This window comes from Pteronotus mesoamericanus, unplaced genomic scaffold (assembly GCF_021234165.1).
Source record: "Pteronotus mesoamericanus isolate MK-2021 breed Mesoamerican mustached bat unplaced genomic scaffold, CSHL_Meso_final scaffold_507, whole genome shotgun sequence".
NCBI lineage: Eukaryota > Metazoa > Chordata > Mammalia > Chiroptera > Mormoopidae > Pteronotus > Pteronotus mesoamericanus.
Window position 1 is genome coordinate 1 of NW_026555319.1, and position 222,428 is coordinate 222,428.

Here is a 222,428-nt window from a genome sequence, read left to right on the forward strand (position 1 = left end):
GACCGCGAGGGGGACGACGCTCGGGCCCTTCGGCTCCACCAAAAGCCTCCTCGGCTCTCGCCCCTCCCAGGCAACGAAGAGCTGGCCTCTCTCCAGCAAAACTGTTGCCGTTGGGCGCCAAGGCAAGTACTCGGACCAGAGCCATACGGAGGGAGGGCGCTTGGCGGGGCGCGTGGGGGACGGGACCGAACGTGTGGGTCCACGGGCTAGTGCGGCCGGGAGCGCGAACACACTTTCTGGCCAACCCCGCGAGGCGGTAGGGTGACTGAACGGACTTCTTGGCCACCCTCGTACGCCGGAGGACTGGGTCAGACTGTTGGGCCGGTCCAGGATGACGGCGGGGGTGACCGAATGTGGTTTCCGGCCCACCGCGCATGCCGCTCCGCAGACAGAACGGCCTCTCTGGCCAACACCCTACGAGGGCCGCGGCGGCCGAACGGACTTTTTGGCCAGCCGTGGTGGCATGGGGAGGGTGGCCAAACAGGTTTTAAGACAACCCAGCACTGCGGCGGGAGGGCCCTAACGGACTTTGTGTCCAAACCGCGAGGCCGCAAGCGTCGCCAGGCACAGCCGCGATCAAGCCCGTTGCGCATGCGCTCGGTTCCCATGACCGCCCCGACGCTGCGATTCACGGAAGAGCCGTGCCTGGCGCGCTCTCCGCTCCGGCACCGGCGACACAGGCCTCGAAGCGGCCTCCAACACGAACCACTCTTCCAGCCGCACGATAGACTGGACCCAGCCATCCCAAGGGTCCTACGTCCCGAACCGGGAGAAGAAAATCCTCACCACCCCGCCCCCCACGCCGGCCCCGGGCGCGTCAGTTCGGCACGATGTTCGAAACGGATGAGAGAGGCGCATCCCTCCCAGGAGCCGAAAGGCGTGAGGGAACTCCGGACAAAGCCGCGGACACCGTCCGCACACCCGTCCGGAAGGGCGCGCCCACAAACGAGGACAGCGCGTCAGCGTCCTTTCGTTTCTTTCTTTCCCCTCTCCTTAGGGGACTGGGACTGCGATCTGCTTTCCCCCTCCGTCCAGGGAGGCTGCTGCACACGCACCAACTCTCGCACGGTTCCCAGGCTCGCTCGGCGCGCCTCAGCGCCTGCCTCTGGGACGCCGCCGCCCAGCGCCGACAAAAACCGCCCCGCACACGCTCGGTGGCCCCTTGGCCCGGAGCCCGCGACCCAGTCGCAAGGTAACCGGGCCGTCCCGACGCCGGGCCGCCTCAAACGCGCTCCTCAATGACCCCGCCATCCAAAGTCGCTCATTGCCCACTACTGTCGGCGGCTCTGCCCGCGGACCGGCGCCTGGGTGTCATTCCGCGGAACGGCCACGAGACGGCAGCAGAGACCGCGAGGGGGACGACGCTCGGGCCCTTCGGCTCCACCAAAAGCCTCCTCGGCTCTCGCCCCTCCCAGGCAACGAAGAGCTGGCCTCTCTCCAGCAAAACTGTTGCCGTTGGGCGCCAAGGCAAGTACTCGGACCAGAGCCATACGGAGGGAGGGCGCTTGGCGGGGCGCGTGGGGGACGGGACCGAACGTGTGGGTCCACGGGCTAGTGCGGCCGGGAGCGCGAACACACTTTCTGGCCAACCCCGCGAGGCGGTAGGGTGACTGAACGGACTTCTTGGCCACCCTCGTACGCCGGAGGACTGGGTCAGACTGTTGGGCCGGTCCAGGATGACGGCGGGGGTGACCGAATGTGGTTTCCGGCCCACCGCGCATGCCGCTCCGCAGACAGAACGGCCTCTCTGGCCAACACCCTACGAGGGCCGCGGCGGCCGAACGGACTTTTGGCCCACCGGGCCGAACGGACTTTTGGCCAGCCGTGGTGGCATGGGGAGGGTGGCCAAACAGGTTTTAAGACAACCCAGCACTGCGGCGGGAGGGCCCTAACGGACTTTGTGTCCAAACCGGGAGGCCGCAAGCGTCGCCAGGCACAGCCGCGATCAAGCCCGTTGCGCATGCGCTCGGTTCCCATGACCGCCCCGACGCTGCGATTCACGGAAGAGCCGTGCCTGGCGCGCTCTCCGCTCCGGCACCGGCGACACAGGCCTCGAAGCGGCCTCCAACACGAACCACTCTTCCAGCCGCACGATAGACTGGACCCAGCCATCCCAAGGGTCCTACGTCCCGAACCGGGAGAAGAAAATCCTCACCACCCCGCCCCCCACGCCGGCCCCGGGCGCGTCAGTTCGGCAACGATGTTCGAAACGGATGAGAGAGGCGCATCCCTCCCAGGAGCCGAAAGGCGTGAGGGAACTCCGGACAAAGCCGCGGACACCGTCCGCACACCCGTCCGGAAGGGCGCGCCCACAAACGAGGACAGCGCGTCAGCGTCCTTTCGTTTCTTTTTTCCCCTCTCCTTAGGGGACTGGGACTGCGATCTGCTTTCCCCCTCCGTCCAGGGAGGCTGCTGCACACGCACCAACTCTCGCACGGTTCCCAGGCTCGCTCGGCGCGCCTCAGCGCCTGCCTCTGGGACGCCGCCGCCCAGCGCCGACAAAAACCGCCCCGCACACGCTCGGTGGCCCCTTGGCCCGGAGCCCGCGACCCAGTCGCAAGGTAACCGGGCCGTCCCGACGCCGGGCCGCCTCAAACGCGCTCCTCAATGACCCCGCCATCCAAAGTCGCTCATTGCCCACTACTGTCGGCGGCTCTGCCCGCGGACCGGCGCCTGGGTGTCATTCCGCGGAACGGCCACGAGACGGCAGCAGAGACCGCGAGGGGGACGACGCTCGGGCCCTTCGGCTCCACCAAAAGCCTCCTCGGCTCTCGCCCCTCCCAGGCAACGAAGAGCTGGCCTCTCTCCAGCAAAACTGTTGCCGTTGGGCGCCAAGGCAAGTACTCGGACCAGAGCCATACGGAGGGAGGGCGCTTGGCGGGGCGCGTGGGGGACGGGACCGAACGTGTGGGTCCACGGGCTAGTGCGGCCGGGAGCGCGAACACACTTTCTGGCCAACCCCGCGAGGCGGTAGGGTGACTGAACGGACTTCTTGGCCACCCTCGTACGCCGGAGGACTGGGTCAGACTGTTGGGCCGGTCCAGGATGACGGCGGGGGTGACCGAATGTGGTTTCCGGCCCACCGCGCATGCCGCTCCGCAGACAGAACGGCCTCTCTGGCCAACACCCTACGAGGGCCGCGGCGGCCGAACGGACTTTTTGGCCAGCCGTGGTGGCATGGGGAGGGTGGCCAAACAGGTTTTAAGACAACCCAGCACTGCGGCGGGAGGGCCCTAACGGACTTTGTGTCCAAACCGCGAGGCCGCAAGCGTCGCCAGGCACAGCCGCGATCAAGCCCGTTGCGCATGCGCTCGGTTCCCATGACCGCCCCGACGCTGCGATTCACGGAAGAGCCGTGCCTGGCGCGCTCTCCGCTCCGGCACCGGCGACACAGGCCTCGAAGCGGCCTCCAACACGAACCACTCTTCCAGCCGCACGATAGACTGGACCCAGCCATCCCAAGGGTCCTACGTCCCGAACCGGGAGAAGAAAATCCTCACCACCCCGCCCCCCACGCCGGCCCCGGGCGCGTCAGTTCGGCAACGATGTTCGAAACGGATGAGAGAGGCGCATCCCTCCCAGGAGCCGAAAGGCGTGAGGGAACTCCGGACAAAGCCGCGGACACCGTCCGCACACCCGTCCGGAAGGGCGCGCCCACAAACGAGGACAGCGCGTCAGCGTCCTTTCGTTTCTTTTTTTCCCCTCTCCTTAGGGGACTGGGACTGCGATCTGCTTTCCCCCTCCGTCCAGGGAGGCTGCTGCACACGCACCAACTCTCGCACGGTTCCCAGGCTCGCTCGGCGCGCCTCAGCGCCTGCCTCTGGGACGCCGCCGCCCAGCGCCGACAAAAACCGCCCCGCACACGCTCGGTGGCCCCTTGGCCCGGAGCCCGCGACCCAGTCGCAAGGTAACCGGGCCGTCCCGACGCCGGGCCGCCTCAAACGCGCTCCTCAATGACCCCGCCATCCAAAGTCGCTCATTGCCCACTACTGTCGGCGGCTCTGCCCGCGGACCGGCGCCTGGGTGTCATTCCGCGGAACGGCCACGAGACGGCAGCAGAGACCGCGAGGGGGACGACGCTCGGGCCCTTCGGCTCCACCAAAAGCCTCCTCGGCTCTCGCCCCTCCCAGGCAACGAAGAGCTGGCCTCTCTCCAGCAAAACTGTTGCCGTTGGGCGCCAAGGCAAGTACTCGGACCAGAGCCATACGGAGGGAGGGCGCTTGGCGGGGCGCGTGGGGGACGGGACCGAACGTGTGGGTCCACGGGCTAGTGCGGCCGGGAGCGCGAACACACTTTCTGGCCAACCCCGCGAGGCGGTAGGGTGACTGAACGGACTTCTTGGCCACCCTCGTACGCCGGAGGACTGGGTCAGACTGTTGGGCCGGTCCAGGATGACGGCGGGGGTGACCGAATGTGGTTTCCGGCCCACCGCGCATGCCGCTCCGCAGACAGAACGGCCTCTCTGGCCAACACCCTACGAGGGCCGCGGCGGCCGAACGGACTTTTGGCCCGCCCGAACGGACTTTTGGCCAGCCGTGGTGGCATGGGGAGGGTGGCCAAACAGGTTTTAAGACAACCCAGCACTGCGGCGGGAGGGCCCTAACGGACTTTGTGTCCAAACCGCGAGGCCGCAAGCGTCGCCAGGCACAGCCGCGATCAAGCCCGTTGCGCATGCGCTCGGTTCCCATGACCGCCCCGACGCTGCGATTCACGGAAGAGCCGTGCCTGGCGCGCTCTCCGCTCCGGCACCGGCGACACAGGCCTCGAAGCGGCCTCCAACACGAACCACTCTTCCAGCCGCACGATAGACTGGACCCAGCCATCCCAAGGGTCCTACGTCCCGAACCGGGAGAAGAAAATCCTCACCACCCCGCCCCCCACGCCGGCCCCGGGCGCGTCAGTTCGGCAACGATGTTCGAAACGGATGAGAGAGGCGCATCCCTCCCAGGAGCCGAAAGGCGTGAGGGAACTCCGGACAAAGCCGCGGACACCGTCCGCACACCCGTCCGGAAGGGCGCGCCCACAAACGAGGACAGCGCGTCAGCGTCCTTTCGTTTCTTTCTTTCCCCTCTCCTTAGGGGACTGGGACTGCGATCTGCTTTCCCCCTCCGTCCAGGGAGGCTGCTGCACACGCACCAACTCTCGCACGGTTCCCAGGCTCGCTCGGCGCGCCTCAGCGCCTGCCTCTGGGACGCCGCCGCCCAGCGCCGACAAAAACCGCCCCGCACACGCTCGGTGGCCCCTTGGCCCGGAGCCCGCGACCCAGTCGCAAGGTAACCGGGCCGTCCCGACGCCGGGCCGCCTCAAACGCGCTCCTCAATGACCCCGCCATCCAAAGTCGCTCATTGCCCACTACTGTCGGCGGCTCTGCCCGCGGACCGGCGCCTGGCTGTCATTCCGCGGAACGGCCACGAGACGGCAGCAGAGACCGCGAGGGGGACGACGCTCGGGCCCTTCGGCTCCACCAAAAGCCTCCTCGGCTCTCGCCCCTCCCAGGCAACGAAGAGCTGGCCTCTCTCCAGCAAAACTGTTGCCGTTGGGCGCCAAGGCAAGTACTCGGACCAGAGCCATACGGAGGGAGGGCGCTTGGCGGGGCGCGTGGGGGACGGGACCGAACGTGTGGGTCCACGGGCTAGTGCGGCCGGGAGCGCGAACACACTTTCTGGCCAACCCCGCGAGGCGGTAGGGTGACTGAACGGACTTCTTGGCCACCCTCGTACGCCGGAGGACTGGGTCAGACTGTTGGGCCGGTCCAGGATGACGGCGGGGGTGACCGAATGTGGTTTCCGGCCCACCGCGCATGCCGCTCCGCAGACAGAACGGCCTCTCTGGCCAACACCCTACGAGGGCCGCGGCGGCCGAACGGACTTTTTGGCCAGCCGTGGTGGCATGGGGAGGGTGGCCAAACAGGTTTTAAGACAACCCAGCACTGCGGCGGGAGGGCCCTAACGGACTTTGTGTCCAAACCGCGAGGCCGCAAGCGTCGCCAGGCACAGCCGCGATCAAGCCCGTTGCGCATGCGCTCGGTTCCCATGACCGCCCCGACGCTGCGATTCACGGAAGAGCCGTGCCTGGCGCGCTCTCCGCTCCGGCACCGGCGACACAGGCCTCGAAGCGGCCTCCAACACGAACCACTCTTCCAGCCGCACGATAGACTGGACCCAGCCATCCCAAGGGTCCTACGTCCCGAACCGGGAGAAGAAAATCCTCACCACCCCGCCCCCCACGCCGGCCCCGGGCGCGTCAGTTCGGCAACGATGTTCGAAACGGATGAGAGAGGCGCATCCCTCCCAGGAGCCGAAAGGCGTGAGGGAACTCCGGACAAAGCCGCGGACACCGTCCGCACACCCGTCCGGAAGGGCGCGCCCACAAACGAGGACAGCGCGTCAGCGTCCTTTCGTTTCTTTCTTTCCCCTCTCCTTAGGGGACTGGGACTGCGATCTGCTTTCCCCCTCCGTCCAGGGAGGCTGCTGCACACGCACCAACTCTCGCACGGTTCCCAGGCTCGCTCGGCGCGCCTCAGCGCCTGCCTCTGGGACGCCGCCGCCCAGCGCCGACAAAAACCGCCCCGCACACGCTCGGTGGCCCCTTGGCCCGGAGCCCGCGACCCAGTCGCAAGGTAACCGGGCCGTCCCGACGCCGGGCCGCCTCAAACGCGCTCCTCAATGACCCCGCCATCCAAAGTCGCTCATTGCCCACTACTGTCGGCGGCTCTGCCCGCGGACCGGCGCCTGGCTGTCATTCCGCGGAACGGCCACGAGACGGCAGCAGAGACCGCGAGGGGGACGACGCTCGGGCCCTTCGGCTCCACCAAAAGCCTCCTCGGCTCTCGCCCCTCCCAGGCAACGAAGAGCTGGCCTCTCTCCAGCAAAACTGTTGCCGTTGGGCGCCAAGGCAAGTACTCGGACCAGAGCCATACGGAGGGAGGGCGCTTGGCGGGGCGCGTGGGGGACGGGACCGAACGTGTGGGTCCACGGGCTAGTGCGGCCGGGAGCGCGAACACACTTTCTGGCCAACCCCGCGAGGCGGTAGGGTGACTGAACGGACTTCTTGGCCACCCTCGTACGCCGGAGGACTGGGTCAGACTGTTGGGCCGGTCCAGGATGACGGCGGGGGTGACCGAATGTGGTTTCCGGCCCACCGCGCATGCCGCTCCGCAGACAGAACGGCCTCTCTGGCCAACACCCTACGAGGGCCGCGGCGGCCGAACGGACTTTTGGCCAGCCGTGGTGGCATGGGGAGGGTGGCCAAACAGGTTTTAAGACAACCCAGCACTGCGGCGGGAGGGCCCTAACGGACTTTGTGTCCAAACCGCGAGGCCGCAAGCGTCGCCAGGCACAGCCGCGATCAAGCCCGTTGCGCATGCGCTCGGTTCCCATGACCGCCCCGACGCTGCGATTCACGGAAGAGCCGTGCCTGGCGCGCTCTCCGCTCCGGCACCGGCGACACAGGCCTCGAAGCGGCCTCCAACACGAACCACTCTTCCAGCCGCACGATAGACTGGACCCAGCCATCCCAAGGGTCCTACGTCCCGAACCGGGAGAAGAAAATCCTCACCACCCCGCCCCCCACGCCGGCCCCGGGCGCGTCAGTTCGGCAACGATGTTCGAAACGGATGAGAGAGGCGCATCCCTCCCAGGAGCCGAAAGGCGTGAGGGAACTCCGGACAAAGCCGCGGACACCGTCCGCACACCCGTCCGGAAGGGCGCGCCCACAAACGAGGACAGCGCGTCAGCGTCCTTTCGTTTCTTTCTTTCCCCTCTCCTTAGGGGACTGGGACTGCGATCTGCTTTCCCCCTCCGTCCAGGGAGGCTGCTGCACACGCACCAACTCTCGCACGGTTCCCAGGCTCGCTCGGCGCGCCTCAGCGCCTGCCTCTGGGACGCCGCCGCCCAGCGCCGACAAAAACCGCCCCGCACACGCTCGGTGGCCCCTTGGCCCGGAGCCCGCGACCCAGTCGCAAGGTAACCGGGCCGTCCCGACGCCGGGCCGCCTCAAACGCGCTCCTCAATGACCCCGCCATCCAAAGTCGCTCATTGCCCACTACTGTCGGCGGCTCTGCCCGCGGACCGGCGCCTGGCTGTCATTCCGCGGAACGGCCACGAGACGGCAGCAGAGACCGCGAGGGGGACGACGCTCGGGCCCTTCGGCTCCACCAAAAGCCTCCTCGGCTCTCGCCCCTCCCAGGCAACGAAGAGCTGGCCTCTCTCCAGCAAAACTGTTGCCGTTGGGCGCCAAGGCAAGTACTCGGACCAGAGCCATACGGAGGGAGGGCGCTTGGCGGGGCGCGTGGGGGACGGGACCGAACGTGTGGGTCCACGGGCTAGTGCGGCCGGGAGCGCGAACACACTTTCTGGCCAACCCCGCGAGGCGGTAGGGCGCCTGAACGGACTTCTTGGCCACCCTCGTACGCCGGAGGACTGGGTCAGACTGTTGGGCCGGTCCAGGATGACGGCGGGGGTGACCGAATGTGGTTTCCGGCCCACCGCGCATGCCGCTCCGCAGACAGAACGGCCTCTCTGGCCAACACCCTACGAGGGCCGCGGCGGCCGAACGGACTTTTTGGCCAGCCGTGGTGGCATGGGGAGGGTGGCCAAACAGGTTTTAAGACAACCCAGCACTGCGGCGGGAGGGCCCTAACGGACTTTGTGTCCAAACCGCGAGGCCGCAAGCGTCGCCAGGCACAGCCGCGATCAAGCCCGTTGCGCATGCGCTCGGTTCCCATGACCGCCCCGACGCTGCGATTCACGGAAGAGCCGTGCCTGGCGCGCTCTCCGCTCCGGCACCGGCGACACAGGCCTCGAAGCGGCCTCCAACACGAACCACTCTTCCAGCCGCACGATAGACTGGACCCAGCCATCCCAAGGGTCCTACGTCCCGAACCGGGAGAAGAAAATCCTCACCACCCCGCCCCCCACGCCGGCCCCGGGCGCGTCAGTTCGGCAACGATGTTCGAAACGGATGAGAGAGGCGCATCCCTCCCAGGAGCCGAAAGGCGTGAGGGAACTCCGGACAAAGCCGCGGACACCGTCCGCACACCCGTCCGGAAGGGCGCGCCCACAAACGAGGACAGCGCGTCAGCGTCCTTTCGTTTCTTTCTTTCCCCTCTCCTTAGGGGACTGGGACTGCGATCTGCTTTCCCCCTCCGTCCAGGGAGGCTGCTGCACACGCACCAACTCTCGCACGGTTCCCAGGCTCGCTCGGCGCGCCTCAGCGCCTGCCTCTGGGACGCCGCCGCCCAGCGCCGACAAAAACCGCCCCGCACACGCTCGGTGGCCCCTTGGCCCGGAGCCCGCGACCCAGTCGCAAGGTAACCGGGCCGTCCCGACGCCGGGCCGCCTCAAACGCGCTCCTCAATGACCCCGCCATCCAAAGTCGCTCATTGCCCACTACTGTCGGCGGCTCTGCCCGCGGACCGGCGCCTGGGTGTCATTCCGCGGAACGGCCACGAGACGGCAGCAGAGACCGCGAGGGGGACGACGCTCGGGCCCTTCGGCTCCACCAAAAGCCTCCTCGGCTCTCGCCCCTCCCAGGCAACGAAGAGCTGGCCTCTCTCCAGCAAAACTGTTGCCGTTGGGCGCCAAGGCAAGTACTCGGACCAGAGCCATACGGAGGGAGGGCGCTTGGCGGGGCGCGTGGGGGACGGGACCGAACGTGTGGGTCCACGGGCTAGTGCGGCCGGGAGCGCGAACACACTTTCTGGCCAACCCCGCGAGGCGGTAGGGTGACTGAACGGACTTCTTGGCCACCCTCGTACGCCGGAGGACTGGGTCAGACTGTTGGGCCGGTCCAGGATGACGGCGGGGGGGACCGAATGTGGTTTCCGGCCCACCGCGCATGCCGCTCCGCAGACAGAACGGCCTCTCTGGCCAACACCCTACGAGGGCCGCGGCGGCCGAACGGACTTTTTGGCCAGCCGTGGTGGCATGGGGAGGGTGGCCAAACAGGTTTTAAGACAACCCAGCACTGCGGCGGGAGGGCCCTAACGGACTTTGTGTCCAAACCGGGAGGCCGCAAGCGTCGCCAGGCACAGCCGCGATCAAGCCCGTTGCGCATGCGCTCGGTTCCCATGACCGCCCCGACGCTGCGATTCACGGAAGAGCCGTGCCTGGCGCGCTCTCCGCTCCGGCACCGGCGACACAGGCCTCGAAGCGGCCTCCAACACGAACCACTCTTCCAGCCGCACGATAGACTGGACCCAGCCATCCCAAGGGTCCTACGTCCCGAACCGGGAGAAGAAAATCCTCACCACCCCGCCCCCCACGCCGGCCCCGGGCGCGTCAGTTCGGCACGATGTTCGAAACGGATGAGAGAGGCGCATCCCTCCCAGGAGCCGAAAGGCGTGAGGGAACTCCGGACAAAGCCGCGGACACCGTCCGCACACCCGTCCGGAAGGGCGCGCCCACAAACGAGGACAGCGCGTCAGCGTCCTTTCGTTTCTTTCTTTCCCCTCTCCTTAGGGGACTGGGACTGCGATCTGCTTTCCCCCTCCGTCCAGGGAGGCTGCTGCACACGCACCAACTCTCGCACGGTTCCCAGGCTCGCTCGGCGCGCCTCAGCGCCTGCCTCTGGGACGCCGCCGCCCAGCGCCGACAAAAACCGCCCCGCACACGCTCGGTGGCCCCTTGGCCCGGAGCCCGCGACCCAGTCGCAAGGTAACCGGGCCGTCCCGACGCCGGGCCGCCTCAAACGCGCTCCTCAATGACCCCGCCATCCAAAGTCGCTCATTGCCCACTACTGTCGGCGGCTCTGCCCGCGGACCGGCGCCTGGCTGTCATTCCGCGGAACGGCCACGAGACGGCAGCAGAGACCGCGAGGGGGACGACGCTCGGGCCCTTCGGCTCCACCAAAAGCCTCCTCGGCTCTCGCCCCTCCCAGGCAACGAAGAGCTGGCCTCTCTCCAGCAAAACTGTTGCCGTTGGGCGCCAAGGCAAGTACTCGGACCAGAGCCATACGGAGGGAGGGCGCTTGGCGGGGCGCGTGGGGGACGGGACCGAACGTGTGGGTCCACGGGCTAGTGCGGCCGGGAGCGCGAACACACTTTCTGGCCAACCCCGCGAGGCGGTAGGGTGACTGAACGGACTTCTTGGCCACCCTCGTACGCCGGAGGACTGGGTCAGACTGTTGGGCCGGTCCAGGATGACGGCGGGGGTGACCGAATGTGGTTTCCGGCCCACCGCGCATGCCGCTCCGCAGACAGAACGGCCTCTCTGGCCAACACCCTACGAGGGCCGCGGCGGCCGAACGGACTTTTTGGCCAGCCGTGGTGGCATGGGGAGGGTGGCCAAACAGGTTTTAAGACAACCCAGCACTGCGGCGGGAGGGCCCTAACGGACTTTGTGTCCAAACCGGGAGGCCGCAAGCGTCGCCAGGCACAGCCGCGATCAAGCCCGTTGCGCATGCGCTCGGTTCCCATGACCGCCCCGACGCTGCGATTCACGGAAGAGCCGTGCCTGGCGCGCTCTCCGCTCCGGCACCGGCGACACAGGCCTCGAAGCGGCCTCCAACACGAACCACTCTTCCAGCCGCACGATAGACTGGACCCAGCCATCCCAAGGGTCCTACGTCCCGAACCGGGAGAAGAAAATCCTCACCACCCCGCCCCCCACGCCGGCCCCGGGCGCGTCAGTTCGGCACGATGTTCGAAACGGATGAGAGAGGCGCATCCCTCCCAGGAGCCGAAAGGCGTGAGGGAACTCCGGACAAAGCCGCGGACACCGTCCGCACACCCGTCCGGAAGGGCGCGCCCACAAACGAGGACAGCGCGTCAGCGTCCTTTCGTTTCTTTCTTTCCCCTCTCCTTAGGGGACTGGGACTGCGATCTGCTTTCCCCCTCCGTCCAGGGAGGCTGCTGCACACGCACCAACTCTCGCACGGTTCCCAGGCTCGCTCGGCGCGCCTCAGCGCCTGCCTCTGGGACGCCGCCGCCCAGCGCCGACAAAAACCGCCCCGCACACGCTCGGTGGCCCCTTGGCCCGGAGCCCGCGACCCAGTCGCAAGGTAACCGGGCCGTCCCGACGCCGGGCCGCCTCAAACGCGCTCCTCAATGACCCCGCCATCCAAAGTCGCTCATTGCCCACTACTGTCGGCGGCTCTGCCCGCGGACCGGCGCCTGGCTGTCATTCCGCGGAACGGCCACGAGACGGCAGCAGAGACCGCGAGGGGGACGACGCTCGGGCCCTTCGGCTCCACCAAAAGCCTCCTCGGCTCTCGCCCCTCCCAGGCAACGAAGAGCTGGCCTCTCTCCAGCAAAACTGTTGCCGTTGGGCGCCAAGGCAAGTACTCGGACCAGAGCCATACGGAGGGAGGGCGCTTGGCGGGGCGCGTGGGGGACGGGACCGAACGTGTGGGTCCACGGGCTAGTGCGGCCGGGAGCGCGAACACACTTTCTGGCCAACCCCGCGAGGCGGTAGGGCGCCTGAACGGACTTCTTGGCCACCCTCGTACGCCGGAGGACTGGGTCAGACTGTTGGGCCGGTCCAGGATGACGGCGGGGGTGACCGAATGTGGTTTCCGGCCCACCGCGCATGCCGCTCCGCAGACAGAACGGCCTCTCTGGCCAACACCCTACGAGGGCCGCGGCGGCCGAACGGACTTTTTGGCCAGCCGTGGTGGCATGGGGAGGGTGGCCAAACAGGTTTTAAGACAACCCAGCACTGCGGCGGGAGGGCCCTAACGGACTTTGTGTCCAAACCGGGAGGCCGCAAGCGTCGCCAGGCACAGCCGCGATCAAGCCCGTTGCGCATGCGCTCGGTTCCCATGACCGCCCCGACGCTGCGATTCACGGAAGAGCCGTGCCTGGCGCGCTCTCCGCTCCGGCACCGGCGACACAGGCCTCGAAGCGGCCTCCAACACGAACCACTCTTCCAGCCGCACGATAGACTGGACCCAGCCATCCCAAGGGTCCTACGTCCCGAACCGGGAGAAGAAAATCCTCACCACCCCGCCCCCACGCCGGCCCCGGGCGCGTCAGTTCGGCACGATGTTCGAAACGGATGAGAGAGGCGCATCCCTCCCAGGAGCCGAAAGGCGTGAGGGAACTCCGGACAAAGCCGCGGACACCGTCCGCACACCCGTCCGGAAGGGCGCGCCCACAAACGAGGACAGCGCGTCAGCGTCCTTTCGTTTCTTTCTTTCCCCTCTCCTTAGGGGACTGGGACTGCGATCTGCTTTCCCCCTCCGTCCAGGGAGGCTGCTGCACACGCACCAACTCTCGCACGGTTCCCAGGCTCGCTCGGCGCGCCTCAGCGCCTGCCTCTGGGACGCCGCCGCCCAGCGCCGACAAAAACCGCCCCGCACACGCTCGGTGGCCCCTTGGCCCGGAGCCCGCGACCCAGTCGCAAGGTAACCGGGCCGTCCCGACGCCGGGCCGCCTCAAACGCGCTCCTCAATGACCCCGCCATCCAAAGTCGCTCATTGCCCACTACTGTCGGCGGCTCTGCCCGCGGACCGGCGCCTGGCTGTCATTCCGCGGAACGGCCACGAGACGGCAGCAGAGACCGCGAGGGGGACGACGCTCGGGCCCTTCGGCTCCACCAAAAGCCTCCTCGGCTCTCGCCCCTCCCAGGCAACGAAGAGCTGGCCTCTCTCCAGCAAAACTGTTGCCGTTGGGCGCCAAGGCAAGTACTCGGACCAGAGCCATACGGAGGGAGGGCGCTTGGCGGGGCGCGTGGGGGACGGGACCGAACGTGTGGGTCCACGGGCTAGTGCGGCCGGGAGCGCGAACGCACTTTCTGGCCAACCCCGCGAGGCGGTAGGGCGACTGAACGGACTTCTTGGCCACCCTCGTACGCCGGAGGACTGGGTCAGACTGTTGGGCCGGTCCAGGATGACGGCGGGGGGGACCGAATGTGGTTTCCGGCCCACCGCGCATGCCGCTCCGCAGACAGAACGGCCTCTCTGGCCAACACCCTACGAGGGCCGCGGCGGCCGAACGGACTTTTGGCCAGCCGTGGTGGCATGGGGAGGGTGGCCAAACAGGTTTTAAGACAACCCAGCACTGCGGCGGGAGGGCCCTAACGGACTTTGTGTCCAAACCGGGAGGCCGCAAGCGTCGCCAGGCACAGCCGCGATCAAGCCCGTTGCGCATGCGCTCGGTTCCCATGACCGCCCCGACGCTGCGATTCACGGAAGAGCCGTGCCTGGCGCGCTCTCCGCTCCGGCACCGGCGACACAGGCCTCGAAGCGGCCTCCAACACGAACCACTCTTCCAGCCGCACGATAGACTGGACCCAGCCATCCCAAGGGTCCTACGTCCCGAACCGGGAGAAGAAAATCCTCACCACCCCGCCCCCCACGCCGGCCCCGGGCGCGTCAGTTCGGCACGATGTTCGAAACGGATGAGAGAGGCGCATCCCTCCCAGGAGCCGAAAGGCGTGAGGGAACTCCGGACAAAGCCGCGGACACCGTCCGCACACCCGTCCGGAAGGGCGCGCCCACAAACGAGGACAGCGCGTCAGCGTCCTTTCGTTTCTTTCTTTCCCCTCTCCTTAGGGGACTGGGACTGCGATCTGCTTTCCCCCTCCGTCCAGGGAGGCTGCTGCACACGCACCAACTCTCGCACGGTTCCCAGGCTCGCTCGGCGCGCCTCAGCGCCTGCCTCTGGGACGCCGCCGCCCAGCGCCGACAAAAACCGCCCCGCACACGCTCGGTGGCCCCTTGGCCCGGAGCCCGCGACCCAGTCGCAAGGTAACCGGGCCGTCCCGACGCCGGGCCGCCTCAAACGCGCTCCTCAATGACCCCGCCATCCAAAGTCGCTCATTGCCCACTACTGTCGGCGGCTCTGCCCGCGGACCGGCGCCTGGGTGTCATTCCGCGGAACGGCCACGAGACGGCAGCAGAGACCGCGAGGGGGACGACGCTCGGGCCCTTCGGCTCCACCAAAAGCCTCCTCGGCTCTCGCCCCTCCCAGGCAACGAAGAGCTGGCCTCTCTCCAGCAAAACTGTTGCCGTTGGGCGCCAAGGCAAGTACTCGGACCAGAGCCATACGGAGGGAGGGCGCTTGGCGGGGCGCGTGGGGGACGGGACCGAACGTGTGGGTCCACGGGCTAGTGCGGCCGGGAGCGCGAACACACTTTCTGGCCAACCCCGCGAGGCGGTAGGGTGACTGAACGGACTTCTTGGCCACCCTCGTACGCCGGAGGACTGGGTCAGACTGTTGGGCCGGTCCAGGATGACGGCGGGGGGGACCGAATGTGGTTTCCGGCCCACCGCGCATGCCGCTCCGCAGACAGAACGGCCTCTCTGGCCAACACCCTACGAGGGCCGCGGCGGCCGAACGGACTTTTTGGCCAGCCGTGGTGGCATGGGGAGGGTGGCCAAACAGGTTTTAAGACAACCCAGCACTGCGGCGGGAGGGCCCTAACGGACTTTGTGTCCAAACCGGGAGGCCGCAAGCGTCGCCAGGCACAGCCGCGATCAAGCCCGTTGCGCATGCGCTCGGTTCCCATGACCGCCCCGACGCTGCGATTCACGGAAGAGCCGTGCCTGGCGCGCTCTCCGCTCCGGCACCGGCGACACAGGCCTCGAAGCGGCCTCCAACACGAACCACTCTTCCAGCCGCACGATAGACTGGACCCAGCCATCCCAAGGGTCCTACGTCCCGAACCGGGAGAAGAAAATCCTCACCACCCCGCCCCCCACGCCGGCCCCGGGCGCGTCAGTTCGGCACGATGTTCGAAACGGATGAGAGAGGCGCATCCCTCCCAGGAGCCGAAAGGCGTGAGGGAACTCCGGACAAAGCCGCGGACACCGTCCGCACACCCGTCCGGAAGGGCGCGCCCACAAACGAGGACAGCGCGTCAGCGTCCTTTCGTTTCTTTCTTTCCCCTCTCCTTAGGGGACTGGGACTGCGATCTGCTTTCCCCCTCCGTCCAGGGAGGCTGCTGCACACGCACCAACTCTCGCACGGTTCCCAGGCTCGCTCGGCGCGCCTCAGCGCCTGCCTCTGGGACGCCGCCGCCCAGCGCCGACAAAAACCGCCCCGCACACGCTCGGTGGCCCCTTGGCCCGGAGCCCGCGACCCAGTCGCAAGGTAACCGGGCCGTCCCGACGCCGGGCCGCCTCAAACGCGCTCCTCAATGACCCCGCCATCCAAAGTCGCTCATTGCCCACTACTGTCGGCGGCTCTGCCCGCGGACCGGCGCCTGGGTGTCATTCCGCGGAACGGCCACGAGACGGCAGCAGAGACCGCGAGGGGGACGACGCTCGGGCCCTTCGGCTCCACCAAAAGCCTCCTCGGCTCTCGCCCCTCCCAGGCAACGAAGAGCTGGCCTCTCTCCAGCAAAACTGTTGCCGTTGGGCGCCAAGGCAAGTACTCGGACCAGAGCCATACGGAGGGAGGGCGCTTGGCGGGGCGCGTGGGGGACGGGACCGAACGTGTGGGTCCACGGGCTAGTGCGGCCGGGAGCGCGAACACACTTTCTGGCCAACCCCGCGAGGCGGTAGGGTGACTGAACGGACTTCTTGGCCACCCTCGTACGCCGGAGGACTGGGTCAGACTGTTGGGCCGGTCCAGGATGACGGCGGGGGGGACCGAATGTGGTTTCCGGCCCACCGCGCATGCCGCTCCGCAGACAGAACGGCCTCTCTGGCCAACACCCTACGAGGGCCGCGGCGGCCGAACGGACTTTTGGCCAGCCGTGGTGGCATGGGGAGGGTGGCCAAACAGGTTTTAAGACAACCCAGCACTGCGGCGGGAGGGCCCTAACGGACTTTGTGTCCAAACCGGGAGGCCGCAAGCGTCGCCAGGCACAGCCGCGATCAAGCCCGTTGCGCATGCGCTCGGTTCCCATGACCGCCCCGACGCTGCGATTCACGGAAGAGCCGTGCCTGGCGCGCTCTCCGCTCCGGCACCGGCGACACAGGCCTCGAAGCGGCCTCCAACACGAACCACTCTTCCAGCCGCACGATAGACTGGACCCAGCCATCCCAAGGGTCCTACGTCCCGAACCGGGAGAAGAAAATCCTCACCACCCCGCCCCCCACGCCGGCCCCGGGCGCGTCAGTTCGGCAACGATGTTCGAAACGGATGAGAGAGGCGCATCCCTCCCAGGAGCCGAAAGGCGTGAGGGAACTCCGGACAAAGCCGCGGACACCGTCCGCACACCCGTCCGGAAGGGCGCGCCCACAAACGAGGACAGCGCGTCAGCGTCCTTTCGTTTCTTTCTTTCCCCTCTCCTTAGGGGACTGGGACTGCGATCTGCTTTCCCCCTCCGTCCAGGGAGGCTGCTGCACACGCACCAACTCTCGCACGGTTCCCAGGCTCGCTCGGCGCGCCTCAGCGCCTGCCTCTGGGACGCCGCCGCCCAGCGCCGACAAAAACCGCCCCGCACACGCTCGGTGGCCCCTTGGCCCGGAGCCCGCGACCCAGTCGCAAGGTAACCGGGCCGTCCCGACGCCGGGCCGCCTCAAACGCGCTCCTCAATGACCCCGCCATCCAAAGTCGCTCATTGCCCACTACTGTCGGCGGCTCTGCCCGCGGACCGGCGCCTGGGTGTCATTCCGCGGAACGGCCACGAGACGGCAGCAGAGACCGCGAGGGGGACGACGCTCGGGCCCTTCGGCTCCACCAAAAGCCTCCTCGGCTCTCGCCCCTCCCAGGCAACGAAGAGCTGGCCTCTCTCCAGCAAAACTGTTGCCGTTGGGCGCCAAGGCAAGTACTCGGACCAGAGCCATACGGAGGGAGGGCGCTTGGCGGGGCGCGTGGGGGACGGGACCGAACGTGTGGGTCCACGGGCTAGTGCGGCCGGGAGCGCGAACACACTTTCTGGCCAACCCCGCGAGGCGGTAGGGTGACTGAACGGACTTCTTGGCCACCCTCGTACGCCGGAGGACTGGGTCAGACTGTTGGGCCGGTCCAGGATGACGGCGGGGGGGACCGAATGTGGTTTCCGGCCCACCGCGCATGCCGCTCCGCAGACAGAACGGCCTCTCTGGCCAACACCCTACGAGGGCCGCGGCGGCCGAACGGACTTTTTGGCCAGCCGTGGTGGCATGGGGAGGGTGGCCAAACAGGTTTTAAGACAACCCAGCACTGCGGCGGGAGGGCCCTAACGGACTTTGTGTCCAAACCGGGAGGCCGCAAGCGTCGCCAGGCACAGCCGCGATCAAGCCCGTTGCGCATGCGCTCGGTTCCCATGACCGCCCCGACGCTGCGATTCACGGAAGAGCCGTGCCTGGCGCGCTCTCCGCTCCGGCACCGGCGACACAGGCCTCGAAGCGGCCTCCAACACGAACCACTCTTCCAGCCGCACGATAGACTGGACCCAGCCATCCCAAGGGTCCTACGTCCCGAACCGGGAGAAGAAAATCCTCACCACCCCGCCCCCCACGCCGGCCCCGGGCGCGTCAGTTCGGCACGATGTTCGAAACGGATGAGAGAGGCGCATCCCTCCCAGGAGCCGAAAGGCGTGAGGGAACTCCGGACAAAGCCGCGGACACCGTCCGCACACCCGTCCGGAAGGGCGCGCCCACAAACGAGGACAGCGCGTCAGCGTCCTTTCGTTTCTTTCTTTCCCCTCTCCTTAGGGGACTGGGACTGCGATCTGCTTTCCCCCTCCGTCCAGGGAGGCTGCTGCACACGCACCAACTCTCGCACGGTTCCCAGGCTCGCTCGGCGCGCCTCAGCGCCTGCCTCTGGGACGCCGCCGCCCAGCGCCGACAAAAACCGCCCCGCACACGCTCGGTGGCCCCTTGGCCCGGAGCCCGCGACCCAGTCGCAAGGTAACCGGGCCGTCCCGACGCCGGGCCGCCTCAAACGCGCTCCTCAATGACCCCGCCATCCAAAGTCGCTCATTGCCCACTACTGTCGGCGGCTCTGCCCGCGGACCGGCGCCTGGCTGTCATTCCGCGGAACGGCCACGAGACGGCAGCAGAGACCGCGAGGGGGACGACGCTCGGGCCCTTCGGCTCCACCAAAAGCCTCCTCGGCTCTCGCCCCTCCCAGGCAACGAAGAGCTGGCCTCTCTCCAGCAAAACTGTTGCCGTTGGGCGCCAAGGCAAGTACTCGGACCAGAGCCATACGGAGGGAGGGCGCTTGGCGGGGCGCGTGGGGGACGGGACCGAACGTGTGGGTCCACGGGCTAGTGCGGCCGGGAGCGCGAACACACTTTCTGGCCAACCCCGCGAGGCGGTAGGGTGACTGAACGGACTTCTTGGCCACCCTCGTACGCCGGAGGACTGGGTCAGACTGTTGGGCCGGTCCAGGATGACGGCGGGGGGGACCGAATGTGGTTTCCGGCCCACCGCGCATGCCGCTCCGCAGACAGAACGGCCTCTCTGGCCAACACCCTACGAGGGCCGCGGCGGCCGAACGGACTTTTTGGCCAGCCGTGGTGGCATGGGGAGGGTGGCCAAACAGGTTTTAAGACAACCCAGCACTGCGGCGGGAGGGCCCTAACGGACTTTGTGTCCAAACCGGGAGGCCGCAAGCGTCGCCAGGCACAGCCGCGATCAAGCCCGTTGCGCATGCGCTCGGTTCCCATGACCGCCCCGACGCTGCGATTCACGGAAGAGCCGTGCCTGGCGCGCTCTCCGCTCCGGCACCGGCGACACAGGCCTCGAAGCGGCCTCCAACACGAACCACTCTTCCAGCCGCACGATAGACTGGACCCAGCCATCCCAAGGGTCCTACGTCCCGAACCGGGAGAAGAAAATCCTCACCACCCCGCCCCCCACGCCGGCCCCGGGCGCGTCAGTTCGGCACGATGTTCGAAACGGATGAGAGAGGCGCATCCCTCCCAGGAGCCGAAAGGCGTGAGGGAACTCCGGACAAAGCCGCGGACACCGTCCGCACACCCGTCCGGAAGGGCGCGCCCACAAACGAGGACAGCGCGTCAGCGTCCTTTCGTTTCTTTCTTTCCCCTCTCCTTAGGGGACTGGGACTGCGATCTGCTTTCCCCCTCCGTCCAGGGAGGCTGCTGCACACGCACCAACTCTCGCACGGTTCCCAGGCTCGCTCGGCGCGCCTCAGCGCCTGCCTCTGGGACGCCGCCGCCCAGCGCCGACAAAAACCGCCCCGCACACGCTCGGTGGCCCCTTGGCCCGGAGCCCGCGACCCAGTCGCAAGGTAACCGGGCCGTCCCGACGCCGGGCCGCCTCAAACGCGCTCCTCAATGACCCCGCCATCCAAAGTCGCTCATTGCCCACTACTGTCGGCGGCTCTGCCCGCGGACCGGCGCCTGGGTGTCATTCCGCGGAACGGCCACGAGACGGCAGCAGAGACCGCGAGGGGGACGACGCTCGGGCCCTTCGGCTCCACCAAAAGCCTCCTCGGCTCTCGCCCCTCCCAGGCAACGAAGAGCTGGCCTCTCTCCAGCAAAACTGTTGCCGTTGGGCGCCAAGGCAAGTACTCGGACCAGAGCCATACGGAGGGAGGGCGCTTGGCGGGGCGCGTGGGGGACGGGACCGAACGTGTGGGTCCACGGGCTAGTGCGGCCGGGAGCGCGAACGCACTTTCTGGCCAACCCCGCGAGGCGGTAGGGCGACTGAACGGACTTCTTGGCCACCCTCGTACGCCGGAGGACTGGGTCAGACTGTTGGGCCGGTCCAGGATGACGGCGGGGGGGACCGAATGTGGTTTCCGGCCCACCGCGCATGCCGCTCCGCAGACAGAACGGCCTCTCTGGCCAACACCCTACGAGGGCCGCGGCGGCCGAACGGACTTTTTGGCCAGCCGTGGTGGCATGGGGAGGGTGGCCAAACAGGTTTTAAGACAACCCAGCACTGCGGCGGGAGGGCCCTAACGGACTTTGTGTCCAAACCGGGAGGCCGCAAGCGTCGCCAGGCACAGCCGCGATCAAGCCCGTTGCGCATGCGCTCGGTTCCCATGACCGCCCCGACGCTGCGATTCACGGAAGAGCCGTGCCTGGCGCGCTCTCCGCTCCGGCACCGGCGACACAGGCCTCGAAGCGGCCTCCAACACGAACCACTCTTCCAGCCGCACGATAGACTGGACCCAGCCATCCCAAGGGTCCTACGTCCCGAACCGGGAGAAGAAAATCCTCACCACCCCGCCCCCCACGCCGGCCCCGGGCGCGTCAGTTCGGCACGATGTTCGAAACGGATGAGAGAGGCGCATCCCTCCCAGGAGCCGAAAGGCGTGAGGGAACTCCGGACAAAGCCGCGGACACCGTCCGCACACCCGTCCGGAAGGGCGCGCCCACAAACGAGGACAGCGCGTCAGCGTCCTTTCGTTTCTTTCTTTCCCCTCTCCTTAGGGGACTGGGACTGCGATCTGCTTTCCCCCTCCGTCCAGGGAGGCTGCTGCACACGCACCAACTCTCGCACGGTTCCCAGGCTCGCTCGGCGCGCCTCAGCGCCTGCCTCTGGGACGCCGCCGCCCAGCGCCGACAAAAACCGCCCCGCACACGCTCGGTGGCCCCTTGGCCCGGAGCCCGCGACCCAGTCGCAAGGTAACCGGGCCGTCCCGACGCCGGGCCGCCTCAAACGCGCTCCTCAATGACCCCGCCATCCAAAGTCGCTCATTGCCCACTACTGTCGGCGGCTCTGCCCGCGGACCGGCGCCTGGGTGTCATTCCGCGGAACGGCCACGAGACGGCAGCAGAGACCGCGAGGGGGACGACGCTCGGGCCCTTCGGCTCCACCAAAAGCCTCCTCGGCTCTCGCCCCTCCCAGGCAACGAAGAGCTGGCCTCTCTCCAGCAAAACTGTTGCCGTTGGGCGCCAAGGCAAGTACTCGGACCAGAGCCATACGGAGGGAGGGCGCTTGGCGGGGCGCGTGGGGGACGGGACCGAACGTGTGGGTCCACGGGCTAGTGCGGCCGGGAGCGCGAACACACTTTCTGGCCAACCCCGCGAGGCGGTAGGGTGACTGAACGGACTTCTTGGCCACCCTCGTACGCCGGAGGACTGGGTCAGACTGTTGGGCCGGTCCAGGATGACGGCGGGGGGGACCGAATGTGGTTTCCGGCCCACCGCGCATGCCGCTCCGCAGACAGAACGGCCTCTCTGGCCAACACCCTACGAGGGCCGCGGCGGCCGAACGGACTTTTTGGCCAGCCGTGGTGGCATGGGGAGGGTGGCCAAACAGGTTTTAAGACAACCCAGCACTGCGGCGGGAGGGCCCTAACGGACTTTGTGTCCAAACCGGGAGGCCGCAAGCGTCGCCAGGCACAGCCGCGATCAAGCCCGTTGCGCATGCGCTCGGTTCCCATGACCGCCCCGACGCTGCGATTCACGGAAGAGCCGTGCCTGGCGCGCTCTCCGCTCCGGCACCGGCGACACAGGCCTCGAAGCGGCCTCCAACACGAACCACTCTTCCAGCCGCACGATAGACTGGACCCAGCCATCCCAAGGGTCCTACGTCCCGAACCGGGAGAAGAAAATCCTCACCACCCCGCCCCCCACGCCGGCCCCGGGCGCGTCAGTTCGGCACGATGTTCGAAACGGATGAGAGAGGCGCATCCCTCCCAGGAGCCGAAAGGCGTGAGGGAACTCCGGACAAAGCCGCGGACACCGTCCGCACACCCGTCCGGAAGGGCGCGCCCACAAACGAGGACAGCGCGTCAGCGTCCTTTCGTTTCTTTCTTTCCCCTCTCCTTAGGGGACTGGGACTGCGATCTGCTTTCCCCCTCCGTCCAGGGAGGCTGCTGCACACGCACCAACTCTCGCACGGTTCCCAGGCTCGCTCGGCGCGCCTCAGCGCCTGCCTCTGGGACGCCGCCGCCCAGCGCCGACAAAAACCGCCCCGCACACGCTCGGTGGCCCCTTGGCCCGGAGCCCGCGACCCAGTCGCAAGGTAACCGGGCCGTCCCGACGCCGGGCCGCCTCAAACGCGCTCCTCAATGACCCCGCCATCCAAAGTCGCTCATTGCCCACTACTGTCGGCGGCTCTGCCCGCGGACCGGCGCCTGGGTGTCATTCCGCGGAACGGCCACGAGACGGCAGCAGAGACCGCGAGGGGGACGACGCTCGGGCCCTTCGGCTCCACCAAAAGCCTCCTCGGCTCTCGCCCCTCCCAGGCAACGAAGAGCTGGCCTCTCTCCAGCAAAACTGTTGCCGTTGGGCGCCAAGGCAAGTACTCGGACCAGAGCCATACGGAGGGAGGGCGCTTGGCGGGGCGCGTGGGGGACGGGACCGAACGTGTGGGTCCACGGGCTAGTGCGGCCGGGAGCGCGAACGCACTTTCTGGCCAACCCCGCGAGGCGGTAGGGCGACTGAACGGACTTCTTGGCCACCCTCGTACGCCGGAGGACTGGGTCAGACTGTTGGGCCGGTCCAGGATGACGGCGGGGGGGACCGAATGTGGTTTCCGGCCCACCGCGCATGCCGCTCCGCAGACAGAACGGCCTTTCTGCCCAACACCCTACGAGGGCCGCGGCGGCCGAACGGACTTTTTGGCCCGCCACTACCCGCGGCCGAACGGACTTTTGGCCAGCCGTGGTGGCATGGGGAGGGTGGCCAAACAGGTTTTAAGACAACCCAGCACTGCGGCGGGAGGGCCCTAACGGACTTTGTGTCCAAACCGGGAGGCCGCAAGCGTCGCCAGGCACAGCCGCGATCAAGCCCGTTGCGCATGCGCTCGGTTCCCATGACCGCCCCGACGCTGCGATTCACGGAAGAGCCGTGCCTGGCGCGCTCTCCGCTCCGGCACCGGCGACACAGGCCTCGAAGCGGCCTCCAACACGAACCACTCTTCCAGCCGCACGATAGACTGGACCCAGCCATCCCAAGGGTCCTACGTCCCGAACCGGGAGAAGAAAATCCTCACCACCCCGCCCCCCACGCCGGCCCCGGGCGCGTCAGTTCGGCACGATGTTCGAAACGGATGAGAGAGGCGCATCCCTCCCAGGAGCCGAAAGGCGTGAGGGAACTCCGGACAAAGCCGCGGACACCGTCCGCACACCCGTCCGGAAGGGCGCGCCCACAAACGAGGACAGCGCGTCAGCGTCCTTTCGTTTCTTTCTTTCCCCTCTCCTTAGGGGACTGGGACTGCGATCTGCTTTCCCCCTCCGTCCAGGGAGGCTGCTGCACACGCACCAACTCTCGCACGGTTCCCAGGCTCGCTCGGCGCGCCTCAGCGCCTGCCTCTGGGACGCCGCCGCCCAGCGCCGACAAAAACCGCCCCGCACACGCTCGGTGGCCCCTTGGCCCGGAGCCCGCGACCCAGTCGCAAGGTAACCGGGCCGTCCCGACGCCGGGCCGCCTCAAACGCGCTCCTCAATGACCCCGCCATCCAAAGTCGCTCATTGCCCACTACTGTCGGCGGCTCTGCCCGCGGACCGGCGCCTGGCTGTCATTCCGCGGAACGGCCACGAGACGGCAGCAGAGACCGCGAGGGGGACGACGCTCGGGCCCTTCGGCTCCACCAAAAGCCTCCTCGGCTCTCGCCCCTCCCAGGCAACGAAGAGCTGGCCTCTCTCCAGCAAAACTGTTGCCGTTGGGCGCCAAGGCAAGTACTCGGACCAGAGCCATACGGAGGGAGGGCGCTTGGCGGGGCGCGTGGGGGACGGGACCGAACGTGTGGGTCCACGGGCTAGTGCGGCCGGGAGCGCGAACACACTTTCTGGCCAACCCCGCGAGGCGGTAGGGTGACTGAACGGACTTCTTGGCCACCCTCGTACGCCGGAGGACTGGGTCAGACTGTTGGGCCGGTCCAGGATGACGGCGGGGGTGACCGAATGTGGTTTCCGGCCCACCGCGCATGCCGCTCCGCAGACAGAACGGCCTCTCTGGCCAACACCCTACGAGGGCCGCGGCGGCCGAACGGACTTTTTGGCCAGCCGTGGTGGCATGGGGAGGGTGGCCAAACAGGTTTTAAGACAACCCAGCACTGCGGCGGGAGGGCCCTAACGGACTTTGTGTCCAAACCGGGAGGCCGCAAGCGTCGCCAGGCACAGCCGCGATCAAGCCCGTTGCGCATGCGCTCGGTTCCCATGACCGCCCCGACGCTGCGATTCACGGAAGAGCCGTGCCTGGCGCGCTCTCCGCTCCGGCACCGGCGACACAGGCCTCGAAGCGGCCTCCAACACGAACCACTCTTCCAGCCGCACGATAGACTGGACCCAGCCATCCCAAGGGTCCTACGTCCCGAACCGGGAGAAGAAAATCCTCACCACCCCGCCCCCCACGCCGGCCCCGGGCGCGTCAGTTCGGCACGATGTTCGAAACGGATGAGAGAGGCGCATCCCTCCCAGGAGCCGAAAGGCGTGAGGGAACTCCGGACAAAGCCGCGGACACCGTCCGCACACCCGTCCGGAAGGGCGCGCCCACAAACGAGGACAGCGCGTCAGCGTCCTTTCGTTTCTTTCTTTCCCCTCTCCTTAGGGGACTGGGACTGCGATCTGCTTTCCCCCTCCGTCCAGGGAGGCTGCTGCACACGCACCAACTCTCGCACGGTTCCCAGGCTCGCTCGGCGCGCCTCAGCGCCTGCCTCTGGGACGCCGCCGCCCAGCGCCGACAAAAACCGCCCCGCACACGCTCGGTGGCCCCTTGGCCCGGAGCCCGCGACCCAGTCGCAAGGTAACCGGGCCGTCCCGACGCCGGGCCGCCTCAAACGCGCTCCTCAATGACCCCGCCATCCAAAGTCGCTCATTGCCCACTACTGTCGGCGGCTCTGCCCGCGGACCGGCGCCTGGGTGTCATTCCGCGGAACGGCCACGAGACGGCAGCAGAGACCGCGAGGGGGACGACGCTCGGGCCCTTCGGCTCCACCAAAAGCCTCCTCGGCTCTCGCCCCTCCCAGGCAACGAAGAGCTGGCCTCTCTCCAGCAAAACTGTTGCCGTTGGGCGCCAAGGCAAGTACTCGGACCAGAGCCATACGGAGGGAGGGCGCTTGGCGGGGCGCGTGGGGGACGGGACCGAACGTGTGGGTCCACGGGCTAGTGCGGCCGGGAGCGCGAACACACTTTCTGGCCAACCCCGCGAGGCGGTAGGGTGACTGAACGGACTTCTTGGCCACCCTCGTACGCCGGAGGACTGGGTCAGACTGTTGGGCCGGTCCAGGATGACGGCGGGGGGGACCGAATGTGGTTTCCGGCCCACCGCGCATGCCGCTCCGCAGACAGAACGGCCTCTCTGCCCAACACCCTACGAGGGCCGCGGCGGCCGAACGGACTTTTTGCCCGCCACAGCCCCGCGCGGCCGAACGGACTTTTTGGCCAGCCGTGGTGGCATGGGGAGGGTGGCCAAACAGGTTTTAAGACAACCCAGCACTGCGGCGGGAGGGCCCTAACGGACTTTGTGTCCAAACCGGGAGGCCGCAAGCGTCGCCAGGCACAGCCGCGATCAAGCCCGTTGCGCATGCGCTCGGTTCCCATGACCGCCCCGACGCTGCGATTCACGGAAGAGCCGTGCCTGGCGCGCTCTCCGCTCCGGCACCGGCGACACAGGCCTCGAAGCGGCCTCCAACACGAACCACTCTTCCAGCCGCACGATAGACTGGACCCAGCCATCCCAAGGGTCCTACGTCCCGAACCGGGAGAAGAAAATCCTCACCACCCCGCCCCCCACGCCGGCCCCGGGCGCGTCAGTTCGGCACGATGTTCGAAACGGATGAGAGAGGCGCATCCCTCCCAGGAGCCGAAAGGCGTGAGGGAACTCCGGACAAAGCCGCGGACACCGTCCGCACACCCGTCCGGAAGGGCGCGCCCACAAACGAGGACAGCGCGTCAGCGTCCTTTCGTTTCTTTCTTTCCCCTCTCCTTAGGGGACTGGGACTGCGATCTGCTTTCCCCCTCCGTCCAGGGAGGCTGCTGCACACGCACCAACTCTCGCACGGTTCCCAGGCTCGCTCGGCGCGCCTCAGCGCCTGCCTCTGGGACGCCGCCGCCCAGCGCCGACAAAAACCGCCCCGCACACGCTCGGTGGCCCCTTGGCCCGGAGCCCGCGACCCAGTCGCAAGGTAACCGGGCCGTCCCGACGCCGGGCCGCCTCAAACGCGCTCCTCAATGACCCCGCCATCCAAAGTCGCTCATTGCCCACTACTGTCGGCGGCTCTGCCCGCGGACCGGCGCCTGGCTGTCATTCCGCGGAACGGCCACGAGACGGCAGCAGAGACCGCGAGGGGGACGACGCTCGGGCCCTTCGGCTCCACCAAAAGCCTCCTCGGCTCTCGCCCCTCCCAGGCAACGAAGAGCTGGCCTCTCTCCAGCAAAACTGTTGCCGTTGGGCGCCAAGGCAAGTACTCGGACCAGAGCCATACGGAGGGAGGGCGCTTGGCGGGGCGCGTGGGGGACGGGACCGAACGTGTGGGTCCACGGGCTAGTGCGGCCGGGAGCGCGAACACACTTTCTGGCCAACCCCGCGAGGCGGTAGGGTGACTGAACGGACTTCTTGGCCACCCTCGTACGCCGGAGGACTGGGTCAGACTGTTGGGCCGGTCCAGGATGACGGCGGGGGGGACCGAATGTGGTTTCCGGCCCACCGCGCATGCCGCTCCGCAGACAGAACGGCCTCTCTGGCCAACACCCTACGAGGGCCGCGGCGGCCGAACGGACTTTTTGGCCAGCCGTGGTGGCATGGGGAGGGTGGCCAAACAGGTTTTAAGACAACCCAGCACTGCGGCGGGAGGGCCCTAACGGACTTTGTGTCCAAACCGGGAGGCCGCAAGCGTCGCCAGGCACAGCCGCGATCAAGCCCGTTGCGCATGCGCTCGGTTCCCATGACCGCCCCGACGCTGCGATTCACGGAAGAGCCGTGCCTGGCGCGCTCTCCGCTCCGGCACCGGCGACACAGGCCTCGAAGCGGCCTCCAACACGAACCACTCTTCCAGCCGCACGATAGACTGGACCCAGCCATCCCAAGGGTCCTACGTCCCGAACCGGGAGAAGAAAATCCTCACCACCCCGCCCCCCACGCCGGCCCCGGGCGCGTCAGTTCGGCACGATGTTCGAAACGGATGAGAGAGGCGCATCCCTCCCAGGAGCCGAAAGGCGTGAGGGAACTCCGGACAAAGCCGCGGACACCGTCCGCACACCCGTCCGGAAGGGCGCGCCCACAAACGAGGACAGCGCGTCAGCGTCCTTTCGTTTCTTTCTTTCCCCTCTCCTTAGGGGACTGGGACTGCGATCTGCTTTCCCCCTCCGTCCAGGGAGGCTGCTGCACACGCACCAACTCTCGCACGGTTCCCAGGCTCGCTCGGCGCGCCTCAGCGCCTGCCTCTGGGACGCCGCCGCCCAGCGCCGACAAAAACCGCCCCGCACACGCTCGGTGGCCCCTTGGCCCGGAGCCCGCGACCCAGTCGCAAGGTAACCGGGCCGTCCCGACGCCGGGCCGCCTCAAACGCGCTCCTCAATGACCCCGCCATCCAAAGTCGCTCATTGCCCACTACTGTCGGCGGCTCTGCCCGCGGACCGGCGCCTGGCTGTCATTCCGCGGAACGGCCACGAGACGGCAGCAGAGACCGCGAGGGGGACGACGCTCGGGCCCTTCGGCTCCACCAAAAGCCTCCTCGGCTCTCGCCCCTCCCAGGCAACGAAGAGCTGGCCTCTCTCCAGCAAAACTGTTGCCGTTGGGCGCCAAGGCAAGTACTCGGACCAGAGCCATACGGAGGGAGGGCGCTTGGCGGGGCGCGTGGGGGACGGGACCGAACGTGTGGGTCCACGGGCTAGTGCGGCCGGGAGCGCGAACACACTTTCTGGCCAACCCCGCGAGGCGGTAGGGTGACTGAACGGACTTCTTGGCCACCCTCGTACGCCGGAGGACTGGGTCAGACTGTTGGGCCGGTCCAGGATGACGGCGGGGGTGACCGAATGTGGTTTCCGGCCCACCGCGCATGCCGCTCCGCAGACAGAACGGCCTCTCTGGCCAACACCCTACGAGGGCCGCGGCGGCCGAACGGACTTTTGGCCAGCCGTGGTGGCATGGGGAGGGTGGCCAAACAGGTTTTAAGACAACCCAGCACTGCGGCGGGAGGGCCCTAACGGACTTTGTGTCCAAACCGGGAGGCCGCAAGCGTCGCCAGGCACAGCCGCGATCAAGCCCGTTGCGCATGCGCTCGGTTCCCATGACCGCCCCGACGCTGCGATTCACGGAAGAGCCGTGCCTGGCGCGCTCTCCGCTCCGGCACCGGCGACACAGGCCTCGAAGCGGCCTCCAACACGAACCACTCTTCCAGCCGCACGATAGACTGGACCCAGCCATCCCAAGGGTCCTACGTCCCGAACCGGGAGAAGAAAATCCTCACCACCCCGCCCCCCACGCCGGCCCCGGGCGCGTCAGTTCGGCACGATGTTCGAAACGGATGAGAGAGGCGCATCCCTCCCAGGAGCCGAAAGGCGTGAGGGAACTCCGGACAAAGCCGCGGACACCGTCCGCACACCCGTCCGGAAGGGCGCGCCCACAAACGAGGACAGCGCGTCAGCGTCCTTTCGTTTCTTTCTTTCCCCTCTCCTTAGGGGACTGGGACTGCGATCTGCTTTCCCCCTCCGTCCAGGGAGGCTGCTGCACACGCACCAACTCTCGCACGGTTCCCAGGCTCGCTCGGCGCGCCTCAGCGCCTGCCTCTGGGACGCCGCCGCCCAGCGCCGACAAAAACCGCCCCGCACACGCTCGGTGGCCCCTTGGCCCGGAGCCCGCGACCCAGTCGCAAGGTAACCGGGCCGTCCCGACGCCGGGCCGCCTCAAACGCGCTCCTCAATGACCCCGCCATCCAAAGTCGCTCATTGCCCACTACTGTCGGCGGCTCTGCCCGCGGACCGGCGCCTGGCTGTCATTCCGCGGAACGGCCACGAGACGGCAGCAGAGACCGCGAGGGGGACGACGCTCGGGCCCTTCGGCTCCACCAAAAGCCTCCTCGGCTCTCGCCCCTCCCAGGCAACGAAGAGCTGGCCTCTCTCCAGCAAAACTGTTGCCGTTGGGCGCCAAGGCAAGTACTCGGACCAGAGCCATACGGAGGGAGGGCGCTTGGCGGGGCGCGTGGGGGACGGGACCGAACGTGTGGGTCCACGGGCTAGTGCGGCCGGGAGCGCGAACACACTTTCTGGCCAACCCCGCGAGGCGGTAGGGCGACTGAACGGACTTCTTGGCCACCCTCGTACGCCGGAGGACTGGGTCAGACTGTTGGGCCGGTCCAGGATGACGGCGGGGGGGACCGAATGTGGTTTCCGGCCCACCGCGCATGCCGCTCCGCAGACAGAACGGCCTCTCTGCCAACACCCTACGAGGGCCGCGGCGGCCGAACGGACTTTTTGGCCCGCCACTAGCGCGCTCGCGCGGCCGAACGGACTTTTTGGCCAGCCGTGGTGGCATGGGGAGGGTGGCCAAACAGGTTTTAAGACAACCCAGCACTGCGGCGGGAGGGCCCTAACGGACTTTGTGTCCAAACCGGGAGGCCGCAAGCGTCGCCAGGCACAGCCGCGATCAAGCCCGTTGCGCATGCGCTCGGTTCCCATGACCGCCCCGACGCTGCGATTCACGGAAGAGCCGTGCCTGGCGCGCTCTCCGCTCCGGCACCGGCGACACAGGCCTCGAAGCGGCCTCCAACACGAACCACTCTTCCAGCCGCACGATAGACTGGACCCAGCCATCCCAAGGGTCCTACGTCCCGAACCGGGAGAAGAAAATCCTCACCACCCCGCCCCCCACGCCGGCCCCGGGCGCGTCAGTTCGGCACGATGTTCGAAACGGATGAGAGAGGCGCATCCCTCCCAGGAGCCGAAAGGCGTGAGGGAACTCCGGACAAAGCCGCGGACACCGTCCGCACACCCGTCCGGAAGGGCGCGCCCACAAACGAGGACAGCGCGTCAGCGTCCTTTCGTTTCTTTCTTTCCCCTCTCCTTAGGGGACTGGGACTGCGATCTGCTTTCCCCCTCCGTCCAGGGAGGCTGCTGCACACGCACCAACTCTCGCACGGTTCCCAGGCTCGCTCGGCGCGCCTCAGCGCCTGCCTCTGGGACGCCGCCGCCCAGCGCCGACAAAAACCGCCCCGCACACGCTCGGTGGCCCCTTGGCCCGGAGCCCGCGACCCAGTCGCAAGGTAACCGGGCCGTCCCGACGCCGGGCCGCCTCAAACGCGCTCCTCAATGACCCCGCCATCCAAAGTCGCTCATTGCCCACTACTGTCGGCGGCTCTGCCCGCGGACCGGCGCCTGGCTGTCATTCCGCGGAACGGCCACGAGACGGCAGCAGAGACCGCGAGGGGGACGACGCTCGGGCCCTTCGGCTCCACCAAAAGCCTCCTCGGCTCTCGCCCCTCCCAGGCAACGAAGAGCTGGCCTCTCTCCAGCAAAACTGTTGCCGTTGGGCGCCAAGGCAAGTACTCGGACCAGAGCCATACGGAGGGAGGGCGCTTGGCGGGGCGCGTGGGGGACGGGACCGAACGTGTGGGTCCACGGGCTAGTGCGGCCGGGAGCGCGAACACACTTTCTGGCCAACCCCGCGAGGCGGTAGGGTGACTGAACGGACTTCTTGGCCACCCTCGTACGCCGGAGGACTGGGTCAGACTGTTGGGCCGGTCCAGGATGACGGCGGGGGGGACCGAATGTGGTTTCCGGCCCACCGCGCATGCCGCTCCGCAGACAGAACGGCCTCTCTGGCCAACACCCTACGAGGGCCGCGGCGGCCGAACGGACTTTTGGCCAGCCGTGGTGGCATGGGGAGGGTGGCCAAACAGGTTTTAAGACAACCCAGCACTGCGGCGGGAGGGCCCTAACGGACTTTGTGTCCAAACCGGGAGGCCGCAAGCGTCGCCAGGCACAGCCGCGATCAAGCCCGTTGCGCATGCGCTCGGTTCCCATGACCGCCCCGACGCTGCGATTCACGGAAGAGCCGTGCCTGGCGCGCTCTCCGCTCCGGCACCGGCGACACAGGCCTCGAAGCGGCCTCCAACACGAACCACTCTTCCAGCCGCACGATAGACTGGACCCAGCCATCCCAAGGGTCCTACGTCCCGAACCGGGAGAAGAAAATCCTCACCACCCCGCCCCCCACGCCGGCCCCGGGCGCGTCAGTTCGGCACGGTGTTCGAAACGGATGAGAGAGGCGCATCCCTCCCAGGAGCCGAAAGGCGTGAGGGAACTCCGGACAAAGCCGCGGACACCGTCCGCACACCCGTCCGGAAGGGCGCGCCCACAAACGAGGACAGCGCGTCAGCGTCCTTTCGTTTCTTTCTTTCCCCTCTCCTTAGGGGACTGGGACTGCGATCTGCTTTCCCCCTCCGTCCAGGGAGGCTGCTGCACACGCACCAACTCTCGCACGGTTCCCAGGCTCGCTCGGCGCGCCTCAGCGCCTGCCTCTGGGACGCCGCCGCCCAGCGCCGACAAAAACCGCCCCGCACACGCTCGGTGGCCCCTTGGCCCGGAGCCCGCGACCCAGTCGCAAGGTAACCGGGCCGTCCCGACGCCGGGCCGCCTCAAACGCGCTCCTCAATGACCCCGCCATCCAAAGTCGCTCATTGCCCACTACTGTCGGCGGCTCTGCCCGCGGACCGGCGCCTGGGTGTCATTCCGCGGAACGGCCACGAGACGGCAGCAGAGACCGCGAGGGGGACGACGCTCGGGCCCTTCGGCTCCACCAAAAGCCTCCTCGGCTCTCGCCCCTCCCAGGCAACGAAGAGCTGGCCTCTCTCCAGCAAAACTGTTGCCGTTGGGCGCCAAGGCAAGTACTCGGACCAGAGCCATACGGAGGGAGGGCGCTTGGCGGGGCGCGTGGGGGACGGGACCGAACGTGTGGGTCCACGGGCTAGTGCGGCCGGGAGCGCGAACACACTTTCTGGCCAACCCCGCGAGGCGGTAGGGTGACTGAACGGACTTCTTGGCCACCCTCGTACGCCGGAGGACTGGGTCAGACTGTTGGGCCGGTCCAGGATGACGGCGGGGGGGACCGAATGTGGTTTCCGGCCCACCGCGCATGCCGCTCCGCAGACAGAACGGCCTCTCTGCCCAACACCCTACGAGGGCCGCGGCGGCCGAACGGACTTTTTGGCCAGCCGTGGTGGCATGGGGAGGGTGGCCAAACAGGTTTTAAGACAACCCAGCACTGCGGCGGGAGGGCCCTAACGGACTTTGTGTCCAAACCGGGAGGCCGCAAGCGTCGCCAGGCACAGCCGCGATCAAGCCCGTTGCGCATGCGCTCGGTTCCCATGACCGCCCCGACGCTGCGATTCACGGAAGAGCCGTGCCTGGCGCGCTCTCCGCTCCGGCACCGGCGACACAGGCCTCGAAGCGGCCTCCAACACGAACCACTCTTCCAGCCGCACGATAGACTGGACCCAGCCATCCCAAGGGTCCTACGTCCCGAACCGGGAGAAGAAAATCCTCACCACCCCGCCCCCCACGCCGGCCCCGGGCGCGTCAGTTCGGCACGGTGTTCGAAACGGATGAGAGAGGCGCATCCCTCCCAGGAGCCGAAAGGCGTGAGGGAACTCCGGACAAAGCCGCGGACACCGTCCGCACACCCGTCCGGAAGGGCGCGCCCACAAACGAGGACAGCGCGTCAGCGTCCTTTCGTTTCTTTCTTTCCCCTCTCCTTAGGGGACTGGGACTGCGATCTGCTTTCCCCCTCCGTCCAGGGAGGCTGCTGCACACGCACCAACTCTCGCACGGTTCCCAGGCTCGCTCGGCGCGCCTCAGCGCCTGCCTCTGGGACGCCGCCGCCCAGCGCCGACAAAAACCGCCCCGCACACGCTCGGTGGCCCCTTGGCCCGGAGCCCGCGACCCAGTCGCAAGGTAACCGGGCCGTCCCGACGCCGGGCCGCCTCAAACGCGCTCCTCAATGACCCCGCCATCCAAAGTCGCTCATTGCCCACTACTGTCGGCGGCTCTGCCCGCGGACCGGCGCCTGGCTGTCATTCCGCGGAACGGCCACGAGACGGCAGCAGAGACCGCGAGGGGGACGACGCTCGGGCCCTTCGGCTCCACCAAAAGCCTCCTCGGCTCTCGCCCCTCCCAGGCAACGAAGAGCTGGCCTCTCTCCAGCAAAACTGTTGCCGTTGGGCGCCAAGGCAAGTACTCGGACCAGAGCCATACGGAGGGAGGGCGCTTGGCGGGGCGCGTGGGGGACGGGACCGAACGTGTGGGTCCACGGGCTAGTGCGGCCGGGAGCGCGAACACACTTTCTGGCCAACCCCGCGAGGCGGTAGGGTGACTGAACGGACTTCTTGGCCACCCTCGTACGCCGGAGGACTGGGTCAGACTGTTGGGCCGGTCCAGGATGACGGCGGGGGGGACCGAATGTGGTTTCCGGCCCACCGCGCATGCCGCTCCGCAGACAGAACGGCCTCTCTGCCCAACACCCTACGAGGGCCGCGGCGGCCGAACGGACTTTTTGGCCAGCCGTGGTGGCATGGGGAGGGTGGCCAAACAGGTTTTAAGACAACCCAGCACTGCGGCGGGAGGGCCCTAACGGACTTTGTGTCCAAACCGGGAGGCCGCAAGCGTCGCCAGGCACAGCCGCGATCAAGCCCGTTGCGCATGCGCTCGGTTCCCATGACCGCCCCGACGCTGCGATTCACGGAAGAGCCGTGCCTGGCGCGCTCTCCGCTCCGGCACCGGCGACACAGGCCTCGAAGCGGCCTCCAACACGAACCACTCTTCCAGCCGCACGATAGACTGGACCCAGCCATCCCAAGGGTCCTACGTCCCGAACCGGGAGAAGAAAATCCTCACCACCCCGCCCCCCACGCCGGCCCCGGGCGCGTCAGTTCGGCACGGTGTTCGAAACGGATGAGAGAGGCGCATCCCTCCCAGGAGCCGAAAGGCGTGAGGGAACTCCGGACAAAGCCGCGGACACCGTCCGCACACCCGTCCGGAAGGGCGCGCCCACAAACGAGGACAGCGCGTCAGCGTCCTTTCGTTTCTTTCTTTCCCCTCTCCTTAGGGGACTGGGACTGCGATCTGCTTTCCCCCTCCGTCCAGGGAGGCTGCTGCACACGCACCAACTCTCGCACGGTTCCCAGGCTCGCTCGGCGCGCCTCAGCGCCTGCCTCTGGGACGCCGCCGCCCAGCGCCGACAAAAACCGCCCCGCACACGCTCGGTGGCCCCTTGGCCCGGAGCCCGCGACCCAGTCGCAAGGTAACCGGGCCGTCCCGACGCCGGGCCGCCTCAAACGCGCTCCTCAATGACCCCGCCATCCAAAGTCGCTCATTGCCCACTACTGTCGGCGGCTCTGCCCGCGGACCGGCGCCTGGGTGTCATTCCGCGGAACGGCCACGAGACGGCAGCAGAGACCGCGAGGGGGACGACGCTCGGGCCCTTCGGCTCCACCAAAAGCCTCCTCGGCTCTCGCCCCTCCCAGGCAACGAAGAGCTGGCCTCTCTCCAGCAAAACTGTTGCCGTTGGGCGCCAAGGCAAGTACTCGGACCAGAGCCATACGGAGGGAGGGCGCTTGGCGGGGCGCGTGGGGGACGGGACCGAACGTGTGGGTCCACGGGCTAGTGCGGCCGGGAGCGCGAACACACTTTCTGGCCAACCCCGCGAGGCGGTAGGGTGACTGAACGGACTTCTTGGCCACCCTCGTACGCCGGAGGACTGGGTCAGACTGTTGGGCCGGTCCAGGATGACGGCGGGGGTGACCGAATGTGGTTTCCGGCCCACCGCGCATGCCGCTCCGCAGACAGAACGGCCTCTCTGCCCAACACCCTACGAGGGCCACGGCGGCCGAACGGACTTTTTGGCCAGCCGTGGTGGCATGGGGAGGGTGGCCAAACAGGTTTTAAGACAACCCAGCACTGCGGCGGGAGGGCCCTAACGGACTTTGTGTCCAAACCGGGAGGCCGCAAGCGTCGCCAGGCACAGCCGCGATCAAGCCCGTTGCGCATGCGCTCGGTTCCCATGACCGCCCCGACGCTGCGATTCACGGAAGAGCCGTGCCTGGCGCGCTCTCCGCTCCGGCACCGGCGACACAGGCCTCGAAGCGGCCTCCAACACGAACCACTCTTCCAGCCGCACGATAGACTGGACCCAGCCATCCCAAGGGTCCTACGTCCCGAACCGGGAGAAGAAAATCCTCACCACCCCGCCCCCCACGCCGGCCCCGGGCGCGTCAGTTCGGCACGATGTTCGAAACGGATGAGAGAGGCGCATCCCTCCCAGGAGCCGAAAGGCGTGAGGGAACTCCGGACAAAGCCGCGGACACCGTCCGCACACCCGTCCGGAAGGGCGCGCCCACAAACGAGGACAGCGCGTCAGCGTCCTTTCGTTTCTTTCTTTCCCCTCTCCTTAGGGGACTGGGACTGCGATCTGCTTTCCCCCTCCGTCCAGGGAGGCTGCTGCACACGCACCAACTCTCGCACGGTTCCCAGGCTCGCTCGGCGCGCCTCAGCGCCTGCCTCTGGGACGCCGCCGCCCAGCGCCGACAAAAACCGCCCCGCACACGCTCGGTGGCCCCTTGGCCCGGAGCCCGCGACCCAGTCGCAAGGTAACCGGGCCGTCCCGACGCCGGGCCGCCTCAAACGCGCTCCTCAATGACCCCGCCATCCAAAGTCGCTCATTGCCCACTACTGTCGGCGGCTCTGCCCGCGGACCGGCGCCTGGGTGTCATTCCGCGGAACGGCCACGAGACGGCAGCAGAGACCGCGAGGGGGACGACGCTCGGGCCCTTCGGCTCCACCAAAAGCCTCCTCGGCTCTCGCCCCTCCCAGGCAACGAAGAGCTGGCCTCTCTCCAGCAAAACTGTTGCCGTTGGGCGCCAAGGCAAGTACTCGGACCAGAGCCATACGGAGGGAGGGCGCTTGGCGGGGCGCGTGGGGGACGGGACCGAACGTGTGGGTCCACGGGCTAGTGCGGCCGGGAGCGCGAACACACTTTCTGGCCAACCCCGCGAGGCGGTAGGGTGACTGAACGGACTTCTTGGCCACCCTCGTACGCCGGAGGACTGGGTCAGACTGTTGGGCCGGTCCAGGATGACGGCGGGGGTGACCGAATGTGGTTTCCGGCCCACCGCGCATGCCGCTCCGCAGACAGAACGGCCTTTCTGCCCAACATTCTACGAGGGCCGCGGCGGCCGAACGGACTTTTTGGCCAGCCGTGGTGGCATGGGGAGGGTGGCCAAACAGGTTTCAAGACAACCCAGCACTGCGGCGGGAGGGCCCTCACGGTCTTTGTGTCCAAAGCGGGAGGGCGCACGCTTCGCCCGGCACAGCCGCGATCAAGCCCGTTGCGCATGCGCTCGGTTCTCACGCCCGCCCCTATGCGGCGACTCACTGAAGAGCGGGGACTGGAGCGGTCTCTGGTCTCGTATTGATGACACAGGCTCCTAAGCCGCCTTCAAAACGAAACCACCAAGCAATTGACCCGACTCATCCTAAAGGCGTTATGTACCGAAAATGGAGAATATAATCTCCACCCTCAGACACGTGTGTTTGGAACAGAAGCTCTAAATGTAGAAGTGTGGCACCCACATTCGGAACCTGAACGTGTGCGGGCGGTCCAGGCAAAGTCAGGAAATCATCTGCTGACATGTCCTGAAGGGCACATACACAACAATAGCACTTTTACTTTATTTAGTTTATTTTCTACCTCTAAGTGGAGAATTCTGGGTAAGTTTTCCTTTCCCCTTGTTCAGGGAAGCTGCAAGGAACACGGCAACTTACTAACGATTTTCAAGCCCGCAGGGCACTTTTAAAAACCTCCTGTCTGGAGCCACAACGCCACTGCCAACAAAAGTGACATAAAACACGCTTACTGCTCCCTTGGCCCTTAATATGGAAACCAGGCAGAAGGTAACAGGACAGTCCTGACACTGGGGCGCGTTAAATCGCGCTCCTGAGTAACCCGCCATCAAAACTCACTGATGTTCCACTACCATCGACCTGCTGACCTGCACCAAGGTGTCATTCTGGGAAAAGGCCACGAGATGGCAGCAGAGACCGCGACTTGGAGCGCCCTTGGTAAGAGCGGCTCAAGCTTCCTGCGGCTTTTCCTGTAACAGGCAAAGGTGGGCGGGCGTTTTCATTTTCCACAACAAAGTGACTGGACAGCGGTTTCGTCGTTTCGTGCCACTGCCCTGAGCCTTCTTCTGGGCAACCTCGCAGCTCCGTCTCCCCACAGCATTTTTGCCTTTTGCAGCAGACAACTCCTCCAGCTGCTTTGGCGGTCCTCCGCGGGTGGGACATTTTTCTCAAGAGGAGACTTTGGAAAAGACCGAAATGAATGGCGATCCGAGGGTGCGAAGTCCGCCGAGGACAGCGCGTGAATCGCAACTGCCCGGACAGGCGGTGACTGCATTTCCCTGGTCACCGAACAAATACGTGCGCTCCCGCCTTATCCTCCGGGATGATGGTGCGTCTTCTGCCCGCACCTTCAGGAGCCTTTCCCTGGGGCGGTGCTTTCCGCTGGTCTGATGCGGGGCAGTGCTTGTTGCAAGTAACCGTCTGGTTTTCCACAAGGATCTCCTCCCTCAGACCTCCCGCCTGAATACACAGTACACAGACACCACTCTCTTTGGATGGACACCGCCCTATGGAGGGGCTGCTGGTGGTTCCCTTCATGTGCCCACAATCTCTCCCTTTCCACGTTAACGCAAAATATCAATGGTTCGTCCTCCCCCTCACAATTTGTCTTTAAAACAAAACACTTTCCTTACATCTCAGTAGCAAGTCACATGTGGAAAAGCGGTCAAGAAGGGCCCCCACACACCCCGCTTAGCTTATGTGGAACCCAAACATCAAAACGATTAACGTCACCATGTTGGTGCAAAGAAATACCAACGCTTGAGTTTGATACTTTGAGTATGTCGCCTGTCTCACACGTGGCATAAAGTGATCTTTCCATGATTTATATCTGGACTCGATGGCTCTCAACTGCAACTGGTCAGCCAGACCCGTGACACAATGGTGAGCAAGAAATCTCCAGCATGAAACTTCGCCAAACACTCCTGACACATTCAATCACTCACAGCTCCTTCTCCATACACACCGCAAATCTGTTTTTGCATTCCAGTTGCGTTTTCACCTTTCTGGAAATCATAATGCCTATTGTGCCAAAAATGTTGTTTATGTTCATCCATCTTCAATATGAAACTAGCCACACAAACATTCACCAGATCTAATGAATTTTTGAATGCCCTTGATATGACATCTATCATGATACAGTCTAACAAAGCAGTTTCAGATGAAGTTAAAGACAAGTCATGCTCCCAGGCACAGCCCCAACCTCAACCCCTAACCCTGACCCCCAACCATGCCGCACACCAGACACTGGGCAGGGCGTCTGAAGCCTGTCCCTGACTCTGGACGACTGACTCTGGACATCATACTCCAGAGAACAGTCTATCCTCCTACTTTGAACCTGTAAACCCTTGCAACCTAAATATGTAATGTCTGAAAACATATTTCATGTTAGTGCTAAAAAGTTAGATTAAATCAAATAAATTGCCCTGGCTGGTGTGGCTCACTGGTTTGAGAGCAAGCCTGCGAACCAAAGACTCACCAGTTCAGCTCCCAGTCAGGGCACGGGCCTGGGTTGAGAGCCAGATCCCCAGTAGGGGGTATGGAAGAGGCACCCACACATTGATGTTTCTTCCCCTCTTTCTCCCTCCCTTCCCCTCTCTAAAAATAATAAAACTTTTAATAAATAAAACAATATAAATGACACAATGACGACACACGTCAGACATGAGAAGCGTGAGGACGCTGCTGCAGTGGATCAAGGCGCGCTCTTCCAAAGCAGAAGCGATGCAAATAAATGAGAAAATGCGATGTCCCCCAGCTTAAAAAATTCTGGGCAGCAGAAGATACTCAGAGTAAGAAGAACACCCATGGAATTAAATAGTTGCACATTATACTTTCAATAACTCTTTTACCCATAACAAAGAACTTTATAAGTCATCAATAAAGGGACAACTGTATTTTTAAAGAATTTGAATAGTCCCTTCTAGAGAGAAGACATACAAATGGTAAACATACACTAGGAAAGATGTTAAAGGCTACATCATGGCGCGAGACCCCTTCCCGGACACTACAAAGGCTGTAATTCAGGAAACCAAACTGAGAAATGTTTACAACCACAAACATTAGAAAAATTGACCATTTCTTTTCTAAGTGTTAAATAATACAGATTTTGTATATAATGGTTTGGCATGTCCTCAACAAATTTCCCCTACTGTGGTCAAGAACTCCACTTCAAAATATATACCTGAGAAGTTGAAAACGGGTGCTATAACAAACTTATATATGATTATTCATAACAGCACTGCGAACAACCACCAAAAGGTAGAAAGTATTCAAATGTCCACCCACAAGTAAATGAATAAACAAAATTTGGCCATTCTGTCACCAAAAAGGTATCAGGCCCAAGACGGGTCTTCACTGGCAAGGTCTCAGATCTGTGGATTCTTGACTTGGTGCAGTAAAAATTTCACAACACAAAGCCAGGGGATATCGAGAATTTGTATATTAAATGTAGGGACAACGAAACAAAAAAAAGGCTTAAGATAGAAGAGGCAAACTCACAGCAACAAGAGTGAGAATAGGCGGAGCTGCTTCATGGAAAACAGAAAAATTAAGACACAAAGGTCCCAGGAGACAGGGTCACGGGGTTGGCCCGGGACGAGCTTCCGCTGCCCACTGCTCCCCTGGTTGCAAATCTCGTCGGGACCTTTGGAGCTGAGACACAGAGAGGGTCCCAGGAGACAGGGTCAGGGGGTTAGCCCAGGACAAGCTGCCGCTGCCCACTGCTCCCCTGGTTGCAAGTCTCGTAGGGACCTTTGGAGATCAGGAGAAACAAAGCAAAGATATGCACTTAAGGGAAGAAGAGAAGGAAGGCGCCTTGTACTCAACTAACAGTGCATGCTGGGTCCTTTGTCTTAAGGGTTTTACCTGTTTTCTAACATTGAGGACTTTAGGCTGCTTCAACTCGACTTGGGGACTTATGCTGGCATTGAATTTGACAGAATGACAATCAGTTTTTAGACACGAGATGCCAGAACCAAACTCAGGACCCTGGACACAGACCCTTGACTCAATCCTGGACCCTGGAATGCACCCCAAACCAAAACCTGGACCCCAGGTCCAAAGCCCCAAACCCAGAGTCATGTGCCCCAACCTCAGCCTGACTACGTGGTCTGAAGGCCAAACACCAGATGCCAGGGACTGACATCGGACCCTTAATGCCAGACTCCATACACCAGAACCTAAAGCTTTAGCTGCACGTGGACCTCACAGGCGAACCCAGGACACAAAGCCACATCCTAAAGGTGCGAGACTGCAGACACACAACTGAATGCAGTTTTGACTCTAAAGCACAGACCCTGGACACAGAACCCAGATCTACAACCAGGGTGCTATGGCCAGAATCTGGAGTTGGAGCCAGGACTGGACCCCAGTTGCCAGATGCAGGAGCTGAACCAGATGCTCACACAGTAAACAAACCTAGGGTTCGATAAAATACAACTCCTGTTTCTCCCAGTGCAAACTTCAAGTTTTACCAAACCCAGCAGCAATAGGCCAAAAGACAGAGTGGACAAAAATAACGCTTAGCTTTGATGGCAGACGTCCGTGATCTCTCAGTTGCAGGGGGTTCAGGAGTTAGCGCCACATCAGCCGTTCATTCCACACAGCCGGCTCTTCAGACCTGGGGGGATGGGAAAGCAGCATTTTCCACAAACCTTGTCGGTTCTAACACCTGTGGGATAACAACCAATATAACATGATGAGATTAATACAAGGTGTTCAGCATTTAATACGTGCGTGAGTACGAATGAATACCAGACGAGGAGGTAATATTAGGTACAGAGGGCACTGAGGAGTGTGGGGAACCAGGGCCTCACAGAGGTGACACGGGTGCTGTGCAGGTGACTTACGGGAAGTGCGGCAGGCGGGGCAGGTTAGTTTCCGTTAGTCGGTCCCAAAACCACGGGACACGGGGCATAAGGTACAGGGTTCAACAGAGTCCTGGCTGGAACCTCAGTGTCTAAACCTAAGGTGATTATTCTAATTTCCTCTTCTTGAATCATGTTTTTCCAAGTAAATTTCTTAGGGGAAAAATTGGAGACAATCATGGCTGTGTTTTCTTCCCTCAGTTTTCGATTCTAAAAACATCAGCTTAAAATCAACATACCACACGTCAAACTTTGGTCCCCTCATTCCCAACTTGGAAACGAAAGTTTTACATGCACCAGCTAAATTAAAAAACTCTCCCAAGTTTCATTAACGTAATCATTCAGTTGAGAATAGGTTTCTTTCCTTAAATTTTCAATTTTGTGGCAGCAGCGGGAGACCCAGCCTGAGGGACCGGCCGGCTGCCTGCAGCGCCCACGGGGCCCAGGACTGAGCGCCGTGTCCAGTGCAGAGCAGACCGTCCGCCCCCGCCCTGCCTCCAGCCAAGGGCCGCGGGGCTGCAACCAGGAGAGGAGGGCGGCGGCACAGCCGGGCCGGCGACGCGGTGGGGGCTTCAGTGCCGCAGGGACATCGGGCAGCCTGGACACACCGACGGCGTTCCCCCTCCGTTCTCCGTCCGGGGACCCTGGCCCCGCGCACCCCGCCGACGCCCCGACGCCCACGCGGGCTCCTCCGTGGACGCGCACCTGCCCTGCGGCCTCTGGGAGGGAGGAGAAGGAACAGGCGGGCCGCGGGGGCACAGGCCGGAGCGGAGAGGGGCTCCGGGACCAGGGCCGCGGGGCGCGGGGGCGCGGAGCGGAGGGCGCTCACTCGGTCAACACGCCGGAAGCATCTGCGGATGTCGGGCCCAGGGACGGGCATCGAGTGCGTAAGGGACACGCACGTTGGTGACAGAGCAAACGCGCCTTCGTGGAGCTCACTGTTCTCGGCGGTGGGAGACAAAGGTTTTAGTTCACATGGGGATACGCGCTGTGAAGGAAAAGACCTGAATGTTCAGAGAGGAAAATGAACGACCATGAAAAACCCTCTCTTTGCAGAAGCAGCGTGGACGCTGAGACCTAACGAGCAGCGCAGGCCCGGGCGTCGGGCCGAGACGTGGCGGGGCCCCCAGGCCGAGAGGACATGCGCCAAGCGCCGCGAGTGGGAGACCCGCCGCCTGGGGAGACCGGGTCCCGGTGACGACGCGCTGCGGGCGCCTGAGGACGGGACGGCCGCTTCCTTCGTCATTGTTCACACGTCAGTCCTTAATCCCTGTTCCCTCGTGTCACTAAAATACTCTTTCTTAGATTCCAAAATTCACCATCTAAAATCTTCCTTATTGAAAACGTGGGCATGTGCCATGTCGCGAGTTCCTCAGAAAACCCAGAAGGGGCACCATTTCACTTACAAAATACCTCTCATTCTAGAAAACCAGGGGTCCAAGCCCTGAACTCATTTAAAAATAGCCTGGTCCTATTTATTTAATCAGTAATGAACTTATCACCAAAAAAAATTTCTAACTGCTCACATTACCTCACTTCTTCATGTTTTCTTCCAAGCTTTATCTATTTTTATGTTTTTACAACACAATTTTCTTACTGTACAATAGCTTACCTTGACAATCGTGAAAAGCAACGTAATTATTACAAATAATAGAATGTATTACAGGAGGGGAAATAACATGCGGAAATAAATATCCTTTAGATGTATGTAGAGATAGTAACAGATATGATCAAAGAAACAAACCAATAGCAACAGATAAAATACCTAAGATAAACCTTAACAAGAATGTGCATTATCTGTAGGAATAGAATTTTAAAATAATACCCAATGGGAGACACTTGAACTGGGAAGTGACATCGTGTTCTTGAATAAACAAAAACATTAGGATGTCAATTCAGTTATTTATAAGTTTAATGTGATATAGATTAAAATATCATAATCTTTAAAACTAAAACAAACTTCTTTTCAGTTCATCATTTAAAATAAAAACTTGAAAAGAAACTTCTGAAACAGCAAAGTAATGAATAAAAGCTACCCCAACCAGACATATAAATGTGTTGTATTATAAACCTACAGTAAACAGTGGAGTACTGCCCGCTGAATAGACAAACTGATGGGACAGAATTGATAATCCAATAATAAATGCAAAATCAGATGGAAATTTTATATAATAAAGAGGAGCTTTATCAAGTGGAAAATATTCATTATACTATCAATAGTGCTGGAACAGCTGAGTGGGAAAAATACTGGACCCCTACATTGTATCCTCCACCAAAATCAATTCCTTACTGATTTCAGTAGCCACTTATAACTAATATAAAACACTGAGAGCCATCTAAAACATACAGAGACCTAAAAAGTTAAAGAATGGGAAAAATATACTATACAAACATTAACCCAATGAAAATTACATAACAACATACAGTAGACCTGAAGACAAAAAAAAAAAGCACTACTACAAATAAAGAGTACTTCATACCAGTAAGTTCAATTACCAGTTAATTCAAAATTTACATTCATTTAAGAACATTCAAAATTATTAGAACGGAGCTACACTGAAAAATACACAAATTTATAATCCCAATAGGAGAGTGAACAAACCTCTCATTCAGGTTCTGTTTCAGAACCAACTAAGCCCGCAAAAAATAGTAAAAATATTTTTAAAAAATGAGAAGCAACTGGATTCAACATCAACACTTAACTGTAGCCCAAAACTGCAAATTACAGATGATTTCCAAGCACCCTGGGAACTTTAAAAACTGACATTATTGTGCTATAAAGCAAGTTCCAACAAATTTCAAAGGACTGAAATGTACATACATAAAATGTGTCTTCCTTTCCTTGCCATTACTTCAGAAATCAGTAACAAAAGACAACTATATTTACATTTATAAGTTATGACATACAATTCTAAATCATTCCCAAAATAAATTACAGTCAGCATTAGAAAATAATTTGCACAAAATGATAATAAAAATATTGCATACCAAGGTCAGAACATTATGGTTCCAAAAAAAAATGATCAAGTGGTTTTTAACCAAGGGCTGACTTTGCCCTCAAGGGGACATTGTATGGAGACCTTTCAGATTGTCGTTAAAGTGGAGTTAGGAAGGGCGTTACTGGCCTGAAGTAAATAGAGGTGATGAATGCTAATGAGCACTCACAAAGAAAAGAATAATTCCCCAGGAGCAAGAATTATCCAGAGCAATGAGAAACCCTGTTCTCTATGGAGCAGGATGTAGAGTCAATCAGAATAGAAAAAGCATGTGACTTTGGACCCTAGATCTGAAATAAGACCTCTCTTTGGACAGGGAGCAAGAAAGCTGAGAGCTACAGAAAACAACAACAAATGCCAGCGTCTTGCAGAGATTGGGAGGAGTGCCCTTGACTAAGAAGACACCTGCAAAAGCTCAGATGCCGAGGAAGACCTGACACCTTCGGCGACTCAACCACACGGTGATAAGCCACAGCCTGAGGGTCACGCTTCTTTTCACTGCCCGTGAATCACTCTCCGATAACTGTTTCCTAAAGTTACTTAGAATCTATCATCTTACCCTTTTAGATTCCAGAATTCACCATCTAATGTTCTCCTCTTGGAAAATGTGGACATTTGCAATATTGTGAGTTCCTCAAATGACCTGCAAGAGGCGTGCTTTTCCTTACAAAATACTTCTGATTTCTTGAACACCACTGCTCCGGGTCCTGAACTCATTTAAAATGCTAATAATCATGCTATTTTATTTAATTAATAATGACCTTAAGACTAACACATATTTAACTCTTTATTTCTTCATGTTTTATTCCAAGTTTTAACCATTTTTCATATTTTATATAGTTAAAATAAATGCAATGTTATTATTTAATATCTTACTTAACCTTGGCTACTCATGAATATCAAGTTAAGAATTATCATAAATAATACAAGTCAGTAAATTATATGGTAAGTTTAAATAAGTACCTTCTATATATACAAAGAGTAATTTAAAGATACAATTAAAGAACAAACAGAGCACTCCCAAATCCAGTGCCCGGTCTGGATGCTGTGCTCATAAAATATGGTCCCCCAAGGTATTGGTCACTAAACTGGGACCTGAGACTTGTAGCCCACAGTCTTTAAAAATAAAATCTAGTCACTGATATTCCACTAGAATCAACCACTTTTCCTGCTGACCGGCACTAAGATGTTATTCCCCAAAATGCCCACGAGATGGCAGCAGATACGCACGCTTGAAACACATTGTAGCAGTGGCTTTGCCAAACGGTTCATTCTATTTTTACGTATAGAATGATAGCGGTTTTTTTTTTTTTTTTTTTTATGTATTTAACCCCTTGGGTTAGAATTTTAAATAGATTTTACTTTCTTCATTGTTTAAGGAAGCTGCAAGAGACGAAGCAAATTAGAAATGATTTTCAAACACACTTGACACCTCTAAAAACCTGACTCTACTGCACTATAAAGCAAGTTTCAACAAATGTCTCATAAAACACGTTTATTTCTCGATTTACCATTAATCTGGAAACTAGTCACAAGGTGACTAGACAGTCCTTACATTTAGAGGTTTGGAATCACACTTACAAATAGCATTGCAATATTCCACTAAAATCAACCACTTTTTCTGCTGACCTGCACTAAGATGTTATTCCTCAAAATACCCACGAGATAGCAGCAGAGAGGCGCACTTGGAACACATTGTATTAGTGGTTTGGCCAAAGGATTTGTTTGATTTTTTTGTATAAAATGATAGTGGTTTTCTTTTTTCCTTTTTTTTTTTTTTTTTTACCTCTTGGGTTATAATCTTAGATATATTTTACTTCCCTCCTTGTTTAGAGAAGCTGCAACAGACTAAGCAAATTGCGAAGGATTTTCAATGCACACTTGAAACTTTTCAAAACCTGACATCTACACTATAAAACCGATTCCAAACAATGTCACATAAACTACATTTATTGCTCCCTTGGCCACTAATCTGGAAACCAGTCCAAGGTAACTGGACAGTCCTCACATTTAAACATTTTGAAATACACTTCTAAATAACATCGCCATCGACAGTCTTTGATATCCCGCTAGAATCAACCACTTTTCCTGCTGACCAGCACTAAGATGTTATTCCCAAAAATGACCACAAGATGGCAGCAGAGATGCGCACTTGGAAGACACGTGGCACTACTGGCTTAGCCAAAAGGTTCATTTGGTTTTTATGTAAAAACACAATAAAGACACCTTTTTCATTTTCACCAATAACATTACTGAACAACGTATCATCATTTTTGTTCCACTGCTTTCTGCAATCTTTCAGGCATCTTCATAATTCCATCTTCCCAAAACTTTTATCTTTTGACCAAGCCAATAAATATAAAGCTGGTTTCAACAAGCATCGTGGCACTGAAATTATACACAATGTTTCTTAAGTGTTCTCACTGCAATTAAGCTAGAATTCACTAAAAATGGATAACTAGAAAGTCCTTATATTTGGTAGTTATGTAATACATTTCTAAATAACTTCCAAAATAAAACAATTTGAATTACAAAATAATTTAAACTGAATGGTGATAAAGATACTACATACCAAAGCTTATGATAAAATCTTCAGCCTTAAATGCACATATCAGAAATAAAAGCTGGAAGTATACAAGTTTTGTATCCATATTAGGAACCTAAAATAGTAAATTAAATCCAAAGAAAGTAGACACAAACCATGCATGTTGGCATTTCCACAAGTGTAGCTACATAAAATGATAGTTTTTTTGTAACTATTGGGGTAGAATTTTGGAAAAATTTTTTTTCATTAAGTAAGCAACAACAAACAAAGCAAATTACAAATGCTTTTCAAGCACACTTGGAACTTCTTAAAAACTGACTATATTAAACTATGAAGCAAGTTCCAACAAATGTCACATGAAGTATGTTTATTGCTCTTTGCCATTATTCTGGAAACCAGTCACAAGGTAACTAGAAAGTCCCTACTATTTAGATGTTTTAAAATACACTTCTAAATATCTTTCCAAAATAAATCACTGTTGGAGTTTGAAAATAATTTTCATGGAAAAATAATAAAAATACTGCATAACAGGCAGATCATTCTGGTTTCAAAAATGATAAAAGCTTCCTATTCAGAGGTTCTCAACCAAAGGTGTTTTGTGCCCCCCAGGGGACGTTAGGCAATGTGTGGAGCCATTTCAGGCTGTCCTGAGGGCAGGGGAAGGGAGGGTGTCCCATGCATGCAGTGAATGGGGGCATTGGATGCTAATAAGCACCCACAATGCAGAGGACGATGCCCCAGGAGAATGAATCCTCGGGCCCAGAAGGTCAATGGTGCTGAGAATGAGAAACCCTGCTCTGTACCAAGGAGAGCCCATTAGAATAGAAATAGCAGGTCCCTCTGCATCTTAGATCTGAAAGCAAGGAAGCTGCCATCTTGCAAACACTGGGGAGAAGTGCCCCAGGCAAACGGTCAGGGGGCAGGGGAAGGTCTGACTTCGGAGACTCGATCACCCTGCGATCCAACAGGGCAGGCGTCTGGGGACCTCGGCTTCTTGCCATCGCCCACAAGCCGCCTTAATAACTGTTTCATAGTGTGACTCAGAACAAAGAATCTGGCTCTTTGAGATTCCAGAATCACCACCTGAAGTTTTCCTCTTTGAAAATGTGGACTTTGTCATACTGTGTGCTCCTCAGATCACCAGCCCAGGGCACATTTCCACTAGCAAAATCCTTGGATTTCTGGAACACGGTGCATCCAGGGCCTAAACTCATTTAAGATACTAACAATAATGTTACCCTTTTCTTTAGACATTAATATATTTATCACTAACAAAAATAATTTTCCTAACTCCTCACATCACCTCACTTCTCTTTTTTTCCAGCTTTAGCTATTTCTACCTCATATGCAGCTACAGAAATGCAGTGATCACTCTTGCATGACAGCGTATTTACCCTGATAACTCATGAGAATCAACTGAAAAGTATTATAAACAGAATTTAGTACAGCAATGGGGAAATAACATGCAGAAATAAATATGTAGAAATAGTAAATTAAACACATAATTTTTAAAAAAAAAACTTAATAGCAGCAAAACAGATTTTTAAAAACCTAAACATAACAAGGTACAGGATCTGCATGAATGAAACTGGAAAATGCTACTCAACAACAGAAAGTATAACAAATGAAAAATATCATCTTCTTCTTGGATTTAAAAAAAAAGGAATGATACCCATTTATCAAAGTTGTCTACAAATGTAATGTAATCTACATTAATATAGAAAAGTGGTCCCACAGGAAGAGGTCACTTAATTGGGACCTGAGACGTGCACCCCAGAACAGCCTGGCCACCCTTTTCTGCTCCCCACAGGGCGGCTGTATCGGCCCCCCACCCCCTCACCTCACACCCCACCCAGCTCACCCGCTGTCCCCAGATCCCACTGCTGGCTTCACGTTTGGCCCCGAGAGTCACCTCAAGGCCCACGGAGAACAGCCGGCAGCAGCGACCAAACTCCAGTCTCTCGCCCAGAACGGCTCTCCCCCCAGGCCTGCGGCTCAATCTGCCTCCCGCCCAGCCCCGCCCACACCAGCGACCCCTCTCACCTCCGGCCCAGCCGCCCTCTGGCCTCAGACGGCCCCGCCCCTCATCTTTAAGTTGGACGTTAGGTGGTCCATTTAACAACCAGAAATCAAGTGCAGTTGTGGACATCTAATGAGGAAATACATTAATAATGTGTACTTTATAAAATTAGAGAATACAAACCAGGCGACACATGAATTACTAAAGCACAGAGCTCAAAAAGCCTGAAAGTGAAAGAATGGGAAAAGATACACAGGCTGGCACAGAAGTCCCTTTACAGTTGTTCTTATGGAAACTAACATAATTATTAAGTAATAAGACGATAAACTCTGTTTCTCATACTCGCCACTCTGGACCTACTCCTGCCCCACCCTGTGCTATGCAAACGTAAACCCAGTGAAAACTGCACAGTAACCCGCAGTGGACTTCGAGGCAAAAAGCACGACTAGAGGGGAAAAGCGCTTCGTATCAAGAAGTTTTATTTACCAGGAAGATCCAAATTCACAATGTACTTATATCACAAACTTAAATTATATAGAACAGAAATGCACAGAGTAATTAGCAATCATAACAGATTCAGCCCCTCTCAGCAGGGATAGAGCGGGCCTCCTTCAGAAACAAGAGAGCTTCTCGGAAAATCCAGCAGGGATACCAGGAACACCGTGAGCAGCGAATCGGATTCATTCTCCACAAATAAACAACCGTATGTGACTCTACCTGGTGACCTGCCCTAAGATGTTACTCCCACAATGAACAAAATGAACTGAGATGCACGCTTGGAACATTTTTTACACTGACCGTACTGTAATGAAGCAAGGTTCAAAAAAATTCAACAGATTTAAATTATGTAAACTATTTTTCTTGCTCTCATTGTAATTAATCTAGAAGTCAGTCATAAAAGGTAACTAGAAAGTTCTTACATTTAAATGATATGAAATACACTCCTAAATAAACCTCAAAATAAGTCACAATTGGAGTTAAAAAATAACTCGAACTAAATAATAATAAAAAAATACATTAAAAACATATGGGGAAATGCAGTGCTAAATATGCACGTTAGAGGGAAACAGCTGAAAATTCACAAGTTTTGCATCCATATTACAAACCCAGGATAATAATTTAAATCCAGAGAAAGTAGAAGAATAAAAACACTCAGGTAGAGATGTCTGGAAGGGTATACACTTAAAACAATAGCAGTAGTTCCCTGTTTGGGTAGGGTTTTCAACTAATTTTTATTTTTCTGTATAATTTCAGTAGGCTGCAGCAAAAAAAAAAAGACATTCTCAGTTTGTGTTTAAAAAAAATACTAGAGGAAAACGTGGCTCAATTTCAGAATAACAGTAACCTAGACTGCGCGGTGACAACACGGGGCCTTTCCTCTGCTCCCCAAGAGGGGCCCCTTTTCCTATTTGCGCTTCTTTGTGTGCAAACGCACCAGAGGAAACGGCAGGGCCCGGCCAGAGAGCAGGGCAGCCTGGGGGGACTCGCCCCGGGGCTGTCAGGGCCCCCTCACAGCCCTGAGCCTCGCAGCCGAGAAGCAGCCCCTCCGGGCTGACCCACGATTCACCTGTGACGACTGGGAGCCTCTTCGCAGCCGCGCTGCCCTCCCGGCTGCTCCGCATCGGGACGAGCTACTTGCACTGAACAGAGTTCCCTTCTTCCCCGCACCCCGACGCTGGGACTCCTGTTGGCACTGAACTGGAGCCAACGACCTATCAGTTCACAGACGCCAGATGCCAAAGACAGACTTGGGACCCCGGACACAGACCCTGGGGCCCAGAACGGGGCCCCCAGAGCAGACCCAGGACCAAAAGCTGAGCCCCCGAGCCCTGCCCCAATCCCAAACTGTCTCTGAGATCCAAGCCAGACCATGGACCCTGAAAGCCAGACACCGGACACCAGAGACCGACGGCCAATGCTGGACACGGGGCTCCACACACCAGACCCTAGAGCCAGAGCTGCACGTGGACCCCACACACCAGCCCAGGGCAGGAAGCCGCACCCAGAGACCCCAGATCCCGGACACCCAGCCACAGACAGATTCAAGCCCAGGCCACGGACCCTGGAGACAGGGCCCAGACCTGTGACCAAGGCCCCACGGCCAGACTCCGGAGCTGGAGCCGGACAGTGGAGCCCAGCGGCCGATGCAGGAGGGGACCAGGTGCTCACATGCAGACAGAGCCAGGAGCCCACGGAGACGCTCCTGACTCCCCAAGTCCGAGCGGCTGCCTCGCAAATGTTTTTTCATGTCTGTGTGGGTGTATGAGAGAGGAAAACAACTCCCAGCACCATTAAATTACACCAAACCCTGCAGAAATAGACCAAAAAGGCTGCCAGAGCAAAAATAACAATTATAATTATATTAATAACGCTCACTCCTGCTGGGAGCCGTCCACGGTCCCTTGGCGGCGGCACTTTCCGGGGGCCAGCATCCCGGCCGTGATTGTCACGGGGCCGGGTCACCAAACCTGTGGGGGAGTAAAAGGTTACTGTCGTCACACCTTCTAACAGCTGGGATAATAATCAAATTAACACGATCAGATTAACAGGAGATACTCAACGTTTAATACACGCACAAGGGGAATCCTGTTCAGATGAAAACCAGACACAATGCTGGAATATTGAGTATATAGGTCATTTCAGCAAATGGAAAAACAGAGTCTCAGATTTTAAAGGTAAAATGAGTGACATGCAGGTAATTTAGAAAAAAAAAACAGCACACCTGCCAGGTTAATATTTTTGGGCAACCCCAAAACTTTAAGGTTCAAGGAGTAAGGTAAGAGGGTCAGCAAGCTCCTGCTGGGACTATTACTGGCTAAGGCTCAGGTGACGGTGCCAAAGCTCTTCCCAAACCAAATTTTGGCAACTCAATCTCGTAGGAAGAAACGAGAAGATAATCATAAGTGATTATGTCCTTCCTCTATTAACAGCCAGTGTAAAACCCACATGCCACGTGCAGATGCGGGCCCTCCTGGTCACCACCTGTGAAACTCTAAACAGAAGTTTTACACCCACAGGCTGATTTGTACATTGTTCCATATTTCGTTGACATAACCATTCAGTCTTGAGAATAAGTTACTTTAAATTGTTAAATCTTATTAAGTAAACGGTGACGCACACGTACTCCCCAAATTCACCTGCCGTCACACACCTGGCTGCCCGCCTCCGCGGGGGGGACACCGCCTTGCCTGTCCCCCAAGAACCTTCGGGCTGATCTAATGATCCCACAGCTACGCCCCGGACCAGCAAATGACAGTAACCAAATTCCAGGCGCGCACGGCACGGGAACCTCACTTACAGGGGGAGCCAGACGACCCACGTGCCGAGGAGCATCGGACACAGAACGGGGACGTGGGCACAGGAAACGAACCGAGGCTGCATCCTGGCAAAACGGTCAGAGCCGCGGCCGAGCAGCGGGTGCCGTTCCCAGGACGCGCGCCAGGTGGCGGCAGAGGAGAGCAGGTCGGGGCCGCGGCGTCTGAGCCGCGGGGTCCCCTCCGCCGGCGCCGAGGGTCCCCGCCCATCAGCTCTGGACTCTCTGAGCTTTGGGTTCTGGATTCGCGCGGAGGGGTCTCGCCCGAGAGAGCACCGGGCCCTGACGTGTCAGACCTGGGCCCTGTGACTGGGGGGGGGGCCCCCCTGAGAGCAGGGGGTTCTGTCCTGTGACCTCGGCCTGCGGGGACAGGCCCCCTCGTGTTGGAGTTGGGGGTCCTCTCCCATCGCTCCTGGGTCCATTTGGGGTGCAATGTGCGCCCACCTGAAAGAGTGCGGGGTCCTCTGACCTCGCCTCTGGGTCATGGGGGTACATGGGTGGAGGAGCCGAGCCTGAGTGATCGGAGGTGAGGGGCTGGGACCTTGGCGCCCAGGCCTGTGGGCGTCCGGGGTCCCACCGAAAGCGCAGCGCCCTGCGCGTCGGCTGCGGGTGCACGCGCGGCTGTCGCGTCTGTGGATCCCGGGACCGAGAAGCCTGTGCTCCTGCGCCAGCGGAGGCCTGGTTAGAAGGATCGGAAGCGGGAGCCCGCGAGAAGGAAACATTGTATCCCCGCCGCCCCGGCAGGAAGCGCCTCGCACGCCCGTCGGCGCCGCACGAACGCCGGGCGCCCCGTCCTGCCGACCGAGGGACACGGGCCGAGCTCCAACCCCGCAGCTCGCTGGCCGCGGTCCCGCTCGGTCACTCAGTATCACGCGCGCCCCGTCTCGCTCTGGGCACCGGCCCCTCTCGGGACAGAATCGTCCCCTTTCCCTGAAAACCGCGCGCCCCGCCTCGCGCCTTTTCATTCGGTCACAGCGCATCTTGTTCTTCTCTTAGACGCCGTCCTTTTCTCTATTGCTCTTTTCTGTACTTTCATTAGAATTCTTAACCTTTAAAAAAACCTTAATTTCAGGTGAAAACTAAGCGTAAGGAATCGTGGACCGTCTGTTACGCCGGTTTTCCTTAGATTGATACTTAGATTCAATCACTTCCAGAGATACATTTATTTATAGCACAATTTTTAAATATTCCACAAGACGTGTTTACTAATCTTCTCAAATATCCTTAGTTTCTCTATAATTTGCAGCAAAACACAAATAAACCTGCGTCCCATCGGCCGAGCCCTCACGCGAACTCTACCGTGCGCCCCACAGAAACCTAAACCCCCGGGACGTCTCGCACGCCCCTGGCGCCCCCGCCGCGCCCGCGCCCCCGGGCCCGGGAGACCCGCCCTCCCGGGGCGGCTGAAGCCCCTCAAACCGCCTCCGCGAAACGGCGCTGCACGAAGACGCGACGCGCCCCACGACGGGACCGTGCCGTCCTGGGCGTCCCCAAACGCCACCACCGCGGACACGCGCCCCAGCGCCGAGCGGGACAAGAGGCGGCGCGGCGCCCCCCGCTGGCGGGGCAGCGCAGCCTGTACCTCGTAGTTCGGGGCGGCCCGGGGCCCCTTCCAGCAGCCCCGCTTAAATCCACTACTTTCGGGGAAATTTCAGCAGCAATGGAGCCACACATCCCACGCCTCCTCCTAAAACAGTCACAACGCGGCTGGAAACCGCAGCTCCGGGAAACGAAGCGCGGCCGCTGTCGCGGACGCCTGACTCGCCGCGGAAAACACCGACGGGGCCGCCGACGGCGCGGCCGCGGTCACTCAGCCGCGCAGGTCACTCAGCAAACGGGGCGCCGCCGGCCGAGACCTTGCAGACGCGGCGACGCCCCGCAAGGAAGGCCCAGCATTAACCAGCCGGGGGAGGGGGCGGGGGGAGAGATTCCCCTGCGACACCTTTCGCCCGATCCCTCCAGACCACGCGGGCCCCGCCTAATGTCATTACAACATCCACGCTCACGTTCGTCTTTCGGGAGAACGGGTCACAGTGGCTGCGGCAAAGAAGGCCCTTCCCGACGGTCACTTCACTTGTGGGACCAGAACTGTCCCCAAACTCGATCTCCGCTCCGCCCCCCCCTCTCGCCGCCGAGCGCACAAGGAGCACGAGGCGTCCGCCGGGGCGGCGTCCGCTCGGACGGGAGCGTTTGTTCCACCGGGGACACCTCGGACGCGCAAACGCCGACCCCTCCCCACGGGCCCCTGAGCAGCCGAGGAAAGGCCTGGAGGGAAAAGAGCTCCCGCAACGAGCCCGCTGCCCGGGGCCGCGCGTGTGCGCCGGGCCCTTCTCGGGCGTCCGGAGCCGCCGCTCCGGCTTGCGGGGTCCAGCCCCGCGCGGCCCTCCCTGTCCTCGCACCGCGGAAAACGGGAGAAGCCAGCCCTTCGCTCCCAGACGCCGGTTTTCCCGTGTTTTCGTCTCTTTTCTCGTCTTTTCTTCTTCATAACCAGGAAAGAGGGGGCTGAGCCTTGGCGAGCGCGTCCGCGGGTACCCCCAGCCCGCTCCGCTGCGCTCTCCCTTCCCGCCGGGGAGAGGCCCCCAAACCTGTGCGAGCGCGCGGCCCCGGGTCCCGTCCCCGCCCCATCGCCCTTGCCCCGATCCCTCACGGAGTCTCTCACGGTCTCCTCCACCTCCGCCTGCCCGCAGGTCCCCGGCCCCGAACCTCAGTTCTTTCGGTTCCACCCAAATGCTGACCCGGGCCTTTTCCCCTCCGGCCCCCAAAGTAACCCTTTCAAACGCTTCCCCCAGGCGTCTCCGGTCCAACCCTCTCCGATGCACCCCGCTTCCCAGCACAGCGCACCAGCGGCCTGTCCTCCTTCCAGACGCTTCCCGCCCTCCCCTCTCCACTTGGGCTTCGCCCCCGGACCGCGAACCCCGACCCGGCCCCCGCGATCGCACCCCGCCTGTGCCTCCGGCCCCTCGGCCCCGCACTGGGTAGCGGCCCGGTCGCTCCTCCTCCCCAAGTTCTCGAAGTCCCCGGACCGACGTCGCGGCCCCCCCTCCGCTCTCGTCCCGGGACCCTCGCCCCCCGCGCGACTCGCGGACGCCCTTCCGCCCACGCGGGCTCATCGTCCAGCGCGTCCCGGTCCCGAGGCCGCGGGGAGGGAGGAGGCGACCGGCGGGACCGAGAAGCGCTGCGGGGCCGCGGGAGGCCGAGCCGAGCGCCGCGCGGGTGCGGGAAGGTCAGAGTGTAAACGAGACTGAACGTGGAAAAGTGGGAGGAGAGATATTATGCAAACGTAAACCGAAACCAGCCTGTGTGATCAGATGCAGGCACCTTGTCAAATAGCGTCCGCGGGAAGAGAAAGCACTTCGCACCGAGAGGTTCGCCGTTTGCACGCGCGCACTAGCAGGAGACAGCGATGCAAGGAGTCGTCGAATTTATCATCGTAATGGATTTAACACACTTCTCTGATTCAGGGATAGAACGTGCCTCTTTCAGAACAAATGCACCCACACCAGAAATCAGTAAGGATTAAAAAACCTAACGGGAACAGCCAACTGGATCCGACTTTCACAGGCGTCCCCGGCGCCCCGCCGCCGCCCGCGGACCCTCGCTGCGTGTTGTTCCGGGGGCGACCACGAGGTGGCAGCAGAGACGCGCGCCCGGGGCGCTTCACACCCGACCCCGCGCAGCCACGCAGCGCGTTTCAATAAACGGGCACCGCTGGCAGCTGTATAAAGCGTGCTTCTTGCTCTCATTGCAGTTCAGCTAGAAACCAGTAACAAAAGGGAACTAGAAAGTCCTTGTATATAAAAGTCATGAAGTATACTTCTAAATAATCCGCAAAATAAATTACAGCTGGAGTTAGAAAACAATTTGAAATGAATGATAGTAAAAATCACTACATACCTAAACCGACAGCAAATTATAGTCTTAAACAGTGCATATATCAGGAAAAGAGAAAAAACTGAAAATTTACAAGTTTTGTATCCACCTGAAGGACCTACTGTAGTAAAATCCTGAGAAACTACAATAGAATAAAGGAAATGTTCACTTACCGATGTCTGAAGGGCAATATACTAATACTAAAGCAGTTTTCACCTCTTAGGGTAGGATTTTTAAATCAATTTTATTTTTCTTTATTGTTTATGTAAACTGAAACAAAGCCCTTTTTATTTTAGAAAAAAAGTACTAGAGAAAAACACGGGGTAGCTACAATTATAATAATGTGAATTGTTGTAGTGACAAAACAAGCCTTTTCTTAAATTCTTTTCATTGACTGAATTGGGTGAAACCCAGTTAAACCCGAGTTTGGGATGCTGTGTCACAGCACATCGTCTGCGCGCTGCCCTGCGTGCTCCGCGCACCAAGGGGAGCCACCGTCCATCACCATGTGTCCCCCGCACCCTCCTGCACCACCCCAACCCCCTTTTCTTTGCTCACCCAGCCTGGTCTCTTATCAGTCAGAGAGGAGAAACATTCCAATTTCTTAGCCCAAAGTGCCTTCTATTATAATTGGCACTTCTTCGTATGCAATTGCTGCAGTTCTGACAGAGGGAACTCCTGGCTTTCCATCTAAAACTGATCTGAGCCTGGGTCTGTCATTTACAAGCTGTGTTCTTTTGGACACAGTGCAAACCTATCAGAGTCTTTGTTTTGTCACTTGTGGAATTTCTCATTTTTATGTCTTAGAATATTCATCGATGGAAGGCCTAGGCTTAAGACTCAGCTCTCCGTCCTGAGAGGCTGCAAGGTTGGACCTCGCAGAGCCAGGCTCCCGTGGGCACGCGCTCTGGCACCGTCTGGCTGCGCCCCCAGGGCAGCAGTGACCGCAGCCTCTCCCTGGGCCTCATACTCCTGCTCCCCGGCAAACTCACGTCCACCCTCAGCTCAGGCCAGAGCCTCCTGGCACCGGTCCTCCCGCTGCTTCCTGCTTCCCATCCCCATCTCATCCAACCCAGTCTCCACACTGTGACCAGCTGATCTTTCAAAAATGGGGATCTAATCCTGTGACTCCCCAGGCATGAGAACTACCAACAGCTTCCCCCGCCCCAGCCTGGAGAATCAGGCCTCCACCGTCGGCACAGGCGGAGACTCCGGATCAGGCCCCGCTCTCTTCTCCTGGTCTCGTTTCCTGTCACGCCACCCCATTCAGTCACCAGGGGCCCCAGAGGTAACGTCGGCTTCCCAGGTTGGAAGGTCGGCTGAGGGCTTTAACAGATGGAGGTGCCGGCACCGAGACTGAGCCTTGAATGTTTTATGACTCACACTATCAACATTGGGATGATCAAAATTGTGTGCTGCTGTATGTAACGTGCCACAAGGACCCCGTGTCTCTTCTGGGACATACCTCCCAAAAATGTATGTCCTTAATTACAAGGGGACATCAGGCATAGCCACTTCGGGGGACCTTCTGCAGAATAACTGGCTTATAATCTTCGAAGTGTTAAAGTCATGGAAGTCCAAGAAAAACTAGGACTGTTCCAGGATCAAGAGCACTGAGTCACAGGTCACATCAGCTCAGCATGTGATTATGGGGTGGGACTTTTTCATAATTTAAGGCGGTTGGGAGAATTCATTGAACTTTAATGGGGTGTGGCAATTAGAAGGTAGTCAAGTGTCAGTGCCGATCTGATTTTGAACATGAGTAGAATTCTGTATCGGAAACACACAGGATGAGAGGAGTGATTGGGGGGCACGTAACTTACTCTCCAGTGATCTTTATATCACATCCATGTATTTCTATATATTTCAGGCTTTTTCTAATCTTGCTATTTTTAAGTAAATATTGTGATCAATTTACTTATTTACATTTAGAGAGTGGAAAGGAGAAAGGTAAACACGGATGAGTTGCCTCCAAGCTGACAGTCCGGGAATGTGCCCCAACTGGGAACCAAACCCACCACCCCTGGCTCGGACGCCGGACCCGCCCCAGAGCCACAGCGCCCGGGCCGAGTATTTTGATACTGAAAGACGGGCGGTTTGGGGGAACAATGGATGTGGGAGGTGCCTCTGGTAGAAGTACCTGTGGCCCCTTCAGACACATGGTTCGGTGACGAGGGCGGGACACGATGGCGCGCGGGTTCTCAGGGTGAAGGTGGAGGACACAGCTGAGGCCCTGCAGCCTCAGCGGCGTCAGCAGACAGGCCTCCGCTGCAGGACCCGCAGCGTCTCATCGCTCAAGCGCTGGCTGCCTCACGCCCCGGGCTCTCACCGGGCCCTCGTTCACGGGGCCCTATGGGCAGCTGCCCACTGCTGCCTGCTGGCCCCTCCCTGTCTCATGAGCACAGAGGGCACGAGCGTGACGCTGTCCCCTCTGAATCACACAAGATGCCTGGAGGTAACAGTCCAGTGTCCAAGTCACCTGTGGAAAAGGGGGTCACGTGTGCCGGGAAATGCACTGGGCTCGCCACTGGCACCGTGTGCGCCCGGGCACGGCCGCCTCCACCCGGGAGAGTCCCTTGCTACTACATCGTAATTAGGAAAAGGGCAGATGTCAAAGATGCGCACTGTGACGCTGCTTATGAAAAGGGACATCAGGACCGATGCGGCCGTCCCTTAACGAGCCGTGACTCACAGGCGACATGCTCACGCTGTGAAGCACTGGCCAGGGACCGACAGCCAGAGTGATCGGACAGTGTGCAGAACACGGGCGAGCGAGACGAGACACTCAGAACACCGAACTTTAATTTTATTGAATAAAATGCTTGTTTTGCAAACAGAATGAAGTACAACCTGAGAGTGAAGTGCAAGCGCCCCGCCGGCTGGACCACCATGTGGCCTCCAGGTGGGAGCCCCACAGACCCCGAGGCCCCAGGTGCTGCCACCCGCCACTCGCCCAGTCCACTGGGTGGGAGGCTGGCCCGTCGCAACCAGCTCAGCAGCCGGGAGCTACAACCCGCCGCTGCCTCCGTGGGGCACACCCACCTCATGAACGCTTCTCAAATGCTTGCCCCCAACATCGGGAACTGCCAACCAAACTACCCAAACAAGGCGTGAGCCAAGGAGCCCACAACGCCTCTCAGTGGAAACCCCCCCCCCGCCGCCCCAAGAACTTGGGGAACCTCCTTTTTCCATCCAGAAGAAGCTCTGCAACTTGCGCTGAACGGCTGTATGTCCACACCCGCTCCCCTGGGGCAATGGCCTGGCTCGGAAGGGCGGCTCAGCCCAGGCTACTGCCTGAGAGCTCAAGGAGCATCCTGGCCCCCCAGAAGGCATCGCTGGAGGCCGGGCTGTCAAGCCACTGCACCTGGAAAGCCAACTGAGCGTTACACACGCAGGCGCCCTCTGCCTGGCTCCCCACTCCCCTGGGACAGCCCTGCCCCACAGCGCCCCCCCCCCACCTCCCCTTCCCCTGCCATCCGGCCTCGAGGCCTCTGCGCCCATGTTCATTGCTGGCCTTCTGGTTCAGGAGCGAGGGAGGAAGCGTGCGTCACCTGCTGGAACGCCTCACCTGGCTGGGTGGCGGGGGCTCGCTCAGCTCCACAGCAGGCACAGGCACAGGGAAGGCAGATGTCAGCTCCGGGAGGCTGGAAAAAGGGCGTGTCAGAAAAGGGCTTGTCCCAAGGGGCACCCCGCCACCCCCGCCAGGAGCCCTTCCACGTGCCAGATGCTCAGAACCAGCCTCCTCCCTCGGGCCCTCAGGCGTGCAGGGTGCCGGAGGGGCCTGTGTGGCACCGAGCACAGGGCCCGGGCAGCTGACAGTGCAGCAGGGCAGGGTCCCAGGGACACTGGAAGAGAAGATCTCGCCGAAGGGACGGGACTGTGGTGTGAAGGAGACAAGAGGACCCCAGGGCCAAAACAGGGAGCAGCAGAGACGACAGGAAAGGTGACCAGAGCAGCTCCTACTGGCTGGCAACTGGCCGGCAACTGGCCGGCAGTTCCTCGGAACGGCGATCGCACCCACAGGCTGTGACCCAGGCACTGCACTCCCAGGTGCGTGCTGCCAGCAGACACGGAATGGGCAGACATGCACACAGGACACGTGCACGGGAACGCTTACCACTGCCCCAAACCTGGGGCTCCAAAGGCCCTTCGGGTGGTGGGCCCGCAAACCCGGACCCACCCGCACCCGGGGTGGGGCCCAGCAATGGGGAGACACGGCTGCTGGTCCGGGGAGCAGCAGGGCAAAGCTGGCCGCCAGGCCGGGCAGGATAAGCCAGGCCGTGCGTTACTCTACGATCTGACCTATGTGACACTCTGGAAAATGCAGCTGAAAAAAGCAGGTATTCGGTCCTAGGGGTGGTGGGGTGAGGTGAGGGCCCAACCTGCAAGGCTTGCAGCCTGAGCGCGTCAGAGCTTTGTGGGGGGGGTAAGTCGCCCTCAGAAAACTACCGCTTGGGTCGTCTATACACGTTGGTTTACTCATCAGTCACCCCCAGGGAAGCTGCTTTGAAAGTAAGAATCCAGGACGTCAGACGAGAACACGGATGGGCCGCGGCTGCGGTCCACGGGCGAGGCCCGCGGAGCCCCCGGGAAGGCACCTGCCCCAACGCGGCCTGGTCACCAGGGAAGAGCGTGCCCATCCACAGTCATAGTTTTCCCATCTGGCTGCTTCATAAGGAGCAGAGCCTGAGACTTGGGGGACTGTCCCCCCACCCCATGCCCTGTGTAATTCTGCCCTCGCTGGGGACCTGGCCTTCAGCTGCTCAGGGAGGCCCGGACCCTGGAGACCAGACCCTGGGGCAGTTCGCGGCTCCCTCCCCGGCAGAGGCCCCGACACCACTGTCCCGGCCCCACGGCCGAAGCGCACGGCGCCCAGGCTGCCCACAGCCCTCCCAAGCCCCTCGGAAACTACAATGTGGATATAAAATCAGGATCTTTTTCCTGCTCAGAAACTCTTGATGGCCTTTATCTGGGACGAACACGATGCCAAAACGAGGGTGCTGGGGCCCAGGGCCATCTCAGGGCAGACGCGCGTGCCCACTCCCAGATCTCCAGGTGCCCTTGCGCCCGGGATGAAACGCCCCCGTTCCGTCTGGCGGACCGGGGGTCCGTGGCCGTTCCCAGGAACCGGCAGCGAAGGACGCCACTGGCGCCGCTGCACGGGGCCTGCAGACTCACCTCTGGGGAAGGATGAGCTCCGCAGACTGCAGCAGGGGCTGTGCCAGCAGGAAGCTGCCTGCCTGCCCTTCTGCCGGGCCAGCGCTGCTGCCCGGACCCTCCTCCAGGTACGGCCGCTGGGGGTCTGCGCTGGGTGCGACGGCAAACCCTGCGCGGGAGCAAAGCCCACGACCTGATCAGGGAAGGAAGGGGCTGGGCTCCCGGGCAGCGCAGCCGGGACCTGCAGGACAGGGCCTCCAGTTAAGTGCTAATTTGAACATTTTTGGTTCAAACATAATAGATCAATGGGCTATTTCTCCTCCCTCCAAGAGAAGTAAAAAAGCCACAATCTCAGGACAAGGGGAAGGTCGTGGAGAGGCCACGGCAGGCGGTAACCTCCAGTTCTGCCAGCCTGGGCCACGCCACCATCCACGCGGCCCCTCATCTGAAAGGACGCCGGAGCACAGGTCAGGGCCACGTTCCCTGAGGAGCTTAAAGCGGGGAGGGGACCGTGAGGGACAGTGGGGCGACATTCTGGGGCTCAGGGGCTGGCAGGGAATTTGGCAACTTCCCAGTCCACACTGCCCATCCCAGGTGCTGGACGCAGAGTAGAGACCGGTTCCCCTCAATCCAGAAGGAGGTGGCTCAGCGACTGTTCCTCCACCCCTCGGCCTGGCTGGTGAACACTAACCAGGCTAACGTGAGTGTCGGGCGGCAGAAACAGAAGGACAGCAAGGGCGGAAAGGCCCATCTGATCAAACTGAAGAGCTGCAGGCCCTTCCTCCCTCTCTGCCCCTCAACCTTCTCTGTTCCGGGGCGAGCCAGGCCCTCAGCCCGACATTCTGCCCTCAGGTAACAAAGCACAGTTTTTGAAACTCCTAATTAGACACTCAGAGAAACAGAAAATACTGCATCTACAAAAAGCAACATAACCTATGAAAAAAGGAAAATTGAGATAAGGAAAGAAAGCTTGGCGTTCTCTTACAGTATCTATCAAAATAAAATATCAGAAGACAGAGTTTAAGAAACACACTCAAAAGCATATACAATAACAAAGAAAAGATGATACAAGAAACAAGGTAATAAAATAAGCATTTTAAGACTGATCCAGGATTCCAACAACCAAATAACATTTGCGCTCAAAAGAGAGAACTGAGAACACAGAGGGAAGAAATTATCAATCAAATAATATTACCAAAAATGTCCAGAGCTTAAAGGAGACCTTGTTTTCTTGTTTTAAATTCAAACACTGAACAGCAAAGTGAATAAAAAATACCTAGAACCATCACTGTGAAATTCAGCAACACAAAGATTTGGAGGACTTGTCTTGATGTTCTTAAAAACAAACAAACAAACAATCCTCCTTTTGCAGCTTTATCCATTCATAGTGGAGAGAATTTTAAACAAAAGGTAATAAATAAACTAAGGAAAAACCTCAAACTCACAGATACCGACCACAGAATGGCAGTTACCAGGGGAAGGGCGTGGGGGCGGGCAAACTGGGTAAAGGGATCAAACATGTGGTAGCAGGAGGCCGAGCGACAACTGCGTATACAGATGTGAAATTACGACAAAGTGCACCTGCAAATTATATAACTGTTACTAACAACGTTACCTCCATGAATTTAATCTTTTAGAAAACTCCAATAAAGGGATCACACGTGTCCTGCAAAGAAGTAACATCACAGCGACACGCGACTCATCAACAACACCGGCAGAGCGTCGGCTGCCTTCAGGTTTCTAACGGAAAAAGTATTTTAAACTCGGAGTTCTTTCCCTGCCAGGTTGTCAGTCAGACCTCAGGGGAGACTAAAGACAACTTGAGAACACTCATCAGAAAATTTATTTTGCAGTGATACTGCAGTTAATTGAAGACATTCTTGAACACAACCAATGAGACCTGTCATTCAGGACACGCTGGGGCAAACCCAGAGAAGCAATTCGGGGGGTTCTCGGTGCAGTGGCCGCCCCCCAGGCCCAGGGAGAAGACGCCACTGGGAGGGGCCCAGGGAGAAGGGGGTCCCGGCGGCAAGGTGTCCGAGGGGGCCCTGCAGGCACTGGGAAGACCGAAGGGTGTGGAAAAAGCAGGCAGTGTAAGAGTAACAGAAAGGCAATTAGAAACTCCAAAACACCAGGTAAGCAAACACAGAAGGCTCAGAAATTTGGGTGAAAGGCTGAGTTCACAGTGTCAGCATCTTCCTTACAAGGAGGGATGTCACAAGATGCTACTGTACCAATGGACAAAACACGAAGACGTGTCTAAGTGTATATTCGGAAGGTGTTTGTAACTACAATGATAATTAGGAGGAAACTAAGATAATGATATCTCTATCGCAGGGTGAAAGTGGGGAGGGGAAGGGTCTGGGAAGCTTCACCCTCCATCCGGCAGGTGCGGCAAGTGGTTGGGTGCACCTGAGTGGAGAGCCCAGAGCTGGCCGCCGCCTCATTTCATTTTTCCCTCTTTCCTCACTGTCTTTTTTTGTTTTGTGTGCATGTTTTGCTTTGACTAATAACATAAATGAGAAGTGTTAACTGAGATGCTGTGGGAAGAGCCTGTTTCAGGTGCATTGGTTCTGGGTCTTATAAATACGGGATTCGGCGTTTGTAAGTGGATCAAGTGGAAAGCCTGCCCCACCCCCCTACCGTCAGAGGGACCCCAACAGTTGCAGCCTCCGGTGCGGAAACTCCTCGTCCGTGTGGAGCAGACTCACCTGCGGGGCTGGGCTCCGCGAGGGGGGCGATGGGCACAGCCAGGGAAGCGTCTGCAGGGAGCATCACGAGGTCCAGCCTGGCGCTGTGGCCCAGCTGTCCGGTCTCAAAGGACACGTCCCTGGAGGACGCCAGTGCAAGGGACGTCAGCCACGACTTGGGGGCGGCCGAAGAGGGGTCCAGCATGTCGCCGCAGGCAGCCAGTGCATCGAGGCCAGCGTCAGGGCAGGCGGGGGGCAGAGTGGCAGGGTCGTGGCCAGGCCCCTCCTGGTACATCTCACCACCCTGCAGAGACCTGGGAAACACCGCGAACACCGTCCCTGGGTGGACGGAGGCCGGCTCAGGCCAGGGCTGCCGCTGACGGCGTGGGGCCCACCGCTCCCTAATCCCGCCGCCTTCACTGTTCTCCTTGCGGCTGCAAACTTTCTAGAAACACTAAAAAATATGATTATTGGAGACCTAACGTACGTGGGCAGTACATTTACAAGGACCTTCAACGAAGCGTTCTTCCACAATACTGAAAGCTGGACGTGATTAGCCAGGAGCCGAAGAGCTGGTTGATGCCCTGACGGTTGATGTTAAGGGGCTACAGGTGACAACAGCGCAAAGGGTTGACGTTCCGCAGATGCCCCGTGTCCTAGATGACGCTCCCGGGCTTATGTGCACAGCCCCCACCCCAGCAACCTTCGTAAGAACCCGCGTGGCAGGTCCTACACTCCCCACGTCCCCACGGGGGAGGGAGGTGGGGCAGGGGCGTCACAGGAGAGCGGTCTCGGCCTGCGCGGCAGGCGCCAGGCCCGGCCGCTGTCCCTGGTGCGCAGCAGCAGCTCAGCAGTGCTGGCTGTCACGAACTCAAGGAAACACAAGCCAAACAAAATACCAGAAACAGACCAACGACGACAGCTGGGTCTGCCTTCAGGCCATGTTTGCGTATTTTTCTCCCTACGTCTGTTTTCCCATCCTCCACTGTGTACGGGAAGCCAGGCTGAGTCAGTCACCCGTGAACTGTGCGGACCTGGGTCCCTTGCCAGCGGCTCCCCACCCCTGGGGTCGCAGCTGCCACTGACCTGGTCCCAGTCTTGGCCCCCCATTCCCATGCCCACTCCGGGCCGGGTCTCCTGCTGAGGGTAGGGGAGCTGAGGAGGGACTTCCCCAGCCTGTGGGGACGGCAGTACCTGGGAGTCAGTGGTTTTGGCATTGTCTCGTCTCCGGAAAAGTCAGAGGCCAGGGCCAGAGGCTCCCACAGGCCGTGGGTGGCCGCCAGGGACCGCGCATGCTCGCTTTCCTCACCTGTCGAAAGCCGATCAGATAGGATGGGAGGCTGGTTGAAGTTCAAGTTCCAGCCTCCTTCCCAGCAGGTCAACATCAGCCTGGCTGGCTGGAAAGGCTGTAACCCCCGAGTCACCCGATATTCCCTGTCCCCTGATTCATCTTTGGTCTGAACGACAATCCGAAATTAAGACGCCCTGCATCCTGGTGCGTGGCTCACTTCCCGAGGGACTCGACCCTGGGCCTGGCAAAACGGCGGCAGCCCCTCCTGACCCTCAGCCTCAACGTCCTCGCTCCTAAGGGTGAAGTCCGGCCGCGCAGGTCGGGGCACGGCGTCCCCGGAGACCGTACCCGGGCCGGGCCCTGACAGCGGGTGCAGTGACCAGGCGTCCGCCCCAACCACCACTCACCTGACCACTGAGGCCAGTGCACACACCCGAAGCCGGGGTGGCAGTGGCGTGAGGGCTGCAAGGGGTCCTCGGCCGTGTCCCCCGCCGGCTCCGTGCACTGCAGACCGGCCCTCTGGCGCCGCCGGTAATTGGCGAACCAGTTGTAGACCTGCTCTACCGTCAGGCTGGTCTCCGCGGCCAGGATCTCCTGCCGGAAACGAGCCTCAAGCCCTGCTTCCGCCCGCGCCGTCACGGTGCGCGGCAGGGGGTGCGGGGGCAGCCCGGGTTCCGTCCTCGCTCACGCCGCGGCCCCCCGACGGCCATCCAGAGCCGGGAAGACTCGGGAAGGACCCGGAGACCTCGAACCCCCGCGTCCGGAACCAACCACGGCCCCTTGGGAAGCACGACCACCCCCGACCCGCACCCTTTGCTTCTTCAGGGGCCGGCTCGAAATTCAGCCGAGGTAGGCGGGGTAATCAATGGGGCGCCCCTTCCAATTGGACGTGGAAAGAAACAGCGGACCAATCACAGGAGAGCCCTGCCGGTGGACCGCTGAAAGCAGCGGAAAGAGCAACCACTGGAAGAGCCCTGACGACTGGATCGGGGGACGCGAGCGCACAGCTAAAGCCCTGCTAATTGGACAAGAAACAGGGTGGGCGGGGCAAGCATCAGCAGAACCCTCTTGATTGGACAAGCTCCGGAAGTGGGCAGAGCGACCGCGTGGAAGACGTTTGCTGATTTAAGGAGGGAAATTAGACCAACACAGCAGATCCTTGACTGTGGACGGAGAAGCCAAGCGGCGGAGGACGCAGGGCCCCATTCTGAGCAGCGGGCAGCTACCCCCCCGCCGCGCCCCCGCTGGAAGCTCCATGAAGGCAGAGATTCAACACCCTCACTCGGTACCTCGTGTCTGGCCAAAGCAGGTGTGGCTCAGGGAGCATCTGTTGGAGCCACAGGCGACCTCACAGGAGAAAACTAAACCCTCCACGAGTGCAGGCTGGGCCGTCAGGGGCTACCAGACAATGCGCTCCGGTCCCCAGGACAGGTCAAGGAGAACCGGAGACCACCAGCGCCCTGGGAAGACGGGTCCCCTAAGGGCGGGGTGTCACCTAAGGTGAAGATCGGCTAAGGGGAGGGTAGTCTGGCCTAACTCTCATGGGCTCTTACCCGCTCATCCTTGCTGGGGCTGCTGCTCACAGCCAAGGCGAAGTCATGCAACTTCTGGCGAACCTCTCTAGGGAAGTTCCTGCTCTTCAGGCCCTCAGGGCAGAGGGAGGGTGGTGGTGGGTTCCTGGGTGAGGACAGTGAGGAGGTGGTTACAGACATCCCTGCTGGATACACCTCAAGTGCTGCAGAACCCTGGGCACCCCTGCAATTCGTCTCCTCTCCCCGGCCATGCCTTGCCCGTCGCTGCTGCAAAGTCCCAGGGGCTAATACCCTGGAGGAGGAAGGGGCTCGCCTGGCTGGCACCCTGCTCCACACGTTCCCAGAGGCCTCCCCACTCAGTGGAATGCCAGTGCTGACAGATGGCCAGTGAACTGAAGCTGGATAATGAGGATACTGAGCTTGGTTATGCTTCGCTGTTGTGTAAATTTGAATTTTTGGAAAAGAAAATAGTGACATATAAACAAACAGTACCTGTCTGTGCAAGACTTCATATCCAAACACCAATTGAACAAATCCCCACAGATGTCAAAAAAAATCCCTCGCGTTCACCCCAGAGCAGAAGAGGAGCTGGATCTGCCGCTCCCCGAGTCTTCCCTTCCCCCATTCTGTGCGTGCTGGTGAGAAACCACCCTTTTCCAGACACTCAAGCCGAGAGCACTGCAGTCCCGCTTTATTCTTTCTTTTCCTCCTCCAATACACCCAAGCCATCAGCAAATCCTCCAAAATCTATCTTCACACAACCCTTTCTTCAGCCACTGCCAGAGAATCCAAGAACAGCCTGCCTCTGCTCCTGCACTGACCACCTGCTGCACCTCCAGTGCCGCCCCCTCCTTCTGCCCGACGTCCACGTGCTCAGGTCCCTCCTCCAAGGACTGGACCGGCCTGCACTGCAGCCCCTCCCCACGGTGAAGAACAGCGTGTCCCAGTCCTCCTCTGAAGGCCTTCTGTCCAGCATTCCTCCCTCGCTCTGAGTTTTAGGGTGCACTTGGTTTTGGTTTCCTTGCCTGCTGTCCGCCGCCCACACCCAAGGTCAGCTCTGGGAGAGCAAAGCCCAGTCTCCATCCCCGGCACCTCCAATCTCCCGGCCATGAGGAGCCTCTTCACAAACACCACCCAGTGGTCCCAAATCATTCACTCTACCGAGCTGCACCCTGGCAGGCCACTGACATCAAAATGGAGGGACACAACCGCACCCCTGAAGACCTCGGGGCTCATGAACTCCCGGGTTTGAGGACGTATTTCTCCCTACTTGGTGGGAAGCAAGAAAACATTCTCTCTGGTACAAGAGGAATCCACCTCTCCTGGTAACCAGGCCACATGGCTCAGGAGTCCCGGCGCTTGGGCTGCCAGGAGCACAGTGGCCCACAGACCAGCAGGGAGCCACTCCTTCTCCCCTGCTGGCAGAGCTGGGGATGTACCCCCGTGGCCAACTGAGCAGATGGAGGCTGGGGCTACGTAGGGCACATCGGCCGGTAATGAACCTGATTGAACCTTTTTACCGGGTGCTTCATCTGACCCTCCCTGCCCTCATCACCCTGCCTGTTTCACCCAACCCCTCCTGCGGCTTTGGGCGGCACATCCCGCAGGAGCCCCGGGGAAGGAGCACAGGCAAGGCCCGCTGGCGTACCTCTTCCTGCAGCGGAACTTCTGCACTGGGCTCAGTGTGGCCACGCCCAGCCTCTTCATGGCCAGACGGTAGTGGATGTCATTCCAAAGCTGCACCAGCTCCTGGCTGCCTCCTGGCACACGGCACCCCTGCCAAGAAGAGCCTGGTGAGACCTGGCCACCCTCGCCCACCTGGAGCACTGCCATTGACCTGGCCTGACCCCTGGGAAAGAGCTCCTCACTGATGCGTGGCCAGATGGCCAGGGCTCTGCTCGCGACTAGGTGCAGTGCTGTGTCCCCGGTGGCCCATCTGGTCACCCATTCACATCAGCACCTCAACCCTCCCACAAAGCACAAAGGTGAGCACAGCGCTCAGTCACTCCTCGCAGGTGAGGAGCACGAGGCAAAGGGCAGGCAGGTGAGTGGCCGACGGCCACATGAGAGGCAGAGAGCTGTGGTAGGACCACACTGTCAGAGTTGAGGTTCCAAAGCTTGACCCGCATCTTATGTGAAAGGCTTTCTCCCTCCAGCAGGCTGGCTCCTCAGTCCTCAGCGAGTGTACTCTGAGCTGAGTGGGAGCAAGAGGTCCTAGCCTCTTCACGCAACCAGACTCTGCAGGTGGCCAAGGACGTATGGCATTGGCCTGCCCAGACACCTTGGTTAGGGTGTGTCTCGCGCCTTTAACTTCGGTGTTCTCAGGACCGTTTTGGCGAGGGAGGTGTGGAGAGCTGGAAACTGAGCCCCTCCTATGTCCCAGGTGTGATGCTGGGTGTCATCGACCCTGTAACAAGAAAGGAGCAGCCCCTCCCTCATGGGGCCCACTGTGCAGCGAGGGGAGGCAGAAGAGGCACAAACTGACCAGGAATTCTAATTAAGACCCAGGGAAGGCATCAGCGGGTAGAACGGGGGGGGGGGGCGCACTGGGGGGTAAAGGGGTTATTCCCTAGACAAGGTGACATTTATTTTTCTTTTTTGTAATTTTTTTTTTTGCATGGCTTTTAGAGAGGACAGGAGAGAGAGGAATACCGATTCAAGAGAGCAGCGTCCACCAGTTACCTCCTGTACACACTGGCTGGGTGACTGTACCCACCTAGACTGGGCGTCAGACCCACAGCCTAGGGGTACACCCTGACTGGCAAGAGAACCCACAACCTTTCTGTTACTGGAGGACACTCCAACCAACTGAGCCACACTGGCCAGGGCCAGACGGGGTGACATTTAAGGCAGAAACCAGGAAGGGGGGAAGGCACCAGCCTCTGGCGGACGGCACGTCATGTGCACAGGTTCTGGGACAAAGAAATATCTTGGGAATTCTAGGACCAGCGAGGAAGGCAGCATGGCCGCTGTGGAGGAGGCCGGGACAGAGTGGAGACAAGGTGGAGAGCAGGCAGGTGCAGCCCCCAGGCCCCCTGGGGCCGCTGCCCTGGACACACATGGTCCCACCTGCAGTCTTACAACTTCTTCCGGCCGCTGCGTGAAGACAGTTCAAGGGGCCGGGGGACGCCCTGTGGCTGGGAGGGCAGGGAGAGGAAATACAAAGAACTGGGGAAAAGTCAATATCTTTAAAGTAAACCCAGCATGAATTATGCATGGACTGTAATGTGGGGTCAAACAGGGAAAGACAGGCCCTCACGTCCCTCGCTAAACCCTGCGAGCAGTTTGTATTTTGGAATTCAGAATTCCTCAGGTTTTACCAAGTAACACAGGCATGCGCTGTACAATGTGGACCCACATAGTCTGGGGCAGGCAGCGTCCTGCAATCAAGTATGTCAATATTTAGACAGCAAAATGCACCACTGTCCTAGTAAGTGGATAAATGAAGGCCATAGCCCCAACCCGCATAGCTCGGTTGGGCAGCGTTCCGCAGAGCAAAAGGTCACCGGTTCCATTTCTGGTCAGGGCACAGGTCTGGACTGAGGGCTGGGTCCCTGGTCGGGATGCATATGAGAGTCAACCAGTTGATGTTTCCCTCTCGTTCTCTCTACCTTCCCCTCTCTCTAAATGTGATAAAACCTTTTTCTTAAGACCATAAATTCCTTCAGATCAATGCAGATTAGTTTTCGAGGCCAAACGACTTGAGGTTCCCAGTATCACTGGATGAATGACAAAAAGATTTTTGGTTTCAGAGGTCTCGACTGCAGACCTTCAGCTACCAGACTGAGATCCTGGGTCTGCCTGACTGCCGGGCTCAGTAACTGGCAGGCCGGCCCTCCAAGCCAGGACCACCACTCAATAAGGACTCGATAAATGGACCGTTTTTCCTCTGGCCCCCACACTATTTAGAACTTAGCGCAGTGGGAGTGGACACAGCACCTCTCCCCAGGTCCTTGCTGACCTCCGGGCACACCGCCCTGCGCCCCTCTCTGCACCGTCCCCCCGGCCCAAACCAGTCCTACCTCCAGCAGCCGGCAGGCAGCCTGGTGCTGCTCCTGCTGGGCCAGCATGCGGGCGCACGCCAGGGCCACATCCTCGTTGTCCAGCAGGTACAGGCGGAGCTGGCTGTCCAACACAGCTGTGACCAAGGGCTGCATCTGGGCAGGATCGTCCTGGAGGTCCCGGAATAGCCTGCCGGCGAGGGTCATCAGCTCCTCCAGAGGTGGGCTGGTGTCCCCACACCCCCTCAGCATCTTCAAGAAACTCTGCATCCTGTGTTCGGCTGTGCCCCTCTGTAAACAAGGAGACAGTCAGGACAATGGCTAGTGCTGACGACAGGCTGATTGTGCATCAGTCCTCAGACTGACTCGGAGAGGCCCCTCCTGCCACAGGTACTTGCAAGGTGGCAATGAGAGCTTACCTGACAAAAGGCAGAAGGGACCCGACTGTGGCAGTTCCTCTCAGTCCCCCGGCTGTGCACCCCTCCTGAGCCCGGTGCTGTCACTCACTCCTCTGCACCCTCCGTCTGTCCCCCAGTGGCCCGCACACAGGCCCCGCCCTGGTCCTCGGACCACCCTGTTTCTACCTGTCCTTAGCCACACAGTAATGGTGTTTGGTTTCATTCCTCCTCTGGACTCAGTGGGGCGGGGGCCCTGAGCATGGAGGTCATCAGACTTGCCCAGCATCTGCCAGACGGACGCCAAGTCCTCTGCCAGACCTTAGAGGCTTCCTGGGCCAGGGGCTGGGTAGAGGCCATTTACATTCTGCAAAGAGGAGCCGCGGGCCCGCAGGGTTTAACTCTTTTGAATTTTTTTTTTAAACTCCAACTTACTATTTGAAAAGCACAAAGATTTAAAGGTTGCCCTCATCACACAAATTTTAAACACTTAAAAAAAAAAAACACTCTACACAATGGAATACACCTTGCTAGGCCTCCTTGTGCCGGCTAAGGCCGGAACTGGCTCCCTCGCCCTCCCAGCTGCATTCAGTGGAGGCACCGAGGACAAGGGGCTGAGACCTGAGTAACCCTGGTCCCAGGAGGCTGACGTCAGCGCCCGAGCGAAGAGAACTGACCCATTACATCCCAAACCCCACTCTGCAGCCCCCACCCACTCTGCAGCCCCCACCCTGTAAACTAGACCAGGTGGATTTGAAGGCTTTGTTTCTTTTCGTACAAAAACATGTCTATTACACCTATTTAAAAAAAATATTTTGTTTATTTTTAGATAGAGGGGAAGGGAGGAAGAGAAACATCAACATGTGAGAGAAACATCGATTGGTTGCCCTTTGCACCACCTGGCCCTTAACCCAGGCAGGCGCCCTCGCCGGGAATGGAACTAGCAACCGTTCAGTGCGCAAGCTGGCGCCCAATCCACTGAACACCACCGGCCGGGGCCACACGCCTGTTTCTAACAGCACAGAGGGACTGCTTATCCGGCGAGTACCACAGACATTTCCTGGCGCATACGCCTGGTCCTGCAAAGTATCCCACGAAAGGAGGGGCTCCAACTTGTTCAAGGCTTTTGCAGCCTTGCACGTTTAGGCAACTTGCCAGTGACTGCTTTCCACAGGTAAGACCTTATTTCTGCGGACCAGACTCCTGGGGACCAAGTTAACAGGAGGTGCTGTGGGACATATAAACTTTTAACAAATGCTCTCGACCTTTCCACTGAGGTCGTGAAAAATCTGCGCGCCCTGCCGCCCCGTCCTCCGGGCTCCACGGCCGCCTGCCCACCCGCGGATGCGCTCTCACCTACGCCGCCACTTTCCCCGGTCCTGATTCGGGGCCGTGCGATTCACCCCGCCTGGATGGGCAGGAGGCCCAGGTCCCATGTCCCTGAGGGAGCCAAGGGTGCAGGGGTTCGACGGGGACAGGAAGGTTCAAGACCCGGGCTTCTTCCAGCGCTGACCCAACGGGCTCCAGGAGGGGCGGGAAGGAGGCGAAAGGGCGGGCTCCTGAGGACGGGACCCGGACCCTGAAGGTACCCGGCCCTGAGAGGGGATGGAGCGGAGGGGAGGAGGGGAGGAGGGGAGGCGGCTGTGCCCGGAGGCCTGACCCCTACATCCCTCTGGGTAGGACCCGACGCCACGTACCTTTCACCGCGCGCTGCTCGTCGCGGAAGCCGAGTCTTGCCCTGCTGCATCCGCCCCGGGACGCGGGCCCCCTCGGTCCACCCCCGGCCCACTTCCGCGCTCTCCCGGCGCGCACGTGCTCCTCCCGCAGCTGCGGAGAGGCGCCGCGGCGGCGCCCGGGTGGTGCAGGAGGTGCAGTCGCTACAAAGTATCGAGCCTGCGGCCAATCCGAACGAGGGCCCCGCCTGACTCCCCCTGTTACCGGGGTCCGCGCAGTCCAGGGGGCGCCAAGAGATTCTGGTGTTCGGAGGCGCCATCGAACCTGGCCCTCCAAGTCCTCAGCTCTTGGGCGGAGCAGACGGCTCCTGGGGGCTGCGGCGGAGGCGAGGGCGCCACCGCTCCCACTCACCAGAGGCGGGGGCAGGAGGAAGCGGTGACCCTTGGCTGACCCCAGGCCACCTGTTTAGGTGGACCGAGGAGCCAAGCCCTGCAGGGATCGCTCCCTGGACCCGTGGGACCCAAGGACTCAGGGCGGGAGCAGAGACCTGCGGGCCGCGGGGCTCGCGGTTCAGGAGGGGGCTCCATGAGCCGGGCCCGAGGGGCACCGGGAAGAGCCCCGAGCGAACCTGATGCCGCGCCCGGGCTGACCTCCGCGTGATCCCGAGCGTCGGGCAGCGCGCCTTGGGGACATCTCCACGAGGGCGGAGGGCGGGGTCCGGGCGCTCGCTGACCCTGGCCGAGTCGGTGGGAATCCCTGAGCTGCTGACGTCCTGGTCAGACTCGGCCTTCGGCGCAGTTCACACTTTGCGAGCTGCCCTCCCCAGCGTGTTCCAGAAACGAGAGAGGAAGGCTGCGAGTTGGCCCTTAAAGGGTGGTCAAGGTCTGACTGGAAAGAAAAAAAAATATCTGGCTGCAAAGCTTATGCAAAAGACTTCGGCAAAAAGACATTTCAGCGTTTGCTGAAGAAAGTCTGGGGCCAATCTAAGCGGCTGGCGGAAGATTTGCTAACTAATCACACTTACTGCTGACGGCCGGTGGGGACCGCGACGCGTCGTACAATAAAAATGGCGCTTACGAGACAGTGTGAGTGATGGGAGCCCATTTGAAAAGTACAGACATAAAATGTTGAATCCTGATTGACCCTGGGAGATAGAATTATGTTTATTAGGCATTTTGATTTTTTTCTTATTCATGTTTTCTAACTTTTATAAAAAGATACTTTGTTTTTCTGTTTCGAGTCTCTCCAAGGCGTGGAAAAAGAAAACAGCAAACGGGGTTGGGGGAGGCGAACCCGAGGGACCCAGTACGAGGAGGGGCGCGGAGAGACGTTGCCTGCAGCAACACCCTCCTCCCCGGCGTCTGCGGGAAACGCCTTCCGGCCACGGAAGCAGAGCCCCTTCTCGGAGCCACGCCACGTCTCCAAGGGGGCCAGTCCGGGTCGCTCTCTGAACTCTTTGAACCTCAGTCCAGTCAATGGACCCTGGAATATCCAAGTACCGAAGAAACAGCAGGTAAGTTTGCTTTCGAATGCGCTCTGTGCTAATGACCCGTTAGACAGCATAGTACGAGAGCAAAGGCAGCTTGTTATTTACAGCTCGCCTGGGTTCATGACCTTTCCTTGCAAGATTAGGCCCCTATTAAAACGGAAGCTTAGGAAGACTTTGTCCTCATTGAGGACGCTTGCGAATATCAAGAGCTCTGTGCTGAAGCGAGGAATGCAGGCTTTCCGTCCGAGAGTGAGAGGAGGCCACCTAACGATGGGGGGCCTCTGAAGTGTTTCAGTATTCACTGGACTGTTTCTTCGTTAATAACAAGGGAAGGGGTCGCTAGCTCAGGGTGGGGTCGGAGGCTCACATAAGACAATGTTTGTAAACATCTTATCTGGGACATTCAGTGTTCAGCAAATGCCAAACAAAAAAATGGCTAACAACAATGAATTAGGGTCATAAAATACATTGACTTACAGTTAATAACGTCAAATTATCATATGAGGTATGGGATTTATCTTTAGTTTTAGGATGTTTTGCTTTGAATAAATTCAAGTTTAATTTCAGTAACTTTTTTCTATGTCTCTGGACTAGGTTTTTCTCCTTTATTTTGGTGTTGTGGTGGAATAGTGGTTTTTTTAGTTAAATCATATTTGCATGGATGGAATAAGCCACATGATCATCATATAATTTTTACACATCACTAGATTCAGTCTGCCTTTTTGTTTAGGATTTTTGCATCTATGTTTATGAAAGAGATACATCTACATTTTTGTTTTTTCAATGTGTTTGTCTCATTTTGTCACCAGTTATGCTGGTCTAAGTAAAACTATCGGGAAGGATTGTTTTACTTTTCCTAATCTCTGGAAATTTTTATAGGATTGGAATTATTTCTTCTTTAACTGTCAGGAAGGATTCACTAAGGAAGGCATCCAGGCTTCACGCTTTCATTGTGGAAATTTTCAATTTTGTATTCAACTTTTCTTTTTCTCGCTCTTAGGTTTTTTCCCCAAGAAATTTGTCCATATCATCTAAATTGTTGAAAGTTTTTGCCTACTATGTAACTCTTTTACCTTTTAAAAAACTTTTCATTTTTAGAGTGGGAGAGAAACATCAACATGATGCATAATGAAAACTAGTGTATGATCTGCGTTTGATTATTATGGAATTGCCTTGGCTCTACTTTGTGGATGGCATTACTCAGTTCATCTATATAACCTTCCTGAAATTTGGTGTCCCAGTTACTGAGAAATAAATGTGCCCAACTAAAATGACAGAGTATATTCCTTTCAGCTCAGTTTTTGTATGGCTTTGAAGTGTCACGGTTCAGTGCATGCACATTTAGGATTTCTTCGGTGAAATGATGCCTTCATAATTATGGATAATCTCTTTACTCCTGATTTGTTGCCCTGGGTATATACTTCTGTTGAAGGGTGCTTATTTTCTAACGGCAGCTGTTAAGATTGGGTGAGGCGGATTCAGTCTCTCCTGTGTTTAAGCTCGCCTGAGCTTCATTGCAGCTCTGGGTTGGATTTACATCACAACTTCTTTCAACCATTTTGATGGCAGGATCAGGATGTTTCCCTCAGTAGACCCTGGGATCTGAACGTGGAAATGTTTGAGATCAGCTTGTGCTCACAGCAGAACTGCCAGCTTTCAGAGAGTGTGAAATAACCTCCTTGCCTCACACTGCGTGCTTTCTGGGATGCAGAGGTCCCCTTGCTTTCCAGTTTTCTGGCCGCTAACCCCCCGCCCTGTGAAGGCCTAGGATGCCTTGGAGGAGAGTCAGCTCTCCTCGCCCCTCTCCCATGTCTTCAAGTTCCAAGTCCCGAGTGCCTTGGTGTGGTTTCCGTTCACAGGGGAGGGCGCCAGGGAAGGGCGTTCTTTCCCCATCCTTCAGCCTCAAAGTGGGCTTCTCACGGGTGTCTTCCAGTTGTTGCACTGTCCGCTCTCCTGCCTCCGCATAGCCTCTGCCTTGCACTTAGGAGAGGACCTCAGCACAGTCCTTTCTTTGCTTTCTCTGCCAGCAGCACATTGTCACACTGTCTCCAGGGGTTTCATGATGTGCCATGGGAAAGAGCTGCCTGGAAACGCCCCTGTGGTGGGGTTCCCGGGGAGTCTGGGCTGTCAGGCCAGTCCACAGGCCACTGTGCCCAGTGTGGTGTCCCCTCCCCTCTGCAGGACCCCTCCTCTTGCTGCAGCCGCACCAAGGATGAGAGCAGCAACACTTTCATTTTTCTGACAGCGTAATTTGTTTTTTTTTACGACTTCAGTGCCCTACTGTATTTTTTCCGTTACCACTCGGCCCCCTTATACTCCGCCTCCTCCCCAGGCCCCGCCCCGTTGTCCATGTGTGTGAGCCCTTCGTCCTCAGTCCCTCCAGCCCCTAACCTCTGCCTGCCCTTGGCTGTCATCCTCCTCCCTTTCTGTCTCTATTTTGCTTTAGTTCAGTTTATTAAATTCCTCATATGAGTGAAATCATACGGTATTTGTCTTTCTCTGCCTTATTTCCATTAGTACAATCTTCTCCAGGTCCATCCATACTGTTGCAAAGAGTCCAACTTTTTCTTATATAGAATGTTCCTGACTTTGTACTGTTTTGTTCACTTGCGGTTCTGTTGTTTCTTGACTTTGTGGCTTACCCAGTTTATTGAACCAGAACACAACTGCTTGGGATAAAATTAGAAATTTAGAAATATTTTTGTTTCTGCCCTAATCCCTAATTCTTTTATAACTTTTTGTTTTCACACCTTGGCTAGAACTTCCATTACAATGTTCAATAAAAGTAATAAGCATCCTTGTAATTTTCTTAAGGGTACGCCTGTAGTTTTACCATCACACATGGCATGAAGTCATTTTTGCGCACACACTCCTTGAAGGAATTAAAGGGGTTCATTTCCCGTCCTAATTTTAAAATATCTGTAGGTATTAAATTACATAAAATGATATATCTATACATATTGAGATAATAGTAGGGCTTTTCTTTATCTGGCAGTGTGGTTGTTTTTTATCAAATGATTTTCTACTATTGTCTTCCAGACACCCTAGTGTAGGATCAGATTCAGCTGCATGTAACAGAACCAACTCTTCCCGATCCCTGAAAGGTGGCTGAAACAAGGCAGTCTAGTTCTCTTTTGTGTAGAACATACCCAGATGTTCGTAGCATACGGTGGCTATGGCAGCTCCATCGTAACCAGAGAGCCCGGTCACTCTTGCCATTGCATTCTGCAGTTGGCTTCTTCCTCCACAGGGTTTCTGAATCTAGGGCGGCTCCTGAAACCCAACCGTGACCTGCTGCATATTGGAGATTAAAGTACAGTAGGGGCATCTCCCAGGAGTCTCTCTTCCTTCTGAAGAACCTTCCCATTAGACACTCTCAACAACTTATTTCCCGTTCACGCATGGTTTAGTAGTGTAATTATACTTAACTGCAAAGAAAGTAGAGAACTGTAGCTTTTTGGCAGTTCACATTGCCATTAGGAAAAATACTGCAATTCTGTTGTTAATGAAAGAACACCAGGCTCATTATTAATTAGTTGTCTGCTACACTTAACACTGTCAAGACTTTTAAAAATATACATGATTACATGGAATTTTGCTAAAATTCCACTTAGGATGTTATAATCAATGTTCATAAATGTCTTAAAAGCCCCCCCCCCCATGTCTGTTTCCTGAGAGATATTGTAAAATGTTGGAATTATCTTCCCTTGAACTTTTCTGAAATTATCAACTGTTACAGAAAAGTCTCTGGAACCCCTTTGTCTTCTGGGGCTAGGGCAGGGTTGGAGGGACTATATAGATTTCCACAACAGAGATTCAAAGTTCTCTTTTGTTTACTGGTTGTTCATCTACTAATTTCTGCTAAGTGTCAAATATCTGGTAAGTTTTCCATTGCATTTACGATTAACATTGAAGCCAGCACGATCCTTTCCCACATTATTTGATTACTGTTTCAAGATTTCATGTGGATTTGCATCACACAGTATGGCTACTTTAAAAATTGAATTGACATCCGCAGCAGTAAACTGAATGCAGATCTTCCCTTATGTGCTCACTCTTACTGTGTGTGCATCTTCATCGGAACATCAGTGACAAAATACATATTCATGAGATTTTCCAGATTTAGGGGCTATCCTTTAGCAAATATCTGAAATTATTTCTTTATCTGAGCTTTCTCTTCCCTTCTGTGAATCATCATTCTTCATTCCAGGTATCTTGAGATTATATCCTGTATAATGAGCTGAAAACAATAAGGATTAGTCACTCAGAAATTATTACATACCTCCTTCAAGGAAGAAACAGGAGACAGATTCCCTCCTGAAGTAAAGAATACAAAGTGGAGGGTGCTCCAGAAATGTTTGCAGTTTTGAATCCTCATATTCTTCAAAATAGTGCTAATCTAATTGCCAGGGACCCAGTTCTTTCCACATTAATGCTCATTCACATAAGGAAATTGGTGAGACTGTGAAGCAAAGACTTCATAAGCAGCTGACGAAGTGGTTTCTCACCACCCTGACACTAGAGGTGTGTGTACATACTTCAGCATCACTTAAATGTATTACAAAAATACCGCATAGCTGAAGTAAAGACAAGTGCACAAGGATTAAACATGACACTTGTGCCCTGTCCAGATGGTTCAGTTGGAGTGTCATCCTATGTACTAAAAGGTTGCACTTCATCTCCTGGTCAGGGCACATACTTAAGTTGTGGGTTCAATTCCCAGTCAGGGCACATACGGGAGGAAACTGATCAACATTTCTCTCCCTCTCGCTAAAATCAATAAATATATTCTCAGCTGATGATTTAAAAAAATGACAATAGCTAAAGCTATTCTGGGTAATCAGTACAGAAGGAAGTACTTAATAATTGAAAGATGATAAAGAACAAGAGCTCTGTTTGCTTTACTGTACTTAAGGAGTCCATTACAATTTTAAAGCCTAGCATCTCCATACGTTGGTGAGAAACCCAACCTGTCGGCAGAGCATGTTCACTCTGTGCATATACTGTGACCGATCCTGAACCTTACAAGACATCAAGGTATCCTGACCACTTAGAAATGTGCACCATATTGATGTGTGTCACTAAAGAGGCAGCGGACAGGCCCACTTACAAATAATAGAAATGGTTTCTATTTATTTTAGTAAGTCATTTTGTTCTAATAAAAAGTTGCATTTGTTAAGAATATTGTATGCAAAGTAGAAATTTTCTGTCATTAAAATCCCAGTGGTTTTTGTTTTAATTTTACTTACTTTTTAAAGGGAGGGTAAGGGAGGGCGAAACAGAGGGAGACAAACACTGAGGTCCTCTCCTGCACCACCCAGTGGGGACCTGTGCCCCAGACGGGGACTCGAACCAGCGACTCCGGGGTTCACAGGCTTCAGCACCTCTGGTGCTCAGTGCACTGAGCCGCACCAGCCAGGGCTGAAACCCCAGTGTTTAATAAACCATTGATTTAAAAAACACCTTTCTGGGGCCCCGCCCAAGTAGCTCAGTTGTCACAGTGCCATCCTGATACACCACGTTTGAGGGTTTGACTCTGGTCAGGGCGCATACAGTAATTACCCAATGAAGGCATCAATATGTGGAACAACAAGTCGCTGTTTCTCTCTCCCCACTTTCTTCTAAAAATAAATACAAATTAAAAACAGCTTTCTGTGGATGCCCTTCCACATGCTGTACATTCACAATGTCTGTATTCAGTATGAGTTTTCTCCTGTGATTGACTTTTGAGAGAAAGTTTCTTACAGGTTTCTCATATGCATGAGTTCTTTGATGCATAATGAGCTGTGACTTCCAGCAAAAGGCTTTCCCACATTCATTGCATTGACAGGGTTTCTCTCCTGTGTGAGTTCTCTGATGTACACAGAGAACTGACTTCTGAGAGGTTTTTCCACATTCTTTACATGCATAGGGTTTCTCCCCTGAATGAGTTCTGTGATGTACAATGAGCTGAGATTTCCGAATGAAGGCCTTGTCACATTCACTGCATTGATAGGGTTTCTCTTTTGTGTGCATTCTCTGATGTACAATGAGCCGTAATTTTCCACTGAAGGACTTCTCACATTGACTGCATTTATAAGGGTTTTCCCCTGCATGAGAACGTTCGTGTACACTGAGTAGTGACTTCCAAATGAAGGCTTTCCCACATTTGTTACACTCATGGTTTCTCTCCTGAGTGAGTTCTCGTGTGTACAATGAGGTATGACTGGCTACTAAAGGCTTTCCCACATTTGCTGCACCTGTAAGATTTTCCCCCTGCATGAGTTCTGATGTGAAACGAGATGATCTTTCCTAGTGAAGGCTTTCCCACAGTCACTGCATTCATAAGGATTCTCTCCTGTGTGAATCCTCTGGTGTACAGAATTGAAACTGAAGATTTCCCACATTCATTGTATTCATGTGGTTTCTTGCCTATGTGGGCCCTCATGTGTATAACGCGGTATGACTTGCTCCTGAAGGCTTTCCCACATTCAGTGCACCCGTAGGGTTTTACAGCTGTGTGACTCCTGTGGTGCACAATGAGCTGTGACTTCACACTGAAGGCTTTCCCACACTGGTTACATCCCTAGGGCCTTCCCCCAGTGTGTGTTCCGTTATGTACAATGAGCTGTGACTTGAAAGTAAAGGCCTTCCCACTCTCACTACAACGGTAAGGTTCTTCCCTGTGTGGGTTCTCTGATGAACCAGAAGGTGTGACTTTGTATTAAAGGATTTCTGACACTGACTGCATTCAAAGGGTTTCTCTCCTGTATGAATTCTCTGATGTATAGTGAGCTGTGAGTTCAAACCAAAAGCTTTCCCACGTTCATTACAATCATAGAGTTTCTGTCCTGAATGAGTTCTCTGGTGCGAAACAGGCTGGTGTTTCCTACTCAAAGTTTTTCCATGTTCACAGCATTTATAAGGATTTTCACCTGTGTGAATTCCCTGATGTATAGCGAGTTGTGAACTGCAATGAAAATTCTTCCAACATTCACTGCATTCATATAATTTCTCCCCTGCGTGACTTCTGTGGTGTTCACTGAGGTGAGACTGGAGGCAGAAGTCTCTCTCACAGCCACCACATTTGTAGGGCTTCATCTCTGCAGGAGTTCGCCGATGCACTACGAGGTAGGACTTGCTGCTGAAGACATTTGTGCAGTAACGGCATTCAAAGGGCTTTCCTCCAGTATAGATTAGTGGGCACAGGAGTTGTGACTTGTTGACAATTTTTCCAGATCCATTACTTTGACAGTATTTTATTCCAAAAAGAGTTTGTTCATGTTTAGAATGGAGGAATGATTCCCTTTGTGCATAAAACCCATTAGGATTCTTTCCAGCATAATTACTGTTGAAGTCTATGCTATATTTCAAACTCTTTCCACATGTGCCACATTTATAAGGCGTCTGTCTTGAAGAAATATAATTTGTAGTAAGAAGACATAGTTTTCCAAATGTAGTACACTCAAAGCAATTTGCCATGCTTCCCAACTTGTCTTGATTTTCCTGATAACATTCCATGTGATTATAAATTTTACAGATTTTGTTTACAAATAGAAACACGTTACAAATAAAAATATGCTTCTGGTAGAGCATAAAATTGCCTTAAAAATGCCATGTCACGAGGTTATTGTTTTACATTCAGATATCAGACCTGAATATACATCAAATCTGAAGTATAAATGTCCCCAAGCTCCTGGGCACTGGAGAAAGCAAAGCAAAACCAAAACTGAAGATAGGCAGGGGCAAGTGATGATAATAAAGACTGTTTTGTGTTTAGAAGGTTTGCATCATGGGTAAAGGAGGCAAAAGTAGGCAACATGAAAAATGAGCAAAATACAAAGAGAATGGATGAAATCTCTAATGATTAGTATCATTTAATAAATAATTGTTGAACACTTTGTATATTCCAAACAGTGCAAAGCTCACGAGAAACAGCAGAAAACATTGCAGATTAGTACACAGTCCTCTTGGAATACCAGGCAAAGAGATGATCATAAATGCGCCAGAAACACCGTCATACCGTTTCAGAACACTAAGGACAGAAAAAAGAGCAAAAGCTTCCGGATGGCCCTGCCCAGGGAAGCTCAGTTGGTTAGAGTGCAGCCCAGAGAGGCCAAGGTTGCAGCTCTGATCATCACTAGAGAAGGGGGAGACAAAGGGAAGGAGAATAAGCTGGTTACTTAGACACATGGAGGTAAATACCATTAGACCTGAAAGAGATGAAAAGTGGTTTTCTCTGGGGGTTGGGGGGAAGAGCAAACAAAGAGGGGGCTGGGTAGACAGAAAGCTGTTTAAAATTTTTTAAAATCACAAAGCCAAAATACAAATTAGATAGGGAAGAAGACCTCAGGCACAATGACAAAGACTTGGAGGCTGACAGCAGGGAGACAGGGCAGAGTTGATCTAGATGCCCTAAAGGGATATGCCAACCATGACAGCAAACAGAAAAACGTATTAACAGAAAAAAGGAAGAACTAGAAATGTGCAAGAATGAACAAGCAACAGTCACAAAGGTGAGCAGGTAGGATGTGGCCGTGCAGCAGAGGGAGAGATGATGCCAGCTTCTGAAACTGAGATATGGGAGTGGCTCAGGCAGGCAAGATGCAGTGCGGACAAGTCACACCCAGCACCACAGAGCAGATGCCAGAGGGATGGCCTGTCAATCACCGATCGAGAAAAAAGAGCTTAACTCTTCAGAATGGAAGTCTTTTAAAAGGTACACTGTACGAGGCAAGTGGTAAATAGAAAAAAAGACTCCTTTGCACATAGAACGGCAGGAGCAGCCAATGGAGTACGAGCAGATGTAGGAGCAGATCCATGTGCAGTACGAGAAGGGGTGCAGCGGGCTCCGCCCGAGGAAAGGGGGGAATTCTGGCTACAGGTGGGAAAACCGACACTCTCAACTGATGCAGGAGTTGTTTGGCAAGGACAGTGAGGACATTACAGTGATCAGCACGGAGAAACATGGAAGGGGTGGTCTGAGGGAGAAGGAGGGAGGGTGGGGCTGCCGTCATGGAATGTAAGTGTAAGGGATATAAAAATGTATTTAAAAACCGGGAAGGAAGTTGAAGGGATGGGGAAATCACATCAAGATGCGTGGGAAAGTAAAAGACTAAAGTCAGGGAGGAGAGTAAGAATGTTTACAGGTGAGACAAGAAGTACAAGCACAAGGTGCACGTCACTTCAGAATTCACACCAATTCTACATAAAAAGGAGAAAAATCTACGTCACCTGAATGGCCTTGACTTGGAACTTGGGCCTGCATCATCCACAGCTCCCGTGTCCCAACCAGAAGGTGACACTGGCCAGGCTTGGTGGGCTGACCCCTGTGCACGGAAAACCACAGACAACCTCGACCACAGCTGCCTGGGGTTCAGGGACACCTCAGAAATGGGGCGATTCGGTTAAGGGGCAGCATGAAGAAGCTGCCCTTTCGTACTCTGGCTAAATAAGCACCATCCAAATAGAATAACCTGATGACAAAGGGAGACTAAGAGAACCTGGCGTCTACAGGGAAGTCTAAAATCACTCGGTATTTTACAAAAGCCACCCCCCAGCTTAAAGCTGCAGGAAAGCAGCCAGGCGAGCACACGCCCCCGCCCCCCCGCCCCCCGGGCAGCAGCGCTCACCCAGGGACGGCAGGTGACTGTAGTTCTCCAGCATCACGCTCCTGTGCAGGTGCCTCTGAGCTGGGTCCAGCAGCCGCCACACTTCCCAGGTAAAGTGCACAAACACACCCGTGCACGGCAGCGACCCCTGAAACCATATATTCCCATGCAGTTTCGGATTCTCTCATTGAGTTTGTGGGCAACAGCAGACTGCTTACTGAGAGTTTCCATCAGTAACATTTTACTTTGTGATAAAACCAGAAATTTGTTGAAAACCTTCCCATCAATATGTGTGGTATTAGTCAGCCTTTCATGCAACATGAGAATATCAGGTACCAGGTGTTCAGGTAGTACAGGGGGTGAAACGAAGTCCTGCCCAAAGGGGTTCGACAATGCACAGGAAAGCAAAGTTAAACACGTGTAAGTGCACCTGGGAGGCAAAGAAGCCAGGACCGAAGAACGTGCAGAGTGCAACGTGGGCACAGAGGAGGCAGCAAAAAGGCTGCTCGTTACACACACATGGGCATAGCCCACGGCACTGCAGGCTGATTCCAGACGGCTGCCATGGCGCGAGTATCGCAATGAAGAGCCACATAAATGTGGTTTCCTAGTGCATATAAAAGTTACGTTTACACCACACTAAAGTCTGTGTAACAGCGTTATGTCAAAGCCAAAAAACAATGTATAAACCTTAATTAAAAAAATGCTTTATTGCTAAAAAATAATAACCAGTATCTGAACTTTCAGCAAGCCATAATCTTTTTACTCGTAGGGGGTCTGGTAAAAAATGTAGTATCTTCAAAGAACAAAACATGAACTGCAATAAAGCCAAGTACGCCGGTATCTCCCAGTGTTTAATCTATCCTGGGAGCCACAGGCACAGGGCAACCAGCTGCCTCAGTCTGTGCAGGATGAAGAGATTTTCCTAGACACAGACAGGTGCAGGCAAACGTGGATGGTTGGTCACCCGACTTCTGCAACAGCTATTGATCTCTAGCTGCTATGTATGCAACTAGGCGCAGAGGATATAAAAACGGATGGAACACAGTCCTGCTCCCAGGAAGCATCACAGAGAGTAAAGCAAAGAGTGAAAACACACAAATGCAAGGATGAGATAACAGTGCACAAGGGGCCCGGAGGGGGAGGGGAGCAATGCTGCTTGATGGCGCAGGCGGAGTCTGCGAAAGGCACCACAGAAGTGGCCGCTGCAAGAGAGGATGTGTTAGTTCTGGGGCTGGGCGGGGGGTGTGGGAATAGGCCCTGGCCGGCTACCTCGCTTGCAGCATCGTTCCAGAGCACCAAGGTTGCAGGCTCGGTCTCCAGTCAGGGCATATATAAGAATCAATGACTGAATGCATAAAGCAGTGGAACAATACGTCGATGTTTCTCTCTCAGCTACATGCTGTCTACAAGAGACTCACTTTAGATCCAAAGATGCATACACAAAACATTCTACCCAACAACGGCACACCTGCTCTTCTCAAGTGCACATGGGGCATTTTCTAGGATAAACAATGTTAGGCCACAAATTGTCTCAACAGATTTTGAGATACAAATGTTATCCAACGTATTGGCCCTGGTTGGGCAGCTCTGCTGGTTAAAGCACTGTCCAGATATACCAAGGTTGTGGGTTCAATCCCCAGTCAAGGCACGTATGAGAACTCCAGTGAGCCATGGTTCAGTGGAGTGAGTGCTGGCCTGCAAACGAAAGGGTTGCTGGTTCAATTCCCAGTCAGGGCACAGGCCTGGGTTGTGGGTCAGGTCCCCAGTAGGGAACGCTTGAAAGGCAACCACACGTTGATGTTTCTTTTCTTTCTCTCTCCCTTCCCCCTCTCTAAAAATAATAAATAAATAAAATCTTTTTAAAATAAAGTATTTTTAAAAGTCAACCAATGACTGCATCAATAAGTGGAACAATAAATGATGTTTCTCGCAAAGCAATTTAAAAAAATTATCTGTTAAAAAAAATTTGTTTTTAATCTTTGCTTTTAAAAAATATCCTAACCCTGGCTGGTGTGGCTCAGCGGATTGAGCATGAGGCTGCAAAGCACAGGGGAACATCAATTGGTTGCCTCTCACGCCCGCAGCTGGGTAGCTGGCCCGCCACCTAGGCACGTGCCCTGACTAGGAATCAAACTGGCAACCTTTCAGTTCGAAGGCCGGTGCTCAGTCCACTGCGCCACACCAGCCAAGGCAGTTGTATTTCTATACACGAACAATTACCAATCTGAAAAGCAAATTATGAAAAAAATTCCATTTATAATAGTATCAAAAGAATAAAATACTTACGAATAAATAAACCTTGGTAGGTAGGTAAATGACATGTAGAATGAAAACTAGAAAACCTTGCCGGTAGAAATTAAAGACGACATACATAACTAGAAACATACTGGTGGGAACATCGAATGCTGTAGCTGCTATGACAAGTAGTATGGGGGTGGGCAGTCCTCAAACAGCGAAGCTGATGGATCAGATAAGTGAAAAGAGAAATCAGTAAATAGTTAGACTTGAAAGAAAACCAGACACAACACACCAAATACATGGGACGTGACAAAAGCAGTGTTAAGAGAAAAGTCTGGGGATACACCCAGAAGGACTGAAAGCAGGGTCTTGAAGAGACACTCACATCCATGTTCACAGCAGCAGCACTGCTCACAATGGCCAAAATGTGGGCGCAGCCCACCCGTTCATCAGCGGGGTAAGCGTCGTCTGCACATAAGACGAAGTGTGACTCAGCCTTCAGAAAGTGGAAGCAATGCATCACGCTCCATCCCGGACAAACCGCAGACATCACGTCCCACGGAGCAAGGCGGACGCACCGAGACACCGGCTACACGCGTGCACGGACAGGGGCTCCCGGGGCGCTGAAATCACAGGGAGAACACGGAGAGCGGTGGCTGCCAGGGGCTGTGGGGGGCGGGGGTGGGAACTCAAAATATAAACACAGCAACAACAATGCAAATGTTATAAATGCATAAACAAAAGAATATCCGTAAGAAACAACGTAATTTTGGGGGAGGTGAAAAGAGATGGAAACAGTATGGGGACATCGGGGAATGTGGGAAGGCAGGCAGAGACTTCACAGGAGCCACAGTGCTCAGCAGGCCACAGACCGGGGAGTGATGGACTTGACCCTTCAAGCTAAGAATCACCTCCCTCTCCCCACCAAAAAAATTAAGCTAATGAATAAAAGCAATAAAGAAGTGGGTATCAATAAACAATCAACTCACCTGGGACTTGGTGGATTTCGGCTGCTCCTGGGAAGTAAACAGCCAGCCTGGGGCCTGCTCTGTCCGGTAACTCTTGTGCCTCTGCTGGGGTCCTCTTGGGAAAGGCCTCTGGTCAGGGGTCCCTTGACCCATGGTGGGTTCCTGGCCTTGGAGCTTTCTGATCCTATTGCTTGAACTGTCTCGTTCCTGAAGGGGTGGGACCTGTAGACTCGAGAGCAAACCACTTTATCGAGCATCTGTCCTCTGGGCTCCAGCCTTGGTCTCCTTTGCCAGAGACCATGTTTGCAGGAGGCCAGGACGGGTGGTTCTGCTGACTGTGGTCAGTGCCACTGCGGGGCAGAAGCGAGACACACGAACACAGGAAACCTAGCGCACTGAGGACAGTCTCCCCACCCCCAACTCTGCAAGGGCCCCAGAACCCCACAAGCACAATGACCACCCTGAGAGTCAAACCACCTTGGGCAGCCACTTAAATAAGAACCAGATGCCAGATGGTCAAAAGTAAACACTGTTTTAGGTGGGGTGTACACAAGCAATGGATTTTGAATGAAACAGTCTGTTTCAGTTAGAGTTCCTCCTCTCACCATTCAGATGTTCATGAATAAATTCACTTCAGCCCTGGCTGGTATGACTGCGCTGAGCACTCGCCTGAGAACCAAAGGGATGCTGGTTCGATTCCCAGTCGGGCCACAGGCCTGGGCTGTGGGCCAGGTCCCTGGTGGGGAATGCACAAGAGTCAGCCACACACTGGTGTTTCTCTCCCTCTCTTTTTACCTCCCTTTCCATCTGTCTAAAAAGAAATAAATAAAATCTTAAAAAAGAATAAATAAATTCACTTCACCTCTCTCACTGACTGTTACTTCTTCTTAAAACATTGAGAATAGGATGAGATCAGGGCAGCAGTGTCATCATTTAATCTCCCAAAAACTCCCAATAAAAACAAGAGACCAGAAAAACCCCAGACACCTACAATGAACAAGACCCAGATGACAGGTCTCCTCGGAAACGGAACAGTTCCCAGCAGAGGAAGTGTGGGAAATGACGGAAGATTCTGCTGGCCCACAAGCTGCAGGTCTCCAAAGTCACCAATGAGTGTGCATCCCCAACGGGAGAGCACCTCCCTGGAGTGGACTCTGAGCAATGTTCCTCAAGTTGAGTTGCAGGCAACTGAAAAATACATTCCCATGGCGTCACTAAGTGACCTCACAGTGCTGTGGGCATGTAAGAACAGGTGGCTCAGTTGGGTGAAGCACTGTCCCCCTGACCCAAAAGGCTGGGGGCTCCATCCCTGGTCTGGGCTCCTATGGGAGACAACTGATGGGAGTTTCTCTCTCATGTCAATGTCTCTCTCTAAAATCAATAAACATATCCTCATGCAAGGATTAAAAAAAAAAACACAAGAAGATCTAAAAAATGAATCAAGAGGAAGAGAGGGACAGGAGGATAAAAAGAGGGAAGTGTCCAGAGAAGTCTTATTCCAGAAAATTTCTCAACAAAATACAACATGAACATGTGAGACAAGGGAGGCCCAACGCTAGGAAACGGCCTGTCAGGTCAGGGGGTGGGTGTGCGAGTGCACGCGCCTGCTTAGATCTCCAAAGGAATCACTGCGAAGATGAACTAGAAACTGTAAAAATGGTCACCTCTGGAGGAGAGAAACAGAGCAGAAAGAGAGTGAAGCACCATTAATCAACAGCAATAAACAGGTAACACCTGAAGAGCGTTTAGTGTACTGTAACAACGGCCGTATTTCATTTCCACCCTATTTTAAACTCACCAACAGAGTGAACCTGTGATGCGAACACTCGTCCACACCAAAAAAGGCAGAACCCCAGGCCTGTGTGTGCACCCCCTCTACCCTGACCTTACTGTGTGGCCCTCAGGGGTGCCCTGTGCCCTCCAGGACCTGAGTAGCACACCTTGTTTTCTCAAAGTTCCCTGATGGCTGTTGCTGACGTGTTTCTTACAATCACAATAAGAACCACAAGGGCCGGTCCAGCCACAGCAGTAGATCCAGTCAAGGAAATGGTCCCGGGTGCAGCCCGGGTGAGTGCGCCACACACCCGGCCAAGAGCATCATCACTGAGAGCAGCAGTCCGAGAGCAACACAGAGCAACCGTGAAACGCGCTAAAGGAAAGGAGCCCCATACAGAAGGCCACACACGGAATGATTCAGTTGACATAGAAATGTCTAAAATAGGTAAATGCTTGAAAACACGGAGTAGATTAACGGTACCCAGGGGACAGCGGCAGGGAACGGAGAGTCACCGTGGGTTGCGACAGGGCTGCCCTCAGCAGTGAGCATGTTCTGGGACGCGGGCGCGGTGACCCTTGCGCTGCCCTGGGGAGCCAGCCGTCTCCCGCATCTGCTGTTTCACTTTCCAGGGTCAACTAGGGTCCAAAAGCATTAAATATGAAATTCCGCAACATAAGCAATTTATGAGTTTTAGGTTGCAAAGTGGTCTAAGCAGCATGTTAAAATCCCGCGCTGTTCCACCCTCTTCCACCCAGGACACGGATGACCCCCTTTGCCCTATGTGCACCCTGAGGGCTGCAGTGGCACCACACTCACTGTGTTCAATTAACCCTTCTTTTTACTTAATGGCCCCAAAGCACAGCAGGAGCAATGCCGGTGGTTCGAATATGTCACAGAGAAGCCGTACAGTGGTTCCTTTAAGTGGAAGGAGGTGTGTGTATCAGTGAACACTCGTCATATACAGGGTTCAGTACCGCCCAAGGCTTCAGGCAACCAGTGGGCGTCCTGGAAGCCTCCCGACAAAGGCGGGGGGGGGGGGGGGGAAGGCTACTGTACCAATGATTGGGTGATACATTAAAGATCTTATTTATTTTTGGAGAGAGAAGGGAAGGAGAAAGAGGGAGAGATACTCTTTTGTGTGAGAGCTACATTAATCGGTGGCCTCGCGCGCCCCCCCAGCTGGGGACCTGGCCCGCAACCCAGGCAGGTGCCCAGATTGGGATCAAACCGGCGACCATTCTGTTCTCCGGCTGGTGATCAATCCACGGAGCCACACCAGCCAGGGCAACATGATATACTTTAAACGGATGGATTCTATGGTATATAATTTACACCTCATGAAAAGAGTTTTTAACTTCAGTGACCTTTAGTAAGGTAGTTTTGCAACAATGTCATCAGGAAACGACATTTCCATCGCCCTGGAAGAGCTGGCGGGTACACACGTCCGCTTCGGGGACGGCTCTGCACAAAGGAGAGAAAGCCCGACTCACCCACAGGGCAGCCGTCCGGACCCTGGCGCCCATCCCCGCACCGTCCCTGCCCCGCGGGACGCGGCGGACCGAGGCAGCCGCTGGCTCCCCGCCTCCGCCCCAGCCGCGCACACGGCGGACAGCAGGAAGGCCGCGCTAGTCGGTACCGTCCACCGCCTGGAAAAGAGGGGTTCGGCGCGTCGGCTCCTCGGATCCCTGAATGGGCGGCGGGGAACGGGAAGACTGGCCGCCTCCACCCACGGACCTGAGGCCAGAGCGACTTCGTCCTCGCTCTTGACTTTCAGACGCCCAGCGCGGGCGCTGCCGCGACGCTCCTCGCGGGGAAACGAGAACTGCCCACTGCCGTTTGGATGGCCGCCACGACGGGCAACGAGTGACGGCCGCAGGCCGCGGCCCGGGCTCCGCGGCCCAGCGGAGGCCACGGCGCCTGGGAGGGGCGCCCAGGAAATGCGTCAGGGAGACCGAGGGCAGAACGAACTGCAACTCCCAGAAGCCTCTGCGGCAGCTCCCGCCGCTGGCACGTGCGGCGGCCGGAGGCCCCGGCTCGCCAGCCCGGTGCTAGGGCGCGGGCGCGGCGCGCTTCAATTAACTTAAAGAATTAAAGAAATGGGCAGTAAGAGCACTAAGACGGCAATGGTACAAATTAAGTGTACTAGGGTCTCTGGTTTTTTACAAAAGTCCTAATTTACACTAGAAATAATTAAAAAATGTGTATCATATCAACGTTTTTATAAAGCTCAAGTTTTCTACTTTTATAAAGCTCAGATTAGGGGCGGCATTTTAAAACTACTTTTTGGAGGGGGGGGAAAGAATCTTTGAAATGTGTCAGCCAAAGGTCAGGTGTATTACTGTTTTATATAATGCTTAATTTTTAAAGTCCGTCTGCTATCTGCCACACGGGCGAGTTCTCAAATGAAGCTCCATTTACCAGCTACGTGAACTTGGGCAGGTTACTCAAAGTTCCAACTGTAGCAGCCTTAACTATAGGGAGTATCACATGTTCCTCACGGGGCTCTAATCCAATGCATTAAAAGGCTTAGCAGATTGGTTACCCCGCGTTAAACCGTCTGCAGTTTTAAATATCAGCCACTATTACTATTGTCATGAGCATTCGCTTGGAGCTGCAGCTGTTGTTTCCCCAAAGTCCCTGGTTTTCTAGGTATTTTCAATCAGATTTATTGAGGTATAATTACATACAACCACCTGGGTCCATAAGAAGGGAGTTTAGCAAATGAGCGGCCAAGAAACTTCCACGAAGATAGATCACGCGTGGTCCTGTCCACAGTCCGTTACTCCCCCACGCACAGCCACAGGCAGCACGGATGCACCTGTTCTCCCAAGAGCCTGTTTTAGAACTTTGGAGATGGGGGTCGTACAGGGTCTGCTCATTTGTGTCTGACTTCTAGTACTTACAAGCGGCTTGGAGATTTCTCCATGCTATTGGGGTATCATTCGTTACGCTTTACTGCGGAGCACTCTCTCATCACAGGGCTCAACCACGATTTGCTTCTCCATTCAGATGTGGAGAATTAGTATACACATCCTGTTTACATGTTGTCAATTCAAGGAATGGAACTGATGGGTCATGTGGTAGTGGTGTGTTTAACATTTTAAAGACATGCCGAACTGTTCTCCATAGAGGCTGCTCTGTTTTATCATCCCACCAGCCATGTAGGGGCTTCTGACATCTCCCTTCCTTACTAGCAATGGTTATGCCCGCGTTTTACCGCAGTCATTCTACTGGGTGTGAAATGCTATCTCAACATGATTTTGACTTGCATTTTCCTGGTGACTAACGATGTTGAGTATCTTTACATGGGTTGACTGGACATCCGTATGTATTCTTATAGGCGAAGCACCTGGTAAAATATTTTTACTGGTTTGCCTTCCTGCTATATGCCTTACAAGGGTTCTTTGTCTTCTGGATACATGGATTTGTCAGGTACGTATATTGTGAATATATACTAGTCTCTGGCTTGCATTTTTATGTTCTTGATGGTGTTTTAAAGAGATCTGAGGTTTTTAATTTTAAACAAGTCCAATTACCAACTTTTATTTTATGATTCATGCTTTTCCTGCTATCAAAATCTTTCCCTAGACCAGGGCCATAAATATTTCCTCGACGTCTTCTGGATGTGTAAAGGTTTTAGCTTTAGCATTTAGGTTTGTGATGACTTTTGAAAATTTCTTTTTATGTAATGTGAGGTAAGAGGTTTTTTCTCCCCAATACAAATATTCAGTTTTTACACCATCATTGGTTTAAAAGAGTATCCTTTCCACATTGAATTATTTTGGCACTTGTATCAAACTGTAGTTGACAATGTATGTGTAGGTCCATTTCTGGACTCTTGTTTTATTGATCTATATCTATACTCATGCCAACACTTCATTAGTGTGGTTCTACAAAAACTTTGAAATTAGGCAGTGTAAGCCCTCCAACATTGCAACATTGTTCTTTTTTAAAATTGCTTTGATTATCCTGGATCCTTTAAATTTCCATATAAATTTTTTATTAGCTTGTCAAATTCCTCGCAAGTGCCTCTGAACTTAGTATTTGGGGAGAACTGCCATCTTAACAATATTTCGTTTCCCAACCCTTGTTCATGGCATACCACCCCATGTGTCACCTAGTATGTCTTGTTTATTATGTGTTCTTGAATTTCAGCAATGCTTTACACTTTTTACTGTATAGTAACTTGCTCGTTTCATTAATTTATTTCACATTTTTGTATCACTGTAAATCAGACTATTTTTTACTTCATTTCCAAATTGTTCAATGCTAATATGGAAATGAAATCAATTACTGTATGTTGATTCTGTCTCCTGTGACCTGGCCCAATCGCCTTACACTTATAGCTTATGTGTAGATAAGACCTCTGGAACAGAAAATATTCCATCACCTTCAAGATTGTTTTCCTGATCCTAAAAGTAATAGGTATTCTTTGAAGACACTTTGGAAAGAACAGAAAAGTTAAAAAAAAAAAAAAAAAAAGGAAATGCCAAATCTCCTAATATACAGATTAACTGCAATTAAGCTTCTAACAAAGTTCCTTAGAGTTTTAAGAAAGTTTCATTTCATTGTTTACCGTTCATTTATTTTTTTACATATCTGAGTTTATTCCACATTGACAATTATTTATCATGCTTTTTCCTAACACATGACAGCATCAACATTTTTCCTGTTATCAGACTTTCTCTTTGCATAATTTTGATGTCTGCATATTACATAGATATACTATAAATAACCATTTTGCTATTATACATTTTTATATTGCAAATTTTGCACTATCGTAAGTAATGATTCAGTGGTCATCCACAAACACATTTCTTCCCATATTCCAACACATACAGTACTTACTATGTGCCAGGCACTGCTTTGTACACATTGTACACATTATCACACTAATCCACACAACTCTCTGAGGTAGATACTAGTAGTACCTCCATTTTACAGTTGAGAGAAAAGTGAGCCATCGGCCATCAGAAAGCCTGCAGGGCTCAGTGAAGGGACTACCCTTCTACTCCCACAAAGAGCCACGGTTTACAATGAAAATTGGCTCTGACAGGAATATGTCACACATGTCAATGGTACATGAGCACTGAGAGAGCAGCAGTAATTGAGGGACCTGCGACATAGGACTGGGTCTGACTTCACTCAAAACGTTGCCCCTGACCCAACTCAGTGTCTCAACTATGCCATGAACAGCACGAGTTAAACAGTTCCATGTTCCACGTAGTTCTGAGGTCTCATGATTCTAACAATCATTTCTAGATTTTTCTCCTGGGAAAGATAAAAGATCTTGTTTGGTCTCAACAATATTTATCATTCAAAAACCAATCTCTGAGCATTTAACATATACTTCGTTTGCTATAAAATGGCAAATAATGGTCAGTCCCTGCACACAGGAGAGCCATTTATACAATAAAACAGAATTAAAACAGATTCTCTTCCTAAATCACAGACTTACCAGAGAATCTGTAGATTAAGATTCTCTCCCAAGAAGAGAAAAACCTTTGTATGAACACAATGATCACAATGATTTTGCATAAAATGTTAAAATTTGTTAACTGATTCTCAGAAATGAACCCATACACCCACTATGGGTGAGTGATATCCTCAGGTTGATAAGTTCTTATTATCTAAAAGGGAAAAACACACGTGACTGGAAGGGGATTGAGAACTCAAGTTCTTTTTAGCACTCAAGAAGTTTTAAATGACAGACACTAGGGTGAAGCAATGACAATATTAACAATCACAGTTAATAACTGTAAAGCACTTAATATTCCAGGCACTATTCTAAACTGTTTATATGTTTACTGATTTAATTCTCATCACAATCCCACAAGGTAAGTAATATTTCCCCTGATTTATGGAGGATATCCACCAGTTAGGCACAGAGGAGCTAGATAGCATGCCCAAGGTCACCCAGCAAGTTTAGGGCAGAGGTGGGATTTGAACGTAAGTCTAACTTAAGCTTAATCCTTTTAACCACCAAGTCTTTTTTTTCTAATCCTCATCCGAGGACATGCTTATTAATTTTAGAAAGAGGGGAAGAGAGGAAGAAAGTGAGGCATAGCAACATCAATGTGAGAGAGAAACATTGATCGTTTCCTTTTCATAGGCACCTCAACCAGGGACTGAACCTGCAAGCTAGCCATGTGCTCTGACAGGGGATTGAACATGTGACCACTTGGTTTGCAGTACGAGGCCCAACCAACTGAGCCACACTGGCCATGGCCCACGTGTTCATGATAAAACCAAAAGGTTATTTGGAAGGAAGGTGCTTTTGTGTAGTGCTGGGTTTATATCCTGAACATACTTGCTCCAAGTATTACCCAGTTACCTGCTCCCACTCAAATGGAGACCCTTCGTGGTGTGTTCGTAATACCCAAAATTCCTCTAGGTCCCAATTTCCAGAGAATCACTATTTTCAAATTCACAGGAGACTTTAGTTGTTTAGTACTGTTCAAAACAACTCTATGACATAAAATAACTTGGAATTAATGGCAAAGTTTGCTAAGATGCTTCACAAACTTCCTTCATGGTGGAATAGAGAAACTAGATATCCTTTTTTAATATTTAAAAATGCCTTCAAAAAAGTACTACAGTTAACACCAAATAAACTATAAAACTCACTCATTATCCCATTATCTAACAAATCAATTCTATTCATTTATCCCTACTTTTTCTTTTTTTTAATGTTCACAAACTATACCTCTAGACCAAATGCTCAAACTCCAAATCACTGCCAATGAGAAGACTATCCCTACTTTTTCAATTCTCTTTCACATGCTAATATATTTTTAAGTGGGTACTACTACTACTAACTGTTGCTTTTCCATTATAAGCATTTTCATTTTCCTAGCTAACCAAAATGTGGTTACATCAGACACATAGAACAGACTAAACAACATTAAGTGTCTGAGAAGAGAGTAAAAATGGCATATTAATTCACTGGAATATTATTTTCCATCTTTTGTTACAGTAACTATCAATTATTCTTCTCAGCAACAACTCTCATTTATCTTTTTGAAGCAGCATCATCATTATGTATTTACTTTTTTGAAGAAGGTAAGAAAGCTGAATCATCTCTCAAAAACTCACCTACTTAACGGTGCCTTCTCAGATTTTAGCATTCAAGAGCTTGATCAACAATGCTTCCAGGCCAATTACTTACATAGCAGTTTGTGGAAAGGAGAGACTCTAAATATGTATTTGTGTACTAAAGTGAAATCTGTGGGGTTCCCCCCCTTCCAAGACCAAGTGTCTAGCACACAAAAGAGTAACAACACGACTGAAAGCATTTCCACATGGATTACATCTGTACAGCTCCTCTCCAGTTCTCCAAAGCTAAATAAAGTTACTGTTCTTTATGCAAAATTTTACAATCATTATATTAATAAGTATTTACTCTAATATGTATTTGCCTGGTATCTAATAAGGTTTGGGTTGTTGACAAGCGCTGTCCCACACCGATTACACGTTAGGAACTGCTCTCCAGTGTGAGCAATTTGATGGACTATACGTGGAGAGGTCTGGCTGAAGAGGATTCCACAACGGTTACATTTATAGGTCTCTGCTCCAGTATGGATCCTCTGATGCTTAATAAGGTCATTCTTCCGAATGAAGGCTTTCCCACACTGACAACATTCATATGGTTTCTCTCCAGTATGAATTCTCTGATGCACAATGAGGGCAGAACTCTGGCTGAAGGATTTTCCACAATCATGGCATTCATATGGTTTCTCTCCAGTGTGGGTTCTCTGGTGTGAGAAAAGGTGAGAACTTCGACTGAAGCACTTTCCACAGTCTTTGCACTCAAAGGGTTTCAGTCCAGTGTGAGTTCTATGATGCACAACAAGGTGAGATCTCTGGCTGTAAGACTTCCCACATTCGTTGCACGCATAGGGCCGCACTCGAACGTGAGTTCGCTGATGCAGAATGAGATGTGTGCTCTGTCTGAAAGATTTCCCACATTCAGAACATTCATAAGGTTTCTCACCAGTATGAGTCCTCTGGTGCCTAATAAGCCTGGAGCTATGAACAAAAGATTTCCCACACTGATTACACGTGTACAGTTTGTCTCCCGTATGGGTTCTCTGATGGGTGACAAGGTGAGAGAACCAGCTGAAGGATTTTCCGCATTCTTTACATTCATAGGGTTCCTCACCAGTGTGAGTCTTCTGATGTCCAATGAGGTGGGAACTCCGGCTGAAAGATTTTCCACATTCTTTACATTCATAGGGTTTTTCTCCAGTATGAATAAGCCGGTGCCTAGTAAGATTAGAACGCCAGCTGAAAAATTTTCCACATTCCTTACATTCATAGGGTTTCTCTCTATGTATACCCTTCGATATACCATGGGATGTGCCATGACTATGAGAGTTACCACTATCAGGGCATTTGTAGGATTTCTCTCCTGTTTGAGTCCTTGCAAACTGAATAAGGTGAATGTTCCGACAGAAGGGTTGGCCACATTCACTATTGTTACTTACATAGCTTTCCTGATGACCACTAAAAACTAAATCATCTTTTAAACTTTTAGCATGTGAGTCATGTTTATGGAAATATTCTGTCAGTACTAGTTGAGCAGGAAGGAGACAGTTTGCCCCAAATTTACCATTTTCACTGACTCTCTCTGGAGTAAGTACTTTCTTTTGAGTGAATGCCACTTGCCTCAAATGTCTCTCCTGGTTTTCTTGATACTTGTCCAACGCGCCTTCACATTTCCACACTTCTTCTAATGAGAGATACCAGAGATCACTCTTTGCCATTCCTTCCATTTTAATGTCACAGGATTGCTTATTTTTAGAAATGCTCTTAGTGGGAATTGACTTAATTTCAACTGCAGTGTCCCAATCTGAAAGAAATGAAAAAGGCTTGCATAACTAAAAAAAGTATTAACATTAAAATGGTGGGGTATATGTGGAGACCAAGTATGAAAGCCAGGTAGAGGTGCTTTCAGACACGGTTCTACAACCCTGATAGAGAAGAACACAGCAGCAAACAGGAAATGCACTGGGCAACACAGCACAGAAGAGGAGCAAAGAGAGGAAGGAGAAGCCGCAGGGCTGGGTATGACAGAGGGTTGGGATATTTAGTGGAAAGGGGGTAATAAAAGAAATCCCACAGGAAAGGCTGCACTGCCTTTTTATAATACGACTATTAATGACATTAAAAACCTAAGTGACTTCGTGTTGCCAGGCACCCCCCGACATGCCTTTTTCACACTACAACCAGTTTAATATTCCTGAGCTACGAATGCAGCCATGTCAGGCAATGCCTCTTATCTACATAACAAGAGCACTACAGTGCAATGCCCAGACGACCAACACGGTGAGCCTCAGAGGGCCAGGTGGCTGGCTGGAGGAGCCACCGCACAGAAGCTACCCTGACATAGGTGCTAACCTCAGTTTTCTGCAACTAGTGCTGGATTTCAACAAGTGAATAAACTTTACAAAAATCATTTTGCTTATCTGTAACCTGAGAACAGTAGTATTTCCTGTGCAATATTATAGGTATTACATGTGTTTAAGCATGTGGAATTTTAGTTTTCCTTTTGACAACAATCTCTCAATAAAAATCTAAACTGCTGAATCTAGCCAATTATTTTGGGATACTTATCAACAGACCTTTAGTGTTGCAGACATGGCTGCAGCTGAGAACAGCGGACCAAGTTCTTACCAGTGTTTTGAAAGACCTGCCCTGAAGACAGAAATTTGGTACAATCACTTATAAGACCAAATGAAAAAAAGAAGTCAAAAAGCGTCTATGATATTTAAAAGCACAGTTAAGTCCTCAACATCATCATAGGTTCTGCAACTTTAGGCAAAATGACAAATAACAAAACCATTTTCACTGGAGGCTAACTGATATAAATAAGAGTTACATTCTGCGGCATCTCATCAACATTGTCATGAAACAATGTGGAACGAAATGATGTCAATCAAGCATCTGCTGTAGACTTAACCAAAGTGGGGGCTAGGAAAAAGCAGAGACCTGTACTTAATGAGAAGTTACAATGTTTCACAGAGAGAAGATTTGAGGTGAAACTTACAGGATAACTGAGACTGACAAACTTTATGTACATCACACTCAAAGCCTGAGATGAAGGGACACCCAGGTGTGTAGATGAGGTTTCATAAAGAAACACCTACAGGCTGCTCTGGGCTTGCAATGCTCCACAACTCTAGAAAGCTACAGGACTCACTGGAAAGTGTCCCAGCTGTCCTGTGCATGCAAAGTCAGCTAGTAGCAGCATGACTCAGACAAGCAACACTCAAGAGGTATGAGGAGAAAAATGATGAGTGTTGAACTCAGAAATAAAAAGCAGGGAAAAGATCATTTACAGAGAATAAAAGAGGAAAACAAAAGACTACTTTCTATTTGTTGAACTAAAAGGCTGACTTTCTATACACAGGGAAGCTGGGAAAAGAAGTGACGTTAAGAATCCAATAATGATTTGCATTTTACATGTTAAGACTAAAATAAGATAGTTATAAATTGAAAAAACATTAAATAAAGTACTAGCGTGGGGTGAGAACACAGGTGTGTGAGAGCAGTGGTTCTGGAGAAGGAGAGCGAAGCAGCGGGAACAGGAGAGCCCTGCCACAGTTTCCTAAGTGGCAGAGACAACTCAGGACAGGGGCCAGGGCTGGAGTCCCACTGCAGAGCCCACACAGAGGCTATGGGCAGGGAACACGTGAAAGGGAAAAGATAGGCAAAGAGAATAATGGATTCTGTGAAAATGAGAGAATGCGGGTGCTGGAGTTGGTGGTGCTGAGCAGAGATCAAAACCAAGCACATCAAGACAAAGGTAATTTTAATAAAGAAGTAAGACACCATCGTCTTTGAATGCAAACGCCAAGACTACAGAAAGGCTAGCAGAGGGGAAGGAGAGGGTAAATAAAGTGAGGCTTCTCAGAAATGAGACCAGTGATCACTACCTCCAGGGACGCTGGCCCAATGGATCATTGAGGCTACTGCCCACAAGGCCTCTTCTCTGGTCCTCACCTGGACGGGTGTCTTGGCGAATCCCTCTCTCCGCCAGCCATGGCTCTTCCCCCTTCTCCAACTGGAGGATCACATCTGGCTTGAGAAGCTGATGTCCTGCTCACAGTGAAAGATAAAGAACTGGGCAAGAGTTGGGGAGCTCTGAGGTGGACACAGAGAAGCATCCCAGATGTAACCTGAACCCCTATACCCTTCAAATCCCTGGGGAACTCTGAAGAACAGAGAAGGTGAGGCTACAGAGGCAGAAAAATGGGTCTTTTTACAAATTCAACAAATAAAAACTATTTTCCCCCCCACAAAAGCAGGAGTATAAAAACTCTGTTCTATGCCCCAAAGAAATTAGGTCCGTGAACCAAAGCTCACACTCTGATACATGCTTCAGGGTCTCCACACCTTTTCATCGATGAAGAACCAAAATCACCGCAGGGAGTGCATCTCTGAAAACAGAGGTTAGCCTTACCCAAGGACACCAGATTCTTGTAGTTCTCCAGCATCACGTCTTTGTACATGATCTGCTGAGCAGCGTCCAGGAGCTTCCATTCCTCCCTGGTGAAGTTCACAAGTATATCCTTGAAGGTCACCAGTGTCTGCAACACGAAAAAAGTTCGCAGTAGGCCTGGTGTGTATTGCTGCCCTCCCTTCCCTGAATACTGACAGAAAGACAGATGAGGCAGACAATGCTGGCGCAGGGAAAGAAGACGGGCCAGAATTTACCCGAGTCAGCAGTACGTATTGTGGATGTTGGCCAAGCCCTAGAGGAACAGCTATTAGGTATATTAGGTGACTACAGTCCTAAAGCCAGTTCTGTTATGCTTTAGGTTTAGAAACTGTCAGAAGCACTTTTATTTAAATCAAGTTTACTACAAACAGTTATAGCAAAGAGAACCAGAAACCGAAAGTTCATCTACATTTATATTATGTGAAATACAGAACATAATTCAAGGCAGGAAAAGGGGGGGAACAGCCTTGAGTTCAGAGTAACTTAATGCTAAGAGGCCAACCTAACCATGTTTTATGACCCAAAATAATTATCTAAAACATTTTCTCTAAACATTTATAGACGTAAAAATGGAGAAGATATTATATTTTTATAGCAGCAAAACAATTTGACCAAAAATAGACAAAGAAGCAAGGCCTTTATTATAATGCTACATCGAAAAGAACTGATGCTTGCATATGCGGGGGGAAAAGCCTACTTTAATGACTGAGGATTTCTTATCAAAGGCCAAGAAGGTCAGAAGTAAAATAACATTTTTTTTTAATGCTGAAAGAAAACTGTCAGGCCAGAATTTCTATGTCCAATGAAAATATCTATGAAGAATGATGCAAAATACATTCTCAAATGAAGTAAACCTAATAGCATTTGTCACCAGCAGACCTGCTCTAAAAGACATGCAACAGGTACTTCCTTCAGGCCGAAGGGAAATAATACCAGACAGAAACTTTAAATCTCAAGAGTAAAGGAGAACAAAAATGGTAAATATAGTAAGCTAGTTTTCTCTTAAATCCTTCAAACCATGCAGGACAGTTGAGACAGAGCCTGCATCACTTGCTGGTAGGGTTTTCCCTGTATGTTGAGGGGACAGGTGAGGAACCCTGAAGGGAAGAAGCTGACTGGGGTGCAGGGAGCCCTGCCCCTAATCCAGTCTCTCAGGCCAGAGGCTCCACCCTTCTTGGAGCTCTTTCTGCCTGGGTTGCAGTCGCCCCTTGATAATTATGTTACTTGTCCCCGAGTTCCTCCAGAACGCCTTCCCCCACACAGGGAGGAGTTCACACAGCCAGAACCACACCCAGGACAGCCAGGGGTTAGAGAAGCCCTGCAGGGACCAACACTCAGCTCTTTCACCCTCTTTGGAGCAGAAACCTGCTATGGGCTCAGTTCTTTAGTGTGGACACAAAGGGTTTCACTCCTCAATATCACCTCACTTGATTCCTGCCCACATTACTGATAAACTCGTTTCTTTGATATAAAAGGAAATAAAAACTACTTCTAACAATAAAACAAAATGGTGCTAGTTTCCTAGAGGAGAGAGTCTGAAACACAATTTATGAAGTTGTAGGCAACTTCAGAACCTAAGCAAAGAGATTTTCAGTTGGAAAACAAAGAAAGGCAGTGCTCGACGTACTGGGGACTGGGCAGTCAGGGCCTTGGCTTCCATGACCTCCGCGTTCTTGGCGATGCTTTCCCGAGCAATGACAGATCCGAGAAGGCAAAGCTGGGAAAAGAAAGAAACCTGAAGTAAGTTTGCTGTGGCTGGGATGTTTCACAAATCCTCAGCCTAGCCTCCCTCTTACCACACAGAGGAACCTTAGAGATTCCAAAGCTCCCATGAGGAGGAAGGGAGAGCTATGCAGATTGCCTTTTTCCCCTTCACCTCCAGAGTTCAAAGCCAAATTTCATCTGGAATGAAACTGTTCTACTGCTACAAATTCTCCTTTCTGAGGAAATCAAATAATACCCAAAACCTGACCTGATCAAACACCCTCACTTTACAGCTTAGACAAGTGCAGAAGTGATTTGAAGAACAAGAAACATGCGATGCGCATTGCTGGCCCAAAGGTGGAATGTGCCATGTGGCAAGAGGTGCGGCACCCAGCAGACAGCCAGCAAGGAAACAAGGACCTCAGTCCCATAGTCATGAAGAAACTCGAGCGAGCGTGGATGCTCCCCCACACCCTCCAGGTGAGAACTTAGACCAACTAACACCTGGTACCAGCTGTTGGGTATCTGAGCAGAAAACCCACACAGTGCTTCAGACTTCCACCTACAGAGCTGAGCGCTAGTAATTGGGTGCTGTTTGAAGCTGCTAAATTTGTCACACAGCGATAGTCAGCTAATACCTGGCCAATTCTTTTATGGGTACTTACCTACCTATTAAGAAATAAATATACATTTACTTAAGTACTTGGCACTGCCTGTCATTCTTTCTGGTAGATAATGATTTCTACTTGGTTTCATTTCCTTTCTCCCTAAATGACATCTTTTAACATATCTTGTAATATGTGTCTGCAGGTAATAAATTGTTTCAGCTTTTGTAAATCTGATAATGTCTTTATTTTGCCTTTGTATCTTTTTAAAACAGCTTTATTCAGACATGACTCACATATCATATGATTCAACCAAAGTGTACAAAATCATTGGTTTTTGGTATATTATATTAATCTAAAATTATGGTGAAATATATACAACCAAATATGCCATTTTAACCACTGCTGTGTATAATTCAGTGACATTACTTTCATAATGTTGTACAGCCATCACTGCTAATTACAAAGTTTTTTTCCTCACCCCAAACAGAAATTCCTAAACATTGAGCAATATTCCTCTCTCCCCTCAAACCCCGATAACTTCTTGTCTATTGTACTTTGTTTCTAAAAATTTGCCCATACTAAATATATCCTGTAAGTAGAGCATACAATATTTGTGCTTTTGTGTTTGGCTTATTTTACTTAACATGTCTCAAGGTTAATCGTTGATGTAGCATGTATAAGAAGTTCATTCCTTTTGACGGCTCAATTACATTCCATTGTACAGAACCACCACCTTTTGTTTATCCATTTATCTGGGTTGTTTCCATCTACTGGTTATTGTGATTAATGCTACAACGAATACTGGCACACAAGAATCTGCTGGAGTCTGGGCTTTCAATTCCTTTGGGCATATACCTAGGAACGGAATTCCTATGTCACATGGTAAATTTTTTTGTTTAGATTTTTAAGGACCCACCAAACTTTTCAATTATGGCTGCATCATTTTACAATCACACCAGCAATGTACAAGGATTCCAAGTTTTCCACAGCTTGCCTATGTGTTGTTATTCCATTTTTTAAATTATTACAGCCATCCTAGCAGTTGTTAAGTGATATCTCCTTGTGGTTTTAATTTGCATTACTTTCATGTGCTTTCTAGTTATTTGTATGATCTTTAGAGAAATGTCTGTTCAAGTTCTTTGCCTATTTTTAAATTGGGTCATATGTCTTTTTGTTGATAAGTACTAGTTCTTTCTACATGGTGGATGTGAAACCCTTATCAGATACATGTGATTTCTAAATATTTTCTCCCATTCTGTATACTGATTTACCTTTTTTGTTGAAATATATTTTTGCTGACTATAGGATTTGATGTAGACAGTTACTTTTCCTTTCAGTGCATTACAGATAAAGCTCATTCACAATGATACTCTGGGGATTAGAAGAGTTTTCCTGTCTGGCCAGTAGCGACAGGCAATATTACCCATGTGAATGCCGGGTACTATTTCCTCTCATCCTTCAGGGGATTGTTTCACTGTCCTCAGGTCGTTCCTTTACACATGTGTGGTGACTTGTGTTCTGATAACTTAAGATCTCCCCTCTCTGGTATCTGTCCTTTGAACTCTAGCTGCTTCGATCTCCCCAGATTCTCAGCTCCACATCCTTGACACAGGCAGACTGTTTGGCTCCATGCCAGTTTCTCTGTCCTCTGCTGTAACCTGAAAACCCTCTCAAGGCAACAAACTGGGGTGACCAGAGGGCTTACCTCATTGGTTTTCCATCTCACAGGAATTATTGTCCTGCATTGTCTGACACCCAGCGTCTTCAAACAATTGTTTCATGTACTTTGTCTTTTTGTTGTTGTTGGGTTGTTTGGGAAAGAAGGTAAATCCACTCCCTGTTATTCCATCTTGGCCAGAAGCAGAAGTCTATAAACATTATATTTTTAACTTGTTTTAAATTTAGACTATAAATTTCCATATTTTGATTAATGTGTTTGAATACTTTTGCTATGTCTACATTTGTAGTTTTTGTATTTTGTTTTCTTTATATGATTTGCCCCTTGGTCTTCTGAAGATGTGAATGCTTTCCACTTCAGTTACATGCACATTTACATAAATAGAAGCACTATGGTTTATGCCCCCATGCCGGTGAACAAGTCCCACCAATGGCCCCTGTTACAGAGGGTACTGGTGGCCTCTCAATTGTTCTTGAAGCTCTTTTTTTACTTTACTTCCTCCCTCACCTAGTTTTCCTCCTTGGCACTTCTTAGTCTTTCCTAATGATTTCAAAAATCATGATTTGCTTAAATCCTCAGTCGTTTAGTATTAGTTGCATCCTCAGTCTTTTCTGGTCTCGATTTTCAGCACGCCCCAGGACACTCTCAGGACACAGCACATCTTGCTTTGTCCCCACTGTCTATCCCACTGCAAGGTACACAGTGGAACCAAGTGTTTTGTCTGGAATGAAAAGACAACTCTGTCTTCTAACCCAACCTCATTCCCTAACCTCAAATGCACAGTTCTAACTATGGCTAACAGCATGGATTGTGAGGCGAGATGGCATGGTTTCAAAAACCTGCTCTATTACCTACAAGGTGGTTTCTTAACCTGTCTGTATCTCAGTGTTTTCATCTTCACAATGGGGATAAAATAGTGCCTACCTTATAAGAGTTATGATAATTGAGTAAGTCAATATGTACAAAACACACAGAACACTGCCACACACGTGGTGAGGATTATTTGTTAACTAAGAAACCACCTGGGAGCTTCCAGTTGGTGACGATGTGGAAATCAGGAGGGTGGTGCCCTAGAGAGGGCATGAAGGCTCTGTGCCCCTCCCATACACCTGGCCCTATGAATCGCTTCCATCTGGCTGTTTCTGGGTTATATCCTTGTATAATAAATCAGTGATCTAGAGAGAGATTATTGGTATTTCACTATTTTCCACATGAATGGAGGTAATAAAATGATTTTGCTATTTATGTCAACAGTTTTGAAAGACTTTAATCCCTTAAATAAATAAATGATGCCCCCCCACCCCCACCAAGCCCCAGCTGGTATGGTTCAGTTGGTTGCAGCATCGTCCTGTACACCGAAAGATCTCCAGTTTGATTTCCAATCAGGGCACATGCCTGGGTTGTGGGTTCAATCCCTGGTTGGGGTGCGTGCAGGAGGCAAACAATTTCTGTTTCTCTCTTACATCGATGTTTCTCTGTTGCTCCCCCTCTCTCTTGAGAATAAAAAATAAACCTTTAAAAAAACTGATGCTGCACAAGACATCAGCTAAACCAAGCAGACAATATGAAGCTGAGCAGTATGAGTTGTCAAAAAAAAAGGTAGCTTGTTCAGATCCCACTACGGCGGGAGCCAGCTTTACCATGGCACGGGCAGAAAGGCCTGTGGAGAGTATGCCTGCCAAAAGGATCAAAAGTGCTATCTGAAACTTTCTGCAAAAATAGTTCTAACAATGTGAAGGAGGATAAAGACTGACTCCAACTGGTCAGTTACGAACACTTCCAGTGACTTTGAAATCTGATTATTGCTAACCTTACCCCCTCCTGGAGTAATTCCTTTCCCATTCTAGAAGACCCTCCCTACAAAATGCATTCCTTCTGGAAAAAAAAATGTGACATCTAGTGACTCAGCAATGCTAGTGTCTTTCTGGACCTTGTCCTCTTTAACAACCAATCAGTATACTCTCCCATGTTACTTTGGATTACACTGCTATGGCCTTGGGTCAAGCCCTCAGAATTCTTGACTTAGACATGGAACTTGGCTCCTCTGCCTTCTGTCTCTCCCACTCCCATAATCTACATCAGCGTCATCTCTATGAAACGCAAGTTTCACTCCTTGATTAAAATTCTGCTGGTGTCCCAGGACTGACAGGAAAATTGACCAAGTCAGAGTTGTTGTCATTTTTTTAGATGACAATCTAAGGGAAAAGAGGTCAGTGCTCCTGACTCAATAGTCAGATATTGCATGTTATGAAAATTTTTGTGGCACACAGGTTGAAAATTGCAGTCAGCACAGAGTTTTCAGTGCTCCCAGCACTTTGACACTCTGCCTCAGGCCACCACTATTTACTTATCAGCCTCCCCTAAGAAAACTAGGATAATCTCATTTTAAATCTCAAAACAGGCTAGCATAGTGCTTTACACTTTGATTTGTTCACTCTGGCATTTGTCGAATACTCACTGAGCACCACAATGAAAATGTGTCTTTTCCCAAGATGTCTGCCTTCAGGTCTGTTTGAAGACCCAACACGTGAGGGCCAGGGCCCAGAGACAGTCAGGGCCCAGTTGTAGACAGTTTCTCACTCAAATATATGGAGTACATGCTTCTTTTTTAAGATTTTATTTATTTATTTATTTTTGGAGAGGGGAAGGGAGAAAGGAGATAAGCATCAATGTGTAGCTGTCTCTCGCACACCCCCTACTGGAGACCTGGCCCGCAACCCGGGCATTTGCCTTGACTGGGAATTGAACCTGTGACCTTTGGCTTTGCAGTTCAGCACTCAGTCCACTCAGCCACACCAGCCAGGGCTAGAGGACATGCTTCTTCTTTTTCTTCTTTAAATATTTTATTTATTTATTTTTAGAGAGAGGGGACAGGAAGGAGAGAGGGGAGAAACATCACTGTGTGCCAATTGCGAATAGACTGTGTGGTTGCCTCTCACATGCCCCCTATTAGGGACCTGGCCTGCAACCCAGGCATGTGCCCTGACTGGGAATCGAACCGGCAACCCTTTGGTTCACAGGCCAGCACTCAATCCACGGAGCCACACCAGCCAGGGCTGGAGTACATGATTCTTAATAAACAGAACAGGACCTGTTTATACTCTGAATAACTTCATGAGTATTTGGCATCTGCAAAAGACAAGAAATGATCAGCAAAGAACCCAGCAGCCACACAGTTAGGACTCGGGCCAGCAGAGATGGCAAAGACATATGTAAAAATACAAAAGGAAAGATGATGCATCTCTGAAAACTCAGCAAATGTACACTTTCATTTTCTATAATTCATTTTATGTGAATTTTACATAAAAAGAAAAAGCTAAACAAATATTAAATTCTAGTTAATAACATACATGCATCCTGAAGTACTTAGGGTAAGTACACTGATGTCTGCAATTTACTTTGAAATGCATTAGGAAAAAAGATGGACTGATTAATAAAGGGACAAATAAATATATGTTAATATATTTACAGTAAAATAGTAATAGAGTGTAGAAGAGGGGCTCAAGAATTATTCACTGTAAAATCCTTTTAATTTAACTATATGTTCAAAAGTTTTCATAATAAAATGTTGAACAGAAAAGGCAAGGATAACACAGCAGAGAGGTATTGTGTGGAGGAGGCAAAAATGATGCATGTGGTGTTGGTTCTAAGCCACAGGCACATATTGGGTTGGCCAAAAAGTCTGTTTAGTTTTTCCATAAAATAAAAGACACATTTTTCTTTTCACAAATAACTTTATTGATTTGGATATTTTGAGTATGTTGGCTATCTCCCGCTATTGGCTTCTAGTGGGCAGATGCCAAGAGTGATACTAAACATCTTCCAATGCATAAGACAGCCCCACAGTAAAGAATTATTTGGCCAAAATTTTAATAGTACCAAGTTATTTCGCAAACCACTTTTGACACATTAAATCAGTCACAGCATCTTCTCCATACGCTGCACAAATTTTTTTTGTTTCAGTTGTGTTTTTACCTTTCTTGAAATAATGAAACATAATATGCTGAAAATGTTATATGTCTTTTTCCATCTTCAATATTAAAATGGCTACACAAAAATCCACCAATCTTGTGAAGTTTATTTTAACACAGACTAATATGATAGCTATCACAATACAATCTAACAAAAATTGTTTTGAATGAAGTTAAAGACAACTAGGTGCTTTTTGGCCAACCCAATACAACATGACACTTCTTTCTCCTTAACATAAACATATTACTTAAAACCTAAAATGTTTTTTAAACGAATCTTTCAGTGCATGAATTATGTGAAGAAAACCAAGACAACCCATATTTTCTAGGAGTATTTCTCCTTTAACAAGAATGTTTTCTCACTAAATTACGAAGAAATGAGCCACTTCCAAAACATTTTAAGAAGTTGAAGATAAAAAGAAAAAAGCAAAGTGCATAGGGGTTCTCTTTAAAAATCCCAGTTACATTTTTTTCTTCTTCTTTTTTTTTAATCCTCACCCAAGGACATGCTCACTAATTTTAGAGAGAAAGGAAGGGAGGGAGATGGAAGAGAAACATCGATGTGAGAAATATTGATTGGTTGCCTCTCCTATGCACTCCCGCCAGGGACAGGACCCGCAACCTAGTCATGTGCCCTGACTCAGGACGGAACCGGGACCTTTCAGTTTACAGGAGGATACTCCAACCAACTGAGCCACGTCAGCCACTGTCCAGTTATATTTTCTTGATAATTGAATTTAATCTATAAACAGCAGTCATTATTTCTATTCATCCTTTATTTTTATTTTATATCTATTAAGGTTTTAAAGTTTTCTCATAGTTCAGGCATATTTCTAGTTAATACTCGGTTATTTCTGCCAATTGCGAATAGACTATCTTTTACAAAGGTATGTGCTAACTTGTTGAAGACAGTAAAGAATCTGATAACCTATACATTTCCTTTTCACTCACTTTACTGAAAACTCCTTGATGTTAACTGATCGTACACGTTAGAGATGCAGTTCATTAACTAATAAGGATAATTCTGTAATCTCTCTTTCAGACAGTCCTTGATTCTTTGTAAATACTGTGCTGTCCTAACCAGAATTTTGAGACACTTTTTATATGAAACACTGATAAACAGACACATTCTCATTTAATTTCGGGTATGTATCTCCAATTCTTGCCCTGTGGCTGGCACACACTAAAAGTTCAAAATATTTGTGTTGAGAGAAGAAATGAAAGAACCGGTGAACAGCTTTCAAGGAAAGGCAGAAAAGGCAATTAACCATCCCGGATGCTTCACAAGACAGGGGAAAATTTTACTGGGACAGAGGCGGGTCGATTAGGCGATACCTAGGTCACAGGGCAAGGTCAGTGCGGTGCTGAGGTGGCTTTACAGGAAGCGCGTGCCCTGGCCGGCGTGGCTGAGCGTCCGCCCGAAAGGTCACCGGGCCGCTCCTGGTCAGGGCGCCTGCCCGGGTTTCCGGCTGCGGCCCGTGAGGGGGCCCGTGAGGGGCAACCAGCTGGCGGTTCTCCCGCATTTCATTTCGGTGTTTCCCTCCCTCTCTTTCTGCCTCCCTTCCCCTCTCTCTAAAAAGCACGTAAGTCAAGTCTTCTTTAAAAAGTGTCTCTCGGGCAGACAGGTCTCTCGCCAACCTGACTGACGCGTGTCGGAAGGCACTCTGGTAACACCCTGCCTCCCCGTTTACTCCCCCCTTTTTTAAACAGTATATTCTGCTACTCAAGTACACACGGAATTGCAGTTCTTCATCTTCCCATGCACTCTGGGTGGGACCTATGGACTCCTGACAGTCCTACGAGATGCGCCTTCGACGTTCCTATTAGACGGTGGGTGGCACACGTCATCTCTAGTCAATAACTCCAGTATCGAAAGGAAATAAAGTTATAGTAAATTCAACTGTCTCTGAAAAATAAAACTGGGTGAGACACATACACACCACCGGCTAATCGACTTGAGTTAGAAAGCAAAACAAACAGCAAAGACCACGAAGAACAGGCAGCCGGGAGCTGCCGACGTTTAAGTTCTGCGTGAGGGCCACACACAAACGCGTCCGATCTTAAGCACAGCAAGCGCCGCTCAGACGGGCATTTTAGCGAGTAAGACGGACGTCGCAGCGAGCGAGACCGACCCAGCCCTCTGCTCCCCAGCACCCCGGGCGGAACCCAGCAGCACGCATCTGCGAAAACCAGCGTGAGCACGCGGGGGCCTCCCAGAAACGGACGGAGAAGAATCCCCCACCCCAGCAAACAGGAGGAGCGCGACCGGCCGCAGCACGACCCTTCACACCGCCGGTCCCGGCGGGGCGTGGGGCCGCGACCGCGGAACCGCCTCCCTTTGCACGGCCGAGAATACCGGGCTCAAGGTCACCACAGGGTACTGTCCTTATTCCTCACACGCGTTTCTATGAACACTACGAAAAACATCCAGAAGTACCGTCCGGGGAAGAAGTCACTCACGCGAGCGGTAAAAAAAATCCCCGTTAAGAAGAAAAACTGTTCGCCGATGAAATCACGTCTCCCCAGCACGACGAGGCTCAGAAACCGCGGTCTCACCACACGGGTCCATACGTGTCCGAATACGAGGCACACACGCACCCGGCACCTGCGCGTACCTGCGAGAAGACCTGGAAGGTCGACAGGGAGCAATCCTGTCACGACGGCGACAGCTACGGCTCTTCAATGAGAGCCCTGTCTCCGGGGGCGGCTCCGCAGAACAGGCGTGACGGCCGAGCCAGGAGGGCTCTCCGCGGCCCCCCGGCGCCTCGTCGCGTGTCCCCGTCCCTCGCGCACGCGCGCCCAGACTCCTCAAGCCCACGCCGGCCCGTCCACGCACGAACCATCCGAGCCTCTCGCGCACACTTCGCCTTCCTCACAGCGCTGGCCCCTCAGCCAAGAACCGAGGCCGTGACGCAAAGCCCAGAATCCCTCCGCGAGGAGGAGCGAGGGCTCCTGGGAAATGTAGTCTCGGCCCTCGCGAGACCTCCGAGCCCGGCCATTCCCCCGGGCGGCCTCAGGGTGCCGCCGCCCGCCCAGCGCTGCTCTCCAGGCCTTTCTCGCGGAGGCCCCGCAGTTCTGACGCTGAGAGGCAGGTCCTCAGGTGACAGGTGAGCGCGGTGGAGCCAGTGGACCCTGAGGAGACGCGGCGAGTGAGAGGGGCCATGGGGAGCCGTCACCCAAGTTCTGCTGTGAGCAGGAAAGGCCCTGCCCGGAAAGCAGCCGGGGAAACGGGGGCTGAAAAGGCCTGAAGCCAAGTGCCGGGGTGCGGGATGCGGTCCCAGGGCGGCCTTCTCCGGGGTAAGGCGCTTCCCCGGGGGGCGGGAACGCGTCCGGGGAGCCGCTGGGTCCCGGTTGCGGAGCAGGTTCGACTCTTTACTGACAGTGAAGGGAGCAGAGCCGGCGGGTCCTGGGGACCTTCTTTCTTTACCCAGGAGCTTCCCTGGAGGTCGTAGTCCCTCAGCCTGTTAACGGGATGCGTCACAGAATATAATTTCTGTAAAGCAAACCTTAAATTAAGAGACTTAAAATTGTATTAAAAAATTGTATGAACCTTAGGTGGACTGTGAGCCTAAGGAAATTTTTTTTTAAAACATGAGATAAAAAATTTAACACTGCCTATATCATTTGTATATTAAGGAATTATTACTAGTTTAGTAGGTGTGATAATATCCTGGTTATGATTCCTGAAGGGTTCTTATCATCCACAGGTGAATTCTGAAATACTTACAAACAATATGTCATTTCCAGGTCTGTTAAATAGTGATGGATACAAGAGTGTTCATTATACTATCACATTATAGTAGCAATAATAGTTCTGCTTTTCAACCATTGTTATATTCTTGGTCAGTCCCTGCCTCAGTGGGTTACAGCATTACTTTAATACTCTGCCATATTCATTAATACTTTACTTGGGGCTTTTTCAGTGTGCAGAATTAAAATTGCACTTTAATCTTTCTTTGTACTATTTGTACTGTAAAGATTTTACAAGTCTCAGTAATTTGGGAAGAACAGCTTTTTTCTTCTATTCTGTAAAATATTTTTCCTTAAAGCTTGGTTAAAAATCTGTAGGGGTAAATACTTTACTTCTGATTCCATTTTTTTTCCCCAGTAGTTGATTGCTTTAGGTTTTGTAGTTCTTACTGAGTCAATTTTGGACGCTGAAGTTTTTGCAGACCGTTATTCATATGATCTGAATTTTTAAGTTTGCATACAATTGTTTATGCTATTTTTATAGTAATTTTTTAAATGAGTGCTTTTTAGTGATACTTAAAAATCACTGCTATAATTTTAGCTTGAGTGTAATATTTATCTGGACCATCTTTTTTATTCTTGATTTGTCCTGCAATATATATAACTCTGTTAAATCTTTTCAAAGCGGCAGATTTGGGTTATTTTTTGTGATGTCTTCTGGTTTTGTCTTATATCTTTGTATTTCAGTTTTCTGTTCTCTAACTATTGTATATTTTTAAATTTTATTTTGTTGCTATTTTTCTAATTCTTGATGATTGCTTATTTTCTCTGTAATTTGCTTTCCAAAAAATGTGTATTTTCATTTTTTTAAGTCTAATATAAGTTTCATAATAAAAACAGGAGGCCCCTGTTTCTTTTCAGTGGCAGCCTATGTAAAATGCCTTTCAATTCCTTTTTTCTCAAGGTAAAAATCCATAATACAATCTTAGTCATTTTTCTCTTCTCCTGAATGCATGTTCTCCTACTATATGGACCAGCGATTTTTCAATCTTCTCATCACATGGTACACATACACTATTTATTAAGATTCTGTGCAACACCAAAAAATATATTTTTGGCCTCACAAAAAAATAGGTATAATTTTGATTCATTCACACCGGATGTCTATTGTGTTGGCTCTTAACACTTTTTTTTTTTTTTTTAAGGAAAAGAGGTCAGTGCCCCTGTTAAACAGTCAGGTGTTGCATGTTTTAAAAATTCTTGCAGCATAGTGGCTCCATTGCACAATGGACTTCTAAAAATTCTTGGAGCAGAGTGCGCCACACACTGGTTGAAAATGGCTGATCTAGACTGATGGGTTATTCTTTATGCATGCAGCTCACTAGCATATTGAGACTTCCCTTTACTCTCAGTGTTCCCTCATCTCTGTGTTGGAGCTCCTATTTCCTGGAAACTTCTTTTTTTCCAGGATTATAATCCTAGTTCAGACAAATCCATTTCTATATGATAGACACTGAAGACACAGTTATGTTTCTGGTTTAGGGACATACACCCTACCTGTCTAAATTAAAGTGCCAATTCTAGAATTTTGTCCATTAAAATTGAACTCTGTTGAAGTATAATACTGAGGTAGGAGGCTTGCATTTGAAGGTTACCATCTAATCTTCAAAAAGTGAGACCTGTATAAATACTAGTGTAACAAATTACTGAATGATTTGCTGTGACCCCTAAAGTCCCCAAGCAGTCATTCGTCTTTCGTATTCACGCGGTGTCGTTTTGTTTTTTAGGTTAAAGCTATTATAAAAATTATTCAGGAAAGTTCTATACAATCTAATATTGTTAAGGCCTCACTCCCAAAGCTTGGAACATAGTTCATGCTTCTTTGTTGATCCTCTTCGAGTTTTACATAGACTAATTTATCATAAGGAAATATGGATTTTGGAGAGATTAAATGGAGGTACATAATCAAATGAATGGTTGTTTCAAAGTCGTGTATCTACCTTTAACATCTCCAGTAAAATTCCTAAGTAAGGGGCAGCCATATCATCAGTGCTACTAATCATATGTGAGGCTATTCAGGTAAACCAAGTTATATGTAGAATAAATAAATGTACCTACAACAGTTTTAAGCAGGAAAATTATTTTTCCATTAAAAAATAGCAATGTATGCATGAAATTTAATTAAACAACCATGTCTTTTTTTGACAGGTTCTTTTTAGCTTTAATTTCTTTTTTAATACTGCATGCTCCTTCCACCCTGGACTGAGAAGTAGTCTGCAGGAGAAGCCAGTATAAACAACCAAGATGATGGTTTTGGAAGGTGGCCAAGGATTACCAGATTACATGTCATTACCATCCCAGTAAAGAAAGATTTAAGATGGTCAGACCTTACTGGGAAGTCGGGGGAGGGCATACTTTTTATTTTTTTGGCTTTTCCTCCAGTGGGGACCTGTTTCCATGTTTCTCTTTTAACTGAAACTGCCTCTTTACCTACAGGGAAGATGCTCAGTGAAATGCATCCTCACCTTGGCCAGATCAGAGAAACACGAAAAGAAATAATCCTAATTTCTCTACACTATGTTACTTTCAGACTCTCAAAGTGGCAGCTATTGACCTATGCCCCCTGTGGATTTTGACTGCACAGAACTCTTTCTTAATTTTTTTTATCCTCACATCAGGACTTTTTTTTTCATTGCTTTTAGAGAGAGAGAAAGAGAAGGGAGAGAGAGAAACATCAATGTGAGAGAGGAACATCTATCGGTTGCCTCCCATACACACCCGAATCAGAGATTGAACCTGCAATCCAGGTATGTGTCCTGACTGGGAATCGAACCTGCAACCCTTTGGTTATGGGAGGATGCTCCAACCAGCTGACTCATGCTGGTCAGGGCAGGACTGTGCCTGTTTCTATGTGAGAAATACTGAGGAGGAAAGGATGGTGGCTGGATTTCCAGCAACCTGGTTACAGGGACCTGTGACCTTTAAAGATGTGGCTGTGGAGTTCACGCGGGAGGAGTGGATGATGCTAGACTCCACTCAGAGAAGTATGTACAGAGATGTAATGTTGGAAAACTACGTAAATCTCACCTCAGTGGCATATCAATTATGTGAGCCTTCTGTGATCTCCCAGTTGGGTCAAGAAGAGATAGGAACTTTGAGAAGGAGAATTCTCAAAGGCACCTATCTAGATTGGGAGATTCAAATTAAAACCAAAGAGTCTACTCCAAAGCAGAATATTTTGGGGGAAAAAACATCCAATGGTAAAACAGTAAGATTCACAATGGATGATTGGTCTTCCACATTGATAGAAGATTGGGAATGCCCTAAGATCAAAAAACAGCACAAGATCACAGATGGTAATGTGAAGCAAAAGACATTTACCCAAAAGAAAACAGCATATCAAGAGAGATTCTATGGCTGTCATGAATTAGAAGAAAACTGTAAGCTTAGATCACAACTTGCTTTTTTAAAGAAAGTTTCCATCAGCAAACATTGCCATAAATGTTACTTAGCTATTGAGTGTTTGAAACGTAAGTCAATACTAAACAATTATGAGGAAAACTCTGTGAATGAGAAGATCTGTGAAAGTCATGAATATGACGGAGTTCCCAGGAATCTTGAAAGAACTGAAACAGTACAAAAAGAGTACATGTGCTCCAAACATGGTATGTGCTTCAAACATAATATGCTTCCTGTACATCATGATTTTCATATGGTGGAAAATTCCTATGAATGTAATAAAAACAAAACCTTTTGTCATCATTCACCCCTTAAGCAACAGGAGCAGTCTTCTACTGGAGAGAAACATGAATGTAATCACTGTGGAAAAGCCTTCAAAAGGACTTCTAATCTGATTTTGCACAAAAGAAGTCACATGGGCGAGAAGCAGTATGAATGTAAAGAATGTGGGAAATTCTTCACTGATTCCTCAACTCTAAAGAGACATGTAAGAACTCACACTGGTGAGAAACCCTATGAATGTCATCAGTGTGGGAAAGCTTTCAGTCAAAAAACATCTCTTAAGGCCCACGTGAGAACTCACACTGGAGAAAAACCTTATGAGTGTAATCATTGTGGAAAGTCTTTTGGAACAAGTTCATACCTTATAGTGCACAAGAGAATACACACTGGGGAGAGACTCTATGAATGCAGTGACTGTGGAAAAGCCTTTAATACAAGTTCTCATCTTAAAGTTCACAAGAAAATACACACTGGAGAAAATCTTTATGAGTGCAATGACTGTGGGAAAGTTTTTAGTGGTCTCTCTTCCCTTAGAATGCATGTGAGAACTCACACTGGAGAGAAACCCTATGAATGTAAGGAATGTAGGAAAACCTTCAGTGTTTCTTCTTCCCTTAGGAGACATGTGAGAACTCACACAGGAGAGAAACCCTATGAATGTATTCAGTGTGGAAAAGCCTTCAGTCAGAGTTCTTCACTTATTATACACAAGAAAATTCATACTGGGAGAGAATCCCTGTAAGTGTTTTGAATGTGGAGTCGCCTTTTTCATTGTCTTAGGGTGGACTGCAGTTTCACTATTTCAGTCTTTGTTCTTTAAAACAAGCATTTAAGGCAATCTATAGTTCTCTAAAAACTCCTTTATCTGTGTAACACTTACTGACCTGTGTTAGTTTATTTTGTTTTAGTTCTACTTGTCTAATATTTATTAGGACTTTTTGATCCATACCTGTTTAGAATTATGTGTTTGTAATATGTGAAGTAAGGTGTTCAGTTACCTTCTTACTCATTTCTAAATTGACTGCATTATATTTAAAGTAACTGGACTATAGTATTTTATTGGTATTTCCTTGAAAGTTGCTTTCTGGCCTGCTGTGGCAGATACTGCTGTAGCCAATGAAACAAGCTCATCCTTCCCTCCTGATGACATGTTGGCTCCTAGCACCAGTATGACCATTTACAAAACTTCGCAGCCTTCTTAGAGCCAAGTGTAGCCATATCCCTCATTCCTGATTAATCAAAAATAGAGAGTATCACTAGCTACAGACCTGTTTTTTCTTTTTACCTTTTGCACCATGCCTTTCTGCCTTCCCCATTTCTCTCCCTTTCAGTTTTCCATTCCTAGCGCTGAAGGAACCATCTTGTGACTATGAGAATGACAACTATGGCCTAAGGATGGAATAGAATAAAGATCCTGGTTCCTCAAAGACATCTTTAAATAGTTGTACCAGCACTGCACTGTTATATCTGGACATCTTTTTATGTGGGAAAAATAAGCTTATTGATTTTCTTAATAGCAGTATATGAGATACAGTAATGTCATTTAAAAAAATAAAAGACTGCAGATCCAAACGCATGTAGAGTTGAATATTTTATGTTCGATATACAAATGTAGTCTTTGTGTGAGATTATCTTAAATGATACTTGGAAAGGGGGGTCATGCTCTCTTTGGTTGGGGATTGGAATTTATGTGCAAGTTTTGGCCTACAAAATCTTGGCAGGCCAACAGCTGCAGACTCAGGCTGTCTCACCCAGCACACTGGATTTTATTGTAACAGCCTCATGACTGGGTTCTCAGACTTGAATCTTATTTTGTTCCAGTATATTTCCTATGCAACTTCTACAGTATCCTTTTATTATTTTTTATTCATTATTCTCAATGTTTCTTAATTATGAAACTAATACATGCATATGAAAAAAATGTAAAACGCCTCTGCTCTACACAAGAGAAGGGAAGTCCTAAGATTCTACTGCCTTTGAATTTTAATATTGTAGATGACTGTGTATTTTAAGACTGGATTCTATGTACATACAAGTATATCATTTTACAAAAATTGTTATAGATTGTATTCTTTGCACTTACAAATATATCATTTTATAAAAATTGTCACATCATTCCTTATCTTTTGAAAATGTATGTCAGGCACATGTATATATTTCATTCTTAATAACCACTTAGTGTTTAATTATATGGATATACCATACTTTAATTAATCCATTCCTCCTACAGAACTTTTCTAATGACAAGCAATACTGCAGTGATCAATATTATTTATATTTCTTGCTTTCCTTTCATCTGTTCTTCACACTGCTCCCAGAGTAATCCCAGGTACTAATCTGCTTACATTTCGCTTTTAAATCCTCCCCTGCCTTTTTCCTCCTTTAAGGTAAAATTTTGTAACAAGGCCTTTCATGCTCAAACTGTTACCTACCTATCTTTTCAGACCATATCCCTTGCTACTGCATCTTGTCAGTCTCTCTGGACCTTACCCAGGCCTAGTCATCCTTAACGATGATTTATAATTGTTTGAATAAAACTTTTCACACTTTCACAGTGTTGTCTAATTATGTATCTTCCCCTCACAAATACGAGCTTTAGTAATGTGGGAACTAGGTCGACATTGTTCATTGTTTTACTCCCAGTAGTTAGCCCATAGTAGGAATTCATGTACACATTTAACTTTTTTTTTATTATTATTTCAGTAGTGGCTTAACTTAAAATAAGGCAAAAATGGCACAGAATAAAAATTTTTTTCCTAAGCATTAGAATCACACTTGGCATAGAAAGACACTCTACCATGACAGGCACACGGAAACTAAGACTGACTAGAGAACTGCAGTTAAATGTTTATTATTCTCTCTCTCACTCCTCTTCCCTTCCCTGGTTACAAGCTCATATAGCTTCCTTTGTTACGTCAGTGTTCATATGCGGCTACACTGTATTATATTCAAAAGAGTGAAATGATCTGGTATTGGTGGCGGGGCAACGTTTTCCTTTAGGCTACTGATGGAAGCAGAAATGCAACCTTTCCAGGTGACAGGTAAGCAATATATGTCCAAAGCAGTTATTTTCTGAGCTTTTATAAAATTAAAAGAAAAACAAAACCTCTTTAATTCATGCATGTGTAAGTAACACCAGTCATCTCAATTTCATGCTCTAGTGAAAAACTGGAAAATTCCTAAATTCCCAACAGCAGCTAATCCTAAAGTGGAATATAATGCAGTCATTACAATGTAATTACATATTGTCCTGACCAGTGTAGCTCCGTTGCTTGGGTGTTGTCCCACAAACTGAAAGATCTCCAATTCAATTCCCAGTCAGGGCATGTGCTTATGTTGCGGGTTCTGGATGCATAAAAGAGGCAACCAATTGCTGTTTTTCTCTTACATGGATGTTTCTCTCCCTCTCATTCTCCCTCCCTGTGTCTCTAAAACTAAAGTTTTTTTAAAAAAATGTAATTATATTTACAGATATGTAGGATATAGTTAACATATACTTTTTAAGTAAAATTACAAAATATTAAAGTATGAACATGCTCTTATTAAAATATGTATTGTCAGCCGTGGCTGGTGTGGCTCAGTGGGTTGAGCACTGGCCTGCAAACCAAAGGGTCGCAGGTTCAATTCCTGGTCAGGGCAGATGCCTGAATTGCAGGCTGGGCCTCAGGTCAGGGGTACATGAGAAGCAACTGTTGATGTATCTCTCACACATTCATATTTCTCTCCCTCTCTTTCTCCTTCCCGTACTCTCCCTAAAATCTTTTAAAATAAAATATATTTTGTCAGTGTGTATGTGCATGAGTTGAAAATATCCTGGAAGTGTGTACACACACACACACACACACACACACATTGTTAGTGGTGGTTATCTTTTATAATTTTCTTTAAAACAATTCCATCATGACTTCTTAGCCTGGTTGCCCCTCACTTACCTGATCATAGTCCTCTTGCCACTTTTTTCTCCATCACTCTTTCCCTTGTTCCAATAAGGAGGTCACATAGGGTTAGAAATATTAAGTCCTGCTTATGAGAGAGAAAACAGATAGTTCAAAATATAGTTCTCCTCAGCTCCAGACCCAGTCTCTTAGTAAAGGGAGCAAAAGCTACTTTAAGAACAAAAGCAGGAAGAAAATGCACCCACTTCCTGCTTCTCCCCATTTGCAATCATTTCCTCAAGGGCATAGAATAGGAATTTAGCCTGGCACTTTAATACTTGACCCCCACCCAGTATTTCTTAGGGAGATACCAAAGATACTTAAATTCAGTCTGAATTTGGAGAAATGGCAACCCCCTCAGACAAGCTTCTGATTACCTTCCCCTATAAATTCTTTTGGGCAGGGTCCAGTCAGCCCCATTCCTCCTGAGAAGTCAATGGCCACATCCTTGAATGTTACAAACCTCTGAAATAACACGCTGCTGTCCACTGGAGACCCCACCCCCGGCCCAGCCCACGGTGCAGGGGAAAGCAACAATGCTGGCAGCACCCCAGGGAAAAGGGCGGTTTATACTACGGAATTGTTCCAGTAGTCTGATTCATAGGGTAATTCTAGAAAAGCAATTACTAAGCAGCAGCTATATGTTCTGTTGTCATGCAGAATAAGAAACAAAGCCAGCCTCTCATTTTGTGTAAGATTTACATACACATAGGGGGGAAAAAAAGAGGCACTTATTCAAGTACTAAATAACATTACAAACACTGGATGCAAGGCAAGTTCTTAGGGGAAATCAGTTGCTTCAAAGAAAAAAGTTTTACCTGGGACATTAAAAAAATGGGCAAGGTGTACATTGGAAGTGAACACAAGTTCTTTAGACAAGTATGGTGTTAGAAAATAAATGTTCTTACTATAAATGCTACAAAAGAGGAAAACTACCCTTGCCATTTTCCTGTAATATGCCTTATTTACATTTAGTTCTAAGACATATCTAGTCAGATTCAAGGATAAATGTGAGTTAGCATAACCTTAAATCCAAGCACTAACTTACTTAAAACCATGAGAACAAAAATGTTTCTATAAGTTTGTATAATGTTTCCATGAAAGTACACTACTCTTGTTCGTGTCAATACTGTGATAGTTGTGTTTTCAGAATCACATGTGCTGTGAGGAAAAAAACTCAGAAAATACCAGATTAACTTAAATGAAAATATTTATTTATAGCTCTTTTCTCAATATGCTTTTTAAGACCAAAAATTCCTCCTGTTAAAAAAGTTTTTCCCATATTAATTCCCTCCAGTATGACTTCTCAGAAATCTTTTAAGATTTTTCCACACCCATTATAATGGTATGTTCTCCCCCGTATAATTGTATGTTTAAAATATTGCAGAAAGTCAATCTATATTCAGTTCATTTATAGGGTTGCTTTTTCTCCTTAAAAGAGTATTTTAAAATTTCATAAATATTGCATGGTACATGAAGGCATTCCCCAATCACTGTGTATGAATGACTTTGCTTCACTATAAATTTTCTGATGTCCAGGAAAAAGAGCACCCGCACCCATGCATTCCTCTGTGCTTGAGCTGACAGATGCAGAATGAGAGCTAATCTCTAACTGCAAGCTTTCTCTCATGCATTGAATTTGCATCCCTTTCCTGGTAGGAATTACAATAATTGTAGAGTAAAGGAATCCTACCAGATGAGGAGTCCTCTCAATATGACTGCATTTTCTGGTATTACAAAAAGAAGAGCAGTTTCAAAGCCTTTCCCACATACTTGGGAAATATGTGGGGGTTTTCTTCAGGTAGAGACCACACATCTTCGATTTCAACACATTCACTTAAGGCTCTCAAGTCTAAGTAAGGCGTTAGCTCCTACGTTTTTAAATCCATACATTTTTAGGTTTTCTCAACAGTGTGAATTCCGTGGTGTTCAGTAAGGAATGAGTGGTAATTAAATGAATTTTCATATTCATAGGGGTTCTCTAGAGTGTGTGTTCTCTGATGTTTAGCAAGGTTTGAACTCCAGCTGAAGGATTTATTGCATATCTTACATACATAGGGCTTCTCCCCAGTATGAGTTATTTGATGTAGAATGAGGGAGAAGCTCCGACTAAAGGTTTTGTCACATTCAGTACATGCATAAGGTTTCTCTCCAGTATGAATTTTCATATGCTGTACAAGGGATGCATGCCATGTGAAAACTTTACCACATTCATGACACTCATAGAGCTTTTCTCCAGTGTGAATTCTCTGATGCTTAATAAGGAATGAGTGGCAACGGAAGGCTTTCCTACAGTCGTTACATTCATAGGGGGTTTTGGTAGTGTGAATGCTCTGATGCCGAGTAAGGTGTGAAGAACGGCGAAATGACTTCCCACATTCAATGCATTCGTAAGGTTTCTCTCCAGTGTGTGTGATCTGATGACGAATGAGTTCTGAGCCACTGCTAAAGGCTTTCCCACATTTCCTACACATATATTGTTTCTTTCCTATGTGAATTCTCTGATGTCGGGTGAGGTTTGAGGCACGGCTAAAGGCCTTCCCACATTCAGTACATTCATAGGGTTTCTCCCCAGTATGTGTCCTCTGGTGTTCAATGAGGAATGAAAGGTAACTGAATGTTTTACTACAGTCTTTACATTCATGGGGTTTCTTTCCAGTATGTATCATCTGATGTTTCACAAGATTTGAGATCTGACTAAAGGTTTTGCCACATTCCTTACATACATATGGTTTCTCTCCAGTGTGAGTTCTCTGATGTAACACCAGGGAAAAACGCCGATTGAAAGTTTTTCCACATTCGTGACACCCATAGGGCCTCTCCATAGCATTGATACTAGGTTGAGACAGAGCTTCTTGATGAGAGACTGTCACTTGCCTGATACATCCCTGATTTCTTTGCAGCATCTCAGTAACATCCTCGCATTTCCAGCTCCCTTTAAAACAGGAATGTTCAGGGTTGTGGCTCAGAATCCTCTCCTTTATCAAATACTGGGATGAGTCATCTTCATATATAACACTTTTTGGAGAAAACCCTGTGACCACACCATTTGACTCTGAAACCAAAAAAGCAGAGAAATCTTTCTTATTTTCTGTGTTGAGTGAAATAAAAGCTATCCTTCCATTTTAAAGAAAGAATTAAAATATGAAATGTTTTCATATGTCATATGTGACTTTGAAATGTAAGCATTCTGCTTAGTAATTCAGAAAACATCAAACAGAAGAGAGATTTAGTTGAATTGGGAGAAAGATTAAACTGAAGTAACTGAAAGTGAGGTAAGTGAAGTAACTAAAACTGATATGAAGAAGATAAGTAATTGGAAGAATAGGTTATTAGTTTTCCTCATCTCAGTTCATTTGCTGCCAGAACGACTTGAAAATTAAAATTTCATTATGTCAATAAACAGCAAGTGCTCATCGGGTCCCACAAAGATATCAAGACTGTTCACCTAGTGCTGTTGGAACACCTTGCAGTAACTTATTCTAAATAAAATAATAAAAGGGTCTCTACATATCACCTTCAATGCTGCTCACTTTACCACTACTTTCCAAACTGATACATGAAGCTCAACTTTGCTTTAACAGCCTTTCCACCAGATGCTTTTGATAGACAAGCAAAGGCCCTGATCATCTCCAGGCTAAATTTTAAAAAGACATTTTATCATTTTGGGGGAAGCGAATTTTATAATAATATGAAAGGCTCTAAAAGTATATATTCTCACATATTCTTAATCTTACAAAATATGTAGGGTTAAAAGTCCATGAAAATCCATGATGTATAAAACTTATGCTCAAAAGTTTCTGGAAAAAAATCATATACCAAATTATCTTTAAAAATGGTGTAAAATGTTAGCAAATATATATGGGTATTCTCTGTACTATTCTTGAAGCTTTTATGGAAGTTTAAAATTATTCCCAAATCACACATTAAAAACTCCATTTTTCTCTAAAACATGCTTTGACATTCATTTTGTTCAGAGGAAATGCTGTCTTTTCTTGTCACTAACTCTAAGCTTCTAGAGTGTAGTAAAAATACCTCATATTTCTTTAATATATGTTTAAGCAATGAACCAAGATATTAACCTATATAGCACAAAAAAAGGAAAAATTAGGAGAGGGAAGGTGGTAAATTAGCTGTTAAGGAAATGATCATAGCAATAAGGGAAACTCTTAAACTACTTTCATGATCCTTCTATAAATCAATTCTAAATACACTTAGTATCTCTCTAAGAGCTCTGTAGATATAAACTGAGTAATTCTCTTCAGGAGCTAAGACTATAAATAGGGCAAAGACAGAGAAGAAAACAATGACACAGAACCAAGTATTTAGAATTAAAAAAAGTATAAAAGATCAAAGATAAGGTATAAAAACCCATGTTACAACAGATAAAGAAAGGGCTTCATTGAGATCCTTTTTGAGTTGCATCCTATTTGTCATATGATTTACCAGGTCAATAAGAATAAAAGGCAAAACAAAGGTTATAAGAGTCAAAGAATGACCCAGCAATTCCACTTCTGAGTATTTATCCAAAGAAATCCAAAACACTAAATTGAGAAAATATATACATCTATATGTTCATTGCAGCATTATTTACAATAGTTGATATATGGAAACAACCTAAGTGTCCATCAATAAATGAGTGGATAAAGAAGTAGCACATACAAAATGAGGCTAAAGTAAATTTACAGTTTGTATAGAAAATAATACAATACTAATAATACAATAAACTTGTTTCATGTACTTGCAACTGTAAACCTACTTTTGTCCTACTCTGTATATACTATGAAATAGGACTCAAACATTAAAAAAGAAAAAGATATTTTGTCATTTGCAAGAGCATGGATGGACCTAGAGGGTATTTTGCTGAGTGAAATGAGTCAGAAAAAAGCAAATGCCACATGATTTCACTTCTATGTGGAAACTGAAAAACAAAATAAAACAAACAAAATCATTGACACAGAGAATATTTTGACAATTGTCAGATGGGAGAGGGGTTGGGAAGATGGGTAGATATAGTGAAAGGATTAAGAAGCACAGATAAGCCCTGGCTGGTGTGGCTCAGTAGATTGAGTGCCAGCCAGCAAACCAAAGGGTCACAGGTTCAACTCCCAGTCAGGGCATAGGCCTGGGTTGCAGGACGGGTCCCCCGTAGGGGGTATGCAAGGTGCAACCACACACTGATGTTTCTCTCCCTTTCTCTCTCTAAAAATAATAAGTAAATAAAATCTTAAAAAAAAAAAAAAAAGCACAGATCATTAGTTACAGAATAGTCACAAGGATGTAAAGTACAGCATAGAAAATGTAGGCAATAACATTGCAATAATTATGTATGGTGTCAGATGAAATGATTTATTGGGGTGATCATTTTGTAAGTTATATAAATGTCTAATCACTGAGTTATATACCTGAAACTAATAGCATTGAATGTCAATTGTAATTAAAAAACACAAAAAATTCTAAAAACACAAAACAAAACTGCTCAGTCATCAAATCAGTGAATTGTACCAGAAATCTTTGTAAGTCAGAAACTCAGTGAATTGTTGAAATACTACCTACCACTCACTGTTCCAAACTATCAAAACTAAAACGGGAACCCATTTAGTGTATTTGTGGAGTGTATAAGTCAGTGAAAAGCACTTTGGAAAACATTTTGGCATTATCTAATGATGTGGAGGAGGATCATTATCCTCTGACCCAGCAGCTCCAGTCCTAGATATACCACAGGAAACCTGTGGCAGTAGGTACCAGGATATAGGGACAATCACAACATTGTCTACAACAGCCGTAAATTGCAAACCACCCAAGAGGCCCTCAATAACAGAATGGACAAACTGGGGTATACTTATTTGTACAATGAAACAAACTATAAGAACAATAATTTTCAGAAGCAAATCACAATATATGCATTCTATGTATATGTAGACACTGCAAGTTCCTCTATATAAAGTACACAAAGAACCCAACCTGGTGGTGCGGCTCACCAGCCTGCAAACTGAGAAGTCGACAGTTGGATTTCCAGCCTGAGTTGCCAGCCAGGTCCCTAGTAGGGGGCATGTGAGAGACGAGTGATTGATGTTTCTCTCCCTCCTGTCCCCTCTCTCTAAAAATAAATAGTATCTTAAAAAAGATACAAAAGCCCAACTACACTATACTGATTACACAGTTAATAAACTTATAAAGAAAACCAAGAAAGCTACTGCCATTAAAGTAAGGAGAGGAGCACCTTTGGGTGGGGAAAGGGTGACTGGGATGGACACACACAGAAAGCTTTTAGGGACCCGCAGTGTTCTGTTTACTGACCTGATTGATGATTACATAAGTGTCTTATAAAATAAGCTTCACATTTATGTTTTATGCATTATTTCTGTGTAATATAGCACCTTCCAGAAAAGGTACTGAAAGGAATACACAAAAATATAAGAGCTATATTACAGCAGAGGCAATTTTTCATGTTTGCCTTTTACTTCACCTCCCTTGTACATAATTCTATTGATCTTACTATTTTAAAACATTTGCAAGAGGACACTTTTCTTCAGCTCACGCTTAAATGCAGAAGTCTCCTGCAGTTGCTCACCCTCGCGCCTCAGCCCACATCAGAACTTTCTTCGTACACCCTCCTCTATGTCCCCCAAGGCCTCTAGCATGGGGCACGACGACCACCACCACTGGCCTTCAGGCCAGACCTGTTTTCACGGCACCTTCTCCTGTTTCCTGACTTGTTCTTCCGCTGCCACTTCCCTGTAACGTGAGGACCCTCCTGTGTCAACAGAAGCGCTCTCGGAAGGGCAGCATCCCACCATCTGAGGCTGGCTTCAGAATCAACTCTAGAACTTACGGAACTTTTCACAAATACGTATAATTTAGGCGCCACAGATATTCTCCTCAGAATCTTCAAGGGTAGGGCATGACCATATTCATTTTTAAAGAGCTTCACCAGCACTTTTACTGTCAACATAAGATGAATAAGGCTTTCTGAGAACTTCTCAATCAATCTCACGGCTTCGATTTTTGTCCCTTAAAGTAAGTTTCCCACGTCTACACTCTAAACTAAATTTTTTACTAGGATATATTCCCACAGCCTGTTGCACATCTTCACTTTGAAATAACATCCTCTACTCGCACCAAGGATATTTCAAACCAAGTTATCACCTTTTCTCCAAAACCAATATGTCTTATGTTTCTATAACTACTATTCCTGTCCAGATTATCCAGGCCCAAGACACCAACTGGAAATTCCTTTTTTCTCATTGCTGAACTACCAATCTCAGGACCTCCAGCAAAGTTATGTACAGAACTACTTTATCTTCCTCAGTCACAACTTCCTTAATGGTTATTCCACTTTTGTATGCTTTCTACTCTCAGCAGTGTGTAAGAAAAAGTCTTAAGATTAACATTCATAAATAACTGTAAGAGAATATATGAATGAATAAACAAACCACCAATTAAGTTGAGTAATAAATTAATCTTTCAAGGATGATTAAGTAAAACAGAATTATATATAAAGAAAAAAATACATACTTTTCAATGTAGGCAATAGAAATAGGTCAATTTCAAGAAACAAAGGGAAGAGAAATAAAAATGAAATTAAATCCAGAGGCCCAAAGATCTGACAACAGAAGGAGAGGACCCATGTCTCCAAGGAAGTGAGGGAAAGGCTACGATGAGCTCGGAAGGCGGGCTGGTGAACGGTGCGATGAGCTCACGCTCGGGCTGAGAGCAAGACTTCATAATCTCTGTAGCTCTGGTATCTCTAAGGGAAAACTTTCCAACCAACATGTTAAAAAGTACTGGTTTCTCATTGACTAGTTGTGTTGTTATTTTTCAAAATTTCCCCACCAGCTTCTAACTCACCTGAAAATAAATCTGTTCTCACATCTTTCCCGAGCCAGGGCTCTTTCCCTTGCTCCAACAAGGACACCACGTCTGGCTTGGATATAGTAACACCTGCTTGAAGAAAATTAAATAAATGCAAAACCAGTTCTTGAATCCTCAGAAAACAGGGAGCATTAAAAGAACTGCCAGATGTAAGTATGAAAGGTGTCTAAAGATTAGGTGGCATTATGATCTCCATCTTAAAAACTAGTAAAAACAAAAAGGAACATAACTTCCGTGGGAATATTTAGGCAGATAATCAAGATTCACAACAGTCACACTAAAGGTCAAATTCTGTGAGGGGAGAGGAGGAACACCTACCCAGTGAGACCAGGTGGCTGTAGTTCTCCAGCATGACGTGTCTGTACAAGTCTCGTTGAGCAGGCTGAAGCCATTCCCACTCCTCCTGGGAGAAGTCTATAGCCACATCTCTGAATGTCACTGAGCCCTGAAATGACATACAGGTACCTGCAAAATGAGCACCCGTTCTCCCCAAGGTCCTGACCAAGTAGTGAAATGCGTCCTGCTGTGGAGGATGGACAGTGTATACAAGTAATGGCAACTGGAGTTTTCAGAATTCTGAGTGATTACTGACAGTAGAGCTGTTTTATTTTGCTGCATAATGGAAAAAACGAGAAAAAAATATGTGATTTGTCCTGAGATAACTTATAATTTTGTGAAAGGTAAAGGATTATACATGTGAACAACATGGATTTCTGGCTTCGGTTGTAAAAATTCTTAATACCTTACAGCACTTTATGAATAGTGAAAACAATTCCTTTGTGTTTAATACACAATGGAAACTCTCCTTAATACCAGGGTATTTTACCATGATTTGGCAAGAATTTCTTCTTGATAACTGGCTGTAGCAGATAGCAGCCGTACTCTTGAAACGATGCATGCATTCTCATGTTTATCACACTCGTCTCCATTCCTGAAGAAATAGCTGTGAAATTTAATTTTTTTAAATTGACTTTAGAGAGAGAGAGGAAAGGAGAGAGAAAGAAACATCGATCTGTTGTTCCACTTATCTATGTATTCATTGGTTGATTGTTGTGCGTACCCTTACAGGGGGATCAAACTTGCAACCTTGGTATAGGGATAATGCTATAACCAATTGAGCTACCCAGCCAGTAGCTGTAAAACACAGAGGCAATTTTAGCAGTGCCACAGAACAAGGAAGATAAGCAGGAGAGGTTAAGGACCTCCAGAGGAGAGAATGTAATACCTCCTGCAAGGGAACCTAATGCTTCTTCCCTCCAGGTTAGAGGGAATGATAAGCGCCTAGTTTGGCACCACTTGTGTGATCCACATAATTGTTAGGCATAAAAAGGAATTTTAGCCCTGGCTGGTGTGGCTTAGTGGATTGAGTGCCCGCCTGCGAACCGAAAGGTCGCTGGTTCGATTTCCAATCAGGGCAAATGCCTGGGTGGGGGCCAGGTCCCCAGATGGGGGCATACAAGACGCAGTCACACATGGATGTTTCTCTACCTTTCTCCGTCCTTTCCCCCTTCCTAAAAATAAATAAATAAAAATCTTTTCAAAAAATGCCTTTCTAATTAGTTCTCAGGCGATGCTGACACTGCTGGTCCAGGGATCACACTTTGAGACCAGGTACAGACGCTGAAAAGAGATGCTCACTATAAATATGATGAATAAACGAACGAAGGGCAGCTGGACCAAAAGACACAAACAAACTAAAGCTCTTCTCATTCGAATACAGAAGAAAGATAAGGCAAGAGAACAGCTGGCTCCCGACCTGCTAACCCTAAAACACACCTGCCAGGTAAGAAACCCCGCCCACACCGGAACAGCCTCCTGCCAGCCCCGCGAAGCCCCCTAAGATGCCCGACGGGGAGGGGCGAGGCTGGGGCCGGAGGTTCCGCGGGGCCGGAAGTCTCCAAGGACTGAGAACCACAGCCCCAGTTAGGAAGAGGGAAGGAAACGCCGGCTCACCTGAGACATGGCTCACTGCAGGGCCGAGAACAACGCAGCGTGGAGTGGGAGAGCTGGCGGGAGAGAAAGGGGCTCTGAGCGGCAGGCCCGCGCTGGGGATTCCCGTCGCTCCCCGACCCTCCGTCCTCGGCACACGGGGTCGCGGAACCCGGCAGGCCCGGGGCGCCCGCGAGAGTTCCCTTCCTGCCAAGAGTCCAGCCTGACCTGCACCCCCAGCGCCTCCTCGTTTAACGGGGTCACAAGACGGCGCGCTCCCTCTAAGATTCCGGTAGGGTGGGCGCAGGGTTCCGAGTTTCGGACCGCCATGGCCCGCGCCAGCCACCGGGAACGCTGGCGCGGGCGTGGGAGGACGCCCTTTTCCTACCTCCGGCCCAAGAATCCCAAACTCTCAGGTCTGCGTCGGGAGCGAAAACGGCGGCTTCCGGAGCCTCAGTGACCGAACCCGCGGACCAGGCCGCTGGCTCCAGACAACTGCACTCCCCAGGGTCCACCGCGGCCTCAGCGCGCGTGGGAGGAAGGCTCCTTTCGCACACTACAACTGTCAGAACACCCACCACCTCCGACCACGGCGCCAGAGACAATGTGCGGGTCCTAGACGACTGCTCGCACCGATTCACCACCTGGGCCCCAGAAAACTGCGGCGGGGGGGGCGGGGGGAAGGCTCCCCCTCAAACACTACAACTCCCAGGCAGCCTCACGCCAGCGGCGCGAGACGCTGACCCGGCGAGCCTCAGAGGACTACACTTCCCAGGATCCTTCGGGAACTCAGCGCGCTGTGGGAGGAAGCCTCCCATCACAAACTACAACTCCCAGAACTCCCACGCCCGCGGCCCGGGAGACTGCGGGCCTCAGACAACTGCGCTTCCGGGTCCACCGGCGCCTCAGCACGTGTGTGTCCGCGGGGGGGGGGGGGGGGAAGAGTCTCCGTCACACACACTAAAACACCCAGTACCCCCTAAGGCCGCAGCACCAGGGGCAGAGACCCTGGTCCTCAGCAGACTACATTTCCCGAAAAACACAGCGGCCTCAGCGTGCGTGTTGGGGGAAAGAATCGCCGACACACAAAATCTCCCAGAAAGCCATGCGGCGGAGCGTACGGCGCCTCCAGACAAAGGCCATTGTTCTCAGACAACCACAGCTCCCAGAACGCTCCGCGGCCTCAGCCTCCTGAGACCAAAAGCTCCACCCTCACACAACTACAATTCCCAGAACCGACTGCGGCTCCAGCACTTCCGTTAAAAACCGTCAGCTTCTGACAGCTATGGCAACCAGAATCCCCGCCGCGAGAGACTGCGATTCCCAGAGACCCTCGCGGCCGGCGGAGCGGCTCACGGAAGAGGCAGCCGGGCAGCGACGGGCTGCACCTCAGCAGAGCCTTGGTACTGTGCCCCTAAAAGACGAAGAATACTTGGTTCTCAGGGCCACTGTGGATTCGGGGATGGCCTACCACCATTAGCACGAATCTCCAGCGACTCAGTGTTCTTGGTTACCAAGGGTGACAGACTTCACTGACAAAGAACAAGTTTTCTACTTGATTGTAAGCTACAGGTGTGACGTGGGAAATGTGCTACTTGTGTCGAGACCATGAGGTCCGAAGAGGAGCCGCTGCCTTTTTAGGGGTGTTTGACACTTGCGGAGGAGGAAGGGCAGCCGTTACACTACAGAGCGGGGACGAATATTTGTGGATTCAGGTGCTCCACCCGCTGCTGCGTAGGGTCAAGTCGGGAATGGGAAGGACACGAGACCAGGACTCAGGAATGAGGGTCCGGGTCATGCCACCAAGCGAGCCGCCGATGCCGCCATGGGTAGCGACTGAGAAGAATATGGACTTCATGAGAGAAAACGACTTCAACAGTACGAAGTGCAGTTTGTTCCACTAGTTTTCCCCTTCAGCCCCTCCTCAGACACCTAAAATTGGGGAAACGTATCTAAATAGTGGAAGGGAGGGACTGTGTATTCACCAGATGCATCACCCAGATCCCTCGCCCAGGAAGACTGGTCTGCTGGCTGCCTCCAGCTGCCACTTTTTCAGAGTTGGCTGCCGCTGAAAGAGCTGACTCACCTGAGATTACACTCCTACTAAGACAGCCTGCTTCAGAGGACTGAGCAGCTCAAGACTGTGAAAGCCTAACTTTGGCCCAAGATGAGACACTCTTAGAGACACTTGTTTCGGAGCTCCCTCCTGCTTGGCAAATATTTCAACAACCTACAATGCAGCTGTACTTCTTGCTCTGATCAGTCCATTCCTATTTATTCTCCAATCCCTTCAGAGCCATTGATCCTCAATAAACATCCTGCTCCCAAAAACTCATCTCAGTATCTGCTTCCACAGAACTTATGACTTAATTAGTAATATTTGGGTTGTATGTAACAAACACAACCTGAACCAGCTGAAGCAAACATGGGGATTTATTAGAAGGATATTTCTGATAGCTCATAGAAGAATCCAATGATCAAGACATGAAAAGGACGGAGATGAATACACACATCAAGACAAGAATCAGATTTTGGGACTCAGGAATGTTCCTTGACTTTTCTTCTATAATGGCTTCATTCTTCTCTTATTGCAGATTATGCTTCTCCGTGTGGTAGAAAACATAGTTACTGATAAGCACTCGATTTTATATATTAAAGCTTCAGTTGCTAGAATTATATAGTCAAGATAGTTCCAACTTTCCAGAAGCTAATGGAAAAGATAAAACATGCAATGATTATATTATCCAGTGACAAATACACTACATTCTATACACTCCTTATGTACAGGTTCATATAGGTTGGATAGGCATTAATAAACAAGCACATTTCAGTGGCAATAGATTTGCAAAAAGCATCTGAAAGAGTGTAGAAATTTCAAGGAACTGCAATTAGTTCAAGATGGCCAAAAATTGTGTAGGAGAAAAAGTGAAGTATCCTGAAATGAGAGAGATGTATTTGTATGAAAGTCCTCACATTACCACAAGCATTACACATTCTTAAGTCCACAATAAGCTGAGCAATATTTCAATGTGTGTAATCAGAACTGCATCTTAAAATTACTACATAAAAGTGTGGAAATAGACTAAAAAAGGATGAAGGCAAGGCTGCAAAATAAAACATGCATATAGCTGTAAAGGGCCATGGTTAATTAGCAATTGGCTGAGAACTAGTTACCAGTAATGAACATATGAAATATTGGTACCATATTTGTTGTCTAACAAGCCCAGTGAAATGGAAAAATTGGGTATATATTTCTGGAATAAAGTAAATGACTGTGGTCTCAAATAAAGAAATCAAATGACTATTGATCTATATTCTTTGTGATACCTATTAAACCTGGTACTGTTGAGGTTCATCTTAGAGTTCTACAAGTGATGTTCTTGAAGCCAATATATATCAGGAACATATGGATCCATATAGAGATGTGTCAGAAAACATAAAAGCCCATAATGAAGGCCCACAGAAGGCATTCCTGGGACAGGCCTCAAAATTCACAGACTGGACTCAAAATACCCATTATTTACTAAAATGAATACAATAGAAATGGTCCTCAGGAGAACTGTCTCCAGGTCAGTGGAAGAACCTGGCTGGTAAAAGAGGAAAGATGCTTCCTATTTTGTCTCTTATTTTATCTTAATGTAAGTTTATTGTGCTTCACAAAACTGTAAGCAAATCAACTCTTATTTTAAAACTGCCTTTCTTCTAGAGTGGGCTTTGTGGTAGAAATCTATGGGGGGAAATGTAGAGACTTTTTTTTTTTCCCCATAATTTACCAAGGTAATTAAGAAAACTGAAAATCTCTTAATTTCAGCATCAGAGCCCTCTTGTGAAATTTCCAAATAGACAGCCATCAGGGAGTTCTGCATCAGATATTTTGATAAACCAGACCTCTGTTGCCCTCGCTGAGTAACACCTGATGATTACCAAAATAACATTGGTCCTGGGTATTAAACCAATAGGCCAGTTCCGTAACCTAGTGAGTGAAGTACTGATTGATATTAATACAATCTAGAATGGGAATACACAAAATTCAGAAATGTTTATAGACTACTGACTCCTGAGCTCAATTCAAGACATAATAAATCAATTTCTGGGACTAAGGAAGAGAGTCATGATAAATGGGGGGGTGGGGAATGGGGAAAATCACAAAGTAAAACATCACCCTGTAACCCTTTGTTCATTTACAACAGCCTGTTTCCCCCCTTCCCCCATTCAGGTACTAGGGAAAACGGTAAAAAGTCCACAAATGTTAGAATGAATAAAAATTTGGGAAATTTGACACTTTAAAAATTACCATATGGAAACACATGATTATCTGGCTACTAAAAATTCTGATACAAGAGTTTAGAAAATTCCTCACATTTAAAGTACCAATTTTTCAACAACGATGTAAAATTGGAGGTTAAATACAAAAAAAAAAAAAAACCTCATAGGGTTAAAGGTGCAGTACACTACACTGACAAAACAATTTGTGCATCAAAGAAGTCTTGATTTTTCCATGTTTGGGAACAAGGTCAGTATTAATAGACTTCTCTGAATTTCACCCCTACACAAAAAAATATTGTTGACTTTGTCAAACATTAGAGGTGTCACTAAAAAATTCCAACTAAACTTAGGAATGGTTCATACATTTTCAAAGGGTACCATATTTATATAATAGTAAATTCAAAATGTAAAGTTTCCAATGTGGGTGATGCAATAAAGGAAGGTTAAACAACACAAATATTTCAAGTAATGATGAAAACCTTGTTTCTTAAGAATTGTCTAGTAATCACAGAAATTTCCCAGAAGGCAAAATAGGCTTCCTTGAATACATCAAAAATATAATTCTCACCACGTAATTCTTTTTACTTTACATTTTCTGAAGTGTCTCTTAATTGGTTTCTCCACTAATTTTTTAAAGGTATTTTATGTGATACCAAAAACAGCAGCAGCACACAGAATCCATGACATTTCATCATAGTAAATTAAAAATGCAAGTTGTACTTGGGTTACAAGAGAACTCTATATATGATACACATGGAGTCATCTCAGTAAATGAGAATTAGATTTTTGCACAGCTCTACAGCCATTTTGTTTCAATCCTGAGTAATATAGTCACTCACCTCCTTCCTTGTGCTCACTCAGTGTGTATCATGAATACTACTGCAGTTCTGTGGTTCCTGCCTTTGAATACTTATTAACTGAGTTTTATATAAACTCTCAGACTCTGAAGATGCAGAAGGCTTTATATAAAATGTTGGCTTCTGTCAATCATGACACTTAAGTGACAGTAATAGACCCCTTTTATATGCCAATAAACTACAGGGAAAAGAAATGTGGTGTTATTACTTAAGCTCTTATTTAGCAGTAAGACATGCTACATTAGTTACCATTTGTGTAATATCAGTGGAATAGAAAACCAGTGGCATGTGATGTCTCGACAGACATCAGAGGCACTACAGGCCATGTCCATCTCATGCTCCCAACCATATGCAGCTTCAAAATATGACACACATTTTGTGAAAGAGAGCGATAAATACCACTAAGAAATTCCTTATTTCGATTTTTCCAGTGATTCAGTTTATTCATATATATGTAAAATTTCATAGTGAAAACCTGTCAAGCATTTAGAATTGGGTATTTCTGATACCCATGTGTACAAAAATTACATGGCTTCCCTTTATAGCATTATCTCTAGGACACATACTTCCAATATCTTTAAATTGTTAGGTTTTTCCACAACATGAATTGTCCAAAATACAGGGTGACTGGATTACTTGATAAAGGCTGTCCCATATTTAGTATTTTCACAGAATTTCATTCCTGAGGGCATTCTTATGTACAATGAGCCATTATTTCTTGATAAAAATATTGTCTCAAATGCCACATTCAGGGGGTTTTCCTTCACTCACTGGACTAGGATTTATCCCCAGTGGAAATATTCCTAACAGCTGAGATTTGCCCTCTGCAAAGGCTTTCTAATATTCAGTATTCCTCTTTGCTGTTAATTTCCTACTGTGTAAGGTGTGACTACAGATTGAAAGGTTTTTGAAATACATTGCACTTCATAGGCTCATTCCACTCTATGAATTCTGATATATAAACATGTCAATCTGCTGAAAGCTTTCTCTACATAACCTCACTTAAAGTTCCTACCCCCAAATAACACTCAAGACACCTAACGTGACCTATTTATCTGATTTTCAAACTGCATTTTCTGAAGTACCATGAGGTAAGGTCTCTGTCAAAGACTAATATTCTCAAATGTCTATGATTTCTTCACTGTATGAGTTCTCTGATGATTAATGAGCTGTGACTTTTGGGAGAAGGCTTTCCCACATTCATTGCATTGATAAGGTTTCTCTCCAGTATGAATTCTCTGATGATTAACAAGCTGTGACTTCTGAGAGAATGCCTTCGTACATTCACTGCATCCATAGGGCCTCTCTCCTGTATGTGTCCTCTGATGTGGTATCAGGTGTGATTTCCGAGAGAAGGCTTTGCCACATTCACTGCATTGAAAGGGTTTCTCTCCGGTATGTATTCTCTGATGATTGATGAGACTTGATTTCTCCCTGAAGGCTTTTCTACATTCACTGCATTCATAAGGTTTTTCTCCTGTATGAGTTCTGTGATGTCTAATTAGCTCTGACTTCTCAAAGAATGCTTTCCTACAAAGACTGCATTCATAAGGTTTCTCTCCTGTGTGAATTCTCTGGTGAGTATTGAGTTGTGATTTCTGGGAGAAGGCTTTTTCACAGTCCCTGCATTCATAGGGTCTTTCTCCTGTATGAGTTCTCTGGTGAGTTGCAAGGCTTGACTTCTCTCCAAAGGCTTTCCCACATTCGGTGCATTCATAGGGTTTCTCTCCTGTATGTGTCCGCTGATGTGATATGAGATGTGATTTCTGACAAAAAGCTTTTCCACATTCAGTGCACACATACGGTTTTTCTCCTGTATGAATTCTCTGATGATTAGTGAGGCTTAATTTTTCACTAAAAGCTTTCCCACATTCACTGCATCCATAGGGTTTTTCTCCTGTGTGAGTTCTCTGATGTCTAACAAGCTGAGATTTCCTGCTGAAGGCCCGCCCACATTTACTACATACAAAAGGCTTCTCTCCTGTGTGTGTCATCTGATGTGATATCAGGTGAGACTTCTGGGAGAAGGCTTTCCCACACTGACTGCATCCATGAGGTTTCTCTCCTGTGTGGGTTCTCTGATGATTAATGAGACTTGACCTCTCCCTGAACGCTTTCTGACATTCACTGCATTCATAGGGTTTCTCTCCAGTGTGAATTGTCTTATGTCTAATGAGCTCTGATTTCTCAAAGAAGGCTTTTCTACAGTCACTACATCCATAAGGTTTTGTTCCTGTGTGAGTCCTGTGATGTGTAACGAGTTGTGACTTCCTACTAAAAGCTTTGCTACATTCTCTGCATTCAAAAGGTTTCTCTCCTGTATGAATTCTCTGATGATTAATGAGATTTGACTTTTCACTAAAGGCTCTCCCACACTCATTGCACACGTAGGGTTTTTCTCCTGTGTGTGTCCTCCAGTGTGATATAAGATGTGACTTCCGGGAGAAGGCTTTCCCACATTCACCACATTCGTATGGTTTCTCTCCTGTGTGTGTCCTCTGATGGGATGTGAGCTGTGATTTCTGGGAGAAGGCTTTCCCACATTGGCTACAATTATAAGGTTTCTCTCCTGTATGAGTTCTGTGATGCGTGACAAACTGTGACTTCTGGGGAAAGGTTTTGCCACATTTACCACAGCCATAGGCTAACTCTCTTATATGTCTGCTCTGGTGTTTGATGAGACTTGATCTCTTATTGAAGCGTTTCCTACATTCACTGCATTCATAAAGCTTCTCCCCTAAACGAGTTCTGTGATATATGATAATCTGCGACTTCTTATAGATAATTTTATCATATTTATCACACTCATAGTATTTTAACCAAGTATCAGTTTCCTCAGGTTTGGTATGGAGAAACAATTTATCAAATACATTTAAGTCATCTGGTTCTGTTTTCCTGTAATCAACTTTTGGAAGAAGTAAATCTATATTATGTTTTAAAATTAATCCATCTACATCACCTTCATCATTTGACTTCCTTAAAGGAACAAAGTCTATGCTCGAATTGAAATTTTTTCCAAATGCATCACATTCATAATCTTGTTTCATATTTTTAAGCTTCTCATGGTTATGCTGGTGCCACATCATGTGACCATTTACTTGCAAGACTTGTTCTATAAAGAAAAACAACAACAACAAATCTGTAAGTATTCCTATGGGTGCTCTGAATAAAAAGCTACAAACGCTAGTTGAGGGGATGAATGCTTTTTAAGGTTTAGTTTTCTAATCTGACATAAGCTCCAATAATAGTATCTACACTCTAGATATTAAAAAATAAAAGAAATGCTGTAAACAAAAACAGACTAAGTTACCTTTGGTTGTTGTTAAGTAAGTTTATAATATGGGGAGACTATAAAAAATACATGAAAAGCAATGAGGAATAAAGACAGGAGATTGAAAGAAGCATTGATCCAATGTTCTGAGAACTAACTTACTCAATAGTGACTGAGTACACTCTATGTTCCAGGTGCTATGTGATGTACTACAGACACAAGAGAACAAGCCCTGGCCATCATGAAACTTACATTCAAGTGGAAAAGCTAATATGTAGGTTTTTTTATATTTTTTTATATGTATATATATATACACACATACATACATCTCCATGGCATCTAAACTATAGAACAAGCACAGCAGGACGTAATTGAAAAGGGAGGAAAAGAACAAAGTGGGAGGAATGTTGACCCCATTTTCTATCACAAGACAGAAAAGAGCAGGCTTTCACAGGGCATTTCTCTGAGCATCAAACACACCCAAATCAGGAAAAAGATAAAAAATTTTAATGTACAAGCAGAGGTGTCTTTGACCAGAGGACAAGGGAGGGCAGAAGGAGAGTAAACATATCAGAGGCAGAAAACCAAACAAGAAGTCAAAGCCCAAGAAGTGATAGGTAGGGAGTAACATCACAGCTCAGACAAGCTGGAAACATTTCACTTTAACCTGTAAGCAACAAAGCCACATGTAAATGTGATCTCTTGAGTAGCTCATGTCAGAGGCTTAGAGATTTGGAAAGGAGTTCTCTACAGCACATTTGAAAGATGCCAACCCACTGATCAGCTGAGATTGCACTTCTACCTTCTCCCACTGGCCTGGTCCTCATACACTCACTCACCTGGAGAGTCTGAACTTGGAATCTCTCCATCTCCTATCCATGGCTCTTCCCCTTGTTCCAACTTGAAGATGACATCAGGTTTCATAAATTCATACCCTGTTCAAGGGAAATCACAAAGGCCTTATCCCTGAATGGCTGGACTTTAGGGCCTGAGGAATGGGCAAGGTTTGGTGTCAGAATTGACCCAGTTAAGCTAACCATGTATATATCAACAGAGTAAATAATTCTCAAGGAAATGGTAATGGTCTCCCTGGTAGCTAACAAGGCCTAAGAATCTCTGACTTATTAATTCACATCCCAAACGGTTAAAACACTTCACAAGCTCTGGAGCCGGCCTGCTTGGGTTCAAACTCAGACTATTCCATTTACTTCCGGTTAGTCCTTGGGAAAGGTACTTAGCCTTTCTTAGCTTCAATTTCCTCATTAGAAAACAGAGGGAAGTAATCATACCTGCCACACAGGACTGCCCTAACGACTAATGGAGTCAATACATGAACTGTGCGTGGAGCACTGAGGTTGTATGCATGAGGTGTTCCCACCACCATGACTATCATTGTGAGTTTCAGAGGCTGCACAATGAAATTAAGACTTAATTATGGAAAGATGAGATCCACATACTTTCCCTGGTGCCACAGTCCAAGAAACTTTGATCTCCTTATATTTAGGTCCAAACTCATTAACCACTTCAGAAGCCCCACAAGCTCTCAGCAACTAAAAAAGAAAAAGCAAGGTATTGGGCACAATGAGGTCCTCTGGGAAGCTTTTCTTACCCAGGGCCACTAGGCTGCTGTAGTTCTCCAACATGACATCCTTGTATAAGTTCTTCTGATAGGGGTCTAGCAGTTGCCATTCCTTCTGGGTGAAGTCCACAGATAAATCTTCAAACAAGACCGGCTCCTGTAAAAGCGCAATCCTGCTGAACCCGAGGCAGTTATCCCTCCGTGATGCAGAAAAGCAGTGCCGGAGCCTGAGCACATGACTCTGTCCACAGCAAGGCACAGGCTGCGTACTGCACCTTTACCTTTTTATCACATTGCAGGACAAAATGCCGTAACATACTGTTCCATTCTCTCATTTACATAAGGCACAAGAATTGGACCACACGACGTTAAATCTTCCGAACCAACAGAATATTCACGTAACCTGAAATTTGCCACCAGAAGCAGTAGTAGCAAAATAAAAATAATAAAACAATATCCTAAAAAAACTGCTTAATCTTGTAGGCTACAAACATGCACACCTATAAGCAGGCTGTTTAAGTAGCTCAGACAGACCTGAGGGGAAGGGACAGCATGGGTCAAGCAGGAGAGCATCATTCTTATGTCAGTGCCAGGTTAGGGTCTCCCAAAGAGCTTGAACTTGAGATGAGTTCTAGGAAATTAGCATTTTCCACACAAAAAGGGATGTGAAAGCATTCTGGGAGACAGCAACTCTGAAATGGGACCCAAGATCACAGGTGTGGACAGCGACTGAAGGCCACGACGGGAGGCAGGCACACTGCACCTAATACCTCCAGCTACACTGCAGGTCCTGTGCAGGCCAACGCCCTACAAGGAAGACGTGCGAATGTCGAAGAGAGGCTTTAAAATTGTCATAGACAGTATGACTGGATATGAAAAAAATCCAGAACACCCTACAATTTTAATATAATTGTGGATGTTCTTTGATACCACACCAAGACTAATCAAACAGTGATCTACTACGATAAAGTACAATGTGGATTCTTCAACTTTATCAATGAACTTCTCATATTCTGTCACATTAAAATCTATGGTTTTATTTTGTTCTTTGAGTGACTCACTTATTCACCCATTAATGACTTTGTAATATATGCACTGCCCATGTGGAAAATATTGGCTCCAAGTTAATACCATTTAACCAAAAAAAAAGGCTTTACCAGTTAATTCTGTAAACATTTAATGCAGAATTAATTTCAATTTTACTAAACTATTATAGAATATGAAAGTAAAACATAATTCTAAACTTCCTGATACCGACATAACCTTGGTAATAAGACCCAATAAGGGTACTGCAAAAAAGGAAAAGCCAAGGCCAACTCATACATGAACACTTGATGTGAAAATCCTAAACATGTTACCAAACCACAGTGAGCAACATATAAAGAAAATATATTGAGACCAGGTTAGTTTACCATTAAAAAAAGAGAGAGAGAGAGAAAGCCAGTGATATTCACTACCTTAACAGAGTAAGAAAAAAATATATAATCATCTCAATAGGTGCACATCAAGTATGTCTGCAAAGGAAAGCATGTATATTACAGGAATTTCAAATACAGAAAAACTTAACACAGAGTTTTAAAAAAGCAGGTTTAAACTTTTCAGAAAGAATAGATTCCCAGCCAGGATACATTCCTGGGTTGCAGACCAGGTCCCCAGTTTGGGGTGTGTGAGAGGCAACAGATCTGTGTGTGTCTTGCACATTGATGTTTCTCTCCCTCTCTTCCCCCCTCCCTTCCCCTCTCTAAAAGTAAAAAAATAAAAAATTAAAATTCTGCAGCACACCAAAAAGATGTATATTTTTTGCTGATTTGAAAAAAAAAAAGGTATAATTTTGATACATTCATACTGTACGGCTATTAGTGTGTTCCAGGTTGTCATTTTTTTAGTTGACAATCTAAAGGAAAAAGAAGTCAGTGTCCCCAACTCAACAGTCAGGCACTGAATGTTTTAAAAACTCTTGGGGCACACAGGTTGAAAACTGCTGGTTTATGAGAGAACAAACAAAACCAATCTGCAGTGTTTAAGGATGAATACTTAGCAATAAAGCTGAAAAGAAAAGCAAGAAAATGGCTGTAAGTCAGGGTCCTGGTTGCCTCTGCCAGGAGGAAGGAAGTCAGGACCAGAGAGGGCACCGCAGGTGTCCTTTGTCGGGGGCGGGGGGGGGGCGGGGGGAAGAAGTTATGACTTGAATCACAGTTTTGTGCATATTCAGTTCATAATTAGGTTGCACTTTTACCTTTTGTGTGCTTTTCTGCATGGGATTCTACTTCCCGAGGAGGTAAATAAATAATTATGGTCACTAAGTTCTTCTGTCATTTTTGCCTTGGGTCACACTCTATGTAAAACTATGAAAAATGACCATAAGACCTGTGTATTTATAGTGTTTCTCTTGAGGAAATTACCCACTACATCATTTACTCAAGGGCTTCACCAAGGAATGACCAAGAAATATTTACTTTACATGAAGAGTCAATTTGATTTTTCTTTTACATAATGCAACTCATAAATGTTCATATTTATTTATTTTACAACTGCCAAAAATTTGAGAATCAAGATTGTAACTCTTATGCAGTAACTATGAACATGAATATATTTAATAATTATGGCTTATAAAAATTAAAACCATAAAAATGTCACAGAGTCCAGTTAATGTATTAATGCTCCAACATTTGTCCCAATCAAAATCTTCTCTTCTGAGGCTATTTTCCCAATATCTTTTATTATTATTTTTATTTTTATTTATTTTTAGAGAGGGGAAGGGAAGAAGAGAGGGAGAGAAACATCAATGTATGCTTGCCTCTTGTGCGTCCCCTATTGGGGACCTGGCCCACAACCCAGGCCTGTGGTCTGACTGGGAAACGAACAGATGGCCCTTTGCTTCACAGGCTGTCACTCAGTACACTGAGCCACACCAGCCAGGGCGTGATTTCTTTCTTTCTTTCCCCTTCTCTCCCCCCAGTCCCTGCCGAATGGATGCAGCCCACCTAGGGATGGAATTGCATCCTAGGCATGAGCCCTGACTGGGAATCGAACCCCCAGCCTTTAGGTTATGGGATGATGTTCCAACCAAGCCACACCAGCCAGGGCTCTCCAGGTTTCTCAACTATATTTTTCTATTTCACTGGAAGGCTTACACACTTACAATCACCTGGAAAAAAAAATGAGGAATAAACAATCCACTCACCTGTACCATGGTCATTTTCTGTTCCCTGTGCAAGATGATCATCAAGTCTGAGATCTTTGCGTTTCCTCTGCTTGGGCCACGGAGCTCTGGCGTGTGGTTCTGGCTAGGCCTTTCACATTGGGAATGAATTCTTGGCTCCAGGAACTCCTTTCTTATCTCTCAAGAGCAGGCTCACTTGTGCAGAACCAGGATCTGTGAGCTTAGGGACAAACGTAATTCAACTGGTATATTTACTTATACTGCACTTCAAATCTTCCTCTTGCTATGAACTAAGAATTCATGACCTTCTAAGGCCAGAGTGTATTCTATGTAACTAAAACAGGGCTATTGGGCAGGAACAGGATATACTGTAAAAGAACAGAAGTTCATGTCTCTGCGAACATAAAAAATAGCAGAAATAAAGTAAGTCTGAGATCCATTCAGTGTTCACTGTGGACAGTGAAGTCTAAGTCACTTTAAGAGGCACTGTGAAAACACTCCATTTTAAACAGATGGAATTTTGGGAAGCTTGTGTGGTCTGTATTAAAACAGATGGGATCACTTCTCAGCCTTTTGGCTAAGATCAACTGTAGTATGTTAACAATTTAATGTATGATATGCCCTCTATCCGAGGACTGTATATTAAATGGATTTTTGGAGCAGGTAGATGGAATGAGAGCTTGCTCTGTCTACTGTGCGCATGTATCTGATATCACAATGCCTTTGGAAACAGAGCACCAAAAAAACCCCAAAAACAAATAAATAAAAACAGGTTGGCATTTCAATAAGCCTTTTCCTTTTACTGGCTATGTGACTTTGGGTAGGAACAAATTCATTTTTTAAAAAATTTTACTTATTGTTACTCTTTTAGAGAGAGGGGAAGACAGGGCGAGAGAGAGGGAAACACCAATCCGGAAGAGGAATATCAATCAGGTGCCTCCAGTGTGCGCCCTGACCAGGAAATGAACCAGTGACCTTTCGGTTTGTGGGAGAACACACAACCGAGCCACACGAGTCAGGGCCAAACTTCATTTTTATGATCTTTAGTTTCCTACTATAACCTTCTACAACTTCTGTCCGCCAGTTCCATCAATTTCTAAAGGTCATGTGTTAAATCTCATGATATGATTACAGATTGGTCAGCTTTTCCTTGTAAGTCCATTGATGTTTGGATTACGTGCTTAAAGCTATGCTGTTGGATGTATGGAGAGTATATATCTCTGGAGGATGATTTCTTAATCATTATGTAACAACATTCCACATTCCAAATAATGCTACTTTCTTGTCTTGTAAGTCTCCCTGTCTTCACTGGCTACAGTAAAGTGGTGGAGACCATGGACTTCTGGCTCACTCATGGGGATCCTGAGGAATAGAGGAGGTATTAAAAAGGAAAGTGCCTGGTTCCTTGTAGTAACCACAGCTAACATATGTGTCTTTTGTACATGTAAGACACCACATTAAGCATTTGACAATTTCACCCTCACAGATGATTCAATAAGGCATTTAACATAACCTCCATTTTACAGAAAAACTGAGACCTGGGGTGATTCAGCGAACGCCCAGGACTGTACAGCTGTTACGGAGCATCACTGGAATGTCATGTCTCTCTTGCTATGTTAAAGGCAGTTAATCCAAAATCACAATGTCATTGGGTATGTTTATTTTGTACACACATCTGTACATATATCTTAGAATTAGCTCTTATTTTTATGCACAAATTCAGTCAACTTATTTCCACAAAAACACCGCTGGAAAAAAGCTGCTCACCCCTGCACCACACTAGAGAGCAGCACATAGGAAACCAGGCGCCTCCCTTTCGTGCCTTCCTGCAATTCAAACTTCAGCGCCAACTCAGAAACACCTATTGAGGTTTCTCACAGCTACACCAAAAGTTATTCCTTTATATATTAAGTTATGAAAATATATGCATCTTGGAACAGGAGCTGGCACACATCAGCACTGAACAACTATTAGCCCCAATTATTACTACAAAAGAAAAATAAATATGACAATAAAATTTAGAAATTAATAATAACTAAATAAGAAATTACTATTACCTACAATATAACCACACCACAGATAACCACTCTTAAGAGATGGTGGAAACTACCTGTATATTTTTAACAAAAAAAGAAGTATATGACACATTTAAAAAAGGTTTTTGTATTTTTTCTACTATGGAAAGACCATCTTTCCAGATTAATAAACATAGTTCTATAATATCAACAGCTTTCTTATATAAAACAATAAAAAGTTAAAAAATAAAATATAATAGGAAAAATACATAAAATATGTAGCAATATATTTGACAAGAAATAGGTAAGATCCAGTAAAACAAACTAAAAACACCAATGGAGACTAGAAAAATAGACTTCATACATATGTAATTTGGTCTTGTTCTCGGATAGAAAGACTTCATATACTAAAGATAATTTAGCCCAAAATGATTTATATCTTTAGTCAACTCCAATCATAACCTCAAAAAGTTTTCCTTCAACAAGCAATTCTAATGTTCATCTAAAAGAAAAAAGGTTCAGGAACAGCTTGGGCCCTTTTGGAAATACAAAATAATGAGTGTACACAGGTCCACTTGATATTAACAAATTTTATAAAATTATAATAATCAAAAAACTACTTAACACTGGCTCAAAGAAAGATATACAGATGAATAAAGCATTACGGTTCAAATATGTAAGAATTTAGGATGCAATTAAATCGGCATTTCAAAGCCGTAAGTAAAACTGGATTATTTAATGAACGGAAGTGGTAATATCTGAAAGAAAGTAAAGCTACTTATGTATCTCTTACAGGAGCATCCAACCTTTTGGCAGCTCTGGGCCACACTGGAAGAAGAGTTGTCTTGGGCCACACATTAAATATATTGCAACACATTTGCACAAAAAAGTCTCATAATGCTTTAAGTAAATTCACAATTTTGTGTTGGGCCCCATTCGCAGCCATCCTGGGCCGCAGGTCGGACGCTCTTGTTACTCCCAGGTGGATTATGCAAACCACAGACTGAATGAAAAAACCACAGGTGCGATATACACTTAAGCATTAAAAAATGTAAAAACCTCTGGGTGGTAAAAAAGAAAAAAATCAATAATAAAGAACACACACACCCTCAAGCCAGGAAAATAGACCCACAACAAATATACCATTTCCTTGGAATTATGCTTTCATTTTACCTCATTTCATGTAATAAAACTACGTCCATCACTGAAACCACTGCCTTAAGGACACAACGTGATTTTTAAATTTCCTTTGTAATTTTGACAGAGACTGGTGACGTTTAATTGGGTTTCAGCAAGACCTTGTAAAGCGTAGAGAGGCAAGTCAAAAGGAGGTAGATTTACTACAGAGAACGTACAGAATAGAGAATTTCAGGCAAACAGGGTTGTGATCACTCATCAGTACAGTAGTTAAAGAATATCTGTGATGATTGAAGTTTGTTACTCAGAACAAAGACTCGCGCCTATCTTAATTTTTAAAATGGTTTTGAGAGCTGGCCCTTGCAGAAGTGCCCCCTTAAACTTTTTTAAAAAGATTTCCTTTGTTTTTAGAGAGAGGGGAAGGGAGGAAGAGCGGGAGAGAGACATCCATGCGTGGCTGCCTCTTGCTCACCCCCTGTGGGGACCTGCCCCGCAACCCAGGCCTGAGCCCTGACTGGGGATCAAACTGACGGCTTTCGTTTTGCAGGTGGGTGTTCAAGCCACTGAGCCGCACCAGCCGGGAAACCCCCTGAACCCTTATATCTGGCTCTCACATGTCCCCTCCTCTCTGGAAGCTGAAGCTCTTCATTGGGGTCTTTTTTTACCTTGGCCATTTCCCACAGAACATGGCAGCTCTCGGGGACAGCTCTCACATTTATCTTCAGAAAGAAGTTGCCTTTGACGTCAGCCTGTAGTTCCACTCAGCATCAAGTTCTGAAGGAATTTTGGAAGAAAGGAACAGAATAAAAGGTAACATTTATACTTAGTAGATGTCAGTGGCTCACATACCACACTGTCTTTTTTAGTGCATTTAGCACACAGGGTCAGCAACTTGCCCAACATCAATGACACGTCCAGAAGTGGCAGATCTGGGCCACTCATCCCATGCTGTCCACCACAGAGCCACTGACCACAGCCTCTCAGCAGTACTGGACGGAAGGGACTCACAGCTTACTTTCCCAGTATAGGAGCGATACAGTCCCTTCTGCAGAAAAGACAGCATGGGGCAGACTAAGCATAAAAACAAGAGGAAGAGAGGTTCTCACCGGCCAGCTGAAAACCTCCTCGGGTAAATTTAAACTCCCCACTTGTGACAAAATATTCCAAGTCACAAAAAGATATTCATGACCTATTCCAATAGCTTTAAGCAGCATATGCAGCAAATTCTCAATTTTGCCTTTTTTAAAGTAAATATAAATAAGATGTACTAAAGACACATGCACACTTACGTTGATTGGATAATTTTCATTTCAATGTCAAAATGCCCAAAACTGACTACAGAGAACATATTTTAAATTTGTAATAGAAAAAAGTACAAATATATTTATTTTAAAAAAGATTTTATTTCTTGCCATGGCTGGTGTGGCTCAGTGGATTGAGCTCCAGCCTGCGAACCAACGGGTCCTTGGTCTGATTCCCAGTCAGGGCGCAGGCCTGGGGTGCGGGCCAGGTCCCTGGTTGGGGGTGAAGGGGCGGCGGGGGGGCGGGGGGGGGGGGGCGGTGGTGCATGAAAGACAAACCACACACTGATGTTTTTCTCACTCTCTTTCTCCCTTCCTTCACCTCTCTAAAAATAAATAAAATCTTTTTTAAAAATCCAAAAATATTTTAGTTACTTATTTTTAGAGACAGGGGGAGAAAGACAGACAAAGAGAGAAACATTAATTGGTTGCCCCTGAGGCCCCCCACCAGGCGACCGTTCAGTTTGCCAGAGAAGGTCCGACCCAGGGAGCCAGAGCAGCCAGGGCTGAACATTTCTTAACGTTAGTCCTTAAACCAACAGGCAAGCAGAGCAGTTTTCAGTCTAGCACTCTATGATCCAAGGCGACATAATAATTAAAATAAAAAGTATGTTTTAATGAGATCAAAAAGCATCAAAACAAGAAAAAAGAAGACCCTTTCTTCCCAATCCCTCATTTTCATTTGAAAACTGTCAGACCCAGAAAACGCGCGTGCAGAGATAAGGCCTTCAGGCCAGTTATGTCCCGGCCACACCTGCTGCTGTCAAAAGTCGTTTTTGGTTTTTTCTGGAGTTTGGAAGAGGGGTGTGTTTAATTTTATTTATTTATTTTTTAAGGAGAAAAACCCTTTCAAAACCTCCACTGAAAAATGTACAGCGGGGGTGAGTGCTGCTGGGTGGGAGGAGACCAGGCAACCGGCCCCCTCGCCACCTACGCAAGCCCCGCAGACACTCACGCAATTAGCTCCCGCGGTGTGGCCATAGGGTCGCAGCCCGTCAACCGGACCAGGCCGGGGCTCGCAGCCGAACACATCCAGGGATGCCAAGGGCGGGAGGCACCGCTGTAAAACAACGACCTGAAAGATAATGCCCCAAAGAGGTAAGGACCCAGGGGGCCGACGGAGCGAAGCCTCGGGAGGAAGGGCTGCGGGCCACCCGGAGGCGGCGCGCTGACTCCCCCCGCCCGACTCGCCGCCCGCGCTCCGCGGGCGCCCTCTCGCCCGCACCGAAAGCCCCGCCCGGACGCCACAGTGTCCCCAACACCTCCGGGAGCCTGGGACCTGGGCACGCAGGCCCGGGCCATGACCCAGCTCCCCGCGCTCTGGCCAGATCCCCCGGCGCCCTCGACTCCCCGCTGGCCTAAGCGCGACGCCTACCGGCCTCGAAGCCTGCACCGCGATGACCCCTGCAGTACCCCCAGGACCCCACACCCCCCAGCCACCGGCCCCACAAGAAACCCAGGCCCGAGTCAGAAACAGCACCGACACCCACCCGCAGGCTCCGACCCCGGACGCGCAGGATCCGGACTCACGTGACCCGGCCGCCGCCCCGCCCCCCCAGCCAGCACAACTCGCCCGGCCTTCGGGCCTCGGTGCGACTCCGGAGCCTCCGCCGGAACCCTACCGGCTGTAGCAGTGCGCGGGGCCGCGTCTGCACTCGCTTCTGCGCGGCGGCGAAGGACAAAGAGACGGGGCGCAACCCGCAAGCGTCGGTGAGCATGCGCGTGCGCGTGCGCGTGTGCGAGCCGCCCTCGGACTACATTTCCCAGAAGACTTCGCGGCTTGGGCGTCCCGGCGTCCAGGGAACAACGAGCGAGTTGCGTGAGGAAGCTTTTGGGAGAGAAGTGAGAAAAGGGTTAGAATTTTAAAAGAGTAGGAATGCAAGCCGGAAAGTAGGTTAAAAAAAAAAAAGACAATTGGCTTAAGAATTCGTTTGAGGAAAACAGAAAAAAATGAACACATTATGGAAAGCAGATAGGAATTGAATCAAAGGAAAAAAGCAAAGCTAATCCATATTTTAGGTGCTGTGAGGGGAAAGTTACAGTTAAGTATCCTCATGAAAAAGGGAGAGGAAAGGGCAGGATGAAAAGGGAGAAATAACCACAGACACACAGGAAATTGTATAAGAATCGCCTCGGTGCCAATAAACTAAAAATTCTTTATGACAGATTCAGGGTTCGGCACAAATAACGCCCCCTTGTTTTAAATTACAAAATCCTTTATTACAAGGTTTTAAGTATGTAATTGTGTAACATAACAATATCACACTCAAGCACACCATATGACATTTTAGGAGAAATGTTCACATTAAAACTATAAATTATTACAACCATATTATTACCCTACCAACCACACTGAAGCAGGCGTTACTTCTGCCTGACCCTGGATATCAAATTTGACCCAAGAAACAGAAAACCTAATCAAGGATAAAGATGAAGACAACTTCCAAGATTCTCTGTCGAAAAGCATCACTCAGGAGTTTCTGGTGAATTCTTTCAAACATCCAGGGATCAGAGAATTCTTGTCTAATTAGTTCTACAGGAATTAGAAGGAAGTTTTTCTACTTACTAGATATCATAGGACACCAAAATCAACAAGTGTTAAAATTTTGAAAAGGAAGCTTTGACAAAACTTAATTATGACCATCCATGAAAAATACGGAGCAATTATTAACAGAGAGAAGCTAGCAATGCCTCACCAAAATATACTGTAACCAAGTGAGTTCTGTTCTAGAAATACAAAGGCAATCAGGTTGTCCACTAATATTACCTTATCAGTAAGTCAAAGGAAAATTATAATCACCTTAATAAGAGGAAAAGTTTTAATTTAAAAGCACATTCCAAGGTTTTAAAAATAAATTACAATATAAAAATTTGCGACTTTAACATAATAAGAAAATAGAGACTTTAACCATAAAGCCTGTCTTCTGCTTAATGGAGGAACATTAGAAATTAGGAACAAGGCCCTGGCTGGTGTGGCTCACTGGACTGACCGAAGGGTCCCCGTTTGAGTCCCAGCCAGGGCACAGCCTGGGCTGTGGGCCAGGTCCCCAGCAGGGGGCGTGCGAGAGGCAACCGCACTTGGATGTTTCTGTCCCTCTCCTACTCCCTCCCTTCCCCCCTGTCTAAAAATAAATAAATAAAATCTTTAAAAGAAAAAGCCGAGATTAGGAACAAGGTGTGAATACCCAAGATCAAGATTTTAAAAACTGGAATAATATTTGAAATACAAAACATACAGATAATGTGTTTCCATGATGACTGCTGAAGTATACACATTTCTACACCATTTGGACTTTATTCCATAAATTGTCAATTCTCATTTGCCTATGTTGCCATTGGGTCTATTTTTTTCTACTAGATTCATGGATTTGAATATATATTGTTTACTAAACCTCAATATGCAATATATGTTTTAATTTTTTTCTGTCTATCCCTTGTCTTTGAACTTTGTTTATAAAATTGTCGGTCTCTTAGATTTTAGTTTTGACACTATAAAATTTATCTAGCTTTTCCTTTATGGTTTCCATATGTGTCTTAAGAAATCTTTCTCTGTCTTAATATCATAAAATATTTCCTTGTATTATCTTCTGAGAGTTTCAGCTGGTAGCTCTGACAGTTACATTTCAGTCTATCTGGAGTTGTGTGTGTTCATGCATGCGAGGTACTGATCTAATTTCATTTTGTTTCCACATGGGAAGCCACTTTCCTAACACCTAGTGTATTAGTTTGATAAGGCTGCCATAACAGAATAACACAGACCAGGTGGAGTAAAAAAAGAAATTTTTGTCACAATTCTGGAGACTGGAAGTCTGAGATCAGGGTGTTGGCAGGTATGGTTTCTTCCGAGGTCTCTCTCCTCACTGTGCAGGTGGCTCTCTTCTCCCTGGTTCTCGCATGGTCACCTCTCTGTGCGCCTGTTCCAATCTCTTCATTTTGAGTTGCAGCCATCCAGATGATCTTATTTTACTTTAATTGCCTCTTTAAAGTCCCAGTTTCCAAATACAGTCACATCCTGACTGCGCTGTGGTTAGGACTTGACCATATGAATTGGGAGGGAAGACATAATCAGCCCACAACACCAAGCATCAAATAACCCATTCTTTCTTCAATATTTGTGAATTAAATATTTTGTATCTGAAGTTCCTATATGTTCAAGGGTCCCTTTATAGAATATCTTTTCTGTTCCATTGACCCATTAGTCTATCAATGCATAAATCCCATATTGTTTTCTTATTGTAGCATAAATTAACTCTTGTATCTAGAAGTGAAAATTCCTGTAATTGTTGTGCTTGTTGACTGTTGTGTTGGATACTGTGAGACCTGTAAACTTTCATGTAAATATTAGAATCTGTTTGTCACATTTCAAAAAAAGTGTTCTTTTATTTTTTTATTGGAATTGTATTATATTTTGTATGAAATATTTGTATTACATTAACTCTACTCCATCAGTATATCTTTCAATTTTCTTTTCAGTTCTTTTACAACCTTTATTAGCATTTTATTATTTTATTCATAAATTTTTGGTTTATGTAAGTTTTTAAAAGATTTATTCCCAGATCTCATTTTAAATTCAACATTGTATAAGGTGTATTCCTAAGTAGTTTGTCATGCCTCTTGATATTGTGAAGGTGAGTTTTTTTTCCCCCTAGTATATTTTCTCATTGGCCATTGTGCTATGGACTGAATACGTATCTCCAAAATTCATATATTGAAATTCTAACCCCCAGTGTGGCTCTGTTTGAAGACTGGGTATTTAAGGAAACTAGGGTTAAATGTGGTTATGAAGTTGGGGCCCTGATCCCATAAGATCAGTGTCCTTATAAGAAGAGACACCGAGGAGCTCACTCTGTCCAGGCACACATCCCAAGGAAAAGCCATGTGAGGACATAATGAGAAGATGGCTATCTACAATCCTGGGAGAGAGCCCTCGCCAGAAACTGACCGTGCTGGCATATTGATCTTAGACTCGCAGCCTCCAGAACTGCGAGAAAATAAATTTCTGTGTTCAAGGCAAGCAGTGTGTGGTACTTTGTTAAATCAGCCAGAGCAGACTAAGACAGATGGTAGTAACAGTATTGATTTGTTACTACCTAGAAACATTGCTAAAATCACTTTTCAGATCTTGCCTCTAATAACCATGATTCTTCCTTTCTTTCTAGTCCATATGAGTGTTAATCCTCATTTATTGTCTTACTGCATTGAATAGAATGCCAGTTCATTGCTTAATAGTATGAGAAATAGAGTGAGTAGTTCTTGACTTTAATTATAATGTTTCTAAAGTTTTACTGTAATTATGATGTTTGCTGTAGAGGTTGGCAGCTATTCTTTAGTTACCTTCCATTCTGAGTTTGTTAAGTGTTTTATGATGAAGAATTGCTGAAATGTATTGAATATTTTTCTTAAGCTACAGGGGTAGTTAGTTACTTATTTTTTTAAATATTAACTTATTTCTACATTAACTGGTTAATGGTTATTAACCTTAAAAATAAAAGTCAGTTATTCTACCAGTAAAAATTGGTTAACTCAGGACAGGCAAGCTATAGCAAAAGCCATAGCTAACTCACGCAAACAAAAGACAGGAATGTTATCTTACGGAGAAAAAGGAGGATTGGGAAGTGGTGTTTTGAGTGGAAGTCCAAGCAAGAGTTCAGGGGAGGGATGGCTTCTCGTTGGCTGAGCTGCTGGGGAGGTCAATGTCTTGCAGGAGGTGCGATGTGTGTCATTCCTGTTGGAACCTGTAATTGGTGATTCTTTCCTGTTGAAGATTTCTCCTGTGGGAGATTTGTAACTGGCCATTCTTACGGTAAATGACACCAGCTAGTACTGTGTGTGAGTGCCCCTCTGGCCTCCTGACTCCATTTTGTTGACACTTCCCTTGTTAACTTTCATGTGATGAATACATTAAGAAACTCTTAATAGTGAATTATCTTGGACATACTATTTATTTATAAGGTTGAACAATATGAAATTGTCCTTTGAAGATGAGTCCATTTACTCTTCCACATAATAAATCACTTCAAAACGTGGTGGATTATATTATGCATCACAGTTTCCTGGGGGCAGAAATGAAAGACATCTCAGCAAAGCGGTTCTGTCTCGGAATCTGTCCTGTGGCTGCACTCGGTGACACAGGATCTGGAGCGGCAGGAGCTGGCACACCTGGGGTAGTGACGACATCTCACTCTTCAGGTCTTTACGCTTCTGTCCCTTTGTGGAAGCCACGAGGGCGTCATCGCAGCATGGCGGCCTCAGAGAGGTTGGACCGTTTACCTGAAAACCGCTGAAGCTTTGTCAGTGAATGCTCTGTGAACAAGGGTGAAGCTGCTTCTCGTAGGACCTTGCCCTGGAAGCTACACAGCTTCATTTCTGCTGCGTTCTGTTGGCTACGATCAAATCACCAGCCCATGCAGATTCAAGCAACAGGGAGCACAGACCTACCTTCCTCTGAATGGGAGGAATGGCCACGTCACAGAGTCACATTGTTGAAGACGATCCTGGGTAGGAGATATTGTAGCCACCTTTGGAAATACAACCTACCACAGTCTGCCCTCAGTCTTTAACAATTTACATCCTCAAACTATAATCATCTCTTCTCTCCAGGACCCCAATGCCTCATATCGTCACAGCGTCTGCTCGAAGTCCAGGAGCTCATCCAGTGGGTGCTGCTGTGGAAGAGGCTCTCAGGGCAGCTCCCCAGGGTGCAGCTCTGTAGGTGCCATGTCGCTCAGTCTGATACCTGGGAGCTAAAAGACAAGCCATTTTCATCTGACACCCAAAATGTAGTGGGGCACACAGGAGGACTGCTATAGACTTGTTCAGAACTGGGAACAACAGGAATCCCCACAGAGCTGTCCCTGGTCCATAGAAATTTCTAAACCCAACAGAGTACCTGTCACTAGTTCGTTAATTAGGGTTCAGGTCTGCTCTCTCAGACTTGTTTTCCATTGTTCTGGGCTGCACCCTATGGGTCTTGGTTCTGCTGAGTCACCCATGTTTGCCACCAAGTATCCTCCTCAGCCTCCCTTCTTCCCCCAAAAAGGATGGGAGTCTAAAGATGTCTTTTTATTTTGTACACGGTTTGTCCTTTTCAGGCCAGGTTAATATAGCTATGTATATATTTGTACTATCTTTTGGTTTGCAATGAGCTTTTTTTTTTCCCACTTTTTACTGTGGACCCTAAATTAACTGTACTTCTACCATAATTTTTTCATATACTTTTCTTTCTACTCAAACTCCTAACCAATTTTATCATTTTTCTTTTTCAGGCTCTCATGTTAAGTAATTAGCACATCTCCAACCTCAAGTAATGGAAAATATTCTTGGGAATTGAGTTTGTCATTTCCCCCCAGATCTGTAACTGGGTTCTCAGAACTGAGGGACAGGTCACAGGTTACTTTATTGGTTACAAGCCAGTCACCCAACAAGATTCTCAGTGGGAGGAGTGGCAGTCACAGTGTACAAAGGACGTGAGATGGGGCCTTATTAAAGTTATCTTTGGAAAACCAAATCTGCCGTGTGTCAAAAATGGTTGATTATTGGTAATTTCATATAGTTGAACCTAATACAGAAATATATAAATGTGTGGAGTAAGAAACTGGGTGGTTTCATTCAGAAAATTTTCATCTATTTTATTGACATATAACTATTTTTTTCTAGTGTCTCAATCTGGTATGGTTATATAGTGGTATTGTAAAGTGATTTGGGAGTAATCCTTTAAATTTGTTTTAAAGATTTCCCCAGTTTTACCTACACTTTTGTGTGTTTATATGTGTTTGAGTCCTATTCCATTTTATCACCTTATAGGTTCATGTATCAACAATCAAGATACTGAATAGTTACAACACCACAAGATATATTTTTTATATTTTTTATTTTGATACTTTTGAAAATGGACTCAACTTATTAAATCCCATTTTATAAAGATTTTTAGGTCTGTAGAAATAGAATTGATTGGCATATATTGACCTGACATCCAATTACCTCATTAAATTCATTTTCTTTTGTTTAGAAATGATCTCATACTACTGAAAAAAAGTAGAGTTATAGAAGTTACAGAGTACTAAAGAATTCCTAAATACCTTTTACCTGTACTTGCCAAATGTTAACATTTTACCATGTCTGCTTTCTTTATAAAATAACATTTTTCTTGTAAGGTAGGAAAATGAGTTGCAGACATAATTCCTCTACATTCCTAAACAATTCAGCGTGTAAGTCCAACATAGCCATCCCATAATCTAATCACAGGAAAATGATCAAACTAGAGAAATTAACATAAATGCAGTACTGTTATCTAATACACAACTTATTCCAAGTGTCCTGATGTCCCAGAAACAAAATTTGGGTTCAGTATCCAATGTCATAAATCTTTAGTCCCATTACACCAGAATGGTCTTTCAGACTTTGTCTCATGACCTCAACACTGTTTTTAAAGGTGTTGAATGGCCCTTACCTTGTTTGGTAGATATTGCCTTTGTGTTCTCAGAGAATCATATCGAGTTTCATAAATGAAAAAAAGTTCCATAAATGAGTTTGCAATAATGGCAATATTAATTTTGAGTTTAAGGTTATATAAACGCCATATATCTCTTTTGTAGTTATTTTTCCAATTGTAATTGATAAGTATTTTGTGGGCAGATGTTTTGAAACTAATGAAATATTCTCTCATAAAAACTCTCACCCACCTAATTTTAGCATTCATGGGTGCCTCTTGCTTTTCCTTTGGTATTTATTGTTATATTCTACTGTAAGGAAGTTTTCCCTTCTTGGCTACTTGTCCATACATTTATATATTTATGTCAGTATGGATACATAGATTATCTTATTCTTTGGGTTATAACCTGTTACATTTATTGGGATTTTCAAATTGTTCCAGATCTGGCCTGTGCTTTCAAGCTGGTTGCAGTTTCTTTTTGACAAACTTAAATATTAAATTCTGAGGCTTGTTCTATGGTGTATCATTTGGTCTTTACTGTGTAACATTCCTTGTGCATTTGAGAATGTACATTCTCATGTATTTAGGTGGTGTGCTCCATACGTGTTTGTTAGGTCTAATTGGTTTTGTTGTTCAAGTTGTCTATTTACTCATTGACTGTTATGGGTTGGCCTGTGTCCCCCCAAAAGACATGTTAGAGTCCTAACCCCCACACCTCAGGATGTGACTCTATTTACACAAAGGGTTTTTACAGAGATTAGCATGTTAAAATGAGGTCATTAGGTGGGCCCCAAACCAATATGACTGGTATCCTCATAAAAAGGAGAAATTCTGATGGAAAAATAGACACATATAGGAAGAAAATGATGTAAAGAGAGAGAGATGTCTACAAACCAGAGATGCCTGGAAGATTCTTCCCTCACAGCCCCCAGAAGGAGACAACCCTACTGGCATTTGATTTCAGACCTTCAGCCTCCAGGTCTGAGACTTTAAGTAAACACTCATTTTGTAGTACTTTGTCCCAGTGGCCCTAGCAAGTGAATAAAGATTCTGGTACTGGAAAATAGGGTGTCCTATAGCTGATGCCAGAAGTGTGGACATAGCTTTGGAGCTGGCAGCAGAAGGTAGTGTGTAGAGATGCTTGATAGAAAAAGCCCAGGCTGCTTTGAGAAGACTCAGCAGAAATACGAATGTTGAAGGTGCTTTTGGTAAGGTGTTGGAAAAAATGAGTAACATTATCAGATTGGAGAAAAAGGGGATCTTTGTAATAAGGTGGGAGAGAATTTGGCTGAATTGTGTTCTACTTTGTGAAAAGAATTAAGCTGAAGAGATTTCCCAGTGCTCTGTGGCTCAACGCTCTGTTCACTGAGCCCACGGCAGGTGGTGGGCAGGGGCCTGCTCTCCCTCAGCCCTGCCTGGCAGGCCAGTCCTCTGTATTGAAAACAGCTTCTCCTTCTGGGACCCTGGGAGTGGCCCTGCCCTCTGAGTCATTCTCCCCTTTTCTTTAAGGTCAACCCATGTCTAAAGCTAGATTATTCTACAGCTTATTTCCTGCATGTAGAATCTCAGAAGTCAACTTCCTTTATTTCATCCCTTCTCTGTCCCCTTCAGTCCAAGTTGGTATAATGTCTGCTGAGGCAAATGATTGGATTCACAAGTCACACACCTACTATGTTTAACAGCTGTCCAGCAGCATCCTGGGTGTTTTTCATTTTTAGTAATATGGATAGTCTTCCAAATCTTTAGGATCTAATTCCTTTATGTTTCACTCATCAATTTATCTCTGTCCCCTTGCATCTTACTATTAGCAAGCTGCAGCTGGCTTGTGTCCCTGAATGAAGAGCATACAGTCTGAAGTGTATCAGAGTTTCCTAGGCTGTTCTCAGATTCCTCTGATATCTCTGCTTGAATTATGAGATTGTTTCTAGAACAATGCATGTTTCAGGGGGATGACTTTTTAAATTCACCAAGCCAAATATATATTTGACTTCTACCATCTCAACCCTATAGCGATGAGTAAGCAATTATTTCAGGAATGTCACAGAGAGGTGCAGAATTTAACACTGTGCTTTGAGATGAGAGCTTCAAGTTTGTCACTGTTGAATGTAAGGGCCACTATGACCAGAGGGAGCCATCTCATCTCCCATCCCATATTTCCTCATAAATGTAAAATTCTTCTATGGCAGTAATTCCTCAGAGTTCGCAGAATCTCATCAGAGGCCACAAGGTGTTTGGTATACGCAAACAAGAACACCATTTCATACTATGGGCTAAAAAGTTTCCACCTTGGATCATAAACAAGAACCTGAAAGATTTTCTTCATTTCAGAAAAAAATCTAAAAGACATACCCCACTTGTCTCTACCATTTTGTTAGCTACGCACTGCTCCAGAGCAAGAGTTTATCAATTAAAGCCCTGCATTATAAGAAAGAGAAACTCCTTCTCCTTAACTTTAGCAGGAAAAAAAAACAACCCACTTTTATTACAGAGGTATGAGGAAGCACCCATAAAGCCAGAAAACCAGATTCTAAAAGGGAGCCTATCAAGAGTTGTTCTGGGAAATCAATAGAGCAGGAAGGAACAGATGTTCTCCATGGGATTCTGGGACAAAGACATCCGAGCTCCCAAGTTTCCCTTCTGATTCACGTGAAACTGAATCGAGTCCTGGAAAAGAGGCTACCATTATTCAACAATGGGTGCAGTGCCCACCTGCAGCTAATGGAAAGGACACCCTGAAAGACTCAACTACAACAGAGGTATTTGTCCAGAAAACACTGGGGTGCTCATACCGATGCACGGGAATGGCTACTGACCTGCTAAAACAGGGGTGTCCAACCAGCAGCCATGGGCTTCATGTATCCCAGGATGGCTGTGAATGCGGCCTAACACAAAATCACAAATTTACTTAAAACATGATGATTTTTTTGTGTATGTGATTACGTGTCACGATGTATTTAATGTGTGGCCCAAAACAATTCTTTTTCCAGTGTGGCCCAGAGATCCCAAAAGGCTGGACGCCCCTGTGCTAAAATATCCTCGATGTTCCTCACAGTGAGGTCCCTTAAGCAGCCTTGTAATACCTGCCAGACCCCCATATGTAGATTCCTGAAGTGATCTCACCTGGAGTGAGAACTATGTCCTTTCATTTATTAAAAGTCACATTATATTAGTTATATTACTAAGAAACAGACAATAGTTATATTTAACATTTAATATGGAGAATATTGGGAGATGTTACTCCACAAACTATCAAATATATGTATAACAAATTACATTAAAAAATAAAATACCAAAATTTTTAAAAATGCTATTCAGTGTTGCTCAGGAAAGTCACACTAAATATCCCATAACCTGCAGAATATGTTACTTCTGTTTCCCTGACACTTTATTTACATATTAAAATAAAAAACTTTATATTTCATTATGAAAAAGTCTTAAGTTTATAATTATTTCCTTCCCTCTAAAACGTAGCTTCAAATCTGGAATCTGACCCTCCACATAACACACTTTCTATGGGAAAAAGCTTTCCCAATTTATTGAGTTTATAGTGTTTTCAGAATTGTCCAAATTAAAGCGTCATGATGCCACTACATTTGATACAGTTACTGCTCAATTCCTTCCATTATTCTTATCTATAAAGCTTGTATGTGACATTTCTAAAAGGTTTTGCACACTCATTCCAAATATGATTGGTTTCTCTCCTATATTACTTATATGTATATTTTTAGAACTTCCTGCTTATATAGCCTGTCTATATTATCACCCGAAGTCTCCTAAGGAGTACATTTTTTTAGAGTGCCTCTAATATCTACTTCATTCTAATTTCACTTGTGAGTTTTTCTATGTATGCGGAGCCCTGAATTCCAACAGAAGGATTTCCCACATTCAGAACATTTCCATGGTTTCTCTCCTGTATGGACTCTCTGATGTTCACTAAGAGATGACTTCTGGGTGAAGGCTTTACCGCACTCACTGCATTTGAATGGCTTTTCTCCTGAGTGAGTCTTCTGGTGGATCTGAAGCGACGCCTTCCGAGGATAGGCTTTCTCACATTCACTGCACTCATAGGGCTTCTCTGTCGAGTGAGTTCTCTGATGTATGATGAGCTGTGACTTCCCACAAAAGGCTCTCTCACAGAAACTACATTCATAGGGCCTCTCCCCGGTGTGCGTTCTCCTGTGTATGACAAGGTATGATTTGCTGCTGAACGCCTTTCCGCATTCACTGCACCCGTAGGGCTTCTCTCCTGCGTGAGCTCTCAGGTGGGCAGTGAGCTGTTCCTTCCGACCGAAGGCCTTCCCACATTCACTGCACTGATAAGGGTTATTTCCTGTGTGAGTTCCCTGATGGACAACAAGCTGTGTCTTCATGTTGAAGGCTTTCCCACAATCGCTGCATTGATAGGGCTTCTCTCCCGTGTGCATTCTTATGTGAACGAGCAGGTATGATTTACTCCTAAAGGCTTTCCCACATTCGTTGCATTTATGGGGTTTCACTCCCGTGTGAGTTCTCTGGTGTACAATGAACGGTGACTTCAAACTAAAGGCTTTCCCACATTCGCTGCATTCATAGGGCTTCACTCCCGTATGACTTCTCTGGTGTAAAATGAGCTGGGATTTCCAGCTGTAGGCTTTCCCACATTCACCGCAACCATAAGGTTTCCCTCCTGTGTGAACTTCCTGGTGGACAATGAGCTGTGACCTGAAAGAGAAGACTTTCCCACACTCACTGCACGAGTAGGGCTTCTCTCCTGTGTGAACTCTCTGGTGAGCATTCAGGTTTGACTTGGCGCTGAAGGCTCTCTCACACTTAGTGCATTCGTAAGGTCTCTCTCCTGTATGAATTCTGAGATGTACAATGAGCTGTGATTTGCAACGAAAAGCTTTTCCGCATTCACCACAGATACAGTTTTTTTCTATACTATGAGCTCTTTGATGCTTAAGAAAATATGATTGTTCATATCCACGTAACTTATCAGCATTCTTTCTTAGATAGCTTCTGGTTAAACCTGAGTTTTGTGTCAAACTTTTTCCATGTGTATTATACTTCTGGAGCCTTTGTCTTGAAGAAATATGTGTTTTGTTCAGATGAAGTTTAACAAATGCATTACAAGCAGAGTTTCTCTCAACACTTTCAAGCGCATCTTGATTTTTCTGGTACCATTCTTTCCAAGCTTCTAGAAGAAAAATATTTTTAAAATCATAACATGAACCTGCTATAGAATAAAAGAGCTTTAGAGCTGCCATGTAATGAGTCTCCTTTTGGTAACAGGCCTCTGACACCGGTTCAAACACACACTCACCACGTGCACCTGCACCACAGAGCTAAGTATGGGGGCAACGGGGCCGGATCACACCAAACCATGTCCCATTATAGAAATGGGTAGCAAATTAGCAGTGATCAAAAGTGTCTTTCAAAACAGACGTTTTAATAACACCTAGATTTTTAAATTTGAGAAACATGTGGTCCTGCTCTTTGAGATTAAAAACACTGGGAGGGAAACACGTTTGGAGGAAAAATAAAGGACTTTCTTTTGGACTTTATTACATTTGAGATCTCAGTTAAATATCAAAGTGAAGACCACAAATAGGCAGTCAGACCTAAGTGCTCCATAGAAAGTAGGCATCGAGAGCATACAAAAGGGATTAAATGACAAGACAGATGAGTTCTAGGGAACACGTGCAGATGAAAAGGGATGCCCGCACCTCCCTGCAGCGGATGACACTTAGAACTGGACAAAGAAGCAGAAAGGACAGGCAGGTCCGTCCGGGAGGCCCGAACAGTCACACGACGCCGAGTGCCGGCCGAGCGGCCAGCGCTGAGGGAGTGGCGGCAGGCCCAGCTCTGGACGGCCGCTCCCTCACCAGGCCACCACTGCGGTGGCCCTTCCACAGCTTCCCTCCCATACACCCTCTTCCCCACAGTGGTGGGATGATCCCGTCACGGTTTGTGCCTGGAAGTGGGCCACTAAATTCCAGCGTGAGGGGTAAGGATGCTGAGACCAGTGGCTAGAAGAAGGGATTTCTCAGGCCCAAAGACTATGTATAGACAACTGTGGGTGTTGTTACTGGCTTTACAGAATTAGAAAAAAAGAAAACCGAGAGGAAGCCTGATGAGTTTTGAAGGAAACCCTAAGCCTGGTCTGATAACAGCCTATGATTCTTCAGCCCTAAATGCCCCAAAACTTGTACCAACAGAAGTGGGCTAATGAAACTGTAAGTAGCCCCCAAAAAGCATGTTCTCCCCAAAGCCCATCTCTCCTGTGGCAAAGGAGGATACAAGGAAGGAAGACCCTCTCGGAGTGAAGAGCCAGGAGCTGTGAATCTGGCTAACAAGGGAATTGTACAATCACACCAAAAACGTCTGCCCTGCTCTTTTTTAACAGAGATGCGGTGAGCAGTGATGACCATTGTTTCCCCCCTCCCCTTCTGGAAGGAGGGGCTTCTGTTCCAATGTTCCGGTTCCTTCCCCACCACTGTGTTCATCTGGGATACGGGATCTATCTACTACCTACATGTCACTGTTTGATCCCTGATATCACCAAGCTTCTGAATTAAGTCGCCGTGGAGGCCAGTCTTACCTATCAGATGATGTCACACACATCCCAAGAGATCCTAGACTTGTAACTTGATTCGGATCTAGGAAGAGAACACGCGCTGCCCCCTTTATAATATGGGGAAGAGATGGTTATCGTTCATGTAACTATCATTTTGGAAGATGTACAACTGGAAAGGAGAGCGTGTTGTTGGACTATCCAGAGGTGGGATTCTGACACACTTGTTTGTGTCCCCAAAGGCATCTCCCCACTTCTGCACCGCAACCCTGGCTGGTAAGGACATGGTGCAGGTGGTCTGGCTGGCAGAGGCATGGCCCCATCCCCCACACCACGGTCGGTTTAGGCACTGGCATGTCAGTTGTGAGACGTAGTAAGTTGTTCAGGCTTCTGGGAAAGATTTTGGACATGAAAGAAAGGGATATTTTTGCAAGAGACAGAGGAATTATCCAGTGGTTCCTACTGTGTCTGCATGTGATGCCTGGCACCAAGGCACTTACCCGGCCATGCTGAAGAGAAAAGCTAACACCAAGGCCGGAGAACGGGAGACAGCTGTAACCTTGATACCTGACGTCATCACGCTTCTGAATTAAGCCACTGTGGAGCTGCTCCCCTACAGCAGACAACCTGTCATTTGAGACTATAAATTCCTTCTTGTTTACTTTTTTTTTAACGAGGAGTGTAAGATACTTGGTTATATTCTCAGACCAGTGATGGGATAATTATGAATCCAGCAGCAATAGCTACGGAAAAGACTGAGGTGTCAAATACAACTAAGAAGTTCAAGTATGAGAGAATGCTGATCTAGTCTGGGTGACAACTGAGGGGACAGGAGCTACAAGGGTATTTCAAAGGATAAGATACCAACAAAAATGAAAGAAGCTCCAGGACTAGCAAAGGAGAAAGAAGATGGGATACCCGAGGTGAGGCTACGAGCCAGAACACAAGAACAGCACTGCAAGATCAATGATCATAACAGGAAAACTGAGGGAGAACGCTGATTTCAGAGGTTACTTCCTGCTCCAGATACCGAGGACGAGGGTTGGAAAAGCACAGGGGAGCTCTCTGGCAAGCACATCACCTCGGGACTAGACTGCAGAATTGGAAAAAGGACGAAAATGTTGATTTTGGTGTTACAACACTGAGAGTCATAAAAGCTTAACTTTTCATAATGGAAGGGCTTTTCAATAGTTACAATGTAGCCCTGGCTGGTGTGGTTCAGTTGGCTGGAACATTGTCCTGTAAACCAAAAGACTGTGGGTTCAATTCTGGTTAGGGCACAAGCCTAGTTTGTGGGTTCAGTCCCTGGTCAGGGTGCCTAAAAGAGGCAACTGATCAATATTTCTCTCTCGCATCAATTAAAAAACAAAACAAAACAAAATAAAGTGGTTATAATATGGGACCAGACAGCCAAATTTGGGAAACAAAGGGCTCTGGACAACTCAAATGGGAAAAGGAGTCAGTGGAGAGCAGGTTAGGTTTCAGAATTCTCTTAAGAAAAAAAGTGCCCAAGAAAGTAACAGTTATCGTTTCAAAGTGATCAGTGAGAAAAGAGAATGAAGCAATGAAATCCCCGAAGACAGTCAAGGGAGAGCAAAGGAAGTACAAGGCTATGGGTGAAGTCTGAGCGGTGCCACGGTGATGGCAAAGGAGAAAAGAGACGACCGGGAAGCGGAGGCGCAAGTGGCACCAGGCGAGAAGCTGCAGGCTGATGGTGTCCACAGCCACGGGGAGGAAGGCACAAAACGAAGGTGCCAGAGAAAGGACCCTAACCCGGAGTACACCATTTGGGCAGCGCGCACAGCAGGGCGTGCCTGCCTCACCAAGCCCGGGAGGAAAGCCCAGCTGCGGGCGGCACGGCAGCCATTACCCAACGCGGGGAGCTCACGGGCTCCCCAGCCACCCCAGTGCTTCCGGGGCTTCAGACTAAAGTTTCTACCCGCAAGGCCGCTTGAGCGCCGCCCCGTGGACTCCCGCACCTCCCATCTTCCAGGCCCCGACTCACCCACCTGGACATCTCCGACGAGAAACTTTGGCATTTATTATCCACGGCTCGTCTCCTTGCTCCAACTTGAAGACTAAGTCAGGTTTGGTGCCATGATACCCTGTTAATACAAAACCACAAGGGACGTGGGCCAAGCTGCTGGGCCTAAGGGGTCAGGAGCAACAGCATGAAACTGCTCACGAACACTCCGGAAAAGGTTACAATTATGAGGCGATGGCCAAAGGTGTTCTGGAAGGAAGAACACCTGACCTCTTAGAGTTCAAGCCCATAATCACTATCACTAAGTACTTCAGAGGCCCCAGGGTAGGTCAACAACAAGAAAGGGATGGCAACTTCAGAGTCATGGTCGGGGTTAACAGAGAGCTGTACTTACCCACAGATACCAAGTTGCGATAGTTTTCCAGTATCACATCCCTGTACAGGTACTTCTGCGCAGAATCCAGCAACTGCCATTCTTCCCAGGTGAAGTCCATCGATATATCCTTGAATGACAATAATCCCTGTAATAACACACACCCCGTTGAAATGGACGCAGCTACATTACGTGATGTATAAAAGATGCGGCGGAATGTCCCCAGGAGGAATGCTCCTCCACAGGTTGCCTCCTCCGGGTCAGCATTTATTTAGAGAGAATTGAAAACAAAAAAACAAAAACAAACCAATTTTGAGATTCTATGTGCCAGATGCTTTTTGGGTCCTAAAAATTTCAAGATGAATAAAATCCACTTCTGCCCATGAGAAGCTTTCAGCCTTGCATAGGGAAACAAACATCTACACATGCAAATGAAATAAGGTATTTCAAATCTTTGATGAAAATACATCCAGAATATATTTTGTACAGAGCTAGAGAACAATTCTAAATAAGGGTGCCAGAGACATGGGAAGGCCTGACCTTGCAGAAGTTATCTGTCACCTTGCCAGCTACTCAGCCCACCGTGAGTCTCAGTGGGGATGGAGTGAGAGACTGGAACTATAAAAAGTGTGCCAAAAAGGTGAATTCTCAGCCTTCTTCCAAGAAAATAAGGGCCAGCTGGGGCCCCTTATAACTAAAGCCAGCTGGGGCTCAACGGGTGCTGGCGAAAGGCGAGGGTGCTGGGGCCAAAACGAGGGCCGTGGTTGGCTTCTGAGCATCCTGTGAAGACAGGGACAGAAGATGTCCTGGGGGAGACGCGGCAGCGTCCAGACAGAAGGGTGCGGAGGAGGGTGGCAGACCATGGCGCTGCCCTCCAAGGAGTTTGGGAAGCTTGAGGGATGAGAAACGTGGCGAACAAGGGGCTGAAAATAGTGAAGAAGCTGCCAGAGAAAAGTTCCCTGAAGTGGGTCGCTGAGGGAGAAGTGTCCCCCCGGAGGAGAGCCCCATGGGAAGAAGGGAAGGTGGAAACAGTGTCTCACACGCAGCCTGGGTGTCCGCCAAGCCCTCTGGGAAATTCTGAAGACAGAAAGTGCTGGGGCACTTAAAAGGCAGATGAGAAGCAATGCCCAGAGGAGCCCTGGACGTGATCCCCTCGACAGGCTCCCCGCAAACAGCACCACCTGCGGGGATAAGGCGCTGGAGGGGAGAGCCAGGAGTGCCATTCTGGGGGCACCTGCAGCGGGGAGTGAGCGAGAGACGTTCGCATCGCAGACACACAAGGCCCAGCCCTGCGACAGGCTCCACGCAACCCCGGTGGCTGGGCACTGATGGCCAGACCACAGGCGCGCCTGCCCTCTCGCCGCTGACCCTCCCATCCCAGTCCAGGAGCAGCCCCCACAGGAGGGCAACAAGAAGATGAAGCGGGAATACAGAGGTGAGCCGCTCATCTCCATTCCGTGCCGAGAGGGGGAAGAACTGGCGTTGGAATGAGAGCATGAGCTGGACTTTCTAACGCCTGAAAGCAACCGACAGCCACGTCAGACCGTGACCGGAACATAGTGGGCTCCGCTGAGAGGACCGTCAGGGCCTGGGGAAGAAGAGCCGACGGAGCGGCCTGAGGTCGTGATGGAGAAAACGAAGCTGTGACTTGCCTGTATCCTAATGAAGTCCGTCCAGGCCAGGCCTCAAGCAGACTACTTCATGAGGGAGGGAGGGGAAACAAGAAACTAGGCACAGAGGTGTGACCACAGAAAAGCCAGACAAGGATGCCCCAACAGTGAACGCAGACCGAAGCGGCGGATTCTGCGGACAGGCCGGAGAAAGCAAGGCGCAGAGCAGAGAGTGGGGTAAACCAGAAGGCTTATTTTACTTCAGGTCTTTTACTATTTTTTAAGCTCGATGTGAATAAAAATAAAATACAAAAAAACTATTTAAAAATGTAATTGGCAAAGCATTGTTTAATTGGCCACAACTATTATGACCAAGGGAGGATCCATATTAAAAATTTATTAAGACATTTTTATACACTGACCAGATTGCTGTAATGAGACACGTATGCTACCAAAAAAAATCACTACTATGCAAACTCTCACAGTAAAAATCATAGGGCTTATGAGAAAAATAAAACCTGTGTCAACAACACATAGAAAATCAGGAACCTAATAAAGACAGTAGCAGTTTTACACTTATTTCATGGTTGAGAAACACATGAATTACAATAAATATGGCACTTTATCTTGTAAAACACCTGATGTTTGGATGTCAGAGGGGCTGCAGCTTTTATAAACTGGTAAAAAGAAGGTTGTCTGAAATCAGAAAGCTCACATTTTCCCCTAGGATTCCAATTACATTGAAACAAATTGACATTTTTAAAGCAAACATGATAGCAGAACTGACTGTATTTACAAATTTGTTCCAAAGAATTTTAAAACTTAGAATGAAAAAATTTCATAGGAAAAGGAAACTAACCAAAATTGGCGCAGAAAGAATTAGGAAAGTCCAGCTGACCAGTCAATGATCATGAAACAAACTGAAGTAGTAGTCAAAGGCATACCAGCTCCAGAAGGGTGACGGTCTCAGGCTACACTTAAAAGTTCTATCGATAGCCAAGGAACAGGAAGTCCCCATCATATCTAATCTTATGTCGAGCCAGGAAATGATGTGTACAGTGCATCAGACAAGCCTGCATAACCACACGGACAATATCAGACAAGGACAGCACAAACTATAGTCTAACCTCATTTATTAACTCTGATCAATATGCCTAGAGAAAAAGAACTAGTAAAATAAAATGAATCCTGTACATACACACATAGTAAACTGAGACAAGGAAGTTTATTAAAAAAAAATTAAAGGACAGTCCAGCACATTAAGTACTTTTCTCAAATTTGCGGGGCGGGGGAGGGAAAGACAGTCTCCCAACTTCGGCGTCCCTTGCAGTCACTCCAGTCCTTCCTCACAGCAGTCTCTTCCTTGTCACTACCCTGAGACCTCTACTTGGTCCTTTCGAGGCTCTGCTGGTCATACCCTGAGCTAACACTATCATAGGCGCCTTTCCCCTTAATATTTCCAGTTGAGAATGCCCACTGAGCTACAGACTCGACTAGAGTGCATATTTAAATCTACGAAACTGCCCCGTCCCTGGGTACGTCGTCCAGCAGTGCGCCCCGGGCTGGAGCGCACCGGCGCGCACCGGCGGTCAGGCGTTCAGCCACCGCTGAGGTCGCCGCTCCCGCTCACACCGTCAGCCCAGGTGGTCCACCGGCCCTTTCCTTCTTCAAAACTCCTCTCCCGACCCACTAACCCGCCACTGTGCTCAATGCTCACTTCTGTTTGCCCTCCGTGCTCCAGACCACAGCTCCTCTAAAACGAGAACTGTGCGTAACTTCTCTCTGCACCGTCAGCGCCAGCCCCCGGGTCCAGCGCACAAAAAGACATCCGGCAAACACGCGTTTGAACAAACGGATGAACAAAGAGGAGGGTAACTTCCCTAATGAGGCCCTAAAGGACTGGATGTGAAGACGACTCAGTCCTTGTGCGTGAAAAGCCTGAAGTAATAGCGGATCGTTTCCGTTCCCAAATCCCTCGGAGTTCAAGGTCCGCAGGAGCGATCAGGCGTGAAGTGCCGAAAGAAACGGCCCCGGACACAAAACGCTGCAGGACACTGTCTCTGGAGATCCAGAGCCCGGGTGGAGTGCGGTCCGCGGCAGCCCCCGAGTTCCGGCCCCAGGTGTGACCGTGCAGGGACGAACGTGTCCGCACTCGGCGCCGTCTGCTCTGAAAAGTAAGCAAGCCCCTACTTACCCAACACGAAGCTGTCCGGATCCCGGAGGCCATTCCGCGCTGTTTCATGCAGGCTGCCGGAGGCAGGACCGAACCTTGACGGTCTCCCTGCTGCCGCCCCCCGAGCCCACCCCGGAAGGACCACGCGCCCCAGGGAGGAGGGTACAAGGCTGAGTCGCTCGTAGGGACGCGGCCTCCGAGCCTGGGCACAGGAATGCGGAGAGAGTCTGCACCGTTCCGCGGCCCTGACGCGGGAGGACCGAGGCCGGACGGACCGCGGAGAGCTCAGCTGGACAAGGTCCTGGTCTGCAACGCACGCTCCGGGCCGGGTTAACTCTGCGCCGCCGCCGGCTCGGCAGCCACAGACACTGAGAACGCCCCCTACCCGCGCGCGTCCTCTGACAGCGCGCCAGACCCAGCACCGCCGGCGGGTACGGCCGACAACGGCGGGGCGGCGCACGCGGAAGTACGTCACGAGCCCGGGCGCCGGACGGGACGGCGCGGAAAGAAAACTACAACTCCCAGAGCCCTATGTGGAGGGCCTCACCACCCGGACCCGCTTCCAGAAAGTGGGGGCGATAGAGAGAGGGGCGGAGCCTAACGTGAAAGGCGAGCCGGCAGGCGAGCGGAACTCCGCGAGAGCCCCGGGTCATTCCGCCCGAGCCGCAGCCCCCCAGCTTCCACACAACCCACGCAATCCTGGGAAAAGTCCGGCCTCGGTAGAAAGGCAGGCGTGCTCACGTCTTGATGTCAAACAAGATAGGGTTCAGACCGCAAGGCAGAGCAGAGAGGGACACTTTGTGAGGCTAGAAGCTGCAATTCCCAGGGTTGTAAAACAGTTTTGCTTATCAGTGCCCCCAAATAATAGTTACCAACTTCATAAAGAAAAAACTACAGTAGATGAAGAGAGAAAAATAGAAGTACACCAGTAATAGGAGATATTGACATGCTTCTCTCTGCCCATCACAGATCAAGCGACCCATTCTCATAACGCAATAAAACTACAAATAGCGTAATGTTAACAGGTCTTTCTGTTTGAAAATCGTTTGAAAAGCTTTCTATTGAACAAACAGTGAATGAAATAGGAAAATACAGACAAAACTGTAGACAACGCCATACAAGAATTTATGGAAGAATCCTGGCTGGTGTGGCTCAGTGGACTGAGCACCAGCCCTGCGACCCACAGGGTCTCCGGTTCGATTCCCAGCCAGGGCATATACCTGGGTTGCAGGCCAGTCCCGCATGCCGGGCGAGTGAGGGGCAACCGCACATTGATGTTTCTGTCCCTCTCTTTCTCCCGCCCTTTCCCTCTCTCTAAAAATGAATAAATAAAATCTTTAAAAAAGAATTTACGGGAGAAACTTGAAGCTGTGATGACGGGGAATTTCATAGTCTTGAATAATTGTAACAGTAAAAACAAAACATGTATTTAGTTCTCAAAAAGTCATTAAATAACAACAAAGTAAGCCAAAGCAAAGCAAAGGAAAGGCAATTTAAAGATAAAAGCAAATAACTAGACAAGATTAGCAAGAACAGGAAAGACTCAAATAAAAAATACCATGAATCCATTAAAAGTAGTTGACAGAGAATACTACCAAGACTGTTAAATGTGCATAATTTTTATGAACATATGGAACTGGATTTATCAATTTTTTCCTATTTAATTCCTTAATTTCTGCTTTTATATTCATTAACTTTTTTCTTTCCATAATTGCATTTAATTTCTCCCTAAATTCCTCATTTATTTTCAGTCCTTTTGTTAGGACTGTTGGATTGGATGTATTGGATGGATACCTACATTACTTTCGTTTTATAAATTATTTTAAGGTATGATCATAAATACAAAGGATAGAGAACGTCCCTCCTGTGGACACAACCTGGTTGGCTCCCACACACGTTTTGAGCCTTAGCACCCGCTCCACCCACCTCTGAACCGCGCGCCCCCTGCAGCGGCAGAAAGGTTTCAAACCTCGAACCTATCAATCCTGCGAGGCATACCGCAGAGCCCTCTGGGAGATGTAGTTCTGCAGCGAGCGGAACTCCGGAAAATGTAGTTCTGCGCGGACACAACGCCGTCGGTTGGTGTCCGCGCGGTACTGCGGTCCCAAGGGGAAAGGGTGTGTGACGAGAGGCGGGGCCGTGAGGTTGCGGCGTGGAGCGGCCCCCGTGACCCTGGCAGACCCGCGTCCACCTCGGCGCGCGCACCCCACAGTCCCTGGGGCCGGTGCCAGGCGGGCCCGGAGGACGGCCCCGCGGCGCGTGCGGTTCCTGTCCAGGTGGGTGGGGGCCGCGGGGCTCGCGGAGAGGGCGGGAGCAGGACGCGGCCGCGGTAGCGGACAGGGGTCCGTACGAGTGGATGCGGGACGGCGTGTGTGGGCGGCCGGACGGAGATGTGGGGATCACGGCGGGCCCGCCCGTGGTGGCGGGATGAGGGACTGCGAGGAGACCGTGGAGCTGATTAATCTGGGGACTTTTGAGCGTAGAATCTGTGAACATCACTAACTTGGGGCTGGGCGGTGATGCGTGGTTGTGAACCCAGTGTAAGGAGTTCACTGGGCGAGTGTCCCTGGGCGGGGTTCTGGGGGCCCGTGGACGCGGCGACGGGTGTGGGGGCCCGAGGCAGCAGGGGCTGGCAGTGGGGGCGCCCCGGGGAGCAGTTTGGGCCGGATGATCGGTGACCTGGATGCCTTTAGGGAGAATGGTGAGGCGTCGTAGGGCACCTAGGGGGCTCGGAGCGGTTGGATGAAGGATTTCGTCCGCCGGACGGCCTGCTGGGGGCGACAGCGTAGGGTCTCACCTGCCACCCTCCGGTTCCGGGAAACAGCTCCCTGCAAAGGGCCCCTTCTCCCTTAGCTGGGTGAGGCTCACTCGGGCCCCTGTGTGACCAGTGACAAGGCCAGATGCTGACCCTCCAAATTCTTTCTTGACAACCTATCATTGATTAGCTGAATTGTTCGCCTCACTGATCAGTGGGGACAAAATGCTTGTTAACGCGCCCTGGCTGGGGGCTCGGTTGGTGGGAACGCCGTCCCACACACCAAAAAGCTGCGGGTGAGGATTTTTTTTTTTTTTAAATGCTCGTTAACCCAAATTCTCTCCTTCCGCGAGTTCCCTGAACTTCGGTCCCCACTCGGGAACGTGTCCTGATCCCCCGCCCTTCCACCTGCTTCCCCACACTTGGCTCCTCTAACCTGATTTACCCCTTTCTGTGTGAAAGGAACCAAAACTGCCCTGGCTGGTGTGGCTCAGTGGATGGAGCACCGGCCTGCGAACCAGAGGGTCGCAGGTTCTATTCCCAGTCAGAGCATAGGCCTGGGTTGCAGGCCAGGTCCCCAGCAGGGGGCGCGTGAGAGGCAACCACACGTGGACGTTTCTCTCTTTCTCCCTCCCTTCCCCTCTTTCTAAAAATAAATAAAATCTTAAAAAGAAAAACAACAACAACACTCCCCACCTTCTGCAAATGCTTGTGCCTCTGAGGGCAGCAGTGTCCTGCCTGCGGCAGTGGGCCTGCCCCAACAACCCTTTGCGATAAAATACTTCTTTGCTGAGTCTGCATTTGATTTTCATTGGACCGACTGGTGGTCGATTTCTCAGTGGAGGTGACCGCCAGGTGGCCTGTGTAGTGTTTGAGGCCTTGTAATTGGGGCGTCAGAGATGGGGCCATGGTGTGTCAGTGACAGCCAGATACCAGTTAGCACGTGGCCTGTTGGGGGGGGTTGTGAGTGAGCTGACGTTTGGGTTAGTAATTGGAGTCGCTGGAGGGGCCGGGGCACTGGGCTTTGTGGAGAACCAGAGGCCCTTCCAGGGGGATCACCAGGTGTCAGTGAACAGCGGGTGAGCATGGGGTAGGCTGGAGAGCTGCGGATGGGAAGGGTCGGGGGGCCTGGTGTGATCTGGGTTCTGGGTTAGGGACGCCTGGGGTTTAATGATGGGAGACAGCAGGTTCTGGGACAGCGGGATAGGCACCTGTCAGGGTGAGTGAACGGGTACCTGTGGGAGGGAACGGTTGGAGTTCCATGGGGTTCTTGGGGGTCCAGCCTTTGGGGTTTCACTGACTCACTTTCTATCCAATGAACAGATTCTGTGGAGGTTATTGAACCGGGTCTGGGGAGCCCATGGTGGTGTTTCTTGGAGTCAGCGTTTGGAAGCCTATGGGAGTCAGCGGTCAGGGCCTGCAGGGCTATGCGGGCAGAGGGAGGGAGAGCCTGGAGGGACGGAGTGTCCTGTGGGTGTCCGACTGGGGGCGTGGCTGTGGAGAGGCTTTGGATTTCATTGATCCATACACTCCTGTGAATTGGTTTTGTCACTTGGGGTTAGCAATTGGGGACTTTGCTAGATGATTTACTGGGGACCCACAGTGTGTGTAATTGAAGTTCTTAGAGGGGAGACCTGTGAAATTAATAATTGGGGCCCAGTGGGGGAGGATGGTGGGCACATAGGGTAAGTGATAGTGGGCATGATGTGGTTTCTAATATATATTGGGTCATTCAGGTGGCCAAAAGGTATTTATTCAATATATTTGGTCTTCATCCCCAGTTTCTGGTTCACAGATCCTTTGGAATTTCTGAAGCCATAAGAACACTGGCAGCATCTTTTTTTTTTTTTTTAAGATATTTATTTATTTATTTATTTTTAGAGAAGGGGAGGGTGGGGAGAAAGGGAGAGAAGCATCCATGTGTGGTTGCCTCTCACGTGCCCCCAACTGGGGACCTGGCCCACAGCCCGGGCATGTGCCCTGACTGGGAATCAAACCGGCAACCCTTTGGTTCACAGGGTGGCACTCAATTCACTGAGCCACATCAGCCAGCGCTAGGAGCATCTTTTGTTACAATATTTGGTCTCTCGGTCTCAGTCATTGAAAATGTATCAGGGGCATAAAGGTGGAATGGGTGTCCAGCAGAGTCACTGACCCAAGGCAGGGGTCACGGGAATCCTTGGTTTACGGCCTGTGGGTCCGAGGTACAGGGGACGCCCTGCCCTGTGCCGGGGTCTGAAGTGGAGGGGCACGGGGACCTCCAGTCTGTAGCCAGCGGGTTAGAAGCACCAGTAACCGGGGTTCGCAGCTGGTGTCTGAGTAGAGGGTGGTCTGGCGGGGCTGCGCCCTTTACTGGTGGAATCGGACTCTGTCTCAGGGCAGACTGCGAGCAGTGCGCTGAAGAGAGTGCAGGGAGGTGGCCCGCCTTTGCTCTGGCCGGGGAGGCACAGTCCGTCAGGCACGTTCTCAGATAAGTGATCGCTTGCCACACACAGTCCATCCTTAATTTGCCTGGTGAGTGGGGTGGCCACCTGTGTTAGCTAATCGCCTTTATCCAAAGAAAAAAAGTCATCCTTTTATCTTCGTGATGGAGCTGGGTGTTGAAGTCAGGATGCTGAGGCTCCTGTCCTCCCAGAAACTGGGATACAGCCCATCCACCTCCCAAGAGACGGCTTCCAGGTCCTTAGGAAAGACACTCACGTTCTGGGACTGTTGAACTGGAAGAGGCCCAGTTAGCTTTAGAAAAGATTAATGCACATCTCAACGGGGCAGAGAAAGGATTTGCAATTACAGGTTTCCTAATGTAAATGTCCTTTGGATAGGGGTTGGGAGTTTCTCTTTTCTGCATGAGGGAGAATTAGGTTTCTTTTTTCCTTTCTTTTTTTCTTAGTTTTGATTTACAGTTGCCCTCACAGGCCTCTGAGCTTGTGTTTTCCTAGAGGTGTCAGCCACTCTCGCCCAAGTGCTGGTAACTGGCAGCAGGGAAGCGCCAAGGCCAGGCTTTTGAAGAGAGGGGAGCAGCCCCGTGGAACCACTGGGCAGCCCAGTCCCACCACGGCTTGAAGCAGCCCCTCAAGTCGGAAGTCTGGGGCCCTTAGAAGGAAGCCCTGGTGGAACATTTTCCCTGGGCAGCGGGGGAAGCTGAGAGATGAGTGCAGGCCCACAGGCCACTGGGCAGCACGTGCCTTCTCCTTGGCTCCTGAACTCAGCAGCAGCTTGACCTGCCTCCGTTATCCCCGCGGACCGGTGCTGGGCCTGCTGGGCCCCGGCGGGAGCCGGAGAAGGCGCACCAAGGTTCCCTTAGGCCCCTCCCGCTGCCATCTGCGCAGGGCTGCGCAGGTGTGCGCTCAGGTGCACCACGGCCTGTCCCCCCAGGGCTCGCTTCTTGTTGCTCTTTCCCTTAGTTCCCTGACCTCTGCTTTCTTCTGCTCCAGGACCGATTTGGGGGTAGAGAGCCAGCACCCCAGGCTGCTTCGCCATCTTGATCTAAAAGCTAGTATGCGAGTGCTTTTAAGTGCCCCCAGGAAATGTTGCTGCAGAATGGGTGAGCCAAGATGGCACGCCCAGACTTTGCTGAGGTTTCTGCAGTGTGCTCTCGTGCACGCGCACGTGCACGTGTGTGTTGGAGGGCGGGGAGGCTCTGGGTATGTTTGGTTGAATCAGTGAGGCAACGGCCTTCCACCTGGTGTTTCCAAGTGGGAGCTAGGGCTGCCAAGGGCAGTGTCAGGCTCAGCTGAGACCGGCAGTGGCTCCCGCTCCCTCCTGCTTCTGACTGGAGCGCAGCAAATGGCTCGCCTGAGTTCCGAGTAAGAGAGATGGTGATTTACTTAAACCATCTGAAATGAAATTCCCGCTGCATCCCCAGCCCCGCTCTCAGGAACAAGATGACCGAGGCAAGATAAGGAAGCAGAGGCCAGGTACAGCCCTGGATAGAGGCCTTTGTCAGTGCGTCAGGACACAGAAGGCCGAGAACGGCAGAAAATGACCATGTCACAGGTGAGCCATCTCTTATTCTCCAGTTTTTCCGTGGATGTGGTGAGGCTTACGGGAGTCTCTGCGAGCACCTACATTTAGCCCATAACCGGGAGAGTGGTATAAACCTGGGAAGGGTGTCAAAGAAGCACAAGTGGATGTAGAATCGCACAGTCTTCAAGGTGGAACACAGAAGTACAAGGGCAGCAGGAACAGCTCCAAAAGGCAGAGCAGTTCCTCGGTAGGAGCAAGCACTTCCTGATGATTACATGCAGAGGAAACACGTTGATAGCTGTTTACTCGCTTATATCACAGACAGAATCCTAAGCACCACCTCATAATAAACACATTTATATGGAAGGATTCTTCGAGAGCCCCACCCCTGCCAGTGAAGGGTGTGAATCTCAAGGAGGCCTCAGAGCGCTGGTGTTCAGAGGACCAGCAGGGGGCGTGAGGGACATGTGCTGCGGATGTTCTAGTTTTAGGGCAGAGGTAGGTAGGTGATCCTTATGAAACTCTCGGGCAGCCCTGTAACGTTCTCTCAGACGTGGTTTTGCCTCTTTTGGAGGAAGCTGGGCATGGAGGTGTCTGCCTTCAGCGCTACTTCTTTACATTCTTGACTCAGGGAAAAAAAACGCATGTCCCTTCACCTTTCAAAGCCATTCCTACCCACTGAGTTTTCTTTCTTTAAAAAATGCTGTTGTTTTAACTAATGCAGACTGATACCCACTTTTCCCCTTGGTCAATGTGTGGTTGGGTCAGGAGCCCAGCTGCCCGGCGTCAGAGGAGCCGGTTACAGCAACGGCTGCGATGGGAGTGCTGAACCTTTCACCGGGTGCCGTGGTGGTGCGGCCAGAGCGCAGCGGAGAAGGCACCGACCCCCGTGCATTTCCCACGGTACCAGGCCGGGGGCGGGGGGGGGGGAGTGCATCAGCACAGGCGTGGGGTCAGCCCACTTCCCAGGGATCCCCAGCAGGTTCATGGTCCTGGTCAGGAGGAGGGTGAGGGGGAAGGGCCGGAGAGCTGAGTCAGAATGAGCAGCGACTTCAGGTCCCCCTCCCCCTCACCGCCCCCCCCAGAAGGTCTTGGCTGAGGCACCTGAGCGAAGCCTCAGATAAGGAGACCGAGGCTGCACGAGTTCATGGCCGGCCAGGCCCTGAAGCCCTGGCTGCAGCCCCGTCCGAGTCTGCCCACCAGGTCTGATGTCTGAGGGCAGCGCCCCCCGAGGCCTGCCAGGCAAAGCCTTTGTCAGTGCAGCGGGACCCCCATACGAGTTTTAAAGTGCTCAGCTCATGTGATCGGAGCCACAGCCACATTCCGTCTCTGCAGGCGGCTCCGAGCCTCGCCTTTCTGCATCCCTGACCCTGGCAACGACGGATCTGTCTTCTGTCTCCACAGCTTTCCTCTTCCAGAGCGTTACATAATGGAATCATGTCTTCGCAATTCACCCATGTTGTTTGTTCCTTCTTCTTGCCGAGTGCGTCTGCTGTTCTTTGTTTCACCTCTGCCACATCGGCAAAATGCTTCCCTTTGAGGACTTCTTTCATCTGGGAAAACACAAAAACAGTCACTTCGGGCAAGACTGGGTGAATAGGAAGGGCGGGGCATGGGGTCGTGCTGTGTTTGGTCAAATACTGCTCACCGTTCAGCTGAGGTGGGCAGGTGGGCAGGTAAGTCACCGCCGTGAGATGGGCAAACGCGTGAGCCTTCAAGGGAAAATCCCACTGAAGCCGAGCGCTGCCTCTCGCGACAATGGCAGCTGGTACAGGTGGGCTCCGCACTCACCAAGCGCCTGGCGGGGGAGCCTGTACTTCAAGGGACCCGCCCTCCAGAAGGGAATTCTGGGGTTTTTTGTCCCCCACCGCACGTGTGCTTTCTCACTAATACCACCTCGTTTTCATTACCGTGGCTGTATAGAAAGATTCGAAATCAGGTCATGTGAGCACTGCACCGTTATTTTACAGGTTTTGCTGCCCCAGGTCCTTTGCCTTCTGTTGCTGTGCCCCGTGTGTCCTTGTTTCATGGTCCCTGTGTCACCGTATTGCCTCCGGCCCAAAAAGACGACATGTTCTGGAACATGGTTCTTTTTCCTTCCTCATCTTTTCTTTATACACCTGTCACAGTTCCAGAACCCTTGAGTGTCCAGCGTCTGTGTCTAGGAGGCATCGGAGGGAGCCCGCTAGTTGTCCCTACTTGGGAGCAGAACCACCCCGGGGGGAGGAGGGTGTTTTAGATGCACAGATGGGATTTGGGTTTGACAGTGACAGAAATGGTACTGTCCTTCAGCAGGTAGAAGCCAGGCTGCCTGAAGGTCTCCCACTGCACGGGGCATCGCGCTCTTTGATAAACACCATGCTTATTTAAAGACAAGCTATTCAATATCTTATTCAATGGACATAGGTGAATGAGTTCATAATGATAAATATTTTAATAACATTTTTCTCTCTCTCTCAAGGTATAATGCAAGATTAGGATATTAGTTAACCATGGCTATGTAACACCCTACCCCAAGCCTCAGTGGCTGAGCACACAAAGCGTTCACCTGACCGTTTCCGGGGGGAGGGGGGGGCGGGAGGAGCCTGCCGGCCGCCTGTTTGGCTCGTGATCAGACGGTGAGAGGGGCAGCAGTTGTCTCCGGCTGCAGGAGGTGCCCCTCTCTCAGCTGCCGCAGGGGGTGTGGGCAGGCCTCGGGCCCTTGTCTCCAGGACTCCTGCGCCGGCTGCCTCCCTAGGTGGCATCTGGGTGCCCCAGAGGGAGCAGGAGCGGGTTTCCAGGACGAAGGTACACCCTCCTGTCAGCCACTGCTGCAGGTGACACCCATCACGGCCACCCTGCTCTGCTCAGTGACCGTGGCTGCCCCCTTCTAGGGAGAAGAAAGCCTGCATTCTACAGGAGAATCATTGAAAATTTCACAGGAATTATGCTTTTCTAGATATCTTTTGAGGATGTGGCTGTGGATTTCACGTTGGAGGAGTGGCGGCTACTAACTCCTACCCAAAAGAACTTGTACAGAGACGTGATGTTGGAGAACTGCAGCAATCTAGTGTTCCTGGGTAAGAACATTCTTATGTGATGCAGCGTGTGCCTGATAGCTATCGGACCTCTAACACTTCACTGATTTTGGATTTAAGTTTTGTATGTTATAGGTTCTTTTATACACAGCAGTTAAATATTTTTATTCCCTTTATTTTGTAGCTTTTGTAGTAAAATATTTTCACATTTAAGAGTGCCTCAGTCCAAGCAATGGTGTCCAAGTCCTCTGTGTTTCCAACTAACAGGTTATCAAACTATCAAACCTGATGCTGTTTTCAAAGTGGAGCAGGAGCCCTGGATAGTAAGCGAAGAAATCTTGGGTCACCACTTCTCAGGTGAGAAATAATCACGTGCCCAGCATACCCTGGAAGTGAAATCTCAGGTGTTGGATGATAGGTTGGCACTCTTGAAATGTTATCTATAAAACTGTTGAAAATCCCCGCGTCTTTAGAGTCGACTCGGGACTCGCGACGTGGTTCTGCATGACTTGGAAAGCGCTCTAGGTTCTGGCCTCCACACCAGGGTGTGTCCTCTCTGCGTGCAGTCGATAGTGAGACGCAGCCCCATCCCCCCCACGGCAGCGGCCTGTCCGTCAGGCCCTCGCTTCCGTGGATGAAGCTCTTGTCCCAGCCTCCGCAGCCGCCGTCTCCGCTGCTGCCTCAGTCCAGCCAGCAGAGCCAGGCTTCACTCCTCGGTCTTGAAGAAGCTGTAGGTTTTTCTCAGGTGACACTGATTACCTTTGAATTTCCTTTACATGTATCTTTTCTCCTTCTAGTGTGTCAGATTTCCTTTGAAACCCACAGAGGGTAGGTGACTCCTGTGGGGTCATAGGACAAAAACTAAATCCCTTAAAGAGTGGGTGTACTCTTCCTGGCCTCTGGGCAGATTCAGCGTGACGGTCGGCCTCCGGGGCTTCTCTGTGGTGCACGTGACGTTTAGCTTCTCCGAAGCTTCTCGTTCATCCCATCAAGTGGTCTGCCAGGTGTGAGACCCCCGTTACCTGCTGTGATGTTTAAACTCCACTTATGTAGAAGAGCCTCATGCATGGCAGCATCTTATCTGTCTAGTGTTTCTGCGCCCAGAGATCACGGCTAACTCCATTTGAACTGGTCTCTTCCTGCCATCTGAGACACGTTTTCCCTGAGCGTGGGCCGTTGTGTACAGTGTGCTTTCCCCACTCAGAACTGTTCCCCTTCAGCCTGAGCTCCTTTTTCACCTACAGTGAGTGCTCCTGGTCTCTCAGCCTTTTCTGAACTCTCTGCCCATTTAGCATTATTTTCTAGGAACCCAGGCCTGTCAGACATTATATGGAATTCCCTCTCCAAAGAGGCCTCACTGTGTTTTCCCACATAGAAAGGTGGCAAGTAACTTGTCTATTCTCTATGGAATTTAAGATAGGTAATTATTAAACATTCCATTACTTGGTGGTTGTGGGGTGGGGGAAGGCGGCAACTTTCTTACTCATCAAATACTTCTTTAGTACAAAGGTTTTTGTCTAAGCAAGTGTTTCGTCTTACCTTGGCAAGTGTTTCAGATTACAAATGTCCAGGCCCCATTCCATGGGTGATTAGGTCTAGGTTTGTGTAGTCTGGAAAAGCTGTGAAGATAGATTTTATGTTTCCCCATTAATTCAGAACCACTGCTATTATGTGGAAGGAGAGGATTTAAGAGAAAATGTGAGTCATGCAATAACCTTGAGGGACCAGAGAATTTTAATTTAGAAGAAAATTCAAAAGTGTAAAATATTCAATTCAGTATTTGACCTTAAAACATGTTTGTTAAAAATGCAAAGTTAATTATCAAGATTAAGCAGAAACAAACTGCTTTAGAAGTTCAGTGGTAAGTGAAGTGTATTTCTTCTTGGGTGTTGAGGGCTCTTATGTTCCGTGTGGTGGGAATGCATGACTGTTTTCCGTCCTCAGGGTTTACATTCTAGTATGAGAGACACAGATATTTACATACTTGATAAGTACCGTGATGGAATTAAAAAGGTGTTTATTAGTGTGCCCGCACTCTCAGCAAATATTGGCTGTGACCACCAACCAACCTCCGCCCTCCGTGGAGGACCAGCTGTGCGGGGGCAGGGTGGCGGTGCTCCGACGTGGTCGGTAGCTGTCCGCTGGCTGCACTGCCCCTGGGGTTTCCGGGTGGCGCAGGCCAAGGTCAGCCCACACCTGTGTTCTGCCCGGGGCCACCCTGCCTGAGCTATAGAGCATTCTGAGAAGGTTGTTACTTGTCCTGGGCTTGGAGATTCCCAGGTGAAGCCAAGCTGTGACTTTAGGCTGCTTCTGCTAGTGCCAGGCCTGGGGCCACACAGCAAGAAGTACGGGGGCGGAGGGCTCGCTGAGGCCGGCTGCTGCTTGTCGGAGAGGATTTAGGAAGTTGTGAAGCTTGAGCCAAGACCGCCATTCATATGGAAAAGCCTCTGTTAGAAGCTGTAAATGGGGTGGGCCGGAGTCTCAGGGGATCTCCAGGGCTGGACACAGTGTGAGCCAGGGTGATGGAGTCAGATATGGCCCCAGCTGCTGGCCCTGTGCCTCTGCCTGCCTTTCTGTCTGGAAGAAAACTGTCCCCTAGCTCCCTGCTTGATGCCAGACAGTTCAGGTGCTCCCTGGGTGCCACTGGAGCCTTTCCAGCTGCTCTCGCAGTGCTGGGGCTCAGAGAGAACGAGTCCGAGTAGGTGAGGCCCTGTGTGGGTCCTTCAAAAGGAACTGCTTCAGACTCCAGAAGTTTCTTCCACCGACTCAGTCCCTGCTGGTTTTTGCAGCCAGATGCTATGGGGACTTACCTTCCTGGCCTTGCTGCCCGGGGCTGGGGGCCTGGTGTGGGGCTGGGACTCCCTGCTCCAGAGATATCCCCCAGACTCTTTACCCATCACATGTGGATGTGGGACCGGCCCGTTCTGTGTCTTTGCCTCTCCTACCAGTTTGGAGGGATGTGATTTCTTTAATTCCGTAGTTGTTAAACTTCTATTCAACCCGATTTCTGACAGTTGTGAGTGATGGTGGTTCTATATTTTAGTTGTAATTTTGATGTGGTTGTGCGAAGAAGCAAGCCACGTCTGCCTACACTGCCTTCTTGACCTGAAATCATCATTAATATTTTTGAAAAGAAAAATTCAGCACCTACCTATTCAAAAACCAATCGCAGTCAAAGCCGATTCACATACCTTTCGATGTTGAAATTTTGCATACTCCTTCCTTTTTCTTTGCTTGCATGCAAATCTAACCTCTTTGGCCAAGTAACTTAAACACCTAGAGCCTGAATTTTCTCATCTAAATGGGACTTTTAACACCTACTCATAACCCTTTCAGGTCCATTTGCTCAAATCATAAAGCTCTTTGCAAACTGAAAATGAAGATCCAATCAGTCTTTCCTCTGTGCTCCTTCTTCCCCTTCTTCCCATCTTTGTTCTTTAACTTTATTCTTCTATGTTCAGCTGAGCTCCTTTGCCATCTCTTCTACCTCCTTAGTTTCCTGCTCCCTCTGGGAGTATGAGCAGGTGGTGCAGGCATCACCAAGCTGTGCACAGGCTGCAGCCCTTCCTGGAGGCTCCAGGGGAGCATTCCTGATCCTGCCTTTTCCGGCACCCTTGAGATCTAGACAGATCTTTCCTCTTGCAGAGTACTTCCTGGGAGCATTACCTCCCAGTTGCCAGCGAAGAACCTCATCCTAAAGTAAACAAACCTTTAAAGACCACAGGAGCCCTCCCCCTCTCTGGAGCCCCCCCCCCCCCAGCCTTCCGTCCCCACCCCAGGCGTCTTCTCCACAGGCACGTTTACCGCCTTTGACTTCCCCCTCCTCAGCTCCAAGCAGCCTTCTTTTGTTGCTGTAACTTGTTTCCTTGGCCCATTTCTTCCATGGCTCCCTTTTATTATGTCTTTAACTTTCCTAAACTTTCTTTTATAATTTGAAAAGACAAGATCACTTTAAAGTAGTCAATACATGGTCATATTGTGGAAATTACAAATAACTGTACTTGTTCTGTCTTAATGTTATGCAAAGAATTCTTGTGGTTTGGAGTAATTTCCATTGAGAGCATTATATACAGATTCAATATGTAATAGATTATAGATTCAATCTATAGTAGGTTATAGATTCAGTTAAAATGTCAAGAAACCTAAATAAAATGTTGATACTGAGCTCTGGAGAACTCTCGGATAATTCCAAGAGGTAGTTCTAAGGGTGGTGCAGTTACTGATATCAGTGATTCAGGTGATGATCTTGAATGAGAATTTTTTTAATGTAATGATAATGCAGAAAACTAGTATTTCTCATCTTTCAGATGTAAAGTTGATATCCTACATTTATTGTGCATTGTGTTCAGTATTTCTTCCTTTAAAACATTCAACAATGTGTGTAATCTCTCTCCGACCTATTAGTCTTCGTCTTCCCTGTATGGTAAGCCCTCTGATGCTGGAGCGCTCGCCTGCCTTCCTCCCAGTATTTGAGGAGCGATCGTGCCAGTGTTTTTTTATCTCATGGCCACTGTTCCTTGAATGCATTTCATCTTCCCCATTTAAAATTTAGTGTATTATAAACAATTGTAATTTTTAAAATCTAGTGTAATTTTTGTTAAAAGTTGTAATGCCTAATAAGTAGACATTGTATTTGGGAGATTTTAGGTGGGGGGATTAGTGGGGACTGGGATCCTAGGCTCCATTTTGGAAGTTTTATTTAATAAGCATACTCATTGGGGTATTTACACAATATGGTTCATTTTTTTCCTTTTTAGAACTCTGGCTAGATAATAATCTCAAAATGTGGCACCAAGATAATCAACACAAGCTTAAAAGCATGGAGAGAGGCCATGAATATGATGTTTTGGGTAAAATATTTCATTCAAGCATTAACTTTGTTCATTTAGGAATGAGACTCTGTAAAAGTGGCACTGGTGAAAAAAGTCTGAATCATCCTTTTGATTTTCTTCTTCAAAAAAACAACTGTGGAAGAAAGAAACTTGAGCTCAATAAAAAATTGTTATTCTTTATCGAAACTGACAGAACCAATGGTGGAATAAAGTTCTGTGATTGCAGTAAATGTAGAAAGAGCAGCAGTAAAGAGTCATGGCTCATTGCAAACCACATAACACACAGAGGAGTCTATTTGTGTGTGGAATGTGGCCGAGTTTTTAACAAGAAGTCACAGCTCATCATACATCAGAGAGCTCACACAGGGGAGAAGCCCTACGGCTGCGGCGAGTGCGGGAAGGCCTTCTCCCAGAAGTCACTGCTCACTCTCCATCAAAGGACTCACTCAGGAGAAAAACCGTACGGGTGTGGTGAATGTTCCAAAGCTTTCAGTAGGAAGTCACTGCTCATTTTACACCAGAGGACGCACACAGGGGAGAGGCCCTACGGCTGCAGCGAGTGTGGGAAGGCCTTCAGCAGGAAGTCGCAGCTGAAAAGACACCAGAGAACCCATACAGTGGAGAAGCCCTATGGCTGCACTGACTGCGGGAAATCTTTCTCCCAGAACTTAAAGCTCATTACACACCAGAGAACACACACCGGGGAGAAGCCCTATACATGCAGTGACTGCGGAAAAGCCTTCTTCTGGAAATCCCAGCTCATTACTCATCAGAGGACTCACACAGGGAAGAAACCATATGTGTGTGGTGAGTGTAAAAAAGCCTTCAGCAGGAACTCGCTCCTCATTAGACATCAGAGGATTCACACAGGGGAGAGACCCTATGAATGCAGTGAATGTGGGGAAGCCTTCATCAGAAAACCACAGCTTGTCAGACATCAGATAACTCACACAGGAGAGAGGAACTACCAGTGCAGTGACTGTGAAGAAGCCTTCTTTAAGAAGTCAGAGCTCGTTAGGCATCAGAAACTTCATTTAGGTGAGAAGCCCTATGGATGTATAGAATGTGGGAAGACCTTCTTTGGGAAGTCACAGCTCCTCACACATCAGAGAACTCACACTGGAGAGAAACCTTTTGAATGCAGTGAATGTGGGAAAGCCTTCACCCAGAAGTCCAGCCTGATATCCCATCAGAGAACTCACACAGGTGAGAAACCCTATGAATGCAGTGAATGTGGGAAAACGTTCAGTGAGAAATCAAGTCTCATTCACCATCAGAGAACCCATACTGGAGAAAAGCCCTTTGAATGTAGTGAATGTAGGAAAGCTTTTGCCTGGAAGCCACAGCTTCTTAGGCACCAGAGAATTCATACAGGGGAGAAACCCTATGCATGCAGTGAATGCGGGAAAGCCTTTGTTCAGAAAGTGCAGCTCATTAAACATCAGAGAAATCACACAGGAGAAAAGGCCTATGGATGCAGTGATTGTGCGAAAGCTTTCTTCGAGAAGGCACAACTGATCATACATCAGAGAATTCATACAGGAGAGAGACCCTATAAATGTGGTGAATGTGGGAAGTCTTTCACCAGAAAGTCGCACCTTATGAGACATCAGAGACTTCATACAGGAGATAAATGCTATGGGTGCAATGAGTGTGGGACTACCTTCAACAAGAAGTCACAGCTTGTGATCCATCAGAGAAATCATGTAAGATAGAAACCACATGAGTGCAGTCAGTATGGAAAGCCTGCTAGCAGATGTCTTGCCTCCTGATACTTCTGAGGACACAGAGGAGAGAAACTATCAATGCAGTGACTGTTGGAAAAAATTTTTATTAGACAAGTGTCACTAAACAGAATTCAGAAAGAGATTTGTTTTTTTAGTAGACAATACAAAAGCCTTCTCTCAGAAGACAAACTTATTATACATTGATAAGTTATGTGTCAATATTGTAACAGTACAGAACCTTTTGGTTAAAAGTGAAAGCTCACTGAACATTTAGAAGACCTAAACAGGAGAAAAACTGTATTGTCATAGCGAGTGAGAGAAAGATTTCATTAAGTAAGGATAACTCACAGTATACTAGAGAATATACATAGGGGAAATATTGAGTATGTCCATAGAGGTTTCAGATGGAGGAATAGTTGTAATAATTCAAGGTAAGCATGATCCTATTGAAATAATTCTATAAAGCAACTGTTTATTGTATATAAATTATATAAAAGATGGTCATTTTTAAATGGTAGATGTGTTTTAAGTGAAGCTTTCTTTCTGCCATGGTGGCAGAACAAATAGATTAACTCTCTTGCCTTAAACAGCTAAAAGCTGTACAATATATATGAAATAATGGTTTTTAGACATACAAGCCCGGGTTTGTGATGCATGGCAGAAGGCAGACAAAGTGGTGGCAGTTTCTAGGCTGCAGTTCAGGGAAGGTAACAGACGTGGTATGGCTGAACTGAGTAGAATTGTTGAATAGGCGTTTTGGGAGGCCGCCACAGCTAGAACGTGCAAGGGAAAGTACTGGGAAACAAGCAGCTTCTTAGGGAGAGGACTGCAGAAGTCTACGAGGCATCCCCTGGAGTCTTTAAACTTAGTGCCAATTTGCATATTGGTGAAAAGAAAATTCCTGAGATCAGATAAAGTAGGACAGAAAGCAGGAGGCTAAACAGTTCCTAGAACTCAGTGCAGCGCTGAGAACAGTTCCTACCAGCCAGAGGGAAGCAGCTTTTATCACAGGGGACATCATGTAGAATTCGCAGACAGCTGCTGCCTTGGCGGTGATGGTAAGTCACATCAGATTAAAAAATGCTCTGGACCCACAGTGTCTGGCATCTAAAAACTCACTGGCATGCAAAATAGCAGGAAAATGTGGCTTATAACAAGTAGAAAATTGGTAGACAGAGACCTAGAAAAGACTGAAGTGGTTGGAATTAGTAGACAAGGATGTTCATATAACTATTATATAGAAGAAAGCATGAATTTGATGGAAGCCGAAGTGGAAGATATATTTTTTAAAGCCCAAATGGTACTTCTCAGGATGAGAACATCTTAAAATTTAAAAATAAATGGTGCAATTAACAACAGATTAGATGTAGAAGAACAAAAAATAACGAGCTTGAAGAGTGAAAAAAAAAAAACTATCCAAATGATGTACCCGGAGAAAAAAGACAGACGGCAGAGAATGGTTACAGTGTGTAATATACATGTGATTGGAGTCCCAGGAGAGAAGGGAGAAGCAGCAAAAGAAAGTATGTGACTAAGTAATGGCTGAAAAAATTCCACATATGTAAAAAGTATATCTCCACATATTCAAGCAGCTCAAAAAACAAAGAAAATCATGCCAATGGACATCACGTCAATTTGATGAAAACCTGTATGAATAATAAAGAACCCAAAGAGGGGGAAAAAGGACAGAAAGGATGTCAGCTCACTCCCAGCCAGACACTGTGCGAGCCAGAGGGCAATGGAGTAACATCTGCGAATTACTGGAAAGGGGTGCAAAACCTTCACCCTAGAGTTCCATTACCCATTAAAGATGAAAGCAAAACAAGAATAAAAAAAGAGAGAGAGAATTTATATCCTGTAGCCCTGCCTTCAGGAAACATTAAAAGAAGGTTGTGGTGAGCAGAAAAATAACACGAGGTGACAATCCGGGTCTGCAGGAGGAAGGGGAGCGTTCCAGAGATGGCGGTTATATGGGTAAATATGAAATACATTTTTCTCATTTTAAAATCTTTTTAAGAGGTAACAGCTGTGCTCTGGCTGGTGTGGCTCAGTGGATTGTTGGCCTGTGAACCAAAAGGTCACCAGCTTGATTCCCTGTCAGGGCACAGGCCTGGTTTGCAGGCCAGGTCCCCAGTTGGAGGCCTGCAAGAGGCAACCGACTGATGTATCGCTCACTCATCAATGTTTCTCTCCCTCGCTTTCTCCCTCCCTCCCCTCTCTCTAAAAATAATAAACTCTTTAAATAAATAAATAAATAAATAAAAGGTGACAGTCCTACTTACAGCCAAAGCAATGACAATGTATTTTGGGTTATGAACTATTTAGAAGTGTTTGACCACAACAGTACATAAGTGTGAACCTTTAAAAACAGCTGAATAGACTGCATCACCTGAGTCAAAAGCCTGTTTGCTCAGGGCTCAGAGTGACTTGCATTTGTAGCAGCTGCGTGAAGCTGTTATGTGTGTTGTGCATCTGTGCGTGCGCTGGCTGTTCTCGGTGTCCCCTGTCCATTCTCCCCCCCCCTGCTCTGTGTCCCCGGGGCCGTCCTGCAGACCGCTTGGCTCGGGTTTCCGCTCAGGCTGAACACGGGAGGCACCTGTGTGAGAGAAGCATGGGAGGCAGCAGGCTGGAGTCCGCACTTGCCCCTCCTGCTGGCCCACCGCGTGGCAGAGTCTCTCCCGGTGTCGCGGCCGTGCCCGGTGGGCGCCTCAGCTTTAGTTTGTGACATCCCCCTCCCCCCTCTTCAGGCTGCTTCCCCTGGTTGGTTTCCTTAATTCCAAACACACACTGTAAATAGTCCCTTCGTCAAATGTTCTTGAGCTAATACTTTCAGTGCCATGTGCTACATGATGAGCATCAGTTACTAGTACTTGAGTCCAAGGGGGCACAGATGGACAACTATCAAGATTTCCCACATTAAATATCAATATTTTGTGTTTTAACAACTCAGTAGAAATTACAGCTAATATCAAAGTGTGTTTTGTTTCGTTTTGCTACAACTGGGAATGCTCAGAAGGTTGCCACCTATGCGAGTGGTCTGGCAGCTGCTATCCTCCTTCAATAATAACACCAAGATATTTATGACCTCTCATGCTATTTCTGGGTTAAGCAAACAATGTATAAGAAAGCAGTGTGTTAATTATGTATGTGTAAGAAAAAACCCATTGTGTGAAGAAAGGAGTGATGGACTGTACTTCCCAGTACTCCTTTTTAAAAATTGTGCTGGGCAATCAAACATCCTCATTCCATATTCCGCCATTTTTATTCTGTGTAATTCATTGTCTGTAACCACAGACAAGATTTTCACTTCCGTAGTCACACTTACTATAGAGAAGCTCCTCAAAGGCGCCACGCGTTACCGTCCCAGACTACGTCAGAGCATCGACCCTGCCCGGGCCACACGCGTGTTGCTGCCCTCCCCACCACGGGAAGCGCAGTGAGTGTGGCCGCAGAAGAGGCCCGACACCGGCAGCGCCGTCCGTCCGTCGTCAGACGTCTCTCTGCCATCTCACCTTCCTGCACCTTCGCCAGCACACGAGCCTCATTTAAAGGGCGAGAACTGCCTTCCAGCTGCGTGCACAGCAGTGTCTTCTCTCCCACTTGGTTCTGCACCTCAGTCTGCTTGTTGAAGGAGCTTTTCATGCAGGTTTGCCTTCTGTGTAAGGAGGCACCATTCACAGTGCAGTCTGTGTAAATCAGCTCATGTATCACTCTGGCCCGGACTTTACGGAATCAGCTAGTGAGTGAAATAAAAATTCTGAGAGTTGGGCATGATTGGAATACAGCTTGGTGACAGCCCCCTGCGACGGTCTGTGTGTGATGGTGAAGTGGTTTCCACCGCCAGGATGCTCCCTGCCCCATTTACGCCACGTAGAGAAGGGACATTATCTTAAGACATTTTATTTATCTCGTGATGTCTGTCTGCAACTTAGAAGCAGGCAGTGTAACAGCTCAAGACCAGCTCAAAAGAATATAACTGAACTACAGCTAAAAAATGCTTTCCCTGTGTTGCTGTTTCCTCCCATCATCTCACGGACCTTAAACATAGTCAATTTGTCCTGAGGCCCAATCTGTGGGTTTGGAGGCGCCATCTGATTGTTCTTTATTATCCTTGCGGGGTTTTTGGAATCTGGATCAGACATTACTCATTGTATCCAGGTAGTGTTGACCTCTTGTCATTGAGGCTTACTTACAGAATTCTAATATTAAATAAACACAAGATGCTAAACTTACTTTATACTGAAATTGTTATGTTTAGGTATTTATCAATGTGTAGATTGTTAAAGGTGCCCAACAAAGACAATGTAGCGATAGAGTAGTCACTGCTGAGATGCTAGGAAGAGAAATACAAGTGACGTTTATAACTGGAGGTTCTCATCTAAAGCGTTCCTACCATAGAAATTATGTATTTAAAAGAAATCAAGCTCAGACTCCCACAAAGACGACGGAAGCAGATTGACTTTCTGGTGTTTGCTATGATCACGGGACAGGGGAGTGTTTCCACCCCAGGTGACTGCCCTGCCGCCACCCAGATGGCTGGGCACGTTCACCCCAGGCCGAGGCCCCAGGCCAGCTCCAAGGGCATAAGCGAGCTCCACACATTCATCCTGCTGGGTGCAGTGGTGGCACGAAGTGGAATGTGTCGAGTGACGGTGCCCGAGGTCTGGGGCCGGCTGTGCTCCCCACATGAGAATGGGGTCAACAGCTGAAAACAGAGGTCAGGCTGCTGCTCCTTCAGTGAGGTACCACCTCTGTTAGCTGCTGACGTTTGCTCCCTCCGACGGTGCGTCTCGGAGTCGGGGGGCTGCCCCAGCTCGGACCTGTTGCCAACACTTCCCTTGGTGCTGTACTTAAAAAGAAAACTTCTGTGCCCACGTGTTCACTGAGTAAACTGTTTGATGAGTTGATACGTGTGAGTGTGATCATTACGAACAATAAGCTCTGGCTTCCATTCCAGCTTGGTTTCCCAAACCTTATCTGAAGTCTTACCACTTTGCAACGTGGATGATCAGATACCCCTAAAACATCAAGTGAAAAGCACCTCACGATCCATTTTTGTTGGCGGTATTGACTTAACATCCCACCAAGCCCTTCACTCACCTGGCTGGGGTCTGGCATCTGGGCAAAGGAAAACTGCTTTTTTGCAAACTAAACTTGGGGATTCCCTTAATTGTCTGTGGCTTAAAAGAGTAGAATACTTGCAGCTTAGCCATACCAAATATAATTTCCAAAAAAGTAGAGATGAGGCACAACGTGTAAGGTTTAGCCACACCTACGCTGTGCCTTCTGAAGCCAAGCGTCTGGGTAGGACCACAGACGGTTAAGAGCTGGAAACTCCATCGATGTCACCTAACGCAAAACCCTCTTAAACAGATGGGCAGTGTCTTGCCAAAGGTCACAGGGTGGCGGTGTGATCCCACACCCCCGGTCCAGTGCTCTGCCTGGGGACACACAGCTGCCCTCGGCGCTCTTTCCGCTCTGAATGCCTTCCACCTGCTGCCGCACACACACACACAGCCAGTTCCCAGCTTTGATTAATGCCTGAGTGTGGGTGCTAAATTGCATGTTTTTGCCTCGCTGAGAGGGTTTCCTATGGAAGGACTGAGAAATCGTGAACTCGCGTTTGTTAATGCAGCGGTACCTGCGTGTGTGCAGGGGTGGGGTGCTTGAGCTACATGAGCTCTGTGCTAGCACTTCACTTTTTTAGGCTTTTAGCAAGCGCATCACTAACTCTAAGGTGCTTTGACATACCAAGGCCACTCAGCTGCCAGGTGGCAGAACCCCCCCATCTCCCTAGAAATGAAGCACTCTTTATGAGACTACTATTACTCTGTAGTTATCCCTGTTCAAAACAGCACATTTCTCCGAGTAGCTCAAAACCCTTACATTTACGATATTTCACAGACTAAAGCTAGGAAGACTGAGGGGTCTGAAAAAGTCAGAAGCACAAGAGGCATGTCTCATTCGCATTACTAGTTATTTTACTACTGTGTAGTTTTCAACAAATAAAGCTTTTGGGGGCTCCAGTTTCCCAATTGGTAAAATTAGAGTGGGACTGTGGTAATCTCACAGAGTCTGGTCCATCCATCCTGTTCCTGGGCCCGCAAACCATGGCCCGACTCTCCTTCCTGCAAGTGTGATTGTCTGACCCACTGACCACAGCTATGTTCTGTCCTTCTGGACACAGTGACCGCCCAGGCTTTGAGTGTGCGGCTCAAGTGTATTTACCAAGATAGCGTGAAATGGATCCTGGAGAGCAGTGGCCTCCTCTAGATTTGAAAACTGGAAAGCGGAGCTGATCTTGGTCATCCTCCCTTCTTGTATGGAGAACTGATCTTCAGGATAAAGGATCCTGAGACCTAGAATGAAGAGAAGCAGGAAAATGAGCATGTAGGGAAAACGTCTCGGTGCTGTCCTTTGAGGTATGGTCTGTTTGTCCATTTTTCATGATTGTCCATTGACCAAAGAATGTATTTAATCTATCAGATGTTTTCTGATTTTCATACAATGTTTCATGTTCTGTATAACGGATATAAAACAAGAATTCCTGTCAGTTAAACAAATAGGTTGATGTTTTAAATAAAATTGGTTGTGTGTGAAATACAGTCTGAACAGCACCAGGGAAAAGAACTTGGCACAGGCACTGCACTGCTTGGAGGTCCAACCGCGACTGCACCTGCATCTTCCTTCCTTTGTGGCTGCCGCTCTAGTTGTCTTGGAGCCATTTGCCTCTCGACAATGGAAATTTATTTTTGCTTACATTTTAACAAATATACGTTCCCTAATTTCATTACCTGGTATTTCCACAAATACGAAAACTGGGGAGGTTTTTTTTTTTAGACTTTATTTATTTACTTTTAGAGAGAGGGGAAGGGAGGGAGAAAGAGAGGCAGATAAACATCAGTGTGTGAGAGGTATCAGCTGCCTCTTCCAAGGCCCCCGCCGGGGAGCTGCTTGCAGGCCTGTGCCCTGTCCGGGAACTGAGCCATTGACTTTCAGTTCACAGCCCAGCATTCAATCCGCTGAGCCACACCAGCCAGGGTGGGACCTGGGGAGGGGTTTGTTTTTGGAGAAATTTTTTAATACTTTACTAATCGGTCATCTCCACATTCGCATTCTATGGATTTTCTCATGGTCAACAAACTGATTCAAATGACATTCCAGCACATAAACAGAAAAATCTCTGCAATACTTTGAAACCATGGGTCATCTTAATTTCACCCCGGCCCCTTTTTCAACATTTCTTCCACTTCTTTCTTTGACAGGCAGGAATAGCTTTTAATCTCATTGGGATCTGGATTCAAAGTCGTGTTCTTCCTCACAAACAAAACGTAATCTATTTCGTGTTCTTCCCAGATACTATCAGACTGAGCCTTGTAGTGAATTTGGGTCAGATAATTAATTTCTTCTGGAGGAACCTGTTCCATGGGACCCCTGTTTCAGCCTTTAAATGCCTGGGGCTGCTCGCCTTATTCCAATTGCTTCATTTTCTTCAAGCTCTCATGGGTTACTTACAGGATGAGCACAACAACTACTGGTAAAACAATGTGGAAAAGTAATTTTAGCATCTGATCTCTGTTGTAATAGGAGCTTATTTTCAGTGTTTAAGAAGACACTAAAAGCTTGACGCAATAATCCTTTCTCAATGTTTTCATTCAGGTGACAATTCTTTTTGGTCTTGGCCCCAATTTATTGTCATTTTCATCAATGAGAATACGTATCTCTGCCAGGAGCTGACCCTGTTGCTTATCGAGATTGTTGGTGTTGATTTCAGGTATTTTTACAAAATGTCTGATCTGTCCTAGAATCCTGAGTCTGCACACTTGAGATTTTTTATAGGCTACAAAATTATCAGTTTTTATATGGGCAAAAACTATATCGCCACCTTTCGCCTAGTGCCTGACTTACTGGTAATAATGGCCAAGGTTATGGGTGAAACTTCGTACGTGTGTAATTTTGAGACCCCCCCCCCACCCCCACCCACCGCGTGTGCAGCCAGAGCCGTGGTCCCAGCTGGGGACTTGGGAAGAAGCCTGACTGCTGTTTCGACAGCACGGCTTGTCCACGTTGGGGAAGTTCTAACCTGCACACACACATCCCCTCCAGCTACCCTTCAACTGTCCCCTTCAGCTAGTGACATGCTGTGGACACAGAACATCCTCTTCTGTCACTGATTCACCGCTTAGTCAGTGAATTTTAAATTCCCTCAATAATGTTGTTGCTACAGTCAGTAGAACACCTTCCTCCCCCATCTATGGTTTGATCGTTTTTGGTGAGGCTGAGAAATGGACTGGACAAGCAGGGCTGACGCTTATTAAGCTTCCAAGAGCAACACCCAAAGCTGCATTGCAGACCTGGCAGTTTGTAAAATAGGACTTAAAAAAAAAATCCCTCTTGGTCTCCCACCAGGTTGCAGAAAAATCTATTGCTACCATAAGATCGTCACCGATACCGCAAAGTGACAGAAAAGAAACCTGCAGGAAAGTTACGGCCACTCATGTGTCCTCCCTGCATCTTTAAGTTGAAGATTGAATTATACACACTGAGTTATTACTCGAATGATTTATGAGCAAAGCCTTAAGACTACAGTATATATCTGATGTATGTATACACACATGTACATACAATGGATTATCAGCCATGAAAAAGAACAAGAGCTTGCCATTTGCGGCCACATGAACGGACCTAGAGGGTATAATATTCAGTGAAATAAGTCTAAGAAAAACGAATACCATATTATTTCTCTAATATTTGGAATCCAAAACAAAACATAAATGCACCTCATAGACCCAGAGAACGGACTGGTGGTTCCCAGAGACGGGTTGAGGGATGGCTGAAGTGAATGAAAGTGGTTAAAAGGTACAAATTTCCAGTTATAAAGTAAGTCATGGGGATGTAATGTTCCGCATAGTGACTATAGATAACAATACTGTATTGAATAATTGAAAGTTGGTAAGAGAATATATATTAAAAGTTCCCATTATATGAAAAAAAAGTGTATGGTGACGAATGTAACTACACTTACTGTGATCCTTTCACAACAAATATACCTAAAACTAATAAGATGTTTTATGTTAATTATACTTCAATTTTTAAAAAACAGTGCTGTATATAATAGCTTCAAAAACAAAATGAGACCCGTGTAAACAGCCATATTCAAGATTAATGATTAACTATAAACTGCTTGATTATGGTAACTAACATAAGTGACTGAAACAACCTTCTATTTTATTTAAAGGTGGTGTTGTGTATGGACGTATCTGTGAGCTCAAAAGTGAAGAGCTTTCCCCGAAAACCGCTCAGTACATTCAAGACAATTCACCACGGGAAATAATAGTTTTTCTCCTTACAGAAAATCACAAACGTACAGTCTGCAGAACTAACACCATCAATGCACAGGTACCCACTAATTATAGATGTAACAATTGCCTCTGTTTTCCCTATCTTCTCATATTATTCTTTAGCTAAAGCATTTTAAAGAAAATTATAACGATGACATTTCGACCCTAAGTAGTACTCTCTCTAAAGGAACATTTTCCTACATAATCACGATACTGTAACTACACCCAAGAAAATCAACAACGACCTCATATTGTCAATAGCTCAACAGAGAGCATTTCTCAAGAACTTACTCTTGTAAAAAGGGAATCACTGTACCCGGGATACAAGCCGGGGGCGGCGAGAGATACGTAAATATTTAACCATTTACCAGAAAAGGAAAGACTTCCTTCTGCGTAAAAGAAAAAACTAAGACTCCATCACACCGTAAGAGGAGGCAGCACTGACCTGAAACTACTCCCTGTAATGGGGCAGAAATGAATCTCGAGCTCTAACGTGTGTCTTGTCTTCCGGGAAACGTGTCAGAGCCGATGAACCTCGCGTGCACCTGGGCACTTCCTAGGCGGCTTTGAAAACTTGTGCGGGTGCCCAGCCCCCAAGAGACTCCATCCCTTTTGCCCGGGCGTAACAGGACGCCGCCGGCGGCTACTTCCCGGATCTGCGACGACGCAGAGGTCCCGGCCAGTGTCAAAGATGGCGCCCGGGCCCCCTGCGCACGCGCCGTCGGCTCGCACACGCCCACTCCAGCCGCGGCGCTCGGTGGGCGCCACCGCCAGCCAATTGCAGGGCGTGAACCTCGCTGGCCCGCGAGGGCTGTTGACAGCGTCTGCGGCGGCGGCCGGTTCCGGGTTCAGAGGAGGCTGCACGCGGGAGGCGTGCGGCGGGGCCATCCGGGTTTCAGCAGATGTGAAGCGAATGGAGCAGCCGCCTCAGCAGCCGTGGGGGAGGCTCCTCCGCCTGGGCGCTGAGGAGGGCGAGCCGCCTGTCCTCCTGCGGAAACGGGAGTGGACCATCGGGCGGAGGAGAGGTGCCGGCGGGGGTCGGGACGGAGGCGGGGGTGGAGACGGGAGTCGGGGACCAGGAGCCGGGGACAGGGTGGGGTCAGGGGCGCCGGGGGCCGGGGTGGGGCCGGGATGGGGACGGAAGTTGGGGACCCGGAGCCGGAGCCGGGCCGGAGGCCGAGGGGCCGGGGTGGGGCTGGCATGGGGACGGGAGTCGGCGAGGTGGGGTCGGGGTGCGGACGGAGGCCGCGGACCGGGAGCCGGGCTAGCCGGGCCCGCCGGTTGTGAGGAACAGTTTTCCCCGGGAGAGCGGCCATTTACTCCTGGGGTGCGCCCCGCCGCTTCGAGTGCCTCCTGCAGATGGTTCAGCCCTCGGGAGAACTTTACGCAGGAGGAGCGCCCGTTTGAGCCCCGGGTGCTTCGGCTTCACGGCTGCGCTGAGCGCTCCTCTGACCTCCGTGGAGTGAGGGCAGTCAGGACGGGGGAGTAGCGGGAGAATTCCCAGCTGCGTGGAACTTCAGGTGACACGCTCTCCCGCGGGAGAGGGGGCAGGTGGGAAGAGTCGCCGCGGGGAAGTGAGAACACAGCCCAAGATGAATAAAAGGAAAATAGGCGAAAACGCACGGGGTGCAGCTCAAGCAGTGCTCCCAGGGAAACCTGCATGGCGGCGGGCCCCTCATTTGTCCCCTCAAAGTCGCAGCTGCGACGACCTTTGAAATACTGGGTTGGCTAAAAAGTACGTTGTGTTGTTGTTGTTGTTGTTGTTGTTGTTTGTTTTTCCGTAAGATGGCTCCAGTAGCACTTAGTTGTCTCTAACTTCACTCGAAACAACTGTGTTAGGTTGTATTGTGTCAGTTGTCCCATCCCGTGCATTTTTAAAAACTTAATCAAAATCGGTAAATTTTTGTGTAGCCATCTTAATAGTGACGAGGAAACAAAATGTGCAGCATTTTTGGCATATTATGCTTTATTATTTTAATAAAGGTAAAAACGCAACTGAAACGCGAAGAAGAAAAAAAAAGATTTGCGCAGTGTTTGGGGAAGGTGGTGTGACCGGTCAAGTGTGTCAGAAGTGGTTCGCGAACTTTCGTTTCCTGCCGGGGACCGCTCCCTGGACGACGGGTAGACCAGTTGACTGAAGTTGAAAGCGACCAAATTAAGACATTAATTGAGAACAGTCTGCATTATACCCCGTGGGAGGTAGCTGGCCTGCCGAAAATGGCCCCATCAATAGAGTTATTCGTGGAAATGGAAAATGTGTCTTTTACTGGAAGAACCACATGGGCTCTCGGGCCCACCCAGTGTTTGCTGGTGTGGGGGCCCCGGGAGCCGCCGCCTGGGGTGCTTTCCCGCGGGGAGAGGGGTCGGCCGAAAAATACTTGGTTTGGACACTCTGACTGGATACTTTACACAAGAGAAGAGAAAGATTACAGTTTAAAAGCAGATGCTTTTGGTTTCATTTTACTCCTTCTGATGGGCCTGCAGCTGTTTTTGTTTACCGGGGTTTTTTGTTTGGTTTGCTTTTTTGTTTTTTGGTTGTCTTAAATCCCAATATCAAGCTAACTTTTTTACAACTGTGGAAGTGCTTGCGTAGCATTAGAAACTTTTGAAAAACAAGCTCATTGTCTTTAACTGAGGCAGTTGGAAGTCTGGTGAGGAGAGAAGCCGGGAGGCAGACTGCGCCCCCCCCCCCCGCCCCCCGGCCGCTCCGGGTCCCTGCTGTGTGCTGCCTCCCTACCTTTCTGTGCTTCGCACCTGCGTCTGGGTCGCAGGGAAGGTTAAGTGAGGGATCCCCTGTGTGCAGTGCTTAGCAGAGGCCTGACCTAGACTCAGCGCTTAACGTTAGCCATTGTTATAATAACAGTATTTTACACGTTTTACAGGGAGCAAAAATGTGATGTTGAGTTAATCTGCTTCTTAATAGAAGTTCTTCCCTTGAATGCATTGAACTTTCCAGCAAAACCTAAAGTAACAAAACCTGAAGTATCAGTAACTCGCATCAGGCTGCTGTAACAAAGCACCACAGACTGGGCAGCTTACGCAGAAACTCATCTGTCAGGGTCTGGAGTCTGGGAAGTCCCAGATTAAGGTGCCAGTCGGTCTCCCGTCGAGAACCCTCTTCCTGCACAGCTGCCTTTTCTCTGTCCTCATGGGCTGGACAGACAGCCGTGGTGTCTCTTCCTGTCCCTGTGAGGTCACAGGCCTCTCAGATTGGGGCCACCCTCACTCCCCACAGGCCTGTCTCCAAATACAGGCTCATCAGGGCTAGGGCGTCAGCACATGAATTTGAGGGGCACACAAACATGCCATAAGAGCTGTAGGACTGTACTAAAAAATTACACACCTGCTATGTACAAGGCATTGTTTGGGGTGAAGGGGAGAGCCCAGCTGATGTGTGGCAGGGGGGATGAGGACCTCCCCTTCCCAAACAGATCCCATTTGGGGGAGCGGCAGAAGTGTGCGGCAGCCGCGGGGGAGAGGTACCCAGCTGAATGACAAGCACGGCCCACGCCAAGAGCAGGAAGCTGAGCACACAGTGTCTCAGTTCCAAACTAGAGTGGTGACGTTGTGGTGTGCAGAGCCTGTTCAAGACCCACAATGGTGACGGTGTGACCCGTGCAGGGTCTGGGCCTGGCGGAGATGCTCAGTGCAACGGGGACATCTGGAGCACAGGTGAAATGCACCTGGACAAATGTCACAATGCTTCCCGCGCTGTAGAACGCTGGTGCAAATAAGAGTTGTAATACTTGAGGTTTATAGAGGTGCGGTTCACACATGGTAAAATCTACCCTTTTGGTGTTTGATGAGTTTTGAGAAGTAGCACCACCATGACTCACCCCAGGAAATTCCCTGGTGGCCTTTTGAAGTCATTTCCCATCCCTGAAGTCCAGTTCCTGGCAACCACCAAGCTGATTTCTGTCCCTGTACTTCTGCCTTTTCCAGACTGTCTGCATGGAATCACACACTATTCCACTGTCTTTGGTGTCCGTCTGCTTTCTCTCACATGAAGCTTCTGAGACCCACCCTTTGCTCTTGTGTATCTGTTGTTTGTTCCCTTCTATCACTGAGTAGCATTCCATCGTTCAGATGCACCACCAGTTGATGGACACTGTATTGTTTCCCGCTTTAGGTTATTAAAAATAAACCTGTAACTATAACATACACACCTATTGTAAGCACATTAATAATTAGATGTAAAAACCTCCTGGAAGCTTTTATCCTTTAGATTTAAGGAGAGACAAACTATCTGAGGATTCTCTCTTTGCATTTAATGAGGATATAGGATTGTGTTTAGCTATAACTGCATCTAATTTCTGTTTTTAATTTTCTTAAACATGTACATGTGCCTGTGATAATTTCCTCAGTCATATATTCTGTGACTCTGTCATTGCTTCAGTTTTGTATGGTTTATGAAACTTTAGCTTACACAGAGAAGAAATTGAGTAAGTTACAGTACTGAAGAATCACATAACTAAACCCCATAGTATTTTTTAAGTTTTACACTAGTTTTCAGTTGAGCTGCATACATGTGCATATTGTGTAGTTGTCGCCTAGAAGCTGCTGCTGTTTATTTCCAGGTGTTGGTGGGGTGTCCTGTCCCCTTCATGGGGCATGAGGAAGGTGCAAGACACAGTCCCTGTCCCTTTACTTTGGATTAACTCTTAAATCCTTTAAGAAATTTTCTTTGTACCTTGCTTGATTAGGTGTCTCCTTAAGTGTGGACACCGTGGGCCCTGATTTCCAGTCTCCTGCGAACATGCCCGGGTTAAGCAAAGCGCAGTTTGTGCGTGGTACCCGCAGTCACATTCAGGTGTCCCCCTCTGTGTTTTAGGTTGTGACCTTTCGTTTCCTGGCAATAAACTGGTCTCTGGAGATCACTGTAAAATTATAGTGGATGAGAAATCCGGTCAGGTGTCACTAGAAGATACCAGGTAAGCTCTTTCTGAACAACTTTTCTCTTTCCTTTTGTAGCTTCAGGAGCCTGCCTTGAAGCCAGTGACTGTGGAGAAGAAACGAGGGTTAGTTTTCTGTGACCTGGCAGTTGGCCAGGCCATCAGGGTGTCAGGAAGTACACTTCCTGCTCCCAGCACGGGATGCTCAGTGACAAGTGGGTGTCCGTGAACTTTCTTGAAAGTATTCAAATTAAAGCAACAATATCTTAGAAATAAGATTTAAAAGGAAGTGATACATTATTTTCTTCTTGAAAACCTACTTAATTAGCCCTGGCTGGTGTGGTTCACTGGTTTGAGGGTCGGCCTGCAAACCATAGTGTCGCCAGTTTGATTCCCAGTCAGGGCACAGGCCCGGGTTGCAGGCCCGGTCCCCAGTAGGGGGCCTGCAAGAGGCAACCACACATGGATGTTTCTCTTTCTCTCTTCCCCTCTGTCTAAAAATAACTAAATAAAATCTTTAAAAAAAAAAACACCACAAAACATACTTAATGTAGACTTCTTTCCCCAAAATAAAAAAAAATCTTTCCTTTTAAAAAAATTTTTTATTACTTTTTTACAACATAAAGAGTATGTAAAAGAGGAGAGCTTTGGCCCCGGCTGGTTGCTCCGCCGGTTGAAGCGTTGGCCCAGTGCGCGCACGTACGAGAAGCCACTGATGAGTGCGTGAATAAGGGGAACAACACACCCGTGTTTCCCTCTCTCCCTCTCTTTCTCTCTGTCTAAAGTCAATAAATTTTTAAAAATGTTTTAAAGAGAAGCTTTCTGAAATCCCACTTGCCCATGAAAAATATGTATATATTTATTTTATATTAATGGGGTTTTATTATGTTTACTGTTGTATCTGCTTTTTTCACTTGTCATGTCTCTGGAGTGCTTGACATGTCAGTACATCTAAAACCATCTCATTTTTTTTCATTATTGTTATATAATAACTGATGGGAATTTATTATTTTGCCTTTCCTATAAGTGATACTGCAGTAGTTTTCCAAAACTTTGCATTCCTGTTTCATTATTTCCTTGGGATAAATTTTTGGAATGGAGTGCTGGGTCAGGACGTGCCTATTTTAACTGCTGCAAGTGGCAGACGGCCTTCAGCAGTGTGTGCAGAGTGTCCTTCCTATGAGATGAAGTTGGGGTTTTTTAATATTTTAAGATCTTATTTATTATTAGAGAGAAGGGAAAAGGGAAGGAGAGGGAGAGAAACGTTGCTCTGTGGCTGCCTCTTGCCCAGCCCCCAACCCAGGCCTGTGCCCTGACCAGGAATCGAACCAGCGAGCTTTCAGTTCGCAGGTCAGCACTCAATCCCCTGAGCCCCACCAGCCAGGCCAGGTTTTTGTTTTGTAAAGCCAGGCACTGCGGGGACAGAGACTAGGACCTGGGTCTTCCTTGGAAGCACTGGCACTCGCACCCCGCGTGTCTGGGCTGGCAGGCGAGGTCTGTGTCTCATCACAGGGGCCACGTCGCTCCCCCAGCCAGCCTCCTGCGTCGAGTCCTGGCTCTCCCACGTGGGCCCGGGGGTATCAGCTTCCCGGGCTGCTGTAACAAATTAGTACAAACTTAGCGGCTCAGAACAACGCAAATTCGTGACCTTACGGTTCTGGAGCTCCAAGTTCAACTCAAGTCTCATTGGACTGAAGTCAGGGTGTGGGCAAGGCTGGCTCCCACCGGCTCCAGGGGAGAACCCCCGCCTGCCTTTCCCAGCCCCTAGTGGCCACTGCGTTCCTCGGAGAGGTGCTAGAGGGGAAAGGGGTGTTCCAGGCGGAAGGAACCGCAGGTGCTCGGTGCAGTCAGAGTGAGCGGGGGTGCAGGTCCGGGCAGTGGACCAGAAGCAGCAGGAAGACCCAAGGGCCACGCTCCAGCCTGAGAGCAGCGGGATGTAGCCAGGCGTTCTGTTCAGGAAGAGTGTGCGGGTGGGTTGGGAGGAGAAGCCGCACAGCGCAGGCCCTGGCAGTGTGTGGCTGTGCTGCCAGCGCCAGTGAGCGCGGCTCCCCTGGGGTGCGGCCGCAGCCCTGCGGTGACCTGCTGGCAGAGCCAAGTATTCGGGGTGGAGGCCACGCGGCCTGCACTGCCGGCCGGCGGGCCTGTCGTGCGTCCTGATCTTGTGTCAGAGCTGCACGCGAGAGTCTCTCCTCCGTGCAGGGCTTCCTGTCCCATCTGACTCGGGGCCCTGTCTGCCCCGCCACACCAGCACCTCTCCCATGCAGCAGGGTGTCCCAGAGTAAATGGAGTGACCTCCCAGCTGGCTGGGCCCCAGCTGATCACCCGCTTTTAAGAGAGACCAGGTCTATTTGAGGAACGGACTGGCCCAGGTCGTGGCTCCTGGAGGGAGGGCCAGCCCTGTGGACAGAGCGAAGTGCAGAGGCAGGAGAGCAGCTGGAAACGGGAGCCCAGAGCTGCTGGCACAGGCCCAAGGGCCCGCCCGCGGACCATGGTGCTGCGGGCGCTGGGACGCTGGACCAGCCTGGCTGGCTGCCGGTCTGGTGCCAGGAAGGGAGCGACACCTTCCCTCAAGAGAATCAAAAGGTGGCCCTTGTGGCTCTGCCCTGTTAAATGTGTACATCATTCCTCTGAGTATTTTTTCATTTTCAAGGTGCTAATTTTTTCTTGACATAATTAACATACAGTATTTTATTAGTTTCAGGTGTACATCGTAGTGATTCATTATTTACGCACATTCTGAAATGATCCCCACAATAAGTCCGGTTACCATCAATCACCATACAAAGCTGTCACAGTATGACAGGCTGTATTCTCTACTCCATACATGGCATCCTGTGACTCGCCATTTTATAACTGGAAGTTTATACCTCTTAATCCCTCTCGCCTATTTCAGCGTGCCCCTCAGCCTCTCCTCGCTCTTGTAACTCTTTTGTTTTTTAGATTCTACAGGATCAGTGAAATCACATGGTATTTGTCTTTCTCTGTCTGATTTATTTCACTCATCACAATATCACCTTGTTGACTATTTTGACCTACCAGCCACTAACAACATTCACCAGTTTCTGTCTGTCTGTCTGTCTGTCTATTGACACAAGTGACAATATTTTGTTCTTTTTTACAGCCGAGTCATATTCCATTGTATAGATGCACCACTTTTTCTTTATCTAGTTATCTGGTAGTGGGCACTTAGGTTGCTTCCACATCTTGGCTTTTGCTGTGATCAATATAGGGGTACATGTATCAAAGTGGTAATATTGAACTGCTTTCCTAGTAGTTATAGAAAAAGACATTTTTAACGCCAAGTGACTTTAAGTAGGATAAATTGCATTTTTATTTTCTCTGCAGCGCCGATGGAACAGTAATTAACAAGCTGAAAGTTGTTAAGAAGCAGACTTGCCCTTTACAGACGGGGGATGTCATCTACTTGGTGTACAGGAAGAATGAGCCAGAGCACAGTAAGAGCGAGGCTCCCTGGGCGGACGCGTGGTGCTGCGTGGCAGGGAGGTCCTGCTGTAGCTGGGACAGTTCGTGCAAAGAGTCTCTCTACTGTTTATATTATATAGAGTCTTGGTGTCAGTCGTGTGTCCATTCAAGAGCGGGGCCCAGCCCTTCAAAAACACCCCCGTGGGTATGAGCCCTGAATCTCAGAACAGCAGCCGTGGGGAAGTGAATAGGGAGGGATTGGGTACATAGCAGAAGAAACCTGCGTTGTGGGTAATAAGACCTAGAACGGGGACTGGAGGCCACGGGTGGTCCTGCTTTGCAGACTGGACAGGAGATAGCAGCTTAGACTGGGTTCCATTGGGACTTTTCCAGCTCTGAGTGTCTGTGTCTGGAAGGAGAACGATACTGGACAAGGAGAGTCAGGAAGCTTTGAAAGGTCACCCCCGAGACAGGGAGCGGGGACGGACGGGCCCTGGGCTGCCCGCAGCATCACCACCGCCAGCCACGGCCACGCGGAGCCCGGGCCTGCGCCTTCTGTGGAAGGACAGGAAGGCACAGGCTCTCCGCCTGGTCGTTGCCTTGCCTCCCTTTCATCTGCCTCCTGACACAGAACTTCCTGACTCCAGATGTGTTTTCCTGAGGCGTATGTTAGAGTTGGCTAAGATGTTCTGAGTCATTTGTTTGAAATCCCTGAAACTGGTGAATGTCGTTAGTGGCCGGTAGGTCAAAATAGTCAACAAGGACAAAGTGACTGGGGAAGGGAAAAACGAGCTCTGGCTCAGTGCGCGGGCCCGCCCTGCTCTGACCGGGTTATTCCTTCCAGACGTGGCGTACCTCTACGAGTCTTTAAATGAGAAGCAAGGCATGACCCAGGACTCCCATGGTAAGTGAGCTCCCAGCGGAGCGCTGTCCCCGGTGACGCGGAAGCCTCCCCACCGGCTGGCACGGAAAGCGGCGGCACTCTGAGCCCTGACTGCTCCTTCTGCTGCTTTTGTGCTTACAGCGGCCAGTGAAGAAACCATGTTCCACGTGACCAAAGATACCTCAGGCGCAGGGCAAGGGGATGAGCCCCAGGGCCTGCTGCTGTCGCCCACCACTCAGGCGTGCTTTGCAGAGCCACAGCCATCGACATCGGCATCGGCATCGGCATCGGACCTCTTCCCCCCGGCTGCTGCCTCTTCCGGGGAGCCCCCTGCCGGGCGAGCACCGCCCTCCAGCTCTGGTGAGATGGGGTCTCGGGTGGGGCTGCATCACTCGCTGTTCACTGCTCTGGACCTGGGTTGTCGTGAGACAGATCAGCCGCTCAGGAGCTCAGAGGTGGCGTCAGGCTCTCAGTAGTAAGCGTTCTGTGCAGTAAATGTCCTTGTTCCAGACCCAGGAGGACTGCGGAAGGTCAGAGACCGGCGCCGTGGTGCTTTCTGCCGTTCTCTCGGGATACAATTCACACACCACAAAATCCCCTGGCAGCTACTAATCTGCTTTCTGTCTCTGGATTTCCCTGTTTGGACATTTCGTATAAATGGAACCCTACGTTACATGGCCTTTGTGTCTGTTCACTTTCACTGAGTGTCGTGTTTTTAAGACTCATCTAGAGTAGCATATTTTTTGAAACCAATTTTATATATTTTGGTCCTTATAGCGTGAATTCTTTGCCTTCCTTCCTGGTTACTAGAAAAGAAAAATCATACTATCTAGGTGAAGTATCGTTACAACATGGAAATATGTGTACATTTATTTTCTAAATTGAAGCACACTGTACATATTAGTATTTTTAGCTTATTTTCTTAATTCTTCCACTGTATTTTTCTTCCAGATTATCTTTAGAATTACCTTTTCAAGTTAGAAAAAAAGTATTTCTGAGATTTGTTTTGAAAAGAATTGATGTTTTTCCTATACTCAGAAAAATGCTATTTTCCCCTGTTTTATTAAGCTCCCTGATATTTGTTAGTAAACTTTTACATCCTTTTTCACCTAGTTTTTGGATAATTATTTATCTCTCAAATGCTTGTTTTCTGATTCTTACATTATAGGCCAGTCTGCAGATTTTTTATGGCCAGAAACCCTCTTAAATCTCAGGGAGGGTGTTTGGATGTGAGAAACAGAAAACCTGGCTTCTGGAACAAAGTCCAGAGAAACACAGCCCACCACGGCTCATCAGCTCAAGATGTCACCATACGCTGTCGGCCACATTTTGCCTCTTTGTCCTCTTGCTTTATACTTTGTGGTTGCAAGATGACTGCCACAGCTCCAGCCATCACAGCCACATTCAAAGGCAGGAACCAGCAGAGCCTCCACATCACGAATAATCAGAGAAATGCAAACCAAAATAACAATGAGATGTCACCTCACACTTGTTAGGAAGGCTGTCATCAAAAAGACAAGGGCTAACACATGCTGGTGAGGATGTGGGAAAAGGGAGCCCCATCCCGCCCCGCCGGTGGGGCTGCACGCTGGCGCAGGCACTGGGGGGGACAGTGCAGGCTCCTCATAACACTAGACGTAGATCTGCCATAGGACCAGCAGCGCCACTTCCGAGTCTGTGCCGGAAGGAAGTGACGTGCCTCAAAGAGGCCTCTGTGGTCCCGCGTCCATTGCAGCGTTATTGGAAAGAGCCGAGGTGCGGGGACAGCCAAAACGCCCAGTGATGGCGGAAGGTGGCACACGTGTGTATATGGTTGTAATGGGATATTGATCTGCCGTAAGAGGGCAGCGCATTCATCTACTCCTTGTGTAATTTAAAAATACATAAGCTTAAACAGCAAAACTGTTCCTATAAGCAAACTGTTCAGGTGGAAACTTAGCTCCAATTACATAAACTTAGGGGAATTTTCCTACCTGTGCACCTAAATGTGTACATACTCACAAAATAACCACAGTCGATACGTCCAGGGCGCCTCCTAAATGTGAAGCAGGGGGCCCAGTGCCTTTGTTAGCGTCAGCTGGCCCTCGCCGCGGGCACCGCTGTGAGCGCCATGCGGGAGCGAGGAGCCCGACCGCTAGGGGAAGGCCCCCCGGACCCGGCCCAGGGAGCTGCCGCCTTTCTCCCTTAGCAGGCAAGGCGGTGTGTTTGCAAAACACTCTCAAGTTTTTCCTTTCGGCTGCAGTAGGCCCATTTTTAAAAACAATTAGGAACACAACCATTTGAATATTATAGATTAGTTATGTATTATACAATTACATGATGGAAGTCTTTATAAAGATAAAGGTTATTGGAAAGTTTTTTTTTTACCTTTCTGTCAAATTCATTTCGATTTATGAATCTGCTTCTTGCTCATGAAGACCAGTCCTTCCACCTGGCCGGGCAGCTCAGCTGGTTACCGTGTCGTACAGTAGGCCTAGGTTGTAGGTTCGATCCCCGGTCAGGGCACGTACAAGAAGCAACCAATGTTGCATGAGTAAGTGGAGCAACAAGGTGGTGTTTCTTTCCCTCTCTCTCCCCTCCTCCCTCCCTCTCCTTCTTCTCTCTCCCTTTTTCTCTGCAATCGATAAATTAATTAATTTTTAAAAAACACCAGTACTTTTTGCCAGGAGCTATTTCTCCCTGTTTCCCTTTGTCTCCCTTGGAAAAGTGTTCAACCTCTCTGTCCCCACCTGTCTGTCCTTCCTCTTGCAGTGAGGCCTGCTGCACTCTCGTCTGAAAGGTCTCTCTGTGAACTTGGGTGTCAGCAGTGAGAGAGACAGAGAGAGAGAGAGAGAGAGAGGGAGTGTGTGTGTGGTGACTAGCCCGTGGACTGGCCCCAGTTAGACTGAAGGCTTGAGGCCGATCCCTGTCACAGACGGGTGCGTCTCCCTGCTGCGTGCCCCCCATCCCCACCGAGCACGGTGACCGGCACAGCACGCTTCAGGAGTGAGTGGAAGAGCTGGGTATTCCCTGGAAGCACATGGCATTCTTTCAGGCTGACACTCAGCCCGCTGAGCCACACCGGCCAGGGCCGCGCGTGTCATCTTAGACTGCCTGCGTCTGGGTCGGGTCATTGCAGCTTCACTTCCACGCTCTCTCCTTCCAGGCAGGTGGTTAGAACCTCTCTCATTTGTCTGCCTCACAGCCGTCGGAGGTGCCAGCATCTCCTCGAAAGCGTGTGGTCCACCAGTGACAAGCGAAGACACCTCCAGTGTCCCTTCAGCTGTCCCCAGCAGAGAGGGAACATCCTTTCCTCCATCAGAACCGCAGGATCCGGAGGGTCTGGAGCCTGTTAAGAAGAGAATGAAAGGAGGTCAGAGTCTCACGGTTCCCTGTGCCCTTGGCCCTCTGAGCACTGCAAGGCCCAGCTTGGCCGCAACCTGCCCCGGCAGGGCCTCACCTTCCAAAGAGGCGCAGGATGTGTCTCTGGCTGAGCCTTGTCTTACCCCAGTCTTTTCTGAATGGAATTCAGGCCTCTTCTTTCCTGTTTATTGTGAGGAGGTAGATGGTCTTGATCTGGAAACAGTGCATCCCGAGTTGTATTTCTGTCCTGATAACCACCAGTTCTTAGGAACATGTTATCTCTAAGCTAGTCTGAACCTTCATATCAAAGGTGACTTAGAGAAAAACCTCTACTTTAAAAGACAAAAGTTAAGAAGCCTGTAAAATATACCCGGGCTCATGCGGCAGGACAGTGGCTGTGTGCTCGTCAGCGGCCCACGGGGTGGAGGCCTGACGGGAGGGCCCTGGGGCGGGGCCTCGGGGGCCAGGGCAGGCCTGCCCGGCTGACACAGTTCAAGCTGCTGAGGAGGAAACAGCCACAGGTACGTAAAAAAATAAGGAAGTGTAAAAACAAAACCATTTTTAATTTCAGTAATGATGAAAAGTTGTAGATAGAGGAAAATTAATGATCATTTACTGTATATCACAGGAGTAAATGCTTAAGCAAATAATCCACATGTAATATACTGAGCCAACACTTGGACTACAGTAAATTGGGAAGGAGGCCCAGGGGACAGAACCCTTCCGTACCTTAGATGTCAGGAGAGGGCTTCCGAAATTGACATAAACGTAGCATCGCAGTCAGAAACACCAGGTCCCGGAGAGGAGAAATGGCTAAAACACACAGCAACCCCTTCCTTGGAGGATGGAGCCTGGCAGTGAGGAGAAGGCTGGGCAGAAGGTGCAGCTTCTGTTTTCTTTGAAAAACTTTTAGACTTTTTAACAGTGTGCAAGTTATTTCTTTAAAAATAAATCTATGATTAGCAACACCTGAGAATTACAGGGAAAAAAATCCCACCAGCAGAAGAAGAGAAACAAAGGTTTAAAGCTCCTGGGAATGGCCCTGGCTGGGTCCCTTAGTTGGTTAAAGCATCAGCCCCATACTCCAAGGTCGTGGGTTTGATCCCCAGTCAGGGCACATGACAAGAATCAACCAATGATGACGCATCAATAAGCGGAACAACAAATTGATGTTTTTCTCTCTTCCCCCTTCCTCTGGTAATGTCTGAGAGTCCATACTTTTCAGCAGTTTCCAGTGTATATGAGTCATGTTTTTGTTGGTTTAAGCAAAAATGATGTTAGACACAACTACTGTTTGACAGCTGGACCTTATCTCAACACTGCCTCCTGAGTGTCTTAATGTCATTAGCTGTTTTTCTAAAACAAGACTTTACTGCACTGGAAGATGAGACTCACTACGGGCCTTGTAAAAAGTGCCCTGGCGAGGACTGTGTTCTGTCTGCAGGTTAAAACTTTCATAAAACAAAAAGAGCAAGCGTCAGTTTCCTCCTTGGACATGACGGCCACAACATGTCCCTTTCTTTTGCAGATGAAGAGCCCACCCCGAACCTACAGTTGTCGGTCACAGACCAGGGCAGGGACACCCACAGTGCCCCTGAGGAGGTCAGGGCTGCAGCCGAGAAACCCGACAGGATGGAGGAGCAGCTCACGTGCTGCATCTGCCAGGACCTACTGCACGACTGCGTGAGGTGCGTCCAAATGCGGGGCCGGGGGCCGCAGGTGCAGCCACCCCTGGGTCACATTGGGGGTTGAGTCTGCTGATGTTACCATTGTCATTGCTCTTAAATGGCCAATCCAAAAACCTGACCCCCATTACCAAGGCAACAGAAGAAGCCACGAGACGGATGTGCGGTGGCCGTGGTTGACACGGCCACGGCTAACTTAAGTGCTGGTCCACCTAAGATGCAGACCAGGTGAACTGTACCTCGTTGAGGACGTGCAGTAGGTGACATGGAAGGAAGGTCTCGGGAGTGGCTGTGGGAGAACCCTTGCACCTCGCTTTTCTGTGGGAAGAGTTGGAGCCTGTCCGAGTCTCAGCTTAAGTACACGCCTCTTGTGCTCGGCGTCTCTGTTCCTCGTATTCCTGAAGGACAGTGTGCTCTCTGAACCTCCTGGGACACAGAAGTGCCACGCGGCCTCGGTTTTCTTTTACTCGACAAGGACTGAGTGCATGTAGCTTAGGGCGAATGCTGTGCTTTCACTCGGGGCTGTTTCTCGGGTGGGATGTGGGAGTTGGGCGGCATTTCTGCTCGTTAGCTCAGGATGCAGATGCTTCCAGCGTGGGCACCACACAGAAGTGTAGGCTCCAGGCCCTGCCAAGGTGATAGTGTGCTCGATTCTGTTTTTTGCCAACTCTCAGCTGGGGCAAGGCCACGTCCTCCTCTGGGGAAAGAGGCAGCGTGACCCGGAATCCCAGCTTCTAACGCTCCAGGCAGGCCCTGCCCTGGGGACTGGGACTGCCTCAGCTTGGTGGGCAGAAGTTCCTCCGCAGGTGCTCTGCGGGGTCCCCTGAAGGCCTGTCCTCGCTCTGCAGCCTGCAGCCCTGCATGCACACCTTCTGCGCGGCCTGCTACTCGGGCTGGATGGAGCGCTCCTCGCTGTGCCCCACGTGCCGCTGTCTGGTCGAGCGGATTTGTAAGAACCACATCCTTAACAACCTGGTGGAGGCGTACCTTCTCCAGCACCCAGGCAAGTGGAGCCTCCACCCAGCTCCCTCAGCCAATGGCGTGTCCTCCAGGTGCTCCCTGCCAGCAGAGCTGTGTCCTTTGAATTGCAGACAAGAGGCGGAGCGAGGAAGATGTGCAGAGTATGGCTGCCAGGAACAAGATCACTCAGGATATGCTGCAGCCCAAAGTCAGGAGATCTTTCTCAGATGAGGAGGACAGTTTGGAGGACCTGCTGGACCTGTCAGATGAGGACAGCGAATCCTCGGATGTTAGGTGAGCCTGCACCTGGCCGGGAGTGGGACAGGCTCTGCACCGAGTGGTCAGCTGCCTGCTGTTCTGGGCTCACTTCTGACATGTGACTTGAGGTAGTGATGTTCCCTGTCTTGAGTGTGGCAAGGAGGGGCGGGTACTGAGAACAGTCCCCAGCTCCCAGACTCTGAGCAGCGTTGGCGGCCTGCCTCCTCCAGTACCGTGTTTTTGTTTTTAAGTATACATGGAGCGTTCTGTTTTTTTTGTTCCTTATCTGTATTTGTGTCCAATTTATTGAGAGGTAATGGACATGCAGCACTGTGGGAGTTTAATGTATCTGGCATGATTGGACTCATGAAACAATCACCACAGTAACCGATACCCTTTCACGTGCTGACTTCTTATCCCTTGAGTCCGGCTGTGACAGGCGTGATTCAACATAGTCCTTGTCCCTCATAAACATGTGTACTCTAGCTTATTTAGTGATCATGAAGTCCTACAGAGTAAGTGCCAGTGCACCGTCCGTCAGGATATTGATGCAGAGAGGCCACGATGCCCTGGCTGAGAGGATGCAGTCTGGGGAGACCGCACCTCACCTCCTGTGGCTCCGAGGCTCCTGGCTCAGAAGACCAGGGTCTGAATTTTGACCCAAGGCCATGATACTTAAAAGACAACAAAACCTCCAAATTTATCTTTATTTCTTTTCACAAAACTTTGCAAATAATGGTCAAGCAAAAAGAACCAAAAATCAGTTCAGGTGAACACCTTGTTTATCCATCTGTCCATTCCTACATATATGTCACACACACTTCTTTTTTAACTAAGAAGGATGCACTGTACTTTGAAGTAAGTATTTCTGTAAAGGTGGGATTATACTGTGCATGAGACTTCCCATCTCCCGATGTTTTGTACTCAGGAGCAGCGCTGCAGTGAGTGGCTGCGTTTGCAGTTTCTTGCAGTGCCCAGTCAGGTCCCTGTGAGGAGCAGGTGGGAGGGACCACCCAGGTCAGAGAGCTGAGGGCCCTTGAAGGACTCTGGCGCGGGTGTCCTCAGACACCAGGTGGCAAGGTCCCGGCGATGGCACTCCCTGTGGATGGTTTTTATTTTTCTAGTCAGGTTTCACCTGTTCTTTCCTCACTGGTTCCCGCCGTTGCCGCAGGCTCGGGAAGGCGTTTTCTGACTACACGGAAGGGAGTCCCTGTCCGTCTTTCTGTGGGTTGTTTGTGTCATCTGCAGCGTGAAAACTCAGCTGAGCTGCGGGGGGGCGGGGGGGGGCGGGGGGGGCGGCGGGGCCCCTGCCGGCCCCTTGGGGAGCTTCCTGAGGGCCGCAGCGTCCAGCCACGGCGCAGTTTGCTCTGATTTTTTGTTTTTTTGGAGAGATTTTGCAGTAATCCTACACCAAAAGAAATTTTATTGAAGTATAGATTACTGGTTATTTAAAAATACATGGGAAAAGACAAAAATACAAAGAAATTATCATACAACTGATTTCTAAAGTCAATATTCTTGAAATACAAAACAATGATCCTTACCCCCAAAAGTCAGTTTATTGAAACAAATTGATTTTTAAGTTGGTCTATAACTCTTTCTCACTCAATTTTGTTTACAAATGCTACTGGTTTTTTTCAGTTTCATCCCATATCAGAATTACGGTTTTTGGACATATTTACTTCTCAAAGTTGTATATATTTATTTCTTGTAACTAATTGCAGCAACTATAGGAAGTTGCTCTAAGTGACAAGAATTCAGTATGGTTGCTGCTCTGGAAATAGTTACCATATTGAGTTATCTACACAAAAATTCATGTATTTAAAGTCAAAATATTATTGGGTAAAGTATGAAGACTGAGAGCAGGAGGACTAAGAAAAGATGCTCTTATCTTGTACTGCAGATCTGCTAAAAAAGACTCCATTATTTACTTTGGTACTATTGCTAAAGCAGCAGTTGCTGCCAGACCACAGGTTGGCTAAATAGTAGTCCATTTTATATTTACTTTTCTAGAGCATGGCAAACTTTAATAATTAGATTGCTTAATCAAAGAAGCAGAGACTTTTAAATTATCACATACTTTAACTTGAAATAAGTTATTTTCTGAAATGGTTTAGCAGCCTTGTGTCTGCAAAGGCAGCAAAACCCAATTTGTTTCAAAATTAGAAGGCTGGCTCAGAGGCTGTTTGTAAGATGCCTACCTATCTTCTATCACCGATGGGTCATGAAAGTGGACCTTCGTAAACTCAGTAACTTTACAAATGTAAAAATGATCTTATGAAAAAAAGTACATTCATAAGATACAAACTGGCTTGTATAAAACAAGAGGGTACATATATCCTCTTATGTAACACAAGAGGAATATGTATGGTAATCAAAGCAATCTACAATAAACTCGTAAAGAGATGATTTCAATTTACATATAAGTCAGCTTAAACTAACCATTACCGAACGATTGGAAAGTTTCTTCTCCTAATCAATGCCCATTCATTATAAGCTAAGCTGGTCTTAATGTCTTATAAATCTCCTATTTCCTTGGTTTTATCTACTACGCCCTCACTTCATAGACATTTAACTTATAAGCTGGGCCTTCCCACTCTGCCTATAACGCCTCTTGTCGGAAATGTACCAGACGCATTAAACACAGGCCCCCTCTAGTAAAAATCTGCACTTCAAAACAGCACGGGAAGGGCAGCAGTAGGCTCCCCAGTGTGAGTACTTCTCATTTCTCACCGTCATGGAAACAGTGCGGTTTACTGACCGCTCCTTCACTACAAGCAGCTCAGTAGCTGTAAAATCTTTTCTTCCGTTTCAAAACCTTTCAATACTTGTTAATTCCAAAGATCCGAACACCATGTAGCTGTGGCATTTTGGGAATTAGCACACTCAGGAGAGAAGCTGTGTTTAGGATGAAGTGAGTTGGATAATACTTCGTATAGAAACAGGCCAGAAAATATAGAATTATTGGAGAAATTGTGAAAAACTTCCATGAAGATGTAAACTACTCCATAGTCCAGTTGTTCCCAATGAGTTAGGAGCCTTGCTTTTCCCTGGTCAGGAGTCTCCAAAGGTGTTCCTTTCACAGCAAAAATGCATACGCCCCCAGGTTAGGGCTGGCATTTGTTAAGGTCCAAGCAACGGGAGCACTGAAGAAGGGAACACTGAGTAAGACAGCGTACCCCAGCTGTTCATTCCCCGGGTGTTTGGATTCACCTCGCTGTGTGCGACGCCAGCATTCACCCAGCGTTCACCCAACGTTCACCCAACATTCACCCAACGTTCACCCAACGTTCACCCAACGTTCACCCAACATTCACGTTCGCTCCACCGCCCCCACTCCCGGGGGCCGACTCAGAGGAAGATCCGCTCTGCAGCCACAGCGTCTCCTCAAGGCCGAAAGCGACTGGTCCGCCAGTTTGCTCTGACTTTAATGTGTGTGGACGTGTCCTGGGTGGCCAGGGTGACCGTCCCGGGTGCCCTGGGGGGTCTGAGGGTGCCCCTGGGTGCAGCCGCAGCTCGCCCAGCATCAAGCCTTTGAGAGCACACCCTGCTCTTCTGTGGGGGCCGAGTGGCCATGCCCCTTCGGTGGCCTGTAAAGCGAGGGATGGGCAGAAGACACCTCACACCCCAGGAACAGCTGAGGGGCAAGGGCTTTGGAAACTGTACAGGAAAGGGAGCCGAGGGGTGGCTGAGCGCAGGGCCCAGAACACTCGGTGGGAGACAGCAGGCGCTGCAGGGCTGAGGTGTGACGTGGAAACGAGGCCCATGGGCAGAGAAGACGCTGCTGGGATCGGGGATCTGGCCCTTGTCCTGTCACCACCACCCCGCCCTCCCCGAGCTCAGGCCCCTGTGCTTGTCCTCGCAGCCAGCCGTACACTGTGTGCAGACAGTGCCCCGAGTACCGGCGGCAGGTGGGGCGCCTCTTTCCCTGCCCGGGGCCTGGCAGCGAGCCGCGGGCACTGCAGGCGTCCGGGGACACGCCGTCGACATCCTCCAGTGTCACACCAGGTGAGACAGCTGCGCCTTCTGAACTGTGGCCCTACTGTGACCACTCGGGAGGCGGCTCTTCTTCGCTCTCCATCCGCTGCCTCTAGTGGTCCCATTGCCTCTCATAGCATATTGCTTCTTATATCTGTTTTGGGCTAAGAAACTAGGTAATTACCGTATTCACCACTCGTGGACACTCGTGGGGACTCAGTCCTGATTCTCTCTTTCGGCCCCCACAGCCGCTGGCCTCGGGGCAGCTGGTGTTCCCAGTGGTACCTACCAAAGCCAAACAGCCACACATGGGCCCCTCCAGGGAGAGACCGGACTCTCTCCGGCAGCGGCCCGTGCTGTCCCTTGAACTACCCTAAGCTCTGTGTGCCCATTTCCATGTCCGGAGGTGCCAGCCGGAAAGGGAAAGCAGACACGTGGCATCTGTGGTTCGGGGCCCCAGAAAGGCCTGGCTTCTTAGCCACTGTCGGCCTAAACCCTTCCTGAGGTCACTGACCCAGGATGTCACCCAGAGCCACATTCTTAATCATCTGCCACCACGCCACGGCATGGCTCTCAGTGAGTGTCTTGGCCATGTGGACAGAGGCGGGCAGTGCAGTGCTTGATCTCCTGCTGACCCTGCCACTCACCAGGGGGGCCCCACCATTGGCAGAGTGCACACACTAGTCCCTGCTGGGCTGCGGCCCGGAGCTAGGGTGCCGGTCAGGGTCCCAGGTGGGTGGGGAGTGTCCGGCTGGGCCACGCGCACCTGGTGCGGGTCAGCCAGTGCTGCCGGCCAGGCCTGTTGTTTTTTTGTTCGGAGGATGCAGAGATTAAATATAGAACTTCCTGTATTGTTTTATGGTGTATGCTCTTTGGCCTGTCCGTCCTTTATAGGAAATGGCAGAAAACCTTTGTGATTTTTGACATCTTGATGCAACCACTGAACCAAAAGATAACTGGTTGCTTTCAGTTTATTTAAACTTCTTCATTTCAGTGGTACACTGTTAGTTGGCTATTGAGGGGAGGGGTCTGAATTCTCCTGGGTGTTCGTGGAGGTCTCTCTGTCCTTGTGTGGAGTTTGTGGTCGCCCCTTAGACATCTTCTCATCTGCTCCTGCCTGTGTCCCAACACACACTGTCTGACGTCCTTTCCCTTCTGCAGCCCAGGACTTTGTGTGCACCCTGCAAGGGAGCCATGCCATATGCACCTGCTGCTTCCAGCCCATGCCTGACCGCAGGGCAGAGCGTGAGCAGGACCCCCGCATCGCCCCCCAGCAGTGTGAGTATGGACGTGCATGCTGTCTGCCTGAACAACCTCCTACCACAAAGCCTTGCCTGTGTGTCCTCTAGGCTCGGGTTTCAATGTGTGGCTGACGCTTGTGTGTGATAGGAAGTAAGGACCCAGTTCTGTTTTTCCATCGTGTAGTTTGTGGTCCCTGCCTGGACAACTGGCTTTTCCCACCAGTTGGTGAGGCCGTCACCACCGCACACCCAACGTCTGTATTCGGTGGTTCTTTCTGGGATCTGAGTCTCATATCTGTCCCCAGATGTGGGCCACGGTCATTCTTTCATGTGTCACTTTTAAACCTGGTAGATAAATACAATGCTTTACTTTAGAGTTTGGGGGTTGCTAATAAAATCAAGGTTGTTGCTTATTTGATGGCCCTTTGACCTGGTTTCTCACGGAGACGTCCCGCCTGGCACCTGTGCTGGGTCTGCAGGTGCCATCTGTCTGCAGCCCTTCTGCCACCTGTACTGGGGCTGCGCCCGGACCGGCTGCCTCGGCTGCCTGGCCCCCTTCTGCGGTAAGGTGCTCTTCAGCGGGTCGCTTCCGCCTCTGCACGTTCTCGTGGTGCATGTGAGGGTGGGGCGGAGTGGTGTGGCTGCTGTGTGCCCAAGGGTGGGAAGGCCACTGTAGGTCCACGCGAATTAACTGCCTTTTCCTGACATGCTGCGTGGGCTGGCCATTTAAAATGCTGGCTCAGAACCAAGCAAAGGAGGGGAATTTGGGGGATCTGGAGTTCAAAGTCAGGAGGGTTTGTTTATGCACAAGGATCATCACCCCTAAAAAGGCACAGTCTGGTGACAGCCTTCAGACTTGTGACAGCAGACCAGACACAGCAGAGACCGGAGAGCTGGCCACCTCAGGAAGCGGGGGGGGGGGAGTCATTTTTTTGTCCTCGGTGTAAGTGGCGGGTTGTGGTGGAGCTTGTTACTTGCAGGCTCCACAGTGAGGGAACTGGGGCTGTCTTGGCTGTCGGGGGAGCGGTCCTCTCACGGAACGTCTGCGCAGCGGGTGACGTTGCTTCCCTCCACCTGACAGAGCTCAACCTGGGAGACAGGTGTCTGGACGGGGTGCTGAACAACAACAACTATGAGTCCGACGTCCTGAAGGTACCTGGGCCAGGCCGGGGCTGAGGGGAGGCTTCCCCGGACCTTTTCAGTCACCGTGATAACTTGGCGTTTTCTGACTCATGCCAACGCTGGAGATCAGCACCGTGTTTGGAGGCATCTCTTTTCCCTCTTATTTCAAACACTAGGTGCTTCCTTCATGCCCATCGTGCCAGGAACCCATGGGAGGTGCCTCTGTGGCTGACTCCTGCTCGCCCCACGCGCAGGGTGGGCTTGGCCGGGGCCTTCTCCCTGGCTCTCTTCCGATGATCTCCTTCCCCATGTCAGGGAGTGAGCACAGCTCTTAGGGTTTCAGTATGTTTAACGTGCACGTCAGTCCCGCTCACCCCACTTACATGCAGAACTTCACACAGGGTGGAGGGCCTCCCAGCTGCGGGGTGCGCCCCTGAGCACCACTGCCCCCGTTAGATGTGCACGTGGCGCTTTCCTGTAGGTTTGCCCAGAAGAAGCTGGGCAGCTCTGTGTGAGTGGAGGGCAGAGCACAGTCCAGACACCCGGCTTCCTGGCCACGGGCCGGTCACTGTGGCGCCGCTGCTCTGGCTGAGGTCGGCGTCTCACACCCCTGGGCTGGGGCGTCCTGGCCAAGTGTGAGAGAGCATGTGTCACTCCTCCCTGGAGAGTCTGAGGCTGGCCTGCTGGTGAGGGTTAAAAGAACCATCTGGGCAAGAACTCCGTGCACTGGTGTGCGGGTGTGTTGCCGTGTTGACCTGGAGGGCCTGGTGCCTGGGTCCTCCTGGCCATCCTGAGCCGCGGCCATGGGCGCAGGCCCCCGTGAAGGTGTGCGGCTGCCCTCTGCACAGACCCGCCACGTTTCGGTTGTTGGGCTTTGGCTTTACCCCCTTTGAGGGCCTTTCACGAGCCATTTGCCGCCTCGTCCACACGCGTGTTTCTCCTGTTGCCCTTGTTTCCCTTCCCCATCAGAATTACCTGGCAGCCAGGGGCATGACCTGGAAGAACGTGTTGGCCGAGAGCCTGGCGGCGCTGCAGAGGGGAGTGTTCCTGCTGTCCGGTAAGCCCCCGGGGCCTGCCGTCCCCCCGGGGCCCCCTGTGAGGCAGGCACCCCTGCAGGCCCTGGGCGGTGCTGCCCGTCTGGTCTCCCACGTCCACAGCGTTGACCTCTGCCCACCCTGGCAGAAAAGGGAAGAAAGGTCCTAAAACTGCAGCATTTTTTAAAGTGGGGTTTGAGTCCACATGACCCGTTCCAGGACCTTTTCTCCCAGACGGGAGGGAGGCCCAGCAGGAAAGATGTTGACTCCACTGCTTGTTAGCATAGAGGCCCTGGGGTGGGCTGTTCCCGAACCCCCGGGGCCCTCGTGGGCCTGTCACCCAGTGTGTGGGTGTCTCTGAAGCCTTGGCCCTCCGCACAGGGACGCCTGATGCCTTTGTCAGATGGGGTTTTATCACTGAGGGAGGCTGCTGAAAAAGGGATCGTACCTTTTTTATTTTAATTTTTTTATTTTAATGATTTTATTGCTTTTTAGAGAGAGGGGAAAGGAGGGAGAAAGAGAGGGAGAGAAACATCGATGTGCAAGAGATACATCGATTGGTAACCTGGCGCACGCCCCCAGCTGGGGACCTGGCCCACAACCTAGGCTGCGCCCTGACTGGGAACGGAACCAGCAGCCCTTTGCTCTGCAGGATGACACCCAGCAAACTGAGCTGCACCGGTCAGGGCTCAAGGGATTCTTTTATGAAAGACCTGAGAGGGTTTCTGGGAACCCTTCCAAGCTGTTGCTGTGTCGCGGACACACTCCAGGGAGTGTGTCAGGAGCTCCCTGCTGGGCACTTGCGTGTGGTTGCCTGAAGCTATCAGCTGGGCCTTAACTCCTTTCACTTAGTAAGACTGACACAGCTCACAAAAAAATGGAAGTATATGGGGAAGTATGAAGGATAAAGTAAAAATCATTGGAAATCCTACCACCTAACAACATATACCCAGTGATATTCTCATGACCACATATACCCATGTGCACATAACTCGCATGATAAAATCCTACCACATATGCCATTTTATAACCTATGTACTCAGCAATATATCTTGGACCCCTTATACAGTAATAAAGATCTATATACCTTTGCTTTTCATTATTATAGTATTCCAACCTATTGGGTCAGCCAAAAAGTTCGTTTGGTTTTTTACGTAAGGTGGCTCTAGTAGCACTTGGTTGTGTTTAACTCCATTCAAAACAATTTTGTTGGATTTGTACTGTGACAGCTGGTACATCAGTGTGCATTTTAAAAAAACATCAAAATTGGCAAATTTTTGTATAGCCATTTTAATATTGAAGATGGAAGAAAATATGCAACATTTTGGCATATTATGCTTTATTATTTTAAGAAAGGTAAAAATGCAACTGAAGCATGAAAAAAAAGATTTGTGCAGTGTGTGGAGAAGGTGCTGTGACTGACTGGACATGTCAGAAGTGGTTTGTGAAGTTTTGTGCTTGAGGTTTGTCGCTAGGCAGTGCTCCACGGTCGGGTGGAGCCGCTGAGGTTGGCAGTGACCCAGCTGAGACATTAGTTGAGAACTGTCCACATTGTACCATGCGAGAGACAGCTGACACAAAATACCCAAATCAATGAAGTTGTCAGTGAAAATGAAAAATGTTTCTTTTACTTTACAGAAAAAACTAAACGGGCTTTTTGGGCAACACCATAGTTTACTTGCCCAATTCATAAATAAAGAACGTTTAGGTTATTTCCCGCTTCCCACTCTCAGAAACCACACTGCGACTGCCGAGCGCGCAGCAGGTAGGTTTGAAACTGGTCCCCTTGGCTGAGTAAACAGGGTTGCTGGTGGTGCACACGGCTGAGGCTTTGTCATGGTAACTAACTCCTCCCGGGGCTGTGCCACCAGAGTGGGGCCGCAGCCACGTTTGTCTTCCAGGTCTTGAAAATAAAGAGGTGACCAGTGGCTCATCGTCATTTTATTTTCCCATGTTTGATTATTCAGAGAATGGAGGATCCTTCTATTTTATGGGTCGTTTGCTGTCTGTGACATCAGCCCATGTTTGCGTTAGGCTGTTTGCACTTTGGGTATGGATATGTGTGACAGCTTTGTCATGTGTGGGCTGGCACGTGCCCTTGGAGTTGCAGGGTTCCCGCTGTTTCCTTGGCCCTCGTGTTCCTTGCTCGTGTCTCCGCTGTGATGTGTCCTGTGGGCACTCAGAGGTACCCTCATGTGCCATTCGGTTTTCCTGGTGTACTTGGAAACAACTTGAGAAAAATCATATTCATTTCCTTCAGTACTTTTTTGGATTTTTTTTTAAATACTAAAAAATTTAAGTGGACTTGTTTTGCTGTAAGGAAATAAGCTGGTATCTGGATTGGTTTTGTTCTTGTTTCCCAAACACTTAGCCCCCTCTCTCCTCCATTTATGGATCACCGTGTTAGTTCCCACTGGTTTGCATGGCCACGTCTGCCCTGCTGTTTTGGACACCGGTGTTCGCGATGTCTGGCCGTGCCTCAGGAGCTGTGTCTTCCAGATTACAGGGTCGTGGGGAGCACCGTGCTATGTTACTGCTGCGGTCTGCGGAGCTTCCGAGAGCTGGCCTACCAGTACCGGCAGAACATTCCCGCCTCCGAGCTGCCAGGTGAGGGGCCGGCCCCGCCCCCATCTCACGTCTGTTTGCTGCGGCTGCTGTGCTCCTGCACAGCCGGTCAGCGCTCTGTGGGGCCAAGTGCAGTGCATTTCAGCTGCAGAGTCTCTGGGTCTCTGGTAGCTTCTCTGAGCTGAGTGTGTGAGTGTGGTGCACACACTAACTTTGTGATGTTCCTCTCTTTCCAGTGGCTGTAACTTCCCGTCCCGACTGCTACTGGGGTCGCAATTGCCGCACTCAGGTGAAGGCCCACCACGCCATGTGAGTGGCGCTGTGCTCTGCCGGGCGGGGTGGCGGCTCAGGCCCTGCAGGCCAGGAGGGGGCTCACCCTCGTCCTCCTCACGGGGTTTTTCTAGTGTTTCGTCCCACTTGATAGCTCAGCTTTTAAGGACATTCATGGACTAGCCAGCTCCCTGCTTGTAAATATACTGTTGTAGTCATGGAGTCTACAAAGTGGTGTCGTTGTTTAGAAACTCTACTCTCCCGTTACCTCATTTTGTAAAATGCATGGGAATGTCTGCCTCCGCCTCCGCCTCCACCTCCCGCCTCCCATGCGTGCCTCTGCACACCTGGGTCTGTCGTCGGTACTCTGAGCAGGTGTCTTCGCTTGCTCTGCATTGGTCACTTGCTGGGTGTCCCTACGAGGACCTTAAGGTCTCATCGTGGTGGTGCCCACTGAGGTCATCCTGAGGAGTCAGCACGCCTGCGCTTTTACACTGTAGGGACGGGGGGACAGTCACAGAATCAGGCCCAAGGAGCGATGCTGTGTGAAGCTGCTGGGATTCCCAGTTGCTCGTGGTTCAAAGTACAGTACAGGTGACCCTTGAACCACACAGGTGTGAACCAAAGTGGTTGTTTGAAACCTGAGTGTAAAGAGACCCCACAGTCCAAACCCGCATCGCTCGAGCGTTGGCTGAAATTGAGAGAGTGCGTGCAAGAGACTAGCGGAACTTGGCTGAGAACAGCTCCGAGGAGCGACTGGAATAAGAGCCTTGCTGTATATTGGATCAGAAACAGCCTGTGGAACAGACCCTTTTATACAAGAAGGGTTCACTAGGAACTGGCTGACCCTTCTTGACAAGGGCCTGGGTAAAGATAGCAAAGGTGTAGCTCCCTCCTTCCAGGGACGCCCTGCTCTTCACAGGGAGGGAGGTGGCCGCGCCGCCCCTTGGCAGCTTTGAGTCTCTTCTCCAAGAAAACTACCTGAAATTTCAATTTTTGTTTTAAAATTTAAAAAGGAGAAAGAAGGCTGCCTTTGGGGGTTACTTTTCTTAGTTGGGTTAAACGTATGCTCTCATGTGTAATTGGACTCTTTTCTCCCTGCAGGAAATTCAATCACATCTGTGAACAGACAAGGTTCAAGAACTGACTGTCTGCAGAGGCACCGGGCTGGCTCGGGAGCATAGGGGTCAGTGACTGCGTGTTTCAGGAAGAGCTAAATATGAACATTGTAAGGGCATTTTACCCTCCCCTCAGGGCACGCTGGGGGTCTCTGCGTTCAGCACTCTGGTGTGACTTTTTCTTCTGTGGAGGAGACCCTCTCGGTGAGGCCCCAGCAGCTGCCTGGCAGGCACGACCACCCTCTGAGCTTGGGGCCACCTGAAGTGCGTCCGCCAGTACAGCCATCAGCCGCCCTCCACCTGAGACGGCGGCGTGCAGGCTGCAGGTTGCTCACTCTACCTTCCTCACAGCTGTGGTTAAAACGCACGTTTCTCTTCAAGAAAAGTCTCATGGGGGAGAAAGGAGAGTCTATCAGAAACGTTCTATTCTTTAAGGAAAACGTTTACAGCCCACAGGCTTTGCAGTGCTCCGCAGGGAAAGCCACAGCTCTTTAGGAGCTTTTATTTTAATAGGGTTGGTGCTTATCTTTTAATAAGATTTAAATACCACAAATTGTAGCACAAATAATATAATTTATAATTTACAAATTGACTAATATTGGGGATAGTATGATATTGGAAAAAATAAACATGTTTCTGTTTATTAATAAAAACATCAGGTGTCCAGAACTGCTAACCCTGGACACCAACACTGAGTGCGCGGCCCCTCCAAGGCGTGGGGAGCTTGGGGTGCCACCACCCCGAGCCTGCAAGCAAGCAAAGCGCTGGCCCTGCTGCTCCTCCGTCTGCATCGCTGCAGGCCCCACCCACTGTCCCCAAGCTCTTTATTCCCTCTTGCGGGGCCCTGGCCGTGGGCAGCCACAGTGGGGTGGTCCGACCTGCTGGCACCCTGGACGCCCCCCCCACCCCCGGCCCAGAGCAGCCGCCTCCCACCGAGAGCTCAAGGGGCCTTGGCTCCCACCAGTCCTTGCCCTTCCCTCCTGCATTGGGTTTGCTGTCATCCGGAAGAATACTTGAAATTTTGTTCTTTGTAAAAGAAAAAATATTTTTTATCTTTTGTTAAAATCACCTGTTAATTTTGTTTGCAAAATTGTAACTTTTTTGCTTCTTCTCAGGAATACGATTTTCAACTGTTGTCTTGCTCTTGATACAGACTGAGAAGCAGCACCTGTTTGTGAGAGAAGGCCTCCTTCCCGAATTCTAATAAACAAGCCGTGTCTGTTTCTCTTTCCTGCATATTTGTTCATGTGTTGGTTACGGTGTGCTCCTTCCCATCACAGGGACAGACGGCTGCAGGCGTCGCTAGGTACTACTAAGGAGATTCTGCTGAGCTAGCCCTCGGGCACAAGGGACCTGGGCCTGGGCCGGGGGTCTAAGCACCCAGGAAAAGGCACAACGTCTCTTGGAT

General features: G+C 50.2%; 9 protein-coding genes, 1 non-coding gene and 1 pseudogene across 16 annotated transcripts; 4 read left to right on the forward strand and 7 right to left on the reverse strand.

The window, feature by feature from the left end:
• Positions 1 to 59,736: 59,736 nt before the first annotated feature.
• Positions 59,737 to 71,400, reverse strand: ANHX (anomalous homeobox). Of its 2 annotated transcripts, XM_054594200.1 has the most exons (9): positions 71,152 to 71,400; positions 68,778 to 68,905; positions 67,151 to 67,274; positions 66,005 to 66,191; positions 65,501 to 65,615; positions 64,328 to 64,620; positions 61,638 to 61,785; positions 60,028 to 60,103; positions 59,737 to 59,823 (listed from the first exon to the last, which is right to left on the reverse strand). In XM_054594200.1, the coding sequence occupies exons 1-9, from the start codon at positions 71,398 to 71,400 to the stop codon at positions 59,737 to 59,739; spliced, it is 1,407 nt and encodes a 468-aa protein (XP_054450175.1). The 2 variants fall into 2 exon arrangements, with proteins under 2 accessions (XP_054450175.1, XP_054450176.1); XM_054594201.1 differs by lacking the exon at positions 64,328 to 64,620 and having other exon boundaries at positions 61,638 to 61,766.
• A 10,637-nt stretch (positions 71,401 to 82,037) lies between these two features.
• Positions 82,038 to 90,787, reverse strand: LOC129087345 (zinc finger protein 268-like). 2 transcript variants are annotated; one of them, XM_054594204.1, is made up of 3 exons: positions 90,755 to 90,787; positions 87,511 to 87,709; positions 82,038 to 82,216 (listed from the first exon to the last, which is right to left on the reverse strand). In XM_054594204.1, exons 1-3 carry the CDS (start codon positions 90,785 to 90,787, stop codon positions 82,038 to 82,040), a joined length of 411 nt encoding a protein of 136 aa, XP_054450179.1. The 2 variants fall into 2 exon arrangements, with proteins under 2 accessions (XP_054450179.1, XP_054450180.1); XM_054594205.1 differs by lacking the exon at positions 87,511 to 87,709 and having other exon boundaries at positions 82,038 to 82,214.
• A 5,796-nt stretch (positions 90,788 to 96,583) lies between these two features.
• On the reverse strand, positions 96,584 to 111,370 carry ZNF10 (zinc finger protein 10). The gene is made up of 5 exons (XM_054594194.1): positions 111,344 to 111,370; positions 102,395 to 102,484; positions 100,729 to 100,855; positions 100,269 to 100,364; positions 96,584 to 98,115 (listed from the first exon to the last, which is right to left on the reverse strand). Exons 2-5 carry the CDS (start codon positions 102,425 to 102,427, stop codon positions 96,668 to 96,670), a joined length of 1,704 nt encoding a protein of 567 aa, XP_054450169.1. The 5' UTR covers positions 102,428 to 102,484; positions 111,344 to 111,370; the 3' UTR covers positions 96,584 to 96,667.
• Positions 111,371 to 116,130: 4,760 nt separating this feature from the next.
• ZNF891 (zinc finger protein 891) lies at positions 116,131 to 117,781 on the forward strand. Its single transcript, XM_054594003.1, has 2 exons — positions 116,131 to 116,897; positions 117,491 to 117,781. The coding sequence occupies exons 1-2, from the start codon at positions 116,131 to 116,133 to the stop codon at positions 117,561 to 117,563; spliced, it is 840 nt and encodes a 279-aa protein (XP_054449978.1). The 3' UTR covers positions 117,564 to 117,781.
• Positions 117,782 to 121,955: 4,174 nt separating this feature from the next.
• On the reverse strand, positions 121,956 to 130,586 carry ZNF140 (zinc finger protein 140). 4 transcript variants are annotated; one of them, XM_054594197.1, is made up of 6 exons: positions 130,287 to 130,586; positions 129,923 to 129,975; positions 128,796 to 128,912; positions 128,288 to 128,414; positions 127,946 to 128,038; positions 121,956 to 123,149 (listed from the first exon to the last, which is right to left on the reverse strand). In XM_054594197.1, the coding sequence occupies exons 3-6, from the start codon at positions 128,865 to 128,867 to the stop codon at positions 121,990 to 121,992; spliced, it is 1,452 nt and encodes a 483-aa protein (XP_054450172.1). In that variant the 5' UTR covers positions 128,868 to 128,912; positions 129,923 to 129,975; positions 130,287 to 130,586; the 3' UTR covers positions 121,956 to 121,989. The 4 variants fall into 4 exon arrangements, with proteins under 4 accessions (XP_054450172.1, XP_054450171.1, XP_054450174.1 ...); XM_054594196.1 differs by having other exon boundaries at positions 127,946 to 128,041; XM_054594199.1 differs by lacking the exon at positions 128,796 to 128,912 and having other exon boundaries at positions 127,946 to 128,041.
• A 4,848-nt stretch (positions 130,587 to 135,434) lies between these two features.
• On the reverse strand, positions 135,435 to 149,181 carry LOC129087336 (zinc finger protein 84). 2 transcript variants are annotated; one of them, XM_054594189.1, is made up of 7 exons: positions 149,110 to 149,181; positions 148,443 to 148,562; positions 146,852 to 146,960; positions 143,056 to 143,254; positions 139,902 to 140,028; positions 139,132 to 139,227; positions 135,435 to 138,133 (listed from the first exon to the last, which is right to left on the reverse strand). In XM_054594189.1, exons 4-7 carry the CDS (start codon positions 143,095 to 143,097, stop codon positions 136,149 to 136,151), a joined length of 2,250 nt encoding a protein of 749 aa, XP_054450164.1. In that variant the 5' UTR covers positions 143,098 to 143,254; positions 146,852 to 146,960; positions 148,443 to 148,562; positions 149,110 to 149,181; the 3' UTR covers positions 135,435 to 136,148. The 2 variants fall into 2 exon arrangements, with proteins under 2 accessions (XP_054450164.1, XP_054450165.1); XM_054594190.1 differs by having other exon boundaries at positions 139,750 to 140,028.
• LOC129087539 (U2 spliceosomal RNA) lies at positions 143,592 to 143,777 on the forward strand. Its single transcript, XR_008530918.1, has one exon. It is a non-coding gene; the product is annotated as a U2 spliceosomal RNA (small nuclear RNA).
• Positions 149,182 to 159,179: 9,998 nt separating the features above from the next.
• ZNF26 (zinc finger protein 26) lies at positions 159,180 to 169,033 on the reverse strand. The gene is made up of 4 exons (XM_054594195.1): positions 168,633 to 169,033; positions 164,850 to 164,976; positions 164,481 to 164,576; positions 159,180 to 161,094 (listed from the first exon to the last, which is right to left on the reverse strand). Exons 1-4 carry the CDS (start codon positions 168,678 to 168,680, stop codon positions 159,743 to 159,745), a joined length of 1,623 nt encoding a protein of 540 aa, XP_054450170.1. The 5' UTR covers positions 168,681 to 169,033; the 3' UTR covers positions 159,180 to 159,742.
• A 1,680-nt stretch (positions 169,034 to 170,713) lies between these two features.
• Positions 170,714 to 186,907, forward strand: ZNF605 (zinc finger protein 605). The gene is made up of 5 exons (XM_054594191.1): positions 170,714 to 170,887; positions 175,232 to 175,362; positions 178,271 to 178,391; positions 178,617 to 178,706; positions 183,107 to 186,907. Exons 2-5 carry the CDS (start codon positions 175,348 to 175,350, stop codon positions 184,894 to 184,896), a joined length of 2,016 nt encoding a protein of 671 aa, XP_054450166.1. The 5' UTR covers positions 170,714 to 170,887; positions 175,232 to 175,347; the 3' UTR covers positions 184,897 to 186,907.
• Positions 186,908 to 192,006: 5,099 nt separating this feature from the next.
• LOC129087176 (isopentenyl-diphosphate Delta-isomerase 1-like) lies at positions 192,007 to 195,137 on the reverse strand (annotated as a pseudogene).
• Positions 195,060 to 222,226, forward strand: CHFR (checkpoint with forkhead and ring finger domains). Its single transcript, XM_054594193.1, has 17 exons — positions 195,060 to 195,274; positions 199,081 to 199,180; positions 202,487 to 202,596; positions 203,409 to 203,468; positions 203,589 to 203,807; positions 206,632 to 206,799; positions 208,318 to 208,477; positions 209,323 to 209,477; positions 209,566 to 209,728; positions 213,558 to 213,700; positions 214,832 to 214,948; positions 215,391 to 215,474; positions 215,993 to 216,063; positions 217,003 to 217,090; positions 219,567 to 219,674; positions 219,869 to 219,941; positions 221,007 to 222,226. The coding sequence occupies exons 1-17, from the start codon at positions 195,163 to 195,165 to the stop codon at positions 221,047 to 221,049; spliced, it is 1,974 nt and encodes a 657-aa protein (XP_054450168.1). The 5' UTR covers positions 195,060 to 195,162; the 3' UTR covers positions 221,050 to 222,226.
• The last annotated feature ends 202 nt before the right edge of the window (positions 222,227 to 222,428 follow it).

What these genes read in the sequence shown, in the direction of transcription:
- ANHX (XM_054594200.1), bottom strand. Translation starts at nt 71,400, where the DNA reads ATGCAGAGTTTCTTGAAGATGCTGAGGGGGTGTGGGGACACCAGCCCA. An exon ending in GCCCCAGCAAGGATGAGCGG is followed by an intron (nt 66,192 to 67,150) that starts GTAAGAGCCCAT and finishes CGTTTCCGGCAG; the next exon opens with GAGATCCTGGCCGCGGAGAC. An exon ending in CCAAAACCACTGACTCCCAG is followed by an intron (nt 64,621 to 65,500) that starts GTACTGCCGTCC and finishes GGTGTTTCCCAG; the next exon opens with GTCTCTGCAGGGTGGTGAGA.
- LOC129087345 (XM_054594204.1), bottom strand. Translation starts at nt 90,787, where the DNA reads ATGGGCGCCAGGGTCCGGACGGCTGCCCTGTGG. An exon ending in TCCGGACGGCTGCCCTGTGG is followed by an intron (nt 87,710 to 90,754) that starts GTGAGTCGGGCT and finishes TCGAGTCTACAG; the next exon opens with GTCCCACCCCTTCAGGAACG. An exon ending in GCCGAAATCCACCAAGTCCC is followed by an intron (nt 82,217 to 87,510) that starts AGGTGAGTTGAT and finishes GTTTCTATTTGT; the next exon opens with AAACAAAATCTGTAAAATTT.
- ZNF10 (XM_054594194.1), bottom strand. Translation starts at nt 102,427, where the DNA reads ATGGAAGCCAAGGCCCTGACTGCCCAGTCCCCA. An exon ending in CAAGAATCTGGTGTCCTTGG is followed by an intron (nt 100,365 to 100,728) that starts GTAAGGCTAACC and finishes CACTGTGAGCAG; the next exon opens with GACATCAGCTTCTCAAGCCA. An exon ending in TCGCCAAGACACCCGTCCAG is followed by an intron (nt 98,116 to 100,268) that starts GTGAGGACCAGA and finishes CATTTCTTTCAG; the next exon opens with ATTGGGACACTGCAGTTGAA.
- ZNF891 (XM_054594003.1), top strand. Translation starts at nt 116,131, where the DNA reads ATGGTGGAAAATTCCTATGAATGTAATAAAAACAAAACCTTTTGTCAT. An exon ending in CATACTGGGAGAGAATCCCT is followed by an intron (nt 116,898 to 117,490) that starts GTAAGTGTTTTG and finishes TCTCCCTTTCAG; the next exon opens with TTTTCCATTCCTAGCGCTGA.
- ZNF140 (XM_054594196.1), bottom strand. Translation starts at nt 128,867, where the DNA reads ATGCATCGTTTCAAGAGTACGGCTGCTATCTGCTACAGCCAGTTATCA. An exon ending in CAGCCACCTGGTCTCACTGG is followed by an intron (nt 128,042 to 128,287) that starts GTAGGTGTTCCT and finishes ATTTTCTTCAAG; the next exon opens with CAGGTGTTACTATATCCAAG. An exon ending in GAGAACAGATTTATTTTCAG is followed by an intron (nt 123,150 to 127,945) that starts GTGAGTTAGAAG and finishes TTTTGGTTTCAG; the next exon opens with AGTCAAATGGTGTGGTCACA.
- LOC129087336 (XM_054594189.1), bottom strand. Translation starts at nt 143,097, where the DNA reads ATGATCATCTTGCACAGGGAACAGAAAATGACCATGGTACAG. An exon ending in CAGCAGCCTAGTGGCCCTGG is followed by an intron (nt 139,228 to 139,901) that starts GTAAGAAAAGCT and finishes TCCCTTGAACAG; the next exon opens with GGTATGAATTTATGAAACCT. An exon ending in TCCAAGTTCAGACTCTCCAG is followed by an intron (nt 138,134 to 139,131) that starts GTGAGTGAGTGT and finishes TTTTCTTTATAG; the next exon opens with AACAAGTCTTGCAAGTAAAT.
- ZNF26 (XM_054594195.1), bottom strand. Translation starts at nt 168,680, where the DNA reads ATGAAACAGCGCGGAATGGCCTCCGGGATCCGGACAGCTTCGTGTTGG. An exon ending in TCCGGACAGCTTCGTGTTGG is followed by an intron (nt 164,977 to 168,632) that starts GTAAGTAGGGGC and finishes GTGTTATTACAG; the next exon opens with GGATTATTGTCATTCAAGGA. An exon ending in TCGCAACTTGGTATCTGTGG is followed by an intron (nt 164,577 to 164,849) that starts GTAAGTACAGCT and finishes TTGTATTAACAG; the next exon opens with GGTATCATGGCACCAAACCT.
- ZNF605 (XM_054594191.1), top strand. An exon ending in CAGCAATCTAGTGTTCCTGG is followed by an intron (nt 178,392 to 178,616) that starts GTAAGAACATTC and finishes TCCAACTAACAG; the next exon opens with GTTATCAAACTATCAAACCT. An exon ending in CTTGGGTCACCACTTCTCAG is followed by an intron (nt 178,707 to 183,106) that starts GTGAGAAATAAT and finishes TTTCCTTTTTAG; the next exon opens with AACTCTGGCTAGATAATAAT.
- CHFR (XM_054594193.1), top strand. Translation starts at nt 195,163, where the DNA reads ATGGAGCAGCCGCCTCAGCAGCCGTGGGGGAGGCTCCTCCGCCTGGGC. An exon ending in AGCACCGCCCTCCAGCTCTG is followed by an intron (nt 203,808 to 206,631) that starts GTGAGATGGGGT and finishes TCTGCCTCACAG; the next exon opens with CCGTCGGAGGTGCCAGCATC. An exon ending in GGGAGTGTTCCTGCTGTCCG is followed by an intron (nt 217,091 to 219,566) that starts GTAAGCCCCCGG and finishes TGTGTCTTCCAG; the next exon opens with ATTACAGGGTCGTGGGGAGC.